General features: G+C 39.9%; 5 protein-coding genes, 2 long non-coding RNA genes, 1 other non-coding gene and 1 pseudogene across 19 annotated transcripts in view; 5 read left to right on the top strand and 4 right to left on the bottom strand.

The window, feature by feature from the left end:
* LOC130541106 (uncharacterized) overlaps positions 1-6,186 on the bottom strand; it is a 97,867-nt gene extending 91,681 nt beyond the window's left edge. The window contains exon 1 of the long non-coding RNA XR_008955139.2: positions 5,028-6,186. This is a non-coding gene — a long non-coding RNA (uncharacterized LOC130541106). The remainder of the gene's footprint in view (positions 1-5,027) is intronic.
* Positions 6,187-18,670: 12,484 nt separating this feature from the next.
* LOC112438104 (small nucleolar RNA U3) lies at positions 18,671-18,885 on the top strand. Its single transcript, XR_003026588.3, has one exon. It is a non-coding gene; the product is annotated as a small nucleolar RNA U3 (small nucleolar RNA).
* A 3,832-nt stretch (positions 18,886-22,717) lies between these two features.
* MAP3K7CL (MAP3K7 C-terminal like) lies at positions 22,718-118,030 on the bottom strand. Of its 3 annotated transcripts, XM_057300953.2 has the most exons (7): positions 116,612-118,030; positions 111,015-111,090; positions 110,829-110,922; positions 109,994-110,136; positions 50,061-50,122; positions 39,232-39,347; positions 22,718-24,565 (listed from the first exon to the last, which is right to left on the bottom strand). In XM_057300953.2, exons 1-7 carry the CDS (start codon positions 116,666-116,668, stop codon positions 24,385-24,387), a joined length of 729 nt encoding a protein of 242 aa, XP_057156936.1. In that variant the 5' UTR covers positions 116,669-118,030; the 3' UTR covers positions 22,718-24,384. The 3 variants fall into 3 exon arrangements, with proteins under 3 accessions (XP_057156936.1, XP_008964018.1, XP_008964023.1); XM_008965770.4 differs by lacking the exons at positions 109,994-110,136; positions 110,829-110,922; positions 111,015-111,090; positions 116,612-118,030 and adding exons at positions 65,918-66,026; positions 68,406-68,630 and having other exon boundaries at positions 22,719-24,565; XM_008965775.4 differs by lacking the exons at positions 109,994-110,136; positions 110,829-110,922; positions 111,015-111,090; positions 116,612-118,030 and adding an exon at positions 53,612-53,714 and having other exon boundaries at positions 22,720-24,565.
* Positions 118,031-128,360: 10,330 nt separating this feature from the next.
* On the top strand, positions 128,361-146,374 carry CCT8 (chaperonin containing TCP1 subunit 8). 2 transcript variants are annotated; one of them, XM_003813183.6, is made up of 15 exons: positions 128,361-128,940; positions 132,122-132,212; positions 132,956-133,035; positions 134,768-134,917; positions 135,402-135,582; positions 135,696-135,757; positions 137,367-137,504; positions 138,936-139,114; positions 139,903-139,969; positions 140,044-140,131; positions 140,216-140,331; positions 140,895-140,966; positions 141,045-141,209; positions 141,806-141,925; positions 146,150-146,374. In XM_003813183.6, the coding sequence occupies exons 1-15, from the start codon at positions 128,881-128,883 to the stop codon at positions 146,225-146,227; spliced, it is 1,647 nt and encodes a 548-aa protein (XP_003813231.4). In that variant the 5' UTR covers positions 128,361-128,880; the 3' UTR covers positions 146,228-146,374. The 2 variants fall into 2 exon arrangements, with proteins under 2 accessions (XP_003813231.4, XP_054961237.2); XM_055105262.2 differs by lacking the exon at positions 128,361-128,940 and adding an exon at positions 129,193-129,211.
* Positions 146,375-148,222: 1,848 nt separating this feature from the next.
* On the bottom strand, positions 148,223-180,575 carry USP16 (ubiquitin specific peptidase 16). 4 transcript variants are annotated; one of them, XM_003813182.6, is made up of 19 exons: positions 179,756-179,891; positions 178,756-178,818; positions 176,544-176,645; positions 173,736-173,914; positions 169,569-169,672; positions 168,139-168,242; positions 167,045-167,232; positions 164,517-164,612; positions 163,791-163,921; positions 163,380-163,467; positions 162,261-162,339; positions 160,842-160,933; positions 160,418-160,474; positions 159,348-159,524; positions 155,391-156,054; positions 153,854-153,948; positions 152,533-152,619; positions 148,750-148,906; positions 148,223-148,642 (listed from the first exon to the last, which is right to left on the bottom strand). In XM_003813182.6, exons 3-19 carry the CDS (start codon positions 176,602-176,604, stop codon positions 148,521-148,523), a joined length of 2,481 nt encoding a protein of 826 aa, XP_003813230.1. In that variant the 5' UTR covers positions 176,605-176,645; positions 178,756-178,818; positions 179,756-179,891; the 3' UTR covers positions 148,223-148,520. The 4 variants fall into 4 exon arrangements, with proteins under 4 accessions (XP_003813230.1, XP_034803755.1, XP_008964016.1 ...); XM_034947864.3 differs by having other exon boundaries at positions 167,045-167,229; XM_008965768.5 differs by lacking the exon at positions 178,756-178,818 and having other exon boundaries at positions 167,045-167,229; positions 179,756-180,575.
* A 151-nt stretch (positions 180,576-180,726) lies between these two features.
* RWDD2B (RWD domain containing 2B) lies at positions 180,727-199,153 on the top strand. Of its 3 annotated transcripts, none has more exons than XM_063601385.1 (6): positions 185,235-185,365; positions 195,215-195,280; positions 196,284-196,510; positions 196,598-196,665; positions 196,782-197,144; positions 198,256-199,153. In XM_063601385.1, the coding sequence occupies exons 3-6, from the start codon at positions 196,304-196,306 to the stop codon at positions 198,488-198,490; spliced, it is 873 nt and encodes a 290-aa protein (XP_063457455.1). In that variant the 5' UTR covers positions 185,235-185,365; positions 195,215-195,280; positions 196,284-196,303; the 3' UTR covers positions 198,491-199,153. The 3 variants fall into 3 exon arrangements, with proteins under 3 accessions (XP_003813235.2, XP_063457455.1, XP_063457454.1); XM_063601384.1 differs by having other exon boundaries at positions 195,215-195,312; XM_003813187.5 differs by lacking the exon at positions 195,215-195,280 and having other exon boundaries at positions 180,727-185,365.
* On the bottom strand, positions 189,779-196,415 carry LOC117977310 (uncharacterized). Its single transcript, XR_010111111.1, has 3 exons — positions 196,292-196,415; positions 196,047-196,135; positions 189,779-191,399 (listed from the first exon to the last, which is right to left on the bottom strand). It is a non-coding gene; the product is annotated as an uncharacterized LOC117977310 (long non-coding RNA).
* Positions 199,154-200,124: 971 nt separating the features above from the next.
* LOC100983739 (large ribosomal subunit protein uL14-like) lies at positions 200,125-207,329 on the top strand (annotated as a pseudogene).
* Positions 207,330-211,874: 4,545 nt separating this feature from the next.
* Positions 211,875-276,985, top strand: LTN1 (listerin E3 ubiquitin protein ligase 1). 4 transcript variants are annotated; one of them, XM_034948302.3, is made up of 30 exons: positions 211,875-212,113; positions 217,926-218,129; positions 218,773-218,871; positions 220,082-220,312; positions 222,638-222,690; positions 223,705-223,885; positions 233,668-233,841; positions 234,370-234,560; positions 235,528-235,663; positions 237,953-238,762; positions 239,227-239,268; positions 244,430-244,619; positions 245,449-245,688; positions 246,609-246,762; positions 247,672-247,816; positions 248,201-248,387; positions 251,769-251,928; positions 252,873-252,977; positions 257,537-257,679; positions 258,857-258,992; positions 259,193-259,337; positions 260,545-260,758; positions 261,233-261,470; positions 261,801-261,875; positions 263,731-263,917; positions 268,435-268,606; positions 269,798-270,018; positions 272,462-272,656; positions 273,809-273,976; positions 274,608-276,985. In XM_034948302.3, the coding sequence occupies exons 1-30, from the start codon at positions 211,934-211,936 to the stop codon at positions 274,668-274,670; spliced, it is 5,439 nt and encodes a 1,812-aa protein (XP_034804193.3). In that variant the 5' UTR covers positions 211,875-211,933; the 3' UTR covers positions 274,671-276,985. The 4 variants fall into 4 exon arrangements, with proteins under 4 accessions (XP_034804193.3, XP_008964013.4, XP_034804195.3 ...); XM_008965765.4 differs by lacking the exon at positions 217,926-218,129 and having other exon boundaries at positions 211,900-212,113; XM_034948304.3 differs by lacking the exons at positions 211,875-212,113; positions 217,926-218,129; positions 218,773-218,871; positions 220,082-220,312; positions 223,705-223,885 and having other exon boundaries at positions 222,671-222,690.
* Positions 276,986-288,358: the final 11,373 nt, after the last annotated feature.

Raw genomic sequence — 288,358 nt, 5'->3', positions numbered from 1 at the left:
TAAATGTTTCTTGTAAGACTTAAGGTCTGTGTTGATGTTAGTGCTGGAAGGCTTTTCCTGAATTCCAAAAGGGAAGAGGATATATAATGAGGCACTTCTGACCCTCCCTTCCCATCATGGCCTGAACTAGTTTTTCAGGTTAACTTTGGAATGCCCTTGGCCAAGAGGAGTGGTTCATTCAGATGGTTGAAAGGCTTAGAATTTTATTTTTGGTTTACAGACTGATACTGTTTGGCTGTGTCCCCAGCCAAATCTCATCTTGAATTGTAGCTCCCATAATTCTGTTGTGTTGTGGGAGGGACCCAGTGGGAGACACTTGAATCATGGGGGGAGCTTCCCCCATACTGTTCTCATGGTAGTGAATAAGTCTCATGAGAGCTGATGGTTCTATAAGGGGAAACCCCTTTTGCTTGGCTCTCACTCTTCTCTTGTCTGCCACCATGTGAGATGTGACTTTCACCTTCTGCCATGATTGTAAGGCCATCCTAGCCACATAGAACTTTCGAGTCCAATAAACCTCTTTCTTTTGTAAATTACCCAATCTCGGGTATGTCTTTTTTTTTTTTTTTTTTTTTTTTTTTTGAGATGGAGTCTAGCTCTGTTGCCCAGGCTGGAATGCAGTGCTGCAATCTCAGCTTACTACAACCTCCACTTCCTGGGTTCAAGCTATTCTCCTGCCTCAGCCTCCCAAGTAACTGGGATTACAGGCATGTGCCACAATGCCCAGCTAATTTTGTGTGTTTGTGTGTATTTTTAGTAGAGATGGGGTTTCACCATGTAGGCCAGGCTGGTCTTGAACTCCTGACCTCAAGTGATTCACCCACCTTGGCCTCCCAAAGTGCTGGGATTACAGGTGCAAGCTACCATGCCTGGTCATGGGTATGTCTTTATCAGTGGTCTGAAAAGGGACTAATACACAGATATAACACCAAATGTACAAGCAACAAAAGAAAAAGCAGATAAATTGGATTTCATAGAAATCAAAAACCCCGTTTCTAAGGACACAATCAATAAAACAAAAAGACAACGCACAGAATTGGAAAAATATATGTGCAAATAATATATATAATAAAAGACTGAATATACAATGCAGAATATATGAAGAACTCCTAGAGATTAACAATGAAAAGACAACCCAATTAAGAAATAAACAATTTGATAGACATGTCTTCAAATATGTCCAAATGGCCAATGAGTACATAAAAACGTGCTTGTCATTAGGGAAATACAAATAAAAATTACAATGCGACACCACTTGACACCTACAAGTGAGGACAGCAAACCAGTCCTCACTCTCCTAGAAGGTATGACTTTTCATTCTGTTCCTCACCAAGACCATCACTTCCCACTGCCCCACATTTTCTCCTGCCTCTCCTCTATTTTCCCATCGCTAGTGATAGAAATGACCCAGGCAGTTGCCCCAGATTGAAACGGGAAAGTTTCCTGATCCCTCTCGCAGGACATGCAACAGAGGTATGGCTCACCTGTTCAGTCGACAGCACTGCTCTTCAGTTGTCACCATTGCTCAAACCCCTGATGGGAGGGGAAACACACAGACTGACAGGTGTAGGAGCCGGGGCAAGTGCTTTGGGCTCCAGCCCCGTATCTAGGGGTGGGTGCCTGCGGCCCCTTTTTGCAAGGGCAGAGGACCAGTATGGCAGCTTTCTGTATCCCCAGCTCTTGCTCAGCATCCCAGAAGAATCAGGTGACCCATGGGCTTGAAGGATGAATGTGGGGTTTTACTGAGTGATGGAGGTGGCTCTCAGCAGGATGGATGGGGAGCTGGGAGGAGGATGGAGTGGGAAGATGATCTTCCCCTGGAGTTTGGCCATCCAGCAGTCAAACTCCCCTCCAACCACCCCCAGCTGAGCTCCTCTCAGCGTTCAGATGTTCCTTCTCTTCTCTCTTTCTCTGCTGCGCTGTTTGTCTGCTTGTCTCCTCATCTGCTCATCTGCTTCTGGAGCCTGGGGTTCAGGGTTTATATGGGTACAGGATGGAGGGGCATGGCGAGCCAAAAGCCAACTTTTGGGGCACATAATGCCTGTTCCCACTTACGGCCACGGGTCTCAAGGCTTGAGGGTTGGGACTTTGCCGGGGAACCACCCTCTTCTACCCAATATTTCCCTGTCTTCTGTCCATATCAAAATCACCTTCTCTCCTCCACAACAGAAATCAGGGTTTTCCCCTCTTCCTTCCCAGATTTATCTCTGTGGCAAGTATTTTTGTCTCCAGAAGTCCTATTCTCATTGCCCAGCCAAATGGCTAAAGGAACATCACCCCACCAGCTGTTAGAACCGTGGTGAAGGATGGGAAAATATGTCCCTGGTAACCAAACAGGAAAGCCAACTGAACCTTCCCCACAGAAACATTACACGCACCTCAGCCATTTGGGTGTAGGATAGCCTTGAGTGGATAGTCTAGCAGTCCTAACAATCATCGAGGATGTATATGTAAAAAATGGAAACTACGTTTTCACTTTCAAACAACCAGCTCATAAATGAATGTTTGGATCAGACCCATTCTTCTATTTTTCAGTCAAATAATTTTTTATTTTTATTTTTTGGTATCTAACCTTGTTTTGATTCTTGTTGTTGTCAATCAGTTCGACACTGCATTCCTCCAGAAACTCATGAGTATGTTTTGAAAACTTTGTTCCTGTGACCCAGGACCTTGGCTAGAAAGAGTCATCGTAGCACAAGAGGAAGATGGAGCAGGGGTTTTCCTGAGGGTGTGGCAATAGCAGTGACTCATGCTACTTCCTTTTTCTAACCCTTTCCATTAGTGGGGTGGGGGAAAGTCACAGTCAGACCTGGGGAAAGCCGTCTTTATTTAGAGGGTGCCCCTAGTGTAGTGATGGCTTTTTGCTTTCTTTTTGCCACAGTGCAAAGCAGGGAAATAAAAATGCACAGCACGATAGCGAGAGTTTAGAACTCTAACTATAAGACAGCCAAAAAAAAGTCATTTATAAAAGAATGCAACATACGCTAAAATTAGTTCCCTAGTGTATGCAAAAAAGAAAGTCAAACTCAGCACATTTCTTTTTGTGTAGTCAGGTACTAAATGTCTCTTGCAGCATATGAAGTGGATAAAGAGAACAGAGACGAAGAAGAAAGGAGAGAGAGGAGTGCAAAGAAGAAAATAAGTGTGGACATAAATTAGCTTTTCAGTGTGTGTAGTCTAGATACTATCTTAGTTCCCCAAACAATGTTTGCTTTGTGATTTCACTGCATAACTCTTTCAGATGTTTTCTCTCTGAATGGCTAGAAGTCAACAGCTCTAGACCCTAACTCTGTAAAAGCAAAGGACTCAAGTCCTCTTCAAGTCTTCCCACTTATAAAAAGGGGAATAAATGAGAGTTTTATATCTTGTGAGCTTTTTAAAGCATTTCACAGAAATTAAACATCAGTGATTACATAAAGTTATATATAACTTTTCAAACTGAGGGGAAAGAAGCCAAGTTGTTGAGGAAACCATAGCCAAAGAAGTATGGCTGTTTAGTTCCCTGAACCACGCTTTTGAAATACTATAATCGAAATCATCCAATGAAACTTGTTTGCTTAAATTTTTTTTACTTTATTGAAAAGAGGGGCTGAGAGGAAGGAAGGCATGAACTGCTATTTCACAAATTAGCATAATTACATCCACTGTATATGCTATTATGGAAATTAAATTTAAGAAATTATAGCTAAAACACCTAGCACGGCGTCTGGCACCTGTTAAGGGATCAATAAGACTCAGGTGTCACAGTTTTTATTATTATTGCTGTTATTATCATTGTGATTATTATAGAGGGGGATCTGTGAGTTACAAGGAGATTGCTGGTAGTTGGATAACTGACCCAAATCATTCCAAATTCTCATGTTGTATTTCATGGACCATGTACAGAAAATAGAATGACAGTTCCATTTTTGTGTCAAATTGTAATTAGTTAACGCCATGCCCTCAAAAGAAACCTTGATTTTTATATTATTATCCAAAATGAATTTCATTCCCAAACTCTTGAATGTGAATATCTTTGACCTGTAGGAGATGAAAATATGCCTGTTTGGCATAAGGATTATTTTGAGCTATTTTGAGAAATTGCAGACACAGGAGAAGCTCTGAAAACAGAGTAAAAGTTACCCTTTTGTAAGAAAAATGTATATCTGTAAAGGAAATCTCCATTTGTAAGTGTCTTCCTCTCTGTACCAGGATGAGAAGGATGACTAAATCATTAGAGACTCAGTGGAGAAGGCACCAACTTAGATCTGCATAACAAACTTGACCTTTGCTTACTGTGTTTTCCTGGGCGTCTCACCATAACTGGCCTTCCCCTCACCCTTCTGTCTTTGTTTCAGTGGAAGATAGGATTTAAGCCTGAATTCAAAGCCATGTCTTTGAGATTTGTTCATTTCTCTAAGTTACTCCCAGGTATACAGAAGATACACGTTATGAAACGTCCTTTTTTCCCTCGTTAATCAGTCTTTTGTTGCGGCGGTCTGCCCCAGCTAAAAGATATGCAGAGTAGAGAGAAATGTTTTCCCCCTACAGCCCCCAATACTTAATTTTATTCACTAATTTCTGGATCTTGATTTATTAATCATTGAAAAGGTGTCAGATGCACCAAAATCACCCTGGTAAAGAAAGAATACGTAGAGAAAAAAGGTGAAATGCTTTGTCTAGCTCATCCGTCTGGGTTATCTGTGCCTTTGTTTGCCTCTGATTGGGCTATTTCACAACTCTTTAGACACAGAAGTTACCTTGGAGAAAATTGATTGGAATGCAAATAATCTCTGTCCATGAAAATGCAAATTGGGTTTGTGTGGATATTGACCAGTTTTGCCAGTTTTGCATTTGTTTGTAAATTCATTTCACATTCCTTATTTAACCATAAATGTGTGGTTCTCTTTTGAACTCCTTGCAACATCTATTTATCACCTTATTAATTCCTGAGTTGAATCCGACACATTTATTTTATATTGTATGAAAGTTGTAATTTTATCCTCATTTAAAACGTATTCTTTAATGAATATAAACGGCAAACTTACGTGATTCATTGAGGAACACATCTGAAATTCAAACATGTTCCTTTCCTTGCAAGTTTTCTCTCCAAGGCCAGAATTGCATCCTTCCTGTGTCATCCAGATAGTCATTGTCAAAGAATCAGTCAATCAAAGATGGCTTTGTAAGCTTGCTGAATAAATAACAGAGTCCTGGACATTTTTGAATAGCTTCTTCTGTTCAACAAAAAACAACTTGCAAGGCTAGGCGCGATGGCTCACGTCTGTAATCTCAGCACTTTGGGAGGCTGAGGTGGGCGGATTGCTTCACCTCAAGAGTTCAAGACCAGCTGGGAACATGGTGAAACCCCAACTCTACTAAAAATACAAAATTAAAATTAAAATTAGCCGGGTGTGGTGGTGCATGCCTGTAGTCCCAGGTACTCGGGAAGCCGAGGTGGGAGGATCACTTGAGCCCGGGAGGCAGAGGTTGCGGAGAGCCGAGATTGCGCCACTGCACTCCAGCCTGGGCAACAAACCTGGGCGACAAAGTGAGACCCCGTCTCAAAAAAACAAACAAACAAAAAAACAAAACAACCTGCAAAGCTTCTAAGGCAACCTGTTGTTCCCAGTGGTTACTCCAATGTACTTGTGGTGAATCCACAGGCGTCTGCAGCAACTTCAATTCTTGCCTCCTCAGATGAAAGAATTCGACTGAGGGGCATAAAGCAGAAAAAAAGACTAAGGCAAGTTTCAGCACAGGAGTGGAAGTTTATTTAAAAGGCTTTAAAACAGGAAAGAAAGTTCACTTGTAAAAGACCCAAGAGGGTGCCTGAAGGTCAAAAAGAGAGCGTTTAACCTTGATCCTCGGGCTTTACAGGCTTGCCTCTTTCCCATAATTCCTCCCTTAGGGTGGGCTTCCCGCATGCGCAGTGCCCTCCTTACTTCTGGGAATTGAGCACACAGTGAGTTTAAGAAGTTGTATACAGCCGCGTCTGAGCCTTCCTTCCCTTTTTTCCGATGGAGTGTCCCCAAAAGGTCATACTCCGCCAACTTGTCTCTTACGGTACATGCCCAGGAGGCTGCCTTCCCTGGCATCTGCATTCAATTAACACTTTAATGTTAACAGCTGTGGATCATCAGGAGATTGTCTCTCCCTGGCACCGGCTGCTGAATTATCATTGCTAGAGAGGCAGTGTGATAATTGTCAAACCATCCCCGGACATTCCTAGTGGGTGGGGGAAAAGCGCTCTCCTGCCCCACTCATGCCTATCTAACTACCTGTAACAATACGAATAAGTTGCTAACAGATCATAAGTAAGCATTACCAAAAGGAAAGTAAGATCTGTTTAGGGGGCTTCTTGGAGAGAAGATTTGCAAACAAAATTTGGTTTAAAAGGGGATGATAATATTAGTTCATCTCATCGGAGTGTATGCAAAACAAACTCTTCAATGTTTTTATTAAAATTTGGCTAATGTCTTTTGAGAAAGCAAAATTTTGAAAAATTTTGTTTTTAGTTTTTATTTTTACAATTGTATTTTAAAACTTATAGAAACACAACTGTTCAGCAGCTTTTCTCTAGAGAGTATGTTGCTAAAATTTTAGGCCTTTCTTTTTACTGAATTTAATTTTATGTAATTACAGACGAGTATTTTATAGCTATAATACCATTCCAGTTATGTAAGTAATATTTTATGTAATTGAAATAATTATGTGGGAGGAATTTAGTCAACTCAACTGTATAACCATTCATGTAGTTTATAGAATTATAAAAGTTTTAGACATATTTCTATGTGAATGTGTAGTGTCTTTGCAAAAACAGCACCAAACTATAATCATATAAGTAGCTGAAGGTTTTAATGATTTAATGAATATTTAATTATTTAATTTAATTTAATAAATAATGACCATCTAATAAATATGGCTAATAATGTTTGTGGTAGCAAGTATAAGAATTTGTGTTTGTTGGCTGGGTGCGGTGGCTCACGCCTATAATCCCAGCACTTTGAGAGGCCGAGGTGGGCGGATCACCTGAGGTTGGGAGTTCGAGACAAGTCTGACCAACATGGAGAAACCCCGTCTCTGCTGAAAATACAAAATTAGCCAGGCATGGTGGTGAACACCTATAATCCCAGCTACTCGGGAGGCTGAGGCAGGAGAATCGCTCGAACCCGGGAGGTGGAGGTTGCGGTGAGCCGAGATGGTGCCATTGCACTCCAGTCTGGGCAATAAGAGCAAAACTCCATCTCAAAAAAAAAAAAAAGAAAAAAAAAGAATTTGTGTTTGTCATCAATGTGATCAGTGTGGAACATTTAATAAAAGGTTACAGAAACCTAATGAGAGCTTATTAGGATGAAATACATGTGTTTTAAAAACTATTAATATTTATCTTACTTGTGAATATGTTTCATGCATTGCCTGTTATTAACCTTATTAGAAAATGAGATCATTGTCATCAATCACCACTCAAGCATCATCTCCTTCCAAAGCCACCCTTGATGTCCTCAAGACAGAATTAAATGCTCCCTCCTGTCTGTTCCCACAGTGTATCTGCCATAACTGCACCATAATTATTGTTTATCTGTGAGTACCTATCTATAGGTGTGGTAAATGGAAACAATATAGATGTTGAAGTCAAACCACATTTGAATTTCAAAATAACCAATTGCTAGTTGAGCGATCATAGATGAGCAAATAAACATTGTGAAATTCAGCAAGATGCACATTAAAATCATCATAGTATATACCATAGTATTATAGTATTGTTATGAAGATTAAGAGAAATAACATATGTTGCCACCTGGAACACAGTAGGTGCCCAACTTTATTATCTAAACATTTCCCCCTCTTCTTGGATTACAAATAAGCTATTTGTATCTGTTTTATTCTATATTTACTATATAATGCTAAACATATGTTATAACAGAAGAGAAAGACGAAAATTACAAATGCCGTAGAAGTTAATAGCATTTCCCACACCATCACATCTTGTTTTGATAAGTCATCATTAGTTTTCACTTTTCCCTCAACTTTGCTGGACATGCTGTTTTGACACCAGTGTTTTTGAAAAAATGCAAACATTGAGCAATGTATGACCCTTGCAAAATGCTCCTGGTGTTTCTTCTTCACTATTTCCAGAGAGAGACTAATGTTCAAGCCTAATTAACTAGGTAAGGATGAAACATTTGCCCAGGCAGCAAGATCTAGTTCTGCTTGTTCACAAAGCGTGGCCAAGGTGAAGGGGGCAGGGTGCCCAGGAGACTGAGGCTTTGGAACATATGGAGTCACCAGGCCCTGCCCAACCCTCTAGTTGGGTTTCTCACCACCCTTTCACACTCTGGCCAAACCAGATGTCAGCCAGTCTCTGATCCTGCCACAGTATCACCTTTTCATCTGAGGTTTCTTCTACCAGAATTGCACCTCCTCACGTTTTGTCTTGTGATCTTTGCAACTCAGCTCTGTTCCTATCTTTTCCAGAAAACATTTCCCAAATCATTTACCTTTCTCCAAGACCTCCATTCCATCCCTGAAAAAATGAAAAAACAAAAACAAAAGCAATCTCTTACAGCTCCAGTTCTTCTCATTGAGGGTTGATAAAATATAGGCTATCCAATCAAATTTGAATTTTAATAAGCAATGAATAATTTTTAGTATTAGTATCTCCCAAATAGTCCATGAGATATATACATACTATTTGTTGCTTACCTGAAATTCAAATTTAACTGGGCATCCTGTATTTTTATTTGCTAAATATGGCAATCCTATTCTCTTGTCTTGTGTTGTAGTATTGTATTATGTCATGTGTCTTGTATTACACCATTATTCACAATTGTTAATAGACTACATGTTCTCTGAAGCCAGGAACAGTGTTCAGTTTTTTGGTTTCACTACCACCTCTACCTCACCCTTCCTGATGCCCCCTTACTGAATACTCAGCACAGTGTCTTAAATGTTGTTGGGAGTACAGGAATCAAGTCCTCATTCATTCTTTCATTCCTTCTTTCACATAGCAAATATCTACTAAGCTTATAGTTTCTGGGGATATGACTTTAAACAAGAAATAGCTATTGTCATTAAGGAGCTCCCAGCTCATTCAGGAAAACAGACATGTCAGAAAGCAATTTCTTTTTTATTTTATTATTTATTTATTTATTTATTTATTTATTTATTTTGAGATGGAGCCTCGTTCTGTTGCCCAGGCTGGAGTGCAGTGGCACGATCTCGGCTGGATGCAACCTCCGCCTCCTGAGTTCAAGCAATTCTCCTGACTCAGCCTCCCAAGTAGCTGGAACTACAGGCCCCCACCACCATGCCCAGCTAATTTTTGTATTTTTAGTAGAGACAAAGTTTCACCACGTTGGTCAGGCCGGTCTCGAACTCCTGACTTCGTGATCTGCCCGCCTCAGCCTCCCAAAGTGCTGGGAATACAGGCGTGAGCCACCGTGCCCTACCAGAAAGCAATTTAAATCAGTGACATAGTTCTAGAGTAGGGTGACATGAGAACACAGGGGAAAAGCACCAAGCCCAGTCTTTAGTGGTTAAAGGAGACTTCTGGGGAGGAAGTAACAGCAAGGCTGAGACCTAAGAGTTAATAGGAGTTATTAATAATAAGGTGATGGCAGAGAGCGAAGACATTCTATACAGAGATAATAGTTGGAAAAAAAAACACTTGAAATAAGAGAAAATGTGGCATTAATATTTGATTCATTAATCAAATCTTCCTTGTAGTTCAAGCTTGTTCTGACTCATGCATGCAATGTCTTTGAGGCCTCAAGCCTCTTCTTCACATTTTTTTCTCAAGGAATTCAACAATGACAATTCTTATTTCCCGTGCCACATCCACCTTCTCTGAGCTCTAGGCTGGTTTTTATCCCCCATCCTTGGTGTAGTCTAAACTACTTCTTCGAGAATTTAGAGCTGAATGTGACCAGCTGTCTCAGCCCACCTCACCCTTCTCCCATTCAGTCTCACTCTGTCTGCTCCATCCAGTATTCTACTGATTTTTTCCCTCAGTTTACTCCTTCCAACTCCTGTTGCCCCACTGAGGCTGATGTCTATGACCATAGCTGCTTTCTGATCTACTTTTGAGTAATTCCACTCACTCAGTCTTCTGCATTTCCTACGTAACCAAACCATATTCCACATAGTAGTGCTGACGGCATTCATAGGATTCCAACTTTAAAAGTGCAATCACAAGAGAAAATACATCACATCTCTGACAAGGACTAAAAGTATAGGAAGAAACTCTCAGGTAAAATCCACTTAATAAAGCTGTTTCTAAACCAATGTCCTGCCAGGTGCGGTGGCTCACGCCTGTAATCCCAACACTTTGGTGGGCCAAGGTGGGTGGATCGCCTGAGGTCAGGAGTTCAAGACCAGCCTGACCAATATGGTGAAACACTGTCTCTACTAAAAATACAAAATAATAGCTGGGCCTATTATTATGAGTGCCTGTAATCCCAGCTACTAGGGAAGCTGAGGCAGGAGACTCACTTGAACCGGGAGGCGGAGGTTGCAGTGAGCCAAGATAACGCCATTGCACTCCGGCCGGGGCAACAAGAGCAAAACTCCATTTCAAAAAAAATAATAAAAATAAAAATAAAATTACTACAATGTCCTTTGTAGTAATCAGCCATTTGTAGTCATCTTTGCAGTCCTAACCTGTGCCTAGCACAAAGCAACCACTTGATGCAAGAATTTACATCTAATTACATCTTTCGTTCTAATTAAACTTTGTTATAATTAATCTTAAGTTATGGCCACGTGTAGAATTAAACAAATGATGAACAGTAGCTAACTTTCTGTACCAAGCATGAAACCAGGAATTTTAAGTGCTATACAGAGTTTGTGACAACAGGATATCTGTGGTACCTTAATTTCATGTGTCAACTTGACTGGGCCATGGGGTCTCCAGGTATTCGGTCAAACATTATTGTGGGTGTTTCTTGGGGGTGTTGTTGAGTGAGACTGGCATTTAAACAGGCAGACCAAATAAAACAGATTGGCCTTTCCAGTGTGTGCAGGCCTCATCCAATCATTTGAAGGCCTGAATAAAACAAAAAGACTACTGTCCCCTAAGTAAGAGAGAATTCTTGCTGCCTGGCTACCTTCAAACTGGGACATCAGCTCCTCCTCGGTCTTGAGCCTGCCAAGTGGGTCTCTAGCCAAGCTTGCTGACTCACCTCCAGATCTTTGAACTTGCCCACTTTCGTAATCATGGGAGCCAATTCCTCACATGTAATTCCACTCACTCATCCTTCGGCACTTCCTACATAACCGAACTATATTCCATACAGGAAATTTATATACATCCTATTGATTTTGTTTCTCTGGAGAACCCTGACACCGATAATAGAGTATTCCAGGAAATAAAGCAATCAGAGGTTACTTTGATGAGAATACATGCCTTTAATTTGCCTTATAAGTCTTTTGTGATCCAGATATATGCCATCTCCCTTGGTAATTCGTCCATCTGTGCTACATGTGAATGACTTAATTCTTACAGGTCATTTTTTCATATTCAATCTCAGGACCTTTGAAGAATCCTCTCAACTTATGGATACTAATCCATCAGCTGCAAATAGCCACACAAATGTTCACCACATGCATATACAGGACTATGAAGCTTTGTACGATATGGAGTTGTATTAGGGTAAGTCAGAAAATAGGGAAAAGGGCTATGAGTGCTGATATTCAGAAATAAAAATGAAAAAAAACTAGGTTAAAGCCAATTAATACTTTCTCATCAGACCCTGTCATGTTTCATAGTGTTGTACACAAGTAAAGTTTTGGAAAAAAACAGAAGAGCTGGGGACTTGGGTGGGGAGGGGAGGAAGTAAGAGTTTTGTAAGGAATTCAGGGACATCAAAGTACTAAATGTATAACATTGAGCAGCGTCTGCATCCTAGCTGTGCTACCTGTGTAGTTACACAGAGTCCTGCACGCAGGAGGAGCCTGAATTGGCCTTAAAGCTCTGTCACTATCTTGAGATTCTTAATATTTTTTGCAAAAATGGACCCCAAATTTTCACACTGCACTGGGCCCCGCAAATTATGTAGTTGGTCTTGCTGCTAAGTAAAACTTTCCGAAGTAACCATTTAAAAGTCAAAAGTAAATGTTTATTCAACTTTCTACCTAATGATTAGTTTGATGTCCTGACAATAGCAAACCAAACTGAGGCTCCATACTCCCGTGCTCTCCCTGCACAGGGAAAGAACAGCTGGCAAGAAATGGCTGAGCAGTAACCATCAAGAGCTATGGATAAGTGGTTGTTGTACAGAACTTGAGAAGAGAGGCATGTTCCTATCATCAGTTCTTATAACAGCTTGGATAGCTGCTTCTGAAATCAAGGACTAGACCTCTTATATTATAGTGACATCTGCCCCTAGATTGAAAATCCCCAATCTAGGAACTGAGGAAGGTAATTTGGCACTATTGTCAAAACTTTTCTTTATCATCCTTCACCTTTGACTCTGTCTAGTATAAGAAAAAGGAAATGCCAACCATTTGGGAGTTTATTACTTGCTGTACAAAAGTAATCACCATTACTTCCATTCCAGGGATTAAGGTAGACCAAATATCCTATTTCCATGTTTTGCACGTGCACACACACACACACACAATCATGTAAACACAAACATATATCAATGGACAAAGTGCTATTTATAGAGATACTGTATTTAAAATAATCTGGATAGATAGTAAAAATGAAGGAATTTGGAAATGATTAGTATCTTTCATAAACTTTCATCTGGTAGGACAGAGGAAGGCACTATACTCAATTTGATAAATGGAAGACATAAACTGCTAAAATGACAATACTTTTAATTGACTCCTGAAATAAAATACTGCACCAACATTATTGCTGACTCATAACTGCCCTCAATGACTTGAACTCCTCTCCTGCAGCAAAGTCTTTTAGCTCCACTCCTATACATTTCACCCCATATACTCACTCTCTTTCTTGCATACTAAGTTCCAGACAATAGGATTGTATTAGTCAGCGTTGTCCAGAGAAACAGAACCAATAGATAGAGAGGTTATCAAAGATAGAAAGATAGATAGATAGATAGATAGATAGATAGATAGATAGATAGATATCAATATACAATAAGGAATTGACTCATGAGATTATGAAGGCTGACAGGTACCAAAATCTGCAGCCAGCAAGCAGGAGGCCCAGAAGAGCCATGGTGTAGTTCCAATCCAAAGGCTGGCAGGCTCAAGATCCAGGAAGAGACCAATATTTTAGTTTGATACTGAAGGCAAAAAAGAGCCCATGTCTCAGGGTCAAGGCAGTCAGGCAGGAGGAGTTCCCTCTTACTTGTAGGAGGGTCAACCTTTTGTTCTCTTCAGGTCTTTAGTAGATTGGATGAGGCCCACCCACATTAGGATGGAAAATATGCTTTTTTCAGTCTGCCAATTCAATCGTTATTCGCATCCAAAAATACTCTCACAGACATATGCAGAATACTGGTTGACCAAATATCTGGGCATCCTGTGGCCCAGTCAACTTGATACATAAAATTAACCATTTCAAGCATGTAACTGAAAGCATCTTGTGCCAGCTTCCAGGACAGCCAGCCACCTGACTGCCTCAGCCACTTCTTTGTTCCTTCCTCCTCTGGTTGCCTGGAATATATATACCGCCATCTTGGACCATGAGATTGAGAAACATTGCTCAATAATGGCAGAGAAGTTTGAAGCCTTGGAGATTTGATGGAGAAGAGCCTCTATTTCAGCCCAGGACTACACATCCCAGTCTTTTGCATGAGAGAAAAGGAAACTTCCACCTTGTTTAAGGCACCATTATTTGGCAGGTTTCTGTCCTTCACAAGCAATTCTAATCCTAATTCATGTACCTCCCTTTCACTCCCACTGCACACAACAGGGTGGAATTACAGACTAGACAACAAATTAGATAAAATACCTATGACCAGAAAGGGAGAAAATTGTGAAAAGCCCATCCACTCTACAGGGAGGGTAATTTGTATCCTCGCAGTAATATTTGCACAGCCTTTCACAACATTACTTCATTTCTTTCCAAAAATAACCTTGAGAAGCAGACAGAGCTAATGTTTTTATCCTCATTTTTCTCTCTGAATAATCTAGGATTGTCCCTGCTTAGATGATAATTTGGTTTTAATTGAGTCTTCATATTAAGCTTAGCAAAACCAGTATCAAGTGAACAATTTAATAGCTTATTAAATACAATGCTATTACTTTGCAAACATTTATAGAGAGCTTTAAAACATCTTTATAAATATAAATTTAGTCTTAAAGCAAGATTGAGGTAATAGTAAAATTTTACTTTGGTAATAGTAAAATTTTACTTTAACATAATAGACACCAAAATGACTTTTTAAAATTTAAACTGCATTTCAATGGAAACCTATGGTCACACTGAAACAGAAGAATATTGGGCCGTTTCTTTGTTGTGATGGTTTTCAAATAAAGCAAGGAAAAACACTATCATTGTTGTCACAATGCATGTTAGCATTAAGTCCCAGGAGAAATCCTAAAGCTGTGAGAACTATTTAACTTTATTTTAATCCACTGTTTTTTTTAACTTCTTTGACTATGAAACAGTGTTTAGTTTGTTTTTTTGTTCATTCGTTTGGAAATACTTAACATTTCAAAAATTGGTGTTGAGAGAACAAGGTTTCAGAAATGCTATACCATATTCAAATTCTAATTCTAGTATCTTTAGTGAGAAGGAAGTGCCCTTAGAATTACCATATTTATAAAAATACGGGATGCCCAGTTAAAATTGAATTTCAAATGAACAACAACTCTTTAAGTATCTCCCATGCAATATTTGGGATATACTTATACTGAAAAAAAAAGTTTATCTAATTTCTGAAATTCAATTTTAACTGGATGCCTGTCTTTTCCCTGGCAACCCTACTGTCTTAGTCCATTTTGTCTTGCTATAACAGAATACATGAGACTGGGTAATTTACAAAGGAAAGAAGTGTATCTAGTCCACGGTTCTGCAGGGTGAGAAGTTCAAAAGTATGGCCATGGCTTCTGGTGAGGGCATTCTTCTGTGTCATAACATTGCAGGGCAGAGTAGGTCAAAGGGGAAGCAGACAAGTGAGAAGAGAGAGGATCAAACAGGAACAGGAACTTTGCTTTATAATAACTCACACTTTAGGGAACTAATCCATTCCCACAAGAACTAATGCAGTCTCACGAAAGCAAGAACTCACTACCTGGAAAACTGCATTATTCATAAGGCCATGCTCCTGGCCCAAACACCTCCCACTAGGCCCCACCTCTCAACACCACCATATTCGTGATCAAATTTCAACATGAGTTTTGGTGGGGACAGACAAGCCGTATCCATAGGACCTACCTTTGATCCATTCCTAGGGAAGAACAGTTGCTGATCCTTCTGATTCAGATTTCCAGACATTTAATGGGGCTTTACCACTAGGCAAGATCCCATGATTAAAATCACAGGCCTGGCCGGGTGAGGTGGCTCATGCCTGTAATCCCAGCACTTTGGGAGGCTGAGGCAGGTGGATCATCTGAGGTCAGGAGTTCAAGACCAGCTTGGCCAACATGGTGAAACCCTGTCTCTGCTAGAAAAAAATACAAAAAATTAGCTGGGCGTGATGGTGCACGTCTGTAATCCCAGCTACTAGAGAGGCTGAGGCAGGAGAATTGCTTGAACCCAGGAGGCGGAGGTTGCAGTGAGCCAACAGTGCGCCATTGCATTCAAGCCTGGGTGACAGAGCAGGACTCCATCTCCACAAAAAAAAAAAAAAAAAAAAAAAAAAAAAACCACCGACCTGGCCATCCTGCTTTCTTTTCTGAAGCATTTCCATCTCTTTCGTTTGTCAGTGGTCTGTGCCCGACACTATCCATGTTCCCCTGCAGATCCACTCTCCACCCTTTCACTCTGCTCTGCACCCTGAAAGACTGGCTGTATGATGGACCCCAGCAACCAAGCTCCCTTGTTCTGTCGTTTGTAGTTGGGCTTGGCCAGTGGCAGCCACCAGGAGAGGATGGAAGGACAGAAGGAGAGAGAGATTTTCTGCTAAGCCCTAGGTCAGCTGTGGCCCGGCTCCCTCACCAAAGTGCAAGTTTGTGAGGAATGTCAGTGGTCCTTTGCTTGCCCTTGAAAGCCTAGAGAAGACTTCCCTGAAGCAGCCACCCCAGGGACCTCATCAACCCTTCTTATTTCCCTTAACTCTTCCTCTAACTTTATAATAATCCCTTCATTACTTTCTCTTTTAATCATGCCTTCTTAAGTGTGCTCCTCTTTCCTCCCAAGACCCTGACTAATACAGTGTAAGACTGAGATGCAGGGTAAATGGAGATTCCCTACTTGAACCTTAATCCTGAATCTCAGAATTCAGTCCTACTTGGAGAGTTTTAGCACTTGAGTAATAATAGAGGTCACTCGTTTCCCATTTCTAGATAGGCTAGTTAAAGATCAACAAAAGCCGTTCAGTAGGCTTAATATAAATTATTGTTGTCACCAGCACTTGTGTTATTTGGGGGTGGGGCTCAGCGTATTTAAGTGATGTCAACACTTATCTCTCTCCACTTTATAGAAAAGGAGATCATATAACCAAATCCATAGTTGCCCGCAGATCACAGTGACTCCATGGTGAACCTTGTGTCTTGTTTTGTTTTTTGTTTTTTGGGTTTATTTGCCTGGGATCTGAGATCTGACCAGCACGTTCATATTGTTAGTTTCCAGAACTCATAAATCCCTAAGATTTGTTTGGCAAACTAGATGTTGTCAGAATACTTAGGGTGAGATACAATAACAATTTAAATGATAAACAAAAACAAACAGAAAAGAATTCATCCTAACTTACCCAGGACCAATTTCTTGCTGTTTTTTTCCCCAGCTATTTTTAAATAATCAAATCACTGTAGTATCTATGGCATTTTAGAGATTGCAAGGTCTGTGAGTCATATCCTTATTTACAGGAATGATGGGAGAAAGTCAGCTTGTTCAGCATTTGCTCCATTTATGAGAAATGTGCAGGCAAATAAGAAACTGGGGAAACGCTGTTTCGTGTATCATTTCACCGTGTCCTACAATCTCTTTCTCTTTCCCTTTTCAGGACTCAGACCTGGGAGAACAGCCACTGCCCAGACATGTTCAGCGACAGATAAAACAGTATAACATTTTGCAAAGGCAAATTCCTCCTCTTCTGCTGTAGAAAAACTTGGTTTCTTCTTCATACACACTGAGTCCTTCTGCTCATAATGCTGGTCCTAAACGCCTTAATCCAAAAGCAGCCAATAAAAAGTTTTTAAAAGTCCAACTCCTTAGGGAAAAACTTTGTTTTCCAGTTTGTGTGACTCAGGTCATCAGCTCACGGTCATTGTCAGAGCCCCAGTCATCTACGTGTGTCAGCACCGCCCCTTTTATCTCTCTGTCTTCAGTACTGCCTGAGAAGTACACACAAAGGACTGAACAGAGACATTTTCAAAGTTTCAGAGAAAAATGAAAGGATATGATTTTAACACTGGAACCGAATACTCTCTTAAGCATACATTTTTCTTCTAGGGAGCATTTGTTTGTAATTATGAGAAATTAAGGAATATATTCCCAGTGAATTAAAACATAGGAAATTAGAACTGGAAGGGTATTCAGGGAATCTAGAAGTTCATGCTATCAGCTTTGTGAGTGATTTCATCTCTCACTTTGTGCATTTCCCTTTCTATGTTCATGTTTGATGTGAGCTGCATTCCCAGCTCAGATTATTCTCATTCTTTAAAAATAAGAGGGGCTGGGCACAGTGGCTCACACCTGAATCCCAGCACTTTGGGAGGCCGAGGCAGGCGGATCACCTGAGGTCGGGAGTTCGAGACCAGCCTGACCAACATGGAGAAACCCCGTCTCTACTAAAAATACAAAAAACTAACCGGGCATGGTGGTGTATGTCTGTAATCCCAGCTACTCAGGAGGCTGAGGCAGGAGAATTGCTTGAACCCGGGAGGGGGAGGTTGCAGTGAGCTAAGAACGCACCAGTGCAGTACAGCCTGGGCAATAGAGAGAGGCTCCATCTCCATCTCAAATTAAAAATAATAATAATAATAAAATAATAATAATAGACCAGGTGTGGTGGCTCACGCCTGTAATTCCAGCACTTTGGAAGGATAAGGCAGGAGGATTTCTTGAGCCCAGGAGTTCAAGACCAGCCTGGGCCAACAAGTGAGACCCCCATCTCTACAAAATATTTTTTAAAATAACTGGGCCTCATGGTGCATTCCTGTAATCTGAGCTACTTGGGAGGATAGCTAGAGCCCAGGAGATCGAGGCTGCAGAGAACCGTGATCACACAACTGCACTCCAGCCTGGGTGACAGAGCAAGACCCTGTCTCAATAAATAGATAGATAGATAGATATAGATAGATAGATAGATAGATAGATAGATAGATAGATAGATAAAAACAGAGAGGTGAAAAATATGGTTTTAAGGGTTCTGTTTAAGAATACTCTGTTCCAACATGGAGTTTGTCAACTCTAAAGTGGTAAAAAACAAGACGGATTGTAGACATTTTCATAAAAGGCAGGAATATTTAGTGTCACCAAATTAAATATGTTAATGGTCACAGGGGAGGCCGACTCAATCAGCCTTTTATTCTGCCAGGCTGTTTGATACTGCTGAGGGCTTATCTATTTCCTGAGGAGAAAAATAGTCATTAAAATGACCTTACAAAGATGACGCTTGCAGGGATCGTTTCTATAGCTCACTACCAGATAAGTTTCTCTGAACATGTACAGCACCAGAAACCACAGGCGGCGGTGCAGCGCTCTCTCGGGAGCCTGACACTGGCTCTGGGTGCTGCTTCACTGCAACTTCCATTTGCCATTGAGAGCCGTTCCGCTCTTCCTCTGGGAAAGTAAGAGAGAGAGGGTACAATCTGAGGGGTTTCCCTTCTTGTAATACAAAATAATAACAACCACAGAGGACATCACAAGTAAAATGTGTATAACAACCCCATCTAAAGAACCCTATCATCTTTCTACTATCTGTCTACCTAAATATGTATAGTATAAACAACCCTATATAGCACTCTAAGCAACTTAAGTTAGGTAACTTAGAAAACTCTTTTTTTTTTTGAGACTGAGTCTCACTCTGTCGCGCCCAGGCTGGAGTGCAGTGGCGTGATCTCGGCTCACTGCAACCTCCACCTTCTGGGTTCAAGTGATTCTCCCATCTCAGTCTCCCAAGTAGCTGGGATTACAGGCACGCCACCATGCCCGGCTACATTTTTTTTTTTTTTTTTTTTTTTAGTAGAGATGAGGTTTCACCACATTGGCCAGGCTGTTCTCGAACTCCTGACCTCAGGTGATCCGCCCACCTTGGCCTCATGAAGTGCTGGGATTACAGGTGTGAGCCACTGCACCCAGCCAGAAAACTCTTAAAAAACATGCTATCCTAGCAAAAAACATGTTATCCCTGTAATATGCTTAAAATTCTCCAATGGCTTCTCTTTGCTTTTAGGCCAACATTCTTAATGTGATCTTCAAGTTCTTGCCCTATTCTACAACCTTACCTTATACTATACTACCTAATACTATATTCTCCCTACCCCTTCATGCTCAGCCATCCTGGCCTTTCTTCAGGTCTTTGAGCATGCCACAGGGCCTTTGCATGTGTTTTCACTCTGTCTAGGTTGTCTTCCTCCACCTGCCTTCTTTGCCTCTTTAGTTCTTACTCATCCATTAGATCTTAGCTCAGTAGACACTACACTAAGCAGCCATCCCAGACTCCCTATCTCAGTAAGATTCCGTGTTTGTTTGTTTGTTTGTTTGTTTGAGACAAAGTTTCACTCTTGTTGCCCAGGCTGGAGTGCAAACTCACTGCAAACTCTGCCTCCCGGATTCAACCGATTCTCCTGCCTCAGCCTCCCGAGTAGCTGGGATTACAGGTGCCCACCACCACGCCCGGCTAATTTTTGTATATTTAGTAGAGACAGGGTTTCACCATGTTGGCCAGGCTGGTCTTGAACTCCTGACCTCAGGTGATCCACCCGCCTCAGCCTCCCAAAGTGCTGGGATTACAGGCGTGAGCCACCGCACCCGGCAAGATTCTGTTTTTAAGGTGCATTCATCAACTACATTTTGTCACTTATCTCATTTTTGTGGTTATCTTCATTACTTATTGCTGCAGAACAAATCACCCCAAACTTAGCAGCTTAAAACCAGTATTATTGCCTCAAAGTTCCTGAGAATCGGGAACCAGGGGCAGTTCAGCTGGGTGGTTCTGACTCAGAGACTTTCATGAGGCTGCACTCAAGATGTCAGCCAGACTGCAGCGTTTGAAGTCTTGCCTGGGGCTGGCAGATCTACTTCCAAGTTCACTTACGTGGCTGTTGGCCGAAGGTGTCAGTTCCTTACCCTGTGGGCTTCTCCGTGGCAGCTGGCTCACCCCAGGGCAAGTGATCCAAGAGACAGCAGGTGGGAAGGAAGCTCCAATGTCTTTCATGACCTAGACTTAGAAGTCAGATGTTGTCACTGCTGCTTGACTCTATTTGTTAAAAACATGTCTTTAAGTCCAACCCACACTAAATGGGAGAGAAATTAGGCTCTACCTCTTATGGAAATTTTTTGATATGTTTTAAAACTATCCCATTTGGGTATTTAGATAAATATCTACCTCCCTTACTAGACTAAGGGTTCCTTGAGAACCCAGTAGAACCCTTGTTTCTAGTGTTCACTTTTGTGTCCCTGGTATCTTCCAGGATGCCTGGCAGAGTGTGGACATTCAATAAATATTGACTATATGAATTAATGAGTGAATGAAACTTTGCACTTGAATCCCAGCTCTGAGAACTTCCTACAAATTATACAACATTGGAGAAAAGGGATAATCACAGCTGTCCCTCAGGTGTTTAAAATAATACAGCCTATACAAAGCACCTAGTATAGTCTGGCACTGAAGGAGGTCATTAAATGTTCTTTCTCTTCCTCTTCCTTGCCTCAATCACACATGCAATCCATCTGAAGCCCTGTGGAGTCTACCTCCCATTATGTCTTTCCCATCCCTCTTAGTCTGTTACTCTCTTTCAAATGCTGCTGCTCTTAGACTTGCCTTGCACACGCTTTTCTATTAGCCTTGTATCAGTTCCCTGTGCCTCTATTCTCTAGGGCAATCTAGTGCAATCCATCCCTAAATGTGCTAGGACCACATTATCTTTGTCATTTTTGCATCTTCTATTGCTGTTGCTCGGCCCTGCACCAGCTAAATGTATAATAAATTTTTGTTGAATTGAATTTCAGTTCCAGATCTCTTTTACTTAGCTCCTTACTTGCACTGAGTTAATCATACACTCAAACTCAGGTACCAGGATGAGAGAGAGAAACATGCCCTGCCCATATCAAAGGTTATACATTTTCTAGCTAGGTGTAACCACATTCTTTTCATGTCTACACAAAATAAATGGCCCATAAATGACAAATTCTTTAGTAGAGCAATTACAGAATATAATGTGAGTTACATTTTATTTTAATTCTATCTCTAAAGCAAGCACCCTCACCCTAATGCTATAGTACTAATAACACCATAATACTTCTGTGCTCGTTTTTATGCTCTATAATATTGTCATTATTGCTAATAGCAAGAATATTGCAAATATATTTGAAGATAGAAAATTCTTAAATGGTCATTATATAGATAATATGCAGTGGTAAATAAGATTGGTGGAAATTTGTCAAATTATTGAAAAAAATGAGACAGATAATATAAGAAATTCCACCTTCTCACATAAGATTTCTCTGACATGCTATGAAAGTAGATAATATTTTCATGTTCTAATGAACAAAAATCTTCTTACAACATATACACCTAGGGAAATGCTTGCTTTTGAGTCACAAATATATAACTTTTGGAAATAGTAAAAAGTCAAGCTAACACCAGCAAAGATAAGAAAACCATCAGTGACTCCTTAATGTAATAATAGTTGTGTTCAAATACTTTTACTTTGTTAAATTATTTTCATTCTGGTAAAGCAAAGAGATTTTGGAACCATATTTCCCGGCTTCCCATTTTCTAGAAGGGACTGTGACTGCTTGAATTTTGTAAATATATGCAACTGTCTTCAGATGAGCAGTGTCCAAAAACTAATCTTTATATTTAAAGATGAGTAACTTACCTTTCTTCCTCCCATTCTGCTAACTTTGCATTTGTATTAACTTAGTGAACAATTCCTCCTTTATACTGGTGTTTATTAGCCTTATACTAAAAAGAGGAGGTGGGTTACTGAAACAGAAGGTTCTTCCAGAACAGTAGAGACTTTCACCTTTGGTCAAATGTTAAAGCAGCTTAAGGGTGAATAGGCTCACATAACATGAAAACTTTGAGGTCTATCAAAAAGCTTCATTTCACAAATGAGGAAATTGAAGATCAACATGCATAAGGGCCTCCCAGCTCTGCATCACGTGGCAAAAAAACCTGTGGCCCTGCACCATGCCTCCCTTCACATTTGCCCAAACTGTCCAGAGACTTGTCTATCCCAGGGCACATCAATCTCAGTGCTATTGTCACACTGAGGTGGACAACTCTGTTGCAGGCGCTGTTCTGGGCAGGATGGTTAGCAGTATCCTGGACTCAGTCCTCTAGATACAAGTAGGACTCCCTCATGCTAGCTGTGGCAACAAAAACTATTTCCAGACATTGTCAAAGGTCCCCTGGGAGCAAAATCACGCCCGTTTGAAAACCACTCATTTATCTGAGGTCATCTTGTTTTAATGAATTATTCCTTTTTTTCTGTTTTTGGGGCAAACATCTCAAGATACAAATGCATCACATTCAATATTGAAGTTCTGAGTTGTTTGTATGTGAAATCACAGTCTTTCTAAGAAATGGGACTTCAGGCCAGGTGTGGTGGCCCATGCCTGGAGTCCCAGCACTTTGGGAGGCTGAGGTGGGCAGATCACCCAAGGTCAGGAGTTACAGACCAGCCTGGCCAACATGGTAAAATCCCATCTCCACTAAAAATACAAAAATTAGCCAGGTGTGGTGATGGGCGCCTGTAATCCCAGCTAATTGGGAGGCTGAGGCAGGAGAATCGCTTGAACTCAGGAGGCAGTGGTTGCAGTGAGCTGAGATCTTGCCACAGCACTCCAGCCTGGGTGATGGAGCAAGGCTCTGTCAAAAAAAAAAAAAGAAAGAAAAAAAGAAAGAAGAGAGAGAGAGAGAGAGGAGAGAGAGAAAGAGAGAGAGAGAGAGAAAGAAAGAAAGGGAAAGAAAGAAAGGAAGGGAAAGAAAGAAAGGAAGGAAGAAAGAAAGAGAAAAAGAAAGAAAGAAAGGGGACTTCACTTCTTTTTTTTTTTGGCACATGCAAATACAGCTAAGAACCAGTTTCGGACCAGGGCTAGGTCATCGCAACATCTAGCACAAAGGAGGTTAAGAAAGGAGCAAACTAGAAACTGTCAGTTTTGATCCATGTTTAATGAAAAAGAAGTTACATGAATAGAAATGGACATATAACAAAGAGTTCAATTTGAGAAAATGTGGTGATAGGTAGAACAAGGAGAAATTGTTTCAATTCTGAATTTACTCGCATATTCCTATTAGCTGTTACTGATCTAAAACATCTCCTTAAATCCAAAACAAAACAATAGTTACAAGTTCACTGATGTTTTCATGGGCACTCACCCAAGTAATGTCCAAACAATATTTTTCCATGTCCCCCCTCCCCCAGAACACACACAGGCAAAGGCAGAGATGTTTACTGTGAGGTCACATGGCATGAAGCAAATGCAGCCTTATCTGTTTATTATTACAACAGCCAGTTAGCATTGGCAAATGTGCTTTGGTTACAAACATGGTTTCTGCTAATAATTTCATGAAGAAGCTTTTAGGATATGTGACCATTTATTCTTAGTATAATCAATCATTGAAGGATAAAAATCAGAGTATAAAAGTTTATACTCTGGCAAATATAAATACATGCAGAGAAGTTTCTGACAGTTTAAATTTGAGCATATTTGAAATATTAAAGGCATGAAATTTAAAAATACACATACGTGAAACTACGGTGAACATGTTATGGGTTTGTCCCATGGTTTAACTCTGCTCAGCCCACGATTCTTAGCTGGGTCAGTCAATAGTCTATTTTTATCATTTTCTACCCTGTTGTACAGCATGATCATATCTTCCTAAAAAAGAAAAAAACATATATCTTTGGAAAAGAATTCTGATCTCCAAAATCATATACTAGTAATAGTTTCACGTTAATGATCTCATTTAAAATATCCCTTCTCTCAAGCTAGAAGCTGGCAAGCAGTAAACTCATTATAGACAGTTGTCATGTGGGTAATACAGAGAAGCAATAGATCTGACTCACTATTCATTTAAAATAAAAATCTTTTGGCCAGCACAGGGCAGTCATCAGCCTCGTATGCTCACACTGAAAAATTTAAAGTTAGGACGAGCCCTGCCTCTTCTGATACTGTATTCGAAGTTTCTCCAGTTGTTCCACACATTGAGACTGGGCCAACCTCAACGTCCGATTCTCCTCCGTCAGAGCCTCGAATTCCCGAACCAGCTCAGCAGCATCCACCTTCTCCTTTTCTGCCTGATCTAACTTGGCAATGAGCTCCTTCCTGAAGATTCGGGGTAAAGGGCAGGAAGAAGCACAGAATTCAATGCAAGCAAATTAAATTATTCAGTAATAGCATGATGGAAGTAGAATGATTCATTCTGCTGTTCTGAATTTTTTCCCATCTCTACTTGCCTCCAATGACTTTTATTTGTCCAGCTTTGCAAATTTTATATCCCTTTATTCTAGCACCTCGACTAGACACTTCCAAAATACTAACCATACACCAAAAGTCCCATAGGTTCTTTAGTAGTCAAAAACATGATCATTTTTAAAATACAGAAAATTGTAAAAATAATTTAGAAAAATATCTGTGTAAAATTTTTCATAATTTAAGATGCTGCCTATTGTCTTGTAGAGAGGACAACTATAGTTTTCTCTTGGCTGAGTCTTTGTCCCCCCAAATTCTGTTGTTATCTTCCTTTGTTTCCTATATCTGAGTTGAACAAATCTCCAATAGACTTCTTTGAACTACAGAATCCCAACTCTTTCCTTGTAGATATTACCTCCTATGTCTTTCCCTAATCCTTACATATATATTGCAGCCCAAATTAACAAAACAATGTGTCCACATTTGATGCTGGTGTGACTCCAGAATTGAGGAAGCAGGCTGAAGCTACTGTAGGAAAATTGTAATGACAACACTTTAAAGAAACTCAGTTCTTAGTTAATATTTGTAAATAATTCATTGATTTAAATACACATTATAAGGAGCTAAAGGTTGGGCACAGTGGTTCATGTCTGTAATCCCAGCACTTTGGGATACCTAGGCAAATGGATCGCTTGAGTCCAGGAGTTTGAGACCATCCTCAGCAATATAGCGAGACAACGTCTCTACAAAAAATTGGGAAATTAGCTGGGTATGATGGCTGACAACTGCAGTTCCAGCTACTCGGGAGGCTGTGGCAGGAGGATAACTTGAGCCTGGGAGGTTGAGGCTGCAGTGAGCTATGACTGTGCCACTGCACTCCAGCCTGGGCAAAAGAGTGAGATCCTGTCTCAAAAAAGGAAATAAATAATGAGCTAAAGATCTTCAGTCCATGTGTAGATTTAATAAACATGATAACCCAAAGGATACCAGGTCTGTCTCCATCATGGAGGTCAGGTAATCCTAACCTAGACAAAATCTAACTGAATTCTCCTTTGCCTTACATTTCTTCCTCCTCTGTAGGGCAAAAAACAGTTGGTAAATGTCCTTCAGATACATAGTTTTCTAGATGAGCTTTCCAAAGGGAAGGCTTTGTACTGCTGGTGTTAGCATTAGATGATTGTAGGTTGTACTGAAAGCTTCATTAGACTTTTGAATTAAATTAATGTGTATTTTTAAATATAAACCAACACATCTAACCCATGATTTCAAAGATCTTGTGCTCTAAAAGGAGGCTAATTAAAAGAAGATCTACATAAAGATGACTTACAAAAAAAGTTTGAGTCAATAATAATGTAGATGTGGAAGTATCTGGAAGTTGCTTCATGATCATTCACAGACATTGTACCCAAATGACCAAAGCTTAGGACACACTGCCACCAGTCTCAGTCCCAAGGCTTCTCCTCCTAGGTTCCCCCTACCCTGAAAAGCTCCTGATGTTTTACAGTTGTGTTCCTGGGAAACAGTTTTGAACTCTTGTTTTAAAGTAGTAATAACATTGCTTTAGCATAAAATACATGCAAATACTATCTTCCTTACATTCTTTCATCACTACAGTTGGCCACATTTCTAAAAGCCTCTCCTCTTCCTTCTTCCACTGATCAGATACTGATCTGACACTACATAATACGAAAAGAAGAAAGGAAAATACATATATTCCTGAAAAGCAATAATATTCAAGTTTATATTGGAAATAAGCCTGTGGCCACTGGGAACAAGGGGCGGGGGGAAGGGGGGGGTTGCTCATCAAAACACAACCTGTAATGTTTCAATAATCCAGAGCTAGAAAACAGCCTGACCATCTCATTCAATTAAGTCTCCAAACATGTTTTATTATATAATACTATTGGTTAAAAAAATTGAACACAAACCCAAACTACTTCTACATATGTCTTCATATTCATTCATAAATTATATACCTGCCAATATATTACATACATTATAAAGCATACCCAAATACGGATATGTAACAGGATAAGACCGGATGCTAAACCTGGGGGGTGAAAGTCTGATAAGGAACAAAATATTTACGTAACCTCAGTGTCTCCTACAAATTACTTAATTGAAAAGGGAAATGTGTGATGAAAACTGGAAGGCCACTTTCACCAAATGACCAAAGTTGACACTGCTAGTCATGAGATAAATAGACATCACATGCACTGTGAAACACACATCATTTCTGTGGTATTCTTGCCAAAAATGTACAATCTATATCTAATCATACAGACAAAATCAAATTCAGGGAAATTCTACAAAATTGTTAACCTGTATCTTTAAAAATGTTAAGAACTCCTCCATATTTAAAGAAACCAAAAAAAAAAAAAAAAAAAAAAAGAAAATGACAACACAGGCAATGTGCTATTCTGAACTGAAAAAAAATAGTTTTGAAGAACATTATTGGGAAATTGATGCAATTTGAATATGGACTGTGAATTAAATAATAATACTATATCAATGCTAAATTTCTTGATTTTAATTATTATACCATGGTTAAATGAGAGAATGTTATTGTTTTAGACTATACTTACTGAAGTGTTTAGGGCAATGTGGAGCATGATGACACACATATATGCATATGTATACCTACATGTATTTACACACATATATACATACACATATGTATATATGTATATGTGTGTGTATGAGAGAAAGAAAACCCCAGTACTGCCGTGGGAGGAAGAATAAGGCACAACTGGGGAAAGTTTAGTAACTGGTGAATCCAGTAAAGGATATATGGGAGTGTTGTTTTTTTTTTTTTTTTTTGAGATGGAGTCTCACTCTGTCACCCAGACTGGAGTGCGGTGGCGTGATCTCGGCTCACTTCAACCTCTGCCTCCTGGGATCAAGCGATTCTCCTGCCTCAGCCTCGCGAGTAGCTGGGACTACAGGTGTGTGCCGCCACACTTGGCTAATTTTTGTATTTTTAGTAGAGATGGGGTTTCACCATGTTGACTAAGCTGGTCCTGACCTCAGGTGATCCTCCCGCCTCGGCCTCCCAAAGTGCTGGGATTACAGGCGTGAACCACCACGCCCGGTTGGGAGTTCTCTATACTACTTTTGCAATTTTTCTCTAAGTTTGAAACTATCAAAATGCAGTTATCCTGAAAAAAAGACAAGGAGTAAATAAGGATAAAAGTTCTAGTATTTTCTTCCTGCACCCAATGGCCTGCCTTGGATACCCACTTTGGTGTCCACTGAGCAAAACCAGATGTTAGAAAGTGTCCAAAACTGGAAGATAAGGTACATCACTGATACGCATATAAACAAAGTTCCTTTGGGCTGTTACTGATTTTTGCATCTTCCATGCTGTTTAGAATAGAATAGGCTCACAATAAATACTTACTGAATAAATAATTGAAGAAAAAGGTAGCTCAGAGATACAGTAATTTATGTTTTAAAAATGAGGAAATAGAAACTGAAAGTGCTCCATTTAAAGGAAAAAGTCACACAGCTAATAAGAGTGAGCCAGAAATCAAGCCTATCTTCTGATTAAATGTTTGGAGTTTTGTGTCCCTAAGCATAGCTTAGGTAGTAAATGTCAATAATTAAATACTGATTAGTAAAATTCCTCATGTAATTATTTTTAAACATTAATGAGTAAAGCCTATATAAATTTAAAAAAAAAAAAAAAGAGGCAGGCACAGAGGCTCACACCTGTAATTCCAGCACTTTGAGAGGCCGAGGCGGGCAGATCACTTGAGGTCAGGAGTTTGAGACCAGCCTGGCCAACATGGTGAAACCCTGTATCTACTGAAAATACAAAAATTAGCGAGGCATGGTGGTGTGTGCCTGTAATCCCAGCTACTCGGGAGGCTGAGGCAGGAGAATTGCTGGAACCTGGGAGGTGGAGCTGCAGTGAGCCGAGATCATGTCACTGCACTCCTGCCTGGGTGACAGAGTGAGACTCCATTCCAAAAAAAAAGAAAAAAAAAAGAGAAAGAGAGAGAGACATGCTTTAAATCCCCTATGCATCAAACAGATCATCTATTCCTGTTCTATTTTTCTCTTCAAATTACTTGTGTCATATAAATGATTTAGGTGGACTTTACTTTCAAATCACAGTCTGGGAGGTGGTGGTAATGGGGATAACAATGGCTATTTCCCTGGCTCCATATCTAACCTCATGTAAAACTCCTGAAGCTATCTGTCATTAATTTTGATTGTCAGAGATAAAAAAATCACAAAATCATAGATTTTTACAATTTGAAAGAATAGTCTAAATTATCTAGTCTGATCTTGCATTGGAGAAAGTCAATAATAATTTCTTCTTTACTGGAACCCAGAAGACTCAGCGGATATGTTTCTAAATTAGTGTCATGTATTTGATAAGTAATTATACAGATATCCAATGAAAACTGTCAAAATGTCTATTGTTTCCTGTCCAGGACCTATTTATATAGACATATTTATGCTCATCCATTAGCAATTCATAATTAAACCTTGGCACATCAAGCTACAAAAACAATCTTATAAATAGATGATCTGAAGAACAAATCAATATGTATTATAGGCTAGAATGTGGTTCTGCCTTTGATTTATTGGTTCTATTTGTATCGTTTCCTTCAGTGTAATGTAATATGGGGGTAGAAGACCACAGTTAGAGAGATCTTATTTCTGCAGTCATGAATCTGTAACATAGCTTTCCACATGACGCCATTCAATAGCCTAAAAGGTCATAACTTTGGAGTCCACCATAGCTCATCTGTTGCCTCCATCCTAAGCCACATGCCTGGAAAGGTTTTTAGTTACTAAACAAATAGGGGAAGGGAAAGTCCAAGTCAATTGGTTAAGAAAACTTTCAAACTTTATGGAAATTAATTCCAAAATTAAGGAGATTCTTTACATTGCAGGAGTTTGAGACATGGATCCATCACTGGAATAAATATTTCTCTGTGCTGAGGAGACCACTACAAGGGATCTTGGCCCTTTCAAAGTTAACTAGGGACTTCTATTTGGGAAAGGCAAAATTCTAGACAGTTTGGCCCCAGTGAGCTAAAGAATTTGGGGAAATAATATAATAAAATACCTTTATCATAGGGAGAATTTTACTTTTAAATAGGGATTTAGACTGTATTGTTGGTGGATCTTGAGAGACTTATGTCCGAGTAAAAGCATTCATACACAGGACAGAAGGAGTCAATGCCTCAAGATGACAGAAAGGATGTCAAAGTCTACCTTCATTTTATCCAGGTGGAGGAATAATAAATGATACTGAACTGAGATTTCCAATGCTCAGTCTAGACTATGTTGTTGAAGCTGTACAAATGCTTAATGCATGAAGAAATGTACTAATATCTATTGGGAAGCAAAGGGCAACACTGTACCCGTGTAGGAGGAAGTCAGACTTGCTCCAAAGCAGGATTTCTCATCCTTGGTACAACTGACATTGTGGGCCAGGCAATTCTTTGTCACTGGGCACTGTCTATACATTGGCGTTGTAGGAAGTCTAGCAGCAACCTTGGCCTCACTCACTAGATGTCAATAGCAAACCTACACTCACCAACCAAAAATGTCTCTTAAGTATTGCCAATGTAGGGTGGGGCAGGTGTGGAGAATTTTCCGGTTAAGAACCACCACCTAAAGGAAGTGGAGATTCCCACTATCAATCAACCTGACAAGAATTAATCCTGGGACAGGAAGAAAGTGAACAGCAAAAGGTTTCTTCACTCTGCTACCCCAGAGATTGGATTTGAGCCTCTTTCCTCAGCAAGGGAAACCTACTTAAAAGAGCTCTCACTGAGAAGAGTAAATATGCTGTCCCTTTTAACCCACTTAACGCCTGAGGTTGCAATTTTTTGAATTTGAAAAATCAGATCTTGGCAATGACCTTGAGCAGTAGGATATAAATAACTCCCACATTTAGTGTTCCAATAATGGAACACTAGGCATAAATTTAATATAGTTTCGGGCAGACAATTAGGTGTAGAAATACTTGGGAATGAAATTCCCATTAAATGACTGGGCTACACCTAATTATGTGGTGTAAAATACCCAAATCATTGTGATTGGGGCATTAACAGCTTAAACTCACAGCCTGATGGCATCTGGGATATTGAAATTTCACAAAAACCTAAATACTAAAATGAAAGAATACCTTTGGCTACATCTCTGTCTCCATAAACAAAGTAAAGAACTGAGGCTGGCCTTTGCTCTTCTACTCATTTGCTCAGCAAGTATTTATTGAAAGTCTGTTACAAGCCAGGCACCGTCTTCTATTCTTGCTAGCCAAGTCAGTCTTGGGAAACGCATCTCCACAGCTGGAAAATGAACTCAAATCTCATATCTTACCCAGAAGGCATCTTACTCATATCAGACATCATAGGAAAGAGAAGATAGAACTTTTCCCCACATTACTATATATCCTGCAAACACTTGTGGAGAAATATCTCCATTTACTGTGTATTTATGTTAATGAAAATGTAATTTCTGGAGGCTGAGTAAATATTTAAGAAAAATATCTTAGGTATATAAAAGTGAGGTTTGGTTTTCAGTGTTACCCTGCTGTGGAATCCTTTTGCAAAGAAAGTCATACCCTGAAGGGATGCAAATAAAAGGGATAAAATTGGTCCTTCTCTGCCGGGCGTGGTGGTTCACAACTGTAATCCCAGCACTTTGGGAAGCCAGGTGGGCGGATCACGAGGTCAGGAGATCAAGACCATCCTGGCTAACATGGCGAAACCCCATCTCTACTAAAAATACAAAAAATTAGCTGGGCATGGTGGCGGGCGCCTGTAGTCCCAGCTACGTGGGAGGCTGAGGCAGGAGAATGGCGTGAACCGGGGAGATGGAGCTTGCAGTGAGCCGAGATCGCGCCACTGCATTCCAGCCTGGGTGACAGAGCAAGACTCTATCTCAAAAAAAAAAAAAAAATTGGTCCTTCTCTGGTTGATCTTGGTACAGTCCCCTGCCTGACACCCTCTCCCTCCCGAATCTGTGAGAGACTCCTCAGAACACAGTTTAAAAGCCTCTCCCTTTGGGAATATCCTAAAGAAATAAATCCTTCTGGTTAAACATAAAAAAAAAACTTAAAATCTCCTGTTATTAGAAATCTCAGAATAAATATGACTAAAAACAAATCAAAATTGCACTAATTTTAATTTATGCCTTTGCAAATTACATATGCACCCTTTTGCCCCATCCTGATATGTTCCCCTAGATGAGATGTTACTCCCCAATCATCATTTTATACATTTTAAAAAGACATGACAATATAAGTCTCACATTGATTTTGATAGCCTCATATGAAAACCCCTTTCTGATGTTTTGCCTGAACACACTAAAATTATGTAACATTTTTCACCTCAGAAACAAAAAGACAACCAAATTAAAAAATGGGCAAAAGATCTTTGAGATATTTCTCCAAGAAAACATAGAAATGGCCAATGAAGCACAGGAGAACCTGTGTAACATCATTAGCCATCAGAGAACTGTAAATCAAAACCACAATGACACATTGTTTCACACCCACTAGAGATGGCTAGAATCTAAAAGGCACAAGAAGTGTTGGCAAAGATGTGGAAAAATTGGAACCTTGATACACTGCTGGCAAGAATATAAAATGTCAACCCGTTTGAAAACAATCTGGCAGTTCCTCAAAAGGTTACACATTGAATTATAATATGAGCCAACAATTCTACTGCTAGGAACCTACTCAAGAGAATTGAAAACATAGGTCTACCTCAAAAATTGTACACAAATGTTTATAGCAGCATTATTCACAATAGCCAAGAAGTGCAAACAACCGATTAAATGTCCATTAGCCTATGAAAGGATAAAATATTATATATTCATACAATGGAATATTATTCAGCAATAAAAAGAATGAAGTACTGATGCATGATACAAAGTGGGTGAACCTTAAAAACATTATACTAAGTGAAAAAAGCCAATCACAAAAGATTACATATTATATGATTCCATTTGTATGAAATGTCCAGAATAAGCAAATCCATAGAGACAGAAAGTAGATTATTGGTTGCCAAAGTCCAGAAGTCAAGGGTCAGTGGGGCGTAACTGCCAAAGGGTGCCAGATTTATTTCTGGGGTGAAGGAAATGTAAAGTTGGTGATGGTTGCACAACTCTGTGAATATACTGAAAACCACCGAATTGCAATAGCCAGAGTATAGGATCAACCTACGTGTCCAAGTGTCCATCAGCAGAAGAATAGATTTTTTAATGTGATATATCTATACAATGGAATACTATTCAGCCATTTTAAAAAATGAAATCCTGTCATTTGCAACAACATGGATGAACCTGGAGGACATGATGTTAAATGAAATAAATGAGGCACAGAAGGACAAAGACCACACAATCGCGCTCCTATGTGGAATCTAAAAAAGTTGATCTCATTGATGTAGAGTGTAGAATAGTGATTACCAGAGGTTGGGGAGGGTGGTAGGAAGAGGGGTATGGGGAGGGGTTATTCAATGAGTACATAGTTACAGTTAGACAGGAGGAATAACTTCTGGTGTTCTCCTGCACAGTAGGGTGACTGTAGTTAACAATCATGTACACTTCAAAATAGCTAAAAGAGAGGATTTTGAATGTTCTCACCACAAAGATATGACAAATGTTTGAGGAGATGAATATGCTAATTACACTGATTTGATCATTATGCAATGTGTCCATGTATGAAAACATTACACTAGACCCCATAACTAAGTACAATTACTACATGTCAATTAAAAACAAATAAAACTGGCCAGGCGCATGGCTCATGCCTGTAATCCCAGCACTTTAGCAGCCCGATCACTTGAGGCCAGGAGTTTGAGACCAGCCTGGCCAACATGGTGAAACCCTGACTCTACTAAAAATATAACAATTAGCCCAGAGTGGTGGCACACACCTGTAATCCCAGCTACTCGGGGAGCTGAGGTCGAGGATCGCTTGAACCTGGGAGGCAGAGGTTGCAGTGAGCCAAGATCGCACTGCTGCACTGCAGCCTGGGCGACTGAGCAAGACTGTCTCAGAAAAATAAAATAAAATAAAATTGTTTATAAAAATATATATAACATGAGGATGCAAAGACATAAGGATAATACAATGGACTTTGGGGACTCGGGAAAGGGTGGGAGAGGAGTGAGGAATAAAAGAATATACATTGTGTACAGTGTACCCTGCTTGGGTGACAGGTGTACCAAAATCTCAGAAATCATCACTAAAGAATTTATTCATGTAACCAAGCACCACCTGTGCCCCAAAAACATATTGAAATTAAAAAATAAAAATTAAAATGAATAAATAAAACATTCTTCAATCTGACTTTTCTAAGAGTCTGTCTATTTTTCTGACATTTCAGTTAATCTTCTAAACACCAAAGTACCCAATACAATATTTCATACCAAAAAAATAAATAAGTGGTTTCTCTACTGGATGAGATAAAATGCTTTATCTGGAACAAAGCAAACTTTACAGTTGATTGTAGTTTAATAATATACTTTTAAAAATTTCTGTCAAACAATTTGGTAATAGATTTCATTTTTTTATTTTATTTTTTCTAAATTTGGTGATAGATTTCAAAAGCCATAAAATGTCTATATCTCATTTCAATGACTTTCATATTACATACACAAAAAGCTAGGTATGTTGTAGAAAAATGCTTATAATATTTACGGAAAAAATCATGTTATACATTCCACGTTACTGTATATGCAATTATATTAAAATGTCTATTCACATGCAAAAGGCCTAGAAAGAATTAGATAAAAATGATAGCAGGAGTTCTTTAAAGATATCAGAATTCTTGGTAATTTTTCAAAGCTTTCAAGAAAGTCCTTCCCACCTTTTTCACATGGAGAAGAAAAAAAAATCAGTAAAAATATAACAGACCTCTCGTACATCATTGGTCATAAGCCAGAAGCGATTCTTTAAATTGGATTCAGCCAATGCTGAGTTTATAATCCTAGAAAATGTTTGACTCTCTTTCTCCATCCAACAGATATGATTTAAAATAACAGTTTCAGCAACTCTTCTCATCACGCCTCTTAAGACAAATTCTCCCAAACTTGATCCAGGGAGACCTCCTCTGGAGATGAGAGAGAAGTTCAGTTTGGAGTTCAAACCTTAAGCAGTGTCTGAACGACTCCAATAAAGAAAAACTGTCTTTTAAAATACCTTAGTTAGCGTCTCTCTTTGCATCTAGCTTACGCCAGCCAAGCTAGAGGCAACATAATCAGCTACACTTTATGAAATAATGAGAAAGAAATTCTCAACAGAATCATCAAAAAATGGAGAGCTAACTACTTGGGTCAAATTCACTTGGCCCAATATATCTTGCTTGAAAATAAAGACTGTTTGGGAAAAGACATGTTGCAAAATGAATTTCCACTTCAGTAAAGTCTTAATGAAAATAATGATCTTTAACAATCCTTGGAAAACCAAGCTCATGTATTTATAAATATAAGATATTACCATATTTCCCAATTTAACAATGTATCCTAGTAGTTTTTTTTTTTTTTTTTTTAAATGGAGTCTCGCACTGTCACCCGGGCTGGAGTGCAATGGTGTGATCTAGGCTCACTGCAACCTCCACCTCCCGAGTTCGAGCAATTTTCCTCCTAGCAGTCCTTTATTGCTGATATTGACTCTGTAATACCAGCACTTTGGGCGGCTGACGTGGAAGGATTGCTGTAGGTCAGGAGTTTGAGACCAGCCTGGGCAACATAGCAAGATGCCATCTCTTTAAAAAAATTTTTTTAATTAACTGGGCATGCTGGCATGCACCTGTGGTCCCAGCTATTCAAGAGGCTGAGGTGGGAGAGTTGCTTGAGCTCAGGGGGTTGAGGCTGCAGTGAGCTATGATTGCATCACTGCACTCCAGCCTGGGTGACAGGGCAAGACTTTGTCTCAAAAAAAAAAAAAAAAAAAAAGGAAGAAAGGGGCCTGTTAGGCCAAGAGCTTGGTGTGAACAGGGGCTCAGTGACTGGAGGACCCACCTCCTGCCCCGGGAGAAGTGAGGAGGCCAATGTAGCTGAAGTTGAGGGATGAGATTGGAAGTTCTACAGAGGTTCCAAGGCATCCCCAGGTAGGCCTTGAAATCTATGCCAAGAACTGGCTGTCATTTTCTAGCAACAAGAAACCCTAGGCAGGGAAACTAGTTACAATATTGCATCAACCAAGATCTCAAGTAATAAGTCCCAAGCCCAAATGGTAGAAGTGAGAATGAAGAAAAAGGAACTTGAGACTTTACGAAAAAGAAAATATATATATAATGAAAGAATTTGGCCTTGGCCCTACATCTAGCCAATTATTTAGGGAGACACTTCAAGTACTTTGGGGAAGGAAACAAGATGAGTTCTGCAGAAACACACACAGGCATATAAGTAATTAACGAGGGGGTCCGGCCCTCTTGTATGTGGTCTGGAAGGTTGTATAAAATACCTCCACTAGCCTGCTAGCCATGTTTCTTCTAGAAGTTGACTTTTCCTTTTTTTATTTTTTATTTTTATTTTTTTGAGACAGTCTCACTCCGTCACCCAGGCTGGAATGCAGTGGCGTGATCTTGGCTCACTGCAACCTCCGCCTACTGGGTTCAAGCAATTCTCGTGACTCAGCCTCCTGAGTAGCTGCGATTACAGGCACGTGCTATCTACCACGCCCAACTAATTTTTTTGTATTTTTAGTAGAGACAGGGCTTTGCCATGTTGGCCAGGCTAGTCTCGAACTCCTGACCTCAGGTGATCCGCCTGCCTTTCCTCCCAAAGTGCTGGGATTACAGGCGTGAGCCTCTGCGCCTGGCCCCTTTTTTCATTTTAATATTGTTGTAGTGGTACCCAGAGTTATCATTGCTTTCAATGCAAACAGTAAGGATATGTTTCAAACATTAGATAGGAGTCACTCTCATGTCATTATCCTACCATATCATTTTTTTTTTTTTTTTTTTGAGAAAGAGTTTTGCTCTTGTTGCCCAGGCTGGAGTGCAATGGCACGATCTCAGCTCCCTGTAACCTTCACCTCCTGGGTTCAAGCGATTCTCCTGCCTCAGCCTCCCGACTAGCTGGGATTACATGCGCCCACCACTACACCAGGCTAATTTTTGTATTTTTTAGTAGAGACAGGGTTTTGCCATGTTGGCCAGGCTGGTCTCGAACTCCTGACCTCAGGTGATCTGCCTGCCTCGGCCTCCCAAAGTGCTGAAATTACAGGTGTGAGACACTGCGTCTGGCCCCTACCATATTTTTTTAATGCAACATAAAAAAAACTTACAGAACATGTAATTTAGGGGATGAGTATTGCATTTCCAAAAAAAAAAAAAAAGCTCCACATAAATTTAATTTAAATAACAAAGTCCTCCAGTACCTTCAGTCTGAAGAGTTTATAAATAGAGACATAATTACTGAGGATTTTTCTATCATACCACCACACTTCACACACACACACCAGAAGATACATTTACAGGCTATTCGTCATATAGATCTTCTTTGACTTCAATATGGATCACATGATGAATAATCCTCAATTCCTTCATGAAATTTTTTGTAGGACTCCAACTGTGTGTAATCATGCAATCTGAGTATTCCAAGCAACTTTATCAAAACTCTTAGAACAAAAAGAAAATAGTCAGACATGGAAGAGAAAATTTGTATTTGTGACCTCCTAATAAACATCTTCTAATCCCCTGTAGCCAAAAGTCTAGATACAATTTTATGTTTGAAGCATGGCAAACCAAGCAAGGAAGGAAGGGTTTGTAAGGTACTAACTGAGGTTTTGCAGAAGTCTGGCCCCAAAACCCATACTGTCCACCATCATGCTATACTGTCCGACCACCATTCTGGGAGTCTCAAAAAAATTGTAAGGATTTCACAAACTTCTCAACACAAAATATATTTCATTCGCTTTTTGTAAAAATTAAATTTTGTGTGTGTGTGTATTTTTATTATACCACCACACTTCACATACACACACCAGAAGATACATTTATTCACAGGCTATTGATCATATAAATCTTCCTTTGACTTCAATACTGGTCACATTATTAATAATCTTCAATTCCTTTATGAAATTTCATATCTATATTAATGAAAATAATAATCATTAATAACCCTTGGAAAACCAACCTCATGTATTTATAAACATAAGATATAATCATATTTCCTAATTTAACAATTCATCTTAGCAGCCCTTTATTGCTGATATTGACTCTGTAATACCAGCATTTTGGGAGGCCAAGGTTGGAGGATTGCTTGAGGTCAGAAGTTTGAGACAAGCCTGGGCAAGATAACAAGATCCCATCTGCAAAAAAAAAAATGTTTTTTTCTGAGATAGAGTCTCACTCTGTTGCCCAGGCTGAAGTATAGTGGCACGTGATCTCAGCTCACTGCAACCTCTGCCTCCCAGGTTCAAGCGATTCTCCTGCCTCAGCCTCCCGAGTAGCTGGGATTACAGGTGCCCGCCACCACACCCGGCTACTTTTTGTATTTTTAGTAGAGACGGGGTTTCACCATGTTGGCCAGGCTGTTCTCAAATTCCTGACCTCAAGTGATCTACCCGCCTCGGCCTCCTAAAGTGCTGGGATTACAGGCGTGGGGGCCACTGCGCCCGGCCCCGACAAAATATTTTTTAATTAGCTGAGCATGGTAGCATGTTTATTTCTTCTCCCCTTCCTTTTATTAGGGTGACACGTGATATATAAGAAATAAAGAATCACAATATGTTTGTGTTCTGTTTTACACATCAACAATAATTTACTCAGCCTCTAGGTGCCACATATCATACCAGGCTCCAGGAATCTGATGGTGACAACACCTGACTATCAGTGCTTTTATGGCACTTACCACCTAGTAGGAGATGTAATCAAAAGGAGATCTAATCAAAAGATCCTAGTAATCAAGATATCTCGTTAATAAATGGGAAATCCCAACCAGCTAGTACTGTGAAGGAAAGGTGTCTACTCTGAAGCTTTGCAAGTATAAAAGAATGGGATTCACTGGGGTAGGCACTGGCGGAATCAAGTGCAATTAAAAAGAAGGATTCAGAAACAAAAAGTTATGAGTGAGTAAAATCAGAATGCTTTAATTAGTAGAACTGTATAATTCCCTATAGCAGAACTGTAATAGTAATAAAAGCTATCAAGATAAAAACTTACCCTACTATAAAATGTAGTCAGTCAACTAAAACGTTTACATTATTTTGAAGAGCTATCCCAGTGGCTTCTTCACGTGATGTGGGAATGCCATCATTTAAGCAGAAATTAAAATTCACACCAAGCCACAGTGCTCTGCAGCCTCTGGGCACATTTATGGAAAACATAGTGTGGTTTTGGGTGGTATTTTGGCATTTTTAATTTCATGAACTAAAATGTCTTATTTAAAAAATTAAGTGTTGAGTAGGAAGCATTCCTGGTATTCCTTTTGCTACTCCATAAAGTAAAGCACTTAATCTCCAATAGCACCATTTGAATCATTGCTGTAACCCCCTTGCCTCCCTGTCATCCTCACACTCAGCCTGTCCCCTGCCCACTGCCCCTGGTCCTTGCCCAGTAGGCAGTGCTCAGATGTAGAGTGAGGGGGGTAGGTACTTACTTCCTTTGCTCAAGCAGGGCGATTTCCTTTTTGACCTCATGGTATTCTTCTGCTATTTGGCAGTGCTGTTTGAACACCTCCATGGATTCCTCGGAGTCATGACAAGGCGGCAGGGGCTTCACAAACAACAAGAAGAAATTAGTCCATTTCTTTGCATCAGGATAAATTACCAACCATTTTGCTCTGCTGATGTTCTTTAAACGAAGGTTTTTTCTTCTTCTTTTTTTTTTTTTTAACGTGAGAACAGCATTGTCAGTCAACTTCAACAGAGTTCAGCTGATTCTATTTGACTGAAAATAGAGAGGTGGACAGATAGTCTCCACATTCATCTCCCAGTGTCATTCATGGGCATCTCAGGCCTGAGCCAGAGCCCTGAAATCCATTACATGTCAGTTACCTGCCTTGTGATGGAGTAAAAATAAGTCTCCCAAGGATTCTACAGTACTCCCCGGAAATCTTAGACTTTGCTTTAGAGAAGAGCAGTGGTGGGGAAATAGTTCAGTTGTCTGTTTCAATTATCCCTTGCTTTCTGTTTCTGTAGCCAGGAGGTATAATCTCATCTTGCAGAGTAGAGAAGAAAAGCTCTCTTCTGAGAAATGCATCTGGGCTAAAGAAAGATGCTGAGCCAGAAATAACGCTTGCAAGGATTAACCAACCTGTAAGAAAGGCCGGATCTCCCTCCCCCTAAAAAAAAACCATCCCTATAAGATTCATGTTTCTCTTTTTCTCCCATCCATGAAGGAAGCAAAGGCCAGCGTGGCAAGCCTTTCTGACCGCAACATGGTGAAAACCCTACTTCTAGGAATTATTTTTAAAGAACGAGTTTCCCCAAGTTTATTTTTCTAATTTCTTGTTTAGCAATGCGTGATTAAAAGTACTACTTTTAGGCCAGGTGGCTCACTTGAGGCCAGGCATTCGAGACCAGCCTGGTCAACGTGATGAAAACCCATCTCTACTAAAAATACAAAAATTTGCCAGGCATGGCGGGGCCCACCTGTAGTCCCAGCTACTTAGGAGACTGAGGCAGGAGAATCGCTTGAACCCAGGAGGTGGAGGTTGCAGTGAGCCAAGATCATGCCACTGTACTCCAGCCTGGGTGACAGAGTGAGACTCCATCTCAAAAAAAAAAAAAAAAAAAAAAAAAAAAAAAAGTACTACTTTTAGGAATACTAGTTAAGAGTTTTTTTTTTTAAATCACCCTTTTCAATTATATATAGAAAAAAGTATATAAAATCTGAGAAATATCAGTTTATTGTGAAATAGGCTCTTCAATCTTATCCTTTCTTCACAATGGTCTCTCTCTCTATATATAAACTATGTATCTGACAAGGTCATATTGTCACTAATTTTATATTAGGAAATTGAGAACTAATGAATTTTTTACTATTTGTTCCTCTCATTATATTCTTCAAGGACACAGATTTCTGTGGGTGTCATATTTATTTCTGTGATCCCTCCCATGATGTAATAGAAATTCAATAAAGTTTACTGTCTGATTGATAGATAAGATGACCTTCCCTATTTATCATGAGGCCTCTGGATAGAGATGTTTAAAGGAAATAAAATTCTAAATAGATTTAGATCAAATTTACCTTCACGTGGAACATCTGTTATGTCCTAGTTCATGGAAAATCTAATAATAATCATATTAGGTAGCATCTTTCTCTACTGCCCATGAACACATTCACAGCATAAACTCAGCCTGTTGGAACCATTATCCCTTTCTATACGGGATTAAATTGAAAAATAATGCACAGTAGTACTACAGTATAACTTGCCCCATGAGATAAAGCTGTTGCCAAAGGAATTCAGAACTCCTGGCTCCTCCAGTCTGTGCCCCAGAAATCGCTACCCACTCATCAATTTTCACCTGTTACACTGGCAACTTACCAGGTATAACAGTAAGGGGAATGAAAGCAATTTATTCTGGGCACCATAGGCAAGCTGTTAAATCATCTGTGCCCTGTTAAAGGATTTGCCTCCTGGAAGGCCCTAAGACTCTACACATCAGATCCTGTCCTTACAAACACCACACAGGCTATACTCAGTTGAAACAAGAGCTCAGTACGTGTAGGTACCTGAACCATGAATTCAGCACAGTTAACTACGTGGCAGCGAAAAAGTTCTAGAACTCTGCATAAAGGATTCACAACTTTAAGAGAACATAGAGAGCAGCCGTGTAAAGGGAGATATGTCTTTTGCTGCTGTAATTTAAAAGGAAAACTGAAAAGTACATTAATAACTTTCTTAAGAAGGGAGAGGCCTTCCCTGCCTCACCCCCAGCTTGCCACCTGTAATGATTTTTACTAAGTGGGAAATGTTGTCATTTGTTCTTTTTTTTACTACTGGCACCTCTTAATTGTGGGAAATTCAAGATGTTGTTATCTATAGGTAGCGTGATCATGCCACTAAGGATATGTGATGACAGGTAGTACATATTTCAAGATATCCACATGTGCTTTCAGCAGCATGATCATGCTATCTATACATAATAATATTTTCAAGACTTCCCATCATAAAGAAGGGACAATCAAAAAAGAATAAGCCTAAAATACTTTGTATCCAGTTTTCAGGGAGTACAAAGATTCCAGGGGTCATTTCAGCCTCTGGATCCTAAAAACTAAGCCTTCAACTTGACATAAAACTCAGCACCACTTCAAATGTTCCAAGTTTGTATGAAAACATTAAAGAGCAATATAGATTTCTATTTTTTAAGCAAGGAGGAAGGTTATATTGCATAACCCACCAAAACATTGTAAAATTCTCTCATTAGTTGCCATAGGAAGAGGGAAATAAGGAATTGTTGTTTAATGGGTACAGACTTTCTATTTTGCAAGATGAAAAAGTTCTGGAGATCGGTTGCACAACAATGTGAATATACTTAACACTACCAAACTGTACACTTAGAAATGGTTAAGATGGTAAATTTTACCATATGCGTTTTTACCCATAATAAGAAAAAAATCAATGCAAAAAAAATTATTTCATTAAACCTTTCTGCTGTCTCTAGCCCATCTTCTAAGCAGTGCTACCAGGGTTACCTAGGAGAGGCTGACTCCATTTGTACTCAATCTTTTGCTCTTTCCCAAATTTCTCCCCAGAGAACTTCAAATTTCTCACCCCTTTATAATCTCGAGCCATTCACTGGTAACCCCAAACATTGTTGAGCAAATCAAAGTGCTCTCCGGTCAACGGAATCTACTGTTCTTAGAGGGCAGTTGACATCATTGGCCATTTACCCCAGCCAGGAAACTGATCAAAGAATTTGCTTAAATATATATGGTTCTCGTCCCAGCAGGAATTCTGGTGAATACAAGTATTAAGATATTCAGGTTTTATACCTAATATAAAAAGTGGCACTATAGAATAATGTGATGTGTTGTTCCGTGTAGGATGGAATAACTCTCATTGCTTTGTGATATAATGTGTGTATGTATGTTGTATCATCAGGTCCTGACTGAGGGTAATCCTCTCTTACCTTACCTTTTGAGAGGTAATCCCTCAAAATAAGAGACAATATATGGCCAACAGTATTAATCAAACACAAGCTCCTGCCTGAGGAAATCGATTCTTAGAATTCAAGAATCAGGTTTCCAGTTTAAAAATGGAGTGTCAGTACGCTTAAGTAACATGACATGTAAAACACTGGCACTCATGAATTAATTGGCTGTACGTGGGTTTATGTAACACATGCTCAAATTAAAAACTGTAAAATAACTTAAAAGAATACCTGTGGGTAACTAGATGAGAAAACATCTATTAACTTCTTGGAATAAAAGAAACACTATTTCAGTTCTCATTGCTTGATTTTGACTATTCTTGTCAGAGAGATTTTCATAGTTATAAGCCCATGCTGGGAATGGATGTACGATAAATAAACTCTTAATGTTGATAGTTAATTATTTTTCACATCAGGAGGAAAAAAATTCCCTTGTTATTTTCTCCACAATGATGCTACATCCTCCAATTTTGGATACACTTATCCCACCTTCCTGCTTAAAGAATGAAATATTGCACTCCAAAGAAAAGGAATCCAAAGATAGTTGAGTTGACAAATTGAAGAATAAAGATACTGCTAATGTACTAGAGCACAAATTCTGTGCGGTCACAGCAGCAGGTTTTCAGATGCACTCCCTGCCATCGTATCTGGTTTACTATACAACGCAGCCAGTTTTTAGGAGGTGAAATTAAGACCTTCTAACAGCGCCTCAAGCCAACTTTGAAACACATGTTTCCAAGACACAGACTGGGGCTTGGGTGAGGTCACAGCCCAGGAGGAGATACTTCCTCCTCGCCTCCTTTTCCTCCATCTCCGCCTCCTCCCGCTGCCGCCTGAGGATGGAGCTTGCAAGGGCTTAATATTTCATGGCAGTGCAGCGTGAAGGAGCTGCTACTATCTCTGGTATCCGCCCCAATTATCAGGACCGATTTAACAAGATGAAGTAAGAGAGAAACCGCAGGGTCCGGTTCCAAGAATGCCGGCTTGAGCCACACGGTGCTATGGTGCTATTCTGCTCTCTGCCTGAGCTTGCCCGGTTCATAGCAAGCTCCTCCCGAAGTGGATTCCACTCCCTGGAACAGACCCCATGGGGAAGGACCCAGCCAAGCCACCCTCGGCTAGGAGCAAAGCCGGCTCAGGCGTTTCCGTTTTCTATTTGGCTTCTGCGAATACTACTGGCCCCATCCTCTTCAAAAATGTCAGAATTTAATTTTCCTATCCCAGCTTCCCACACAGGAGATATATTTAGGAAGCTAAACATTCTACACTCGCTGAGCACTCTTTGTATTTATTCCTTGATTCTCAGGGTTACCTACTTTTGGGAAAGATGGGGGTGTCTGATTTAAATTTACATTACATTGTAATGTCTTAAAATTAACAAGCATCGTTTGTTAAAACTGAGAGGAAAAACACAGTCCATGCTGATTTCGATATTTAAGAACTCTATTATCTTAGAACTTTAAATATTTTAAGAAATGACATTTATATAGTATCTACATTACAGTACAAATTGAGCACTATCAATTATACTACAGAACTTATACATCATGTTACACTGGAGTAAAGTATATTTAAGTCATTTCTGTTGACATAAACAATATCAAAAGGAGAAAGAACACAAGAGTAGCAAACTTTTTGAACAAGCCATACCCAAATGACAACTGAGCTTCTCAAAACAAACAAACAAAAAATTAAAGGCATTACTGAAAAGCTCCAAAGTATCTATATATGTTTTCTGTGTGGACACAGCCATCAAAGAAAAATTGCAGTATACAATACTTTTCAATGTGTGTATGAGAGAAAATGTCAGCTACATCTGGTGCTTTCTATGAGAATATACCCTAACCACATTTCCAGATGGATGTTAAAGACCAGTGTAGCAGAATCCTGGAAGGCTAGACTTCTTCATTTTCTATCATTTTCATTTCCCAGATGTCAAGCAATATATTGATGCAAAATCTAAAAGAAGTTTTCGGAGAGGCTGCTCGGATAACAGGATATTATGGTACACAACTGAAGCTACGAAATTGTTTATTTGTAGAAGTGACATCAGTTTCTGGACTTATCAGACTCTGTTAGTTCAGTGTGTACCACAGAGACACCTGTCACTGTCATCTCAGATTAGATAGGAGGACTTTAAGGAGGGATTGAAGCTATTGCTCAATTTGGTTAAAAAAAAAAAAGTCATATTGTTCTCGAAGCACCTTGGCTTAATGAAAAGAAGAGGGCATCAGAACTTCTATCCCTAACTTAAAAATTCAAGCAGATGCTTTTATTTCATTTTACATGAATAAAAATAAATTACTTATTCTTAAGTATTTCATTCAATAAATAATTTCACCAGAGAATGAAATTTACATTAATTGAGCAATTATTTTGTCAAGGACTGTGCTAGATCTACTCATTACCGTATTTAATTCCCACAACAATGTGAGATTAATATCGTTATCTCCACTTTGCAGTTGAGGAAAGTGAGCTTTCAAGAGAGTAAATAACATGCTGGAAATCACAAATTTAGCTGAGGTCCAAATCCAGGCCAACCCAATGCTAATGCCCATGCCTTGGTCATTGTCATTCTTATTAGTTATCATGTCCTATACCTGACAATAAAACATATTTCTCATTCCAATGAAGTTAAGACCACGTTATAGCATAGTTTTGGATCATGTGTAAGTCAAATCATGGTTCCAAAAACATAACATGCTTAAGCAGTAAGACAGGCTTGGTCTTGACCCAAACCCTGGGACCATGAAAGGATGCCACCATCTTTTAGAACAGAGAGAGACAAGTCAAACAGAAAGAAGCTGAGACCTGAAGAAAAGTAATGGCTGGGTGCGGTGGTTCACATCTGTAATCTCAGCATTTTGGGAGCCTGAGGTGGGCAGATCCCTTGAGCCCAGGAGTTTGAGACCAATCTGGGCAACATGGCAAAACCCCATCTCTACAAAAAATAACAAAAATTAGCCAGGTGTGGTGGCATGAACCTGTGGTCCCAGCTACTCAAGAGGCTGGGGTGGGAGGATCACCTGAGCTTGGGGAGGTCGAGGCTGCAGTGAGCCATGATCATGCCACTGCACTCTGGCCTGGGTGACAGAGCAAGACTTTGTCTCAAAACATAAAAAAGAAAGAGAATAGTGATTTTTCATTCATTCTTAGAAATGGACATAGAATTGGGCTTCCTTTCTTCTGACTATATCATCTACACTAGCTCTACTCAAATACTGTCCCTGATGGGCATGGGAAATTTAGAAACCTAGTCCCAAGAAAGGAATCTGCGCAAATAGAACTGACCTTCCACCTACCCCTGGACGGAGGCCCAAGGCCCACAAATGAACATTATAAAGAGATGTTCATTTTAACACCTACCTTCTCCTGCGGTCTCTTGCTCAGTATTTTGCATTAATAGAGACATCAAGAGAAATGTTTTTCACTGCTATTCTTGCACAAGGCTTTTTTTGGCTTCTGTGAAAATAGAAGCACTGCAAATTACATGCTCAAACTTGTCCACATTCTTGGCAAAACAACAGAAAAATCCTGGGGGTCAAATTAGTGATTGAGTGTCTACCAAATAGCTATTTTATAGCAGCATTTTATAAACTACCAAAGCATGTGTAATGGATATCAGAAAGTCAGAACAGATTTTACAAGGTTATTCTATAACTACATTATGGCAATCTTGCAAACCAGAAACAAACAAAAAAAGTTTCCACCTATCAAAGTAATTTAAGCAGCCTGTATATTCCTTAAAAAGCGTAAGGGAAAGAAGGGAATAGTAAATGTATTTAGACCAAAATTTGGCCTCAAGTTTCTCATCTGTAAAGTGGAGACAAAACAGTTAGCTTACTCATTATTGCAAAGATCAAATGAGATCATATGTAGGGAAACACCCCTTGCCTAATAGGTACTCAGTGGCTTCGGTGGGATTTAAATCCGAGGTTTTGCAGAGAACGGGGCTGACAATACCTAGCATCATCTATTTTCCACCAAGAAAATGTTTAAGTCTCTGATAGAGGTAATCAAGACTCAATTCATTCTCAAGAAAATAGTTGCAACCACAAGGCACTTCATATGCCTTTGTAATCCAACTTTTACTCTTCCATAGTGGATGATGATAGTCGATAAAATTCCAAGAGCCATTACTGTGTAATGAAAGCACACGAGACTGACTATAAAGATGGCCTGCTCCGTGTAATAGATTGTTCCTTTTGTACATAAAGCATTTTCACTGCTTTCAATACAGAGACTTCCTGCAACAGAAGGCTTAAATGTATATGCTTATGCTAAGTATAGAAATAAAAATCTGCTTTTAGATGTCATCTTCTATTAGATTTCTCCTCCCAACCATCATCGTCTTGCTGTTTAGTCACTCACGCCCTGGAGTACAGAACAAAGATAACAGGCAACAGCTCTAGACAGAGGCAACCCTACCCAAAAGCCTTGACAACTGGTAAATGTTTGTAACACTCACTCCTATCCTTCATTCAACAAACAAGCACTTACTGAAATGTGTTTGGTTGTATTGCTGGTAACACACTCTCCATTCACAAAGAGATAAAGCACTATCATACTTTAAGGGGGAAAAAAAAATCAAAACCATGAGCCAGAAACTACCCTCTCAACTGCCTAATTCATTAAAGATCAATGAAGATGAAATAGTTTCATTGGAATAAAATAATTAAATAGACTTAATTTCTAATATACGTCAAGTGGAATTAAAGCTATAAAATTCAAATGGACCTGGCAATGCTTTAACAGAAAAATTATCTGGATAATTGCCAGAGCTACTGTGAGTCTTGTGGAGAATGATCCACGAGCCAGAGAAGACCATTAAAGTTCCCAAAGGAAAAAATGTTGTTCCAACACAAAAAAAGTAGAATTAATGATCCATAATTTGATGAGAGAACAATAGCCTGAATATGCTTTTAGTGTTTTATTTTCAAAATATGTTTACTCCTTATTTTCACCCGATTTCCGTGACAATAAAATAGCTTTGACATGACCATAGAATAAAGAGGAAAAAATGTGACTAGGGGAAAAAATAGCTATTAGGTTGGTGCAAAAGAAGTTGTAGTTTTTGCCATTATTTTCTTTTTTATTTTTTTGAGACAGAGTCTTGCTCTGTTGCCCAGGCTGGAGTGCAGTGGTACGATCTTGGCTCACAGCAACCTTCGGCTCATTGCAACCTCCGCCTCCTGGTTTCAAGCGATTCTCCTGCCTCAGCCTCCCTAGTAGCTGGGACTATAGGTGTGTGCCACCACACCTGGCTAATTTTTGTATTTTTAGTAGAGATGGGGTTTCACCATATTGACCAGGCTGGTCTTATCCACCCGCCTCAGCCTCCCAAAGTGCTGGGATTACAGGTGTGAGCCACGGCACCTGGCCAATGGCATTACTTTCAATAGCAATCCCAATTACACCACCAGCAGCACATAGACAGCCTCTCTGTGAGAACAGAACCTAAGCAAGAACTATCACTTGCAGTGTCAACAGACCAGAAGAAAATGCAGGCCAGGCGCTGTGGCTCACACCTGCAATCCTAGCACTTTGGGAGGCTGAGGCGGGCAGATCACTTGAGGTCAGGAGTTTGAGACCAGTCTGGCCAACATGGCAAAACCCCGTCTCTACTAAAAATACAAAAATTATCCGGGCGTGGTGGCACATGCCTGTAATTCCAGCTACTAGGGAGGCTGAGATGGGAGAATCGCTTGAACCCAGGAGGTGGAGTTTGCAGTGAGCCGAGATCACATCACTGCACTCCAGCCTGGGTGACCAAGGGAGACTCTGTCTCAAAAAAAAAAAAAAAAAAAAAAAAAAAGGAAAGGTAGAGGGAGGGCTGAATTGTTCTTCATGCTGAAAAGAAGACATATTGGTGGGGGTGGGGAAGGGAGAGACTATGGTTAGAAATTAGAAGCCAGGAGAGCTGGGTTGAGAACCCTGCATGGAGGATAGAAAAAAGAGGGAGACGTGATGGCTGATAGCTAGAGAGGAAATTTTAGGGGACGACAGAGCTCTTTTGACAGCCGTGTGGTGATCAGTGTAACCCTCCGACCTCCTATACAATTTTCAGTAATACCTACATAACTGATAATGCTCTGTTGAGCAGCTTTCTGTTGGAAAGCTGAGACAATGCCCAGGACTGCTACAAAGGTGAGAATGAGGACTCCTCCAAGCGGCCAGATCACACCTGAGTCACCCTCAGTTGGTTTTTAGAGACCACCCTGGCAGTAGAACACCAGCTCTTCAAACCTGACCTGGTTGCTGCCAGGTTTTTAACACAGTGCTCTGCGTACTGAGGTAAGAACAGAAGCAAACAAAAAGGAACACTATCTTGGCTTGCGGAAGGGCTCATTCTTGGTTCTTCTTCCACCTCTGTTGAGGGCTGTCCAGGAATAAGAATGCCAAACTCAAATGACGTTAGGACACAAGGCACACCCACAAATGGGAAAAGCTGCTGTGTGTAAGATAATAGGGTATGTCAGGGCCTGTTGGGAACTGGAGGTTACAAACCCCTCCTAAAGGCTTTCAAAATCAATATTTAGGAGAAAAAAGTGGTGACTAAGAAATGTCTGTGTACAGGATTCAAGACCCCTATTGGACTTGCCTAAATGTGACTACAAAGTTAAGTATTCAAGTGAATGGCTGGCCCAAGGCCAGTATCCTGGTATTTTAGACAGAACCTCTTCTGAAAGCCATTTTTGCCTGGAATCACCATGGATAATCTAAAGAAAATTAAAATGTGATAAATGAGCTCCTTTCAAATAATTCTGGTGTATTAAAATATCTTTCAACATATCACTCAGAAACTACATATACAAAATAATTTGTCATGGGTCCAACAAGTCAATTTTCAGAAGGTTTAAGTTAAAATAGTTATATTCCATTAAAAGTTGTCAGAGAACTGGGGAAGGGGCAGGGAACAGAGAAAGGAAGGTTATTCCAAAGTCTTGGCAAACATGGTAAGTTTTCTCTGCAGAGTTTAACATTAAATCACTAACCCCAGACAAGCCAAAAATGCAATGACCTAGAGACAGCCATATCGAAGTAGAGAAGGGACCCGTCCTTTTCCCAGGCTCCAGAACCCCTTAAAAATAGGAGCCAGTTTATGCTATAAGCACTTGCTGTCCTGGTGCCATAGCCAGATAACCAGACAGGGGCATTCCATAAGGGCTTCAGCCTGACTTTGGAGCTCTAGAAATGTAATCCTTGATGACTTCAAATCCCCACATTCTGCGTCCAAGTCAGTCTCCCCTAGTCAGGCCACTCTCTGCCCAGCTCGCTATACTTTATGACACTAAGGAGGAAAGAAGAGAGACTTTAGAAAAATCCTTACCTGTAGCTGCTGGTCTAATTCTGGAAAGACCAAAGGAATGGAGTCTTCAGGGGGTGTATCATCTAAAACAAGGAAATAAAATGATTCTTCATTATGGAGTTCTTTCTTGTAGGAGTCCTTGGACTCCCCCAGAGTTAGACCATCAGTATACACTGTTTCAGTCATTTCATCACTTCAGTTGGGGACAGACAGAATGTAAAGGACAATTTTGCTCATTTTCTGTACACACAGATGCGTGGAGAGCTTAGGTCGCCTGAACAAAATTTTGCAAGCAAATATCAGAATCCTCAAATGTCCAGGCTGGCAGCTCTCCAATTAAGAAGGACTGCTTGTCTTTCAATACTCTTACATTGGCCAAAACCAAAAAATATGATATGAAACAAAATGCTTTAACAAGGTGCTAATGAGGTGGCCAGAAGGACTTTCATGGGACAGGAGAACATGTTAGTGAAAAGTAGAAGCATTCGTTCTGCTCTGAATGACTCCAAGTGCCGCAAGCTGTGATGGTATTGCTGTCTGCTCCTACCACAAACCACACTAACAGGCAGTTAACCAGAAACTCATTCTGGGTTACAGTGAGAAGCAGGCAGCAACCCAAATGGGGCGTTTCTTTCCAATACACCAGGCAGCACTCCTACCCTGCAGCAGAATTCACAGCTTTGTTAGGGAGCGCCAGAGCCCAGAGAGTCCCGAAAGACCTCCTAACTCACGCTTACGTTGACTGGTTGGCAACAGGCAGCTGTTGCTGGATGGGAAGATGCAATTCTAAGAAGCATTTGAGGAAACCTGACCAAAATATGGGTCAAAATATCCAAGTCACCCCCAAATCTCTTCAAGAACATAGTGCTGACCGAGCCTTGGTGCTAGAAAGCAGAACTTCCATTATCTCCAGGTACTCTCTGGCTCTAAGGTCCATTGGCCACTCATTTCCAATCCCTACCCTAGTACATACACAGTACACATATATGTACAGTAAAGGTACAGTACAGATACATATACAGTACACATACAGTATACCTACACATACATATATAATAGAGATACAGTACAGGTATATATACAGTACACATCTACATACAGTACAGGTACAGTACAGATACATATACAGTACACACATATAAAATACAGACATACATACAGTATACTTACACATACATATATAATAGAGATATAGCACAGATACATATACAGTACACATATACATACAGTACAGGTATAGTACAGATACATATACAGTACATATACATATGCAATACACATACAGTACACATTCACATACACAAACATATATAATATATAATAGAGATACAGTACAGATACATACACAGTACACATACATATACAATACAGATACAGTACACATACACATACATATAATAGAGATACAGTACAGATATACAGTACACATATATACAGTACAGATACAGTTAGATTTATACAGTACACATATATACAGTACAGATACAGTTAGATATATACAGTACACAAATAGATACAGCACAGATACATACATACACAGTACACATACATATACAATACAAATACACATACAGTACACATACACATACATATACAATAGAGACAGTACAGATACATATACAGTACACACATACATACAGTACAGGTATAGTACAGATACATATACAGTACACATATACATACAGTACAGGTACAATACAGATACATACACAGTACACATACATATACAATACAGATACAGTACACATATACATATATAATATACAGTACAGATACATATACAGTACACATATGTATACAGTACAGATACAATAAGATATGTACAGTACACATACAGATACAATACAGGTACATATGCAGTACATATACATATACTGTACTGCATACATATATGCAGTACAGTACATATACAGTACATACATACATACAGTACACATACACAGTGCAGATACATATACAGTGCATATACGTATACAGTACAGATACAGTGCATATACTACATATGCAGTACACTTATACATATAGTACACATACATATACAGTACATATATATAGTACCTATACATATATACATTTACAGTACACATATGCATATACAGTACACATACTATGCATATACAGTATGTATGCAAAATATAAGGTGAAAAAATATTTAAAAACCAACTATTTTAAATTATAATAAAGCAAGAAAAGATAACAGTTTTTATGTTTTCATAGTCATCACCAAATTTCTTGATAAAAACTTGTTGGTGTTCTTTTTGAACTAGAGGAAGTGACATGGGCCACATACAATGTGGAAACAAGTATCCTCTCCCAATGTGCTGATAGTACAGTCCAGAATAAAATGCAGTACACAAGGCATTTCTGGCATCTAAGGCATTGAAAGCATCGAAGATAATCACCAGAAAGATAATTTAAACAAGCATGGTATTCACTTTGACCAAACCCCTCAAGGGTCATATCACTTAATAGTCTCTGGTATATTTTAGTCAAGAGTAATATAACAATACTTCCATTTAAAAGTAGTTTAAAATAATGACAATGCATCACCAAATTTGAATCTGTTTTGTATCTGCTCCTATGCTAGACAATGGCTGTCCTCAGATTCAGTGATATCACTTAACTTTAGCTCACAGAACAAGTAGAAACTGAGAAATTTCCCAAGCCCCTTGCTGCAGGTTAGAGGACAGTCTTCAGAGGAACTGAGATTCAGTCCCAAGGCCCTTTGAATGCTCTACTTAGACCAGAAGTGACAAATTCTGCCAATTACTGTGCCTTGTTAAATCCACCCCAACGTTTGCAAAGAATTGGACAAAAGGCAAAAATAATACACTTGTCACCACTGAACCTTTAGAGGTAGGCTTCATTATAAAACCTATGCTTTGTGAAACTGATTTTGGTCTTAAGTGCGTTTACATTCACTGCAGTACAAGTTTAATAACCTAGACATCACGACCATTTTAGCTCATTGGGTCCAAGGCCAGAATGATTTGGCAAAGGTAAATGGGAACACACTGTACTTGTGCTCCCAACCCTAATAATCATAGACAAGCAGGCACATGTTGGAAGGAGAAACCACTCTGTAAAGTATGAGAGCAGCTGAGACATTCTAGAATTCTAGAAGACAGCCAGGAATGAACCTCAAGGCTTCCTGAGACTTAATCCACCTTGCCCCCTGTGAAGTCACACTCCTTCCTGCTTAATTATTAAAAAAAAAAAGTTATCCATTTACTTTACTACAGTAATGTAAATAGCAAACACCTGGTATCAACAGACTTAATGAGGCCCGTTGTGGAAATAGACGTCCTTATTTATAGTCATACCATGTCACCTCACACATATGTGACCATACTGATAAATTTACAGATAAATAAAGTAGCTTCAAATTGGACTCCTTGAGTTGAAATAAAAGTCTAATTGATTAACGTAGAAATCAACATACAATAGATGTTTTAGAGAGTCAAGCAAAATAAAAAGTAAGACTTTTGTTAAAGAATGGATCAAGTTGGATTAACCCAAGCAGGAAATAGCAGCGGAAACAAGAAAACCAAAGACAGATGTATGAAGCCTACCAAGTCTGAAAGCCAGGCCTGTATTTCACTGTTTGATGCCATCTGGTTTAGCTGGCATCCCTACCAGCCAGAAATTTCAGGGCTTGCGAAGCTGCTTACAAAGCTGCCCCAAGTTGATGTGTGGTGTGTTTACTTTTAAACAGTGGCTGCCTTCTTTGACTGGTTTTAAAAATAGGCAAATATTCTAAAAGCAGGATGATGAATCACTGGATTGGGCCAAAAGGAAAGAAGGAAAATGACTCAGGCTGACTAGTAGCACAGCTGTTCCAAAAACATTTGGCTGAATCGTTGTAAAACATTTTGACAGTGATACCGGATCGGAGTTCCTGACAGCAGTTAAGTTTGTTTTGACAATTCCAGAAGCATAAAGTAGACTGTACAGTAGCTGTACAAGAGACCCTCTAGCAAATTTAGCTTCTTTGTAAAAAAAAATAGTTGCTTGATATGTTTATAATGGGACAAAATCACAGCACAAGTACATTTTTATTAAAATCTATTTACCAATTATTTATTGTGCAAGACAGGGACTCAGACTTATGCAAATTGGCAAATCACTTTATCATGTTTTTAATGCATTAAGGAAGTAATTTGAAGGCTTCTTCTTCAAAATGGCACTGTAGACTTACTAGACCAAGCAAAATGTATCCTAAGAAATTTTTTAAAGGATGAAACATAAAGGAAAGAAGAGGAAAATTTTTTATATAAACAGATGTTCACTGCCTGTTTGGCAAATACAATGTGACTAAGCCAATGTCCTTAAGCTAGAACTTTCTTACTGATAGCCCAACCATTATGATGTACCATAGTACATTTGATGATGGGCTCTTTTCAACATCTATTGAGCAGCTGTTGGGTTGGTTTCAGGATTATTTTGTTTGTAGATTCCCTTCAATTGTCTTCTCTGTGTTTCTCCATAACTTGAATAAATAGGACACATTGGGTCTGTAATCCAAATCCTCCCTGTTATTTAGCAATGATAGCTAGCAATCAGTTAACAGAGAATATTGAAGCTGGAAAGGACTAGGCAACCATCTGGTCCAGCCCCCTCAGAGTAGAGCTAAAGACAAGGACCCCAAAAAGGGAAAGAAGCCACCCAAGACTCCACGATTCGTGGCCATGTAAGACTAAGGGGTGTCCCCCAGCCCTGGGCTCTTTCCACCATACCACTCCACTCTTCTTCACTTACTAGTCCATAGGTTCTCAGACTCGTATTTCATGAACCAGTAAAATTTTCCCTAAAATATTCTGGCTGGGCACAGTGACTCATACTTGTAATCCTAGCACTTTGGGAGGCCCAGGCAGGAGGATCACTTGAGGTCAGGAGTTCGAGACCAGCCTGGCCAACATGGTGAAAACCTGTCTCCACTAAAAATACAAAAATCAGCCTGGCGTGGTGGCACATGCCTGTTGTCCCTGCTACTTGGGAGGCTGAGACAGAAGAATCGCTTGAACCCAGGAGGCTGCAGTGAGAACTGGAGGTTGCAGTGAGCCAAGATCAAGCCCCTGCTTGCACTCCAGCCTGGGCAACAGAGCTAGACTCCGTCTCAAAAAGAAAAAAAAATTCCCTAAAATGTTGGGAATTATGTCTTAAGAGCATCCAACTTTTTATTTAGCTAGTGAAGATGATTCAAAAATGACCACCAGATATCATTAGTATCCCTTTATGACAGAGAGAACATTTCAATACCAAAATCATAAGGCAATCATAGAGTAAAGGAGTGGCCATTATATTACATACATTTAGCTTTACAGATAAAAATAAGCATATACCCAAAACACCTCACTGTCGTACCCTTCTTTCTTTCTTTATATCAGAGGGGTGAAAACTTCATCAAAGCCAGACCAGGTTTTGAGAACCACTGTTCTAAACAGCATCTTCACTGGGTTTTACAATCAATCATCTCCCCCTCCCACTGTGCTCCCCATCATAGACATAACTGGGATGTAAGTTGAGACGCCCTAAATCCTTGTTAAAAAGTGTTTAGGTTGGGCCGCGCGCGGTAGCTCACACCTGTAATACCAGCACTTTGGGAGGCCGAGGTGGGCAGATCACCTGAGGTCGGGAGTTCGAGACCAGAATGACCAACATGGAGAAACCCAGTCTCTACTAAAAATACAAAAATTAGCCAGGCGTGGTGTCACATGCCTGTAATCCCAGCTACTCAGGAGGCTGAGGCAGGAGAATTGCTTGAACCCGGAAGGCGGAGGTTGCAGTGAGCCGAGATTGTGCCACTGTACTCCAGCCTGGGCAACAAGAGTGAAACTCCGCCTCAAAAAAAAAGAAAAAAAAAAGTGTTTAGGTTTCCACACGGAGAAGACCTCAGGAGAGGGAAAGCCATGCCCAGAGGACATTCCCAAGCCCACTCCACTCCCCAAGCAGAACACAAGAGGCAGCCTTGCCCAGGATCCACTGAATTTGTTGACATTTCCTGCAGTTACAGCTGGCTTCATGGGCATTGGACCTATGTGATCACACAGAGCCCGCCCTCCAGATGGGCCCCACGCTTAATTTAATGCTCTGCTATAGTGTCTTGAATTTCTTAAAAATTTTTGAATGAGGAGACCTGCATTTTCATTTTGCACCATGCCCTGCAAATTATGAAGTTGATTCTACCTGCAGTATGACCTCTGAGTGCTGGTGTCCTGTAAATTGTCCTGCAGGTCACCAGGGACAAACTGACACTTACAAGGCAAGTGAATCTGAGTAGTGGCTTAAGTGTTGAGGCTCATACAGAAACTTTCCTAGGAACTGTTTGCCTATGAAGGCTCCTAACCACTAAGAACACAGAGGGTCAGTACAACGTTCAGTAGGACACAGACTTGCATTTGAATCTCGGGTTGGCCACTTTTTAATTGGTGAATGTGAACAACTGGCATAATCTTCTTGAGACTCAGTTTCCTCCTCTGCAAAATGGGAAGGGTATTACCTGTCTCTGAAAATTTGTATTGATAAAGCAATGTATATGTCAATCACTAGCCTAAAGCCCAGCACCTAGGAAATAACCAGTAATAATAATGAATGCTTAATATAATTAAGTTCACTTTTCATTCTTTTTCACTATAAAGCCAACCAAAGGAGTAATGTGGAGACAGGGGAGCTGTGTGTGTATATATGTGAATAGTGGCACTTTTTCCTCTAACCCATGTCTATTCTATCAAGCTAAATTTCTGAGGTGGGGAATTATTCTTCATCATCTGAATAATACAAAGGCAAAACACAGGGTTAAGGTCACTGACCCTAATTACTGAGTTCTGCCTCTGCCACTTAAGGGAGATTTCCCTGATGCAGCCATAACTTCAGGTCTTGTGGATTTACTCTCTTCATTTAAATCTGAATTTAAGAATCTTCTGTCCAGGCGCAGTGGCTCATGCCTGTAATTCCAGCACTTTAGGAGGCTGAGGTGAGAGGATTGCTTCAGTTCAGGAGTTTGAGACAAGCCTAGGTAACATGGCAAAACCCCATACCTACAAAAAATACAAAACAATTAGCCGGGCATGGTGGCGCACACCTGACGTCCCAGCTACTTGGGAGGCTGGGGCAGGAGGATCGCTTGAGAATGGGAGGTTGAGGATGCAGTGAGCAGAGATCATGCTACTGCACTCCAGCCTGAGTGACAGAGTGAGACCTTGTCTCAAAAACAAAATTTACTTCCAAACACTTTTTATATGAAAGATAGTAAAAAAAAAAAAAATTAACTTACGCATAAAAGGTCTTTGAGTACTGTCATTTTAAATCTAAATTTAAATTAATATTTTATTTTTAGGAATAAAATATGTGATAAAAAGTAGCCAATGCACATTCCCAATATATCAAAAAAAATTAATTGCTAGATACCCAAGTCCTTGTTAGAGTATCACATAGTTTTAAGACACAACAAAAGCTTTTTAAAACTTTGCTTCCTGCTTATTAAACACTAGAGATGTGAATTATTTAATATACATTGGATTTTCAGGGCCCATAAGATTACAAGTATAGCTATAGAGATGGATGTGGATATTAACACAGATATGGATAAAGATAGAGATTTGGGATGACAAAGCAGGTTTTCAATTCTTTGTAAATTAATAAACATGATGTTATCTTAACCAGTACCTAAAATTGTCAGGCTAACAAGATCATGCATCAATAGACTGGTTTTGCTATGCAAAAAAGAGACTTGATTTAGTTAAGGACAATTTCTCTCTTTTTTTTTTTTTTTCTTTTTGAGATGGAGTCTCGCTGTGTCACCCAGGCTGGAGTGCAGTGACTCAATCTCGGCTCTCTGCAACCTCTGCCTCCCGGGTTCAAGCGATTCTCCTGCCTCAGCCTCCTGAGTAGCTGGGACTACAGGCACCTGCCACCACACCTGGCTAATTTTTTGTATTTTTAGTAGAGACAGGTTTCACCACGTTAGCCAGGATAGTCTCCATCTCCTGACCTCATGATCCCCCACCTCTGCCTCCCAAAGCGCTGGGATTACAGGCGTGAGCCACTGTGCCCAGCCAAGGACAAATTTTTTGTTTCTTGGAAACACCTATTCACTATTATTGTAGCTATCATTTTGTGAATGTCTATTTATCCTGTTGTTAGAATATTTTGACTGACTTAGGTTATAACATACTCACTGTCCAAAAAACACCTGCCTCAAGAAGAACTTATTGGGGCTGGGGCAGTTGCTTATGCCCATAATCTCAGCACTTTGGGAGGCTGACGTGAGTGGATTGCTTGAGCCCAGGAGTCCAAGCCCAGCCTGAGTAACATAGTGAGATGCCATCTCTACAAAAAATAAACAAGAAACCGAGTATCATGGTACATGCCTGTAGTCCTAGCTACTTGGGAGGCTGAGGTGGGAGGATAGTTTGAGCCCAGGAGGTTGAGGCTCTAGTGAGCCAAGATTGCACCACTGCACTCCAGCCTGGGCGACACAGTGAGATCCTGTCTAAATAAAGAAATAAATGAGCAAACAAGAGCCTATTGGAAGTATATTTATCCTTCAGCACACCACCAAATAAAATTTACCCCTTCTTTTCTTCTTTCCTACCACAACATACCAGAAGTAACCTTCCTCCATCAACCCCATGGCCTTTGGGAAGCTATTTGTTGTCGGGAAGCTATTTGTTGTCAAGAAGCTTTGAGCTTTCTCTTATAACATGAACTCTGCCTCTAAATGGGCAATGAAGAAACAGTCCTGAGGACCGGGCTTTGAACCCTCCTTCTATGTATTAATTGCATGATTTGAAGCAAGTCACTTTGCCTCACTTAGCAAACATTTATTTCCACTTTTGTGAAAATGAATGGAATAGCATCTTCCTGTGGGGTTGCAGCCAATATTAAATTGATGAGAAGATGCCAGTAAAAGCACTACTCCTTAGTACTCAATGAACACTCACCTTCTTTCTGGCCTTTCTTCACAACTTTAAGTAATACATTCCAACCAATAAATCCCATAGTATCTCGGACTCTTCATCTGACACCAGGATAATGAACCCCAAGTGGTTACAAATAGTGTATTACTGATTTTATAAGTATTTGATAATTCAGTTTCTACTATAGTTCTCAACTCTGTGCTCCATCAGAAATGTAAATACAGGAGACACCCACCTTCCACCATGCCCTTAAGGCACTTGTGACTGAATGTTGTCACTGCATGCTGAGGCAGCTTTAAATGTAAGCTCATGTTGGGACAGAAGGTGATTCGAGAGAGTTCATAATGACTGTCTGATCCTCAGTTTCCTGCAAATACCTGGTTCCTGGTTTCTAAAATCCCAGTGGGAACTTTATCCCTTGACTTCCTACAGAGTTCCCTGTGAATACGCCAAAAAAAAAAAAAAAAAAAAGCCAGAGAGGGGGCCTGGGCGTCGTGGCTCACTCCTGTAATCCCAGCACTTTGGGAGGCCAAGGCGGGCGGTCACCTGATATCAGGAGTTTGAGACCAGACTGGTCAACATGGGGAAACCCCATCTCTACTAAAAATACAAAAATTAGCTGGGCGTGGTGGCGCACGCCTATAATCCCAGCTATTCAGGACGCTGAGGCAGGAGAATGGCTTGAACCCTGGAGGTGAAGGTTGCAGTGAGCCGAGATCACACCACTGCACTCCAGCCTGGGTGACAGAGTGAGACTCCGTCTCAAAAAAAAAAGAAGAGAGGGGAAAATGGTAAACTCAATATTCATTTATAGCTTAGTGCAGATGAGGTTTTGCAGTTATTCCAGAGAACAATGATTAAAAGTGTGGAGAGAAGAGATTCCTAGATCCGAAGATTACTTCGGATCCTGAGGAGGACAAGGGGAATAATACTGAAGGTAGAAAAGGTTGAAGGAAGAGGACAGTGACAAAAGACACTTTGTGGCTGATCCGAGTACAATGGTGTTTACAACTAATTAATCACAACCAGCTACAGATTTCTTTGTTCCTTCTCTTCTCCCAGTGTTTCACTTGACTAGCCTTAAAAAATAATGATAAATAAGAAGACACTTCACCTGCACCACAATTTTGCTGAGAGCCAGTTTTAGAAGTATACACAAAAAGATTTCACATAACACCCAACTTGTTGCATTGGATTCAAAGGTAGCTATTCCAACTACTCCATGTAATTCTCCCTACCACACAAAACATCCCGATATTTGAGGAGAAAATTGTATTATTTAAAAGTGACACCAATGGTATGGGTTCTGGAGTACCAAAAAAAACACAAAAACTAAGTGTCATACGATTAATTCATATCCAGATAAAAAAAATTTCTAACAGCTTGAAGGAATTTCTTTTTGAGATAGGGTTTTGCTCTGTCACCCAGGCTGGAGTGCAGTGGTGTAATCATGGCTCATTGCAGCCTTGATCCTCTGGACTCAAGCAAGTGCCCAAGGAATTGGGACTGCAGACATGCACCACCACACCCGGCTTATTTTTTTATTTTTTTTATAGAGATAGGTCTCATTATGTTGCCCAGGCTGGTCTTGCCTGGCCTCAAGTGATCCTCCCGGCTCAGCTTCCCAGAGTGCTGGGATTATAGGTATGAGCCACCGTGCCTGGCCAGAAAGAATTTTTAAAAACAAAATATTAAAAGCTACCAGCTTGAGCTGATACTAGTATTCTTGACTCTTTCTAAGTAAAACAAAAAACTGTTCTAAAAAATGCAAAAGACAGAAAGAATTCCAAAGCCAAGGTCTAAATTTACAAGGAGCATGCCAGATTTTAGCTTAGCTGAAGATGAAGGAAAGTCTCATATAATTGACATGAAATCCTAATGTCTGTCCAACTCTAAATTCCCTCTAGCTGGAGAAGGGCCAGTGATTCTTGAATAACCCAAGAGGTGGGATTCATCTTTTTCTTCTGCACTTTTTCTATTAAGAAAATTAACTCCATGAAGTTTCCAGTTTAGGAAGTTTTGACTCTTTGAAATTTCCAGTTTAGAAATAATACTGATTATCATTAATATCATTAGCTCATTAAAGACAGGCATCACTGCCTCTGGGAATTACCATTAGCTAAGTTTACTTTAAAAAGCACTCTGATGATAGGCTGAAAATGGAGATTGCATTGTAAAGGAATATATATATATATATATTTGTGTTCTCCAAAACCTTGTTTCCTTTATTTAAGGACCTCTGGAGGTCCATGTTCTATTCAAAGTCTTACGGCTCATTCTGCTATCACTGAAAAATGACCAACTCCTCATCTACCAGGGCCAGTCTGTCACCAAGTCCTTTCAACCCTTCTTTCAAAATGGACCCTGAATTAAGTCATCCCATTACATTATCTAACGCAGGCTCTCATCACTTTGTACCATTATAAAATGCCTCTTCCATTCTCTCATCTCTCCACATTCCAGACTATTCCGCCAAATTTTTACCACTTTCATCATATTATTCCCTTTTCTAAGGAGTTTTGACACTTCATCGCTTTTGATCAAGTCCAGACCCTTTTGCTGAACTTTGAAGATTGACTTGGTAACCCTAGTCTATTGCTATCTAAACAGGTACCCTATGTAAGTATCCAAAACAATGGCTGACTCAAGCAGGGCTCGGTAGACAACACGTTACTCTTCCACAGCTCAGTGGACTAGTCTTAGTCTTGCTCCAAACGACTAGTTTTAGTCTTTTCTGAACACACCATGTTCTTCCTGACTCTTAAGTTTTGCTCCTGCTTTCTGTTTAGAGGGAAAAGAAAGAAAACTGGTTACAAGATATGTAGCCCCTTTTTTGTATCTAGTACCCAGCAATGGCATCTGTCCTGTACTGCTCCTCTATACTCTATCTGCCCTCAAGCCCAGTTTGACTATCACCTCTTCCAAGAAGCAATTACTAACTGCTCTGGGTGACACAGACTTTTCTCCAAACATCTTTGCCTTACAAAGCCCATGGGAGGTCATGCTGTTCTCTTTTGCACATCCCACCCACCTTTGGCAGACTGCTGGAAACACTGAAACCAAATAAATTCAGCTAATTGCCCAGAGGTAAAATAGGATATGAACAATCTATTAACTGCATAACTAGTCCCTAAATAACTGCAGGTCAGTAATGCTATAAAATCTACCTTGACATCAAGGTGAGATGTAGGTGAGACACAACTCCTTAGTGGTTTACATTTCCCTTATACTCCACAATCAATTATCATAATTTCAGGGATAAGTTGAATGCTTAATTTGTATCAAGCACTCTGCTAAATACTTTACCTATAAGATGTCATTGGCTTCTTATTACAACCCTGTGAATTACTACTATACGCATCTTACAGGAAACTGAATTTCAGCAAGGTGGAATGATCATACAAATAGTGTTGGAGGTAGGTCTAGAAATCATGCCTCTCTGGCTGTAAAGCCATATCCTTAACCTCTACACTAAATCATCTCAGGAATATATAGTCCTGAAATGACTGGATGAAATGAGCACTAGGTTAGGCTTATCAGAAATGAACATGTCGGGCCAGGTGTGGTGGCTCACGCCTGTAATCCCAGCACTTTGGGAGGCTGAGGCGGGCCGATTGCTTGAGGTCAGGAGTTCGATACCAGCCTGGCCAACAAGGTGAAACCCCGTCTCTACTAAAAATACAAAAATTAGCCAGACCTGGTGGCGGGTGCCTGCAGTCCCAGCTACTCAGGAGGCTCAGGCAGAAGAATCACCTCAGGGAGGCGGAGGTCGCGGTGAGCCAATATCGCACCACTGCACGCCAGCCTGGGTGACAGAGAGAGACTCTGTCTCAAAAAAAAAAAAAAAAAAAAAAAGAAAAGAAAAAATGAACATGTCAACATTCACAAGCAAAGATGTTTCCTTTTCTCATGGACTCTGCTTATTCATCAACAATAAATCCAAAAATGTAGAATTACTCCCAAAATGTCCACCTTAGTGCCCTCATTTACTATGAAAGTCTAGGGGGTTTTCCTTTGTTTCCCCCTAAATGTGTGGTCTGCAGGCCACATGCACTGGAATTCAAAAGGCATGCACAGCTCGCTTGATGGCAAGTGTTTTCCTGTGTGACACTCCACATGTTCCTTATTCAAGAATTTAAAGGGAGTGTCCCAAATATCTGCAAAGCATCTTTTTGTGCACTCAGCCTCATGTATATGCAAAAATAGAGAGTCCTGGGCCCTGACTATTCTTTGAAATCTTGCATTTGTGATATGCATAAAACATAGGAGGAGGCTTTCTTTTTCTTCTTACAACAATAATGGGTCTCCTGAATCAGAATATATAGGAGTGGGGCCTTAGAACACGTGTTTTCAATGAGTGTTCTCAGGTGATGATTTTAATCAGGCAAGGTTGAGAAACACTGAACCTCAGCTCCTGCCCTAGGTTCTCCAGGTAGGTGCCCTTTCTAGAGATATGAGGACACACTGACCATAAGATTAAAATACTTAATTTGGGGAGTTTTTTTCATAAGCATCTTTTGGTGGGGCTAGAGGGTAGGAATTATTTAAAATAAATTATAATCCCTTTTTGAGGCTACCTATTAAAAAGCATGGATTTTGAAAGTGTGCATTCTAGAGTCATTTGAAAGAGAAGAGAAAGACACTGGAACAAACCAATCTAAACTGATGGATGAAAAACATCTGTGAGCTCCTAGTCAAGGACCAAGAGAGTTCAAAGAATGGTGACAAATTAATTGCAAGTTGTACATCCTGTATTTCAAGAAAGAGGTTATTCAGGCAAACCAAAGACGGAGATTCACCTCTCCATGGCTCTTTTCTGTACATAAATTAAGTTCCTGTTAAAATGTTGACAGGGGAACAGTACATTTATTTGCTCCAAAATTAATACTGCCTGAGATAAATAAGCTTTATATACTGAAATTTTCTTTGTGAGGCTGTTGATTGTAACAGGACTTGTTCTGCTCACATGCAGCATGAGTAAAAAAGAAAGGAAATTATACATTTTCCTTCCCTCTGGATTTTGGGTTTGCATGTGTGTGTCTTGAGAGCTAGCCACTCAAGATGCCATGAAAAGCACTGACTATTCCTTGAAATCTTGCGTTTATGAAATGTATAAAAACAGAAAGGGCTTTCATTTTTCCTTTTAGAGAAGCAGCATCGAAAATAGAGAAAGTTCAGACTTCAAGCCTAGGGCCCTGAGTTCAGAACATAACTCCATTACCTACAAACAGTGTGGTCTCTGGGTGGCAATCTCTGTGTCTGTACATAAGGAATACTAATGCTTATGTTGCATGTTTTTTTTTTTTTTTTTTTTTTTTTTTTGAGATGGAGTCCTGCTCTGTTGCCCAGGCTGGAGTGCAGTGGCACGATCTTGGCTCACAGCAAGCTCCACCTCCCAGGTTCACACCATTCCCCTGCCTCAGCCTCCCGAGTAGCTGGGACTACAGGTGCCCGCCACCAGGCCCATCTAATTTTTTTTGTGTTTTTAGTAGAGACAGGGTTTCACCGTATTAGCCAGAATGGTCTTGATCTCCTGACCTCGTGATCCACCTGCCTCGGCCTCCCAAAGTGCTGGGATTACAGGCGTGAGCCACCGTGCCCGGCTGCATGGTTGTTTTAAGGATCAGAGATAATACAGGCAAATGTTTATTATGACAGAGAAGTATAGTTAATGGCAGTTGTCATTTCTATGTTGGGGTGGATTGATTTGCCTGTTGGGAGGATTTCTTCTCACCACTGTCTTTCAGGGTGACCCTGAGTGAGGACATAGTACAACAGCAGATCATGAGAAGAGGTTTGGAAAAACTGATTATGAAGAGTCAAGCCTTCACCTCTTCCTACTACGGAATACATCCTCCACTGGAGGCTAACAGTCTAGGAAACTCCAGGTTAAATGTGTCACCTGGCATAGTAACCCCAAGCCTGCAATGGTTGTGCGACATCAGATTTCACAGAGCTCCTTACTTTGCATTATTTTGGAATGATTCTGTCCCTTTTCAATTACTACTTTTTTAAAAATAGAGATGAGGTCTGCCTGTGTGGCCCAGGGTGGTCTCAAAACTCCTGGGCTCAAGGGATCCTCCTGCCTTGGACTCCCAAAGTACTGGGATTACAGTCGTGAGCCACCATGCTCGGCCAATCATTACTTTTTAAAGCATCATCCCTACATGGGCATTATAGCAAGAGAGAGAGAGAGAGTCCTCAAAAGACCCAAGGTTTAAATGGTAATGTTGTTTAAGCATGTGATTTTAACAGATGACATTAAACTAAGAGCAATGGCGGATGCCAGTGGAAGAGAGCCAAGCCTTCCTTTCCTCAGCACCGTGACCTCCCGCCACATGAGGTCCTTTGTTCAAAAGTGGTGCAATTCAATATGTGTGTTAAGAGGTCACTGAGGGGAGCCATGACGAAGGGCTCTAAGTATGGCAGTTTCACCTCAGACCTTACTATTTAGAGAGGCTCTTCCTCACCTGTCCCATTTATCATTCCTGCTGAAGTCTGTTGATTTAGCCAGAAGTGTGGGAGCACCAGTGAGAAACCAGCATTTCGAACTTATGCTTCAGCAAATGTTGCTGTAAACGGAACAGTGATATTTTCATATTACCTAACCAACTGCCAGCTCCTCATAAAAGTTTCCTCATGCAGTTTTAACAATAACACACTTTGCTATTGTTAGAAATTGTTATAGCTCAGTGAATTTTATTCTAAAAGAAAGCTAGAATGGGGAGGGAGGAGGAAAAAAATGAGTTTAAATGACCCGAGGACTCAAGGTGGAGGAAAGCATCACTAGAGGCATTTCTGGAAGCCGCCATCTAACAATGCATGATGAAATATCACATTCCCCATCATCAGGTCATGCGAGCATGCAACTTTAAATTTTCCACAGAGGCGTGGCATTAGAAAAGATGCTGGAAAGGTGGGGTATGAAGGAAACAATCCTTCTTCCAGAGCAGAGTATACCTGAGGCGTCATTGAGGCTAAAGGCGATGCGTACAGGCTTGTCAGCAGGTACCCTGGCTGTGCTGATCATGTGGGCACCTGAGCCTCCGCCTTCTCCTGGGTCTTCCAGCTGTGACAGCAAGAGAGAGCCATTGTCACTTTATCCAGCATCATCCCCCTAAATACTCAGAGGCTCTTGGAAATTACAGGTGAAGTTATTAAGGTTAGTAAGCATTACCTGCTTATTCTAAAGATACTCCTAGTTTTGAGCTTTCTTTTTCTATGTCAAAAGTATTCATCCGCCCCATTTAAATCTTTTTTTCTTGGCTCAAGAAAAAATTGCTTTTGCAATATACATCTAGAATGAATGAAATATGGGAAATATCTCTACCTGCCTTACTTGCTCAATATCTTTTTACACTGACCAGTTCAATCCTGCCCATTTAAGGTCATATAAAGTATTTTACTTTCAACTGAGGAGGATAAAAAGAGATATAGTCTTAATAAGGTATCAGATGGCTTCAGATTAGACTTGCTTTTCATGTTCAAAAGCCTAAATTAAATCTGAATTATTAATCTGAGAGTGGCAAAGAATGGGTTTCATGGAATCATTTAAAAAATACCAAAAGTCGCTGGGTGTGGTGGCTCATGCCTGTAATCCCAACACTTTGGGAGGCCGAGGCAGGTGGATCCCCTGAGGTCAGAAGTTCGAGACCAGCTTGACCAACATGAGAAAACCCCATCTCTATCAAAAATACAAAAATTAGTGGGGCATGCTAGCAGGCACCTGTAATCCCAGCTACTTGGGAAGCTGAGGCAAGAAAATCGCTTGAACCTGGGAGGCAGAGGTTGCAGTGAACCGAGATTGCACCACTGCACTCCAGCCTGGGCGACAGAGTGAGATTCTGTCTAAAATAAATAAATAAATAAAGAATACCAAAAACCACTTTAAAATATCTGTTATATGATGAATATCATATGCTTTAAATATCTGATTAACTACCTGTAAGTCTATCAAACATTTCTAAGGTTGCACATCTTAACAATCTATAAAAGCAAAGACAAGACTCAAAAACATCCTATAGATATTCTACTCCAGCTATCAAATCATCATTTAATTAATTAAGGTAGAATGAATGGAAAAAAACATCCTGCAGATAAAATGGAATGGGCAAAAACACATGAATATTTCTGGTTATAATCAGAAAACTTGGCCCAAATATATTTTAACCAAGATATTTGATAATTTGATGTCTATAGGGGACTAGGAAAAGATAGTTATAAATACATGATATCTTTCTTATTTAAAAACATATATTTAATTTTTCTATTTGTAGTCCCACCTCCCCTAAACCCTCTACTTTCCTTCTCATGTAGACAGTAAACCAAAAAACCTGAATGATATTTTAAGGGAAATAGCTCTAAAAATGGCAAAGTATAAATAATCTCTTTAGCCATCCTTAAAGAGATTCTGGGAAATGCTTTAGCAGGACATTTTCTCACAGCACAGTTTCTGACTTTTTCCCATAACTTTCCTCTATCTAAAAATAGTGTCCAGAACACTGAATTTTGTTTTTAAAAGTATTTATAGAGCCAAAGCCAATGCATATATATATATACATGTATATTTAGACATACATACATATGGAATCATCTTACCCAGCATATGAAAAAAGATCAGGCTTATATTAAAACCCTAGTATAGCTTTGGAGAAAAACCAGCAGCTGTTTATTATCGAGTTAGAATCATAATTTGGCCCATTTATTTAGCACTACAAGTAGCAATGCACCAAAAAGCTCTCCACTGTCCATATCATGTAATTCTAAGTTAGAAAGAAATAGTAACATGAAACATTTAATTTTAAAAAAGAGTAATATAAAATATCTGTTGATTCAGGATTTGTTTTATCTTAACTCTGCCACCCTTCTGTCCAGTCTTACCTGCTCAGAATCAAGCATTTTGTAAGCCACCTAGGGAATGGCATGGATTGTCTCAAATTCAACAGAAGAAACCATTAAAATTCCCTTAACATTTTAGCTAAAAAGAGAAGTTTTACTGTTATGCATTGTACAATCACCGAATCACTTTAGCATAACATCTAAGGATGGAAAGTTGCACTCCTCTTTTGGCTAAATCTCCCAACACTTTCCCGCACCAAGAAATCAAGTACAAGAGGTAGAAATTTGCCTCAAGGATTTTGTAAATAGTCCTCTGGTATGGTTTCCAGCTACAGGAAATGGAATTAATAAACACAGCTAATTACAGTCCCTCCCCTCCGCTCAATGGAGAACATCTGTCTGCCTGTGAAAGGATGGTGGCAAGACTGAGTGGACTTTGAGTTCCACACCATGTTGACCACAAATGCCCCTACACCAACTTGCCTTTTCATCACACCGTCTGGGGAAACGAACCACAGGTTCCTTCTCTCGGCTACAGGCTGTAACAGAGCTTTGGTTAAGTTGCTGCTGATCCGAGCATTTAGTTCAGTTTTCACACCTGTTGGCTTACCTCACTTAGTTGAGTGTCTGCACTTGTGTAACCCAGAGCCAGCCACTGCCTTGGCCAGTCGTTGCCTTTGTGGAGTAGAGACTCAGTGAGAGACCAGGCTGCACCTGCTGCATAGCAGCCACTGACAATCTGAGGAGCGGAGACAGCTGTCAGGGCAGCACACTGCTACCTGCTCTGCCCCAGACCCCAGCGTCCCACGGGACCTCCCTTCCCTTCCCTTCCGCTTCCCTTCACAACCCCTCTCTCCTTTCCTTGCCTCTCTAACAGCCAGGATGTTGTCATGTTTCTAGAAAAAGCAAGAGCAAAAGAAAACCCTCCTCCTGTCAGAGGCATTGATAAACAGCAAGTTGTGGGGAGTCCAAATGTTTTAATTCATTAGTCCTGGCAAACTTAAAATACAAACAGACTTGCTTCACAAGACAGGAATGTCTTCAGCGTGACCCAATCGGTGTCTGTGTCTATTCCAGCAAACTGGCAAAGATAGCATGACTCCAGTCAGCAAAAATGTCGGCCGCTCCAATCAGCTCAGCCAGACCCAGCCAACTTGGACAGGCCACAGGCTGACTCTCAGATGATAGCAGCGATGATCCTGGTTAAGAATGTGAGGTTTGAGGTTGAGCCCATGTTGGGCTTGAAGACTTGATTCATTCTTCAAATGCAACCAACCACAAAAGGAGTCAATGGTAAATAAGAATACAGCATTAGGATTTGTCAACCTTTTTAAAAACTGTAAACCTGGATGTCATTGGTACTTAAAAAATAATTGGATTGTGATTTTGAGGTTAAATAAGCAAAATAAATATTAGGAGAAGGCAAACACAAGCCACAGACTGAAAGAAAATCTGCAAAATACATATCAGATGATGGACTGGCATCCAAAATACACAATGAACTCTTAAAATTCAACAACAGAAAAACAAACAACCCAATCAAAAAATAGGCAAAAGATCTGAAAGATATCTCACTACAGAAAATATACAGATGGCAAGTAAGCATATGAAAAGATGATCAACATCATATGTCATTAGGGAATTGCAAACTAAGATAACAATGAAATACCACTATACACCTATTGGAATAACCCAAATTCAAAATACTGACAACATCAAATGTTGGTGAGGCTGTGGAGCAACAGGAACTTTCATTCCATGCTGGTGGGAATGAAAACATAATAGTACATCCCACTTTAGTGAACAGTTGGGCAGTTTCTTACAAAAGCAAACATACTTTTACCACATGACCCAGAAATCACACTTCTTGTTTTTTCCCCAAAAGCCTGCATACAGATGTTTATAGCAGGTTTATGCATAATTGCCAAAATTTGGAAGCAACCAAGTTCTTCAATAGGTAAATAAATCCTGGTATATCCTGACAATGGAATATCATTCAGGGATAAAAAGAAAAACTATCAAGCCACAAAAAGATATGGAAGTATCTTAAGTGCATATTACTAAATGAAAGAAGCTAAATCTTGAAAGGCTACATGCTGTATAATTCCAACAACATGACATTCTAGAAAAGGTAAAACTGTGGATACTGTAAAAAGATCAGTGGTTGCCAGGGATTCAGGAAGAGAAAAAGGAAGGATGAATAGGTGGTGCATGAGGGATTTTTAGGGCAGTGAAACTATTCTATATGAGACTGTAATGGTAGATACACATCATTACTCAATTGTCCAAACCCATAGAATGTACAACACAGAGTGAACCCTAATGTAAACTATGGACTAATAATGAATAATAATGTATCAATATTGGTTCATTAATTAAAGCAAAGATGTTAATTAGGGGTTAGAGGGATGAGGAAATATATGGGAATTCCGTACATTTCACTCCGTTTTTTTCTGTAAATCTAAAACTGTTCAAAAGGTATTAAATATACAAGTAAAAGGACTCAGCAGGTTTTCTTAATCTAATGAATGGAAGGCTAATTTGTTATGATATATACAACAATAAAGCTGTACAGACTCAGACAATTAAAACATTCACATATAAGCTTATTCTTTTCAGGAATTAATATTACTGTTTTAATATTATTTTATGGTTATAATAAAACTTACTAATGCATTATAATTTATCGAAGTGAATTTCTTATTCACGACCTCATTTTAATCTTCCAGAAGATCCTATACAATAGTCTTTGTCAGTATTGCCATCCCGATTTGACAGATGAGCAAATTGAGGCGCAGACAATTCAAATAACAGGCTTGAAGATGAATGACCATAATAGAATTAAGAACCCAGATAGGATCCAGGTTTTCTAATTATTAGTTCAAGCTACTTCCACTACACCAGGATGCACTCTGTATCAAAGATTTAATTGGCCGGGCGCGGTGGCTCACGCCTGTAATCCCAGCAATTTGGGAGGCCGAGGCGGGCAGATCATGAGGTCAGGAGACTGAGACCATCCTGGCTAACATGGTGAAACCCGTCTCTACTAAAAATACAAAAAATTAGCCGGGCGTGGTGGTGGGCGCCTGTAGCCCCAGCTACTCGGGAGGCTGAGGCAGGAGAATGGCGTGAACCTGGGAGGCGGAGCTTGCAGTGAGCCTAAATCGTGCCACTGCACTCCAGCCTGGGCGACAGAATGAGACTCCATCTCAAAAAAAAAAAAAAAAAATTAATTGAAATTTTTTAGAATAAGTCTGACTCTCAGCTTTTGTTTGGAGGAGACAAAAGTATCACTTTCTTCAGTGGTCCAGCATCCAGGTTCATCTGACACTAGCCATCTTTATCATGACACCCAAGTTCCACCCCAAGAAAATCAAAGTTCTGCATCTTATGTGTGCCAGTGGGAAAGCAGATACCACATCTGTGCTGTCTCTCAAATTGGCCCCCTGGGTCTGCCTTCAGAAAAGCTGGTGGTGACACTGACATTGCCAAGGCAGTCAGTGACTGGAAGTGGCTGAATTCTAGTGAAACTGACAGTTCAGAATGGACAGACCTAGGATGAAGTAGCACCTTCCTTTTCTGCACTGACCATCAGGCTCTCAAAGAACCATACAGAGATAGAAAGAGACAGTTACATATTAAACACAACGGAAATATTGCCTTCTATGATACTGTCAACAGCTCCTCACCAACACAGCATAGATCTTTATCCACAGAACTCTCTGGAATCATTAAAGTGAACCTGGGGATTGCCCACTGTGTGGGCTGCAACATTGACAGCTACATCCTCATGACATCAAAAATGACATCAAGAGAGGTGTGGTAGATGCCCAGTTGGTAAAGGGCTACAAAGAAAAAGATTTCATTAAAAGATAATTTGACAACAATGAGAAAGGAACAAAAAAAAATACATCTAAATTGTCTAAATGTTCTCTTTCTGAATCTGATAACATAAATTCAAGGTTTTCAGTCACAATTAACATTTACCAGCTTTTCTGTTCCCATATGAGCAACGATGTATTTCTTGGCTCTTTATCCAAACACTTTCAAGAGAGTAACAAATCTGAAATCCAAGTGAAATCCCTTCCCATAACTGAAACCCAAAATAACTACATGGTATTTTAAGAATTTAATAGAATTATATAAATTCAATCCAGAAAGGATGTGTTTCTGCATCAATATATAAACAGATTAACAGTATGTTTCTTGGTGGTGGCAATAATGTATAATTTTTATTTTATTATTTTCAGCAACAAATGTGTTTTTACAGTTATTTGGAAAGTTATTTTCAATAATATTCAAGGAGCTTTTCACATACTGAGCTCTAGACTTGCTTCTGAATTATGATCAATAATACACTCCTACCATAGACTATTGTCACAATTATGTAATATCAATTTCTCAGTACAACTCAGTATGTATGTAGCTTGGTATGTTCCAGGCTAGTGTTTCTCAAAAGTACCAGATTACTAGGTGCCTTTAAAAAATACCCATTCCCAGGCTTTGCCATAGTGACTCAGTAGTCTGCGTAGACCCTCATTCTGGAAATTTTAAAAAAGAAATTTTAATGGCTATTCATAGCATTTAGAGAATAGTTGAGAAGATATTTTCCCCAACATTTTAAAGTCAGCTCTATTGCTATGTGACATATACGGCCGGTAGTCTCCAACAAAGAAATATTCCATGATGGCAAAGTAATCACTCTTCCATTATATCCAGAGGTCAGCACAATTTTTCTCTAAAGGGCCATATTAGAAATATTTTACACTTGTGAGCCAGGCACGGTGGCTCACATCTGTAATTCCAGCATTTTGGGAGGCCAAGGCAGGCGGATCACCTAAGGTCAGGAATTTGAGACCAGCCTGGCCAACATGGTAAGACCCTGTCTCTACTAAAAATACAAAAATTAGCCAGGCGTGGTGGCGAGTGCCTGTAATCCCAGCTACTCAGGAGGCTGAGGCAGGAGAATCACTTGAACCCGGGAGGTGAAGGTTGCAGTGAGCCAAGACAGCACCATTGTACTCCAGCCTGGGCAACAAGAGCAAAATTCCATCTCAAAAAACAAACAAACAAAAAAACAGAAAGAAAGAAATATTTTACACTTGTGAGCTCTTAAGGATCTCTGTCACAACTACTCATCTCTGCCTCTGTAGCATAAAGGCAGCCATAGACAACATGTATAGGAATGGATGGGCTTTGACTTTATTGACAAAAACAGGAAACAAATGCACATGGCTGTGTTCCGAAAACACTTTATTTACAAAGAGAGAGCAGCCTGGATTTGGCCTGCAGACTATAATTTGCCAGTCTCTCCAGATCGAACATCCAGTGGACGGCCTTATCCTGATTGAACATCCAGTGGACAGCCAAGGCACAGCTCCCCCCACAGTGCCGTACGGCACGTGCAGAGTCCTCTGGGAGAAGTAACTCTTCTTTTGCTGCCACTTTCTTCAATTCATTCTTCCCAACTCCATCCCCATAAAAAAATTTTGTCAGATTTCTCAGTTAGTAAAGCAAAAGTCCCAAAGTTACGTATTAACCCTGCTTTTCTATGAAGCACTGATACATCTGTTTGAAGAAAACACCAGTGAATAAACACCTCTTCCAATTGGTTCATGAGACTGCATGTGCAGGCCATGGTGAGAAAGTGCCACGGGACCTGTTCCATATTGTGAGCTGGTCTTGTGCCATTGCTCTTTGGAGGAGCCTCTTCCTCCGCTCCTGACCCCAGTGAAATGTCAGGTAAGGTTTCCCAGGTTTCCCAGGAAGCCTTCTTGCAGTGCTAACTTGCAGTAATGTTGTTACTCCTTCTCAAACCTTCTCGTAGGGCAATGCAATGAAAAACCACAAAGCAAGGATCAAGGCTCAACGACAAAAACAAGACACCATCTCCCCCAGGAACTTCTTTTTATTTTAATTGACAAAGAAAAATTGTATGTTTCTAGTGTAAGGATTTCTGATCACAAACTGTCACAGCCTTTGATTTTAAGGATAACTGAGAGCCACTTTTCCTAATCCAAGTTCACTTCAGGCTTAAGATAGCAGAATGATCAACCCTATATCATTCGTGCCCCCAAAGCTCAAGAGAGGAACGACAGGGGTTAGAACCACTGAACCACTCAATGGTTTCTCTTTCACTAGCTTTGTGGTTCCCTTAATGAAGGAGACAGAGCAATGTGCAACATTTAAGTCAGGCCACCTGGGTCTCCAACCCAGCTCTGTCTCTTACTCATGTAGGACTTTGGTTAAATTACTTAATAAATTATATGCCACAAATTCCCCAAGTATAAAATGGGGGATAATTATAGTACCTGTCCTACAGGTTGTTATGACAATTAAAAGAGCAATACAAGTACGTGCAACAATGCCAGAAATAAAACAGGCACTATGTAGATAGAAATCATTTTTTCAAGGGGGCAAAAACATAGGAAAAAACCACATCCAAAGGGTACCTAGATTCAGAAGACCTGGGTTTGCATTGTGATGCTGCATTCAAAAGCTGTGGAAGTTTAGACCAGAGACTTCATACCTCCAGGACTCAGTTTTTTCATCTAGGTTGACAAACTTTTTTTGTAGAGAGCCAGGAGATAAATATTTTAGGTTTTTCAGGCCATACACTTTCTGTTACAATTACTCATCTCTGCTGTTCTAAGTTGAAAGTAGTCATAGACAATATGCAAATGGATGGATGACTCCAGTAAAACTTTATTTACAAAAACAGTAAGTAAATGTGCATAGCTGTATTCCAGTAAAAGTACAGACAATGATATTAGAATTTCATATAATTTCCAAATGTCACCAAAGATTATTCTCCTTTTGATATTTGTCAAATATTTTAAAATATTAAAACCATTCTTAGCTCCTGGGTCATACCAAAACAGGCTGTGGGACAGATTTTACCTGATCCTCAGAGTTTTTGGACCCTTGATTTGTATAGCCAACAAGCAAGCATGGACTAACTCAGGGTTTCCCCAGATGGGAATAACGTGATGTGTGTGTAGCCACTGTTTTGCCTTTTTAACTTGATTTAGCTATCTATTTATCTAAATGGATTAATCTTTTATCTAAATATTTTATTTATGAAAACTTAAATGGTTTTATACAATTTGAGTTTACCATTTAAAGTTAATTAAATGTGACACATGTGTTCTTTTTTTTTTTTTTTTTTTTTGAGATGGAGTCTCACTCTGTTGCCCGGGCTAGAGCACAGTGGCGCGATATCGGCTCACCGCAACCTCCGCCTCCCAGGTTCAAGCGATTCTCCTGCCTCAGCCTCCTGAGTAGCTGGGATTACAGGTGCCTGCCACCACGCCCGGCTAATTTTTGTATTTTTTAGTAGAGATGGGGTTTCACCACCTTCGCCAGGCTGGTCTTGAACTCCTGACCTCATGATCCACCTGCCTCAGCCTCCCAAAGTGCTGGGATTACAGGCATGAGCCACCACCCTTGGCCTGTGTTCCTTTTCTATAAACACCTAGACAGCAGACTCTTGGAGAAAGAATAAATTTCCTTTAATATTTTTGACTGTATGAGAAAATAATGTTTATCTTATATTTTAGTATTTATATCTTTCCCAAGAATATAACCTAGAAGGACTAACAGCACCAAATTTTAAAGCTTGTTATTATAGTATAGATAGATTTACTTTACCTTCTTAATGTTATCCTAAGGAAAACATAAATTTCTCATCACCTGTTAATATCCCAGTGTATACCCCAAAAAGGAAGAGCACTCTCTTCATTAACAGAACCAAATAGCACCATCACACCAACAACCACCACCACAGTAATTCCCCAACATTACCCATCATCAGACGGCATTCAAACCTCCAGTTTTATCACAAACATTTTCAATTGTTTTCTCCATTAATTTTTAAATTTTTAATCAAGATCCAAAGTCCGGACACATGATGGACTGCTAAGTTTTTATATTTATAAATCTACAATTACTCTTCCTCCCTCTTTTTTTGCAAATTTATTTGTTAAAGAAACTATAGAGTTCCCAAAGTTACACCTCCATAATGTTTTTCAATATGCTTCTCTGTTCTCTCTGTCCACTGTAAATTAGCCATTGGATCTAGAAACTCGGTCAGATTCAGATGTGACTTTCTTTTTTTGCAGGACTACTTCATAGACAGCGAGTAACATTTATTTAAAAGATCAGCCGGGTACAGTGGCTCATGCCTGTAATCCCAGGACTTTGGGAGGCCAAGGCAGGTGGATCACCTGAGGTCAGGAATTTGAGATCAGCCTGACCAACATGGTGAAACCTCATGTTTATTAAAAATATACAAAATTAGCCAGGCCTGGTGGTGGGCACCTGTAATCCCAGCTGCTTCAGAGGCTGAGGTAGGGGAATCACTTGTACCCAGGAGGCAGAGGTTGCAGTGAGCCAAGATCACGCCATTGCACTTCAGCCTGGGCAACAAGAGCAAAACTCCACTTCAAAAAAAAAAAAAGATCAAATATTCTCCAGTATTGACTTCATTTTGAAAATAGCATTACTTAAGTATAAGCATAAAACTATATATAATCTTTTTGTAAAACTCTTATAAAATCAAATCTACAAAGCTCTTATCAACCAATTTTATAATTTAAATTCAAATAAAGTAACAAATTTAAAATACAATTGATACGGACAGGAGGCAGGAAAATACTGGGTAGAAGAGGGCAGTCCCCAGTGAGGACCCCACCCTCAAACCTGGACCCATGGCCCAAAGTAAGAACACGCATTCCTCTTTTCCCACCCGAATGTTGCCTTTTCCAAAATCACCCTGGCCTGCCCTGACCCCCATCCTGTACCCAGAAAAACCCCAGCCGCCACTGGCAGCAGAGCGGCAGAGAAGTAGAGAAAAGAAGAAGCAGCTAGACGTTGGTGAGAAGCAGCTTAACTTAAGAGGGACGGCTTGATGGCAGGGCCTCGAAGAAGAGTTTGGCAGTGGATGGCCAAACTCCAGGGGAAGACCACGTTCCCGCTCCATCCCCTTTCCAGCTCTCCATTCCACTAAAAGCCAGTTTCAATGGCAATAAAATCGCCCACAATTTACCATCTTCAATTCGTTCATGCAACCTGATTCTTCCTGGACACTGAATGAGAGCTCAGGATACAGAGGGCTGTCACATTGAGCTGTTAAACACTTAAGCCATCCGTGAACAGCAAAGCTAAAGAACTGCAGTGTAATACACACCCTCTAGGGCTCCAGGGGTCACAGGTACCCCCCCCAGATGCTGTCGCAGGGCCGCACAAAGTTCTGCTCCCGCTGACACCCAGAAGCACTCATCCTGGCCCCCGCACCCACTTACCTGCATGTTCCCCATCCCATGAGGGATTGAGTGCTGCGGGCTCAGTAAACAAGCCACCCCTTTCACAACTCCTGCAAAGGGTCAAGGAAGATTTCCTGTTTTACAACTTAACTACATAAATTTAACATGAGGGAGCACTTTCCAGAAACCAAACAGGTGCACAAACATGAACATGGGACACATTCTGTAGTGTACACTTGGTTTGAGTTCCTCCTCCCCATGCTGATGACTGAGTACTTGCAGGACTTTCCCTCTGTGGCCTGCTTTGCAACTCAAATTTGACTGGTGCCTGTGACATCCTTGGTCTTCATGCAGCAAGAACACATTTTGAGGAAAGTGCTGAGTGCCTGGTGTTCATAAATGTTGGTCTCTCTCTTTTTTCCCCAACCACAGCTACATTTATCCATGAATACAAGCCTCTTAAAATCAGAAGGCCTACGAGATGTAGCCTAAGTACCCTTCAGACATTTCTCAAATAAGCTTCAATGTTAAGGTCATATCTTTACTGAAATTATAAAGGAAACTCATTGAAGTATTTCTAAAAATCCCAAACACTGAACTGCATGGCTCATTAAAGATCTGGCTCACTACCTTTCTGGTTTATGTCTTTACTTGGACATCCTCCTACTGCAAGAAAGGACCAAATGCCAACCAAACCTCCCAGGTGAATGAGAAAAAAGAAAAAAGAAGTTTAGCTCTGAATGAGCCTATATTCTTTCAGTTGCAGGAGTCAAGAACCAACTTAACATTAGCTTGAATACCAACAGGTAATTATTGGTTCACAAAAGTCGGAAATCCAGGGACCTTTTTGTTTAGACGTTGATTTACCAAAGGCACAACTGATACCGTTAGGGAACTAACTTACTCCACTTCATGGTCAGCTTTCTTTATTTTAGCTTCATTTTCAGATGGAGTTTTCCCATGAGTTGGCCACCAGCTGCCTACATTTATGTCCTACCAGCTTTACAAACCCATGAAGGGAAGACCTTTTCCCTCAGAATGCCCAGGTAAGAAAGTCATTGCCCAAACTTGAGTGCCATTTCCTTCACTGTAGATAATGGGTAGAGTACTTGAACAGATGAAGCCTGCAATAGGGTCTCATGAATGAAGTTGGGTAAGAAAGGCATTATTTCTCATATATACACCATATATATATATATATATATATATATATATATATATATATATATATATCTTTTTTTGATACAGGGTCTGACTCTGTTGCCCAGGCTGAAGTACAGTGGCACAATCATAGCTCACTGATGCCTCAACCTCCGAGGCTCAAGTGATGCTCCCACCTCAGACTCCCAAGTAGCCGGAACTACAGGTATATGTCACCATGCCTAGCTAATTTTTGTAGTTTTTGTAGAAGTGGGGTTTCACCATGTTGCCCAGGCTGGTCTCGAACTCCTGGGCTAAAGCAATCCACCCACCTTGGCCTCCCAAAGTGCTGGGATTATAGGCATGAGCCACCATGCCCAGCCTATTCCTCAAATTGATTAAAGAAAGAAAAGGAAGGAAGGAAGAAGGAAAGAAGGAAGGAAAAAGAGAGAGAAGGAGAGAAAGGAAAGAAAGAAAAAGAAAGAAAGAAATAGAAAGAAAGAGAAAGAAAGAAAGGAGACTCAAACATTCTATGTTAATACCTTCCTGAGTAGAATATGTCGAAATCCCATGAAATATTCTGGTTTTAAGGTGATGAGAAATGAATTATGTGGGGCAAATACTATGCCCCAGACACTCAGCTAGGCCCTTTTCATACCCATGATGTAATTTAATGCACAAAATGCCCCTTTAAGACAGCTACTGTAATTCCTGCTTTATAGAGGAACTAACTGAGACTTACAAAGTTTCAATGATTTGCCCAAAGTTCCAGAGCTCATAAAGTGTAAGAGCTAATTTGTTTGCCAAAATTAAATCTCTTCATTGACACACCAAAATCCTGTTTATGGTATATGGCTCAAATTGCCTTTGTAGGAGATACCTTTTCATTGGTGCCAAAGATACAAATATACAAAGATACAAATACACAAATATACAAAGACACAAAGATACCAATAGATTGCAGGACTCTGTCTCAAAAAAAAAAAAGAAAATTCCCCAAACTGGAAACAAAAGATCAAGCTTCCAAGGAGGAAAAAAATAAGATCTCATAAAAACAGTCAATAACCAGAAGTGTTTTCATATTTCTCCGTAACAATGCTGGAAACCAGTAGGAAATGGAACTAATCTTCAATATTCTAAAGGAAAAATTATTTCCAACCTAAAGTTCCATATCCGACCAAACTATCAATCAAGTTTTAAGATTAAAGGCCAGGCATGGTGGCTCATGCCTGTAATCCCAGCACTCTGGGAGGCCGAGGTGGATGGATTACCTAAGGTCAGAAGTTCAAGACCAGCCTGGCCAACATGGTGAAACCCCATCTCTATTAAAAATACAAACAAATTAGCCAGGGATGGTGGCAGGTGCCTGTGATCCCAGCTACTTAAAAGGCTGAGGCAGGAGAATCCCTTGAACCCGGGAGGTGGAGGTTGTAGTGAGCCGAGATCATGTCACTGTACTCCAGCCTGGGCAACAAGAGTGAAACTCCATCTCAAAAAAAAAAAAAAAAAAAAAAAACAGTTTTAGGATTAAGGTCTTCAACAAAATTTTTATATCCCATGCACGTTTTTCAAAAAGCTGCTGGTGTAAACCAGGAAAGAGAAAGCCTGGAACACAGGAAACACAAAGGCGCAACAGCACACAGGGTAAAATGACCCTTCAGGACGACAATAAAAGGGAATCACAGAGTGACCGTGTGTGCCAGACCTCACAGAAGCAGGTCTGAAAGCCACAAGAATGGCTCCATTAGGAATAGGAAATGGTTAGACTGCTTGATTGATGCCATATTGAGAAGACATTTAGGCAATTGGCAGAAGGGCAAAGACCTTTAGGGTTGAATTAGTGATGAGTACATGGAATAAAAAGGCAAGCAAACAAACAAAAAAAAATTTAGCCTGCCCTCCAGGGACAGGGCTGAAACTCTACTGTAAAGTAAAAATAACCATCGTTGACTATTTGCCTCAGCTGTGAATACATTTACATGAGCCTAATATTGTCAATACTGAATGTTGATCTAACAAAAATTACACTGTGGAAAGGAGGTGGCAGAGAAAGGGTATTTGTGTGTGGGATGGTGTGGGGATGCAGGGAGAGAGCCAAATCCTCATCCTCCATGGGGAGAAGCCAATAGATAATGGCCGAGACTGGTAAAAGCAAGAAATAGTCATGCAAACACATCTCATAAAAGTGGGAAGTAAAGACCAGCACCATCATCTAGACAGTGTTTACCTCTGGAATGGGGAATATGGGAAGTAGGAGGGCTGAGCCCTCTTGGGTTTTTTGTAATAAATCTTGCAGAACTATTTGACTCCTTAACATATGCGCATGCCAAACTTAAAGAAAAATTAAAATGTTTAAAGATCCATTTGTTGGCTCACTCTTGCCTAAAGAATCACGTCTTTAGTTTGGCATCCAAAGCCCTTCATAATTTGTCCTCCTTTCCTCCATACTCATCTCATGCTCCCACCCTCCCTACAGTGGGGTCACACTGAACTTCTCTCAGTGTTTTCAGATACTATGGCCTCATTGCCAACTTTGTGCCTTCACAGATCAAGGCCCTCACTCCTGTCACCTTGTCTGTGTAGTCATTTCAACCCCTGTCCTCCCAAAACGCTTTGTTCATTCTCCTGCTAATGCACTGAGTACCACATTGTGCTGCTTCCATTTACCACCCCACTGTCACCCCCAATTCAACCAAAGACACATGATCAGTGCCTTGCCCTTAGCAGGGCCTCAGTAAATATTTCTGTAACTAAATTGAACCTGGAATGCAAGTGCCTAATAGGGAAGGTACCCATAAAAGTCAGGGACACATGGAGAAAAGTTAAGACACTTTGGGAGGCCGAGGCAGGCAAATCACCTGAGGTCAGGAGTTCAAGACCAGCCTGCTCCACGTGGTGAAACGCTGTCTCTACTGAAAATACAAAAATTAGCCAGGTGTGGTTGCACGCACCTGTAATCTCAGCTACTCAGGAGGCTGAGGCAGGAGAATTGCTTGAACCCAGGAGGCAGATGTTGCAGTGAGCCAAGATCACACCACTGCACTCCAGCCTGGGCAACAGAGTGAGACTCTGTTTCAAAAAAAAAGAAAAAAGAAAAGTTAAGAGATCCTGGTTTACTTTGCCAATATCTGTAGTTTTGTCTACTGCCAGACCCAGGTCCAAGATAACTTTTTTGTGACAGAGTCTCGCTCTGTCACCCAGGCTGGAGTGCAGTGGCTCGATCTCAGCTCACTGCAAGCTCCGCCTCCCAGGTTCATGCCATTCTCCTGCCTCAGCCTCCTGAGTAGCTGGGACTACAGGCGCCCGCCACCGCACCCAGCTAATTCTTTTTGTATTTTTAGTAGAGACGGGGTTTCATCGTGTTAGGCAGGATGGTCTCAGATCTCCTGACCTCGTGATCCGCCTGCCTCGGCCTCCCAAAGTGCTGGGATTACAGGAGTGAGCTACCGCACCCAGCCCCAAGTTAACCTTTTAACTTTAGATCTGTTTTTGTGAAGAATCAATATCCCAAACTCACAGCTATGGCCAAGTGAATTGAGGCATCCTTGCCCCCAAAAGGCATGTAAGAAGAACATGCGTGCTCATAGTTTACCATAGGCTGTTGTTTTGCTGGTGGGAGGTGGGGGAACATATATTCTTCAGGCTGCAGCCGAGTGGCTACAGATACTAAAGGGGATTTTAAAAGCTGTGTGAGGAAAAGGGAGGGGAGAAAGGGGACAGGGAGAGAAGAGAAGAAAAACATTAATTGTCGCAGACAGAGGTCCAAAAAAACAATCTAAGCTTTCCTGTGGGCCATGTGATGAAACCATCCTCCCCGTACCACTATGAAACATCAGTAAAATCCACATTATTCCACAATGCTTCTGGAGTTCTGTATTCTGGAGATGTAAAGAGGCAGTGAGGCTTAACTCGAAGTTGGTTGTGGGGTGACAACATAGGCTACCCAAAGGGTGCAGTCGATTTGGGGTATGACTTCATTCCTGCGCAGTGTCACAAAGATGTCTCTCCAATCTGGTTGTGGTCATGCTCATCTTGAAAAAGGCTTTTTTTGTTTAATAATGCATACCTTTATTTCAAACACAAAGCTTCAAAGACAAGGAGAGTTGCAGCAATCATCAAAATGAGAGGCTGCTGCTATGGAAACATTTTCCTGTTGATGGTAGCAGTATTTTCTTTCCTTTTTTTCTTTTTTTTTGAGACAGAGTCTCGCTCTATCGCCCAGACTGGAGTGCAGTGGTGTGATCTGGGCTCACTGGGAACTCCGCCTCCTGGGTTCCCGCCATTCTCCTGCCTCAGCCTCCTGAGTAGCTGGGACTACAGGCGCCCGCCACCATGCCCGGCTAATTTTTTGTGTTTTTAGTACAGACGGGTTTCACCGTGTTAGCCAGGATGGTCTCGATCTCCTGACCTCGTGGTCCACCTGTCTCGTCCTCCCAAAGTGCTGGGATTACAGGCATGAGCCACCGCACCCAGCTGGCAGTATTTTCTTAATAAAGTCACCAAGTCAAACTTTTTCATTTGATTATGTATTTAGATATATTCAATGTTTTCAGAGGTGGGGTCAAAAGTGAAATGACATAGAGGTGGAGTGTGGGGGTGGGGAACACCTTAGCAATTTGCCTTTAAGTGGAAAAAGCCATTAACACACAGACATAAGAAAGAGAACTCTAGCTTCATGAATGGCATCAAACTGTCTTCAAATCCTTTCATCTTGGTTTTGTCTCAACTCATTTGGCTACAAGAATGTTGTTATTTAATGTCTCTGAGCCTTAATTTCCTCATCTGGAAGGGAGAGATTTAAAATTAATACTCTCAGCCGGGCGAGGTGGCTCATGCCTGTAATCCCAGCACTGGGAGACCGAGACGGGCGGATCACGAGGTCAGGAGATAGAGACCATCCTGGCTAACACGGTGAAACCCCATCTCTACTAAAAAAAAAAAAAAAAAAAATGCCGGCGTGGTGGCGGGCACCTGTAGTCCCAGCTACTCAGGAGGCTGAGGCAGGAGAATGGCGTGAACCCGGCAGATGGCGTTTGCAGTGAGCCGAGATCGTGCCACTGCACTCCAGCCTGGGTGACAGAACGAGACTCTGTCTCAAAAAAATAAAATACAATAAAATAAAATTAATACTCTCTGGCTGGGCATGGTGGTTCACGCCTGCATTCCCAGCACTTCAGGAGGCAGAGGCGAGTGGATCACCTGAGGTCAGGAGTTTGAGACCAGACTGGCCAATGTGAAAGGAAAATAAATCTTGGGGCCCCTAAATCACTGGGCTAAAAGGAAAAGTCAAGCTGGAAAACTGCTTAGGGCAAACCTGCCTCCCATTCTATTCAAAGTCACCCCTCTGCTTACTCAGATAGATGCATATCTGATTGCCTCCCTTGGAAAGGCTAATCAGAAACTCAAAGGAATGCAACCCTTCATCTCTCACCTATCTGTGACCTGGAAGCCCCATCCCTACTTCCAGTCTTCCTGCCTTTGCTCCAAGTTGTCCCGCCTTTCTAGATTGAACCAATGTACTTCTTACATATATTGATTGATGTCTCATGTCTCCCTAAAATGTATAACACTAAGCTGTGCCCCAACCACCTTGGGCACATGTTGTCAGGACTTCCTGAGGCCGTGTCACAGGTGTATCCTCAATCTTGACAAAATAAACTTTCTTTTTTTTTTTTTTTTTTTTGAGACAGTGTCTGGCTCTGTCACCAGGCTGGAGTGCAGTGGTGTAATCTCGGCTCACTGCAACCTCTGCCTCCCGGGTTCAGGCGATTCCCCTGCCTCAGCCTCCAGAGTAGCCGGGACTACAGGCACCCGCCACCACGCCAGACTAGTTTTTTTGTATTCTAGTGGAGACAGGGTTTCACCATGTTGGCCAGGATGGTCTCGATCTGCTGACCTCGTGATCTGCCCGCCTTGGTCTCCCAAAGTGCTGGGATTACAGGCATGAGCCACTGCACCCGGCCCAGCAAAATAAACTTTCTAAATTAACTGAGACCTGTCTCAGATTGTGGGGGTTCATATCATATGGAGAAATTCTGTCTCTACTAAAAATACAAAAATTAGCCAGGCATGGTGGCACATGCCTGTAGTCCCAGCTACTCAGGAGGCTGAGGCAGGAGAATCACTTGAACCAGGAGGTGGAGGTTGCAGTGATCTGAGATTATGCCACTGCACTCCAGCCTGGGCAACAGTGCAAGAGTCCGTCTCAAAAAAAAAGTTTTTTAATTAAAAAAAATTAAATTAATACTCTCTAAAGTTTCTTACAATTCTAAATTGTAGTAGGTGGAGCCAGTCCCTGAATAAAAAAATAATTATCCACAGAATTTCTTCTCTGGTTTTAATTCTGTAAAGATTCAACTGGTTTGTAACAAACCAAAAATACATTTTACAGCAGTCGTCAAGAAAAGAACAGAATAAAGATAATCTCTTCTTCTTCCTGTGGAAGGTAGTTACCAACACAACCCTCAATTTTACTGCCAAACCCATTTAGTCATCAGATATTTGGTACCCGAATAAAATCCATTCAGTCCCTGATCACACTGTGAAACCTGAGGACATTCAAAAAAGTGACAAGAAAGAGATCATGTTTTGTTCATAAAAACATTTTTCAAATTAAGCCATCACATCCTAAAATAGTAGATTAGAATCACCCAGCAGGACTTCTTCCTGAAAGCATGCAAATGCACAATCCTTGTTTAGAAGTGAGTGTCAATTACTTGTGCAGACACAAAAATGACTAATCGCTGGGGCCTAATAAGGCACCTGTCAATTTTCCTTTTTTTAGCTTAGCTACTTTCAATTCACAGGAGTTGTCCAATACAAACAGCATTTTGCTGACAGTTTTGTGTGTGCTTCAGCAGTGATAGCATTCAAACTAAAATGGAGCATCAGATATTTCTATCCACTTCTTAAAAATACATTTTAAGAATTACAGTATTAACCACAAATGAATGGCTGCCCAGCCTCACAAATGAGATACAGAAATAGCATTGTTAAGTCCATCAGAGAAGGAATAGCTTTCCATCACCGCTCCAGCTAAATGGGAATGAAGATTTCCTAGAAGAGTCCACAAATAGAAAATGACATTTTCCTGGAACAGAAAAATTCTAGTGAAGGACAGAAGATTATCTTCTTTTGAGATTTAAGGATCTTATAATTTATATTAATTAAATTAAATTAAATTATGTCAAACAGAAGAAATATATTGATAGTTAAGACATTTCACAGATGCTTTTGTGTTTGAAACAAGAGTATGCATTATTAAACCACAAAAAGCCTTACTCAAGGTGAGCATGACAATAATTAGAATCAAAGTGATATTTCACCAGTTGCCAAATTAATCTAAACAATTCAAATTAGACAAGTGTGTTCTGCAGGGCCCTTTATGGCCTAAGTACCATGGAAATGGAAGTTATTTATATATCAGGAAATCATTCCTGAACATGAAAAAGTATATTGCTTTAAAAAGCTTTTTGGACTAACTATAGCTGATTCACACCCTGAATGATAAAATTATTTATATATTCACATTTTTAAAGAACTCTTTGAAGAGCCTAATTAACATGCTTTTAGTATTCTTTTTCCAAATTTAGATTCTGAAATTCAGAATGAACAAGAATGACATTCCCTGTTTATCAAGAAAAACTAAATGAAGATGAATCAGAATACAGAGAGAAGTTTGTACTCTCTTTGGGTTTTTTAAAGGAAGACTTTAGGAAAATTTTATCTGTCATTGACCTGAGATATTTTTCATAATTTTCTTTAAGGACACATTAGGAACAAAAAAAATAGTCATTTTAACGAGATCTTTCCATTTGTGGCTACATGGGCAGTAGGAAAGAATTGAGGCCCATGTGATTCTGTTACTAATGTTAGAGCTAGAAGACTTCTTTCAGATCATCTAAATCATCCTCTGATTTTACACGAGAAAACTCATCCATCATTTATATTTACATTTATATTTTTTAAATATTTGTACTTATAAGTTTTCTTCACGTGTTGCTACCAAGATCCCAGATGTCATTTACTTGACTCTTCTAAATTCATGAGACTTAACAAGGTAAGAATCTCATGGCTTGTTCAGTGACAGAGTTAGTATAGCTGAAGATTTATTGTAGCCTGCTATAGCACTGGAAATAGAAATAACGAATAAAAACAAAACTCATGAACTACCCATTGCCACTGTTTACTGTTGCACATGGGATATAGAAAAGCATTAAAAAATGCTGATTCAATGAAAGAGCTTCACGGAAGAAACCACTAGAGTATACATAAATAAACTATGCAGAAAGCCACGGAACAGATCGAATCCAAGGCTCGCTTTACCACCAATTCACTGTGTTACTCTGAGCTAGTAACAATTTCTCTGGTTCCCAGATTACTCCTCTGTCATTTTTTAGACTTAATTAATGTTTACATAGATTGCATATGTGCCAGGTAGTACATTAAGGGCTTTAAATAGAATAATTAATTTAGTTCTCACAATGATCCTGCGAGCAGGGCCAGCTTCCTGGCAAGTGTCACCCCCATGCTCAGAGGGGTCCCACACTTGGTTTGATGCTATGCTGCTGCCGTCTTGAAAATTGAACAAGGGGCCCAGCATTTTCATTTCATTGAGATTTGAACAAGAGTCTGGAAGCTATGGAACCAGTCCTACCTATGAGGCAAGAACTATTATCACCCCAGTTTTACAGATGGGGAAATGGAGGTAAAGGGAGGTCAAATAACCTGCCAACGGTCAAAAAGCTAGTCATTTTTGAAGTCAAGTTTCACATCCAGGCCATGACTGTGACCACTCTGGCCCCCTGCACTCAGGGATAACTCTGGAGGCCTTTATAGCTAAGATCCCTGATATTTCTGCAATTCCAACTAAGGCCCTCTACTAAAAAGAATGTTGATTTCACTCTTTCCTCCTTCCATCAATGCTTTTTATAGATGCAGAATTGCAGTGAATAGAGAAAAACACAAACAAGCCAAATTTGAAAAAAGAACTGCTTAGCTAAATGAAAGGTGAGATGGTTTTAAATGGTCGTAGCAGGGGCTTAGCTATTTAAATGACAAGCTAAACAGGATACCTTTTGGGCTATTTCAGACTCTGATCCTCAAATTAGAGTTTTTAGGAGTGGGATCCAGAGCCCTACATGGGGAAGACCAAGTTAGCCCGGCATGATGAGGCCACAGCAGAGGCGGGACACATCAAAGGAAGCACTCTGCACTGCCTTATATAGATGTGAAAACAGCCCAAACCCCCTGCTGTCCAATGGGCAAACATAAATAAATGGTTTGCATCAGCTGAGGATCAAATACTAAAGAAAACAGTCAAGATTTCCTCAGGGCTCTGTGTCAAAGGTCAAGTCTCCTGCAGAGAGAAGCATCTGGCCTCCTGTGGCTCCTAGATTTTCTTGTCCAAGTCTTTCCACACCCACCTTCTATCGAAAGTAACCTTGGGTGACTCACTTTGACTAGAATATTTGAGCTCAAGGGGATGGAATGTAGACATTCCCATTAATCCAGGGCCTGGTCTACACCCTACTGTCTCTGAGAGTTTATTATTATTATTATTTGCTGTCATTTAGGTTTCCATCTATACTCTGCTTTTGAATTTTAAAAATCATAGCCGGGTGCAGTGGCTCATGCCTGTAATCCCAGCACTTTGAGAAGCCAAGGCAGGTGGATCTTTTGAGCCCAGGAGTTTGAGACCAGCCTGGGCAACATAGCAAGAACCTGTCTCTACAAAAAATACAAAGCTTAGCCAGGTGTGGTGGCTCACACCTGTAGACTCAGCTACTTGAGAGGCTGAGGTGGGAGGATCAATTGAGCTAGAGAGGTCGAGGTTGCAGTGAGCCGTGATTGCACCACTGTCCTCCAGCCTGGGTGGCAGAGCAAGACCCTGTCTCAAAAATAAATAAATAAATAAATAAATATAAAAACAAAATAAGGCCTGGCATGGTGGCGCACACCCGTAATCCCAGCACTTTGGGATGCCGAGGCGGGCAGATCAATTTTGACCAAGAGTTTGAGACCAGCCTGGTCAACATGGCGAAACCCTGCCTCTACTAAAAATACAAAATTTAGCTAGGCATGGTGGCGCATGCCTGTAGTCCCAGCTACTTGGGAGGCTGAGACATGAGAATCTCTGGAACCCAGGAGGCAGAGGTTGCAAAGAGCCGAGATTGCGCCACTGCACTCCAGCCTGGGCGACAGAGCGAGACTCTGTCTCAAAAATAAGTAAATTAATTAATTTAATTAAATTAATTAGAATAAAACTCTCCTTTTATTTAACTCCCAAATATAGATCAATGAAAAGGCACCCCAGATTTGGGCAGAAATGATGCCTCTAAAAAGAACCACAGAAGCTGCTATTCTAAACCAAGCACACTCCTTCCTCATTGCCAAATGCCCTCGCCCAGTGCAGACCAGAACCATGTGAGCAACACTGAACAGGCCAGCAATTGATGCTTAAGTAGGCATTATATGGCCGGGCGTGGTGGCTCACGCCTACAAGTAATCCCAGCACTTCGGGAGGCTGAGGCAGGCAGATCATCACCTGAGGTCAGGAGATTGAGACCACTCTGACCAACATGGTGAAACCCCATCTCTACTAAAAATACAAAAATTAGCTGGGCATGGTGGCACACCTGTAATCTCAACTACAGGGGAGGCTGAGGCAGGAGAATTGCTTGAACCTGGGAGGCAGAGGTTGCAGTGAGCTGAGATTGTGCCACTGCACTCCAGCCTGGCACAAGAATTGCTTGAGCCCAGGAGGCAGAGGTTGCAATGAGCTGAGACCATGCCACTGCACTCCAGCCGCAGTGAGCACAGAGCAAGCAACCAGGTGGATTGTTCAGATTTACACATGCCAAGAGAAAGAGAGATGGGGGAAGGCCTCTGGGAGAACAGTGAAGGAAGTCCAAATTCAAGTCTGAAATCAGTCTGGAGCTAAAAATTACAATTTCCCAACTAATATTGCATGAGTCGGAAGAAAGGAAGGCCACGTTGAGGTCCAAAATAGTGGCATAAAATATTTAATAGAATAAATATCTTAAAGCACAAAGCAAAAATATACACGATGGAAATTACGAAGGAAAAGAATTTTGAGAGAAAATGGTCACAATCTAAAAATCCTATATCCAAACCACCTGCCAGTTTAAATCATAATGAAATTCCAAGGCACAGAGGAAGAGGAAAAGAAAATAAGATATAGATAGATGGGGCCGGGCGCAGTGGCTCACACCTGTAATCCCAGCACTTTGGGAGGCCAAGGCGGGTGAATCACCTGAGGTCAGGAGTTTGAGACTAGCCTGGCCAACATGGCAAAACCCGTCTCTACTAAAAGTAACAAAAATTAGCTGGGTGTTGTGGTGCAGGCCTGTAATCTCAGCAACTCGGGAGGCTGAGACAGGAGAATCGCTTGAACCCAGGAGGCAGAGGTTGCAGTGAGCTGAGATCGCACCACTGCACTCTAGCCTGGGAAACAGAGTGAGACTCCGTCTCAAAAAAAAAAAAAAAAAAAAAAATTTCCAAAGGTCTCGTTTGCTGGGAGGAAAGGCAGAAGAATGAAGAAATGTATTCTGATGGAGGGAGAAAGCATGAAGTTTAAAAGACATCTGGATTAGGGAAATAATTAGTATCTTGTTTTCGAAAATCATAAAGAAAGGTCTATGTAATTATGAGAGACAGGAAGGGAACACAGAATGGAAAAATATACTAATTATCAAGGGAAAAGAAACAAACTGAACTTGATCAAACCTACCAAAGAAAGGGAAAAAAGAAAATAACATAAAAATGTATAAAATAAATAAATATAAAGTCAGATATATGAGATAAAATCTAATACATCAATCATTAAACTACAAAGCAGAGAGTGGGTTTTTAAAAAAATCCTAGGTTAATACTAATTGCAAGGAAGACACATAAAACAAAGTAATAAAGAAAAATTTGCTGCTGTAAGGATTGAAGAGTGCATCTAATTTCAGTCCTTCCAAAAACTATAATGAAAGATTTTTTTATGTTTTATTTTATTTTATTTTAATTTTTTGAGACAGAGTCTTGCTCTTTCACCAGGCTGGAGTGCAATGGCGTGATCTCAGCTCACTGCAACCTCTGCCTCCTGGGTTCAAGCGATTCCCTTGCCTCAGCCTCCTGAGTAGCTGGGACTACAGGTGCACGCCACCACACCTGGCTAATTTTTTTGTATTTTAGTAGAGATGAGGTTTCACCATGTTGGCCAGGATAGTCTCGATCTCCTGATGTCAGGTGATCCTCCCGCCTCGGCCTCCCAAAGTGCTGGGATTACAGGTGTGAGCCACCGTGCCTGACCTAACAAAAGATTTTGCAATGAAAGAAGACAGAGCTTTAAGGATGTGGAGAATTGGAGAGGAGGCAATACAAAGTCTGGGTTTGGAAAGCAGACATAAGAATGAGAACTGGCTTAGCACATCAGTGGGTTTAAGTCATCCATGGGAAAGGTGAAGAATCAACTTGATTTGCAACACAGTATTCACCAAAAGCTCAGGAATGGGAGGCACTAGGTGCCTCTGGAAGTGGGGGCAAAGTGAGAAACTAAAATAAGGATGGTTTGAAATCTGTTTAAGACACAGTCAGACTCTTCAATCCCTTTCTACTCCACCCTCCTTTCCTCACCCCAGAGTTAGGCTTCATTCTTTGGAGAAGGGGGAAGAAAGGCTGTCTCCCTACACCAGCCTGGACTTAAGGGAGATTAAGTGAAAACACGTAGACTTCCAGTCCTTCTCAAAATCCACAATGCGAACAGTCAAGCTCTCACCCTCCAGGCAAGAGACTGAAGATTCTTCTCAAGAGACTTGGACAAGAAGATAGATCTAAACATGTTGATGTGGTGCAGTGGGAAGGGGGACAGTGGAGGGGTAGGGAATAGAGCTCCTCACCAATCCAAACAGTGGGGTCACTCTGTACTCCATAAGCCCACCTAACACACCCAGAACACCAGCCAGCCTCTTAGCTCCCCACTGTTGAATAAGAGCAGACAACTAAGGATGACGAGACATCCAAGGAACGTTTTTTTTGTTGTTGTTGTTGTTTTGTTTTTTTCTTTTTTTGAGAAGGAGTCTCGCTCTGTCGCCCAGGCTGGAGTGCAGTGGTGTGATCTTGGCTCACTGCAACCTCCACCTTCTGGGTTCAAGCAATTCTTCTGCCTCAGCCTCCCGAGTAGCTGGGACTACAGGCACTCGCCACCACGCCCGGCTAAGTTTTTGTATATTTAGTAGAAATGAGGTCTCACCCTATTAGCCAGGATGGTCTTGATCTCCTGGCCTTGTGATCCGCCCACCTCAGCCTCCCAAAGTGCTGGGATTACAGCCGTGAGCCACTGCGCCCAGCCCTCAAGGAACATTTTTTACATGGAAGACAGGGACCAAAAACAGCAATTAGAGGGAATGCTGAGAGTGAGAGAACTCTTTTTAAAATATATACGTTCAGATTTAAGATATCGCATCCATGAAATACGAATAGAATAGCATTTTTAAAAGAAACATTCAGAGAACAAAAAGAAGTTCTTCACAATTAAGAACATGAAAGCAGAAACGAAAAATTCAATAGAAGGGGTGGGACATGAAGTTTAGGAGCTACCAGCAAATAGAACAAAAAGGTACAGAGATGGCCGAGCGTGGTGGCTCATGCCTATAATCCCAACACTTTCGGAGACTGAGCAGGGGTGGATCATTTGAGATCAAGAGTTTGAGACCAGCCTGGCCAACATGGTGAAATTCCATCTGTACTAAAAATACAAGAATTAGGTGGGCCTGGGGGCACACACCTGTAATCCCAGCTACTTGGGAGACTGAGGCAAGAGGATTGCTTGAACTTGGGAGGTGGAGGTTGCAGTGAGCTGAGATCACGCCACTGTACTGCAGCCTGGGCAACAGATAGAGACCCTGCCTCAAAAAAAAAAAAAAAAGATACAGGGATAAAAAATGGAGCAACAGGATGAGAAGAACATTAGAGCATTAGTCCCCAAAGCATCTGAATATAGAAATTCCAGAAAGTGAAAAAGTAGACGTACCTCAAAGTTAATGACTTTAGTCAAAATTGTAATTATGTGAGTGATGGAGGGATATAGTGGCAAAGAAATATGAATATATGTTCTAATAGTGGATGTGTTTTTTATTTATGGAAAATAGATTAATTTTGTGTTTAAAGAAAAATGGCTGGTTGCTGTAGATGTAATGGAAGATAGTAAAAGAAAAAACTTGAATGGTTAAAAGTTACACAAGGCTTGAAGTAAAAATATGCTCAAATTTACTAATAGTCATAGAAATGCAAGTAAGTACACAGTATCACATCACTTTATACAGCATTGTACTCATAACCTTCTAAAAATAGATAGCATCTCTTGTTGGTGGGTTTGCAGGAGAAATGTACACACATTGCTAGATTAATGTCTTCTTGGAGAGCAATCTGACAATAACAGAAGACAAATTCAACATACCCTTTGACCCAGAAATCCCACTCCTGGGATAAGAAGCAGCAGCAGAACGTAAGATATAAGTAAAAGATACTTTATTAGACCATTGTACAATTTTGCCTAGGGCCAGCTCGAGATATAACTGTTTGTATAAGGTTTGTATAAGGTTGCAGTGAGCCGAGATCATGCAGAGAACCCTAAATGCAGAGTAATTATCACTTATAGACATTCATCATTACTATATCAACTCTGTGACGAGGGGAATAATGTGCTATTTACGTTAAATGTGCAGTTTATAAATCAAAAAATGGATTTCAGTAGAGTAAAGTACTTATGGAATTGCTGGTCAAAATCTATTCCTGTATCTCTGTCAACAACTGTTAACAAAGAGAACAACCGAATGCTGAGATGGGGGTTTTGCCAGAAGTCTCACACTTAGTGAAATACTTAACACCTCCTGGCTGAGCATTTTTTAAAGCTCCATCTGATTTCAAGGAGTTGGTCTATCTTTCTAGTACTAATGAAAATCAAATTAATTACTAGAAGGAATAGTGATCATGGCATTAATTAAATGGGCATAAAATAAGCATTACACACACACACACTATCTGGTTGTATATATGGAATTTCTTCTTCCTCGGAGCTCATAGCACTTAATACTTACCCACCCTTCCCTATGTCCATACCTGCAGTCCGCACTGGTGGAAAGGGCGTTAGGGAAGAGGAAGAAACAAGCATCTTCAGTCAGGCCCAGATAGTCTTCATAATTTGGAAATGAAATGATGAACAAGATTTCTCTGATAGGATCCAGGAAGGTTAAGAATGTCAACCTAGTAGGAAGATACAAAGTAGCAACATAGGAATATAATTCTGCAATGAGGAAAGGGAAGTGCATAGACTCTTTGGAGCTGCTTTTCTAGAATCAGAAAATTATTTGGGTCCAGCCGACATTGAATTCAGATTCAAGTTGACCTTCGAGACTGTAACCAAAGCATTCATGCATTTCTCATTTTGACTAATTTTCACACCGTTGGAGCTGACCGAACACTGCAAAATTATTTTTGACTGTTTCATTTGACCTCCTAAACATTCTACAGTTTATTCTACTGAGGCAGGGAAATGAATAACACCACCAACAATACTTATGTTTTCCTTTAGTTTGCAAAACATCTTCTCATACTTCATCTCATTGGAACTCCCAACAGTGCTGTGAGATGGCACCAACAAGACAGGGATTATTATGATGCTAATTTGACAAATGAGGATACTGGGACTCAGAGAGGGGAGTGGTTCGTCCAAACATACCCAGATGCTGTAAGGTATACTGCAATTTAAATTCAGTTCTTCTAAGGTTACATTCAGTACTGGTATAAGCACAGGGAAATATGTATTTTTTTATATGCTACTGGTAGGAATGCCAACTGGTATAATGTTTCTGGAGGACAATTTGGCAGTAGGTGTCAAAAACCTTTTAGTCAGCTTAGGCTGCCACAAGAAAATACTATAAATTAGAGGGCTTAAACAACAGGAATTTATTTCTCACAGTTCTAGGCTAGGAAGTCCAAGATCAAGGTGCTAGCTGATTCCATTCCTGGTGAGGGCTCTCTTCGCAGCTTGCAGACAACCACCTTCTTGCTATGTCCTCACATGACCTCTTTTTTGTGTGCGCATGGAGAGAGGGGGCTATCTGGTATCTCTTCTTATAAGGACACTAAGCCTATCTGATCAGGGCCCCACTCTTACGACTTCATTTAATTAGGTCCTAAAGACCCTGTCTCAAAATACAGTCACAATGAGGGTAAGAACTTCAACATATGAATTCTAGGGGGACACAAAGACATTTAATCAATAACAATATGTATACTCTTCAAGCTCGTAGTTTCCTTTCTAAGAAATTAACTCAAGAAAATAACTAATCCCATTTATCAAAATATATGTAAATAAGTATGTTCCTTGCAATGCTGTTGGGCAAAATACATTTCTGAACTTCAGTTTACTCATATACAAAAAGAGAGATAACAGCAAGACATACTGCATAGAGTTGTCATGAATATTATGAAGTTGCAGCACAATGCCTAGCAAACAATAATTTCCATATCAGTTATTTTCACTAACCTTTAATAGAATACTCAACAAAAATAGTTCAACCAATGGACATTTATCCTCTCACATAACAAGAAGTCCAGAGACAGGATTGATTAATGTAGCAGTTCAATAAAGTCAACACTTTGTTTTAGTATCCCTATTTTTTCCATAACTTTATTCGCTCATGGTCTCAACATGGCTGCTGCAGCTCAAGATACCACATCCCCATGTGACAACTTCCAAAGGCAGGTGGGGGTGGCGAGGGAAGAAAATCGTTCCCAGAGGCTCTCATTAGACTTCCCCAGAACCAGGGCACAGGCCTACCCTAAATCACTGCAGAAAGAAATAGGATTATCATGATTCACTTACACCACTTTTCCTACGGAAACAAAATAGGATCACAAAAGGGAAATCATTCTTGTTTGGGCTGCCGGCAGTCTCTACACTGTTGCTTTCTGTTCCTGAGAGTCCATCCTTCATCTTAGACCAATTTTCTTTATAAGTCAGACTTTTTTGTTTTCTTTCTTTCCTTTTTTTAGATGGAGTCTCGCTCTGTTGCCCAGGCTAGAGTACAGTGGCGAGATCTCTGCTCACTGCAACCTCCGCCTCCTGTGTTCAGACAATTCTCTGCCTCAGCCTCCTGAGTAGCTGGGATTACAGGTGTCCACCACCATGCCTGACTAATTTTTGTATTTTTAGTAGAGACGGGGATTCACCATCTTGGCCAGGTTGGTCTTGAACTCCTGACCTCATGATCCACCCACCTCAGCCTCCCAAAGTGCTGAGATTACAGGCGTGAGCCACCGCGCCTGGGCTAAGTCAGACTTTAATACACCCCAGACTTTGAATGCCAGCCATCTTCCTTCTCTTAGCAGTCAGCCCTAAAGCCCTACACAGGCCTGCATTCTTTCTTCCCCAACGAGCTGCAGCTTGGACAGAATTGGACAAAGCTATCAGAAAGAGCAAGATCCTGTGCTTCAAGGACTGGCAGAATAGACAAGTGTTCAGGATGGGGCTAGGGGTGGAGAGTAGGGCAGAGGCCTGCTCCAACAGCTTGGCCACATGAGGCTCTGTGCGCAGAACCACAACAAGGCAGAAACTAGTCTGGGATGCAGAGACAAAGCCCCACTGCTCAGAGCTGGGATATCAGGCCAGAGAGGGACTAGTGGCAGCAGTGACTCAATTCTAAACCTTTCAATACTGAACTCATGTCTGATCCTTAAAACTTTCTGGCCAGAGGTCATGTTCCCGAACTGCCACACGTGGTTGTACAGATTGTGATCAGTGCAAGGGCCCCAGACTGAGAGAAGTGGATGGGGATAAAACCCAGCTCAGCAATGCTCTCCAAGCCATAACCCCATTATTGGAGTCTATCTTCCTAAAGAAGTAGGTGCCTCTTTCTTCGGAAGTACTGCCTTTTTCAGGCGGATCACCTGAGGTCAGGGATTCGAGACCAGCCTGGCCAACAGGTGAAATTCTGTCTCTACTAAAAATACAAAATTAGCCAGGTGTGGTGGTGCACACCTGTAGTCCCAGCTACTCGGGAGGCTGAGGCAGAATAGCTTGAACCCGGGAGGCAGAGGTTGTGGTGAGCTGAGATCATGCCGCTGCACTCCAGCCTGGGCGACAGAGCAATACTCCATCTCAAAACAAAAAAAAAGTGCTGTTTTCTTAGTACTTTCAAAGGAGTCTTATCCTTGCCATGCCCTGGACCACACAGAAGAAGATGCCTTTTCCTGATTTGTGTGGAAATTCCATATAGGTTACTTATACCCCAGTCTGGCTTGATCTTAGAGCCTAGGGATTAGTGTGAGCCTATAGATGAGAAGACAGGGAGGTTCATGGGGTCTCAATTTTGTGAAGAAAAGGCCAGGAACCATGCAAGACCTGGCCAGGGATTAATTTTGTAGAGCTACCTTCAGCAACATTTTAAGAAAAAGAATTCATAAGGAGTAGAATTTTTTTCTGTCTCCCTTTATGTAGCCCTCTTCTAACAGTCAGAGTACAGGATCATATGCATTTTTTCTATCCAAGCATCAACTCCAGACAGGACTCACCTTAGTCCCATACAATGTGGGGAGGTGATTTAAAACGCTCTTGAATATCACTGCCCCTCCTCCCCCACTGGCCCCTTCCACACAGAGCTTCTAAGACGAGATTTATGAAAAGACTGTTTCTCTGAAGGAACTGCTTATAAGCTCTTCTCTGTGTGGTTTCATGGCCCTGTGCCTCTATCTGGTATGTTTTTTCCCACTGCCTGGAATCTCTTGCCCCATCCCACTTCTCCAGATAAATAATTACACACTCCTTCCTCAAGGATCCCATAGCTCTTGAATGTCCTTTAGATCATTAACCACACAGTACTAGGATTATTCCTTTATAGGTATAACTGGATAACTAAGCAGGAAGCTCCTCCCCGAGGCCAAAGACCTCATCCTTATCATCTTGGTTTTCAGCTCAGAGCTCGAGAGGCTCAGTGGAATGAGCAACAGGAAGAAGGCAGGGCAGAATCAGATCTGTTGAAGGTTAATCATCAGCATGGCATGGGAAGGCGGAGGAAGAGAATGAACGATCACCTGTAGGAGGACTGAGAAAGATCAGAGAGCAAGGCCTTTTTCAATATAGCATTCCCCAGGGCAAGCTCCACTTCCAGTGATGGGGTCATTGTAGACAGAAAGCAAAAAATGAGGAATTGCCCAGAGAATGATTGGTGATTAGATCCCACCACTAACTCAGAGCTGGATTCTTGGGTGGAAATCAGACAGCTCCTGCCATTTGAATGTTAGGGGGCATCCAATGAGACCTTCTTCCCTTTTTAGGAAACATGTGGGAAAGTCTTACCCGTGGCTTATCTCCAGTTCCCTATGCATGGTTCTTCAATAATTAGAACCCTGAGTTTCTCCAGGAGAGCTGGTGATTCATGAAAAACTATCGAATGGATCTGGTGGGGGCAAAGCTAGGCCTGTGTCCAGAGTCTTAGGCCAAGGCATGAAAAGACTGCAGGAAGGATACCACTTCGAAAGAGGGTACATGTAGAAAGAGAATCCACCTCAGCTAATGAGGATTAGCCGAAGGACACGCTGTGGTTCATAGCAAGCGCACTTTTGGGGTGATGCTTCCTGGAGTGCTGTAATTGGAGACAACCGCACACACATTCTGCCATTCAGGCAGGTCAACAAATACCCAGCCTTTCCTGTGTGTGATTCCAAATACTCCAGCTCAGGACAGTGTCAGGTTTCTATGGAGGACTTTTCTAATCCAGACAAGCTTTCCCAGCTTCGGCAAAGGAGGTTCTCAAATTCACGGCATGTGCGTAAGGCTGGTTAGCACAGAATTGAAAACAGCAAAGCTTGCCTCCACGTGGAGGATTTGCTTATTGTTCTGTCCACCATGCAACTGGAAATGAAACAACTACTGCAGGCATCACCAACACAGGCCATGAACAATGGAATGAGAAGTCAACTCATTTAAAGGTAGGGAAAGTGATTTTCTTCTGCAGAGACAGCAATAGTTTACATGTAAACCACAGCTCTTGCCAAGAGGAGAAATGAAGAATAGTTTTGAAATGAGAACAGAAAAAACCCCGAGAAAAAAAAATGTCTGTTGTTCTTAAAGGGTTGTCTGTGCTGGTGCTGATGCTGCTGGGACCAAGGACCACCCTTTGAGCAGCAGAGCCTCATAGGACACAAGGCCTGATACTGATTTGCAAAAAACCAAACAAACAAAAAACACACAAACTACAACAAAACAAATATGTATCAAGAAGGGGAAAAAAGTAAACAACATCATGGCAAGAGTTTGTGTTGCTGGGTGCTCTCAACACAAATTAAAGCATTGTCGGTTTCCTCCATATTAGGTATCTACTGCTGTGCAAGAAAAAAAAATTACTCCAAAAGCTTAAAACAGGAATTGCCAAACTTTTTATTTTATTTTAGTTTAGTTTTGAGACAGGGTCTCACTCTGTCACCCAGGCTGAAGTGCAGTGGAGCAATCACAGCTTGGCTCACTGCAGCCTCAACCTTCTGGGCTCAAGTAATCCTCCCAGCTCAGCCTCCCTGAGTAGCTGGGACTACAGGTGCATACCACCATGCCTGGCTAATTTTTATTTTTTTTTTTTGAGACAGTCTCACTCTGTCACCCATGCTGGAGTGCAGTGGCACGATCCCGGCTCACTGCAACCTCCACCTCCCAGGTTCAAGCAACTCTCCTGCCTCAGCTTCCCAAGTAGCCTGGACTACAGGAGCATGCCACCACGCCTGGCTAATTCTTTTGTACTTTTAGTAGAGATGAAGGGTTTCATCACGTTGGCCAGACTGGTCTCGAACTCCTGACCTCAAGTGATCTGCCCTCTTCGGCCTCCCAAAGTGCTGGGATTACAGGCATGAGCCACTGCGTCTGACTGTAATTTTTAATTTTTTTTTTTTTTGTAGAGATGGGTCTTATCATGTTTCCCAGGCTGGTCTGGAACTTCTGGGCTCCTGCGATCCTCCTGCCTCAGCCTCCCAAAGTGCTGGGATGACAGACGTGAGCCACCATGCCCAGCCACGAACCTTCCTTCTGTAACATACGGCCAAATGGTAAACATCTTCAGCTTTGTGGGTCACATAGTTGCTATCGCAATTACTCAACTGTGCTGTTGTAATGGGAAAGTAGCCATAGACACTATATAAACCAACAGACATGGCTTTGTCCCAATAAAACATTATTTATAAAGACAGGCTGCAGACTGGATTTGGCCTTGGAGCAGTACTTTGCCAACCCCTAGCTTAAAATAACAAATACCTATTACCTCTCACAGTTTCTATGGGTCAAGAATCTGGGAGCAGCTTAGCTAGGTGGTTCTGGCTGAGAGTCTGTCCCGCAGTTGCAATAGATCTGTTAGCTGGGGCGGGGGCAGCAGTCCTCTGATGGCTTGACCAAGGCTGGAGGATCTGCTTCCAAGATGACTCACTTATATGGCTGTTAGCAGGAGACCTGAGTTCCTCATTACACGGATCCGTCTATAGGGCTGCTTGAGTGCCCTCACCACATGGCAGCTTCCCCCAGAGTCCATAATCCAAGAGAGAATAAGAAAGAAGCCATGAGGCACTTTATGACCTAATTATACATATTCCGTCATATTTTATTCTTTGGAATTGAGTCATTTATCCAGTCCACACTTTTAAAAAGGGAACTTAGTCTCCCCGCTTTTGGGGCTAAAAAGATGAAAACAAGAAGGTCATAGAATCAATTCAATTTCAGCCAGGCACGGTGGCTCACGCCTGTAATCCCAGCACTTTGAGAGGCGGAGGAGGGAGGATCTCTTGAGCTCAGGAGTTCCAGACCAGCCTGGGCAACATAGCGAGACCCTGTGTCTAAAAAAAAAAAAAAAAAAAGAGAGAGAGAGAGAGAATCAAGTCAGTCTTGACATCTTGGCCAAATGTGTGATCTATGTCTTAAAAAGCTGAGATTTAGCCTTATTTCTGAGGCTTGTTTCCACCATATACTTAATTTTTCTGTTTCTTGAGCCTCAGTTAAGTCAACTGACTTGAAATTCCAAGAACGGCCTCTTTGTTAATGGGAAGCCACAGGTCTTCCATGGATTGTTGTACCTTTTGTGCACTGCACAAGAAGAGGCACAGATGAGAAGCGACTGAAATCCAACCTGCACTCAGTTCGCCACACTCTGTTCCCAAAAGAAGGAGATAATCTTTGTCTTTCTTCTGCTCAAAGAGGGCACCTCTGCAAGGATCCCCACAATGTGATTCATGTGCCAGCAGTGCCCCTGGGATGTTGATTGTTTACATGATTTAGCCCCAATCTTGGTACTTTCTTTAGATCCTGACTGTGACATCCACCACATTCTCCATCTCTCAGTCACCTTCTCTGTTGGTGGGTTTTGCACACCCAGAGAGTACATAAGAATCCTTTGGGATTCAGGTGAAAAAATAATGGAACTTCTATTTGTAACTTTTTAAATCTAAAGAAAGAATGAAAGTAAGTCACTATTAGTTAATAGATTAACACTGGCACATGTGTTAACTTATAAATAAATATATATATTTGAAGTGAACACTTACAAGTTTTTACTGACACATAATCAAGAAAAATTAGAGACTACTGTTTTATATCATCATCTAAGTCACTGATAAAAATGTTAAATGTGGCCGGGCACGGTGCCTCAAGCCTGTAATCCCAGCACTTCGGGAGGCCAAGGCAGGCGGATCATGAGGTCAGGAGATCGAGACCATCCTGGCTAACACAGTGAAATCCCGTCTCCACTAAAAATACAAAAAATTAGCTGGGCATGGTGGCGGGCGCCTGTAGTCCCAGCTACTCAGGAGGCTGAGGCAGGAGAATGGCTGAATCCGGGAGGTGGAGCTTGCAGTGAGCAGAGATGGCGCCACTGCACACCAGCCTGGGTGACAGAGCGAGACTTCGTTTCAAAAAAACAAAACAAAACAAACATGTTAAACAAGACCAGGCTGAGAACAAAGCCTTCAGGTGAACATTGATCCAATAATCTGTGTGGGTGACATTATCACTTGACCCAGCATCTAATCCCAAATCAATCATTATGAAGCAGATACTCTGTGCTAGACAGCCTGGAAAATGGTCTCCAATGATTCCACCTCCTGCTTTTCACACCCATGTAAATGGCATTTTGCATGACCTATCATGCAGCTTTGTAGTAGATGCTGAGCCTGAGGTATCCAGCTAAGCCACACCCAGATTGCTGACACACAGAAATCGTAAGATAAAAAATGTTTGCGGCCAGGCGCGGTAGCTCACGCCTGTAATCCCAGATCCACAGACCTCCATCTTCCTGTGACAGACTAATTTAAAAAAAAAAAAAAAAAAAAAAAAAAGGGACCAGGCCCATTGGCTCATGCCTGTAATCCCAGCATTTTGGGAGGCCGAGGCGGGCGGATCACGAGGTCAGGAGATCGATACCATCCTGGCTAACGTGGTGAAACCCCGTCTCTACTAAAAATACAAAAAATTAGCCGGGTGTGGTGGCGGGCGCCTGTAGTCCCAGCTACTCGGGAGGCTGAGGCAGGAGAATGGTGGGAACCCGGGAGGTGGAGCTTGCAGTGAGCCGAGATCGCGCCATTGCACTCCAGCCTGGGTGACAAGAGTGAGAGACTCCGTCTCAAAAAAAAAAAAAAAAAAAAAAAAAAAAAAAAAAGTTTGCTGTTTTAAGCTGCTAATGTTGGGGTTATCTGTAACACCGTAATAGATAACTACTACACTTTTCCAGGTGATGCGTAATAGATTGCAATAACCAACAACTCTGTGATCTAACTATTATCATCTTCATTTTACAGAGAAAACGGAGACTCAGAATATTTACATGACTTTCCCAAATTCAAAACAGCTAGTAAATGACAGCACTGGAAGTTAAATCCAGTGTGGCTCTGAAATCCACACTCTAACTAGCTGTATGACTTTGGGCAAGTTACTGCAACCTCTTAGTCGTCAGTTTCCTCATCAGTAAAATTAAGGACTGAAACAAAGTATTCATCTCTATTTTTCTAAAATTTCATACCCCTCCTCTGCTTTATCCACAGCCCAAGAAGCGAACTGAAATGATATTTATACTAAGAAATGTGGAGTGGGGAAACAAGGGTTTGAAGATTACTCAATTGAGATGAAGAAATGCGGCCATGCCGAAAACCAGTGAGGCTTGTGACTCTCCAGGGCATACGTGGCTGATGCTGACAGCTTCCTATTCATTCGGGCTGCCGCTCAGAGGACAAAGGTGGAGGAGATCCATTTCCTTTTTTTTTTTTTTTTTTTAAAGACGGAGTCTCGCTCTGTCGCCCAGGCTGGAGTGCAGTGGCGCGATCTCGGCTCACTGCAAGCTCCGCCTCCCAGGTTCACGCCATTCTCCTGCCTCAGCCTCCCGAGTAGCTGGGACTACAGGCGCCCGCCACCACGCCCGGCTAATTTTTTGTATTTTTAGTAGAGACGGGGTTTCACCGCATTAGCCAGGATGGTGTCGATCTCCTGACCTCATGATCCGCCCGCCTCGGCCTCCCAAAGTGCTGGGATTACAGGCGTGAGCCACCGCGCCCGGCCCCTTTTTTGTTTTTTTTAAATTAGTCTGTCACAGGAAGATGGAGATCTGTTTCTTAAGAGGAAAGGAAGAAGAGGCTTCTAACCTGCTCTGACCAACTGTTATGTTGCAATATCTTCACAGAGATCCTTCCAGCTGCAATAAAGACAATAAAAGGAATACAACATACTTTTGCTACAACTCAGTACACAGACTCTTCAGCACAGTGAGGCTAGGCAGATGGAAAATGTGGGAAGAAAGCCGGGGAAGGGCGTAATAACAACCATGATAACCATGGCTGTACTTATATATATGGAGATGTTTTATTTTATTATAATTTGTTGTTATTATACCGGCTTTTTGTGTGTGAGCTGTTTTGAATCTTTTAACTCCTTTAAATGCCTTCAAAAACTAGTATTTTAGCTGGGCACAGTGGCTCATGCCTGTAATCTCAGCACTTTGGGAGACCAAGGTAGGAAAATGGCTTGAACCCGGAAGTTCAAGATCAGCTTGGGCAACATGGCAAGATCCCGTCTCTACAAAAAAAAAAAAAAAATCAATTAGCTGGGTACAGTGGTGTACACATGTAGTCCCAGCTACTTGGGAAGCTGGGGTGGGAGGATTGCTTGAGCCCAGAAAGTCAAAGCTGCCGTGAGCCATGATTACACCACTGAACTCCAGCCTGGGCGAAAGAGCAGGCCCTGTCTCAAAAAAGAAAAGAAAAGAAAGCTAGTATTTTAAACTGTGCCTCAGACCTAAAAATGAGTGAACCACTGCCCTAAACCGTGGAAGAGCAAGCCCAACTTGGTTGGGAGGAGACCCTTTCCATATGGGGTCAAAACTGTACCTGCCACTTTGGCATCTTTGAGAATTAAAAGAATAGAGACCTTCAACTTCACCCTGAGGGGACTGCTATACCCACAACTGAGGAGGCAAAGTCCAGATAAATGAGCAGATAAGGTAGAGAAAGATACAAAGAATTTCTCTCTTCCTCAAAAGAAAGAAGCCCAGTAACAAATCTCCTTCAGTGCTTAATAATGTTTGGCGAGGTAGTCTAGTCGAAAGCTTAGGACTTGGCTGTTTAAATCATCCATTCATTTCTTCAAAGGGTTTGCCGCTTACTAGCTAGGTGAACACAAGCTAGTTATTTGCCCTCTCTGAGTCCTAATTTCCGCCTTTGCAAAAAGGAATAATACCTCCCTTTTCCTTTATTATTGTAAAGATTAAAGAAGATCGCTTCTTTGAAAGAACGGTGCACAGTGGCACAAGTAATGGAAATTCAGAAAATATTGTGTCCTTCTTTCACATTCCTTTTTTTCTCAAGAAATTTAAAACCAGTACATGTTTTTAAAAAATCATTCCAGCTGCTCCATGGAGACCATATATAAATTGAAAGAATGGAAATAGAGGGGTGAGTCAGGAGACTATTGAAGTTGTCCAGATGGGAGATAAAAATGGCTCAGGCTCAGAGAGTAACAGTAGAAAAAAAGAGAAGTGGGTAGATTTGGGATGCATCTTAAACATAGAGTTGACAGTGCTTACTGTGGAGCACACGGAGAGAAAAATCCCTCTTAAAAATTTTATTTAGCTTATTTCATTCCAAAGAAAGGGAACTGACTCGCTGGTGCTGTGTAGACTGGTGCTCTCCAACAGAACTTTTTGTGATAATGGAAATGTCCTAGATGGTTACTGTCCAGTATGGTAGACATGAGCCTCATGTGCCTCTTGGCACTTGAAGTATGGCTAGTATGACCAAGAAACTAAATTTTTTATTTTATTTAATTATAATTAATTCAAAGTTTTATAGCTATCATATTAGACAGCGCAAATCTAGGTAATATACAGCCTAGATTTTTTCCCTATAATTCCTTCAAATTATACAGACACAACAGTTTATAGAATGTACAGTTTGTCCCCACATACTTTTTTATGATGTTGTCCAACCTTAACTGTTCAACCAGTTTATGTTAATTGAGCTAAAATCTGGGTGCGGGGGGTAGAAATCAACATTCTTTCTACTTCTATTAATCCCAATATTATAACATTAATCAGTAAGCCACTTCTGACCAATTAAAAACATCATATAAATTATATCTTTGCATGTTTTCATTATGTTGCTCCTTGGCTTAATTTATGTGAAATCAATTGCTATGATAACTACATATCGTGTTATTTGACCATAATGTCAACAGGAGAAATGACTAATAAAAAAAAAAACTTGTAAGGGAGACTGTGTAGCAAATCTCACTATCTATTAGCCTAAGAACTGAAGTAATCATTACTCCTTAAATATTTAAAAGGTATATCAAGGTTGACGTAAGGGGAATTGCAGTGGCAATAATAAAATTTAAAATAAATTTTAATTTTGTTCTACCTCTTATGTTTTATGAACAATAGTAATATTTTTGATTTATAAGAGCCTTTTTCTCTTTTCTTCCCCTCTCTTCTTATTTTTCTTTGGATAATAAGTTCTAAATATCTATCTACTACCCTATCGTTTATAGAACTTCAGTTTCTTCAAAACTAAACTTACCATCTATGCTGCAGTTAAGAAAAACCATGCTTACCATAGTATGCATACTCCCTCCAAATTCCTACTAGATACTCTGAGTGAATATTTTTGGGTTCTGTCTGCCCAGTATTATGTGTCCCTCTTTTCCTGATAACTGCAACTCCTTTCCCACTAAGGTAGTATCCCTTACCCCTACTTGTGATTTTGGTGGGATAGCCAATCACAATACTCCTCTCATCCCCCAGCCACAATCGTTAGCCTAGGATTAAAAATGGTGCTCTTCCAAGTTCCTATCAGAGTTCTTAGCCGAGATTTTATACGCGTTCTGAAAGAAAGGTGACCTCCTTTTTCTTTTCAGTTGCTAAACTGGGTTGCTGTAAACCTTGAACTATCTGTAATCATACTCTGTCATTTCCCAACCATATGAAGGAAGCGCTCCTGAAATGGGGAAGAATAAGAGCAGCACATGGAGGGAAGTAGAAGAGAGGAAGAGAGCAAAGAGATAGATCGGATGATTTCATTTCTCTGCCTGAGGCCAGCTCTACCCAATGGACTTCCCAGTTCAGTAAACCAACAATTTCTCTTTTATACATAAGCTTCTATGAGTTGGCTTCTGGCACCTGTAATCAAATGTGTCCTGTTGAATATAGTGCCTCTCCAAACTCATAGCCATGCTCCCCTTCACTCTCTGTGCTCAGCCATACTTGAACAAAATCTGGTCACTGTGCTCTTTCATCCCTGGGCCTTGGAATATATCATCCCTCTGCCTGGAGCCATTGCCTTCAGATCTCAGCTTAAACATCACTGCCTTAAGGAGGTCCTACCTGACTTTTAGATGTAGGTCATTCACCTGCTATAAACTCTTTGTGCACTTTGTGCTTTCCCTATCATCAACCTCACCCTAGTTATTATTATTATTGCCTCTTTGATGTTTCTCTTTACCACCAGACTCTGAGCTTTGTGAGATCAGGGAACTGCATCTGTCTTATTCACTGATATATTCATTCCCCAGCACCTAGAATAGTGCTTGGCCCAAAGTACGCACTTAAGGTATATTTTGAATGAACAAGTAAATGAATGGTGTTTTCTATGTGTATTGTCAATATATTTTCAAAACTTAGTGTACATTTTCAACCCTACTTCCTAGCAGAACTAAGCTGGTAGACACTAAATTTCCTAAGATCCCACAGCTCAGAAGGCCAATTACCAGGCTGAAAATGTGACTTTCAACTCCTAATCCAGCCTACTTCTCACTATAAACACCTACTTCTAAAAACATTTTTTCATGCAGAAAATCAATAATAAGCTTCTCAGCTGCAGCCAGAGTTGAGTACCACTGTTTCAAAATCACTTCATGTTTCCTCTTAGAAACAGCTGATACTATCAAGTGGCACTGCCCTAATTGTTTTGTGTTTCTCTGCGTATTAATTCTAATTCTTTAAATGAAATTGTTAATTCCTTGACACTTTAGTCTTGCTACTCAAAGTGTGGTCCCTGGACCAGTGAAACCAATAACCCTCCAGGAGCTTTTCAGATATGCAGAATCTCAAGCCCCATCCCAGAACCTACAGACTTAGAAACATTTTAACAAGATCCCCAGATATTACCATGTACAGTTCTCAACCACTGCTCTGGAATAGTCGGTCACAGCAGATGTTTTTGTGCCATAACATTTGTATTCACAGCACATAAGTTGGGAGACCACAGGTGAAGGAAAATACTTAATACTGGCTTTTGAGGAATCAGATGTTGAGGTGGTCAATTAATTCAATGAGCCAAACTGAGAGTAACAATCAGATCTTTATTCTCTTCTACAACAGTGCGGGCAAGAGGCAAAAGAGGGCGGCTCCAGCTCCCCCACATTCCCCTTATCCCCCTGGAACAGCTCTAGGTGAGGATCAGATGGCATGCAGAACAGACAAGAAAATGAGCCCCTGCCCCACACAAAAGGCTCCTGCCTCTTTATAGCCCACAGGCTGGGAAACGGGAAAGGGCTAGGAGTAGAAAGGCGTGGAGTCAAAGTGGAGGAAAGTGCCTCAGCCAAGGCCCCCAACAGACAGCCTCTGAATAGAGACACCTGGGCTAGGCATATAGACACGCATACATGCGGGTGCAGGGGTGTGGGGGTGGGGTGGTGGAACAGAATCTCTTTTTTTTTTTTTTTAAATGAATGAGCCTAACCTTCCCTTTCCCTCCCCTCCCCTCCCCTCTGCTCCCTTCCCCTCCCCTTCCCTTTCCTTTCATTTCTGAGAGGATCTGGCTCTATCACCCAGGCTGGAGTGCAGTGGTGCGATCTCAGCTCACTGCAACCTCCGCCTCCCAGGCTCAAACCATCCTCCCACATCAGCCTCCCAAGTAGCTGGGATTGCAGGTGCATGCCACCATGCCCGGCTAATTTTTTTGTATTTTTGGTAGAGATGGGGTTTTGCCATATTGCCCAGGCTGGTCTTGAACTCCTGGGCTCAAGCAATGCTCCCGCCTCGGCCTCTCAAAGTGCTGGGATTACAGGTGTGAGAAGAAAGATACCCGCATGAATCCTTGAATGCAACTCCCTAGAGGAAACCGTAAGGCACTGGCTGTGCACCGAGTCTGGTATGGGAAGGGCAGCTTCTTCCTTCCATGGAGCTTGCCTTGTCATTATCTCAAATCACACATAGATCACACAAAGGATTTTGGCCTAGAGTCAAACTTCTCAACTAGTTGATACAAATTTTGCACCATTTAATAAGATACTACTTTGCTCAGTAGGCTAAGCAAAGTAGTCTATCAAAGCGACCCATGCATAGTGAAGGATTTCTCTCCAGAAATGGTTCTCAAAGAGCAATGTCTGGACCAGCAACATTAGCATCACCTGGGAACTTCCTAAAAATTCAAATACTTAGGCCCCACCCTAGACTTTCTGAATCAGAAAATGTCGGGATGGAGTCCAGCCATCTGTGTTTCGATACTTCCCCCGGGTGACTCTGACAGATGCTAACATTTGAGAACCCACTGCTGTCTAGCAGAGTTTCTCAAATTCAGCACTATGGACATTTGGGGCCAGATAATTGTTGTTGCGGGAAGCTGTTCTGTGGATTGTCAGATGTTTAGACAAGCCTCTGGCCTCTAGCTACTAGATGCTTGTACCATATCCCTGGTTGTGACATCCCAAAATATCTCCAGCCATTGCCAAATATCCCCTGGGGGAAAAATTGCCCCCAGTTGAGAACCATTGCCCTAGAGTAATTACTATGACCTAGATTGGTCCAAGCCTAAAGCATAACATATAAACTTACAAAAATGATATTCACAGATACGTGACAATGTGACATAAACTAACCTTTAAACAGTTTACAGTTTACAAAGCACTTTCACATATAAGTCATTTGCTCCCCACAGTAATCCTAGAAGGAGGGTAATTATCATCATTCTCATCTTAGTGGTAAGGAAATTGAGATTCATACAAGTTACTTGATATGACCAAGGTTACTGCCTGCTAAGTGGCAGAGATGGAACTTAAACCTAGGTCCTTCTCGGCCAGGCGCGGTGGCTCACGCCTGTAATCCCAGCACTTTGGGAGGCCGAGGCGGGTGGATCGCAAGGTCAGGAGATTGAGACCATCCTGGCCAACATGGTGAAGCCCCATCTCTACTAAAAAAAAAAAAAATACAAAAAATTAGCCGGGCATGGTGGCGGGTGCCGGCAGTCCCAGCTACTCAGGAGGCTGAGGCAGGGGAATGGCGTGAACCCAGGAGGCGGAGCTTGCAGTGAGCCGAGATCATGCCACTGCACTCCAGCCTGGGTGACAGAGCGAGACTCCATCTCAAAACAAAAACAAACAAACAAACAAACAAAAAAACCTAGGTCTTTCTTTTTCATAAATAAAGAGAATTACCTTATTAAATGAGCTATGGAGGGGTTATTTCTAGTCTTTAACAATATTTGCTCTTGGTAAAAAATTCAGTATTAGCTGAGAAATAATAGTTGTAGAGATACTCTTAACAGATTATTCAATATGAAAAATGGATTGTGCATCCAAAATAAGGGAAGCCTATCTATAGATATTTACACAAGTTATTATATGAGCTATTATTTGGAAATAGAAGTCTTATGATAGTCAGCTGGGTGCAGGGGCTCACGCCTGTAATCCCAGCACTTTGGGAGGCTGAGGCGGGCGGATCACTTGAAGTCAGGAGTTTGAGTCTAGCCTGGCCAACATGGTGAAACCCCATCTCTACTAAAAATACAAAACTTAGCTGGGCATAGTGCTACATGCCTGTAATCCCAGCTACTCAGGAGGCTGAAGCAGGAGAATCGCTTGAACCCAGGAGGTGGAGGTGGCAGTGAGCTGAGATCGTGCCACTGCACTCCAGCCTGGGTGACAGAGAGAGACTCCTTCTCAAAAACAAAAACAAAAAAGTCATAGTGAGCCTGAGTCAGAGATGTTGGAGAGATTTGTAATCAGTTAAGAGGAGTAAAAAAACAGCACAGTCGAACAAACTCAGGAATAGTCTTTCTCCTGTAAACTGCAGCCCCTGCCTGGTGAGAAAGTGAAATCACAATCCTAGCACATTGACTGAAGGAGATAGAAGAACACCCAGCACATCGTAGAGCCATTGTCCTGCTCTGACCCAGATCCCTGCAGAATGAGGTGCTGCCCAACCAGCCTTAGGCTCCCATGGTGCAGTGTGTAAAAAGCCTTCGGAACCTGAGACTTCCAGAAAGTGGACGGAATACTCACCCAGAGGGGAGCTGGGGATTTCCACGGGCACAGTAATAGACTTTGGCTTCAGAGTGAGCATCCAATCGCCAGTAGCCAACTTGCTGACCTTTGGATTGTCCTCCAACATGGCCAAACTTGTTGCAGAGCATAAAACTGAAATACTAAATAAAGATCAAGGCCAAATCAAAGTCATGATGAGACAAATGACCCCACACAGACCTTTTGATGTCAGTTCTTTTTTTCCCTGAGAAGAACTTGAAACTTCTTGCCTCCTCTTTAGAGAGGGTTGTTAATGGTCCTATAAACTGGAGTTTAAATCTGGAAACGTTTCTCATCAGGGGAAAGAGCACTGGGCTTGGACTCAGAATCCTGGATTCCAGTCCTGGATGTTCAACAGAGAAACCACTCAGCCTCGCTCTGCCTCAGATTTTTCTTATAAAAACAAAGAGAGCTGATTATAAGAACTCTAGGATTTCTACCACTTCTAGAATTCTACCCTTTACCAACATCTTAAATTTGCATTTAATATACTCCCCACTTGGGAGACACCATGCATAAAATTACAGAAGGCAGGATTTGGAGTCATGCAGGCCCAGCTTGCAATCCCAGCTCTGCAGTATTCTAGCTGGATTATGTTAGACAACTCCCCTAGCCCTCCCCATGCTCAGTTTCTTCATCTTTAAAACAAAGGTGATAACAACAGTATCCAACTCAAAAGGACTTTTGTGAATATTAAATGGAATTATATGTATAAACAATTAATACATAGTACCTGGTACATAGGAAGCACTCAGTAGATGGGAGTTACTATCATGTATTTGAGAATGGACAGGCCAGGTGCAGTAGTTCATACCTGTAATCTAAGCACTTCAAGAAGCCAAAAGCAGGAGGACTGCTTGAAGCCAGGTGTTCAAGACCAACCTGGGCAAAATAGCGAGACTCCATCTCTATGAAAAAAAAAAGAAAAAAAAACTTAGTTGGATGTGGTGGTGCACACCTGTGGTCCCAGCTACTTGAGAGGCTGAGGTGGGACAATTACCTGGGCCCAGGAGGTCAGGGCTGTAGTGAGCCATGATTCCACCACTGCATTCCAGCCTGGGTGACAGAGCAAGGGGCTGTATTGAAAAAATAAAAAAGAAAAAAAGAAAAGAAAATGTACACTCAGGAAAATAAAATTGAAGGACTTTTATTAAGAGCTATACCTCATTTTGTGATGGAGGGAACTAGAGTGACTTAAAAATCAACTGGCTAAAAACATTCTATTTTTTAAAATCTCAAAACTGTAAACGACAGTCTCTTAGAGGGAACACAGGCCATTTCTCATGTTTCCTGCATGATTCAAATTGGTGGATAATTAGTCATAAAGATTTCTGAGTAAACAGCACCATTTGGTAATACACTGTTTTCTGCTAGTTTGCTTAGGGATGGAGAAATTGTGAATGAAAAAGGAATGTATATAGATGTGTTGTCCAGTACAGTAGCAACTGGTACCATGTGGCTATTCACAGCTTAAAATGTGACCAGTTCAAGATGAGATGCGCTGTAAATACAAAATTCACAGCAGATTTCAAAGATTTGGTACCAAAACAAGTAAAATATTCAATAATATGTTTATATTGATTATATGTTGAAATGATAAAATTGGTAAGTTGGAGTAAATAAAATATTTCAAAATGAATTTTACCTCCTTTTTAGTTTTTTAATGTGACTATTAAGCAATTTTAAATTACATATATGGCTTGCATTATATTTCTATTGACCAATGCAGTATAGAGAGGAAAAATAAGAACACACATACACAAAGAGCAAGAAAAAAAACGAAGTCCCGGGGATGTAGCAATTTAAAAAAAAAAAAAAAAGTGAGGAAGGCCACAGGCTTGATGATCCTGGCTCCATGCAAAAAAAGTCACTAAAATTGATTTTTCTATTAACAAAGAAGCTGCCGGGCGCGGTGGCTCACACCTGTAATCCCAGCACTTTGGGAGGCCAAGGCAGGCGGATCACGAGGTCAGGAGATCGAGACCATCCTGGCTAACACAGTGAAACCCCGTCTCTACTAAAAATACAAAAAATTAGCCGGGCGTGGTGGGGGTGCCTGTAGTCCCAGCTACTCGGGAGGCTGAGGCAGGAGAATGGCGTGAACCCAGGAGGCGGAGCTTGCAGTGAGCCGAGATTGCACCACTGCACTCCAGCCTGGGCGACAGACAAACAAAGAAGCTAATAGAGATTGCATTCCCTATGCCTTTTACATATTTCATTTTGTAACATTTGGTAGAAGAAAGAAAAGAGAAGTTGTGCCTTCCTCACTTCTTTCATTGAATAATCTCTTTTAATCTTATAAAACATTGTGTCCTCTTTTGGTCATAAGTGGATGGAAAGACATAAAAATAAGGAAAGTGCGCCCTCTGCAGGCTACTTAGCAATATAGAAATACTAAACAGCAAAGTTCTGTAAAAAATACTGCAGAATGAATAAATGAATGGATGAGTTAACATTTCACATTACTGCATCTACTGCTGTCATCACTGATTCAATAATGGTGAAAATAAAGGCAAGGAAATGGGTCGAATAGTATCAAAATTATTAGGTTATATCAATTCTTTCTTTTTTCCTTCCCTCCTGCCTTCTCTCCCTCCTTCCTGTCTTTCCTCCTTCTTTCTTATTCTCCTTACTCCCTTCCTTTCTCCTTTTTTCCCTTCCTCCCTCCCTCTCTTCCCTTCCTCCCTCCCTCTCATCCTTCCCTCCTTCCTGCTTCCCTCCCTTCCTCCCTTTCTTCCTTCCTTCCTTCCTCTTTTTTCTTGCTTTCACTCTTGAACAGCTTAGACACATCTTGTTTGGAAATCCTATATAAAGGCAAAAGGCCAAACTCAGCCTAGAGATTTATGCTGTTTATTTCAGTACAGTTTCTTTATGAGGTTAATGCTTCATTCATGTTTCTAAATCCAATCTGGCAGACAAAGTAAAGAAATAATAAGGCCACAAACATCACCAGCCACAAACTTAATGGTGTCAAGTATGTGATTATAAGCAGCCCCTAACTTAGGAAAGGGTTACCTTCCCAAAGGCAGTTTATATTTTGGTTGTTTGGAATGAGAAATCTTTTTCTCATTTTTTCTGGGCCAGTTCACAAGGGCACAAATACATATTAACCTATAATGTATGTGAGATAGATAATAATAACATCATTATTTTTACTTTATCAAACACTAATATATAACAGTATTTTTATGGAAAAAGACAAATGTAAGGCCCATCTTGGGCTCTCAGAAGATTATCCTTCTTTCTCCAGGTGGTATGAGCAGTCTTCTCCCAGTTTCTTGATTCAGAGATGAGGGTTACGTCTGGGAGATCCATGCCAGACAACCCCAGGACCAGTGTCTTTTTTTTTTGAGACGGAGTCTCGCTCTGTCACCAGGCTGGAGTATAGTGGTGCGATCTTGGCTCACTGCAACCTCTCCCTCCTGGGTACAAGTGATTCTCCTGCCTCAGCCTCCCAGGTAGCTGGGACTACAGGCGTGCACCACCACATCCAGCTAATTTTTGTATTTTTAGTAGAGATGGGGTTTCACCATGTTGGCCAGGCTGGTCTTGAACTCCTGACCTAGTGATCCACCCACCTCGGCCTCCCAAAGTGCTGGGATTACAGGCATGAACCACCACGCCTGGCCAGTATCTTGTTAGCACTCTTTAGTGCAAAACAAGGAAGCTAACTCACAGGTACAGTCACACCCCCAGATTTCTGAACTGGAGAACAAAGAAAAATTAATATCATCATCAGAGAAAGCAGCGCCCAAATGGTGGACTCTCTCTGCTTTCTTCAACACACACACATGCACACACACTTTCCTGTGTCACCAACACTCATTTTATAGATTGGGCATCTGTAGGTTAAGACTGTCTGTAATGATAACCGGGCTTCAATAGCTTTAAGAAATACAGCACTGGTGTTATGGAATATATTTCCTATTCGCATTTTTATTATTCACAGCGTAATTTAAGACCAATTTAATTCCTTTTAACCTATTAAACAAAACTAGCGTGGTTAAATTAAACTTTGCAGTGTGTAAAATAACTTAAGGAGAGCTTATGAAAGGGAATTTGGAATAACCCAGAAATTATATTTATTGCTTACACATAATTCAAAACAGTGCGAAAATGTAATGCAATCTGTAAACTTGTGTTTTTGTCAAACAGATTATATATTTTAAAATAAACACTTGCAGGAAAACACAACAAAAGGTGATAGCATTTATTATTTGCTTTTTCTTATGGTTACATTTAAACTTTTTAATCCAGAATATATACAACAGCCTAAATTGTGTGCCTATTAAAGCTTCACCTCTCATAGTTAAAATGCTGAAAAAAAATAAAAGCATCTATCTTGATCAGAGTTATGAGAACACAAGTGAAATGTTTTTGCAGCTCTGCTCTCTCTTGAGTGCAGACATACACTTTGGAGCTTTTGAGAAATATGGTCCCTATCTAATGCACAGTGGTTCAACGAAGAAGCTCTTACTCACTTAGTAAGTAGATTAAAATACAATCGTAATTTCCTCTTTGGGAAGCTAAGTGTAGTTTTAAGCTATAATCTTTATGTGATTCCAGGTGTGATGTACAGAAATCTCATAGTGTTGTATAGCATGATCATTAAGAAAATGAGCACGACCGGGCGCGGTGGCTCACACCTGTAATCCCAGCTCTTTGGGAGGCCGAGGTGGGCGGATCACGAGGTCAGGAGATGGAGACCATCCTGGCTAACTCAGTGAAACCCCGTCTCTACTAAAAATACAAAAAATTAGCCGGTCGTGGTGGTGGGAGCCTGTGGTCCCAGCTACTCAGGAGGCTGAGGCAGGAGAATCGTTTGAACCCCAGAGGCGGAGCTTGCAGTGAGCGGAGATCACGCCGCTGCACTTCAGCCTGGGAGACAGAACAAGACTCTGTCTCAAAAAAAAAAAAAAGAAAAAGAAAAAGAAAATGAGCATTAGATTTACAGTTAAATCCTGCATAAACCATTTAGGAGATATACGACCTAAGACATAGCTTAACCTCTCTGTTCTTTAGCTTCTTCATCCAAAAACTGGGGTTCATTCATTTATTGAATACTTAACATGTGCCAAGCACTGTTCTGAGAACTGGGAACATAATTAAGGAACATATTTGGTCCAAATTCTCAGGAAGATTACATCCAAATTGGCAGAGATAGAGAGTTTTTAAAAGTAATTAATGTGAAAATGTTTAGGGAGTATTAGCTTTTAGGATAAAAATAAAATAGGGTGATGTAAAAGGAATATTGAGGAAGTTCCTGAGCACAGAGTTGTCAAGGAAACCCTCTCTGGGGAGATGAGATTTAATCTGGGACCTGAAGGAGGCGTCAACCACACTAAGGTCTGGGAGAAGAGAGGTCCAGGCAGAAGGAAAAGCTGGTGAAAAAGTCCAGCAGAGAGAATGAGTGTGGCATGTCACAAGAACAAAAAGAAGGTAGTGTGGCTGGGGCAGAGCAAGTGGAAAAGACGCAGGACATGAAGTAGGCAGGAGCTAGATCATGCCACTCCTTAGAGGAACTGGTTTAGAGTTTGGTTTTTATTTTAAGTACAGTTCAAAGCCATTGGAGGACTTTCATCAGGATGGTCGTGAAGACTGAGATAACACGCATAAAGCACTCAGCACAATGTGCAGAGTGAATACTCAGGAAAGGGGGACGTCATCATAATCATTGTTGATATATGATAAAACCCTAACATACAATATGTGAAGTCCAAAATATTTATTATTTTAAAACTCAGGGTCAAGTTATTGCAAGATTAATGAAGAAAGAACAGGGCCTTAGCAGAGGATAGGAGTCTATTGCCAATCACCACCTGGCCAAATTCTCGTTACTGTGGGGCAGGCTTTACTATATTTCTTGCCATCATTATCATTCTCACCATCAGCTTTATTATCAATGAAACTTAAGTAAAATCTTAGGCCAGCACTGCTCATCACGGAAGTGAAATGTTGATCAGCCTAGAGCAAAATGAATCTGAAGGAGCAATACTCAATGCTGTGGTCACTATGAAATGACACCAACATTCCTTAATTTCCCCCAGAGCATCATCAGGTAAGCGGACTTTCTGTTTTCCAAGCTGGGTGGGAATCCTTCCACTCATTTTCCAGAGCTGGTGGGCAGCAAACACTTACGGGGCCATGAACCTCGAGAAGTTCATTTCAAGCTGGAACTCACATAGATGTGCCAATGATTTTTCCTGGCCACATTTTATCATCTGTGCCTGCTCTTTCTCTAAGAACACCATATAAAGCAGTCCTTACTCCACGGATCATTTAGTTTACTAAATCATGGTTTATTTTTTCCGCAGGATATCACATGCTATTTTAGAATCAGTTTTCAAAAGGTCTTAAATGACTTGGCTCAAAATTGGTTTTGTATTAAGGGAAAGAACCGGTGTCCCAGAGTTTCAATCAGCACCTTAACAAATAGTCTGCCGACCTCCCACAGATTGCCAACAGTAACGGTTAGCTGAGACTTCCAAGGTCCATTTCTCTCTGCTTCTTTCCTACATTTTTCCCACCCTGTTTTCACTGAAAACAGGATTATAGTCGACAGTTTTACAGGAAGGGGTTGGGGGAAGGCAGACATACCTTAAGATCTGCTGCCTCGTTCCACATAACTTCTAAAGGTGCAATCAGCTGAACCATCTAGTCGCTTTGCATGACAGTAATTTAACCACTCAAGTTGTCTTTCACCTGGGGGATATAGAGAGTTATGATTCTGCATCAAAGCCATCGCAACATTCCTTCAAACAACATACTAACCATGCCGTTGGCATTCAATTAATGTTAAATACGGTAACATTTCATTCACATACAATATTGGGGAGAACGAGGTTTTCTACATAAATGAATTTTGCAGACAAGCAAAGCTCACCCCAACAAGAACCAAAAGATATTAGTCAACTTTGAATCATTTTTGATAGAATTTAAATGTTTTTTTTTTTTTTTTTTTTTTTTTAGACAGAGTCTGGCTCCGTCACCCAGGCTGGAGTGCAGTGGCACGATCTCAGCTCACTGCAAGCTCCGCCTCCCGGGTTCACTCCATTCTCCTGCCTCAGCCTAAATGCACTTTTTATGTCCAATGACCACTTAAATAAGGTGCAGGGATCTTTATTTTGTTCATTCATAGCCAATGATCACTTTAAGCATAATACACGGCTACATGCAATGCAATGGTTTCACCTAAAAGCCTCAATTATGTTTCTCAAGTTCTGGTGAGCAAGTCTCCTTGAAGCATGTCAAGCCCTTGTTGGTCTAGCTGTCACTTTTGCTACTATTGGCAGGTTTGACTGCTCTTGGCTTGCACATTCCCACCCCATTCTCATTTGCTCTGTGTGAGAAGATTATAAAACTTACGAACCTGAGCAGTATTACTTTACAACAATTCTCAGTCCAGAAGGACCCCGGTAAGGGCTTAAGGGTTATTCCATACCTCAAATGAGAGAAAATATGGGCTTAGAGACAGGCATTTTCCTTGCTGACTTTTTTTTTCCTTTGTGAATTTTTGGCAAAGTCTGAGAATCATCTTGAGATAAGTCACTGTGCATTATTACATTTCCCAAACATATTCTCTTCTACTTCTTGTTTCTCACTTGCATTTCCTAAATAAACTTTCTTACTCATCTCAGAAAGTTAATTTCTAATTGCTTTTAGACTATATTTGCCTAAGTTGTCAAAAATCGCTGTGTGATGATGTCAGGGAATGAAAAGATCTTTTGGAAGGATTTTTGGTAACCATTACCCTCCTTCTTCATTGAGATTCCTGATGTGATTTAACTTTCACCTCGATGGTGCATTTGGCATAGAGTCAGAAGAGTGAATATCTGGTAAGAAAGAAAATAGTCTAATCAAATAGCAATGAGAAAATGTAATTGCTCTAGCAGACTGCTACATAAATAGACACATAGATCCTCCCTTGATTTTATTCCCCTGAGGCTAATGACTGACCCTAATGAAAATCCCAGAGGAAATCATTGTAATAAAAATAGCCAAAACATTAAGAACAGGGCAAGTGAGAATGATGATGGCTGATAAGCATTTGAACCATCAAGCATCCTTACTAATCCAACTACAAAAATAAGTACTGGCTCATGGGCTAAGTACCTAAAAGAAATCAGGGACCATCTTACATGAATCAATTAGTGTGTAGACCTTAAGAAAAAATATTCTACAATGACCCTCTAGTTCCCATTATTGTTTTTAATAGAATCTATATATAGTAATGTAAGAAGTTCTCAAGATTGCTTTTTATGCTTTAGTGTTGTGCTACTTATGATGTGGTAGTGTTTCTAGTTTAAGCCACAAATTATAAATTCTTCCTTCTAAGTAAAAAACAAAATCATTCTAAAGTGAAATTGCTAATCCCTTTAATCAACCCCAAACCATCTGTGAATTCATAAACTAGCAATTTTGGAAAAAATATATATATACATATTATACATGTCATAAAATATATACATATACATGTGTGTATACATATGTTATATACAATTATATATTATATATTATAATATTAAATGATTATTTCAGAATTAGTAAAACAGAGATATATATATTACATAAACAGAGATGTAATATTATATATATTACATACACACACACACATATATACACACACACACACACACATCCCAGCTGATTCCATAAAGAACTTGATGTGGCTTACAAAAACAAATAAAATCACTAAGGATTTTTTTAAGTTGAGATAGTCTGAGCAAAAAAGAAAGAACAATCAGGAAAATAGTAAAACCAAATGTTAAGAGTGGTAGACAGAAATGTTGCACCAGAGCCCTGTAGAGTTGGTAGAGATGGGCTACACATTTGGCTCTAAGTTTCCAGCAGTTAAAGAGAGAAACAAAAACATTGGAAGATTCATAGCGGCCATAAAATAAAAACCATGGTTGAATGCCGAGATAAATTTTTCCCACAGGTCATATAAAAAGGATACCATGTAATGAAATGATTGACATCCATTAAAAACAGGCATCGAGTAGAGATAACAGTCTATGATAGTTGGCCGTTCCTTTTAATTTTCCTTATTATAAGACAATGGCATGATACCAAAATGCAATTTATCAAACTCAGTCCTCCAAAGGACTAAAACTTTAATGGTCTGGCTTCATCTGAGGGCAAAATTAATTATCTAAATGGGAATGTACTGCATGGCATTGACGGAATTTTGCTTAAACATAAATTTTTGCAATGAGGCATTTGATAAGGATTGGATAAGGAATGGTTAGAAATTATCTTCTCAAATCGGAGTCCAGCGGGCAGATTTCTGTGTAATAGAGTAAGGCAAAGAAAATTGAGGAATTGCCCAAGGCAAAACACCCAAGTACCTTTAGAAAGGACCAATATCATGCCCTCCAAATATTTCCGAATTCATTTCAAAATATAATTAAATGGGAAAGTAAGACACCAATGATATGTGACACAAAGAATGATGACACTAATGTTTAGCTAGAGTTTTTTCAATACAGATATTAATAGTCACCTGCTGTGGTGGCTCAAGAAAAAAAAAAAGCTCAGTGAAACATCAAAATGACACCTTAATTTAAGCAATATTGCTTTCTAGTGAATCCTGCAAGGTAAATTGATCCCAGTATTTTCTTAAGAAACTTGTTGAATGAAGTTGTTGAACACCAAGTAAATGAATGGTGGAAAACTCTTGTCAAAAGCAGGGACTGGGGTTTTAGAGTGGCCGTGGTAGATTGACTGCACTATTGTCCTCAACTTACGTGCCTCCATGTATCTACAGCCTTTGATACTGCCCTGCCACACTGATCCTGGGTGTGGCCACATAACCTACTTCAGCCAATGGGCTAGTAGCAAATTTAACAAGGTGCTTACACATTTCTGCTTGCTCCCTTGGCACCCTCTACTTTCATGAGAGCAAGCCCAGGTAACCTACTAGAGGCTGAGACCATGGGATGCACAGCTGAATTGTTCCAGCTGAGACCTCCAAGCCTGCCAACACTGCTCCCCAACCCCAAGCCCACCCACCAGCTGACTGCAGATACATAAACAATCCCTGCCTAATACAGTAAAGCTTGGTCAGATCAGCCAAACCACCCAACCAGTCCTAGGCATGTGAGAAATAAGAAGTAGCTGTTGTTTTAAGCCACTGAGATTTGGAGTAGTTTGTCACACAACAATCGCTAACTAATGCAGTGCCTGAACTTAAGCCATTTCTTTACGTAATATTAGGAAATAGGACCAAGAGCTGCTAGAGTCATCTATGAACTTAATAATATTAGTAGATAATACTTATTACTTTTACTCTCAGTGGAAAGAGGGACAGATTCAGTTAGCTCATCCAAAAGTAATATTATATTATAAAACAAAAAGAAACAAGGTAGTCAAAACATCCCTGTTTTATTCATTTTGAAATAATCATTTAACTTATCAAACCCAGGTCTTTGCACTGGTGTTAAGATGCAAATTCTACATAAGAATCAGGACTGGGTTCAATGTCGTACGTAAGCAGGCTCGCCTACAACTGGTTCCTATGCACAGAATCAAATATTGAGTAAAGATCAGTAAAAGCTGCAAACAATCTTATCTTGTTATTGAAAGATTTCTGCATAAAATATACAGAAGGAAAAGTAATTTGATGTGGAAGAAACTTGCCAAAAACCTGCTTCTTGCATAGAACAATGGTCTGAGGAACCCAAACTTGCAATCTGTGGTGGGAAACTGGTTAAAATATAAAAAAGAATAACCAGTAAACTGATGAATTCATAATAAAAGAAAGAGTAAATTTACCTTTCTTTACAAAGGGAGACATGGGAAATATACTATATTTTGGTCCATCAGAACCAAGTTGGGAAGGCCAGATACTTACAGACCATAAACAATTTTTTTTTTTTTTGAGACGGAGTCTCGCTCTGTCACCTGGGCTGGAGCACAGTGGCGCGATCTCGGCTCACTGCCAGCTCCGCCTCCCAGGCTCACGCCATTCTCCTGCCTCAGCCTCCCGAGTAGCTGGGACTACAGGCACCTGCCACCATGCCCAGCTAATTTTTTTGTATTTTTTTTTAGTAGAGACAGGGTTTCACCATGTTAGCCAGGATGGTCTTGATCTCCTGACCTCGTGATCCGCCTGCCTTGGCCTCCCAAAGTGCTGGGATTATAGGCGTGAGCCACCACGCCCGGCTGACCATAAACAATTTTAATAGCAGAAAACCTCCTCCAGGTAATTTATATAATTTGGCCTTTTTAATCAGCAAAACTATGAAATGAAATGTTCCCTGCATGTACTAAGGAGAGGAAATTTATCTCAAAATATAAGCCTGAGAAAAGAGGCCCTCTTGTATTTCTAGATACTGTGACTACTTCAACTTTCTTCGTCAGGTTTGTCTTAAAACCTTTCCTGATATTCAATTCTAACTGCCAAGTCTGGGCGAGCCACAATAATTAATTTTAAAAAGTAAAATATTTTTAAATCAAGAGTAAAAACTGGATTTGGTAAGATTCTGAATGACTTCTGAATTTCATTTCTGATGTGAGCTCACAAGCCTGGCCATGGCTGTTTTTAGCTTTGTAACAATCATAAACACATGAATTATGTCATACAGCATGCAGGAAACAAAAACCACTCAAGCAGAAGGGCTTTAATACAGGAATCAGATCCTTCAAAAATTCTTGATGGGCTAGAGAAGCAAGCTCTAAAATGGGCTTCTGGGAATAGGTCCCAGATGTAACAGAATGACTCACCTTGGGGGCTACACTACGAATGATCAGCAAGGTGGGAGGAATCAAACAACGCCACTGGATGGACCGATATCAAGAACACACCACCAGGGCTTTGACCCAGAAAGCAGGAAGCCAGGATTACGAAGCTGTTGCCAGCCCCACGGCTGCCCTTGTACATCTGTAAGCACGGAGAGCAAGGTGTTATCTTTGGCAAAGAGGTGCCAAAAATGCATCATCTCATCACATTCCCTACACTAAGGTTACAAAAGACCCTGGCCCCTGGACACCCACGAGTGCATCAGGAATTCTTGTTTAAACCACGGCAGCCTTAGGGGCTTATGGCAGAAATGCCAAAACAGCATGAAAATAGGCTTTGTTTTCCTACTACCTTCCAATCCTCACATGAAAGTATCTAATTGGTGGAGGCTTATTTGTACCCACAGCCATAACTGCAACAGAATCCAAGAAACACAGTTTCTGCTTCCCAGCCTTGCAGTACAAGACCCCATGTGTGCCAGTCTAGCACACTGATCAGGGGAACTATGACAGTAACTTCTATCTTTGCTGAAAGAGAGACTGATAAACACAGTTTTAGTTCATCAACAGTTGATTCATAAAGGCTCAAGAGAACCTTCTCTCTCAAGTCACCTGAAATAAAGATTTCATCTCTAGATATCTAAGGTATCACCAATAGGATTTAAATGCATCTCATTCCATTTCACCCTTCTCGTTCCCATTAATCTAACCAGCTCAATCACACCTAGGCACAAAAGACACCAGGACAACTAAACCAACATTTAAACTAAGAAAAGAATCAATCACTTTCATCCAGTTCAAGATCTTCCCTCTTAGAATGGTAATAAGCAGGGAGTGATTATAATACATTTCATTTCTTGTGACTTTGCCCTAACCTGGAGAGACTTTAAGGGAGCTACTCACTCCAGTACAGCCTCAAGTAGATTGATTGGACTATTCTTGAAACTCTGAATGTAGGCCACACACAGAGCCCACTTTGGAACAAAACAGCCACAGAGCATTCTCACACCAAGGTTACAGATGACTCACATGACCCTGGCCCTCGTTTGCCATTGAGTGCACCACCAATTCTTGCTTAGGCCAAAGCAGCCATGGAAACTTGTATTTTCTGAAGTTGCTTGACTTGAAAATTTAGCAGAACCTGGGGGCTTTTTGTGGCAAAGCAATAAACTGAACCAATCAGATGCTCCCTCTTGGGATGTTTGAATATGAAACACGTAGAGACCTTTCTGGGGGGAGTGGTGAGACAGTATGGGGAAGCTGAGAGACCCACAGAGAAAAGGAAGCAAGCCAAAGCTAAGAAAGAGCTTGGCATTTGGCCAAGACTCAGATTAGCATGGGCCTTTGCCTGCATGCCCTTTGTGGATACACCAGGGCAGAGCCACTTCCTTCCTGTCTCTTGGCACTGCTTCTCCTGTGGCCTGAGTCTTGGCCAAATGCCTTGCGATCCACCTGGAACACGAGAAGATGGAGACCTGCAAAGAGCTTCTCCAAGGCCATCTTCCTTTCAACTCCTGATCTCACCTGGGAAGCTGTCATGAAGCAGTTTCTCATCACCTCCAGTGTTCTGATGAGACGTGGGTCTTCCTGCTTCACCCTCTCTTAATAGAGTGGCAGAACATAAAACCACCGAGCTGCATTACCCAACTCACATTGCAATCTCCAAGTCCCTTTGGTTTCAGTGTCATTCTTTTTGATGAGCAGAACAATGACCTCAAGGAGTTGGCACATTTGGCTAGTCTTCCTTTTGTCATCTATGTAACAAATAAACTGTCTGATTCTAAAAAAGTGTCCTTGCATCTTTACCAGTCGAATCAGTCAGGACTTTACCTTAGCCATGCCTTGTCTCATGTGTGCTTGACAGAAACTAAGTGGAGCTGTGGGACCAACATGGTAGTCGTAGGCCCAGTCTCCCCTCAACCTCATCCCCACTCCATAGATAAAAGGCAGAAGAGTGGGAGGGAGGTTTACAGGGAGATGAACAAAAGTAATTATATTAAGAGGAGAGTATTGTTTAGTCTTACTCTTTTGGTTCCCCCCAGTTCTCGGCCTCTCAATCCACTCCTTCTGACCCACATTGGAAGTTACCTCACTGGTAAGGGATTGACATGGGGCTACCTTTCTTGATTGCATGGAGTTAACCCATTTAAAGTCTCTCCTTCTCTGATCAGTGCAAAGCAGCAATGATGCCCAGCATGCCTGTGCTTTCACCCTAAGCCACGTTCTCCGTAGTCCAGCGAGACTCTGAATTCCAGCCTCCTGACCCCTCTATTTTCTTGGTTGTTTCCAAACTCAGAAAGTGAATAAGGGTATAAGTTATTGTGCCCTCTTAAGCCCAAATAAATTCGATTAAAAGAGAAAAAAATTTAAATTTATAAAGGAATATTAAAAGATTTTAACAACAACAAAAATATCCTGAAGCAAAATAATGAGCCAACACAAAATGAGTCAGACTCCAAAGCCAAACAAAAGAATTAAAATTCAACAGAAAAATACTGAAACATAAGATGATATAGTAACATGAAATAAACAATACAAATGGAGGAAGAAAAAGAAAAGTCAGGAGGTTAAGGATTTAATGGGAATTGGGAAAATTAAATAATAATACAAAAAAAATCAAAACACATAGACAAGCCAAAAACATTAAACAATTCTGACGTACAGGGGTTAAAACTTTAACACAAACAAACACAAAATGAAAAAAACAGAAACAAAGTAACTAGAAACAAATAGTGAACTGAGTCCTTATCAGAATCCTAAGATGGCTCAGACATCCCCAACCCCCAATCCTCACGGCTTTTAGCTCTCCTGGAGGCTGGAGGCCATGTTTTCAGGCAGCACCTAACATGAGGATCCCAGGCTTTTGAATCACTATAACAGAAACCTACAGTCTCCTTGGCGTTTTGCAAACTCTGCAGCAAAAACCCTCGATTGCTTTGTGTTGCTCTCTGGTTTTACTTCATATACGTCTGGATGGTAAGAATAGAGACCATACCTCCCATGTCTTAATCTGTTTGGGCTGCTATTGAGAGGTGACAGCGTGCTGGCAGTCCTCACAGCCCTCCCTCGCTCTCGGCGCCTCCTCTGCCTGGGCTCCCACTTTGGCGGCACTTGAGGAGCCCTTCAGCCCACCACTGCACTGTGGGAGCGCCTTCCTGGGCTGGCCGAGGCCGGAGCCGGCTCCCTCAGCTTGCGGGGAGGTGTGGAGGGAGAGGTGCGGGCAGGAACCGGGGCTGCGCGCGGTGCTTGCGGGCCAGCGTGAGTTCCGGGTGGGCGTGGGCTCCGCGGACCTCGCACTCGGACCGGCCCCGGGCAGTTGAGGGGCTTAGCACCTGGGCCAGCAGCTGCTGTGCTCAATTTCTCGCCTGGCCTTAGCTGTCTTCCTGCAGGGCAGGGCTAGGGACCTGCAGCCCGCCATGCCCGAGCCTCCGCGACGAGCGCCGCCCGCTGCTCCACGACGCCCAGTCCCATCGACCACCCAAGGGCTGAGGAGTGTGGGCTCACGGCGGCGGACTGGCAAGCAGCTCCACCTGTAGCCCTAGTGCGTGATCCACTGGGTGAAGCCAGCTGGGCTCCTGAGTCTGGTGGGGACGTGGAGAACCTTTATGTCTAGCTAAGGGATTGTAAATACACCAATCGGCACTCTGTATCTAGCTCAAGGTTTGTAAACACATCAATCAGCACCCTGTGTCTAGCTCAGGGTTTGTGAATGCACCAATTGACACTCTGTATCTAGCTACTCTGGTGGGGACGTGGAGAACCTGTGTGTCTAGCTCAGGGATTGTAAACACACCAATCAGTGCCCTGTCAAAACAGACCACTCGGCTCTACCAATCAGCAGGATGTGGGCGGGGCCAGATAAGAGAATAAAAGCAGGCTGCCAGAGCCAGCAGTGGCAACCCGATTGGGTCCCCTTCCACACTGTGGGAGCTTTTATTATTTGCAATAAATCCTGTTGCTACTCACTCACTGGGTCCTCACTGCCTTTATAAGCTGTAACACTCACTGCAAAGGTCTGCAGCTTCACTCCTGCAGCCAGCGAGACCACAAACCCACTGGGAGGAACGAACAACTCCTAGACGTGCCGCCTTAAGAGCTTTAACACTCACCGCGAAGGTTCACAGCTTCACTCCTGAGCCAGCGAGACCACGAGCCTGCCAGAAGGAAGAAACTCCAAACACATCCGAATATCAGAAGGAACAAACTCCGACACACCACCTTTAAGAACTGTAACACTCACCACGAGGGTCCACGGCTTCATTCTTGAAGTCAGTCAGACCAAGAACCCACCAATTCCGGACACACTATAACAAAATACTACAAACTGGGTGGCTTAGAAACAGTAGAAATGTGTTACAGTTCGTGAGGCTAGAAGTCCGAGATCAAGGTGCTAGCAGATACAGTGTCTGGTGAGGGCCTGCTTCCTGGTTCATAGATAGTACCTTCTAGCTGTGTCAGCATATGGTGGAAAGGCAAATAAGCTCCCCTGGGCCTCTTTCATAAGGGCGCTAATCTTTTATAAGGGTGGAGACCTAAGGAACTAATCATCTCCCAAAAGGCCCTACGTAATACCATCACTTCAGGGCCTAGGAGTTTAACATATGAATTTTGGAGGGACACAAACATTGAGACCACAGCACCTCAATTCTTTGATCTCCTCTTCTGGATATCCATTTGGTCACCCAGTAGTTCATTTGATGATGATTTATTGACTCCTTACTCCGTGCATTGTCCAATTACAGTATAAGTGCTGGTGATTCACCACCTACTTGCTGGTGGAGAAAGATGACAAATAATTCTGTCATTACAACTGTGGTAAGTGCTAAGAAGGAGAAACACAGAAGCTATGAGAATGACAAACAGGGAATGTCTTGGAAGTCATCAAAGACTTTCTAATGAAAGTGTCTGCATACTGAGGTAGAATTAACTCAACCAAAAGGGAATAGAAGAGCATTTTAGGTAGGAAGAACAGCAGAGGCAAAGACCCTGAGGCAGAAGTGGTAAAGCAGACAGCAAGAACTATTCCAGGTACTGGGGCCAGAATACAAGACATTAATGCCAAATGGAGAAGATACCAGTGAAACAAGGACCAGAACCTAGGCCTCAAAGTCACTTTAAATATAGATTAATATATATATTAATATGTTAATCAGGTGTCATTTTAGCTCCTTTCAGTTTTATTTCAATTTTATTTTGTGTTAGCTATTTTTATAAGTAATATTATCTCTGAGTCAGAGGAATGTGCTTTTGTTTATTTCTTAGCTAATCCAGGGAAAAATCTTGGATTGTTCTGTTGTTCGGGACTGATCATTACAGTAGTTCTCTAACGTATCAGTCTCAGAACACCTTTAGACTCTTAAAAATTAACTTCCCCAAAGGTCTTTTGTTTATGTGGGTTATAGGTATGAATATTTGCTATATTAGAAATTAAAACTGATAAATTTTTAACGTTATTTAAAAAATAATAATCCTATCACATGATAATATGTATGTTTTTATTTAAAATATCTCTATTTTCCAAGAATGAAAAGGGTGGCTGTATTAGTCCGTTCTCAAATCGCTATAAAGAACTACCTGAGACTGGGTAATTTATAAAGAAAAGAGGTTTAATTGGCTCACAGTTCCACAGACGGTACAGGAAGCATGGCTGGGGAAGCCTCAGGAAGCTGACAATCAAGGTGGAAGGTGAAGGGGAAGCAGACACATCCTACAAGGCTGGAGGAGGAGGAAGAGACAGAGTGGGGAGGTGCCACACACTTTTAAACAACCAGGTCTTATGAGAAGTCACTCACTATCACAAGAACAGCTGAGGATTATAATTCCACATCATATTTGGGCAGGCAATCCAAACATATCAGTGGTATTTACATTTTTGCAAAAATCCAAACCATATCAGTGGCATTTACATTTTTGCAATTTTTTTTTTTTTGAGACAGGGCCTCACTCTTGCCCAGGCTGAAGTGCAGTGGAATGATCTCAGCTCACTGCTGCCTCAACCTCCCAGGCTCAAGCAGATCCTCCAACCTTAGCCTGCCAAGCAGCTGAGACTACAGGTGCATGCCACCAAGCCAAAGGGATTTATATTTATCTATAAATTCATATATAAATCAGATATATTTATATAAAATGTATATATTATATATATAAATCAGATAAATAAATATGTATTTATATCTGATCTTAAAAGAGTAAAAGGGATTTATATTCCCAGGAAGAAGTAGAAAAGAGGAATATAGATAGTGGTTAAGAACCGGCATTTTGCAATAAGTCTGATCTGGATAGGAATTCTAGCTTTACTATTTACTAGCTCTGTGATCTTGGGAAAATTATTTACTGTTTGTGAACTTCAGTTTCCCTTCTACAAAATAGAGACAATACCATTTAATTTTTAATTTTTAATGGTATCGTCTCCATTTTATGGAAGGAAAACTAAATGGTATTTTAACCGACAATTCATTATTTTAAGACTGACCATTAACAGAGATACTGCATGTAAAGCAGATCACACAGAACCTGGCGCATGTAAAGCAGATCACACAGAATATGGCACACGTGAGCACTTGATGTGTACTACGTTACCCTTAGTGACGACTTTAATTATCGTGCGCATTCCCAGCGCTTCCTATGGTGCCCAACACAGAGCGGACGCCTAGAGACAATTTTGGGGGATGGGGCAGATGCTCTGCCTCGGGAAAAAAAAGCACACCTGCCCTGATGTTGGTGGCTGGGTCTGGAAGATACGTGGAAATTAAGCTAAGGATGTGTTGCTTCCAGATCAAAAACCGCAAAAATCTAACGCCGTGACTACTGACTACAGTCGGAGAGCACAGACTGGAGCAACCTCTCACGGCCTGGGCTGTCTGCGCGTGCGTGAGCCAGAAACCCGAGGCGCTCCCTGGGCCCGCCCTATCGATCGACCCGATCGGGGATCGTCAGCTTGGTTCTGGCCACAGAGGTTGCTCTTCTCGCGATGCTTCAGACCTGGCGGCAGGGAAAGGGTGGGCTAATTGGAGAGCCAGGAAGAGCGTGAGGCGGCCGCACGCTGCTTTCCCAGGAGGCTGTGCGTGCTCCTCGCTTCCTCCGCGGTCTTCCGAGCGGTCGCGTGAACTGCTTCCTGCAGGCTGGCCATGGCGCTTCACGTTCCCAAGGCTCCGGGCTTTGCCCAGATGCTCAAGGAGGGAGCGAAAGTAAGGGCTGAAGGAAAGGAATGAGGTGGGAGAGTCAGCATAGGGCTGCGGCGGCCGCGGCGAAGTAGGAGGGCCTACTAACGGGCTGAGCGTGCTGCCCTGGCTCAGCGGCCGGGGGAAGAGAAGATTCCAGAAAGGGAGGTGATTTTGGAAGGGCTCGGCCACCGGAGCCTGCGGGCACTTCTCTTCTTCCGCGACCGGGAGAAGGCCGAGGGATCGGCGGCACGATCGACATTGTACACCTTGAAGGTGGACGGATGTGAAGCCGCGCGTGCGTTTTGCCTCCATCCATAAATGGGGCTAAGGCCCGTCACCCTTAAAAGAGGTTGTGAGGGTGAAATTGAATAACGTAGATGAAATTGTCTTGAGAACTGCGACGTCGATTATCACATAGCTCGCGAGTTGTAGGATGGGGAAGAACGAGAACTAGCCGATCCAGAGAAGAGAGTGGGAAAAAGGGCCGGGTCTTGGTTGCTTCCTTCCCAGTGAGAAACAGACGGCTTTCAGCTTAGTTGACAGAAGCCATGCGTTGTAGCCAAATGAGTTCCGGTCCCAACTTATGTTAGCTGGCTTAATCTAAAATCTAACTTTCTTCGGTTTTGTTTTCTTCGTCTTTAAATTATGGAGATTGGACCAAGAGGTGGTGTCTTTGAGTTCTGTGTAATCTGCAGGATAAGTGATAGAGGGGTGCAGATAACACTGTTTTGTTTAATGGCCTTGTCTTGAACGTTAGTTCGGTAGCATAGTTTTTTAAAATATGTTACTGCACTATTGATAAATTTGTCTCTTGTGCTATTCAAATTGCATTCCTCTGTGTGTTCTCCAGATTTTGTTAATTCAAGAAATAGATCAGTGTGGTTGAATTTAAGGTTTTATGCGAGGTACGGGGAGCATTAACAGTTTAATAGAACTAGGTTCATGTTTGTAGGATGCACTTTTCAAATAATGTCGGTATAGTAAGTAAATGTCAGGGTTTAAGGTAAATGTTGGTGGAATAATCTTTTGAAAATGATATGGGCTGATTCCCTTGAAAAAAATCAGGCTGAGATAATAGCTTCCAATTTGGGTTTTTTTCACTAATACAGTTTTGGAAAACTCGTGTATCACAAAACATTATTTGTCATTCCAGTGCTAGTAGTTTTTTACAGAACACTGAGCTATTTCTTTCAATAAATAGGTACTGAAGGAACTGCAGTGAAAGACAAAAGTCCCACTTCTCGTAGAGTTTATGTCCTTCTAAGGCAGAAATAATGATTAAATAAAAGGAGAATTCCAAATAATGATGAAAGAAACTGCACTATAGTAGAGGATGACAGGAGGTTAAAATGTCTGTAAAAGAAGGATCAGGAATAGACAGAACACTTAGACGTTTAGGGAAGAACTCTTAGCTCAGTGCTTAGTGAGAGAAGCCCCTGAGCCTGGGCTGTTTCCCCCGACCTCTTACTTAGGGGGAAATGCCAGGCTTAGGGACTAACTAGTACAAAGACCCTGAGGAAGGAATGATTTTGACCTGTTTTTTTTTTTTTTTTAAACAACAACAATAACAGGTTGTAGGGCTGAAGCTTACCAAAGAAAGGAAGAATGGTAAATTCAGAGGAGGAGCCATACAAGGGCCGGGATATGTAGGGCCTTGTTTCCTTGAAAAGGGATTTGCATTTTATCCTAAGCTGGTTGGGAAACCATTGAAGGGTCTTAAGTATGGGAATGAGGGGATCTGATCAAATGGTAGTTTCTCACAGAATGGGGAGTGAGGGGAAGAAGCAAGAGTGTAAGCCAGGAGTTCAGACTTAAGTGTTATTGCTGGAATACAGTTCTTATTGCTGAAGATGCTTTTAAAGTAGTGGCTATTGGCAGGGGTTGGTGGCTCACACCTGTAATCCCAACACTGGGGAGGCCGAGGTCAGTGGATCACTTGAGGCCAGGAGTTCCTGGCCAACATGGTGAAACTCCGCCTCTCAAAAAAATAGCAAAAAAAAACAGCCTGGTGTGGTGGCGCGCGCCTCTAATCCCAGCTACTCAGGAGGCTGAGCCTCCAGAATTGCTTGAACCCGGGAGGCCCAGGTTGCAGTGAGCCGAGATCGTGCCACGATCTCGGCTCACTGCGCTCCAGCCTGAGCGATAGAGGAGACTCTCTCTCTCTCAAAAAAGAGTAATGGCTATTAACCTTGGTTTTGGATCACAAAATCATGGCTTGTATTGTAAGCAGTACTATGTAAATAGAACTTTTTGCAATGCTGGACATACGCTGTATCAGCGCTGTCCAGTGTGATATTCACTACCCACATGTAGCTACTGGGCATTTGAACTGTGGCTCCTGCATTGAGGAACTGAATTTTTTAATTTTAATTACTTGAAAGTTTATTTTAATTGCTTTCACTAGCCCCATGTATGTAGCTAGTGGCTACTGTATTGGGCAGCGCTTCTCTAAAGAAATGTTCTCATGCACAGTAGATTAGTGAAATATATCTGAGGACCCAAGTAAACCTCAACTCTAAAAAAGTCCAGTGTAGAATTTGTGAGAATTTTTAGTACTGTGAGCAGTTCGCTTTTCAATACATATACATTGGGATAATGTTGCAATTCAAAAAAAGTATTCAGTCTCTAAACACTTCAGTGGCACATACTTAAAGAACTTCTGGCTTTACAAAAGCCCAGATTCTAACACAATAAGAAAAATATTCCACATTTCAACAGTTAGTTAGAAAATACTGATAAACTCTGGAAAGGTATTCTACTTTTCTCTAATTAGACTTAGCATGGTTCCCTGTACTTTTCACTACTTTTAATAAAATTTTAAGTCTTTTGATGTGTAAGTAGGTACCTGCGGTCCCCCAAAATATTATACTTTATTCATTCAACTAGAGAGGAAATGTATGCATCATTTATGAATATCAAATGCTGTGTTTTACATTAAAAAATCTTGTTTGATTGTCTCAACAATCCTATGAGTTAGGTACTATTATAATTACCTCATCTTATAATGAAGAAATGTTAAGAAAATTGCCCAAATTTAAAAAGAGCCAGAAAGCTAAGATTTGTAACCAGCCCTCTTGTGCCAAATACCTAAGCTATGCTCCCTCTTTATTAGAGGCAAGATATAAGCAAAGATATCTTGTATTTGAAAATTCTTGTTTCACTGTCCTGTCTAATTAGCGGGGTTTTTTGTTTGTTTTTTTAACAGCACTTTTCAGGATTAGAAGAGGCTGTGTATAGAAACATACAAGCTTGCAAGGAGCTTGCCCAAACCACTCGTACAGCATATGGACCAAATGGTAATTTCTAAATTAATCTTTGTAAAGATACAGTAGTAGAATATTGTGTACTGCGTCTTCTTTCAAACTTGTTCTGAGGATGTTATAGTATGGCTTCGGAAGTTAATTTGATAGCTCAATGAATAGTTCATTTCCAATTTTTAGTTATTTCTAATTTTCAATCAACTCACATCTCTTTAGAAAAATGGGGGTCAATATATTGCTTTTTATCCTGTTGAGAGGATAGAAAAATTGTAACACTTTGACTAGTAAGATAGTACCTAATGTTCATTCTGACAAACACTAAATGTAAAAGTGACATAGTTTAAGGAAGAAAATTCTCTCCTTCCTCTTGCCTTCTACCACCAATTAAATTTAAATGATAGTTTCATGGAATAAACATACAACTAAATATACTAAGTAGATTATTTTGGCCTTTTTACATGTTAATTTCTGTTGAGCACTTGCTGCATGACAGTCATGTTGCAAACAGAAGACAGAAATTGGCAAAAATGTGAGATTTGGCATCTTACGTAGTAAATATTGTAGGACATTAGGAAGGAAAGAAAGAACATGGGTCTGCAGTCAGAGAATGCCCATGGGGCTATAAGATAAACTTGAAGAATAAATAGTATGTGTTTTCTTGCAAAGCTCTTTTTTTAATATACAAATTTATAATTTTTTAACTAGATTTTCCTGGGTATTTGGGGAAGGATTTGATTAATAATGGCTTTCTTTTTCTTTTTTTAACTGTTACTTTTGAGGAATGAACAAAATGGTTATCAACCACTTGGAGAAGTTGTTTGTGACAAACGATGCAGCAACTATTTTAAGAGAACTAGAAGTAAGTTGTTTCTTTAAAAAGTCAAGAAATATTTTGGTGACATCAAAATTAAGTAGATTTTAACTAGAAATCTCTTATTTCAGATTGGATAAGGGACTATTTTTCCAACTTGAAAATTTATTGTACAGATTGTTCTAATTATAAAGAGTCCTCTTTAGATTGAATGTTTTAGCCACTGAAATCTTAAAAATCTCTTAAGTTATTAATTTATGGAGGGATTGGTTGTGATACATTGCTAATTACGATATGAAATTGATTACCATTGTCTTCATTCTATAGAGTGACTCTGAAGTGAATTATTCCACAGTGCAAAAACGTATACATACAACAGTGGTTTTTAAAAAGATCCAACCATTTGGTTTTGTGAAAATAAAAACAATCAGTTGATGGCATTTTACTTTGTTCAGCTTCAGTTTTACTATTAGAATCTATAAAATAGATACTGCCTGCCAGCAGGGTTATAAGGAAGGTCTGGCACCTGAACAGGCAGAGAGAGCCATTCCTCATTCCCGCCTTGTAATTAAAGGATAACATATTCAACCTCAGAGAATTTTCCTGAAGCTTAGCCCTTGAAAGCACTAGAACTTAATCTTTTGTTTTAAATGAAACTATAGAAGAATCAACATTTTTCTAACCTCTTAAATAATATATTTTTGGTTGGACGCGGTGGCTCACGCCTGTAATCCCACCACTTTGGGAGGTCAAGGTAGGCGGATCACCTAAGGTCAGGAGTTTGAGACTAGCCTGGCCAACATGGTGAAACCCCATCTCTACTAAAAATACAGAAAAAAAATCAGCCGGGCATGGTGGCACACACCTGTAGTTCCAGCTACTCAGTAGGCTAGGGCAGGAGAATTGCTTGAACCTGGGAGGCGGAGGTTGCAATGAGCCAATATCGCGCCACTGCACTCCAGCCTGGGCGACAGAGCAAGACTCCATCTCAAAAAAGAAAAAAAAAATACATATTATATATATAAATTCTTAAAGAACTTAAGTTAAAAGTTAAATTTTAACTCCACAAAACACTCGTACAAGGATTTGTCACTGTGAATGTTAATGTTGCACACTGATGATCTCAGGAGTTACATCTCAGGAGTTATTAAAGTACAGTGGTGATACCGTCAAAATAATAAAATCACAGGGCTGACTTTTTATAGTTTTCTCGTTGCTCTCAGTTCTTACTCCTTGGCTTGTTTCTGTAAAGGTATCTAAAATTAAATCCTAAGAATAAAATCCACATAAAATTATGTTATATTTGAAGAAAAGTTTTATACTCCCCCTTTTGTTTAAATCACAAATTATAACCCTTACAACAAGAATATATAGTAAAATTGATATTGAGAGTCATGACCAAGTTAAGTGGTATCTATTTTAGTTCTCCCGAAGGCTTTTAAAAAATATCTAGGTTTGGTGGTTGTAATTACTTTGTTTTTTAATTTAGTGAAATATAATGATATGCTGAAACATATGTGTGGCACTGTATGTACAGGCCACCAAAAGAGGATGCACTTTGAAATTCTTATTTATAGTGATACATTTGTGCTGATCGGCATAAAGGGACTTGGATTTTTTCTTGTGACCACACTATAAGTAGCGTACAGCAGTGTAGCAGTGTGATCAGATGGAGTTACCTAATCTACAAGAAAATTGAGTCTATTTAAGAAATGGAAATGAACAATTTTATGTTGCTTTAAGGATCAGATGTTTAACTTGATATTACCTTTTCTACTAGGTACAGCATCCTGCTGCAAAAATGATTGTAATGGCTTCTCATATGCAAGAGCAAGAAGTTGGAGATAGCACAAACTTTGTTCTGGTATTTGCTGGAGCTCTCCTGGAATTAGCTGAAGAACTTCTGAGGATTGGCCTGTCAGTTTCAGAGGCAAGTGTTCATCTATAATTTACTCCTACTAAATTTTTGCTTACATATACACCTGCTTAAAACATAAACTAAAATCATTATTATAGTAGTAGCTAACATGCACTGAGCAGTTTGCTCTGTACCAGCCATTATAGTACATATGCTTCACATGCAGTATCATTTTAGTCTCACAAAAACCCTATTAGTGAGGCCTTATAATCCCATTTTATCTATTTTTTTCCCCACTTTATTTTAGATGAGAAAAGAGACTAAAATTAGAAAAATCTTGCCCAAGATCTCATAGCTAGTGAGTTAGGTAGAGTTAAGATTCAAATTTGGGCTGTCATCTAAGCCTCCATTCATAACTAGTAGAGTCTACTATATGTTTTATTCCGAAGTATATTCTTTGTCATTTTGTATCAAAAATAAACATCCATATGCATTGGGTTACCAAAATAAGCTACTTTAAGTCATGTCAGAATAGGAAATGTTGTTTATGTTTTAGGTCATAGAAGGTTATGAAATAGCCTGCAGAAAAGCTCATGAGATTCTTCCTAATTTGGTATGTTGTTCTGCAAAAAACCTTCGAGATATTGATGAAGTGTCATCTCTACTTCGTACCTCCATAATGAGTAAACAATATGGTAATGAAGTATTTCTGGCCAAGCTTATTGCTCAGGCATGCGGTAAGTAAATATCAGTAAATGAAAAGATCCAAAATAAAAATATCTTTAACATGACTAGATACTTTCTCTGTTGTCCCAAAATAATCTTTTGATATGTCTCATTTTCTTAACAGTATCTATTTTTCCTGATTCCGGCCATTTCAATGTTGATAACATCAGAGTTTGTAAAATTCTGGTAAGTAGAAAATGCATTAATGCTACATATCTAGCTCAGTTTTTTTGTGTGTTTTTTTTTGTTTTTTTGTGCAAAAAAAAAAAAAACATGTGTTCATCTAAACCTAAATGTTACTTCATGATTTGAACACTTAGGACTTTTTTTGAGGCATTATTTCTATTTATGAATTTATTTATTTTTGAGACGGAGTCTCGCTCTTGTTGCCCAGGTTGGGGTGCAATGACATGATCTCGGCTCACCGCAACCTCCGCCTCCCGGTTCAAGTGATTCTCCAGTCCCGGCCTCCCGAGTAGCTGGGATTACAGGCATGCGCCACCACACCCGGCTAATTTTGTATTTTTAGTAGAGATGGGGTTTCTCCGTGTTGGTCAGGCTGGTCTCGAACTCCTAACCTCAGGTGATCCACCTGCCTTGGCCTCCCAAAGTGCTGGGATTAACAGGCGTGAACCACCGTGCCTGGCCTTTGAGGCATTATTTTGTAACATTTTGATGTTGCTAAGTTGTAATAATACTACTACCTATTTAAGTTTAAAAGGATATTGACATTATCTCCTTATAAGGTCATTTTCTGTGATGTCTTGTGGGTTTAAGAATAATGTACAAACAAAATACTAAATTTTTTTTTTTTTTTTTGAGTCGGAGTCTGGCTCTGTTGCCCAGGTTGGAGTGTAGTGCCTCGACCTCGGCTCACTGCAACCTCCGCCTCCCAGGTTCAAGCGGTTTTCCTGCCTCAACCTCCCAAGTAGCTGGATTACAGGTGCATGCCACCATGTCCAGCTAATTTTTGTATTTTTTTAGTAGAGGCAGGGTTTCACCATGTTGGCCAGGCTGGTCTGAAACTCCTGACCTCATGATCTGCCCACCTTGGCCTCCCAAAGTGCTGAGATTACAGGTGTGAGCCACCGCGCCCAGCGCAAAATACTAATTTTTTTGTGTTCTTCATAATACTCTGAATTATAATAAGCTTATAAGACAGTTTTGAGTGGGGTGGAAATTGTCCTCTTCCTCTTCAATAATAGAATTCACACTTTAATGTTAGTATTGAAATATTAAAGTATATTTTTGATAAAATGTGCTTGATAGAGTAAAACCTATCAGTGGAGTGGTTTTGGTTTTGCACATTGGCATTCTGATTGTTAATGTGAATTTAGCATAACATAAGTACATGTGCTTTCCCTGAAGATACTCACGTGTTCTATGTTTGCTGTCTCCCTCCACGTACTGCCAGCTTTTCCCATTAAATGTAACCTTGTGAGAACAGAATCTTTGCTTTGTTCTGTGTTGTATTTGCAGTACTGACAGCTGTGGCTGGTATATTGGCACCAAGCACTAGGTAACTGAATGGCTAAGAGCAGTTCTCTGCCTTTGGTTCTTCCCAGTACATGGAAGGACCTCCCCTCCCTAAAAGTAGCTCATTCCCTCAGTGATTTCTGCCTCGAGCAGAAGGGTGTGCTGTATGTCCAGCACTCCACCCTTTATCCCAGGAGTCACTGCCTTGGTTTATGACTTTATTTTAGAAAGGGATATTTTTGGTATATGGAGAATCAGCAGTTTGACCGTAATGTTATTTTCATGAGATTGCTGATGGGTTTGGTATTCAATTCCTTAGGGCTCTGGTATCAGTTCCTCTTCAGTATTGCATGGCATGGTTTTTAAGAAGGAAACCGAAGGTGATGTAACATCTGTCAAAGATGCAAAAATAGCAGTGTACTCTTGTCCTTTTGATGGCATGATAACAGAAACTAAGGTATGTAGACTTCAAACCTTAAAAGTAATAATTGGGGTTGCACTTTCAGATTGTTTGAGTTAGCTCTTAAACCAGTAAGTACTTCTTAAAAAACTGAACATTGCAGGATCTTACCTATTTTTTTATGCCAGATTTATAGTCTTCAAATATCTAATTCAACTACTGAACATTAAACTGGAAATATAAAGATGGTGGCCGTATTATTTATAATCTGACACACAGCCCTTCTAGTAGAGCTTATACATTCAGCAAGTGAAAGAATATGAGAATGTGAGTATTTTGTGTGCTCTTCACGAAAATAAAGTTGACATTCTGTAGCATCCTGAAACAAGATAAGCTAATGTAATTTGAAAATGGTAGGTATGTTTCTAAAAATACATGTTAGAAAGTTTGAAGTTTGTGTTTATAGTCAAGTGGCTGACTTCATCTCTAGAATTCTTGAAATCCAAGTTGTTGATAGTTTTAAAATTTTGTAGCATGAGGGGGGTCTGGTCATTTGGTCCACATTTTATTTTATTGTATTTTATTCTTTTTTTTTTTTTTTTAAGAGTCTTGCTTTGTCACCCAGGCTTGAGTCCAGTGGTACGATCTCGGCTCCCTGCAACCTCCGCCTCCTGGGTTCAAGTGATCTCTGGCTAATTTTTGTATTTTTAATAGAGACAAAGTTTCACCATGTTGGCCAGACTGGTCTCCAACTCCTGACTGCAAGTGATCCACCCGCCTTGGCGTCCCAAAGTGCTAGGATTACAGACATGAGCCACCGCGCCCGGCCTAGTCCACATTTTAGAAGAAGTTTGAGAACCACAATGTTGTATTGATAACACTAGTTAGCCTTTGTCAAAAGACAAACACCAGGACACCTACCTACCTGACATATTTAAAATAAAAGCACTTCTCGGCCGGGCACGGTGTCTCACGCCTGTAATCCCAGCATAGGCCAAGGCAGGCAAATCACGAGGTCAGGAGTTCAAGACCAGCCTGGCCAACATGGTGAAACCCCGTCTCTACTAAAAATGCAAAAATTAGCTGGGCGTGGTGACGCTTGCCTGTAATCCCAGCTACTTGGGAGGCTGAGGCAGGAGAATCACTTGAACCAGGGAGTCAGAGGTTGTGGTGAGCCGAGATCCTGCCACTGCACTCCAGCATGGTGGCAGAGTGAGACTCTGTCTCAAAATAAATAAATAAATAGATAAAAGTACTTTTCCACCTAAGTACTTAACAAAAGCAGATGCATCTGTTTTGACAGGGGGTTCTAGAAGCAAGCTGAGTTTCTATTTCACACATACAGTATTCTGCTGCTTCATAATATATGCACATTTATCTTCATATTTTTTTGCCAAACCTTTATTTCTTCAGTCAACTATTATCTAATGACTTTGAACACCAACGTAGTGAAATGATTTTAAAGGGAATGTTTACTTGTTTTGCCAGGGAACAGTGTTGATAAAGACTGCTGAAGAATTGATGAATTTTAGTAAGGGAGAAGAAAACCTCATGGATGCACAAGTCAAAGCTATTGCTGATACTGGTGCAAATGTCGTAGTAACAGGTGGCAAAGTGGCAGACATGGCTCTTCATTATGCAAATAAATATAATATCATGTTAGTGAGGTAAGAAAAAGCCGAATTTTTTTTTACCTATATGATAAATGGTTTTTTGGTGGTGAAAACACTAAACGAAATAGACCATGAAGACTGTTAATAAAGGGAAAGTAAAGGTACTAGGTCAAATAGCAGAAGGACTTAGTTTGGGGAGGGGTCAGGAAACACCTCTGAGAAAACATAAATTTAAGCTGAGAGCTTGAAGAACCATTACCAGATAATTGAAGAGGGAAAAGCATTCCAGGCAAAAGGAACAACTTGTCCAAGAGACTAGACACAAGCTTGGTGCATTGCCTATCAGAGTGTGGAGTCAGGAAGATCCCTTTTAATCCATGAACACATTTATGGTGCACACTAGACAACTTACCCATTTCTACCTACCACCATCCCTAGTACCTAATAAAATGTGCAAAATAAATCACTCTTGTTCACAGAACATTGATTGCACAAAGTAAAGCAAAAATTTTCTATATGCTGTTGAGTTTTGTAAGGGTTTCTCTGATGTTTTAGAACTATAAACCACTGACATCCTAAAGTGACTTCCATTCTCCCAATTCTAGAACAATGCCATACAACACAGGCTTAAGATGTGGTACTGTTGGCCAGCTGGACTCACTCAGTCAGGAATCAGCTTCCTGGCCTCAGTGTTCATTGCAATCCAGACGTGTTCTGAGTTAAAATCCATTGTCAAAGGAATGTGACACGGGGGCTGGTATACAGGTTCCTCTTTAATTTGAACTTTATATGCTATCTGAAATTGATTAAAACTTTTATTAAGGTCTTTGTGTTTTTTAAAGGCTAAACTCAAAATGGGATCTCCGAAGACTTTGTAAAACAGTTGGTGCTACAGCTCTTCCTAGATTGGTATGTATTTTGGAAAACACTAAAAGATAGTTGAACAAGATGGAATTTTTATTACAACAGTCACTTTCTTACAGACACCTCCTGTCCTTGAAGAAATGGGACACTGTGACAGTGTTTGCCTCTCAGAAGTTGGAGATACTCAGGTGGTGGTTTTTAAGCATGGTATGTAGGAATGGTAAAACATGTTTAAGTGTAGGGCTTTAGCTTCTTGTATTTAATCACCAAATATATTTAATTTTTTGATAGAAAAGGAAGATGGCGCCATTTCTACCATAGTACTTCGAGGCTCTACAGACAATCTGATGGATGACATAGAAAGGGCAGTAGACGATGCTGTTAATACTTTCAAAGTTCTTACAAGGGTCAGTATCAGCAATATTCTTAGTAGTTTGTAAGGTCTGAGTAATTTGTATGGTCTTAAAAGTACGGTTTGCAGACTCTTGCACATCATGAGAACTTCAGAATGAGTGGTTTATATGAAATGAAGCACCTGTTTTTGTTTTTACCTAAGACTTAAGTGTCCATTGTTAGTGAATATGATAGTTTCCAAAAAAGATTGTACAGAGGAGTTAACAGCAAAACAGAGCTTTAAAAAAAAATTGTTTATCGTTGTTTTCCACTGTAATGTACTGTTAGTTGCTAAAGCAGTTCTTAGTGCTATATCTGTGGATATGCAAAAATGATATGGTACTATTCCCATTCTTCACTTTGGTCCTTTTCATATACCAGACACTGTGCACTAAGAAAATTTGCCCCACCCACTCATTTTTACCAAATATGTAATATGTATTTGAGTAACAATGACTGATAAAAACTCCTGTTTGGTGGGGTACTGGAATGTGAAAAGATTAGAAAACTGCAAACTGATTTTTAGTGAATTTGTTTTGTGTTCATTTTTTTTTTTTGGTGGGGGCACTACATACAGGATAAACGTCTTGTACCCGGAGGTGGAGCAACAGAAATTGAATTAGCCAAACAGATCACATCATATGGAGAGGTACAGCTTTTTCTGTATAAATTGACTTTCTTTCCATTGCTTGAATAAAAGACAGTAATTAACACATTTTTGTTTTAGACATGTCCTGGACTTGAACAGTATGCTATTAAGAAGTTTGCTGAGGCATTTGAAGCTATTCCCCGCGCACTGGCAGAAAACTCTGGAGTTAAGGCCAATGAAGTAATCTCTAAACTTTATGCAGTACATCAAGAAGGAAATAAAAACGTTGGATTAGATATTGAGGTATTTGAAAAAACACTGAACTTAAATTGCTTTATTTGGGGAATGCACAACCTAAAAATAGTATGAGTTTAAAAGAAATATCAATGAGAAACAGTGTTCTGATTTGGGAGCAGATTATTTTCTTAGTTTTTACATAGTTTGTCTGATGGAAGAACGTTTCATTTTCCTTCTGTTTTATTGATAGTCTTTTGTTCTGTAGTGTGTAGTCAGCCCAGTTCTGTATCCATTGATTCAACCAACCACAGATTGAAAATATTTGGAAAAACTAAAGACATTTAAAAATACACTATAACAACTGTGTTATATACACTGTGTTATATAATTAATCTGGAGACGATTTAAAGTATATGAGAGGATGTGCATAGATTATATACAAACACCATGCCATTTTATATAAGGGATTTGAGCATCCACAGATTTTGGCATCCTTGGAGGTGTCAGAACCAATCCTCACATACTAAAGGATGACTCTGTAAGGTAGGACTGTGCTTGGTTACTTTCCAGTACTATTTAAGGAGCTATGTGAGGCTTTTTGTGGGTATAAACATTTTCACATAAAAGGATTTTAAATGAAAGGATGAAAATGTGTTTGACAGGCTGAAGTCCCTGCTGTAAAGGACATGCTGGAAGCTGGTATTCTAGATACTTACCTGGGAAAATATTGGGCTATCAAACTCGCTACTAATGCTGCAGTCACTGTACTTAGAGTGGATCAGGTGAGCAAAGTGAAATTTTGATCTTTAAAAATACTCATTTGCATACGGTTTAATAGTATATTTTCCCAGAACTAGAACATAGCATAGTTCTAATTCAAAGGATTCTTAGTCCTCACATATTAGAGATACTATGTGCCCCCCTCCAATTTTTTTCTTCTATTATAAATTGTATTGAATATATTACAACTAATTTAAAATGGAGATCTTTCCACTGAAAGAATCCTTTGCCATTTTAAGTTGGAATCAGTGGAACAAATGTAATTTAAATATAACTTTCAAACCTTTTAGCCTTAGAACCCATTTGTACAAATAATTTAGAGAGTAAATTTAATATATAATACTAACATGGAATTTGGAAGGACCATAAAGCTCTCAAGCAGACATTGCAGACCACCAGCTTGAAGGAAAATGGGAGTCTCTAGCTGTCTGCAGATAAGAGGACTGGGCATTGAAAATTTTTTCTGCTATGACAAATTATAGCTTGAGGTACTAAAAGATGTTAAAGGTGTTTAAAATCATATTTCTACCCTTTTTTTTTTTTTGAAGAATTGTGGTAGACTGTTCTATATATAGAAGTAAACCTGAAATCATAATTATTTTTCCAAAAGGTATTTTCTGGCAAACTTAATTAAATACATTTCCCCACAAAATTCTGGAAGTAATTAATAAGCAATGACTATTTATAAGTACTTAACAGAAAATTTTAATTTGCTAGAGGGACAGTATACATCCATTAGGTAAAAGTCATGTCATATTAAAGGTGGAGTAAGTCCTAAGTAGAAATCAGTGGAAAGACATTTCAGCTTTTAAGTACAGTAAGGACCAGTTGGTGGTAATTATAACAAATTTATTGGAAGAACTATGATAGCAAGAGATGACCAAAAATGGAACTGGATATTTAGTTTCAAGTCATTGAAAATAAGCAGAAACTAGATGTTTATGTACCAGATTAACGGGTTTCTCTGTCAGCTTATTAGGTGATTTTCAATGGAAGAATATGTTTGAGTTCTTAAATAGAAACCTAAGAAAATACTTATTCTAGAAATTAGAATGTGGCTAAGAATAAAAGGGGAAACCAAAAATAGCAGGGACGGAAGAAGCTAAGTAGACTGCAGCATAAGGTACGCAGAAATTCCAACTGTGTTAGTTAGGAACTTTGAATGTCAATTATTCAAGCAAGACAATAACCACCACCCTTGGTCACAAAGGCAGTTTGAATTTTGGCTTTAAACTAGGAAGTCTGCTTTATCTTATGGTAGGGGAAGTTGTTGGTTGATCTGTTCCCCCAGTCTTTGCACTCTATGTGAAGTATGTATCTAAAGAACCCATCCAACTGTATTAACCAGTTTGTGTATATAGTGTATAGTATAATGAACCTAAATTTGTATAGTATATATTCTAGAAAAGGAATTGCACATCAAGCTTTTAAGCATTGGATAGTGTAGTACGGAGTGGATTAATCTTTGTTGGAATGTCTATTTCACTAGTTCTCAAAGTATGGTCCCAAAATAGTATCACCATCACCTGAGAACTTGTTAGAATGACAGATTCTCAGCCAGGTATGCTGGCTCACACCTGTAGTCCCAGCTACACAGGAGGCTGAGGTGGGAGGATCACTTGAGCCCAGGAGTTGAAGGCTGCAGTGAGCTATGATCACATCATGGCACTCCAGCCTGGTTGACAGAGTGACACTCCATCTTTTAAAAAACTAAAAATAAATAAGAAATACAGATTCTTGGAGGCCAGGCGCAGTGGCTCACGCCTGTAATCCCAGCACTTTGGGAGGCCAAGGCAGGAGGATCACGAGGTCAGGAGGTTGAGACCATCCTGGCTAACATGGTGAAATCCCGTCTCTACTAGAAAAACAAAAAATTAGCTGGGCATGGTGGCAGATGCCTGTAGTCCCAGCTACTCGGGAGGCTGAGGCAGGAGCATGGCATGAACCTGGGAGGTGGAGCCTGCAGTGAGTAGAGATGGCACCACTGTACTCCAGCCTGGGCGACAGAGCAAGACTCCATCTCAAAAAAAAAAAAAAGAAGAAATACAGATTCTCAGATGTCATTCCAGACCCACCAATATCAGAAATGCTGGAAGAGGCCTAGCAGTCTGTTTTAATGAGCACTTTTGATTATGGTGTCCACTAAAGTTTGGGAACTACTTGTTTTAGTGTTTTTTGTTTTGTTTTGTTTTTTTGAGACGGAGTCTTGCTCTGTCGCCAGGCTGGAGTGCAGTGGTGTGATCTCAGCTTACTGCAACCTCCACCTCCCAGGTTCAAGCAATTCTCCTGCTGCATCAGCCTCCCGAGTAGCTGGGACTACAGGCGCATGCCACCATGCCCACCTAATTTTTTTTTGTATTTTTAGTAGAGATGGGGTTTCACCATGTTGGCCAGGATGGTCTTGATCTCTTGACCTCGTGATCTGCCCGCCTTGGCCTCCCAAAGTGCTGGGATTACAGGCATGAGCCACCGCACCGCACCCAGCTTTTAGTTACTTTTTAAAATCAACGTGCACTTAGGTTTTAAAATTATGCTTAATGCCTTTAATTCAGTCTGAAATTACTCTCAATTGGTAACATGTTATTCTGAGAATTTCAGGTTTAGGTATCTTTTTTGTTGTTGTTGTTGTTGTGATAAGGTCTTACTCTATCACCCAGGCTGGAGGACAGTGGCACAATCATAATTAGCTCACCACAGCCTCAAAATCCTGAGTTCCAGTGATTCTTCTGCCTTAACATCCCGAATAGCTGGGACTGTAGGCAGGTGCTGTCATGCTTGGCTGATATATATATAATATATATATATCATATATATATTATATTATATAATATGTATAATCAAATATTATATATAATATATAATCAAATATTATATATAATATATAATCAAATATTGTATATTATATATAATCAAATATTGTATATTATATATAATCAAATATTATATATAATATATAATCAAATATTATATATTATATAATCAAATATATATAATATATAATCAAATATATATAATATATAATCAAATATATATAATATATAATCAAATATATAATATATAATCATATATTATATATAATCAAATATTTTATATATAATATATATAATCAAATATATATATTTTATATATTATATATAATCAAATATTATATATATTTTATATATATATATTTTTTAGTTTTTGTAGACTAGGTCTCACTTTGTTGCCCAGGCTGGTCTCAAACTCCTGGCCTCAAACCTTGGCCTCCCAAAGTGCTAGGATTACAGGCATGAGCCACTGCCCAGTTCAGGTTTGCAGATGGTAATTAAGATGTTTTCCAGCCGAGCGCAGTGGCTCACGCCTATAATCCCAACACTTTGGGAGGCCGAGGCGGGTGGATCATGCAGGAGTTTGAGACCAGCCTGGCCAACATGGTGAAACCCCATCTCTACTAAAAGTAAAAACTTAGCCGGGCGTGGTGGCGGGCATCTGTAATCCCAGTTACCCAGGAGGCTGAGGCAGGAGAATTGCATGAACCCAGGAGGCAGAGGTTGCATTGAGCCAGGATCATGCCACTGCACTCTCTAGCCTGGGCAACAGAGCAAGACTCCGTCTCAAAAAAAAAAAAAAAAAGCTAAAACCTATTTATTTTAGACAAAGTAAGGTGAGGTTTGTGGCGCTTTTTTTTTAAGTTGGGAACTTAGATTTTTGTTTATGAAAATTCCTGGCTGCTTGAATGATTCTCATTTCAGGTTTTAGAAAATTTCAGTGTTAAACTTTGTATATACTTATGTATCAACTACTTTAGATTATAATGGCAAAGCTGGCAGGTGGACCTAAAGCTCCTAAACCACAAGGAAATTGGGACAGAGATGGTTGGCAAGACGAATCTCATATATAAATAGCAAATCAGGTGCCAAACTGACTGACCGACTTACACCAGTGATGCATGCACATATTTTCACTTTCAGCTTTTTGAGTTATTGAAGTGCATGTCTTGGAATGTTCACTAATCTCTGTGGATTTTATTGCGGTTATCCATAAAAGCAGTAAACTTTCTCATGCTGCTGAAAGTTTACAATTGAATTTCTAACAACGGATCTTGCAAACTCTGTGCTGTAGTGTTTTATATGCAGTACATAATTATATCAAGAAGATTGCTTAATCTTAAATCATGCTAATAGCATTCTTTTCATTCTAAAGGTTAAGTTGATAAGCATACTCTTGTGTGATTCTTTTTTATGCAGATCATCATGGCAAAACCAGCTGGTGGGCCCAAGCCTCCAAGTGGGAAGAAAGACTGGGATGATGACCAAAATGATTGAAATTGGCTTAATTTTTACTGTAGGTGAAGGCTGTATTTGTAGTAGTACTCAAGAATCACCTGATGTTTTCTTATTCTCCTTAAATTAAGAGGTATTTTGTGTTTGTATTCTTGGCTGGATGTTATAATAAACATAGTTACTGTCAAAGCCTTATTGTCTAATGACCACGGTTATTGGCTCTAAATGACTTGTGTTCCTCTCAACCTTGTTAATCACATTAGCTGTGGGACTTAAGGCAAGTCACTTATGTAAGTAGAGGCCTATTACCCATGTATATCTGGCCTACTGCCTGTTTGTGTAAATAAGTTATTGGAACACAGCCATGCTCATACCATTACATATTGTCTGCAGTTGCTTTCTAACAAGGGAGTGGCAGAGTTAAGTATTTTTATTTTTGACAGAGACCAAATGGGCCTACAAAGCCTAAAATATTTACTATCTGGCCCTCTACAGGAAAGGTCTGCCAACACCTGGACTAGATTTCCTGAGTGTTTTTGTCACAGCTCTGGAATTCCTGACTCAAGGTGACTTGTTTCAATAGCAATTAATAATTTGTTGAATGGAAGACACTCTACTTAGCAAACTACAAAAAAAATGCTTATAACAGAAAATAGATAACCTGACATACAAAATTAAGTCAGTTTTCATAAAGCAGATTCTATTTTGTTAAAATCAGTAAGGAGTGTTGAAAAAGCCAAGAACATTATAAATCAATTATTATAAATAATTATACTGAATTTTATAGGACATGTGCTACTATATGTGTTGGTTATGTAAGGTCCTTAATACTGTTTGAAATTGTGTGTGTATGTATTTCTTGAGACAAGGTGTTGCTCTGTCACACAGGCTGGAGTGCAGTGGTAAAATCTCAGCTCACTGCAACCTCTGCTGATGGGCTCAGGCAATCCACCCACCTCCGCCTCCTGAAAAGCTGGGGACACAGGCACACATCACCACATTTGGCTAATTTTTAAGTTTTTTGTAGAGATAGGGTCTCACTATGTTACCCAGGCTGGTCTCAAACTCCTGGGCTCAACGTTTCCTATTGCCTTGACCTCCCAGAGTCCTGGGATTACAAGCATAAGCCATGGCGCCAGCCTGTTTTTAGTATTCTTTCCAAAAGATTTTAGAAGCAGTATGACTGACTGGGTCTTACATAAACTCAACAGGTGTTAGGAATGATACAACTCTCATTACTGCCACAGCAAGTTAAAAGTGTTCATTGTATGTCGAAGTCGTCCTCAGAGAACCTTTCAAGAAGTTCAGAGACGCTTGGTGTCCCTAAGCTCTTTGTGTTGCATGTAACTCAAACAGTGGCTGACTTGGGACAGTTCACAGGCTTTCTCTGGTATGCTAGTATTAAGGGGTTTGGTACCCAATTATACTCATAAGAGTGAGACTGGTTTGTCTTAAATCTGTCCAAAATCAGTTGACCACTGGCACAGAGCAAATACAGAGTAAGGCCTTATATACCCTAGCTTATGCACACTATGGCATCAGAAGGATTATAAAGAAACATTGCTCCCATTTATATTCTGCTGTCAATATAGATGCTTATAAAATTAACACACTTGTATGGCCCAGCGCGGTGGCTCAAGCCTGTAATCCCAGCACTTTGGGAGGCCAAGGCAGGTGGATCACGAGTTCAGGAGATCGAGACCATCCTGGCTAACACGGTGAAACCCCGTCTCTACTAAAAATACAAATAATTAGCTGGGCGTGGTGGCAGGCGCCTGTAGTCCCAGCTGCTCAGGAGGCTGAGACAGGAGAATGGCGTGAACCTGGGAGGCGGAGCTTGCAGTGAGCTGAGATTGCACCACTGCACTCCAGCCTGGGCGACAGAGCAAGACTCCGTCTCAAAAAAAAAAAAAAAAAAAAAAAATTTAACACACTTGTAATGAAGCTTCATTAGCCAGTCTGATGAAACATTTTTTAAAGCGTTACCTAGTAGGGTAAGTCAATAGAAGTTAAAATCTTCCCAGTAATAAAACAAGATTTTAGGGTAAGTCAGTTTATTGATGTGTTGTGATCCATCACCCAGATATATTAAACACAAAGGACTTAAGTAATTCAGGATTTCCTTTCCAGAAACAAAGCAGGAATAAAAACCACTATGACAATATAAAACCTTTGTACATTTTTAGGTATTTTTCCCTTCAATATTTAAATAAACATGATTTCTTCTGGCATGTATTTAATGTTAAGTGAACATGATTTTAATTAGTCTTTTTTTATTATTTCAGCCATTATAAAAGCCATAAATGTGTTTCCAGAAAAAGTGCTTTTGATATTATTACAGTATTCTCTCATAAAATAGGAGGTACGCTTGTGAGTTTAGTACTTTAGTTGTAGGCACAGCTTGCACATGTGTGTCGCTGATGTGAAACCACTGCCCTTTTGATTCCATTTCAAAATCTGTCATGAGAAAATGAAAAATCAAACATAAATGGAAAGATTCAAGTTGATTACTTTTTGGTTTTGCCGTAATCTGCTGAGTGCCTGAATTTTCCAAGACATCTTACCTTGTGGAATATCACCGTGAAGAACAAGATTAGAGAGATGACTATTTGCGGTTCTTGCCTTGGCATAGGCAGTGTAATGCCCCGACCTCATAGTACCACTGTGTTCAACAACTCCATATAAGGAATAGAGTACCCTTGTATTTTCTTCTGCAACATTCTTTAAAAATGAGTAGAATCCAAAAGTTAGTTCTAGTTCCATTTACACAGATGTCATGGGCAAGACAAGTTTACACTATGCAAAGGGTCTTTAACCATTACTTTGAGAGTGCAGAAATCATTCATGAGTCCACTCTTTTCTCCATACCTCTTCTCAGCCTGAGACACTTCTGTTTTTATTATAAATTCACCATTGTTCCCTTGGTAGAAAAGCTGTAAGCCACAGGCCACTTGATGCAGTGACCTGGCTCAGATACCAAATAACTGAATTCAACTTGCCAGTTTCTTTAGGAGCCTGAGGATAATTCTTAACAACCCTAGCTATTAACAACTCTGAATACCCTGTTTAAAAAAAGGTAAGCCCTGAACAGGAAGAGAACAGTATTTTAGGTTGTGCCAAAAATTACCCCTTACATCTTTAAATGTCCCCAAGGGAGTTGGTGAGAAGCACATTCAACCTCTCAAGTGTTCACTTTCCCCACGAGAGAGTGCAGCCTGCTTATTCTTTCAGGACTCCATATGCCATAGGGCTAGGAACAGGAACAGGCATTCTCTGGGCCAGGAGCCACTTTTCAGACAACTATTTATGTTCTCATGTAAAAGTCCGTAACAGGCATCACTGCCCTTCAGTAGTACTGTCTCTATACTCAGCTTCCCAATCTGTGCCTCCATATTCACTGAAGAACTTAGTACTTCTCTGTCCATCTATGATCCTCACAGGACTTTAAATGCCATTCCATTTTAGTCAACCACACCCAGGACTAGAGTCTGGGCTTGTCATCACTCAGAATTGTTCAACTTCATAAATTTTTTTTTGAGACAGGGTCTCACTCCGTCACCCAGGCTGGAGTGCAGTGGCATGATCTCAGCTCAATGCAACCTCTGCCTCCTGGGCTCAAGTGATCCTCCTGCCTCAGCCTCTGGAATAGCTGGGACTACAGGTGCACACCACCATGACCTGCTAAATTAATTTTATGTAAAGACGGGGTTTCAGCATGTTGCCCGGGCTGGTCTCAAACTCCTGAGCTGAAGGGTCATAAATCTTATTTTTAGTCTTAGTCCACAAGTCTTCTATTTATTCAACTCTCATCTCACCTATTCTGTACTCTTTAACCTAACAGGATCTCCAATGCTCATATTCTCCTCACCTATGAAGACTTTTGGCTTCATTCCTGATATGGTTTGGCTGTGTCCCTACCCAAATCTCATCTTGAGTTGTAGCTCCCACAATTCCCACGTCATGGGAGGGTACCCGTTGAGAGGTAACTGAATCATGGGAGCAGGTCTTTCCCATCCTTATTCTTGATAGTGAATAAGCCTCACAAGATCTGATGGTTTCTTAAGGGGGAGTTTCCCTCCACATGCTCTTGCTTTGCCTGCTGCCATCCATGTAAGATGTGACTTGCTCCTCCTTGCCTTCTGACATGATTGTGAGGCCTCCCCAGCCATGTGGAACTGTAAGACCAATAAACCTCTTTCTTTTGTAAATTGCCCAGTCTTGCCCAGTATATCTTGTCCAGTATATCTTGTCCAGTATATCTTTATCAGCAGCATGGAAACTGACATAATATAATTCCCATATGCAGTCTAGACCATTGCTATTCAAAATGTGGTCCATGAACAGCCAGCATCAGCATCACCTGAGAGTTTACATTAAACATGCAGAATTTTTGATCCCATACTAGACCTACAGAATCAAAATTTGTAGGTCTGATTCCCACATACACATTAAAGTTTGGGAACTTCAATCACATGTATCACTTACAAATAATCTCCATATCCAATTCATCACAAAACCTCACCCTGAATCCTATAATGTACCTGCCATGCCCCAAACTCAGACGGCCGCTACTGCTAAGAAACAAAAGTATAATAAATGATCATGTACCTTGTCATAGTCCTCAATGTGACCATAATCTTATCAATTGTCCTTAGCTGCCTCTTCCATTATGCCCATCACAGCAACTGGCCCAGACTTTTTTTTTTTTTTTGAGGGAGTTTCTTGCTCTGTCACCTAGGCAGGAGTGCAGTGACGCAATCTCGGCTCACTGCAGCTCTGCCTCCCGGGTTCCAGCAATTCTCCTGCCTCAGCCTCCCAAGTAGCTGGGATTACAGGCGCACACCACCATGCCTGGCTAATTTTTGTATTTTCAGTAGAGACAGGGTTTCACCATGCTGGCCAGGCTGGTCTCGAACTCCTCACCTCAAGTGATCCACCCGCCTCGGCCTCCCAAAGTGTTGGCATTACAGGCGTAAGCCACCACGCCCAGCCCCAAATTCTTCAACATGGAGATTCTTTGAGATCCTTTGTGGTGTCCTCACTTTCTACCCCTGCCTCTTCCACTCAGATACTTAGGAGGGTCCTGTCATTGGCCATCTCCTTTTTCTCTCTTCAGACTCTATACACAAGGGATCCCATCTTCTCATAGTTTAAACTACCACATATGTACTGATTTCTAAATCTCTGCCCTGGGCCCATCCTAACCTCTCTGCTATAGGTCTCAGATATGTATATCCAAATGTTTTCTAGACTAAGCACATTAATTTCTCAAAGGTATCTGACACTCAAATGTATCTAAAACTGAAGTCATTATCCTTTCTCAACCTGCTTTTCTCCCTATATATCCTATCTCAATTTACAGCACTCCCATCTGTCGTGCCAGGCCTCAGGAATCATCCTCAACCCTTTCTCTGCCACCCTCAGCATCCACTTATAAAAGGCCTCTGCCTCACCTTACAGTGCCAATCAATCATTAAGTCTGGTTAATTCTACCTCCTGAAATATTCCTTCTATCTCCCCATCTCCTGCCCAACTTTAAGCCCTCATCAACTACTGGCTGAATTAATACAACAGCCTCCAAACTCATTTCCCCACCTCTAGTCTTTCCGTCCTAAAATTCAGCCTCCATACATCAACAAGTAACCTACGTCATATGAAGATCTGACCATGCCACCCCAGTGCTTTAAACTCCTCAGGGCTCCCCACTGTATACCTAATGAAGTCCAAGTTCCTCACCATGAGAACCCTCCAAAACTTCATTCCTATCTCACTTCTCTGGCTTCATTTCTCAACTCTCCCTATACCTTGTACTGTAAACTCTAGAACTACATACGTTACCAGTCTCTGGCAATCACCATCCTATTTTACACTGCTGTTTTTACTCCTGCTGTTCCTTCTGCCTGCAAAACTCATTTCATCTTGATTCATCATACTCTTACTCCTTCTTTAAATATAGTTGAGGCATGGTTTACTTTACAAAGCCATTCCTGAACCACCAACATGCTGGGTTAAATGTATACCACTCCTGACCTATGTTCACCAGCCTTAACATTCAACCACATTAAACAGATTATTCATTAATAGATCTGCTCACCTTTAGTTTTATGCCCTCCGCTCACAAGACAATGTATGCCATAATAAAGGGGATTCCAAACGTTGAACTGAAATAACCCATTCTTCAAAATGATTCATCACTAATCTTCAAATTATAAAGGTACAATGATCAAAGACCCACTCTACTGAATAAGTGTTATCAACTTCATACTTAAGTGAGTTGCTACTGGAGCATTGGGTAAGCCATGATTTGACTTTAAAGGACTTTCCTGAAAAAGACCACTTTGACTTACCTTACATTTAAGGGTGCAAAAAGGAGCCAAATCTAAGATTTCCGGAAACTTTATGTGTTTGTTAACTTTGCGTAGGTTAAAACCAGCCTAAAAGAGAAGCATAACAGATTGACTTTTCTTGGAAAAGCAATACAGGTTAAGTAAACCGAAGTCCCCTCCGATGTCCAAAAGAATATCAACATTAAGTCCTAGTTCAATTTTCTTTGGAGACTCAATTCTTCCTGAACACTAACTGATTCCAAGTTGGTTTGCTTTTGCTAAGTACACACGTATCACACAAAAAACACACACCAACACATTAAGAAAGCTATTCCCAGCTGGACATGATGGCACATGCCTGTAATCTCAGCACTTTGGGAAGCTGAGGCAGGAGGATCACTTGAGCCCAGGAGTTCGAGACCAGCCTGGGCAACACTGTGAGACTCTGTCTCTACAAAAAAATTAAAAAATTAGCTGGACATGGTGGTAGCCACCTATAGTCCCAGCTATTATAGAGGCTGAGGTGGGAGGATCGCTTGAGACCGGGAGGTCAAACCTTCAGTGAGCCATGATCATGTCATTGCACACCAGCCTGGGTGACAGAACAAGACTGTTTCAAAAAGAAGAAAAAAAACTTTTCTTGTGAGAAAATTCTCAATGTTTCTGCTTCAGCCATCCAGAAATGCCAGATTAGACCACAGGTTCTGAGTGCTTAAAACTCAGCGATAGCATAATACTTTTCTGTGAAACACACGCTCTCAGCCTCATGCTCAAACCAAGCTTAGTGAATTGTTAATAAAGGCCCACCCAATTAGTCAAGCCCATACCAACCACAAGAGGAAAAACGTTCTGAAGATACTGAAAGTACTTTTGGAATTTGCAACACAGTTTAGAAGTTATACAGCTATAGCAAAAGTTTTCCAGAAAAGATGAGGTCACCAAAATGATGACAATCCAAGGCACCAATGTCTTTTTATCAAGGGTCCGTAAAAACAAGATGCCACACACAAAACAGAAAAAATCACTAATATTCCTAAGTATGAGATATATGTAACACACCAGTCTTTTTCTTTTTTTAACCTGAAATAAAAGTAAGATGCCAATCGTACTAAAAAGAGGGACATAAATGAGTTCTAGGAAATCTGAGGCAGATTGTGCCTCCACCTTCACATGCGCCTCTGCCTAGCCCCTATGTTTTTCCCTTTCTGACTTCATTGACATTAGAGTTAAGAAACAACAGAAAACCAAAGAAACAAAGTAGTATGTTGAGACAGTAATGAAAAAAATAGGTAATAAAGTAGGTGTTACATATTTAAAACAAATTTTGGGTAACAAGGAGTACCTGCTGAAATCTCTTTAAATGAAGAGTAAGAACAGGAGGAGCAAGAGAAATTAGCATCTGCTTTTTGGCATTGGTGTAAACATGCTTCCTTTCACCTAAAGAAAAGAAGAAATTTTTAACAGGGAGAAAATCATTTTAGACCCCTAAAGCATTCAGATCTGCTATAAGCAAGGATCAGTAAACTTTTTCTATGAAGTACTAGATAACAAATATTGTAGAATTTGTGGAGTAAGAGGCAAAATCAAAGATATTTTATAGGTATTTATATATGAGATTAAAATGTCCATAAATTCCTACTGATGAAATAAAAATACAATAATAACTGAGAATGATTACAATCAGAGCAAAATTGAATTACTGTGGAGAGGCACAATATTTTGGTTAATGAGGTTGAAAGTTTAGTATATTCCATCACATCAAATCATTTGCAAATGCTCATCTATAAAAAATATTTTTTAGGCTGGGTGTGATGGTTCACGCCTGTAATCCCAGGACTTTGGGAGGCCTAGGCGGGCAAATCACTTGAGGTTAGGAGTTTGAGACCACCCTGGCCAATGTGGTGAAACCCTATCTCTACTAAAAATACAAAAATTAGCCAGGCGTGGTGGCAGGTGCCTGTAGTCCCAGCTACTTGGGAGGCTGAGGCAGGAGAATCTCTTGAACCCGGGAGGTGGAGATTGCAGTGAGCTGAAATTGGCCACTGCACTTTAGCCTGGGAGACAGGGCAGGACTCTGTCTCAAAAAAAAAAAAAAAAAAATACACACACACATACACACACACGTATGGTCTCTGAGCTGATATATATACAGACAAAAAGTAAGCCTATTTTTGTATAGTCTCTGAGCTTATATATATATATATATATATATATACACACACACACACATATATACACATACACACACATAGATACATACACACACACACACACACACACACAGGCTTACTTTTTGTCTCTATATGTAAATAAATAAAATTCTACTTAGAATTTTAAAATGTTTCAACAATTCTACTAAAAATCCTTAGGAATCCATGGCCCCTCCCCACATCCTATTTACCCAAACTCAAAAAAAAAAAGGCAGTGGGGAGATAAGGGAAATTGTCAGTATGATCCTTTCTCCCATTTGAGGAAGACTGTAAGAAAGCACTGTCTTCCCAGTGCTTTGCACTTGGCATGTCATCTTAGTTCACTGATAAATTCAAGTGTGGCATCCTGGGTGCAAAGGAGGTAAGGGTGGAAAAAAACAGCCATTATGTGTCAGGATGCTGTGGTGACTGCATTCCAAGGGGATAATTTACCCACAGGGAGAGATGTCAGGGAGAAAACTGTCCCATTTAACTGCTGCTGGGATGTCACAGTGTATTAGCCACTTCAATAAAGTCCTACTTCTTCCATCCTTCTATTAAAATATTTACACAGAAAAGGACACTTATTCATGCCATCCAAATCCTGATACAATTAGGAGTACTCTACCTATGTAGTGCAAAATGTGCCCCTGAATATTAATTTTACTTACAGTGAGAGCATTAAAATACCTTTTATATTTGCCTTTGGTCCATTACACTGTCTCCGTGTGCATACTTCACAAAGCAGTTTATTCGCATCTCGAAGTTTCTCATTACGGGTGAACTGATATAAACAATGTTGGATTGAACACTCATCAGTATTGAAAACTTCCCTGTTTGCAAGAGTACAGAAAGCAGTTTCTGGATCTTCATTTACAACCTCATACACCTTTGTTCCAGGAGTATGACTATCATTCAGAATCTCTATATTTATTTCATCAGGATGAAGAGCAGCATTCAAATTTAGGTTTTTGAAACCACTGGAAATGTCCACTTCTCCATTGCTCCCTTCCGTTAGGTAGGCACCATTTAAATTCCTAGTACAGTCAGTGGGAGAAGATGTTAAAACCTCCAGATCATTATCCATGTTGATATTTTTCATATCTACTTCCTCTGTGGATTTTTGATTGTCAGTTACACTTTCAGTCATTTTTGCTTGGCCATTCAAATCTTTCTGGTTGACACAATATTCTTTATGCATAACACCCTCTTGTGAAATATGGTTGGATTTAATATTTACTTCTCCTTGAAGTGACATTTCAGCTTCATATTCACTGTCTTCAGGATGGTCAATAGTACAAATATCATTTAAATGAAGAACTTTTCCTTGAATTTTTTGTTGTCTTCGTTGGTTCTGGGTAAAAAGTATACGGCATCAAAAAATAAAGAAAAAGAGCGGGAGAAAAGGAGGGAGAGAGATAGAGGAAGAAGGAGACAACACACACGTACTATATCCAGTTTTGCTGCTTGTCAATCAAAAATAATTTCCTAAGGAAGAGTTCACTCTCACAATCTGATCCGAAAAAGTTCCTTTGCTACCAAGGATCAAAAAAATTATGACGAAATTGGCTGGGCATGGCGGCTCACACCTGTAATCCTAGCACTGTGGAAGGCCAAAGCAAGAGGATCACAAGAGTATCACTTGAGAAGTTTGGGACATGCTTGGGCAACATACTGAGACCCCATCTCTAAAAAAAAAATAAAAATAAAAATTAGCTGGGCACGTTGGTGCCCACCTGTAGTCCCAGCTATTCAGCAGGTTGAGGTGGGAGGATCACTTGAGCCCAAAAGTTCAAGGTTACTGTGACGTATGATCATGCACACTATAGTCCAGCCTGGGTGGCAGAGCAAGACTCTGTCTCAAAAAATAAATTATGAAGAAAAGTTATTTAGGCCAGGTGCAGTGGCTCACACCTGTAATCCCAGCACTTTGGGAGGCCAAGGAGGGCATCTCACTTGAGGTGAGGAGTTTGAAACCAGCCTGGCCAGCATGGTGAAAACCCATCTCTACTAAAAATACAAAAATTAGCCAGGCGTGCCTGTAATGCACGCATGGGTGGTGCGCGCCTGTAATCCCAGCTACTCGGGAGGCTGAGGCAGGAAAATAGCTTGAACATGGAAGGTGGGGGTTGCAGTGAGCCGAGACCACACCACTGCACTCCAGCCTGGGCAAGAAAGTGACTCTGTTCCCAAAAAAAAGAAAGAAAAAGTTATTTAAATGAAATCAGGAATAAACCATCACCAACCATCAAAAAATCACCCTACTGTAGAAATAAAAATATGCAAGACATGGTCTCTGTGATAAGGGAAGTAATCCATGCAGAGTACTAAGACTGTTGGGGAGGGGGGAGGGGGGAGGGATAGCATTGGGAGATATACCTAATGCTAGATGACGAGTTAGTGGGTGCAGCGCACCAGCATGGCACATGTATACATATGTAACTAACCTGCACAATGTGCACATGTACCCTAAAACTTAAAGTATAATAAAAAATAAAATAAAATAAAAATAAAAAAATAAAAAATAAAAAAAAATAAAATAAAATATAAAGCAAAAAAAAAAAAAAAAAAGACTGTTAAACCCAGGCAGTCAAATGTTATACCACACGGTGGGTGTGACTCCACACTAACAGAAAGAAATGTATCCATATGAGTTACTGGGTCAAGGTTTCACTTAGAGAAAAAAACCAAACTGAAAGAAAACTCAAGGATGCACAAGTACAGGACTGCTTTGGTCAGAGGAATGGACAAAAGTATTCTGGGAAAAAAATGGCCTGAAGTTAGCAAAGAAGCAAGGTAGCCACACATACAGAAGAGAGTAAAGAACTTTCCCCTTTAAAATCACTCTTGCCACTTGCAACCTACTTCCAAATAGAGGAAAAGAAGGCATTTCATCAAGATTCCTGTTACTGAAATGCCTAAAAACCCAAAGGCATTTCTGGTTGTAACAGAAAGAACTGAAAGAACAGCCCCCATGAGGCTACTCTGTAATACCAGAAGAATGAAGGGCAGCAAACAGGATGGGACCCAAACATTTTCTGATGTGTTTCCGTAAAAACAGAGGAACACATGAATAAAAAATGAGAAAAGAATATAAGCAAAAACTTCAAAGAACATGAAATGCAAATGGCTCTGAAACATAAAAATATGCTTAATCTAATTTATATTAAAATAAATGCAAAATAAAACTGCACTGAGATAATATTTTCCATCTAACATACCAATCAAAATCTGGAAGTTTGATAACACACAGCTGTCAAGGGTCAGGAGCAACCTTTGTGAAGGACAATTAGTATCAACCAAAACTACAAATGCAATCCCACTTCTCAAATTTACCCTACAGATGACTTATGTATAGGGTTATTCACTAGAGCACTGACCATTATAGCAAAAGACTGAAACAACCTAAATCAATAGAGAAATGGTTAAATGAATTATGGCACATCCATAACACAGAATCATGCAACTGTTAAAAAAAAAGAAAGAAAGAATGGGCCAGGCACGGTGTCTCACATCTGTAATCCCAGCACTTTGGTAGGCTGAGGCGGGCAGATTATCTGAGGTCAGGAGTTAGAGACCAGCCTGACCAACATGGCGAAACCTGTCTTTACTAAAAATACAAAAGTTAGCCAGGCACGGTGGCACATGTCTGTAATCCCAGCTACTCGGGAGGCTGTGGCAGGAGAATCACTTGAACCTGGGAGGCAGAGGTTGCAGTGTGCCAAGATCTCGCCATTTGCCCTCCAGCCTGGGCGACAGAGTGAGACACCATCTCAGAAAAAAAAAAAAAAAAAAAAGAATGAAGAAGTTTTATATACTAAAATGGAAAGGACTCCAAGAATCTAAGTATAAACAAACAACACAGTCCAGAATGGTGTGAATGGTAAGAAAGGGGGAAAAAAACCAAGACTGCATATTTGTATTTGCTCATATTTTCCAAAAGAAACTCCAGAAGGATACATAAGAAAAAACAAAAATGTTTATCTTTGTCATAAAAGGAAAGTGGTGGTCGGCCGGGCGCGGTGGCTCATGCCTGTAATCCCAGCACTTTGGCAGGCTGAGGAGGGCGGATCACTTGAGGTCAGGAGTTTGAGACCAGCCTGGCCAACAATGGTGAAACCCTGTCTCTACTAAAAATATAAAAATTAGCTAGGCTTGATGGCATGCACCTGTAGTCCTGACTGCTCAGGAGGCTGAGGCACGAGAATTGCTTGAACCTAGGAGATGGAGGTTGCAGTGAGCAGAGATCGTGCCACTGCACTCTGGCCTGGGCGACACAGCAAGACTCCATCTCAGGTTGGAAAAAAAAAAAACAGTGGTGGGAGGGGGACTTATTGTTTACCTTTATATATTTTTAAATTTGTGGGTGTCAATAATATTAACTTGAAAATTAAGTTAATTAAACTTACTACAAATACTTGTTACAAGCAATGCAGGATTTAAAAAAAAAGAAGCACGACGTTTTCTTCACATATACTCAAAGCAATTTCCCTGCAGAGAATACTAAATGAGCTAAATTCTGTAATTGTCAAATGAAAGTGCTGTATCTAAAATAACAGACATGTCTAACCAATGTCATTCAGACTACAAACTCAATAGTTCAAAATATAAAATTACAAGCATATGATTTTCCTCCTAATTACCCACCTTGGCTTGCTTTTTGGCTTGTTTCTTTGCTTTTTTCTGTAAGTGCTTACTTGTTCCAGAAGGAATATCACTTCTCTCTTTTATGTAACTGTCGTTATCTTTTTCTTCCTCGCTATCTTGATCTTCATCTTCCATTGTCTTTTTCAGATTTTTATCGTTTACACTTTTCTTACCACTCTTAAAATATAGATAACATAGGTCAAAAACAAAATTTTACAACTACCATTTGGTGAAAAAAAATCCACACTATGTAAATATTTTTCTACTTCTATTATATATTAGCTTTTTTTTCCACAATATTTGAAAATAGATGACACAAAATTCGTTTATCTCATATACTAGAAAGCAATCTTCACATAATGAGAAAACAAGCAAACCAACAAAACAGCAAAAGGCAACATCACATGTAAGTGTAATAGAAATATAACAAAATGTATTAGATACATGCTGTGTCACACTGTAAATACGTCCATTTCCAAATACATTTTCTAAGTGACTTATGTAAGTCACCACGGTGTATTCTTTTTTATTCTTTTCTTTCTTTGCATGCATATGACAGTTTCAAAAAAATAGAAAATAAAATTTGGTGAGACTTTAATTGCCAAGTAACAAGCCAAGGGTCTCATAATTCATACGAAGTTGAAGAATGATTTATCCAATACTCATAACATCTCTTCTTTTTTACTACTACTTAAAAGGAACCAAATTAAAACGAAATAATACTCTTTATTTAACATTTATGAACTTAGGTGTGCAAGGGATTCGTGATTAGTCTTAAATAACAAAAATAAGTATTAATTTTAATATAAGGAAAATACTTCCCTGTATGGAAACCAATCAAACTAATTACTTGTACAGAATTCTGAATACATCATCTTTTTTTCCATCCTTGTTTTTAAAGTAGTTACCCTGTTCTTTATTCAAATCCTAAAATGCATTCTACCTCAAATTAAGAAAAATTTCTGCATGGGCTAGTAATATACAAACTTAAAAAGAGTAACAAGGCTTCCCCCCATAAAATCTTACAGGAAAAAAAATCCACTTGAATAAAATAAACTCAATAGTCTTACCTGATCATCTAAAACTGGGAGGGACAAATCAAGGAAAGATTCATGAACCAAGGAGACCTTAACCAATCAGAAAAGACAGTGTAAAAATGTAAATACTGTAAATGTTACATAGTAAGATCCTCCCTGCCCTGTGGGATGGGGAGTAGGGGATGGGTTTTAAAATAAACAAAGGCTTAAGAAAATTTGAAATGAAAAATTACACAACATTGAGGACTTTGGGTTGGGGGAAATAAATCAAACTGTTTAACGTCTTCAAGATTTAAGGAGTGCTGACATTTCCCACAAAGAACCATGCACATCTGAATAGCATCTGAATAGTTTAAAAAGATATCCTATGAAGGTAGAGATTTCTGCTTTTGAAATAAACAATTGATAAACTGTTGAATATTAGTGAACAAACCCAGTACACATGACATCTACTTACAGTTCTGCATTGATCACACATGATCATACTAGTTAGTTCACCACCAAAGATGCGGTCAACAAAACTTGGTATTGATTTTTTCTTCTCGTAATCTATGGAGAAAAAAAAGTCTATCAATTACCAATTACTGTTATATAATTAATTAAACAAGAAAAGCTAAAACTACTTACCTATCTAACTCTAAAATTTTATTTTAAATTTCCTGTCCCACAGACTTCTTCCTCCATTCATCATCACCATTTTTTTTAAGCGATAGAAGTCAGTATTATATATTCTACCTCTGAGCATAACATAATTGAACACAATCGCCTTTTATGAATAAGACAAAAAAGTCCTTATCCAAGATCTAGTCAGTGGGAAGTAAACTGTGCAAGTCAGTGAGACTTCTATGTCTTTCCCTCTCTCTCCATTAGTATAAAATGAACAGCTCGGAGTAGGCTGAATGACAGTCTAGTTCCTTAGTTCTAGCTCTAACATTCTAACATTCAAGACTGATAAAAGATACCAGAGTAGCAAACTGGGAGAGAAAATGCATGTAACTTGTTTTGTGAACTCTAAGACTGAACTCCTTTGATATTTTAAAAACAAAAGAAAAACCTCAGGAAAATATTTCAAACAAAATCTTCCTTTTATTTTCCTATGCTCCCAGAAATAATCTTGATAAGTTTAATATAACTAAAAGCCATAATTTTACTACTTGGTCAGCCAATTTTCCAAATACGTGAAACCTATAAGCACTATTCAAATGATAATTTATGCAGAACCACATTTTTCTGACAGAAAATGCCAGCGGGGGTAATTCTCTCCATTACTGGCCAGGCTCTAAAGGGCACCAAGGAGCAAAGAGTTGCTATAAGTTGATTCAAATCTGTGCTTTATAATACAGTGCCCTTAGTCACTTATGGCTATTTAAATTTAATTACAATTAAATAAAAATAAAAATGTAGTTCCTCAGTTTCACCAGTCACATTTCAGGCGCCACACGTGCCTAGTTGCTTCTGTATGGAACAGCAAAGGTATAGAGGAGTTCCATCAACATAGGAAGTTCTACTGGGCAGATCTGTCCTAAATCTTTACACGCCACATAATAAGAACTAAGTTGGCTCCATGATTAATAAACCAACTACTGACAACTCACAGTAACAAATATAATTCATGTATTACTGCTAATTATAATTTTAAGCTTTTGAAAAGTAAAACTGTAATTTATCATAGTTCTATCTTTAATACATAAAAAGAATACACCATGGAGTAAAACTGTTCACTTCTGGAGCACTGAATAATTTTTATTAATCAACGTTGATAAAGAGAAATTATACATTAATAATTGTGGACTTGGAAATACATGTGCTAGCAATCTTGTCCTAAGGTACAGAGGAATTCAACTATAGTGTTTTAGTTCAAAAAGTCAGACATTACCTTTAACTTTATTTTTTAGTTCTTCATCCAACTTTTCAGTAGAATTACCAAATGCTTTAAGTATTCCTTTACTCACTCTCTAAAAGTAATAAAATGGATATATATATACTATTAAATTTTAAATTTTATTTTCCTTAGAAATATGTAATCAAGTCAAGAAAGTGATCAGGATACAGCTCCCCATATTTACTAAATGATCCCAAAATCACATTTTCAAACTTAATTCAAGGAGCTAAAAAGGAATTATGCCACAAAGCAATCACTAACCACTGAATAAAGGTATTATCTTATCATTTCAAGATCTTAAACCTCTTCAAACCAAAGGTTTTCAGAACATGCCCACCACCTTTGAGAAGAAACTGAAATAGCTTGTCCTACAAGCAGAATGATTACATGACAGCCACAGGGTCTGACTCCAGTGCTTAAAGCCCAGCTCCATTATTTCTGGGGGACCTTAAACTAGGTACTGAACTTCTCTACAGCCTAGATTCTCAATCTACGGAATAGGAAAAAATCACAGTATCCACCTCGCAGAAACTTTGTGAGAACGAAGTAAGGGAATTAATACAAAACACTGAAAACAGTGATTGGCATAAAAATAAGTGCGAAATAAATATTAGTTATTATCACTATTATTAGTACTCATTAATTCATACCCCAAATACATTTTTTTATATCCTGGCAAGTAACAAAAATTTTAAAATGCAACCAATGTTCCCTGACTCTTACAAAATGAAAATACTTCCTAGGTTCAAAAAACAGTGTTAAATCAGACTCAGAATTAAAAGTAAGGGTGTGCTGCACCTGGGTTTGGGAGAAACAATTTCCAATATTTGGCAGCTCTCTTCGTATAGGTTAGTACAACAGAATCTTTAAAGAACATTAATGCTGTAAACATCAACTAAACTTAAGCCATCATGAGAAAGAGAATTACTGCTAATTCTCTGGATTCATTCTAATGGTGAAAACATACTAGTTGAAAAAGCTGGTGTAAGAAAAAATTTAAAAGTATGATGGCCTTAATAACTAGCTTTCATTGTTTTAACTCGTAAGATATCAAATGAGACAGAAAGCTTATGAAGATAAGATCATAAAATACAATGGTCATAACATGCTAACTTGGTGTTCTTCTGCTCTCATCCCATCCAATAAATAGCGAAGCAGCTCCTGGCTGTCTTGCTGCTGATAGCCTTTAAACCGCACTGCTCTAGAGAAAAACAAAAAGACAGAAAAGCAATCTTCAGTCTACTAAGCTCTGAAGCTATTTTTAGAAAATCTTAGGATCATATCCCAAATCTCAGAGAGTTCTGCTTTCTACAAATTTCTGTTTAGTCCATTAACACCCTTGGGAGATTTAACTATCACATAAATACATTTTAAAATCCAAATGAAAAAAAACTATGCCTTTTGTATATAGAGGGTTGACTAAATGTAATGCTATTAATATTTTTATATTTTACTATTTAATATTAATATTATTTCTCAGCATCTCACTGAGGCACTGAAAGCACAATCGAAGTGGATACTCACTTTTTACAGACCTGAGAAAAGAGTTCTTTCGGTGTCACAACCCCCTTTTTGGTCTCTTGCATCTCATTAAGAAACTGGCTCATGGCTAAAGTAAGAGGGCCTGGAGGCTCAAGGTTTATTTCTAACGGTTCCTGAATATGGGAAAAGAAATTACTTTCTTCAGTCAAATTCTGGAATCACTGACTTTACTAAAATCTAATTAGTTAACATATACTACCAATGTTCCTGACAGAACTGCCCCATTTAAAAGTTTAAAATGTACATCAAAAGAGACAGAAACTGTTTGGTCACAGACTGTCTTATGCAGAATTCAGCTCTACTATTTTAGTTTTAGATTATCCGGAACACTTACTACCTAAGAATTGAAAGAGCCAAAGCAAAATGTAAATAATAAAAATGGATAAGGTAATATTTATTTGGTTACACAGCTCTTAAGTCACCTTAAAGATGTTAAAAATAATAATGTAAGCCTAAGGCTTCTCAAACATATACACATTCCCAAGAAGGAAGCTTAACACTCAAGCATAGAAAAACAGAGCACACACAAGGCAAACAGATGTAAAGACTCCTTATAACTTCTATTAGCCTGAAACTGTTTAAGTTAGTAGCCTAAAGTAAAACAAAACAAACAAAAACAGTGGAAATGAGTGTCAGTTATTTAAAATAATTTAGAAAACACACATTCAGAGAGGAAAGTTACAGACTAGAAAAGTTTAAAGAACATACTGTTAATGCCAAATCAGGTGGTTCAATTTTTACAATTGTTCCAGACATTTTCACTTCTTTTAGTAGTTGTCTAAGCACTGGTGTTTGTGACAAGTTCTAGAATGTAGGGTGAAAAAAAAGAGAAAAATTATTTAAAGGCAAATCAACTCTGATACTTCTTAAGTGTCTATTCTATCAAAACAGAAAATCATGACCAACACTGCAAACTCTATACTCGGAAAATGAAAAGTTACAGATGCTTCTCTCCCTACTCTATTTGGGTCATAACTACTTCAGTTCTGAGCTTATTCATCACCTTAGTGGGGCATTCTCCCACCACCCAATCAGAAGTAGCTATCCCCAATCCTCCACCATGACTCTCTCACAACCACTTACCACTACCTGTAGGTACGTATTTGCTTCCATATGAGGTTATCCTGTGTTTCCTCCACCCAAGTGCAAGCTCCATGAAAGAAGCAGCAATATTTCTTTCAAACCCACTGCACTCAAGTGCTCACCAAACTCTCTTACTGTCATGCAATAAAACTTTCCTGCTCTCCCTCTCCCTCTCCCTCTCCCCACGGTCTCCCTCTCCCTCTCTTTCCGCAGTCTCCCTCTCATGATGAGCCGAGGCTGGACTGTGCTGCTGCCGTCTCGGCTCACTGCAACCTCCCTGCCTGATTTTCCTGCCTCACCCTGCCGGGTGCCTGCGATTGCGGGCTCACGCCGCCACGCCTGACTGATTTTGGTGGAGACGGGGTTTCGCTGTGTTGGCCGGGCGGGTCTCCAGCCCCTAACCGCGGGTGATCCGCCAGCCTCGGCCTCCCGAGGTGCCGGGATTGCAGACGGAGTCTTGTTCGCTCAGTGCTCAATGGTGCCCGGGCTGGAGTGCAGTGGCGTGGTCTCGGCTCGCTGCGGCCTCCACCTCCCAGCCGCCTGCCTTGGCCTCCCAAAGTGCCGAGATTGCAGCCTCTGCCCGGCCGCCACCCCGTCTGGGAAGTGAGGAGCGTCTCTGCCTGGCCGCCCATCGTCTGGGATGTGAGGAGCCCCTCTGCCTGGCTGCCCAGTCTGGAAAGTGAGGAGCGTCTCCGCCTGGCCGCCATCCCATCTGGGAAGTGAGGAGCACCTCTTCCCGGCCGCCATCACATCTGGGAGGTGAGGAGCGTCTCTGCCCGGCCGCCCATCGTCTGAGATGTGGGGAGCGCCTCTGCCCCGCCACCCCGTCTGGGATGTGAGGAGCATCTCTGCCCGGCCGTGACCCCGTCTGGGAGGTGAGGAGCATCTCTGCCCGGCCACCCCGTCTGAGAAGTGAGGAGACCCTCTGCCCGGCAACCGCCCTGTCTGAGAAGTGAGGAGCCTCTCCTCCCGGCAGCCACCCCATCTGGGAAGTGAGGAGCGTCTCCGCCCGGCAGCCTCCCCGTCCGGGAGGGAGGTGGGGGGGTCAGCCCCCCGCCCGGCCAGCCGCCCCGTCCGGGAGGGAGGTGGGGGGGTCAGCCCCCCTCCAGGCCAGCCGCCCCGTCCGGGAGGGAGGTGGGGGCGTCAGCCCCCCGCCCGGCCAGCCGCCCCGTCCGGGAGGGAGGTGGGGGGGGGTCAGCCCCCCGCCCGGCCAGCCGCCCCGTCCGGGAGGTGAGGGGCACCTCTGCCTGGCCGCCCCTACTGGGAAGTGAGGAGCCCCTCTGCCAGGCCAGCTGCCCCGTCCGGGAGGGAGGTGGGGGGGGTCAGCCCCCTGCCTGGCCAGCCGCCCTGTCCGGGAGGGAGGTGGGGGGGTCAGCCCCCCGCCCGGCCAGCCGCCCCATCCGGGAGGGAGGTGGGGGTGTCAGCCCCCCTCCCGGCCAGCTGCCCTGTCCGGGAGGTGAGGGGCGCCTCTGCCCGGCCGCCCCTACTGGGAAGTGAGGAGCCTCTCTGCCCGGCCACCACCCCGTCTGGGAGGTGTGCCCAACAGCTCATTGAGAACGGGCCAGGATGACAATGGCGGCTTTGTGGAATAGAAAGGCGGGAAAGGTGGGGAAAAGATTGAGAAATCGGATGGTTGCCGTGTCTGTGTAGAAAGAAGTAGACATGGGAGACTTTTCATTTTGTTCTGTTTTTTTTTTTTTAAAAAACAAAAACAAAAACAAAAAACTTTCCTTAAGTTTTCTTTGGCCAGGCGTGGTGGCTCACGCCTGTAATCCAAACACTTTGGGTGGCCAAAGGGGGTGGACGGCTTAAGCCCAGGAGTTCAAGACTAGCCTAGGCAACATGGCGAAACCCTGTCTCTACAAAAGATACAAAAACTAGCTGGGAGTGGTGGCGCATGCCTGTAGTCCCAGCTACTCTGGAGGCTAAGGTAGGAGGACTGCTTGAGTCCAAGAGGTAGAGGCTGCAGTGAGCCACGATCGTGCCACTGCACTCCAGCTGAGTGACAGAGTGAGACCCTGTCTCAAAAAAAAAAAAAAAAGTTTTCTTTGGATACGTAGAAATAAATTACTCAGGTGGAAAAAAATAACGTAAGTAGCAGATTCTATGAGGAAAAGGACAGCTTTTTTAAAGGGAAAAAAATGACAATGTACCTGCATAACTGCATTGAAGAAACATGTGTTTCCCAAATTACTGAGTCCTTTCACGGTTATTTGGCAAGGAGAATTCATGGGAGGATTCTCTTTAGCCATGTTTTCCTTCTTTTCTCTCTCTTGTTCATTCTTACTCTCTTTTTCTAATTTTTTATTTTCAAGTTCAATATTTCCATTATCTTTCTCTGCTTTAAAAAAAGAAGAAAAGATTTAGCAAAATGTGTAATACAGTCATATCGATGCAGAAGTATACTTGGGAAACAGTACTAGAGTTTGTGAGTTTACCTGAAGTCATTCTTTCCAACCCACCCACCCATTTGATTTTAAATAGATACAGGTAAATTGCCATCCAAAAAAAAAAAAACACAAAACCCAGTAAACAAAAAATACTCAGACCTAAAGTAAGCATTAGTTTGATAAATGAAACCAAACAGTATGTGCTTTGGTATAAATCTCCCTTTTTTACTGCACAAAAATTCTTTACAAATGAACACATCTTACCTTGTGAAATTAAGAATATAAAACAATCAAGAACGTGGACATGAAATAAATTTTTTAATGAATTCTGTGGGTCAAAAATCAATCCTAAAGTAAAAAACAAATAATTCTGGCTCTGACAAAGATACTTGTGACAATAAAAACTTAAAAAACATGCTTAAAGCAAATGCTGTATGTCAGCCAATTAATTTAATTATGCATGGAAAGAACCTAAGAAATATCTGACCATTAGAAGGAATCACAAATGCTTTATGTTATCCCAGCAGACAGACTGAAATCTTGCTATTACAAAATGTACGACAGTAAGAACAGTGTAAGGCAGGTCTATAGTAAGCCTGGCTAGGGTTATGGGAATTACCTTAGTCTTAGCATTATTGGCCATTACCTTAGTCTATGGCCTTCATCACATCTGACTAGATCATTTCTCATATCCCTTCTAATACCTTATAGTTAAACCAAAAATAGTTTCATAGTTTCCAATCAACCATAACTAATGTTACTCAGCTGTATGTAATGCTAGGTAGTATAACAAATCTAAGTATCAGCAGATACACAAATCAACATTTGGTGTATATTAAAGAAACAAATTATTTTACCTGGCTTTGGAGTTGTAATGCCGGCTTGTTTTCTGACATAATCAACCACTTGACCCAACTGGTTTGAACTACAATACTGGACCTCATTATCACATATGTAACACCTGTGACCCAAAAATCAGAGATGAAAAATGACAAAATGACAACTAAAAAGGGGGAGACAAATAATAATTCCTGGAATCAAAGTGTGTAACTGCCAACTTATTCTATTAAAGAAACCGAACGTAAAAATTCTGTTTTCCTGAAGAACACTATGCATATTAACTCTGGTTTATTATTAATAAAATTAGCCAGAATTATGGCTGCATATAAGTAGTATGATGAAATACTCCAAACATTTTACTTTACTGGTTATAACATTGAAGTCAAAAGTTTTTTACATATATTTTAAAATACAGAATTACACTAACAAAAATAACAACTTTTTTTTGTTTGTTTTGTTTTTTGTTTTTTTTTGAGACGGAGTCTCGCTCTGGTGCCCAGGCTGCATGCAGTGGCAGGATCTCGGCTCACTGCAACCTCCGCCTCCCTGGTTCACGCCATTCTCCTACCTCAGCCTCCCGAGTAGCTGGGACTACAGGCGCCCACCACCATGCCCAGCTAATTTTTTTTTGTATTTTTAGTAGAGATGGGGTTTCAACGTGTTAGCCAGACAAAAGTAACAACTTTTACAATTGAAAGATGCCATTCAAGCCAGGCACGGTGGCTCATGCCTGTAATCCCAGCACTTTGGGAGGCCGAGGCATGCGGATCACAAGGGGATCACGAGGTCAGGAGTTTGAGACCAGCCTGACCAACATGGTGAAACCCCGTCTCTACTAAAAATACAAAAATTAGCCGGGCGTGGTGGTGCATCCCTGTAATCTCAGCTACTCGGGAGGCTGAGGCAGGAGAATTGCTTGAACCTGGGAGGCAGAGGTTGTGGTGAGCCGAGATCACACCACTGCACTCCAGCCTGGGCGACAGAAAGAGATTCCGTCTCAAAAAAAAAAAAAGATGTCATTCAGTGAAGACTACTGTGAAAATGATTTTTAAGACGTAAAAATCTGTTTTAATGATGTTACAATGCAGCATCTATAACATACCAGACTGACATTTATTTTCATGCAAATTCATAGCCAAAATTTTATTACAATTTTATCTGAAATTTGTTCTTAGCGTCCCTATCTCCACTATATGCCTTATAATATCACAAGCAAGAAAAACAAAGGGGTAAAGATTCTTAAGTCTTCTATGTTACAATGTTTGTGTTTGTGCAAACGTCCAAGTAAAAGCTTCGCATAATACTGCATTATTTAGCTTTGTGAAAGTGATGGTATTTTAAAACATACAAAATTTTAAATTGCTTTCTTCTTAAACATATTTAAACATTTCCATTCTCTAATATTTCAAATAATTTCCACCCAAGAGGCAGAGGAACTGAAACTCACCATACACTCCAGTTGTCCAAACTAAGAACCAGACAGTGAGGTTCAGATCTTGGCGTCAGATAGTGCTTCAAGGCATGCTGCTCCTGAGAATTTCTGCCACAGCCCTAAAAAAATCATAATCATAAACCTCAAAGCCATAAAAATTCAGCAAGAGGGGAGAATGCATAATCTATCATAAACAAGGAAGTGGCTCATGAAATTCTGCCATTCTTACAATCTTGAAAAGAAAATGTTAGACTCTAGAATCAGTATTTTGTTAAAACTTAAATATGCACAGGCAACTGAGAACATTTAAGTCAACAAGTATTTAGAAAACCATGCACTCGCTAGGCGCGGAGGCTCACACCTGTAATCCCAGCACTTTGGGAGGCTGAGGCCGGGGGTGGAATCACCTGAGGTCAGGAGTTCGAGACCAGCCTGACCAACATGGTGAAACCCCATCTCTACTAAAAATACAAAAATTAGCCGGGTGTGGTGGCGCACGTCTGTAATCCCAGCTAATTAGGAGGCTGAGGCAGGAGAACTGCTTGAACTCAGGAGGCGGAGGTTGCAGTGAGCCAAGATCACGTCTGGGCCTGCACTCTAGCCTGGGCAACAAGAGCAAAAACTCCATCTCAAAATAAAAAAAAAAAAAAGAAAACCATGCACTCAAAGTACTCTTCTTCTCCAACTTTCCAGCCCAAATTAAACCACACTAATGCAGTCAAGTCTGGTTTGGATTCCTTAACAGTCTCCTAAACATTCCCCTAACTTCAGCCTCCTTCTTCACATGCATATTCTTTCAGTTTAATGTTCCTAAAACAAAGCTCTGTTCATACACCATTCAAAAATTATGAATTGCTCTCTTAAACTCCCAATAAACAAACCTGACATCCTCTGACCTCGACATATCTCTCCAGTGTTAACTCCCACATTCTCTTATTCACGTACCAACGACCAGCTAAAAACACACTGAGCACTTTTCACAACTATGCAATTTTGTTCACATTATTCTATTTATCCAGAATCCTTTATGAACACTGCTACCTAACCAAATCCCACCCACTCTTCAAGATCTTGCTCAAAAGCCACCTCCTCCCAGAAGCCTATACTTATCTCCCAGATGAGAAAATACTGTCTCCTTCCTTTAAACAAATTCTATAAAACATGGCACGAATTCCTAGTGGCATTCCTTATTTTTTACCTTGTACTAACGTTATTGATATTTATATCCTTTCTCACCTGGTCTATAAATCCCAAAGGCTCAAGGCAGTAGACTTAATCTATTACCAAATATTCTAGAACACAGGAGGTGGTCAAAAAACACTATTTAAACAAGTAAATGGGAGACTTTTACCTAAAAGATGTATAGGCTTATTCATAAAAGAACATGACCTAAACTTCTGCTTTCAGCTAGTCAGATCACTGCTAAGAAACATATCTTCACTGTGTATCTACTGGAACCAGTCTATCAACTTTTGGATCACAGTACAACAACCGGTCGTGTTTCCATTGCAGCTAGATATATACTTTGGAGAAGAAATATACATTGGTAGTTTCTAATTCCTTAACTATGATCCCAAACACTATTCGCTTAATTTATCCCACTGAACATTTAATTACAAAATAAATGAATTAACATTTGATACTATTTTTGAAAATTACAACATCATTTGAGATCATTTGAAACATAGTTGTCTTGAGACAACAGTTAAGAATCATTAGCTAACAGTGCCAAAGGTATCTAGTGGGAAAAAAGTTAGCAGTTAATACTGACATGTCTTATTCTTACAAATTAAAAAGGTAGCACAAAAATTTGTAACACAAAATATATTCTGAAAAACTGAAATAGGAAAGCATATTCATACTCACCATATGTATTTAAAAGGTTACAATTAAACCTTTCAAATACAAGTAAACAATATTCTTTTCTAACATACAGATTTTTTTAACTGACCACAATGAGATATCAGTATATAACTATCATGATGGCTAAAATAAAAAACTGTGACAATTGTAAATGCTGGCAAAAATGAAGAAAAAGTGAAAGTGAATCATTCATACACTGCTAGTAAGAATATAAAAGGTAGAGTCACTGTGAAAAAACAGTTTGGCAGTTTCTTAAAAAACTAAACATTAAATTGCCATAGGACCCAGCAATTGCACTCGTGGACATTTATCCTAGAGAAATGAAATCTAAGTTCACACAAAAACCTGTACACAAATGTTAACAGCAGCTTTATTTGTAATCACCAAAAAATGGGATCAGCCCAGATGTTGTCATTCGACAGGTAAACAGTAAAAACAAGCTGTTGTACATACATGCCATAAAATATGCTCAGTAATAAAAAAAGAGCAAACTTGATACACACAGCTTTGATAAATCTTTGGGTGATTATGCTGAGTGAAAAAGCCAATCCTGGCTGGGCACGGTGGCTCACACCTATCATCTTAGCACTTTGGGAGGCCCAGGGGGGTAGATCACTTGAGCCCAGGAGTTCAAGACCAGCCTGGGCAGTATACCAAAACCGCATCTTTACAAAAAATACAAAAATTAGCCAGGAGTGGTGGCATGCAGGTGTAGTCCCAGCTACTCAGGAGGCTGAGGTGGGAGGATCACTTGAGCCTGGGAGGTGAAGGCTGCCGTGAGCCGTGATTATACCACTGAACTCCAGCCTGGGTGAGAGAGTGAGACCCTGCCTCAAAAAAAGAAAAAAGCAAAAGCCAATCCCCAAATGTTGCACACTGTATGACTCCATTTACATAACATTTCTGATGAAATGACTAAATTTAGAAATACAGAATAGAATGGTAGTTGCCAGGGGCTGCAGAGAGTGGTGGCAGTAGGGAGGTGGGTATGATTATACAAGGGCAACACAAGAGATCCCTGTGATGTTCAACTATTTAGTATCGTGACTGTGGTGGTGAATAATCTACACAGGTGACAAAAGTGTACAGAATGTAATACACATGTACACATACATACATGCACAAAAAAAGAAGTCAAACTCAGGAGATCTGATTGCGATTGGTGTGTTGTTTCAATCTCAATATCCTGGTTGTGATATTATACTCATTTTGTAAAATGTTACCACTGGGGGACTCTGAGCAAAATGCATAGGGATTTCTCTGTATTATTTGTTAGATCTGCACATGGTCTATAATAACCTCAATAAGATTTTCAATTTGAAAACGTGAAAAAAAAAAAAAAATTCCTGGCTGGGCGCAGTGGCTCATGCCTGTATTCCTAGCACTTTGAGGGAGCCAAGGTGAGTGGATCACTTGAAATCAGGAGTTTGAGACCAGCCTGGCCAACATGGCAAAACTCTGTCTCTACTAAAAATACAAAACTCAGCCAGGTGTGGTGGCGCACACCTGTAATTCCAGCTACTTGGAGACTGAGGCAGGAAAACTGCTTGAACCTGGGAGGTGGAGGCTGCCATGAGCCAAGATTGTGCCACTGCACTCCAGCCTGGGTGACAGAGTGAGACCCCATCTCAAAAAAACAACAAAAAACTGGCTATCTGCCTGATCTTGAAGCCTCATGATTTCATGACTACTGCCTAGTAGCCCAATTTCCTAACATATAAGCTTAACTTGCCACCACTAAGGGTAACTGAGAGACCCTGACTTTAGTACCACGGTAATAACTGTGAGCTGGTAGAGTAGACACTGTGATATGCCAGCCAGACATGCCCTCACTGCCAAAGATCAAGGTACTACTCATTCCCCCAGGTGCTGAGAATGTGGCCGGCTGAGAGCTCACAGTCTAGTCCATCCATCCCCAGGAATCAGTCTCAACAAAAGGGAGCTGCCTTGCCCAAGGTTACTTCCTGCTCTAGGGGCAGGCCACATCCAATGACTGGTCTATGCACAGGTAGAAAGGTCTAGCTCCTTGCCTCAATTCAGGCAAGAGATCACTGTGGGATTGGCTGAGACCCTGTTGCCACTGCCTCTTCATTCAACTTCTCCCTATGCTTAATCTTGCTTCCCTTACTTTTACTGGTGTGGTACCAGAGAACACTCCACCACCTATATACACATCTCAGACTCAGAACTGGTTCTCCAGAGAACATGATCTATGTTACTAGTATCCTTTTATCCATACTGTACTTTCAGGTAATACCTTCTAAAGTAAGTTCAAAGAGTTTTCTAAAATCCCATATTGATCTTAAAACGTAAGCATACCTGATGGCCACATTTAAGACACAGCCAAACTGAAGGCTTTTCTTCTGTTTCTTCTTCAGCTTTATCTTTCACTTTATTGTCAGTCTTACAGTCTTGGCAGATATTCCATTCCACATTCACTAAAGCCTTTTTCAGATTACCTTGTTCCAATCCTTTTCTAATGTGTCTGCACACAGGTTCTATTAAAACAAATAATAGACAAGGAATATATAAGGTCAAAAATGACTTTCTTCAGTTAATCTCAAAACTTACCCTTGATTCACATTTCAAAAATGAAATTTACTCTATAAACTGTTAAGATATTCTGAACTTAAAATTGTTTGATATTTGAATAATATGAGATAAATATGTGAGAAAGAGATTTGACACAAATTTGTGAAGTTTCGCTTTCTTGAAGTCCTAAATATAACCACCACTGTCCCCCACTACAAATCCATTTCAATTTATTTGGCTATTTCCTTTAAATTAAGGCCCTTTATCATATTTATGATTCTCTCTATCTTTAAAGATTTGTAGAAAACGTCCTTCATTCAGTCAATAATACACCTACTATAGGGCAGGCACTGTGCTAGACGCTCAGGAGCCCAAAATTGACCAAGTCACAGCTGTTTTCTTTGAGTAGCTCACATTCTGGAAGGAAAGGCAGCTAAATAAATTAATGTATAAGAATCTCCGAAACATTGTATAGCAGCACAAGCAGAGAAGGCTAAAGTCACCAAAAGTTTCACAGGGGACGTAACATGTGTGCAATCCTAGAAGATAATAATAGTAATAAAAATTGCTGATATTAATTAAATATGTCCTATGAACTTTGTTAAATGTTTTGAATACATTATCCCATTTAATCCTTACAAGCACCCTAGAAGACACTATTTTTCCAATGACAAATGAGAAAACTAAGATTTAGTGCCCACATAACTACTGAGTATCTATGCCAGAATTTAGACTCAAGTCTTTCAGACTTCATAGCTCACACTTTAAACTGCGACCTCAGGGAGTGAAGGGCAATCTGAAAATGCCAATGCCAAGAACAAAAACATGTAAAAGTGCATGCTGTCTCCCCAGATGATGGAGTTACACAATGTGCAAAAATGAGCAGTTGAACCTGAGGCTGAAAACTCTGTTGGGGCCAAGATAAGTAAAGAGCTTTGCAAACCACTCTACAGTGCTGAGTTGTTTCAGGAACGCTGGAGGTTTAGAAACTAGTCAAGTGGCATAATTAGCTTTATGTCCAATGATCTTGCACCAAGAAAAGAAATATAAATGCAAATGGGATCAGGTGGAAAAACTACCAAATCTCAGTAGTCAAAGAAATACAAACTAGAAAAAGAAGGTACCCTTTTTTTTTTTTTTTTTTTTTTTTTTTTTTGAGACGGAGTCTTGCTCTGTTGCTCAGGCTGGAGTGCAGTGGCGCAATCTGGGCTCACTGCAAGCTCCGCCTCCCAGGTTCACGCCATTCTGCCTCAGCCTCCCAAGTAGCTGGGACTACAGGCGCCCGCCACCACGCCCAGCTAATTTTTTGTATGTTTAGTAGAGACAGGGTTTCACCGTGTTAGCCAGGATGGTCTCGATCTCCTGACCTCGTGATCCGCCCGCCTTGGCCTCCCAGAGTGCTGGGATTACAGGTGTGAGCCACCACACTCGGTCAGAAGGTACCCTTTTTTAACTATCAAATCAGCACAGATGTTTACAGATGATACTAACCAGTGCTGATGAAGGTTCAGGGAAATGGGCACTTTACTACGCTAATAGGGGGCCTGGAAATTAGTAAAACATTTCTGGATGGCAATTTAGCAACAGAATCAAAAGAGTCTTAAAAATGTTTACACCCTTCGATTCAAAAATTATATATGTGTATTAGGAAAATATTTGGATGTACACAGAGATTTAGCTATAAAGTTGTTTACTACTGAGCCATTCATAATACTAAAAAGTTAAAGATTACCTAAATCTGTAACAGTAGAAAATTATCTAAATAAATTATGAAATATGCATCCATGGTCTTTGCTAAATGCAATAATATGCCATTAAAAATGTTGTTGAAGGTCGGGCGCGGTGGCTCAAGCCTGTAATCCCAGCACTTTGGGATGCTCAGGAAGCGGATCACTTGAGGTCAGGAGTTCAAGACCAGCCTGGTCAACATGGTGAAACCCTGTCTCTACTAAAAATACAAAAATTAGCTGGGTGTGGTGGAGCACACCTGTAATCCCAGCTACTCATGAGGCTGAGACAGGAGAATCGCTTGAACCCTCAAGGCAAAGGCTGCAGTGAGCTGAGATCACGCTACTGCACTCCAGCCTGGGCAACAGAGCCAGACTCCGTCTCAGAAAAAAAAACAAAAAAGATGTAGAAAGTCAGGTGCAGTGGCTCTCACGTGTAATCCCAGCACTTTTGGAGGCCGAGGCAGGCAGATCACTTGAGGCCAGGAGTTCAAGACCAGCCTGACCAACACAGGGAAACCCCGTCTCTATTAAAAAAAAAAAAAAAAAAAAATTAGCTGGCTGTGGTGGGATGTGTCTGTAATCCCAGCTACTCAGAGGCTGAGGCACGAGAGAACCGTTTGAACCTGGGAGGCGGAGGTTGCAGTGAGCTGAGATTGCACCACTGCACTCCAGCCTGGGCAACAGAGCGAGATTCTTTCTCAAAAAAAAAAAAAAAAGTAGAAGACTATTAAATGACATATAGATACAAACATTATATTAAAATGCAGATAATATAACAATAATATGCAGCTTTATACCATTTTTACATTTTAAAACATATTCATTTAGAGATATAAACATTAAAGATTCAATCAATGAAATATACCTAAAGTTTCAGAGGAATCATCGATTGGAACAGTTTTTCCCTTTGTCCGTTTCTTTCCCATGTTGGCACTTTATGGATTACTTACTGACACAAAATAACAATCTAGAAAACAAGATAAAGTTAGCTTGACAAAAAAAAAAGTATGTCTTATATTTCTCTAGGAGACAGTAATATAACTAAGCCACGTATATTATGCATGTCTATCACACTGTAATTTACAAAGACCAATCACATATAATCATCTAATTTTCAACAGGAACTCAAGTAGATAGAATAGTTATCTCCCGTTTTTCATAGCATAGGAAAGTGATTCTTAGCAAGCCTAAGAGGTTTTCAATATATGTAAAGGTCAGGAGAGAACCTTGGTCATCTTACACAGATCTTGAACAGTCTCAGAACTTGATACTCTTAGGAAGGTGACTCCTCACTACATACATGTGAAATAATGGTGGCACTTTAATCAGAAAAATGATTTGCTTCCCTTCTAAGCTACCTTTCTTAGCTCTGCAGTCTATGCAAATTAAACTGATAATTTCTCTAATAAAAATTTAAAATAATTCTAACAACCTCCTGAAGGGAGTTAGAAAATTTCCAAAATGGCTTCAAAGCCAAATACAAAAAGTGATACACTGTTGTTCTTTTTCCACACCAGGATTTCCTATGCGTATCAGCTAAATGAAAATTGATTACAACTGCATTCTCAACTATTTACATTATTATATTATTGCCAAAACCGCTTTGGAAGGCTATGACAAATCTAGCTGCACATCAAATCTTCACTTTTTTAGTCAACAATTCAAACTTAGAAAACATGAAAAGTGCTAAAAGTACATACAGGTCTACCTAATTATATAGAATTATAGATTTTAGAAATAAATACAAAAAATAGCACCCAAGTTCTTGCCTCCAATCCAACTCACTCTAATCGGTGTGGGAGTTCAGTACTAGATTCATCTCCCAGTTATGCCATTTTTATCATATCACTCTCTTGACTGAAAGCATTTAACAGTTTCCCGGACCACACTCCCTAAACTTTGCACTCATAGGCCTTTATAAATTCGGCCCCAATGCTCGGCTAATCCTGACTCTCTATTACACCTCAACAACAACAAAAAAAAACACTAAAGTTATAACTATATAGTGCTTTTGATCTTCAAAGCCCTTTCACAAACATTATCACATCGGATTTTCATAACAACACTTTAAATAGAGGCATTTCACTCAAGGAGAAAAGTCAGGAAAAAAAAATGGTGAAAGATCACACAAACGATGAGCTAAAAGGCAGATGTTGTCTGGGTGCGGTGGCTCACGCCTGTAATCCCAACACTTTGGGAGATCGAGCTGGGAGGATGGCATGAGGCCAGAAGTTCAAGACTAGCCTGGGCAACAAAGCGACACTCTATCTCTACAAAAAAAAAAAAAAAAAAAAAAGGTAAAATGCAGATGTTTGGGTTTCAAGACCACCACTTTTTACCTGCCAATCAAGTCCGTCTCTTTTTTTTTTTTGAGACAGAGTCTTGCTCTGTCACCCAGGCTGGAGTGCAGTGGCACGATCTCGGCTCACTGCAACCTCTGCCGCCCGGGTTCAAGTGCTTCTCCTGCCTCAGCCTCCCGAATAGCTGGGATTACAGACGCCCACCACCACACCCGGCTAATTTTTGTATTTTTAGTAGAGACGGGGTTTCACCATTCTGGCCACGCTGGTCTGAACTCCTGACCTCGTGATCCACCTGCCTCGGCCTCCCAAAGTGCTGGGATAACAGGCGTGAGCCACAGCACCTGGCCAAGTCCGTCTCTTGTACTCCACTCCAAAACACTTTGTACCCCACTCCAAAACACTTTGTACCCTCCCCGCCTTGATGTCTTTGATTTCTAGCTGTAATATTCTATCTAAATCTTACCAATCTTGCAAGCTCTCCATTTCAAGGAAGCCTTAGACAATCATTCTACTCTAAATAAACCTCTCCACTGAACTTCCCCAGTATTTATGGTATGCTCTAGTCATCTTGTCCCCTTATCCCATATTCTAGTGAATTTCTTAAATCTTTAATCTGGGTTTATGTTATTTCTCTAAGCAGAATCTAAAGTTCTTAGAAAAATAAATGGTTTCAAGCATAGTTTTGGAACTGCCTATAATATCTAGCATAATGTTAGTACATAGCAGGTCCTGAAGAACTACTTCTTGCATTGAAATAGAAAAATAGAATAGTACCTGAGGCATAAAGGATGATTACAAGGTGCAAAGGTAGGTACATAAGAATGAAGCAAACAAGTTCTGGTGAAAAAGAAAAGGGTGAAAAATGAGAAGTCAGAAGTCTGCAGTAGTGAAGACAGACAGCACTAGTAAATCTGGTTTGAGGATTGCAGCAGCTTAGACTCCATAGGAAAACTTGAAAGACGAATTGTTAATTACTGCAGGCAGAGGACATAGAGGGGTCACTCCAGTGCTGCGGAAAGAGACTCAGTAAAGTTCTGACAACTATAAAGGCAACTAATGAGTCATGAGGAGAGCATATTGTGACTTCCATCAGCTATAAAACATCAATAAACTTAATACACTTTTCAAGTAGTGTCATCGGATGAGCATTAACGTCTTAGTGAAATGACTCTTCGCAGGACTCCATACAAAATCTAAATCAAAAATAGTCTTGCCGGTTCTCATATTATTCCAAGTCTCTTCTCTCTCTGCCCTCCCAGTCTTCCCCTGCCTACTCGGTTCCATTAAAAATGTAAGCGTGTGGAAAACTTTGTCAGCAGGTGTTAACGTGGCTTTCAAGTTTTGCGTATATCAATCCTCTCCTAGGTATAGTCAATTGGATAGGTGACAGATCCTGCTTTTCCTACCAGCCGTATGAACATGGCTGCAAATACAGCTCCAACCCATAGGGTAGTCCCTGCCACGCGCCACCCACCCATTTGCTCGTCGCCTGCCACACCTTCCCTCTCCTCCCCTTCTAACTGCTCAGATCCCACGGGGGAACCTCGGGGTCCACGGGGTCGAGAAGGCCGCCAGCAGCGGCATCTCATTGGCCAGCTTCTGGAACTGACAGGACATGCAGCCAATGAGATCGCAGTACCGGAAAGTAGCCGGGTTACGCGCTTAAGCAGAGGGGCCTTTAAGAAGAGAACGAAGTTGGGGCGGAAAACAGGAGCTCTACCAGCGCAGGAAGCCAGGCGAGCGACGACTGCCAGGCAGTGGGACCAGAACTCACCCACAGCGACAGAGCCCATAACTGCATCCCCTCATGGGCCTTTGGGCTGGGCAGCCAGCTCCGTCTTCCTCCTGGTGACGAATTGAGAGCGACGGAGTCGAATCCAGAGTGACCCCTGGAAAGCAACAACTTCCGGAACGCGGCATTATGGGAAGTGGCTAGGCCGCCACCACCACCAGCACCACCACCACCAGCACCACCTCCCGGGACCATCGGCTCTGACGCTAGTAAATCTGCGCCTGCGTGCGGCTTGCGCCGGATGTTCGGGTTTAGGGGTTTGGTTGTCAATGGGTTTTCTCGTCTCTGACATAACCACGAAGTTATAGAAATGCTTCTGAAGTGTGGGCATCCGGTGGTGGTCTGAGCCTTGGAGTTTCCTAGATGGTTACCTTTCTGGAACACATTATATTTGGAGCTAAGAGGGGGAACGCTTAAATTTGTTTCCGTAATTCTGTCCTGTCGACTTCTAAAACTGAGTACCTAAGTTGTCTTGAATTTACCTTCCTGCACCATGTCAGAATAAAAAACGCAGCGAGTGATTTTTTGTTTGTTTGAGACGGAATATCCCTCTGTCGCCCAGGCTGGAGTGCATTCTTCTGCCTCAGTCTCCCGAGTAGCTGGGACTACAGGCGCACGCCACCACGCCCCGCTAAAATTTTTGTATTTTTAGTAGAGACGGGGTTTCACCAATTGGCCAGGCTGGTCTCCAACTCCTGACCTTGTGATGCGCCCGCCTCGGCCTCCCAAAGTGCTGGGATTACAGGTGTGAGCCACCGCGCCCGGCCGCGAGAGTGAATTTTTAAAGCAAAACCGAAAGACTGTGTCAGATAAATTGCGGGGGAGGAGGGGATTTTCAAATATTTACTGTCCATTCTTTGAAAATTTGTAAGTGCGAGCCCTGGCGTGGTGGCTCACCCCTGTAATCCCAACACTGGGAGGCCGAGGCGGGTGGATCACGTGAGGTCAGGAGTTCGAGACCAGCCTGGCCAACGTGGTGAAATCCCGTCTCTACTAAAAATACAAAAAATTAGTCGGTCGTGGTGGCGGGCGCCTGTAATCCCAGCTATTCGGGAGGCTAAGGGGGAGAATCGCTTGAAGTCTGGAGGCAGAGGTTGCAATGAGCCAAGTTCACTCCATTGCACTCCAGCCTGGGCAACAAGAGCAAAACTCCCTCTCAAAAAGAAAAAAAGAAAATATGTAAGTGCACACTTTGTGCCAAGCCTTTCCTCAAATGAATTAAACATAGGCCTCTCTGCCCTGGAGTCTTAGTTTAGTAGAGAAGATAGTAATCGCTACCGTGGGGGTCGGGGGAGTTGCAGATAGCTATAGAAAAATAGATGTGTAAACAGGTAATTCACCATAAAAGAACAATTGGTCATAAAATAAATGTCCATCCTTACTAATCAGATAAAAGGAGTTTAAGATGGTGGCATACTAACCACCAGAGTAACATTTGGTTAAATTTGGGGGAAAACTAGCTCTCTTGCTTTTTACTGCTGAGATAATTTTTGTTTTATTTTATTTACTTATTTATTTATTTATTTATTGAGACCGGGTTGCACTCTGTTACCCAGGCTGGAGTGCAGTGGCACGACCTCAGCTCACTGCAACCTCCACCTCCCGATTCTCCCACCTCACCCTCCCCAGTGGCTGGGATTATAGGCACGTGCCACCCCACCACACCTAGCTAACTTTTGTATTTTTTTGGTAGAGGCAGGGTTTCAGCATATTGGCCAGGCTGGTCTTGAACTCCTGGCCTCAAGTGATCCACCTGCCTCGGCCTCCCAAAATGCTGGATTACAGGCGTAAGCCACCGGACCCGGCTTAGTTTCATCTTTCTCTGTATTCTGACAACATTATGACATTACAGTCCAAGAGATATTGGGCTGGTCCTTGTTTGGTCTCTGGTGATTTAGATGAGGCAGGACTGAGCCCCCACGAATGTATTATCTCAAAAAGTTAGTAGCAGCTACTGTGCAAAGTTCGAAGGCCCAAGTCAAATCCTGGGCATATCCACGGATGTGTGGTAGGGCATAGGCTCCAGCTCTCATGCAAAAAAGAACAGGAGTGGGATGAGATAATTTTTTAAAGCTTTCTTCTCCAAGCTCCAGAAATGCAGGCTTTTTTCCCCCACGCATTTTAAAACAGAGGCTTAGGGTCATTGTACCACGTGCTTCCTGTCTGAAAGCCTCTTCCCCCTGATCTTCCGGGGTTGGTATCTTATTGTCATTCTGTTCATACCTTATTTTTAATTTACTTATTTTAGAGACAGGGTCTGGCTTTGTAGCCCAGGCTGAAGTGCAGTCATAGTTCACTGTAACCTTGAATTCCTGTGCTCAAGTGATCCTCATGCCTCAGCCTCGCGTAGCTGGTACTGCAAGTGTGTGCCACCTCATCAGCTAACTTTTTTTTTTTTTTTTTGAAGTCACCGTGTCTCTACAAAAGCCTGCTGCCCAGGCTGGTCTCAAACTCCTGACCTCAAGCGATACTCCAGCCTCAGCCTCCCAAAGCACTAGGATTCCAGGTGTGAGTCACCACACCCAGCTTCTATACATGCCTTAAAAGTCACTTCCTTCCAGTTACAGGGCAATCTAAGTAACACAGTCATCTGATCACTCACATCACCTTACTTTACTTCTTTGCCCAGCAATTTATCCACTATCTGGTAATTTTCTTTTTTTTTTTTTTTTTTTTTTTTTTTGAGACAGAGTCTCACTCTGTTGCCCAGGCTGGAGTGCAGTGGTGCAGTTACAGCTCACTGCAGCCTCAACCTCCCAGGCTCAGGCAATTCTCCTACCTCAGCCTCCTGAGTAGCTAGGACTACAGGCCTACAGGCACACGCCCCCACACCTGGCTAATTTTTGTGTTTTTTGTAGTTAGGGGTCTCTCTCTGTTGCCCAAGCTGGTCTCAAACCCTGGGCTCAAGTGATCCTCCTTGGTCTCCCAAAGTGCTGGGATTATAGGCATGAGCTATCATACCCAGCCATAATTTTCTTTTTTTTTCTTTTTTTTGAGACGCAGTTTTGCTCTTGTTGCCCAGGCTGGAGTGCAATGGCGCGATCTCGGCTCACTGCAACCTCCGCCTCCCAGGTTCAAGCAATTCTCCTGCTTCAGCCTCCCCAGTAGCTAGGATTACAGGCATGCACCACCATGTCCAGCTAATTTTTGTATTTTTAGTAGAGACGGGGTTTCTTCATGTTGGTCAGGCTGGTTTTGAACTCCCAACCTCAGGTAATCTGCCCGCCTTGGCCTCCCAAAGTGCTGGGATTACAGGCATGAGCCACCGTGCCCGGCCCATAATTTTCTTTTATTTTTACCTTTATGTTTAGCCCTCTTCATACATACACAGAAATGTGCAAATATAAGCTCTTTGAGAGATGCGACATCTTTGTCTTGTTCATGGCTATAATTAGTACCTGGAAGTGCCTGGAATATAGTAAGTGCTCGATAAATATTTATTGAAAAGAAAGTCATGAGCAATAAAATGCTATATAAGAACGTTCACAGCAGCTTTATTTATAATAGCCAAAAAACTGAAGACAGCCCAGGTTTCTATCAAAACAAGAATGGAACTGGCATATTCATATGATGGAATACTACTGAGCAATCAAAGTGATACACATGATATCAGATGAAAATATTACCCTGAGTGAAAGAACCCTTACACAAAAATATCTATTGCATGACTCCAACCATATGACGTTCTAGAACAAGAAAAATAAGTATGGTGGGGGAAAAAATCAGAACAGTGGTTACCTTTGGGGAGAACTGGATGGGAACTAAGAAAGGGCATGAAAGAACTTTCTAGGGTGATGGTAACGTTCTATATGTTAATATGGCTTGAGTTCCATACGCGTGTGCATTTAAAAACTGATGTGTATTTAAGGTATGCATTTCATTTTTACCTTAAAAAATCCTTAATTTGAACTCCAATGATGTGCATTAGAGGTACTTAGAAGCGTACTGTCTGCAGTTTACTTCTAAATGTATGAAAACAGATAGATTGATGAGGTATGTGACAAAGCTGGTAGAGTAAAATTCTGTACTCTCCAGGTCAGTGTTTTTCAACCTCAACACTATCAACATTTTGGACCAGCAAATTCGTTGCTGTCGGAGGATGTCCTGTTCATTGTAGGAAGTTGAGGAGCATCCCTGTGCTCTACCTACCCCATGCCAATACCATCCTTCCAGTTGTGACAACCCAAAATGTCTTCAGACACTGCTAAATAGAGGGGAAATCCATCCTTCCCCTTCTCTTGAGGTCTGCTCCACTGTAAAATTCTCTCCACTTCGCTTTACACTTGAATTTTTTCATAATAAATGTTGGAGGAAAAAATAAATTATGACATTGAAAAACGCTCATGAAACACCATGCAGAAGACGTAGTTTATGAAGACCTACAATACATACTGTCGTATTTTTGTTTAAAAAAAAAAGTGGAGGGGAGACCTAGCAGTGATATTTAGTATTGCTAAATGTCAATGTTTACAAATCTTATCTATGACATTTCTAAAATGAATATTATAAAGTGTATTGCATATAGTTGGATTGGGAAGAAAAACATTTCTAATTATTCTCCTGTCAGCATCTCCTTCAAACTACCCTTTTATTAACAGGGATAGATATGCATTCACACGGTTCCTCCCAGCTTGGTTAATGGGCAAGAACACCTAAGATAGCCAAGGCCACCATGCATCCAGGCTCACATCTCCCTAATTGCCCTCCTCCATGATTCAGGGACAAGGAGGATCACCATCGTGTGGGAAGATACTAGAAATGTAGAATTTGGAACCCCACCCCTACCTACGGAATCCTGATCTGCACTTCAACAGGATCCCCGAACTATTCCTAGGCGCGTTCGAGTTTGAGGAACATTAACGGACCAATTCTTTGTCCCTGAAAAGTGCCCGTTATAGAGGCGGCCGCTGGGAAATGACAACGGGGTTGGCATGGAGAGGTATTAAGTAGAAAAACTCCGGCCGGGCTCGGTGGCTCAGGCCTGTAATCCCAGCACTGTGGGAGGCCGAGGCCGGTGGATCACCTGAGGTCAGGAGTTCGAGACCAGCCTGGACAACATGGTGAAACCCCATTTCTACTGAAAAATACAAAAATTATCTGGGCATGGTGGTGGGCGCCTGTAATCCCAGCTACTCGGGAGGCTGAGGCAGGAGAATCGCTTGAACCCAGGAGGCGGAGGCTGCGGTGAGCCGAGATCGCGCCGCTGCACTCCAGCTTGAGGGACACAGCGAGACTCCGTCTCAAAAAAAAAAAAAAAAAAAAGGAAGAAAGAAGAAGAAGAGAACTCTGCGACTGAAAAGTACCTAGCACGGACAACGCATTCCCTACGTCGTTCCAATTGCAGACACCAACACCGGCGGACGCGGCTCCCAACAGGCGAGCTCCAGCTTCCGGTCCGCGGCCTTGGACGCGCATGCGCCGCATGCTTTTTTTTTTTTTTTTTTTTTTTTTTCCGGTAGGTCGCCAGCTGAGGCGGTTTGTAAGTTTTGGGTCTCAGTATGCTAGAATTTTGAGGCTCCCTTCTGATGAAAATTGAGCTGTCCATGCAGCCATGGAACCCGGGTTACAGCAGTGAGGGGGCCACGGCTCAAGGTGAGTCTCGCCTCAGCTAGCGCCAGTGGTGACCGCCACGGGGGTTTCCCACGCTGCAGCGCCCAGTGCAACCCTTTGGGAACGTGCCCGGCATGGCGGCCCCGGTTCCCCTCACTGCATGCGCCCATCGGTCGGCTCGGTCCTCGGCGTTGCTTCCCGGCTTCTGCAGCCCCGCTCCAGCCGGGGACCTCGCCCCGGGGGCAATCAGGGTGCGAGGGCGGCTGCGTGCTGGGCTTTCTTCCTGAGAGCGTCTTGGCTTGGGTCGCGGGATACCCTGCTCTGTTCTTCAAAAAAAATCTGCAAGGAAAAGATATTATTCCACTCAGAAATCTCAAGTTTCAGCCTGCGTTCTCTTAAATATATTTTATTTTTTTAAAAAATAATAAAGGCGAGCTCTTACTATGTTACCCAGGCCGATCTTGAACTCCTGGGCTCAAGCAGTCCCCCTTCCTCTGCCTCCCAAAGTGCTGGGATTAGAGGCGTGAGCCACCGCGCCCGGCCACAGTCTATTATCTTACAGCATTCGCTGAAATCTTGAATCATAAAATTATCTTGAGGGTTTTTTGGAAGGACTGAAATCTCTTAAGCGAAAATAATTTGGCAGATAAATGACCTGTGACATCACTCCCGTAGTTGTCCGTTCAAGAGTCCCTCCGTCCCGTTCTTCTTTGCTAATTCCATTTCATCTTCGATACCTCCAATTCAATAGGACCCTCTCCCAACTTTACTCACTCCCTGGGAGACTTTAAACAAATATATAGTTCCAAATAAGTGTTGACTCCCAAGATTATATATCTAGCTTAGTCTCTCGTAGACTTCAAAATTGTATATCTAACTGCCTGCTAGACATCTCTATTTAACAGGTGTCTTAGTAGGCACTCATTACTTGTGTCTAAAACCAAGCTTCAGCTCCCCATGACCATCAACGTCTAAATAAATGGCAGATCCATACTTTCAGTACCTTAAAGCCCTGGAGTCATTCTTCCGTGTCTCATGTAATTTATCTGTAAATCCTGTTGCCTCTGTTCTCTGCATGTATCCAGAACCTGAAGCTCACCAACTTGGCCACTATAATCCTATCAAAGCCACCGTCCTCTCTCCCTAGTTATTGCGGTGTCTATATCTGGTCACCCCACTTTTCCTTTCACTTTTCTCCATAGCAGCAAGTGTGGGGATCTTCATAAGTCAAACCTCTCTTGTAGCTCTTACATGTCAGTCGGGATAAAATTCAAAATTCTGGCCATGCTTTACTAGTCCCAACATAAACTGCCCCACATTTCCTTACTAAACTCTTCTATTCCCCGTGTCCTCAGCTCACTGTCTCTGGCCAGCTGTTCTAGCACCCTCCTGCCTCAAGGCCTTTGAATATGCTGTTCGCTTTCCCTTGAACACTCTTGGCCAAGAAAAACACATGGCCTCCTTTTTCAGTTCCTTAAAGTCTCTTCCCTACAGTCACCTTAGGAGAAAGGCCTTTCCTGACAACACTGTGTGCAGTCTCACCCCCTGCTGCCTCATTGTTTCCCTTATCCTTGTTTTCTTTTTCAGGTTTCTTCATAGCAGTTATTCACTGGGTACAAAAATTTTTTTGTTTTTTTTTTTTGAGACAGTCTTGCTTTGTTGCTCTGGCTGGAGTGCAGAGGTATGATCTTAGCTCACTGCAACCTCCGCCTCCCCAGTTCAAGCGATTCTCCTGCCTCAGCCTCCCTAGTAGCTGGGACTACAGGCGTGGGCGACCACACCTGGCTAATTTTTGTATTTTTAGTAGAGATGGGGTTTCATCATGTTGGCCAGGCTGGTCTCAAACTCCTGACCTTAGGTGATCCGCCCACCTCATCCTCCCAAAGTGCTGGGATTACAGGCGTGAGCCACCACCACACCTGGGCTGGGCATATAAATTTGTTTTTGATGTCATGGTATCCTCCCACCAGTAGAGTTGTTTTATTACTTTCATTCATTGTTATCTTAGTGCCAGTGCTTGAACGTAAGTGCTTGAGAAACATTTGTTGAAATGATGACCAATAATAATAATAGTAATAAGCAGCCGGACACGGTGGCTCATGCCTGTAATCCCAGCACTTTGGGAGCCCAGGGCAAGTGGATCATGACGGCAGGAGTTCGAGACCAGCCTGGCCAACGTGGTGAAACCCCGTCTCTACTAACCCAGAAAGCAGAGGTTGTAGTGAGCCGACTCTGCACTCTGGCCTGGGTGACAGAGCTAGACCCTGTCTCAAAAAAAAAGATTTTTTAAATTAATAATAATAGTAGCAAGCACGCATATAAAATGTACTCTGTTGCCAGGCACTTTCCACAAATTCTCATCTAATCATCACGGCAACCCTCTCATCCCAGTTATGGAGTTGGGGAGACTAAAGCACAGATAAATTAAGCCACTTGCCTAAGGTCCTGCAGTTGGTAAGTGGCAGAGCCAGGAGTTGCACCTTGGCAATCTGGTAATAGAATCCAAACACTGGTAACAGAGCCACTCCAACAAAAAAACAAAGTAAACCATTTCCTCTAATAACCACCCAAGGAGTTGTTTTTTATGTTTCTCAACTCCAAAACAGACCAGCAAATATGTATATGGAATTCCAATAAGTCCAGGGATTTTAAGTATGTATGAGGATTTTGTTTAAAAAAAAAAAAAAAGGCCGGGAGCAGTGGCTCATGCCTGTAATCCCAGCACTTTGGGAGGCCAAGGTGAGTGAATCACCTGAGGTCGGGAGTTTAAGACTAGCCCAACTGACATGGTATAACTCCATCTCTACTAAATACAAAAAATTAGCTGGGTGTGGTGGCGCATGCCTGTAATCCTAGCTACTTGGGAGGCTGAGGCAGGAGAATCGCTTGAACCTGGGAGGTGGAGGTTGCAGTGAGCCGAGATCGCACCATTTCACTCCAGCCTGGGCAACAAGAGCGAAACTCCGTCTCAAAAAAATAAATAAATAAATAATCTGGAAAAAAAAAAAAGAAAACATTGCGATTAAAGGAGGGAGGAATATTTGCAGTTCCAACAGTTATTAGAAAAGGAAAACTTCAAATTAAACATGAATAGACATTAATAAATATATGTTAATATATGTATAAATATTATCAAGGCTACCCACCATCTTTTATGATACTTTAAATGCTTATATTTAAACTACTTAAATTCAGGTAACTACATGGCAAAGCAAGGAATCCTGCTCTGTTCTGTGGAGAGGAGGGCTAATGTCATTTGGCCTGGAAAAGCATGTTCTGGAGTCAGACAGAATACTGAACACCCCTCTTGGAAATTCACAGTTTAAGACTCTGAGAAGTCTCAAATAAGAATTGTGCCCATATAGTCTCTCGCCTAATTAGGATTGCTTTTGTCTAGGGTAAATACTTAAACCATATGGGGCCGGGCATGGTGGCTCACGCCTGTAATCCCAGCACTTTGGAAGGCCAGGGTAGGTAGATCACCGGAGGTCAGGAGTTTGAGACCAGCCTGGCCAACATGATAAAACCCTTTCTCTACTAAAAATACAAAAAATTAGCTGGGCGTGGTGGCGAACACCTGTAATCCCAGCTATTCGGGAGGCTGAGGCAAGAGAATCACTTGAACCCAGGAGGCGGAGGTTGCGGTGAGCCAAGATTGTGCCATTGCACTCCAGCCTGGGCAACAAGAGCAAAACTCCATCTCAAAAAAAAAAAAAAAAAGATTAGGTGTGGCGGCTCACGCCTGTAATCCCAGCACTTTGGGACGCCAGTGCGGGTGGATCACAAGGTCAGGAGTTGGAGACCAGCCTGCCCAACATGGTGAAACCCCGTCTCTGCTAAAAATACAAAAATTAGCTGGGCGTGGTGGGGTGCACCTGTAATCCCAGCTACTCAGGAAGCTGAGGCAGGAGAATTGCTTGAACCTGGGAGGTGGAGGTTGCAATAAGCCAAGATTGCACCATTGTACTCCAGCCTGGGTGACAAAGTGAGACTCCCATCTCAAAAAAAAAAAAAAAAAAAAACACATCATAATCAAACTTCTGAAAACCAAAGACAATGAAAAATTCTTAAAATTAGTGACAAAAATGAACCTTATCTATAAAGGAAAACAATTCAAATGAGAGTGATTTCTCATCAGTCACCAGAGAGGCTAGGTGAAGAGGCACAGCATTTTTCAAGTGTTGAAAGTAAAAACCTGTTAAGCCAGAATACTGCATCCAGTGAAAATATTCTGCAGAAATGAAGGGGAAATCAAGACATTCTAAGATGAAGGAAATCTAGGAGATTTGTCACCAGCAGACCTATCCTAAAAGAATGGTTAAAATAGGTTCTCTAAACAGAAAAGAAATAATAAAAGAATTATTATTAAAGAAATATAATTTAGACCTATTTTATTTTACTTTATTTATTTTTATTTTTTTATTTTATTTATTTATTTTATTAAAATGTGCATCATTCTTTTATTTTTATTTATTTATTTATTTTTTATTGATCATTCTTGGGTGTTTCTCGCAGAGGGGGATTTGGCAGGGTCATAGGACAACAGCGGAGGGAAGGTCAGCAGACAAACAAGTGAACAAAGGTCTCTGGTTTTCCTAGGCAGAGTGTTTGTGTCCCTGGGTACTTGAGATTGGGGAGTGGTGATGACTCTCAACGAGCATGCTGCCTTCAAGCATCTGTTTAACAAAGCACATCTTGCACCGCCCTTAATCCATTTAACCCTGAGTGGACACAGCACATGTTTCAGAGAGCACAGGGTTGGGGGTAAGGTCATAGATCAACAGGATCCCAAGGCAGAAGAATTTTTCTTAGTACAGAACAAAATGAAAAGTCTCCCATGTCTACTACTTTCTACACAGACACAGCAACCGTCCGATTTCTCAATCTTTTCCCCACCTTGCCCCCTTTTCTATTCCACAAAACCGCCATCGTCATCATGGCCCGTTCTCAATGAGCTGTTGGGTACCTCCTCCCAGACGGGGTGGTGGCCGGGCAGAGGGGCTCCTCACTTCCCAGTAGGGGTGGCCGGGCAGAGGCGCCCCTCACCTCCCGGACGGGGCGGCTGGCCGGGCAGGGGGGCTGAGCCCCCCACCTCCCTCCCGGACGGGGCGGCTGGCCGGGCGGGGGGCTGAGCCCCCCACCTCCCTCCCGGACGGGGCGGCTGGCCGGGTGGGGGGCTGAGCCCCCCACCTCCCTCCCGGACGGGGTGGCTGGCCAGGCGGGGGGCTGACCCCCCACCTCCCTCCCGGACGGGGCGGCTGGCCTGGCGGGGGCTGACCCCCCACCTCCCTCCCGGGCGGGGTGGCTGCCGGGCGGAGACGCTCCTCACTTCCCAGACGGGGAGGCCGGGCAGAGACGCTCCTCACCTCCCAGACGGGGTCGCGGCCGGGCCAAGGTGCTCCTCACATCCCAGACGGGGCGGCGGGGCAGAGGCGCTCCCCACATCTCAGACGGGGCGGCGGGGCAGAGGCGCTCCCCACATCTCAGACGATGGGCGGCCGGGCAGAGACGCTCCTCACTTCCTAGATGGGATGGCGGCCAGGAAGAGGCGCTCCTCACTTCCCAGGTGGGACGGCGGCTGGGCAGAGACGCTCCTCACTTTCCGGACTGGGCAGCCAGGCAGAGGGGCTCCTCACATCCCAGACGATGGGCGGCCAGGCAGAGAAGCTCCTCACTTCCCAGACGGGGTGGCGGCCGGGCAGAGGCTGCAATGTCCGCACTTTGGGGGGCCAAGGCAGGCGGCTGGGAGGTGGAGGTTGTAGCGAGCCAAGATCACGCCACTGCACTCCAGCCTGGGCACCATTGAGCACTGAGTTAAGGAGACTCCCTCTGCAATCCCGGCACCTCGGGATGCCGAGGCTGGCGGATCACTCGCGGTTAGGAGCTGGAGACCAGCCCGGCCAACACAGCGAAACCCCGTCTCCACCAAAAAAATACGAAAACCAGTCAGGCGTGGCGGCGCGCGCCTGCAATCGCAGGCACTCGGCAGGCTGAGGCAGGAGAATCAGGCGGGGAGGTTGCAGTGAGCCGAGATGGCAGCAGCACAGTCCAGCTTTGGCTCGGCATGAGAGGGAGACTGTGGAAAGGGGAGGAGAGAGGGGAGAGGGGAGAGGGGAGAGGGGAGGGGAGCCGGAGTCACTCTTGTTCGAATGCCTCCCTATTTTTTTATTTTTAGAAAGAGTCTTGCTCTGTCGCCCAGGCTGGAGTGCAGTGGCTGTATCTCGGCTCACTGAAAGCTCTGCCTCCTGGGTTCACGCCATTCTCCTGCCTCAGCCTCCTGAGTAGTTGGGACTACAGGTGCCTGCCACCACGCCCAACTAATTTTTTGTATTTTTAGTAGAGATGGGGTTTCACCATGTTAGCCAGGATGGTCTTGATCTCCTGACCTCATGATCTGCCTGCCTTGGCCTCCCAAAGTGCTGGGATTACAGGCGTGAGCCACTGCGCCAGGCCATTTAGACCTATTTTAGGGCTGTTAAGACTGAGATGGTCTCTGCTGTGGTTTAATGTGTGCCCCAAAGTTCATGTGTTAGAAGCTTTATCCCAAAGCAATAGAGTTGAGAGGTGGGACCTTTCAGAGGTGATTAAGTGATATGCAGGGATATAACAAAAAATGTAACATTCCTGTTATCAGCATTTCAGAAGAAGAGAAAGAAGGCAGGGTTGAAAAAGTTCCCAAAGAACAGGGCCCTCACGAATGGATTAATGGTGTTACTGCAGGAGTGGGTTAGTTATTGTGGGAGTGGGTTCCTGATAAAAGCATGCATTTGGCCCCTTCATCTCTCTTGCTCTTGCTCTCATTCTGTCTTGCCCTCTGCCTTCCGCCATGGGATGACTCAGTAAGAATGCCCTTGCAAAATGCAGGCACCATTCTCTTGGATTTCTCTGCTTCCAGAACAATAAGCCAAATAAATTTCTCTTCATTGTAAACTACCCAGTCTCAGGTAGTCTGTTATAGTAACAGAAAATGAACTATTATAACATCCAATAGAAATATATAGATATAGTTAAATTTACAAATATGGGGCTCGAGAATTTGGAACATCCTAAGAATTTGAGAATTATGAACATTTAATATTCAATAATACTTGGTACCATGAGACAATAGAGAAGATAAAGACGTCCTCAACCAAACCTTAAGGGATGCTAACATTTTAAAGATCTTGCTTGGCAGTAGTATGGTATGGTATATAAATTATACCTCATTAAAGCTATTTAAAAAAACTACTGAAGGGAAAATTCTACGTTATAAACATATCGTCTTTTTCTGTATTAATCTTTAATTTCTTTTTTTTTTTTTTTTGAGACGGAGTCTCACTCTGTCGCCCAGGCTGGAGTGCAGTGGCGCGATCTCGGCTCACTGCAAGCTCCGCCTCCCGGGTTCACGCCATTCTCCTGCCTCAGCCTCCTGAGTAGCTGGGACTACAGGCGCCGGCCACCACGCCCAGCTAATTTTTTGTATTTTTAGTAGAGGCAGGGTTTCACTGTGTTAGCCAGGATGGTCTCGATCTCCTGACCTCATGATCCGCCCGCCTCTGCCTCCCAAAGTGTTGGGATTACAGGCGTGAGCCACCGCGCCCGGCCTAATCTTTAATTTCAATGCAATTACCATTTTTTCTTATTTTCAAAACTTAACAAAATTATTCTAATGTTTATATGTGAGAAGAGCCAGGAAATACCAAAAAAGAATTCTAGAAAAGAAGAGTGATGGCTATGAAGAGACAGAGTAGGAGCAATTTACTAACCCATCATAGTGATTTCAAGAGTTGAGTATTAGTTAGCTGGGTATGGTGGTAGCATGAGTGTAGTCCCAGATACTTGGGAGGCTGAGACAGGAGGATTGCTTGAGCCTAGGAGTTCGAGGCTGCAACGAGCTATAATCGCACCACTGCACTCCAGCCTGGGTGACAGAGTGAGACTCTGTCTCAAAAAAAAAAAAAAAGAGTATTAGGACATGATATGATAGACAGATCAATATAACAAAATGGAGAATCCAGAAAAAGACTCAAATACATATAGGCACTTAACATATGTTGAAAGAAACATTTCAAATGTATTATAAGATGTACTGGTAAAAATGGCTAGCTAACTGGAAAAAAAAAATCAGCTGGAAACTTCCGTCACCTTTTAAACTGAAGTATATCCCAGATGGATCAAATATTTAAATGCAGAAATTGAAAATGTATTCCAAATAGAAAATAGAAGACTTTTTTTTTTTTTTTTTTTTTGAGACGGAGTTTCACTCTTTTTGCCCAGGCTGGAGTGCAATGGCACGATCTCAACTCACTGCAACCTCTGACTCCCAGGTTCCAGTGATTCTGTCTCAGCCTCCCGAGTAGCTGGGATTACAGGTGCCCACCACCTCACCCAGCTAATTTTTGTAAAAAATAGAAGAATTTTAAAATAATCTTGCAGTAGAGAAATCCTTTCTAATCAAGATATTTTAGGCCGGGCACAGTGGCTCACGCCTGTAATCCCAGCACTTTGGGAGGCTGAGGCAGGCAGATCACCTGAGGTGATACAAAAACACAAAAAAATTGGCCAGGCATGGTGGCATGTGCCTGTAATCTCTCCCCTTGGGAGGCTGAGGCAGGAGAATTGCTTGGACCCGGGAGGCAGAGGTTGCAGTGAGCTGAGATCACGACACTGAGCTCCAGCCTAGGCAACAAGAGCGATAACTGCATCCCAAAATAAATAAATAAACAAATAATAAAATAAAAATATAAAAATTAGCTGGGGGTGGTGGTGGGTGCCTGTAATCTCAGCTACTTGGGAGGCTGAGGCAGGAGAATTGTTTGAGTCCGGGAGGTGGAGGTTGCAGTGAGCTAAGATCGCACCACTGCACTCCATCCTGGGCACAAAGCAAGACTCCGTCTCAAAAAAACAAACAAACAAAAAAATAAAGCTTGAAACCTGTAAAAGAAGAGATTGATAAAAGGAACTATGGTTTAGGTTGTTTGTTTGTTTGTTTGTTTGAGACAGAGTCTTGCTCTGTCACCCAGGCTGGAGTGCAGTGGCATGATCTTGGCTCACTACAACCTCCACCTTCTGGGCTCAAGCAGTCCTCCCACCTGAGCCTCTCAAGTAGCTGGGACTTCAGGCACGCACCAACACACCCGGGTAATTTTGTTGTATTTTTTAGTAGAGACAGGGTTTCGTTATGTTACCCAGGCTGATCTCAAACTCCTGGACTCAAGCTATCCACCCTCCTTGGCCTCCCAAAGTGCTGGGATTACAGGTGTGAGCCACCGTGCTAGGCCAAAAGGAACTATGTATTAAGAATTTTCTTTTAAAGAAAAGAAGCAGGGGACTGAGTACAATTGTAAACTTCTGTTCTGTATGGCAACTTTCTGGAAAGTAACTTGGAATATCTATCAAAATTTAAAATGTACATGTTGATACCACAATCCACCTCTGTAAGTTTATTATTGAATACACAGTATTCAGTTTACCATACTATATATATAAAAAGACCTTGCATTATAGGATTGTTCATATTAGTAAAAATGTGGAAACAACCCAAGTGTCCATCAATAGGTAAAGAATTAAATAAGTTATGGCATATCTACATGATTCAGTATAACAGCCGACAGTTACAAAGAATGAGGTAGATCACTATATGTTGACAGTGAATAGATCTACAAAATATATTTGGTGGGGAGGGAGATAGGAAATAGGAGGAAAAAGTATATATTATCCCCTTTGGATTTAAATATGTATACTGTATATATCTCACATTGTACATATTTATACATTATACCAGCATTTTTCACATATATATATGTATAATGCTTAAGATGTTTTAATGTTAACAGGGGTGACTTAAGCTACAGGACAATTAACATTTATTTTCTCTTTATGTTCCTCTGCTTCTTAAAAACTAATAAATAGGCCGGGCGCAGTGGCTCACACCTGTAATCCCAGCACTTTGGGAGGCCGAGGCGGGCGGATCATGAGGTCAGGAGATCAAGACCATCCTGGCTAACACGGTGAAACCCCATCTCTACTAAAAATACAAAAAATTAACCGGGTGTGGTGGTGGGCGCCTGTAGTCCCAGCTACTTGGGAGGCTGAGGCAGGAGAATGGTGTGAACGCGCCGAGGTGGAGCTTGCAGTGAGCCAAGATTGCGCCACTGCACTACAGCCTGGGTGACAGAGCGAGACTCCGTTTCAAAAAAAAAAAAAAAAACTAATAAATGCCATGCACAGTGGCTCATACCTATAATGCTAGCACTTTGGGAGGCCAAGGCAGGAGGATTGCTTGAGCCCAGGAGGTCAAGACCAGTCTGGACAACATAGCAAGACCTTGTTTCTACAAATAAAAAATGAAGCCGGGCGTGGCAGTGCATACCTGTGGTCCTAGCTACTCAGAAGTCTGAGGTGGGAGGATTGCTTGGGCGTGGGAGGTTGAGGTTGCAGTGAGCGGGGATCATGCCACTGCACTCCAGCTGTGGTGACAGAGCTAGACCCTGTCTCAAAAAAACCTAATAAACATTAATATTTACTTAAAAAGAAGAAATTGACCATCCACGTAACCAAACTCTCTGACTTACTTTGTTCATTCTAGGTTTCCAGTGTAACCAGTCATATCCTCTCTTCTGGCTACATTATTGATACAGCTTTTTGACTACATAATTGGTTTACTTTGATGAAATTGCCCATTATGGTAGCTCAAGATGTCCACTCAACTATCTAGACACAGAAGAATGTGGTGTCTACTTACTATTAAGAGTTTTTTTGTGTTTGTTTTTGTATAGATGGTCTCAGTATGTTGCTCAGGCTGGTCTTAGCATAGGACTTAGCATATTATATCTGAAAGTAGAGTAATAGGGAAAGAGATTAATTAAATTGTACAATTTATGAAGAAACCAAGTACAATCTTAGTAAGTACCCATGTTGATGTATTCATTTCTTCCAAGATTGCATATGTAAATTGTCTCTCTTATCTTTACCTCCTTAGAAACTTACACATGTCCAAAAATGATTGAGATAGAGCAGGCGGAGGCCCAGCTTGCTGAGTTAGACCTGCTAGCCAGTATGTTCCCTGGTGAGAATGAGCTCATAGTGAATGACCAGCTGGCTGTAGCAGAACTGAAAGATTGTATTGAAAAGAAGACAATGGAGGGGCGATCTTCAAAAGTCTACTTTACTATCAATATGAACCTGGATGTATCTGATGAAAAAATGGTAATTCAGTTTTGCTTTTAGAGGGATTGAAACATGTTGAGACTTAAAACATTGGTTAGTGCACTTTTTCTTCTTCTCTTTAATCAGGCGATGTTTTCTCTGGCCTGTATTCTTCCCTTTAAATACCCGGCAGTTCTGCCTGAAATTACTGTCAGGTACGTTACAGAAGCTCTGGCCAACTTTGGAGGTCAAAATTAATCTGAGAATAAAAGCAATTCTCAAATTTGTTTTCTGTTCCAAGACAGTATTTTTCTTGTATCTTTTCTATTAGATCAGTATTATTGAGTAGATCCCAGCAGACTCAGCTGAACACAGATCTGACTGCATTCCTGCAAAAACATTGTCATGGAGATGTTTGTATACTGAATGCCACAGAGTGGGTTAGAGAACACGCCTCTGGCTATGTCAGCAGAGATACTTCATCTTCACCCACCACAGGAAGCACAGTCCAGTCAGTTGACCTCATCTTCACGAGACTCTGGATCTACAGCCATCATATCTATAACAAATGCAAAAGAAAGAATATTCTAGAGTGGTCAAAGGAGCTTTCCCTGTCTGGGTTTAGCATGCCTGGAAAACCTGGTGTTGTTTGTGTGGAAGGCCCACAAAGTGCCTGTGAAGAATTCTGGTCAAGGTTTGCTTTTACATATGTATATGAAGTCATGTCAATAATGTTAATACTAAACAAGATACAGTCATGTGCTGCCTAGTGACGTTTTGGTCAACAGTGGACCACACATAAAACAGTGATGCCATAAGATTATAATGGAGCACATATAGAAACCTGATATATGGCACTTGATCTTCCCACTATTGAATATCAGAGTGATATTCAGTAATGGTGCTGGGACATTTGGTTTTCTATATGAAAAAATATAAATGCAAAAAAAGTACCATCTAGGTTTGTGTAAGTACACTCTATTGTGGTGGTACAACAACAAAATAGCCTAAAGATACATTTCTCAGAATGTATCCCTGTTGTTAAGCAACACATGACTATTAGAGATGTGGAGATAAGTATGTCCCAGGGGTTGTGTCTTTATGGGGATTCAATCTCAAGTTGATGGATATGGCAGAAATCACATGTAGTCAGCATTTTCCCCGTCACCTGACAAGTGCATGTAGGAGACATTCTGTAAATATGCACTGAATGAATTGAGCTCCTGCCCCAGACACTATGACCCCATCCACTTCCATGGATCTGGTCCTTCCCTCATTTTAGTGATGCTGCAAACTGTATACCCTGTGAAGTAAGGAGCTTTCTAGAAGCATTAGAATTGCCACTAGTCTTTTCATTTCTCTACTGATATACTAAATGAATTTCTGAGAAGGTCCATAGTAGTTTGGGATTCAGTAATTCCTACATTTCTAAACTACTGATACATGGCTGTAGTAAGGGCAACAAATGAGTTCAGGGATGAGATTATGACCAGAATCATATTTGATTAAAATAAATCCCTGTGAGATAAAAGTAGACTTCTTGGACAGGGTGTGTATGACTCACACCTGTAATCCCAGCACTTTGGGAGGCTGAGGCCGGAGTATGACTTGCAGCCAGGAGTTTGAAACCAGCATGAGCAACATAGCAAGACCTGCCTCTACTAAATCAATAAGTAAAAGTTATAAACATTTTAAAAAGTAGACTACTTCTAGGAAAAGGCATTGATAAATCTGTTTTATAACTTCTGTTTTAAATGCTCTAGAATATACATTTTGAAAATGTTTACTTTGAAATTTCTTTTCAGACTCAGAAAATTAAACTGGAAGAGAATTTTAATTCGCCATCGAGAAGACATTCCTTTTGATGGTACAAATGATGAAATGGAAAGACAAAGGAAATTTTCCATTTTTGAAGAAAAAGTGTTCAGTGTTAATGGAGCCAGGGGAAACCACATGGACTTTGGTCAGCTCTATCAGTTCTTAAACACCAAAGGATGTGGGGATGTTTTCCAGATGTTCTTTGGTGTAGAAGGACAATGACATCAAGAGTAGTTGAAAGTATCTTGCCACTGTTGGCCTTTTGATTTTTTTTTCCCACTTTTTCTTGAAAGATTAAGTAATTTTATTTTAGTTCCATTCTAGAATGTTGGGGAGTGGGGCACAAGAAAAAATAGTATAGCTGAAATGCATCTGTTAAAAATGTCATGATTGAAAGCAGAACTGAGTTTCAAATTACAACCTTAAAATTGTTGTTAGATATTTCTTCACATATCAGCTGCCCATTTTGAAAAAGAAATTATCCATAAAGGTAATGTTGGTGCTCCAATTTGCCAGCCATTCCCAACCCCCTTCTCCCTTACCTGCCTTCACTAAAGAACCCAGAAAAGCTAATTGCTCCCCTTTCAGCCTCTGTTGCAACTAACAACTCTCAGTGGCCTCAGGACACAGCTTTGGCCTTGGGAATTCTGGGAAAACTTTTACTTCCTGATTAAAGATACATATGCAGCTAGGCCACCTCCTCCCCCCCTTACTGCCATAAACACCAAAGTGATGACTGGAGCTGGAGGAGTTATTTGAACCATGACAGAAGGAAGGGCCAAGAGAACCACGAAGATGCCAGTTGCCACATTGTTGAGCTGCTGACCCAACACCAGCCATTGCCTGTCTCTAAACGTCTTATGAAATAAAACCAGTTTTGTTTAATTTCTAGGCTTTTTTTTTTTTTAAATAGATGGAGTCTTGCTCTGTCGCCCAGGCTAGAGTGCAATGGTGCAACCTCCGCTCACTGCAACCTCCGCCTCCCAAGTTCAAGCGATTCCCCTGCCTCAGCCTCCCAAGTAGCTGAGATTACAGGCGCCCGCCACCATGCCTGGCTAATTTTTGTGTTTTTTAGTAGAGACAGGGTTTCACCATTTTGGCCAGGCTGGTCTTGAACTCCTGACCTCAGGTGATCCTCCCACCTCAGCTTCCCAATGTGCTTGGATTACAGGCATAAGCCAACATGCCTGGCCAATTTCTAGGCTTTTTACTAGCAGTTGAAAGCTAGTTTGTCAAATAGAGTTTTTCAGAGCTTTAGTTTTGCATTTACCCCAGCCTTTTGATACACAAATAGGTGAAGTTTTTCTGAAGTGGAGTTTGCAGTTCCTCACTTTTTGTATACTCACGCTCTGCCCCTGCTCCTGGGCTTGCCTTAGACAAGGCTGAGGCATTAGTAGGGCTTAAACTTTTTTAATAAGCCTCAACAATTCATCAAATTAGTAATTTAGAAAATTTGTTTGGCAAATTGTATTCTGACATTTTTTGTTCTGGAAATGGCTTTCTGTACATTTATTTTTGCCAAATTGACCTAGCATTAAATAAACACACCGCCCAGTTTTTGAGGACCTCCATAAACCAGTTCCAAAAGCATTTATTATTTGCTAATTTGCTAGCATGCAGGTTGATGCAGGTTGATACCAGGTGTTGGATATTTCTTGACCAGTCAGACTTGGTTAAGGAATGGAGTTGGGGTGAGAGACAATGCATTAAGTTAGTAAAAGGTTGTAGGCAAACTATGCTCATCACAAAATGAATCAGTAAGTAAAAGACAGCATATATTATGTAATACAATGTAGAAATCTGAAGGAATGAAATGGAAGAAGGCAATGTGGATAGATCTTAAATATAAAGGTGGTTAAACATAAATGAGAATCAGAATGGTATTTAAAGCACAGTGCTTGTATTGGACCTAAATCTTATGTACGTCCCCAGATTTCCTCCCTGCTGCCCTGTCCGATCGCCCCGTCAGTTGCCCTGGAAATCCCAGTTCCTCTGCTGCCACCAGACAGCCAGATGGACCAGTTGTGTGTCTAGTTTCTGATTCCTCCAGCGACTAACAGATTTGTATGAAATACCCTACAGAGAATTGAATCTGACATCCCTACCACCAAAGGGGGCAGATGATGCATATATTACTTTAAGCAGCTAAAGTGGCAGCTAAACTGCTAAAACTTTTTCAGTCTCTGTACATTATATTAAAAACCAGATTGCTATGTATAATATGCAGATCTCAAATGTCACATAAACACATAGAATGCAGCAGAGTAGTTTTATAAGTTTTCTTTCCTGGGACATCTGTCAAATTTAGACGTTTATGATTAAGTCATACTAAGCCAGGGAAGTACAGATTTTCCAATCTTGTGATGACCAACTTCCTTTGAGAATGGATAAATGTAGTTAAATGTTAGAAATGTTAGAGTATAAACAATATAGCTTTCTTAGGTTTCTTTCTCTTTTTTTTTTTTTCTGGAGACAGAATCTGGGTCAGTCACCCAGGCTGGAGTGCAGTGGCGCAATCTTGGCTTACTGCAACCTCCGCCACCGGGGGTTCAAGTGATTCTCCCACCTCATTCTCCCGAGTAGCTGAGATTACAGGTGCGTGCTACCACGCTCGCTATTTTTTGTATTTTTAGTAGAGACAGGGATTCACTATGTTGGCCAGGCTGGTTTTGAAGTCTTGACCTCAGATGATCCACCTGCCTCAGCCTCTCAAAGTGCTGGAATTACAGGCGTGAGCCACCGCGCCCTGCCCAGTTTCTGCCAATGATTATATACTTGATATATAAACATCCTTAAATATAAAATGTTCCGTATGATTGCACATAAAAAATTTGTTCAGCAACGACAATTTGTCAACATATTAATGTAATAAATAGTTTGAACTGGAATCACCTATAAAAAATGATAAATCCTGGAAAGAAACCGTTTCAAGTCAAATTATGTTTAAAAGTTACATTTTTCTAAAGAAAACAAGTATAGGCAGGGAATACTGGCCACATGCCTTGTTTTTTTTTTTTTAAGACGAAGTCTCGCTCTGTAGCCCAGGCTGGAGTGCGAGTGCGGTGGCGTGATCTAGGCTCACCACAACCTCTGCCTCCCAGGTTCAAGCAATTCTTCCTCAGCCTCCGGAGTAGCTGGGATTACAGGCGCGCGCCACTGCACCCCGCTAATTTTTGTATTTTTAGTAGAGAGGTAGGTTTCACCATGTTAGCCTGGCTGGTCTTGAACTCCCGACCTCAGGTAATCCGCCCGCCTCGGCCTCCCAAAGTGCTATTTTATTATTATTATTATTATTATTAAGAAAGACGCGTATCAGGGAAACTAAAAAAGACAGACTATGGGTGAAATTCCATAAAAGCGGCAATGAAGCCAAGGTTTAAAGGTATTTAAGGGCAGACGCAGAAATTACGTTCCCGCCCCCCCCCCCCCCAGCGATAATTAGAACTACTTGAGAAAACTAAGTCCATAAAAACTCAGCAAAGGGGCACCACGAGCCTTCCACTTTAACACAATCTGCCAATCTGAAGCCATCAGATCCGGGAAGGGATGTAGGTCGTAATGTCCTTTGCCATCCCTGCGAGGGACAGAGCTGGGCGAGGAAAGATTCCAGATCAGCTTGGAAGTGTCTCCTGGCTGCCTACAGACACCCGGGTATCGCAAGGCGCCCAGGCGCTCTGGGGCTGTCATTGACAGCTAGGCTTTCTCTTGTGACTGCGGCAGCTCCCGAGCACTCGCAGGCCTCACACGCAGCCTAAGAGTGCGGAGTGAAGCGCGCTATGCTTCGCGCGTGCGCCTTCCTGGGCCGGGGTGACCCGGAAGCACTAGCTCGTAAGTTGCCGGGATGCTGTGAGCACCGGGACTTATGAGCAGGTCGCGTCACTGCAGCTGCGAGCGCAGCGTTTCGGATTTCGGCAATAGCTTCCGACCCCGGGCTTGAGTCCTAAGCTGCGGACTCGCCTCCCCAGTGGGCATCTCGCAGGCCAGCCAGATGCTGCTTTGGGGCGGAGTTGGACTTTTTATTTTTTGTTGTTGTTGACGCTTATTATCTTTTGGAAAAACAGGCATAGATCCCCATTCTCGGGACTTCCCAGATGTTGCTGCAACTGGGGGATTAGAGGAATGGTGCACCCTGGGACCCAGCTGGTGCCTTCGAAGTCCAGGGTGTTCCTCGATTTTAACCAGGGAATTACCGAAATGGGGGGTTTTTTCCCCACTGGGGCATTTGGCTTTTCAGATTTTGTAAACCTGCTTTCCCTTGTTCCTCCCACCAACAAATTATATATATTATTTATATGTTATATATAACGTATTACATATATGTATTATATATATGATTACACATAATATGTATCATTATAGGAAGAGTAGAAATAACTGGATTTTAAAGTCACCCACAATCCTGTGTCCAAAAAGACAATATTAAATTTTGGTTTTACATTTTATTTTCTAGTATCTTATTTTTGCATGTGTGTATATGCGGGGTTTTCTTCAAAAAAAAAAAAAATTAGGCTGGGTGCGGCGGCTCACGCCTGTAATCTCACCACTTTGGGAGGCCGAGGTGGGTGGATCACCTGAGGTCAGGAGTTCGAGACCAGCCTGGCCAACATGGTGAAACCCTGTCTGTACCAAAAATACAAAAAATTAGCCAGGTGTGGTGGCAGGCGCCTGTAATCCCAGCTCCTCGGGAGGCTGAGGCAGGAGAATCGCTTGAACCCGGAAGGCAGAGGTTGCAGTGAGCCAAGATCACGCCACTGCACTCTAACCTCGGTGACACAGCGAGACTCCTTCTCAAAAAAAAAAAAAAGGTGCAGCAATGACTAGCCTTGTGCATACATTTTTCTCCCCCCCATCTTTAACACTTATTTTTTTAACAGAATTATGGAGCGACTATAATTGAAGATGGAAGTTTCGTGGGAAGGGATATTCAACATAGTTAACAACCAATATGACCTGATCACCATCCATTGGAATAGCCACATGTCTAGGGCTGGAATGGGGTTTTAGAAGCCTGATAAATCAGCAATTAACACTTTAGCCAGGAATCAGGGGGAGGTCAGAAACATCCTAGGGAAATGGGAAGGGCAATGAAAGAACATTTCAGAGAGTATCAGAGAATTTTACTATTCTAACACCGATTTAGTTAAACGTGTATAATAATCATCAGCCCAATTTATATGTTTGTTATTGAAAACAATTTATATGTTTGTTATTGAAAAGATAAGGATTATAATCTGATTCTCTTGTCCTCTTGTATCCAGAATTGGTGGGTTCTTGGTCTCACTGACTTCAAGAATGAAGCCTCGGACCCTCATGGTGAGTGTTACAGCTCTTAAGATGGCACGTCTGGAGTTTGTTCCTTCTGATGTTCGGATGTGTTGAGTTTCTTCCTCCTGGTGGGCTCGTGGTCTCGCTGGCTCAAGAGTGAAGCTGCAGGTCTTCGCAGTGAGTGTTACAGCTCTTAAGGCGGTGTGTCTGGAGTTGTTCGTTCCTCCCTGTGGGCTCCTGGTCTTGCTGGCTTCAGGAGTGAAGCTGCAGACTTTCGTGGTGAGTGTTACAGCTCATAAAAGCAGTGTGGACCCAAAGAGTGAGCAGTAGCAAGATTTATTGCAAAGAGAAAAAAAAAACAAAGCTTCTGCAGTATGTAAGGGGAGCAGAGCAGGTTGTCACTGCTAGCTCCCGCAGCCTGCTTTTATTCTCTTATCTGGCCCCACCCACATCCTGCTGATTGGTCCATTTTACAGAGAGCCGAGTGGTCTGTTTTGACAGGGTGCTGATTGGTGCGTTTACAATCCCTGAGCTAGACACAAAGTTTCTCCACCTCCCCACTAGATTAGCTAGGTACAGAGTGTCCACATAAAGGTTCTCCAAGTCCCCACCAGAGTAGCTAGATACAGAGTGTCGATTGGTGCATTCGCAAACCCTGAGCTAGACACAGGGTGCTGATTGGTGTGTTTACAAACCTTGAGCTAGATACAGAGTGCCGATTGGTGTATTTACAATCCCTGAGCTAGACATAAAGGTTCTCCACGTCCCCACCAGACTCAGGAGCCCAGCTGGCTTCATCCAGTGGATCCCGTACCGAGGCTGCAGGTGGAGCTGCTTGCCAGTCCCCCGCCGTGCGCCCGCACTCCTCAGCCCTTGGGTGGTTGATGGGACTGGGTGCCGTGGAGTAGGGGGTGGCGCTTGTCGGGGAGGCTCAGGCTGCACAGGAGCCACGGAAGCGGGGAGGGGAGGCTCAGGCATGGCGGGCTGCAGGTCCCGAGCCTTGCCCTGCGGGAAGGCAGCTAAGGCCCAGCGAGAAATTGAGCACAGCAGCTGCTGGCCCAGGTGCTAAGCCCCTCACTGCCCGGGGCCGGCGGGGCGGGCAGGCAGGCCGCTCGGAGCGCAGGGTCCGCCGAGCCCACGCCCACCCGGAACTCACGCTGGCCCGCAAGCACCGCGCGCAGCCCGGGTTCCCGCCTGCGCCTCTCCCTCCACGCCTCCCCGCAAGTTGAGGGAGCAGGCTCCGCCCTTCGTCAGCCCAGAAAGGGGCTCCCACAGTGCAGCGGCGGGCTGAAGGGCTCCACAAGTGCCGCCAAAGTGGGACCCCAGGCAGAGGAGGCGCCGAGAGCGAGCCAGGGCTGTGAGGACTGCCAGCACGCTGTCACCTCTCACTGTGAAATTGGAGGAAAACTCATCTGTTGAAGTCAAGGAGGAAGGTAGAATGGTCAGAGTTTTGAAGAAGTGTTCAAATAATTAATTGCTGGGAGTCCTAAGACATTACGGAAGTATGGTACATTTGTTGGGCTGTATTGAAGACACAACTAAGGCATGGGATAATTAATTCTTAGTGGTCTAAAGCTTCTGTTGACTAAATTGTTTGTTTTCCAGGTAGTGTTCAACTTTTCTCTGGAAAAAAAAAAGCTGAAAACAAATAATTGGCTTTGTGTAGTGTTTGGTTTCTCCAGATGAATAGGCTGAAAGAGCAGATGTACAAGAGACTTCGTGGTATTGGCAAGAGAGTGATTGACACAAAAGATCATGAACTCTAAAGTGAACAATGAAGGGAGTAAAGAGAAAAGAGTCCTTAAAGTTAGCGAGAAAATATAAGGGCCAATGCAAGGTTAAGATTTCCTTGAAGAATGTCTAGGTGGAAACAGTTAAATGAGGAATCTGGCAAGAGAGATTGTGACCCAAGAGTGGGGTGAAATTGGGAAAATTTAAGTATTAATATCAGGATGTGACTGTGGTGTGGTAGATGAAGTGGAATGGAGGAAAAGGATATGAGAGATGAAGATTTTTATAACTGAGAGGCCAAGCAATTGACAGATATGCCACATGAACCTAATTAGGACTTTAAAAAGACCATCCAGGATGATGTTTGGAATGAGGGTGGAGAGCCAAGTGCTAAGTCTTTAGAGACTAAAAGGGAGTGACCAGGAGGCTGGTAAGAGGACAGATGTCAGAAGGTGTATTCTGTTGACAGCAGCCCAAAAACAATGATTTATTGTTTTAAGGAAAGTGGAAGCAAAGAAGATCCTATTCTTATCTGCAGACCCCTGAGGTAGGTAGGATTTTAGACAATAAACAGCACTCATGAGAGGCTGCTATGGAAGCACTGTCATTAGCCAAACTGTAAACACGTGTTGAGGGTGAATATTGGCTAATCACCGAAGCTGCAATTCCAAAGAATATGTGGGAAGAAAGGGCTTTGTAGGGCACATAGGAGTAGGGGTTAGACCAGCAAGAAAGGACACAGTTTTTTTTTGTTTGTTTGTTTTTGAGAGGGAGTCTCGCTCTGTCGCCCAGGCTGGAGTGCAGTGGTGCGATCTCGGCTCACTGCAAGCTCCGCCTCCCGGGTTCACACCATTCTTCTGCCTCAGCCTCTCGAGTAGCTGGGACTACAGGCGTCCGCCACCACGCCCGGCTAATTTTTTGTGTTTTTAGTAGAGACGGGGTTTCACCGTGTTAGCCAGGATGGTCTCGATCTCCTGACCTCGTGATCCACCCGCCTCGGCCTCCCAAAGTGCTGGGATTACAGGCATGAGCCACCGTGGAAAGGACACAGTTTTATGTGGTAAGGAAATAATATATACATGTGTCTGTATCTCCTTCCTGCCTTCTTGACTTCCTGAGTCCAGACTCAGTATTACAGTTTCCTTCTAGATTCTGGAAATCTGTTTTTCATCAGTTTTAATTTTAGTTGTGGTGTTTTTGTCTTCTTCAATGTTTTCATCAGTTTTTTTGTGTGTATGTGAATTTGAGAGGGGCTGCTAGCAGATGCTATTTTGAACTGGAAATTCACCTATATATTCCTCTAGTACTATTATGGTTATTTTCTTTTCTTTTAAATCCCTCTGATATAGTTTGGACATTTGTCCTCACCCCAATCTCATGTTGAATTGTGATGAGTTACAGCTGGTATATTCTGAAATTATTCTTATTGTACATTTATTTTGTAATGTTAGCAAACTATTATGTCTTATTTTCTCAATTGACTCTACAGATCTCAGTTGACAAACAAATGCTCTGCTGGCATATATTACCTATGTAGTGTTGCTGCTATTTAAATAAGAAGTTTGCTTAAAAAGAATTTAAAAATACTTTTTTCCTTCTTTCCAGCGTTCAAGATGTCAAAGCAAGGACGTGGTAGGTCCTCTGGTGTGAACTTCTGGATTTCCTTGGGTCTTCCAGTAGGAGCTGTGATCAACTGCTGACAACACAGGAGCCAAAAACCTGTATATCATCTCCATGAAGGGGATCAAGGGACAGCTGAACAGACTTTCTGCTGCTAGTGTGGGTGACATGGTGATGGCCACAGTCAAGAAGGGCAAACCAGAGCTCAGAAAAATGGTACATCCAGCAGCGGTCATTCGACAACCAAAGTCATACCGGAGAAAAGATGGTGTGTTTCTTTATTCCGAAGATAATGCAGGGGTCATAGTGAATAATAAAGGCAAAATGAAAGGTTCTGCCATTATAGGACCAGTAGCAAAGGAGTATGCAGACTTGTGGCCCTGGATTGTGTCCAATGCTCGCAGCATTGCATGATTTTCCAGTAGATTAAAAAGAAAAAGAAAAACTTTAAACCCATGAAAAAGTATTTGTACCCCCCCCAAAAAATACATCTTAATAACAGTTGAAGGTAAAGTACCACCAAGTTTAATAAAGATTAATTAATGCTGAGTTGTTTTGTTTTGTTTTGAGACGGAGTCTCGCTCTGTTGCCCAGGCTAGAGTGCAGTGGCACGATCTCGGCTCACTGTAAGGTCTGCCTCCTGGGTTCATGCCATTCTCCTGCCTCAGTCTCCCAAGTAGCTGAGACTACAGGCGCCTGCTACCATGTCCAGCAAATTTTTTGTATTTTTAGTAGAGATGGGGTTTCACCATGTTAGCCAGGATGGTCTAGATCTCCTGACCTCATGATTCACCCGCCTCAGCCTCCCAAAGTGTTGGGATTACAGGTGTGAGCCACCTGGCCCAGCCGAAATATATTTTTAAGTGCTTGATGTCTGATTTTCCTCCTCAGAAACTTGTCTGGATGGGTAAGATTATTTTAACATCAGACTTCTGTAAGGCATGCCCAATATTTACTTAGGGAAAAAAGGCTATAATTCTGATGTGTAACTCTTAATCTGTGAAAACAAGAATTTATAATATTAATAATTATGAATGAAGAAGGGAGGGTTTCAAGTCTCTTTTTTTTAACTCCCAACCTGGTTTCTGAAGAGTTGCTAATCTTGGCCTTAAAAGTATTGACATTTCTTTTTTCTTTTTTTCTTTTGAGACAGAGTCTTGCTCTGTTGCCCAGGCTGGAGTGCAGTGGTGTGACCTCAGCTCAGTGCAACCTCTGCATCGTGGGTTCAAGTGATTCTCCTGTCTCAGACTCCTGAGTATGTAGGATTACAGGCACGCACCACCACGCCTGGCTAATTTTTGTATTTTTGGTAGAGACAAGTTTTCACCATGTTGGCCAGGCTGGTCTCGAGCGCCTGACCTCAGGTAATCCTCCTGGCTTGGCCTCCCAAAGCGTTGGGATTACAGGCGTGAGCCACTGCACCCAGCCGACATTTCTTGACATAAACATTTACATTTTGACAAAAATTAAACATTATTTTTAATGTTCTTCTGTCCAAACCTTTTCTGCCTATCACCTACTGTATTGATAGAAACAATTATTTTCTGATTTCTAAAACCTTGTATGAATCAATTAAAACAAATTTGCGGGTATCTACTTTGGCAGGCACTGTTTAGAGTACCATGGAGATAGCCTCACCTTCAAAGGATTTACAGACTTGCTGGAAAATCTAAACATGAGAAACTGTTAAATCAATGAGACTATTTTCAAGTTCCCAAAGCAGTAATATCCTACTGACTTCTGGGTAAAAAAATAAACCAGTTATAAGTTGATGTCCTAGGAAAATCGAAGAGAGATCTGAGTGGCCTGGAGTAGTTGAGGAACATGGCAAGAGGCATGGATCCCTGTTGCGAAAGGTGGAAAGTCTCGTCAGAATACAAGGAAATGAAATCAAGAGATATTTCCAGCAGGAACAGACAAAATTTAGGAAACAATTAGTAAATAGGAGCACAGATAATCATGCCAGTCTTGTCCTTGAAGTTTTTTTTTTTTTTTCCCCTGGGTAAGTCTGTACTGAAGTCAGGCTAGATTCTTGACTGTCCTTTCCGAAATCTGTGCTAATCCAACTCACTGTCTCTGTCCCTCTCTCGTCCCCATTTTGAATGTTCTCCCTTTTATTTTACTTTTCCTAATGTTTTCCAAGCTTTGGGCTTTGGCTTGGAAAGCCTATCTGACTACTCAAGCACATGTTAATCTTCCCCTTCTGTAGCATTTTTGATATGTGACACCCACATTTTCAGTGAATGGCATGATATCTAGTAGTGTTTCCAATGTGTTAAACTGTTTGCAGCTATATTGTATAACTCTCAAGAATGAGGACACTACAATTTGTATAACCAATGTACCATGATATATGTAACCAATGATTTATTTTAAACAATTTAATATTTGTTGAGTTGATTTTTTTTTTTTTTTTTTTTGAGACGGAGTCTTGTTCTGTTGCCCAGGCTGGGGTGCAGTGGCGCGATCTCGGCTCACTGCAACCTCTGCCTCCTGGGTTCAAGCAATTCTCCTGCCTCAGCCTCCCACGTAGCTGGGGTTACAGGTGCGTGCCACCGTGCCTAGCTAGTTTTTGTATTTTTGGTAGAGACGAGGTTTCACCATCGTGGCCGGGCTGGTCTTGAATTCCTGATCTCAGGTGATCCACCCGCCTTGGCCTCCCAAAGTGCTGGGATTATAGGCATCGGTCACTGCACCCAGCCTGAGTTGATTTTTAATTACATAATTAATATATGAAGATGTTGTCCTTGTATAAAATAAAATCTTACAGATAAGGCTTAATTTCCTTTGACTATAACTCTTAACCCTAATGTCTTTTCTTGCCACTTTTTCCCACAAAAAGTAACTACAATGATCAGACTGGTATGTATTCTTGCAGATCTTTATTCTATTTTTTTTTTTTTTTTTTGAGACGGAGTCTCACTTTGTCACCCAGGCTGAAGTGCAGAGGCACGATCTTGGCTCACTGCAACCTCCACCTCCTGGGTTCAAGCAATTCTCCTGCCTCAGCCTCCCTAGTAGCTGGGATTACAGCTGCCTGCCACCATGCCCAGCTAATTTTTGTATTTTAGTAGCAACGGGGTTCCACCATGTTGGCCAGGCTTGTCTCAAACTCCTGACCTCAAGCAATCCACCCACCTTGGCCTCCCCAAGTGTTGGGATTACAGGCGTGAGCCACCGCACCCGGCCTATTCTCTGTATTTATATTATATATATATGCATAAATATATATATATTATTGTGTTGTGGGTTTTAAAAACACAAATGGTATCATACTGTACATATTACTTGGTATTTGCTTTTTATTTAAGAATGTGTCTTAGAATTCTTCCTATGTGTGTACAGATAAAACTTATTCTTCTTAAATGCTGCCTAATAGCTTACTGAATACATATAATTTATTTAGCAGTTCTCCAATATATAGACATAGGTTGCTTACAATTATCTTCCTATTATAAAGTTTTTGTGAACATCCTGTAATATGTCTCTTTGTGTGACTTTTTTCTGAGACAGTCTGCTCTGTCACCCAGGCTGGAGTGCAGTGGCGTGATCTTGGCTCACTGCAACCTTCGCCTCCCGGGTTCAAGAGATTCTCATGCCTCAGCCTTCCAAGTAGCTGGGATTGCAGGCGCCTGCCACCACGCCCAGCTAATTTTCATATTTTTAGTAGCGATGGGTTTTTGCCATGTTGGCCAGGCTGGTCTCGAACTCCTGACTTCAGGTGATCCACCTGCCTTGGCCCCCCAAAGTGGTGGGATTACAGGCGTCAGCCACCGCACCCGGCTTTTGTGTGCATTTTAAAATCAGGGTCCAGTCAGGAAAACAGAAATCACATTAGTTATTGAGAAATATTTTAATATGGGAAATTGGTCAAAAGGAATTATAAAAGGTAACAGAGGTAATCACTGCAGGTAGCAGCTACCATTCCTAGAGCTAGGAAAGGATGGAACAAAAGAAGTGGTTGGAGTCATAAGTACCTAAAAGCTTGAAGGAGGGCCCTGAACACCTTAGTTCAGGCCTATGAAGAATGAAGAGAGGGTGATGGCTGGCTGTTACTGGATCTCTGGAGCACAAAGAAGGGATCCCACGGTGTTGAGGCTCAAACTTCTGAGGAGGTGGCTCAAACGTTGGCTATCTCAGGAGCTCAGGGGAGGGGCCGCATGAAGGTAGAATTCAGATCTCTGAGGAGAGCACTGACTGCTGCTGTGATCTCTGAGGGGTGCAATAAGGCTGATTCTGTGATTGTTGGAAAAAGGATGGATGCTTACAGAATGCTTACAGAATTCTGTAATTCTGTGGCATGATGCTTACAGAATGGAGCAAGTCCCTTCTTCCTCTTGCCTTTGTTTCCCTCTAGTTCGTCCTGTTGGTGGAATCTAGCAGAAGCCCCCCCAGCAACATGGAGTTGAGTATAAAAGGGTGACTGCGTGGACAAGAAACAATAACCAGCACACATTTACTTGTTTCTCTGGTGTGATTCTGAGTCGCACAATCAATAGGTTACAGGATTTGTACATTTCAAATTTTAATAGGGACTCCCACATTATCCTCTTTCCTAAACTGCACGTTAACCGTTTCAATATGAATAAAAGGGGACGGGGAGGGGAGATTTAGAGAGAATATTGCCTACAGCAGTAATCAAATTTTAACAAGACTTGGGAATACTGTCAAAATGCAGGATCTGATTCAGGAGTTCTGAGGGGCCCGAGTTGGCCTTTTCTAAAAAACGCCCAGGTGATACTGATGATTGCATCATGTTGGAAGTCTAAAACATTCCCATCTTCCCACAGCCTCTACCATAACATTCTAATGCTACCCTTAGGTGAAACTGCCCCTCTGATGATTCACGCCAGTTTCCTAACCTCTAAGCAAGGAACAAACCTAGCTTCTGAAAGCGGGGAGGACAGGATTTGGCGCCACGGGTCCAATGCTTGGCTTCCTATTGGCCAGGAATGACATCACTCAGACAGGCGTGGCTTTAGCTGTGACGTCTCCGGTAGCGGATGGTCAGGGACACAGCGGGAGGCGGGAGCGGAAGTGGGGCAGCAAATGGACAGGGTAGGTGGCGGAAAAGGGCCCGGGGGAAGTTATTACAGGGTGTCCTCTTCCGCCGCCAGAAGCCGGAAGTTGTGTCCCGGACGTGTCAACCGGGGTCTGAGTGCTCAGAGTACAGCTGCAACCGCGACCATGGGCGGGAAGAACAAGCAGCGAACTAAAGGGAACCTGAGGGTGAGCGGGGGCTGGCTCGGCCGACCCGGGAGCCTCGCTTCGAGGCGGCTGGCACCGCCCAGCGCGTTGCTGGAGGGTGTGTGGAGCGCGGCTGTAGGGAGGCGTGTGTTTCCCTGTCGAGTGTGACCTCTCTGTTGTGTGTGCGTCCCTGAGAGCGGTTTGTGTTATCTCTGAGCAGATTGGGGAATCGTGAGAGAAAAGATGTACCATGCCAGAGCTGTCCCCATCCGAGCACACACCCATAATATTCATGAAGAAATGATAATGTGTCAGGTTCACTGGAAGGTGATCTGGCCGAGGTAGCGGGTTGGTTGGGGGAGGGCGGCGCTAGGAAGAAGGAGAGTTAGGAGAATGTTAAAGTGAACCCACTGTGGAGGTTACCGCAGATTGTGCCTCTCCTTTGCTACCTACAGTGGCTTCTCCTAAGCTAAAGCTCTTAGGATGGTATATTTGGTTTCTGGACTGCCTGTTACCCCTTTCCATCTGCAGTCCCATCTTCAACTCCCTCCTCTTGGCTTACTTCATCCAGCCACACTGATCTCTTCATTGTGCCTTGACTACCTGGCCGGCTCCCAACGCTCTTCAGTTAGGTGGCTCCAAACTTTGCTCTCGACACCTCAGTGAGGTCTCCCATGATCACCCTCTTGGTAGCCCTTCCCCACTCCCTGTTCTTCCTACTTTATTTTACTCCATTGTATTTATGACATTTATTGTCTTGGTTCACTAGGACGTAAGTATTTTGAAAGCAAATGTTTTTATCCTCGGAGCCTAGAACAGACTGGCACCTAATAGACGCTCACTAAGTACTTGCTTAAAGACGACCTTAAAGTGGATTCGTGTAAAACTACACGATGAGGGGTTTTGTAATGGTATTTTTTTATGGCGTTAGATTTATTATAGCACAGTCCAATTTTATGAGAATGCTTTTTTTTCCTGTTTCTGATGTAGTTAATTCTAGTGATTTCAATGTCACATTTTCTTAGATCTGTCACTTAATCTGTTTTGGAAGATAATAACAGTATTAACAGTTATAGCAACCTGTTGTGTTACTGTGCTAAGCACTTTACTTGCATCTTTTAATGTTTTTTATTTAACAGATTTTCTCAAATGTTTTATATTTGAAAAGTTCTTATGAGGAAAAGTTGCAAGAATATTAGAACGACATCCCATATACTCTTTACCTACACTTACCAATTGCTAATACTTGGTTGCATTTGCTTTCTCTCTCTTAATTTATGTATTTTTCTGAACTTATAAGTGTTAGTTGCAGAAGTCGGGACTCTTAACTCCTAAATACATCAGCATGTATCTTCTAAAAACAATGCCATTTTCTAGCCTGCAGCAATTATAATAATGGTTATAGTATGCAGAAACTTTGACTTTTGTATAATACTGTAATCCAGGATACAGCCTTGTATGTAGACTTCTGTAGTTATCCCAATAATGTTCTCTTTTTTCTTTTTTTTGTAAGACAGGGTCGCTCTGTCTCCAAACCTGGAGTGTGGTGGTATGATCATGGCCCACTGCAGTGTCAACCTCTTGGGCTCAAGCGGTCAGTCCTCCCACCTCAGCCTCCTTAGTAGCTAGGACTCCTGGCTAATCTTTTTTTTTTTTTTTCGGGGACAGAGTCTGGCTCTGTTACCCAGGCTGGAGTGCAGAGGCGTGAACTTGGCTCACTGCAATCTCCGCCTCTCGGGTTCAAGTGATCCTCCCAGCTTAGCCTTTCCAGTAGCTAGGACTACAGGTACAGGCCATCACGGCTAGCTTATTTTTGTAGGGACAGAGTTTTACCATGTTGCCCAGGCTGGGACTTTTTTAAAAAGATAAACCGTTTTAACATCTGAGATTCAGTCAAGGATCACTCATTCCATTTAGTTACCATTTGGGTTTCTTTGTTCTAGACAGTTTCTCAGTACTGTTTAAGCGGGGAGAGGAGTGTCTTTTTTAACAAAATTTGGAAGAGCCTGGGCCATTTGTTTGATTAATTCAGATTCATCTAGTTTTTTCCTTATGATTAGATTCAGGCTAAACAATTTTTAGAAGGAATTTTTCGTAGATGATGAGTCTTTCTCAGTGCATCACACCAGGGGCACTTCGCACCTGTTTGTCCCCTTATTGGTGGTATTTGTTTAATTACTTGGTTAAGGTGTTGTTCATTATAAAGTTATATTTTTCCATTGGCCAATAACAAATAATATGTTAGTTTGAAACTGTGAATGTCCTGCTCTTCCACAAACTTTCACCTAATGGTTTGAGCACCCTTTGATTCTTGCTGGAATCAGTTATTACTATGGTGATTTAAAAACTTATGCTTAATCATGAAAACAACCCAACTAATGAATTAATTACTCATATCTCATTTTAAATGTGGTGAAACTGAGGTTTAGAGAAATTAGCTTGCCTAAGCTCATGTAGCCAGGAAGTTGTGGAGTTGGGATTTTAACTTTAATGTGGCAAAGTCTTCAATAGAAGACTTTGATCCTGGATGTCAGGTATTCAGAGATAATAGATGTCTGCTGTTCTTGAACTATTAGTTTGATGATACAGACACATATGTAAGCAAATGTTAAAGAATTATGATGCAGGTATTAGAAGAAAGAATGTGGGAGAATGGAAGAGAATGGAGGAAGGCAAGTGTTGCAAACATGAGTTTGAAAGATGAGTAGGAGTTTGTCAGACAGTGAAAAGAAAGGAAGCGTTTTCAGGTAGAGAGAAAAGGTTATATAAAGATCAAATTGTGAAAGGCCATCACATAGATAACTTTTTTTTTTTTTTTTTTTTTGAGACAGAGTCTCGGGTCACTGCAACCTCCACCTCCCAGGTTCAAGCAGTTTTGTTGCCTCAGCCTCTCGAGTAGCTGGGATTACAGGCGTGCACCATCACACCCGGCTAATTTTTTGTATTTTTAATAGAAACAGGGTTTTGCCATGTTGGCTAGGCTGGTCTCAAACTCTTGGCCTGAAGTGATCTGCCCAAAGATACGCTCAGCCTCCTAAAGTGCTGGGATTACAGGTGTGAGCCACCATGCCCTGCCTCAGAGAACTTCGAATTCAGTTTGCTACTAGGGCATGAATGATGGCAGCATAATTTGAAGAAGGGAGAAGGAAGTGGGGCAAGGGAAGGAAAAGTGGCAGGAGATAAGACTGGGAAAAGTTGAGGTTAGATGGTGAAAGGTCTTGTAAGTCTTCCTTGGTTTGGTCTTTGTAGACTCAGGATTGCCACCACAGATAACTCTAGAAGCTAGGCATGAAAGAGTGTAGACAGAAGTAGGCATAGTACAAAAAAAAAATAAGTGCCATAAATAGAATTGTTTCTTAATTTTTATTGAACTATGGGTATAGCACTTAACATACAAAGATCATAAGAGTAACTATATTTTAAATTTAAAGTAGACATTAAAAAAAGATAGTGCATTTAAAAGTAACTTGTTACTTTTAAATTGGAGACTGGAAATTTGATACCTTCTCTTTTGCCCCTAGTTATCACTCCTAATTCTGTTATTTCAGCCTCAACTCCTTTAGATGTTAGCAATAGTTAGTTTTTTATTCTGTTTCATAATAAAACCATTTACACATGAGATTGTAGAAAATTCTGATACCCTAAAGTCATCATATTTAGTTTAAGAATTATAATTCACTAACTACTTCCTTTGTGGCTCTTTATTCATGTACCAATATTGAGAAAGGTGAATTGAATAATTAATATTAATTCATTTTAATAAACTTAAAAAATAGAGAACAGCTGCTTTGCCTATGGAGTAGCCATTCTTTTATTCTTTTCTTTTTTTTTTTTGAAATGGAGTTTCGCTCTTTTTGCCCAGGCTGGAGTGCAATGGCGCGATCTCGACTCACTGCAATCTCTGCCCCCTGGGTTCAAGCAATTCTCCTGCCTCAGCCTCCCAAGTAGCTGGGATTAAAGGCATGTGCCACCATGCCTGGCTAATTTTGTATTTTTAGTAGAGATGGCGTTTCACCATGTTGGCCAGTCTGGTCTTGAACTCCTGATCTCAGGTGATCTCCCTCCTCAGCCTCCCAAAGTGCGGGGATTACAGACATGAACCACCGCGCCTGACCTATTTTCTTAATAAACTTACTTTCACTTAAAAAAAAAAAATAGAGAACCTTTTTTGGAATTAGTCTTAAATGCTACAGATTGAAAACAAATGTAATGCAGGCCATCATTTTCTTTCCTGTTCACTCAATTCAGTTTAGGAAGTAGGCCAGATTATTCCTTGTCAGATGAATTTTCCAAACACACTTTTGCTAGGTATTAGCAATTTTTTTTTTTTTTTTTGAGACAGAGCCTCGCTCTGTTGCCCTGGGTGGAGTGCAGTAGCACAATCTTGACTCACTGCAACCTCAGCCTCCCAGGTTCAAGCAATTCTCATGACTCAGCCTCCTGAGTAGGTGGGATTACAGGCACATGCCACCACGCCTGGCTAATTTTTGTGTTTTTAGTAGAGACAGGGTTTTGCCATGTTGCCGAGGCTGGTTTCGAACTTCAGGGCTCAAGTGATCCACCCGCCTTGACCTCCCAAAGTGTTGGGATTACAGGCATGAGCCACCTTGCCTGGCCGGTATGAGCAATTTGTTTGTTTTTTTTTTTTTTGAGACAGAGTCTCGCCCTGTCACCCAGGCTGGAGTGCAATGGCACAGTCTTGGCTCATTGCAACCTCCGCCTTCCAGTTCAAGCGATTCTCTTGCCTCAGCCTCCCGAGTAGCTGGGATTACAGGTGTGCGCCACCACGCCCAGTTAATTTTTTGTATCTTTGGTAGAGATGGGGTTTCACCATGTTGGCCAGGCTGGTCTCGAACTCCTGACCTCGTGATCTGCCCGCCTCGGCCTTCCAAAGTGCTGAGATTACAGGCGTGAGCCACTGTGCCCGGCCGGTATGAGCAATTTGAATCACACATTTGGATAACCGTTGGCAAACATCCTTATAGAGAAATAAGAAATAGATGACTTTAGATGGGTTGTGATGTCAGCTTGGTGGTCAAACTGAAGCATTTTCTGTTTAGATAACAATAAGTTAATTTCTTTTAGCAGTTCAAATATTTTCTTTCTCTGTATCAACTCACCTCCTTTTAGTAGAAGACTACTATATTGTGTATCAGTCAAAGAAACCACTGACTATGATTCAAAACAAAGGAGTCTGTATTATAGATTGACTGTTGTATTGATTTTTATGGCTATAATAATGTAATTTTAGCCCAAAGAGGTTAGGCTAGGCTTTGGAGTATGTGGAAATGAGTGTATCCACTCTCAAGGAACTCTCAGTCTAGAGGCAGCTATCATTAGACCTGGGCCATTGTGATTGTTTAATAAATATTTGTTCATTTAATGGGTGAATGAAAGGATGGGTTCTATTTATGAGTTCATTTTACATCATTACATAGTATACATATGTGTATACATACTATTTATATGAAAGTTAGAAATAAAAATTCATAAAACAGCATTTATGAAAATTTTCCTGCATGTGATACATTCTGATTTTAAAAATTTTAATCAATTTCTTTAAAATTCTGTCATGGTCCATTATATTGATATCATGAGCCACTAATGGATTGTATCCACGGTTTACAAAACATTCTAATGTTTAGGAAACGGAATAATTTCTAGGATCAGTATTGATGGATTCTTGGCAAGAAAACCATTAATCTTTGGGGAACTTTGCAATAGATGAAATTTTAGGCTAGGAAAAAATAAAATAAAAGCTCATTCTGACCATGGGAATAGCCAAGGAATTATAAAGTTAAGTTTTGAACCCTTCCTGGACTCTGACTTTTTTTCTCCGTAATTTTCTTATCAGCCTTCAAACAGTGGCCGAGCTGCAGAACTCCTTGCCAAAGAACAGGGAACAGTGCCTGGATTTATTGGTTTTGGAACATCTCAGAGTGACCTAGGTTATGTTCCTGCTATTCAAGGAGCTGAAGAAATTGACAGTCTTGTAGATTCTGATTTCCGAATGGTGCTGCGGAAACTTTCAAAGAAAGATGTCACCACAAAATTAAAAGCAAGTTTTCTTGTTTTCATAAAAATTATCAAGAAAATCCCTTTGTTAAAATAAAATGTCATTAGCATGTTTTATGTAAAGAAAAATGTGTAGTCCCAGCTACTCGGGAGGCTGAGGCAGGAGAATGGTGTGAACCCGGGAGGTGGAGCTTGCAGTGAGCCGAGATCGCGCCACTGCACTCCAGCCTGGGCAACAGAGCGAGACTCCGTCTCAAAAAAAAAAAAAAAAAAAGAAAAATGAACAATTTATTGCTAAGTTCTTTTATAATTGTACTTTTTTCTGACACAGAGTCTTAAACTTAGTTGATATTTATTTTCTAGGTCGTAAATTAGTTTGTTACAGTGAACTTTTTTAAAGTGCTTTGGAATTTTGGCTGTATAGTTTTTCCCATTAGGGAATGTAACTTTGACCTTGTAACTTTAAATGAGTTTTTTTTGTTTGTAGATGTTTTATTTTTTAAAAAACAACTGAAGAGTTTCTACCATAGTAGCCTGTGAAAGAGCTCTTCAAACTAGTCTCATATGGCATAAAGAGAAATAGTGTATTCTCCTATTACATAAAATAGACAAAGCTTCCAGAATAGAATAATCTATAGCCAGTATTATGGTTGTTAATCCTAATGATGTTAATAACTTACTTTTAGGCTATGCAGGAATTTGGAACCATGTGTACAGAGAGAGACACAGAAACTGTGAAAGGAGTTCTTCCATATTGGCCAAGAATTTTTTGCAAAATTTCACTTGTAAGTATTAAAACTTTGCTAGTTTATTTCTGTTGTATATTTTTTGGTTGGAGTCATGGAGACTCTCAAATTTATAATGTTGATTTTTGGTGAGGGTTATTAAATGTTATGTCAGCATTGTTATGCAGATTGAATTGTTAACACTTGAGAAGAGCGTGGAAATAAAAAAAGAGATTGGGGCCTGGTATGGTGGCTCATGCCTGTAATCCCAGCACTTTGGGAGGCTGAGGTGGGCAGATCACTTGAGGTCAGGAGTTTGAGACCAGCCTGGCCAACATGGTGAAACCCTGTCTCTACTAAAAATACAAAAATTAGCCGGGTGTGGTGATGGATGCCTGTAATCCCAGCTACTTGGGAGGCTGAGGCAGGAAAATCGCTTGAACCCGGCGGGGCGGAGGTTGCAGTGAGCCAAGATTGCACCACTGCACTCCAGCCTGGACAATAGAGCAAGACAATGTCTTTAAAAAAAAAAAAAAAGATTGGATTGTGTTGGGTTATGAAGAACATTTAGGAAGTCTGTTTTCAGAAATTAGGTTGTTACTAGAGAATTACCCAGGTGCTTTCCAGTTTTAATAAATTTTGATAGTGATTTTATTCCCTGTATATTTGCTGCAGAAGAATGAGAGTGAGTTGCTTAATTATTGAAGACCCAACTTTTTTTTTTTTTTTTAATTGAGACGGAGTCTCATTCTGTCACCCAGGCTGGAGTGCAGTGGCGCGATCTCTGTTCACTGCAACCTCATCTCCTGGGTTCAAGTGATTCTCCTGCCTTAGCCTCCTGAGTAACTGGGATTACAGGTGTGTGCCACCATGCCCCACTAATTTTTTGTATTTTTAGTAGAGACGGGGTTTCACCATGTTGGCCAGGCTGGTCTTGAACTCCTGACCGCCAATAATCCGCCTGCCTCGGCCACCGAAAGTACTGAGATTATAGGCACGAGCCACCAGGCTCGGCCTCAAGGCCCAACTTTGAATCTGTGTTGAATACAATCCTATCTCATTGGGAGAAGGTGAGAAAGAAAAATTAATAAATTATTTTACATAGTTTCTGATTTAAAAACCTCCAAATTATTGATTTAAAAAAATGATTTCAGTTTAGCTTAATACATAGGTGAATTCTTGGTAATGGGTCATTATAGCATATCCAGAAATGTCTGTGATTGTTTTTATGGGCTAGAGCTATTTTAAATCACATTTATATTTTTAATAGGATCATGACCGTCGCGTCCGAGAAGCCACACAACAAGCTTTTGAAAAACTTATCCTTAAAGTAAAGAAACAGTTGGCTCCCTACTTAAAAAGTTTAATGGGATATTGGCTAATGGCTCAGTGTGATACTTACACACCAGCTGCGTTTGCAGCAAAAGATGCATTTGAAGCGGCTTTTCCTCCAAGCAAGCAACCTGAAGCCATAGCATTTTGTAAGGATGAAATTACAAGTGTAAGTTCTGGAATCATTCTGAATCTATTTTTTTTTTAAAGTATTTAAGGGTTATAAGCATAATGACAGCTCTTTTACTTGGGATTGTAGGGGAATGAGTAAGTAGAGTATTTCCAACTGCAGGTTGCCTTTTTAAAATTCTGTTTAGTTAAATAACCATTTTGGATCTTTAACAAAATTAACATTTTGGATTGGATCTTTCTACAGTATTTAAATTTTCCATTTTAATTTTGAAGTCTTTATTATATTTTTAAAAAGTAGACATGTTTTATGTAATCTAAACAAGTAATATATCTAAAAATCTAAAATTATTTTCTCTCGTGTTTCCATATCAATATATATATATATACAGATCTAACTTAGTGTCTTTTTCTTTTTATTGGCTCTCTGGTATTACTATACATGGATGTACTGTAGTTTATTTAACTTTTTAGATTAATATACATTTGGATTTTTTTCCAATTTTTATCATAACAAATGCTATTTCAGTAAACATTCTTGAGTAGATCTCTTCATACCCTTGTGGGAGTGATACTTACTAGAACTTCTAGTAAGCATATGTTGGGCCAAAGAATAAGAGCATTAAAATTTTTTATAGATAATGATAAATGGCCCTTCAAAAGGCCAAACAAATTTATACTCCCATTTTCAGATAAAGTTTCTCCACACTGGGCTAACACTTTTGCCATAACTTTCTCATAAAAAGTTACCAGCCATACCTGTTTGTGGCTTTCAGTGTGTCTGTTTCTAGTAGTGTCTCATTTCTTCCCCCTTCATTTGCTATTCCCAATATATGGACTAGAAAAACCAGACAACAAAGTTGTTAGAATTATATTGAGAAATAAAAGTAGATGAAGTAGAAGTGAGGAGGGAATTGATAATTTTTTTTAAAATCTATGCTTGCATTTATTCCCTTATTTTGTACTCCTGTGTTTCCACAACACCCTGTGTATAACCCTACTTAAACATTTCCATCTGACCCTCTCCCCCTGCTTTCCTTCCTCCTTTCAATTAGCCATCCTTCCTGTGGCTCTCCATTACACTTTTAAGTTCAAATTTCTTGTCTTGACATACAAGGCTCTGCATGATCTGGTCCCTGCTTCCCTATCTAATCTCTTCACCCAGCACTCCCCAACACATTACTTGATTGTAGTACCTCATTTAGGTTCTTCCATTCTTCATTTCTCAGGTGTACCAAGCATGTTTTTCTAGAGAGAGGGTTTGTAGCTTTAATCATATGCTCAAATGGAGTTTTCTAACCCATCTGTAGCATAAGAATCATTGGTTGATTTAAAATGCCAAGTTATAAATGTTACAAGAGTGAAGTGTCATGAGTTTGGACACTAAGAGCTTTAGGAAATGGATTTTGAGACAACTAGTTTGGCTCTTCATAGGCTTTAGAAAATAAATTTGTTCTTGGCTTTGTCATGGATGGATAACTAATCATTGAACATTGGGTTATTTCTTCCATTTTATTTTCCCTTTAGTTGGCTATGTTACAGTTCATTACAGCTGTTGGCATTGAACTGTCTCCAGTTCCAAACCCATGTATTAGAGAGGAGTTAGGCAAATGAAAATCAAAATGTCAGCATTATAGATAGTATATCATACTGTCTATAAGACATGGGCTCTGGGTCACACCATTGGTTCTAGTCCCACTCTGCCATCAGCTAGCAGCTAGGTGTGTGACCTTGGGCAAGTTTCTGTGCCTTCATTTCATAATCTATAAAGCAGGAATTAACTTGTACTTCATGGAGTTATGAGGATTGATTTAGTTAATGCCTAAAATGTGCTCAAAGCAATACCTGGCACATGCAAAAGCTCAATAAGTGTTAGTTATTGTTATTGCTGATAAAGCAGTTACTGGAACAGTGGACTCCCTTGCACTGCACCCCAGGAGGAAACAGACTTCCCCATATTTGAAAACCTCATACCTTCCTCTGTGTTGGAGCAGAGCACAATGTATGGTGTTCTTTGTGGGCAAGCAGGCTTACAGAAAGAGGGGAGAGGAAAGCAGAGCCTAATTTATCTCCCAGATTCACATTCACTTCATTGCTGTGCGCAAGAGAAATGGAGGAACAAGTGGTCAGGAGTATTTATAGGTGCGTGGGGAAGAAGTATCTAAAGCAGCTAACCTTGGGAATTGTTAGGAAAAGGAAAATTGGTAAAATTCAAACCTTTCAGTTTTGCTATTTGATTCTGCTCTTAGGTAAGATGAGGTTTATGGGGATTTTTAAAAAGTGGATTTTATTTAACTAGGCTCTGTCTGTTCACCATTGACAGTTCAGTAAAACCAAAGGCTTTGGTATTTCCCCCCCTTTGTAGGTGCTGCAGGATCATCTTATAAAAGAAACACCTGATACACTCAGTGACCCGCAGTAAGTTGTATTGTTTCATTGTAACTCATGTTAAGGATTTGTTTCACTCATAAGTAATCAGATGATTTCAATGTGACTTTTTGTTTTTGTTTTTGTTTTGAGACAGAGTCTCACTCTGTCACCCAGGCTGGATTGCAGTGGTGCAGTCTCAGCTCACTGCAACCTCCAGCTTCTGGGTTCAAATGATTCTCATGCCTAAGCCTCTCGAGTAGCTGGGATTATAGGCATGCACCACTACACCTGGCTAATTTTTTTGTATTTTTTATAGAGACGGGGTTTCACCATGTTGGTCAAGCTAGTCTCGAACTCACGACCTCAGGTGATCCACCCGCCTCGGCCTCCCAAAGTGTTGGCATTACAAGCATGAGCCACTGGGCCCGGCCCTGTGTGACATTTTTAAAAAGAAGGAATAATATATGTAGAGATGAAAATAACATAATGCTATATGTGAGATGCTGTATTAAGTGCTTTTACTTGCAAGTTGTCCTGCTATTTAACTTGAATTACCTGGGAGCTACACATTTGGTTGTATTAGAAAGAGATGTTTTTATGTTTCCTTCTTTACTTTTTGACAGTTGTAGGAGGAAGTATTTTAAGGTCTGGTTGAACATAGTTGAAGAATATAAATAGTTCTGTTGAAAGAGTAGTAAACTATTTTGTTTATTTCTATATTCTAATTAAAGTTTTAAGAGTCCTTGAGGGAAAATAGTCTTAGATGGCTTGATATCCATTCCCTGGGATCACCCTTGTACATGCTACCGAGAGCGGTATACTTTCTCACTTATTGCAAGCCTTGGCTTTTCGTCTACTTTCACCTTGTATTAGTAGTAAAGTATGTGATTAAATTTCTTTGTATGTTTACATTTTGAGGGGCGTTGGCACAGGGGAAATAGAAGATAGAAATAAAGTAACTTTGGTAGATATTTAATGATAAAACATTTTAAATAGAACCACCAGATACATAGTTTGGCTAATTCTAAATTTTTAAATATATTTATTTTGTTTTATATCAAGAACTGTTCCAGAGGAAGAAAGAGAAGCTAAATTCTACCGGGTTGTAACTTGTTCCTTATTGGCATTAAAGAGATTGCTTTGTCTTTTACCTGATAATGAGCTTGATTCTCTGGAGGAGAAATTTAAGTCTCTTTTATCACAGAATAAGTTTTGGAAGTATGGAAAACACAGTGTACCTCAGGTATATTAATCTTTTTTATCTTAAGACATTTCTCTGATTCCTTACCCCCATCTTCTTAGTTTATGTTTTATGTTTATTGTTTATACTTAGAACTCTGCAAGCACATCTGTGTGGTAGGCTATTCATTTACTGAATTACCTCTCTTACTAGAATGTTACTCTGTTTTTACTTTTTTATTTAGTTTGGGCCTCAGATTTAGAATTATCAGTATGAATTACCATACTCCTTTGTTCATAGCACCTTGAAATTGGTGTGTGCAAGTCTCTTCTCATTTAATTAATTTATTTTTTCCCTTTTGTCTATCTCTCCATTCTCTACTTTCACTGGCTGACTGGTCTACTATGTTTAATATATGTGCTTTTGTTTGTGCAGTTGATTCTTATCATTCTTAGTAGTTACTTTCTATAAACTCATCATGAATACTGACTTAGTGAATACTGAGGCATTGCCCTTACGGGAAATACAGGGTTAGGTTCTTGTGAGCTATTCACAGCATTTTTGTCAGTTGATAACTGACACAACCAGTACATAACCTTGTTTTTTGTTTTTTTGTTTTTTTTTTGGTAGTTCTTTTTTTTATTATTATTATTATACTTTAAGTTTTAGGGTACATGTGCACAATGTGCAGGTTAGTTACATATGTATACATGTGCCATGCTGGTGTGCTGCACCCCTTAACTCGTCATTTAGCATTAGGTATATCTCCTAACGGTATCCCTCCCCCCTCCCCCCACCCCACCATAACCTTGTTTTATGTGTGTCTCTGTATAAAGACACCTTTTTTTCATAGCTATTGTTGATTCATTAGCATTGAACTCATGGCCAACAGCACTAAAACTCATGCCTGGATAAAGCGTATCTAACTCATATTTTCTTTGTAAGGCATATCATAGCGTTCTTGTGCCTAGACACAATAGACAGCACTTCAGTGCTGCTGCTTGGAGGCCATTTAAAACATGAAATCACCAATCAAAAGCACAAAAATTTGAAAAAGTACTGTGAAAAGGACACTTGTTTACAGTATGAGAGCTGAAATAAGGGAACGTCGCCTTGTTCAACCTCAGCTGGGAATGTGCACGTGGGTGACTCAGATTTTTTGCCATTCTATGCATGTCCACAAATGACTGCAAGACACTGCAAGTTTTTTGTTTATTTTTCCAGATGGAGTTTCGCTCTTGTCACCCAGGTTGGAGTGCAATGGCGTGATCTAGACTCACTGCAACCTCTGCCTCCTGGGTTTGAGTGATTCTCCTGCCTCAGCCTCCCAAGTAGCTGGGATTACAGGTGCCCACCAGCACGCCTGGCTGATTTTTAAATATTTTTAGTAGAGACAGGGTTTCACCACGTTGGCCAGGCTGGTCTCAAACTCCTAACCTCAGATGATCCACCCACCTCGGCCTCCCAAAGTGCTGGGATTACAGGTGTGAGTCACCGTGCCCGGCCTAAGACACTGCAAGTTTTGTTTTTGGGGTTACAAATTAATTTTAGCAAGTAGGTGAATTGGCAAACATGGGATTTGTGAGGATTGACTGTATTTTTGAAAAACGTGCTTTTGTGTGTGCTTGAGTTTTTAATTCACATAAATGATGCTGTTATATTTTATTCCATTTATTACTTTTTCTTTATTGCTTTTTCAAAAAAGATCCATCATGTTCCTGTATGTACATCTGATTCATGACTTCTAACTGCCTTGTAGTATTCAGAAGTTTGCATGTACCTATTCATTTAACCTGCCCATTCCTCCAGTGATAGATCCTGATTGCCTCCAACTCCTTGCCTTCACAAGTAATGCAGCAATGAACATCTTCATTCATGTGTCCTTGGATCTTAAGAAATTATCTGAATTGCTGAGTCAGTGAAGTGTGTGCATACCTAATTTCCTAAAATAGTGCCAGATTGCTCTCCTGAAGGGCTGCATTACTCTAGACTCAACCATCAGTACGTGATGACTCCTATACTGCATAACCTTATATTCTAGCCATCACTAGGCAGCATTCAGCTGCTACTACATAACCTTATATTCTAGCCATCACTAGGCAGCATTCAGCTGCTACTACATAACCTTATATTCTAGCCTTCAGTAGGCAGCATTCAGCTGCTACTACATAACCTTATATTCTAGCCTTCAGTAGGCAACATTCAGCTGCTTAATTTTTCATCAGCCTAATAGGAATTCAGGTGATATCTCTCTTTAACTGGAATTACTTTCCTTATTGGTGATTTTGCATCTCTTCAAGAATTTTTAGCGTTTTTGTTTTTGTGTTTCTTGTTCATTTTTCCTTTTTTGGAGTTCTCTTTTTCTTTTTATGCAGGAGTCCCTTTTATAATCTAAATATTAGTCTTTTTGTCTTTTTTAAAAATTCTAATCTCATGACAGATTATCTTTTGTCATTTTTAGGCAATGCAAAAAAGCTCCCATTCTGTCATCTCTCCCATGTGTCTTATGTCAGAAAGAAATCTTAATTTTGATGTGTTCAAAGTCACTGATTTTTGCCTTATGAAGGCTACTCCCACCTTTAAGTCATAAAGATATTCTTATATTTTGAATTTTTTAGCTTTATAGTTGTAGGCTTTATATGCAGTTTTACCTTTCATATAAAATCTTCACTTCATCAATAATCTACCTTTTCATTTCGTGTTAAGTATAGATCTAGTTACATTTTTCTTCATATATGGTGAGTCAGTTTTCCTAACATTACCTAGTAAACTGTTTATTTTTTTTCCCTGTTGATCTGTGGTCATGCCGTTACAAGACATTAAGTTCTTATATATTGCTGGGCACAGTGGCTTATGCCAGTAATCCCAGAACTTCGAGAGGCCAAGGCAGGTGGGTCACTTGAGCCCATGAGTTCCAAACCAGCCTGGACAACATGGCAAGACCCTGTCTCTACAAAAAAATAATTAAAAAATTAGTTGGGTGTGGTGGCACACCCCTATTGTCCCATCTACTTGGAGACTGAGGCAGGAGGATCGCTTGATCCCAGGAAGTCAAGGCTGCAGCGAGCCATGATTGTGCCACTGCACTCCAGCCTAGGGGAAGAGCAGGAACCTATTTAAAAAAAAAAAATTCATACATTCAGAAATTTGCCCTAAATTATGTTCTGATGCATTGGTCTCTGTTTCTTGTTATACCAGTGCCACTGTCAGTATGACATTATGATATGTCTTTTTTTTTTTTTTGAGACAGAGTCTTACTCTGTCACCTAGGCTGAAGTGCAGTGGCACGATCTCAGCTCACTGCAACCTCTACCTCCCAGGTTCAAGCAATTCTCCTCCCTTAGCCTCCCGAGTAGCTTGGCACTCAGGTGCCCACCACCACGCCTGGCTAATTTTTGTATTTTTTAGTAGAGACGGGGTTTTGTCATGTTGGCCAGGCTGTTTTCTTGAGACAGAGTTTCACTCGGTCACTTGGACTGGAGTATAGTGGCTCAATCTCAACTCACTGCAACCTCCGCCTCCCAGGTTCAAGCTGTTCTCCTGCCTCAGCCTCCCGAGTAGCTGGGATTAGAGGCGCCTGTCACCATGCCCAGATAATTTATGTATTTTTACTAGAAATGGAGTTTCACCATGTTGGGCAGGCTGGTCTCAAACTCCTGACCTCAGGTGATCTGCCCGCCTCAGCCTCCCATTTGGGATTACAGGCATGAGCCACTGTGCCTGGCCTTATGATATGTCCTAATACCTGCTCAGGTTAGTCACATATTTTGGGTTGTATTCTTTTTTTTTTTTTTTTTTTTTTTTTTTTGAGATGGAGTCTCACTCTGTTGCCCAGGCTGGAATGCAGCGTCACGATCTCAGCTCACTGCAACCTCCACCTCCTGGGTTCAAGCGATTCTCCTGCCTCAGCCTCTCGAGTAGCTGGGATTACAGGTGCCTGCCACCACGCCCAGCTAATTTTTGTATTTTTAGTAGAGACAGGGTTTTGCCGTGTTGGCCAGACTGGTCTCGAACTCCTGACCTCAGGTGATCCACCTGCCTCGGCCTCCCAGAGTGCTGGGATTACATGCATGAACCACTGCACCTGGCCAGAACTTTATTCTTTCATAAAAATTTCAGTAAATTTGGGCTGAGCGTGGTGGCTCATGCCTGTAACTCCAGACCTTTGGGAGGCCAAGGTGGGAGGATGACTTGAGGCCAGGAGTTTGAGACCAGCCTGCATGACATAGTTAGACCCCATCTAAAAAATGTAAAAAAATTAGCTAGACACAGTGGGGAGTGCTAGTAGTCCTAAGTACTTGGGAAGTTGTGGTGGGAGGATCACTTGGGCCTGGGAGATTGAGGCTGCAGTGAGCTTTGATTGCGCTGCCACTGCACTCCAGCCTAGGCAATAGAGTGAGATCCTGTCTCAACAAAACAAATTCCAGTACATTTATTGAATTTCTCAAAAAACGTCTAACTAGAATTTTAATTGGGGTTGTACTCAATTTATAGACCAATATGGAGAAACTTGCTTTCTTTATGTTGTTGAGTCTTCCTATCCATGAACTTCTCATCTCTTTCAATTTTTTTTTTTTTTTTTTTGAGACAGAGTCTCACTTTGTTGCCCACACTGGAGTGCCGTGGTATCATCTTGGCTCACTGCAACCTCTGCCTCTTGGGTTCAAGTGATTCTCCTGCCTCAGCCTCCCAAGTAGCTGGAATTACAAGCGCGTGCCACCATGCCCAGCTAATTTTTGAACTTTTAGTAGAGACAGGGTCTCACTGTGTTGGCCAAGCTGGTCTCAAACTCCTGACCTCAAATGATCCACCAGGCTTGGCCTCCCAAAGTGCTGGGAATACAGGTGTGAGCCACCATGCCTGGCCTCTCTCAATTTATTTGGGTACTTTAAAATATCCTATAATAATTCTAAAAAAATCAACTTTTTTGAAGTATAATTTGCACACAGTCCTGTAAAATGCAGCCATTTTTACAGTTTAAGTTTTGACAGATGTATACACCTGTCTACATGTATATATACTTATATAACCACTACAATAAAGAAATAGAACTTTTTTTTTTTTTTACCCAAAATGCATTCCTTTTGTCCTTCCAAGTCATCCTCTGCCTTTATCCCAGGCAGTCATTGATTTGCCTCCCATCACTACAGATTAGATTTGTCTTTTCTATGCTGTCATATAAATGGAGCTAGACATTACTATCTAGCTTCTTTTGCTTAGTGTAATGTTTTAAGATTCATTCATGTTGTTGCATATATCAGCAGTCCATTTTATTGTTTAGTTTTGTACAGTTTTCGTGTGAACATATGTTTTTATCTTTCTTGAGTAAGGAGAGGAATTGATATGTCATATGGTAAGTATATGTTTATAGGAAGCTACCAAGATGTTTTCTAAAGTTGTAGTACTCCTACCAGCAATGTGTGAGATTTTTAGTTGCTCCATATCCTCATGTTTCATATTGTCAGCCGTTTTAATTTAGGTCATTCTCCTGGGTATGAGATCAGGGATTGCAATAGCTCGTGTGTCAAATCTGGCACATCTGTTTTTGTTTTTTTCATCCCCATGGACACGAGGGAAACATCTATTTTTGTAAATAGTTTTATGTATCATCTATGGCTACTTTACTTCTACAAAGCAGAGCTAAGTAGTTGCAACAGAGACGACATGGCCTGCAAACCCTAATATATTTACTCTGTATCTCCCTATGGAAAATGTTTACTGACCTCTGGAATAGAGGTTTCTCATTGTGGTTTTAATTTGCATTTCCCTGATGACTAATGATGTTGAATATCTTTTAATATGTTTATGGGCCATTTGTATATCTTCTTTTTGGAGGTGTCTGTTGTAATCTTTTGCTTATTTTTTATTTCATAAATTTTTTATTCCTAGAACTTCCACTTGGTTTTTTATATTTTCTGTTTCTTAGATGAAATTGTCTATTTTTTCCCCATTCATCCTCATCGTATTTTCCTTTACCTTGTTGAGTATAGTTTTAATAGCTTTTTAAAATCCATGTCTGATAACATCTGGGTCATCTTGGGGTTGACATCAGTTAACTGTCTTATCCTTTGTGATGAGACCACATTTTTGTGTCTCTTGGTATGTTGACTAATTTAAGATTGTATACTGGACATTGTGAATGTTATGTTTTGGAGACTGGATTATTTTATATTTATCCAAAGGGTATTTTTTTTTTTGTTAGGAGGCAGTTAACTTGATTAGACTCATACCAAACCATTATGCCTGTGGTGGGAAATGGCTTAGCTCTCAGTTCATTTCTTGTTTTAGCTTTAAGCTGCTTCTAGTTTACTTGAGGCCAGGAATTCAAGACCAGCCTGTGCAACATAGTTAGACTCATATCTCTAAAAAAAATTTAAAAATTAGCTGGGCATAGTGGAGTGCACATGCATGGTTCAGAGATAAGCTATAGATCTAGGCTGTTAAAATACAGAATATAGGGGTTCCTTTCTGTGGCCCTCTCCTTTCTAGAGTCCCCCATCACTCTCCTGCGTCATCCCGCATTATCCTGGCCTTCTTTCCTGGTTCTTCTAGTTCCTCTGGCCAGAAAGATGTCAGTCTTTCTACTGAAGTTGTAGCTGGTCCTGTGCCTTTGTGATGGCAACCACAGCCACGTTTGGGCAAAGCTGCAAAAGTTGGGATCTCAATCTACATGGATCACTTACTCCCAGTTTGATTCTCTTCTAAAATGCATCTGTATTTCAGTCTCCAGAGTCCTCAGGTAGTTGTTTTTTGTGTGTGTTTTATCCACAGAGCCTCCTTTTTAGGAGGACTGATATATTGGGCTCTCACTCATCCGTATTTTTTGGTCCATTTTAAAATTGCAGTTTGGTTATTTTTGAGTTGCAAGTGTGCTGTATTTATCCTGAGTAGAAGCATGTGTCAGATAAAAGTATGATGAATGATTTCTTCCAGTATATGGCTTGCCTTTTAATTTCATTAGTGTTTTTGAAGAGTAGATGTTTTAATTTTGATGAAGCTTAATTGATCATTTTTCTTTTATGGTTGGGCTTTTTGATGAAGCTTAATTGATCATTTTTCTTTTATGGTTGTGCTTTTTGATGTCTTATTTTTTATTTTTACTATTTGAATGGCCAGTTAATAGATTGATGTCTTATCTAAGAAATCTTTGCCCAAGTTTGCAAAGATTTTCTATATTTTATTTTAGAAGTTTTATAGGTTAGCTCCATGTAGTGGATTTAGAGGTTTTTTTTGCATATAAACTGAAGGTGAGAGTCAAAATTAATTTTTTGGTTATGTAGTATTCAGTTGCTGAAAGACTATCCCATCCTTATTCTGACATCTTTGTCAGAATTCACTTGACCATATATGTACAACTTTAATTTTAGACTCTGTTCTGTCCACTGATCTGTATGTCTATCCTTACACCCAATACCATGCACTTGATTATGAATGTTTTATATTGTGTTGAAAACTTCCAACTTTGTTCTTTTTCAAAATTCTTTTGGTTATCTTAGGTCTTTTGCATTCTAGAATAATGTTTTACAATCTGTTCAGTCCTTATGGTTTTTGTTTCTTTCATGAATGAATGCTTGATTTCTAAGCAAAGCAAAATTTTCTTGATTTTTCTGATGTTTTACGATCAAAGTTTCTCGGCATAGCTAGAAGTTTGCTGTCTTTATCAATGTCATGTCTTTTAAAATACTTTGCTAACTTTGATTTGGTAATATTTTATATAAAATATACATAAAATATTTTGTGGGGTTAGATATGTATGTATTTTTAAATCTCACAAAATATTATACTCTCAATCTTTGTTTAGATTTGCCTATATATTTGTTGCTTTGTGTCAGAAGGTGTTTTTATTTTGCCCTCATTCTTTTTTTTTTTTTTTTTTTTTTTGGGACGGAGTCTTGCTTTGTCACCCAGGCTGGAGTGCAGTGGTGCAATCTGGGCACATTGCAACCTCCGCCTTCCGGATTCAAGTGATTTTTGTGCCTCAGCCTCCCAAATCCTGGGATTACAAGCATGTGCCACCATGCCTGGCTAATTTTTGTATTTTTAGTAGAGATGGGGTTTTGCTATGTTGGCCAGCCCAGTCTTGAACTCCTGGCTTTAAGTGATCTTCCCGCCTCAGCCTCCCAAAGTTCTGGGATTACAGATGTGAGCCACCATGCCCGGCCTTCATCCTCATTCTTGAAAGACATATTTGCTGAGTACAGGATTTTATGTTGGTAGTTATTTTTGTGTTGAAGATACTATTCCATGTCTTCTGATTAAATTATTGCTGTCAAAATTAACTATCAATCTTATTGTCCTTCTTTTGAAGGTGGTTTATCTTTCTCCTTGGGCTACTTTTAAGATTTTCTCCTTGTGTTTTCCCAGTTGCATAATGTGTCTTTGTGTGGATTTCCTTTATGTATCCTGCTTGGGATTTGTTGGACTTTTTGAATCTTTGACTTGGTGTATTTCATTGGCTCTGTAAAATTCTCAGCTATTATCTCTAGGTATTTCCTTCCTCATTCTTCTCTTGTTTTGGGATTCTGATTAAATAGATATTAAACCTCACTTTATCCTGATTGTTGCTCATGGTGTCTTATTTTCTGTTTGTTTGGCTATAATGGAGGCCCCAAATGAAGGCTTCTGCTACTAAAGAGGATTTGTGTTTTTGTCTCTCCGTGATGCTTTGCGGATAATTTCTTTTGCTCGGTCTTCTAGTTCACTGATTCTCTCTTATTTGTATCTAACCTCCAGCTGTCTTAGTCCATTCAGGCTACTTTAACAAAATACAGTCAGCCTTCCATATCTGCAGGTTCTGCATGTGTGGATTCAATCAACTGTAGATGAGGAACCCGTGGATATGGAGGGCCGACTATATTACGCCATTTTATGTCAGGGACATTTTATGTAATTCCTGAGAATTTGGTATATGTGTGGGGGTGGGAGGGTGGGATGTCCTTGATCCAATCCCCTGCAGGTACCAAGGGATAAACTGTACCTTAGATGGAGTAATTTGTAAATAATAAAAATTTATTTCTCACGGTTCTATAGGCTGGAGATTTCAAGATCAAGGTGCCAGCAGATTCAGTGTCTGGTGAGGGTTGCTTTCTCTGTTTCAAAGATGGCTCCTTTTTGCTGTGTCCTCACATGGCAGAAGGAGTAAACATGGTCTCTCATACCCTTTTGTAAGGGCCATCTGATCCTATTCATGAGGGTAGTGCTCTCAAGACCTAATCATCTCCTAGAGTCCTCGATTCTTAATACTATCACACTGGTGATTAAGTTTCAACATATTAATTTTGGAGGGAGACATTCAGACCATTGCATTGTTCTTAAACTATGAGTTGAGCTTTAAGTTTTAATTATTTTTAGTTGAGTAATTGTGCTTGATCTTTTTCAGATCTGCTCTGCTTTTTCCAGGATCCTTTTTCGTACAAGTTTTTTAAAACTTTTGTTCCTTTAAATATAATAAGCATTGTATTATAGAATTTGTGACTGATCATTCTAAGATTTAAAGTCTCAGATCTTTTATTTCTCCTGATTGTTGCTCATGGTGTCTTATTTTCTGTTTGTTTGGCTATAATGGAGGCCCCAAATGAAGGCTTCTGCTACTAAAGAGGATTTGTGTTTGCTTCAGTCAAAGAAAGAGAAAGTTGAATTAATTCTTTCAGCCTTCACTTTTGCCTTGGTAATTCCTTATGCCTTTTCAGCCATTTCATACTCTTAAGATTTTAAAAAGTATTTTTTCTAGCTATTTTAGTTTTCTTAGTGGGAGGGTTAGTGTGAATAATCTACTATTACCATAAATTAAAAATCTTATCAAGTTTTACTGGGTTTTAATTTAATTCAGCTTTGCATTCTTTTAGATTCGCTCAGCTTATTTTGAGTTAGTTTCTGCATTGTGCCAGCGCATTCCACAGTTGATGAAAGAGGAAGCATCCAAAGTGAGCCCATCAGTTCTACTTAGCATTGATGACAGTGACCCAATTGTCTGCCCAGCTCTCTGGGAAGCTGTACTCTATACACTTACAACTATTGAGGTATGTAAGAGAGGCACATTTAGTACACTGAGGAATGAACCTATGAGATAAGAATATCCAAAACTTACTGGGAAAATGCTTTCTTGGAAATAAAATAATCTAAACTTGGCATAAATCTTAAAGTGACTAAAATGGCATAGAGTTTTTATTTTATTTTGTTTTGCCAGTATTAATTATTCTTTAAACCTTATGTGGCCTAGTGCAGTCACCATAACTGAATTTTATATTTAAGATGAAATATAATTAAGATTGAAATATAATTGTCCCTTTTAGAAAGCAGCTTTTATAGAAATAGAAGTTAAATAATTATTTCTAATCAATACTTTATTGTAAGCATGTCGAATATATGATCATTATATGTAATACATTTATAATTTCAGTTTTAGTTTTTAATGGTGGTGAAAGATTTTAGCTTTTTTTAGGTAAAATACTTGGTTTTTCTTTTTGAGAGTCTATATGTTTTCTCTTTTAATTGAGAAAAGTATGTTTATGATCTCTAATTACTACTATAATCTTTTGTTTGGTTAGGACTGTTGGCTTCATGTAAATGCAAAAAAGAGTGTGTTTCCCAAGCTATCAACTGTGATTCGTGAAGGTGGTCGGGGTCTAGCTACTGTCATGTATCCTTACCTTCTGCCATTCATCAGCAAGCTCCCTCAGTCCATCACAAATCCAAAGTTGGATTTCTTCAAAAATTTCCTCACGTCTCTAGTTGCTGGGTAAGTAATTTAAATTTTTGATTTTTAAAACAAAACAGATTTTCTTGTTTTTATACTCATTTTCTTTCTTACTTAAATTTCTCCAAGTTGTTTTACTATTCATTAAATACTTTTAAAGTTTTCAGAGAATTACAATTGATATTTTTTTCTTGAGTACGTTCAAGACTTCAGTGGTAGCACACAGCAGGAAGTTAGATAAATAAGGTAAAGCTCCTAGTTGGAAATAGGTCAACTAGGCTATTTTTCAAATTAGCCATTTTTTTAACAGCAGAATGTGCTAACCAATTGCACCACAGACACATGTAACCATTTTTTATTTTTTATGTTGATAAATACAAATGCCTAAATGCAGAAAATTAGCCAGTGAAATTTTTAAAACATCAACAACTTTAACTACTATAGATGTTTAAATTCACACTTAAAAAACTGTTTCAGTACATTTGTTGAACTTAGAAGATACATCATTTTACTAATGATTACAAATTTTTTTTACTACACCATTATCTTTATTTGGTTAATAAGTTATCTCGAATTTGCAGGTGGATTGGTCCATGAATAGAAAATTAATATCTCGGCTAGGCGTGGTGCCTCACAGCTGTAATCCTAGCACAGGCCACAGTGGGAGGATTGCTTGAGGCCAGGAGTTCAAGACCAGCCTGGTCAAGATAGTAAGACCCTATTTCTAAAAAAAAAAAAAAAAAAAAAATAGAAGAAGGAGAAGAAAAAGGAAATATTCTCTTATTTTTATTTTTTACTGATACATTTTTTGAAAAACTTTTTCAAAGTTTTTAAGTTCATATTCTCATTGGGCTATATGTATTTTCGTTGGTATTTAATTTGTAGTTTAAGAAACTGCTTTAAAAATGTTTCTTCTGTCATGATGCCTTTTTGAGGTCTTTATTTTGATAATTCTGAGTTCTTGTTTCTTCTTCATGAAAGAGTAATCCAGTTATTAATTATTTCTTAGGCTGTCAACAGAGAGAACTAAAACCAGCTCTTCAGAGTCCTCGGCAGTAATATCTGCTTTTTTTGAATGCTTACGTTTTATAATGCAGCAAAACTTAGGTGAGGAAGAGATTGAACAGATGCTCGTCAATGATCAGGTATCTATAATGTAAAAGTCGTCAGTCTCTTTGCATACTGATTATGTAGGATCAAGCTCATTGTGTCTTGTTGCCATTTACAGTAATAAGCCTTCCTTGTAAAAATTTTATTTTTATAATTTACCAATTGAGTGATGTGTATTTCTGACCAGGTAAGTAAAAATTCCATACTCTCAGTTGCTAGCATGGTATGATACCTAAGAAACTAATCAGTGTCTGGATGCAAAAATCCCTTTTTTTTTTTGAGACAAAGTTTCGCTCTTTGTTGCCCAGGCTGGAGTACAATGACGCGATCTCAGCTCACTGCAACCTCTGCCTCCCGGGTTCAAGCTATTCTCCTGCCTCAGCCTCCCAAGTAGCTGGGATTACAGGCACCCGCCACCACACCCAGCTAATTTTTGTATTTTTAGTAGAGACGGCGTTTCACCATGTTGGCCAGGCTGGTCGAGAACTGCTGACCTCAGGTGATCTACCCGCCTCGGCTTCACAAAGTGCTGGGATTACAGGTGTGAGCCACCGCGCCCGGCCTGTAAAACCCTGTTTTAGAAAGATGTAGTGCAGGCTGGGCGTCGTGGCTCACGCCTGTAATCCCAGCACTTTGGGAGGCCGAGGTGGGTGGATCACCTGAGGTTGGGGGTTCAAGACCAGCCTGACCAACATAGAGAAACCCCATCTCTACTAAAAATACAAAATTAGCCAGGTGTGGTGGTGCATGCCTGTAATCCCAGCTACTCAGGAGGCTGGAGAATTGCTTGAACCTGGGAGGCAGTGGTTGCAGTGAGCCGAAATTGTGCCATTGCACTCCAGCCTGGTCAACAAGAGTGAAACTCCATCTCAGAAAAAAAAAAAAAAAAAGATGTAATGCAAAGCAGAATTCTGAAGTTGCTATTTATGATCTTTTGTAGTAAGTTTAAATAAATCATGAAGCAATCATCTTGTTAATTCTAAAATACTCAAATTATGCTTTGTGAAAGTTTGGCTTGGCTTTTAGAACCAGAGATGAGAGAAGGTTATGGAATATGGTTCTTTACAGTAGGAAATTAGTGAGATTATAGAAGCCCAGGTCTTAGGATGTCTCTACCCTTATTTTTGTAATTTAGGAAATAGGATTCCGCACTCTGTGGGTCCTAGGTATCTTTCATGTTGACTTATAGTCTCATATCTTAGATTTGCCTATAGTTAAGGCAGAAAAGCAAAACACTTAAATCCAGAAGATGCAAAGAAAACTAGATTGTTAATGACCAAGAATCCCAGTCAATTTTATCATGAAAAAGGAATAATTGAGGTGAAATCATTAAGCTCTTGTATGATATGAAAGGGATCTTTAGGTTAACTTTTTCAGAGTTCTAGGGGAAAATTTATGTTTTTCAGTTATTAAATATGAAATAGTGTTTTACAAATACTTTGTTTAAATTTTCTCTTGAAAATTGAACTTTTCAATTTTTTACCTTCTGTGAGTGGAAAAAACAGTTTTTCCTCTATTCTCACATCATAGTAATCAACACAGAAGACTTCTGTGACCAAATATGTGGAGATTTCTCCCACCCAGCAAGCAGTCAGTTCTGCAGCAGATACCAGCTATGTGTCCTCCAATTCAATTCTGACTATCTACCTGGAGATAGTGTCAGATCTCACTGGCTTAGGACTCAGTCCCACAAGACCGCTCCCCACTTCTGATGCCAATCGCAAGCCCCAGGCTGTTTTACCTGGGCTTCTGACCAACCAGCTGTACATCTAAATCAGGGATCCCATGACCCCCTCCTGGGGTTTGCTTAATTTGCTAGACTGTCTCACAGAACTCAGAGAAACAATTTACCAGTTTATTATAAATGATATTACAAAGGATACAAATGAAGACATGCACACGGTGAGATACGGGAAGGGGTGAAGAACTTCCACACCCTCCCTGGGTGCGCTATCCTCCAGGAACCTCCACATGTTCAGCTATCTGAAAGCTCCCTGAATGCTGTCTTTCTTGCATTTTTATGGAGGCTTCATTACTAGGCATGAATGATTAAGTAATTGCCACTGGTGATCAGCTTAACCTTTAGCTACCTTTCTATCCCTGGAGGTTGGGTAGGTATTGAAAGTTCTAGCCCTTTAATCCTGCCTTGGTCTTTCTGGTGATCAGCCCCCATCCTGCTATATAGGTGCTGCCAGCCATCAATCAACCCATTAGCTTACGAAATGATATCACTTTGGAGATTCCAAGGATTTTAGAGTTGTGTGCCAGGAGATGGGGGTTGAAGACCAAATATATATTTTATGATATTCTACCTTTTCTTTCAGTTGATCCCTTTTATTGATGCAGTTCTCAAAGACCCAGGGTTGCAACATGGGCAGCTATTTAACCATTTAGCAGAAACTCTAAGTTCCTGGGAAGCCAAAGCAGACACGGAAAAAGATGAAAAAACAGCTCACAACTTGGAGAATGTACTGATACATTTCTGGGAAAGACTGTCAGAGATCTGTGTTGTGAAAATCAGTGAGCCAGAAGCTGATGTTGAGTCCGTTTTGGGTGTATCTAACCTATTACAGGTGCTTCAGAAGCCGAAGAGCTCATTGAAGTCAAATAAAAAAAAAAATGGTAAGGTTAGATTTGCTGATGAGATACTTGAAAGCAATAAAGAGAATGAAAAATGTGTATCTTCAGAAGGAGAGAAGATTGAAGGCTGGGAATTAACAACTGAACCTTCTCTCACTCATAATTCTTCAGGCCTTTTGTCTCCTCTAAGGAAAAAACCTTTGGAAGACTTAGTCTGTAAACTCGCAGATATAAGTATTAATTATGTCAATGAACGAAAGTCAGAGCAACATCTAAGGTTTCTTTCTACTCTGCTTGACTCCTTTTCTTCAAGCCGAGTATTTAAAATGCTACTTGGTGATGAAAAACAGAGTATTGTCCAAGCCAAACCTCTTGAAATAGCCAAGCTTGTACAAAAAAATCCTGCGGTGCAGTTTTTATACCAGAAACTGATAGGTTGGCTAAATGAAGATCAAAGGAAGGATTTTGGTTTCCTGGTGGACATTTTGTACAGTGCTCTCCGGTGCTGTGACAATGATATGGAAAGAAAAAAAGTCTTGGATGATCTAACCAAGGTATTCCTGTTGTATATCTTTTCAAACTATTTGAATAATAGATGAGTAGAATGAGCCTGCTTATTGTTTTCTGGTTGTTTCTTCACTGTGAGTGCCAATTTTAGGACAAGCAATATATTCTTGATCATGATTTGGGAAGTATCTAGGGCTGCTGGGTAGATGTTCAGCAGTACCAGGGTGATAAATACTTGTAATTAAAAGGTGAATTCTTTTAATCTATACATTTAAAAAGTTGGATAAGAACATTTTAGTTTTGTATTGGTTACATGGGTACTTCATTTACTTTTTAAAAGTTTTAGCTGGGCATGTTGGCACATGCATGTAGTCCCAGCTACTCAGGAGGCTGAGGTGAGACATTGGCTTGAGCCCATGAGTTCTGGACTAGCCTGGGCAACATAGCAAAACCCCATCTCAAACAAAAAGTTGTTCTAGCAGATTGTTTCTAACTCTTTTTCTTTTTTCAGGTGGACTTGAAATGGAATTCTCTTCTTAAGATTATTGAAAAGGTATCTTAGGGATTTTTTTTCTTTTTTTTTTTTTGTATTTATGGGAATAGAAATATTATAACCGTAGTCCTATTTACACAATAAATATGGTCAGATAGTCAGGTTCTGTGTTAGAGAACTTCCTCATTATTGTAACTTTCTTCCTATAATGTGGGAAGATATTTGTTCTTTTCCTTTCCTGTAGTAGTATTTTTCTGGTTAGTAATATTAGGGAAAAATGAACAGGCTCTGGAAAATCCAGTGTTTCTTTCCTAGAAGGTAACAAAGGCAGATTTAAACATTTTATTATCTTTTAATTAAAGCTACAACTTTCTGCTGTTATTCTAGTTACTTTTTCTACTGCAGAAATGGATTGGTGTTTCTAGCTTTGGGTAGAACACATGAGAAAATTAAGTTTTCTCTACTCTGGAACACTATGTAGGTAAATAAAAATCTTCCAGTCTTTGTGTGATTGCCACTGACTAAGAAAATTAGTGGTAAGAATAATGAAAAGAAATGAAAGAACATAAACAAGTTACAAATTTTCAAAACGGCTTAAGTATTCTTTCCTAATGAGGATGTAAATGTTATAACTAACACTTTTCCAACTGTAGAGATGTTATGACTAGCTACCTGAAATTCTTACTCCTTTTTAAAGCATTTTCAAATTATTTTTCTGTTTTCATAGCTAACTCTTGAATTTGCATGTTTTTTTCTATTTTTTAAATTGTAGTAAAAAAAACACATAGCATGAAATTTACCATCTTAACCATTTCTAAATGTACAGTTCAGTAGCATCAAGTATATTTACATCATTGTGCAGTTTCCATAACTTAATTCATCTTGCAAAACTGAAACCCTGTATCCATTAAACAGTAACTCCCCATTTTCCCCATAGTTTTATTTTTACAAAATAAATACAGAATATTTATTATTTTTCAATGAGGAATATGACTTATCAGGCACACTATTTGCCTTAGTTTATCTAGTGCCTTCTCTCCCTGTAGCCAAGTTACATGAAGAGCTAAATTATCAGAAAGCTCCTTGATAAGCCTTGATTCAGAGCAGGGGGTGCAAATAATTTGATAAGAGTAGACTAATGTATCCATTTCCAACTTAGGAATGTACCTGCCGTGAAGTGCAAATACTCACATCTGTGTGGAAGAAAATCCTCTTCCTGAGCAGTGATTGGAAGTTCCTAGCCAGTGTTTGCTGCCTGCGCTTCCATGACTCACTAGCCTCCTCATCTCCTTACAGCTAGGCAGCTTCTTTCATTAGATATGTTCTTACTGGCATATCTGAGGCATCGTAAGTTCAGTTCCACACCACAGCAATAAAGCAAGTTACACAAGTATTTTGGATTGCCAGTGCATATAAAAGTTGTGTACACTATAGTCTATTAAGTGTGCAATAACATTATATCTGAAAACCAATGTACATATCTTAATTTAAAATTAATTTATTGCTAAACAGTGCTAATGATCATCTGAGCCTTCAGCGAGTTGTAATCATTTTGCTGATGGAGAGTCTTGCCTCGATGTTCATGGCTGCTGACTGACCAGGGTGGTGGTATCTGAAGGCTGGAGTGGCTGTGACAATTTCTTAAAATAAGGACAATAGTGCAGTTTGCTGCATTGATTGACTCTTCCTTTCATGAAAGATTTCTCTGTAGCATATGATGCTGTTTGATAGCATTTTACCCAAAGAAGAACTTCTTTCAAAATTGGAGTCAATCCTTTCAAACCCCGCCACTGCTGTATCATCTAAGTTTATGTAATATTCTACATCCTTTGTGGTCACGTCAACAATGTTCACGGCATTTCACCGGAGTAGATTCCACCTCAAGAAACCACTTTCTTATCTGTAAGAAGGAACTCCTCATCCATCCACATTTTATTATGACATTGCAGCATTTCAGTCACATCTTGAGGCTTCATGTCTCATTCTAGTTCTTTGCCTCTTTCCTCCACATCTGCAGTTACTTCCTACACTAAAGTCTTGAACCTCTCAAAGTCATCCATGAGGGTTGGAATCAACTTCTCAACTCCTATTAATGTTGCTATTTTAGCCTTTTCCCATGGTTCATGAATGTCTTCATGGCATCTAAAATGGTGAGTTTTTTCCAGAAGGTTTTCAGTGGACTTTGCCCAGATCCATCAGAGGAATCACTGTCTATGGCTGCTATAGCTTAATGAAATGTATTTCTTAAATATTAAGACTTGAAAGTTAAAATTACTCTGATTCATGGGCTGCAGAATGGATGTTGTGTTAGCAGGCATGAAAACAACATTAATTTCCTTGTACATCTCCATCAGAGGTCTTGGGTTACCCAGGTGCATTGTCAATGAGTAGTAATATTTCTACTTATTGTAGAATTTTTTTCTTTTTTTCCTTCGTTTTTCCAACAGTGGACTTAAGATATTCAATAAACCACGCTATAAACGTGCTGTAATTTAGTCCTTGTTATTCCACTTATAGAGCACAGGCAAAGTAGATTTAGCATAAGGTTAAGAACCCTGGGATTTTTAAAATGAGAAATAAGCATTGGCTTCAACTTAAAGTTACCAGCTATATTAGCCCCTAACGAGAGTCAGCCAGTCCTTTGAAACTTGGAAGCCAGGCATTGACTTCTTGCTAGCTATGAGAGTCTTAGATGGCATCTTCTTCTAATATGTGACTGTTTTACCTCCACTGAAAATCTGTTTAGTGTAGCCACCTTCATTATTAATCTTAGCTAGATCTTCTGTATAACGTGCTGCAGCTTCTACATCAGCACTTGCTGCTTCACCTTGTACTTTTGTATTGTGGAGATGGTTTCTTCTTTTAAACCTCATGAACCACGCTTTGCTAGCGTCAGTCTTTTCTTGTGCAGCTTCCTCACCTCTCAGCCTTCATAGAATTAAAGAGAATTAGGGCCTTGCTCTGGATTCGGTTTTGGCTTAAGGGAATGTTGTGGCTCGTTTGATCTTCTGTCTGGACCATTAAAACTTTGTCCATATCAGCAGTAAGTCTGTGTCACTTTCTGTTACTCTTGGGCTCGCAGGAGTGGCACTTTTAATTTCCTTCAATAACTTTTCCTTTGCATTCACAACTTGGCTGTTTGGCACAAGAGGCCTAGTTTTCCACCTCTCTTGGCTTTCAACATGCCTTCCTTGCTAAGCTTCATCATTTCTAGCTTTTGTTTTAAAGTGAGAGATGTGTGACTCTTCCTTCCACTTGAACATTTAGAGGCCATTGTAGTGTAATTAACTGGCCCAATTTCAGCATTGTTGTGTCTAAGGGAATAGGGAGGCCTAAGGACAGAGAAGAGAGATTAGGGAATGGTCGGTCAGCGGGGCAGTCAGAACACACACACAATATTTGTTGATTAAGTTTGCCCTCTTAAATGGCAATGGTTTGTGGCACCCCCAAACATTACAATCGTAACATCAAAAGTCACTGATTGCAGATCACTATAACAGACATAATAATGAAAAAGTTTGAGATATTGTGAGAATTACCAAAATGTGACACAGAGACACAAAATGAGCATATATTGTTGTAAAATGGTGCCAATAAACTTGCTCAATGCAGGGTTGCCACAAATCTTCAATTTTTAAAATTGCAGCATTTACAAAGCCCAGTAAATATTAAGCCCAATAAAACGAGGTATGCCTATACATTATGTTGAATTTCTTATCTTGCTAACTCGAGAGGCATTTTATTCAGAAGTTTATTTTGTTTACCAGGATTCTGCAGAATAGATTGGTTTTACTTGGCAAACTACACTGGGAAAGCAGGTATCACAGCCATCTAAACTCTAAAGTAGTTTTTCTTGTTTTATGGAACCTTAATACTTTATGAGCAGAGTCTTAAAATCATCTTTTTTTTTTTTGAGACAGAGGCTCACTGTGTTGCCCAGCAGGCTGGAGTGCAATTGCAACATCTCGGCTGACTGCAACTTCTGCCTCCCGGGTTCAAGTGATTCTCCTGCCTCAGCCTCCCGAGTAGCTGGGATTATAGGCACCTGCCACTATGCCCAGCTAATTTTTGAATTTTTAGTAGAGACAAGGTTTCACCGTGTTGGTTGGTCAGGCTGGTCTTAAAGTCATCTTTTAAAAAACCCATCAATTAAAAAACAGATTTGAGTTTTGGAACCAGAAAAGGACCTTAGAGATTTTCTAAGTTAATCTTTCCAACTTTCAAATTAGGAGATAGGCCCACGTTGATTAAAAGATTTGTCCAAGGTCATAGGCTAGTTAGTGATAAAGCTTGGACTAAAATATAAGCTCTGGTTACCTACAATTTTTAAATAAAAGGATAAAGTTTTCCAAGCACTACCCAATCTGCACTTGGATTTTTTTTTTCTTCCAGATTGCTTTGAAATGAACCAAGTTGCAAATTCCTTACTTCTCAGCCCTTAAAGCAAAAGAAGCTCTGGGAACATGGATCAGCATGCTTTAGGGGTGGATTTACAGTTTTTTTTTTTCTTGCTTCCCCACCTCATGAAAATAAGTTGCTGTCAGATATCTGGCCCTAGTAACTCTATATCAGAGAATTTGGGGAAATAAATCCCATTGTTCATATTGAAGTAATTTACCATTATTATACATTAATTGTTCTTTAATTTTAGCAAAATTAATGAACAAAAATTTATAGAGCATTTATAAATCTATCTTCAAAATTTATTCATTATTCATTGAACATATCTACAGTGTTGATAGCAGGTATCAAAGAAGTTTAAGACAGTCTCTACTCCCAAGGAACTTACAATCTCATTGGAAAGACAAGATATACACAGATGAAACATTTAAATAATTATACAATCCAGTAAGTGCTTTAGAAATTCAGAGAAAAGCAGTGATCATTGTGGGCTGGAGTGGATGGGGAGACTCCATAAAGTAGGTGGGATTTGTACTGATTTTCAAAGAATGGATGGGATTTTAAGTTAAAAAAAAAAAGGTGGGGTGGGGGAATATTTATGGCTGGGAAGGTAACATAGCAAAGCATGGAAGTGAACATCATACAGGCTTAGTGGGGAACAGGGAGGATACCAGTCTTCCTAGAACTTCAGGAGGAGGAGGAGGGGGGGTAGAATTGGAGCCATGATAACGAAGGGATAGTAATATGGTACAAGTAATATTTTGGACAGAGAGAGTATTTGATCTTGCTGTTAATCTTTGCTTTAATTTTATGGTTTTAGGCATGTCCTAGTTCAGATAAACATGCTTTAGTAACTCCTTGGCTCAAAGGCGATATCCTTGGTGAGAAATTGGTCAACTTGGCAGATTGTCTTTGTAATGAGGACTTGGAATCCAGGGTATCTTCAGAATCTCACTTCTCAGAAAGATGGACTCTTCTAAGCTTGGTATTATCCCAACATGTTAAAAATGGTAGGACAAATATGGCTTTTGTTTTCTAATGGGGAATAGTCCATTTCACCTTTGTGGGGGATTGCTTGGGGCTCAGCTTACGTGTTATTGGTTAAAAATAACAGGACTTACTCATTCAAATTTTTTTTTTTCTTTTCTTTTTTCTTTTTTTTTTTTTTTTGAGACTGAGTCTCCCTCTGTCGTCTAGGCTGGAGTGCAGTGGTGTGATCTTGGCTTACAACATCTGGGTTCAAGTGATTCTTGTGCCTCAGCTTCCCAAGTAGTTGGGACTACAGGTGCATGCCACCATGCCTGGCTAAATTTTATATTTTTAGTAGAGATGGGGTTTCACTGTGTTGGCCAGGCTGGTCTCGAACTCCTCACCTCAGGTGATCTGTCTGCCTCAGCCTCCCAAAGTGCTGGGATTACAGACGTGAGCCGCTGCGCCCAGCTCATTTACATATCTTAATATTGTAAGCACCCTAATTGTTTATTAATCTTCATACCATGACTTAGAAGATATTTAATATTTTTAGTTCTATATCCTAAAGGGTTTTTTTTTTTAACTCATAAAGTTGACTCATGACTTAAAGGGTTTTCAGTGTAGCAAACTTGCTCACCCTAACTGCAGAACCATTTCTGTTTTCTACTTAATTTAAAACTGCCTTTTTTACTTGAGGGCCTTTATGTGTGAGAGAATGTGTTGATTTGTTGATAAAATTTTGTCTAATACATAAACACCATTTTAAAATCCAGGAGAGACCTATAGAATTATTAATCCAAAGTAAGATATTTAAAAATACACGTTAATATTTTTATTTTTTGTCTGTTTGAACCTTTTTTTCTCTAGATTACTTGATTGGAGATGTATATGTTGAAAGAATCATTGTTAAACTTCATGAAACTTTATTCAAAACAAAGAAATTATCAGAAGCTGAAAATAGTGACTCATCAGTGTCTTTTATCTGTGATGTGGCCTATAACTATTTCAGCTCAGCGAAAGGATGCTTGCTAATGCCATCATCTGAAGATTTATTATTAACTCTATTTCAGTTATGTGCTCAGAGCAAAGAAAAAACACATTTGCCAGGTAATAGCCTACTGCTCAAATGTTTTGTTGGGAATCTCCGGCTCTGACCTTCATAGTGAGTGTAAGTGCCCAGGATTTATTAATTGAATCATAATGTGTTTGAAAGTTTAAAGCATTTTGAGTAAAGGGCTACAGTCTTAAACACTTTCAGCTTTAGAAAGCAAGTTAAAGATGTACGTAGATGTTATTTCTAAAGATCTCACTTGATATTCAAAGAAATTTGGAATGAGCCATAATTGATTAGGTAGAATCTTAGTCCATTCAGCAGTTCTGGCATGTTCCTTAATTTCTTGATGTCTTAGTTTCCTCATTTGTAAAAGGGGTATAATAATATCCCTTTATTATAGTAGAAACATTCAATCTTTGGTGTATATCAAAATAGAATTGAAATTATCTTTTTAAGGACTATATTCTTGCCTTATATGCTAATTCAGACTTATTTGTGAAAGGAACATAAAAAAATACTATCTATAGAGAGCTCTCCTCCTCCCACCCTTCATTCTTTCCTTTCTTTTTTTCTTTCCTTCTTCCTTCCTCTTTCTCTCTCTCTCTTTTTTTTCTGCCCATCATTGGCTACCAACCCTTTCTTAAATACTAACTTCTGTATTTGGAAAAGGTGTAATAATTTTTTTAAAAATGTCTCCAAAGGGACAACTCTTGTAAATAAGTTCAAGCATAAAAAATGTAACTTTAAAAATCTTACCATTTTACATTTATATGATACGTGCTAGCTTGTATGATTGCATGTTTATGACACAGTTGCTTTGTTTGGCAATTGAATTTTGAATGGCAATTTAAAATTTTTCTTTTTTAAATGGTATTTAAAAAAATCTCAGATCTGTAGGGTTGTTTCAAACATTTTGTGCTGATTAGAGTTAATTCAGTGAGATTACAAATTCCTGTTGACATCTTGATTTTAGATTTTCTTATCTGTAAACTGAAAAATACTTGGCTCTCTGGTGTAAATTTATTGGTTCATCAAACTGACAGTTCATATAAAGAGAGTACCTTCCTACATTTGTCTGCTCTGTGGCTGAAGAACCAAGTTCAGGCTTCATCTTTGGATATCAACAGGTAACCTTTTTTGAGCTTGGTTTCAGTGTCTCTTTTGTACTTGAACAGTGTCCTTAAATTAGATTCCATGATCAGTGTGAGTGCCTATGAAAAACGACTTGTAGGGCTCGTCCCTATAATCCCAGCTACTCAGTAGGCTGAGGTGGGAGGATCAGTTGAGACCTCCAGGAGTTTGAGACCAGCCTGAGCAACATAGTAAGATGCCATCTCTTAAAAAAAAGAGAAATGAAAAGTGACTTGTTAGGTAACAAATCTATAGGACTCTTATGAAAAGACCCAAACAAATTTTTCCAAAACCATTTTGTTTCAATGACCGTCCATTTAAACTGCCAGTTAATTGAAGGATAATTTGCTATAACATACCTGCTGGACTCATAACTTATAGACAGTAAAGTGATGGTGATACTATCCTTTGTCATAGGCTGGTGTGCATTGTAGCCTCTCATGGTCACCACATGTACTGATTGTTCTTGGTTATTTATTTTTGGGGGACAGGTAGGCAGTGTTTTAAGATGTTGAATTGCAAGTATATTTTACATCTCATACCTAAATCCATATAATAAAGGAGAAGAGAGAATGCATTTAGAGGATATTGGGTTTAGGTAAAATAGTGCTGCATTTCATAAGGTAGCTATATTTCTGAAATACCTGGTCTGAAATAGGTCAGGTCCTCTTCATTCTGAGATAGATAGGAAGCAACACTAGATTTCAAATGATAAATATTGGATTACCTCCCCAGTTTGACTGTTATGTTGGTGTGTCATCGGTGGGGGAACGTCACTTACCTCTTTTTATTTTCATCATTTCTTTTTGTTCAGGTGAGCTATTATAGGGTATTTAATATGTATTGGGGTATTCAAACTAGTCATAGCGTAACTACAACAGTTAAGTTCTCTGCATTATTTTTAGTCTCCAAGTCCTCTTGTCTGCTGTTGATGATTTGCTAAATACACTTCTAGAGAGTGAAGATTCTTATCTTATGGGAGTTTATATTGGAAGTGTAATGCCGAACGACAGTGAATGGGAAAAGATGAGGCAGTCTCTTCCTATGCAGGTATTTTTGAAATTGAAGAGTACATATCTCATTCTGAAGTTTGGATTTCATGCAAGCTTGAATATTTTTATTTTATTTTGGGGAAGAAAAACATAAAATGAATATTTTGCTTTGCTTTGATGTCTTTGTATGCTCATATACTGGATGTTTGCTTTTTGCAAGACACCATTTGACAGTGGCAGTGGCCATGGTACAAAGACTTAGGACCTAGTTCTGTACTTAAGGAGTCTTAAAGAAATACACATGTTGATAATTTCCTGTAAAAGAAAACAAACTTCTAGGTTTCTGTGGTTTTGGTAATAAATATTCTCACAACTTCATTTTTGTTCAGTCTCAGTTGCTTAGGTAATAAATAATTTTGTATATGACGTGTTCTTTCCACAGTGGTTACATAGACCTCTTTTAGAGGGAAGATTGAGTTTGAATTATGAATGTTTCAAAACAGATTTTAAGGAACAGGACATAAAGGCACTTCCCAGCCATTTGTGTACTTCAGCATTATTGAGCAAAATGGTCTTAATTGCACTGAGAAAGGAAACAGTCTTAGAAAATAATGAGCTCGAGAAAATAAGTAAGTATATATGAGTATTTACATATAACATAATGCATGAATGAATATAATTTTGAAATAATCTTGATTATACTGCAATTTAAATTTTTAATTCAAGAATCTTCAGCTTTCTTTTTCCTATTTTAATGATGAGAACCTTGAAGTTACTTAAGTGGTGAATGTGAAATTGCAAATTAGATACGAATATATTGGAATCTTGCTATAATCTTGTTAACTGTGGATCGTAATTTGGTGTTAGCTACTCAGGCTGTCATGACATCAATATAAACAGATCCTGTGGCGCATACCCTAAAGAAAATGTGTGAGGCTTTGGTGTTTTATCAAGGATTCAGAATTTTCTGTTGATTAAAAAAAAATTGATACCTGATAATTTTACATATTTATGGGGTACATGTGATATTTTGATATATACATAGAATGTGTAGTGATCAAATCAGGCTAAGCAGGATATCCATCACCTCAAACATTTGTCATTTCTTTGTGTTGAGAACATTTCAAGTCTTCTAGTTATTTTGCAATATTAATCATTGTTAACTATGGTCATCCTACTGTGTTATTGAATACTAGGTCATATATCTTCTCTCTCACTGTATTTTGGTACCCATTCACCGACCTCTCTTCATCCCCTGCTCTCTCTGACCCTTCTCAGGGTAACCATCAGTCTACTATAGTATTCTATCTTCATGAGATCCACTTTTTTAGCTCCCATATACAAATTAGAACATGTGATGTTTGTCTTTCCGTGCATGGTTTATTTCATTTAGCATGATGATGTCCAGTTTCATCCATGTTGCTGCAAATAACAGTATTTCATTCTTTTTTTTTTTTTTTTTTTGGAGACAGCGTCTCACTCTGTTGCCCAGGCTGGAGTGCAGTGGCGCGATCTCGGCTCACCACAACCTCTGCTTCCCAGGTTCAAGTGATTCTCCTGCCTCAACCTCCCGAGTAGTTGGGACTACAGGCACACGCCACCATGCCCGGCTAATTTTTGTATTTTTAGTAGAGACGGGGTTTCACTATGTTGGCCAGGCTGGTCTTGAACTGCTGACCTCGTGATCCGCCCGTCTCAGCCTCCCAAAGTGCTGGGATTATAGAAGTGAGCTACCGTGCCCGGCCTCATTCTTTTTTTAATGGCTGAATAGTATTCCATTGTGCATATGTACCACATTTTATATATCCATTCATTCACTGATGGACACTTAGGTTGATTTCATATCTCAGCTGTTGTGAATAGTGCTGCAGCAAATATGGGGGTGCACATATACCTTTGATATACTGGTTTTCTAAATACTCAATGGGATTGCTGGATTGTGTGATAGTTCTATTTTTAGTTTTTTGAAATACTTCCATATCGTTTTCCAAAATGGCTGTACTAATTTGCATTCCTACCAACAGTATATAAGTTCCTATTTCTCTGCATTCTTGCCAGCATTTGTTATTTTTTGTCTTTGTTTTTTTAGAGATGGGGTGTTACTATGTTGCCCAGACAGGTCTTTATCCTGGGCTCAAGCAATCCTCTTGCCTCAGCCTCCCAAAGTGCTGCGGTTACAGGCAGTGCCACCATTCCCAGCTTATTTCTTACCTTTTTGACAAGAGGCATTCTAACTGGGGTTTTGATTTGCATTTCCCTGATGATTACTAATATTGAGCATGGGATTTTTTTTTTCCTTTCTTGCCGTTGAGTTGTTTGAGTTCCTTATATATTCCTTATGTTAGCCCCTTGTTGGATGAATAGTTTGCAAATATTTTCTCCCATTCTACAGATTGTCTCTTCACTTTGTTGATTGTTTCTTTTGCTGTGCAGAAAGCTTTTCGTTTAATATAGTCCTATTTGCCTGTTTTTGTTGCCTTCGCTTTTGAAGTCTTAGCCATAAAAATATTTGCCTAGACCAATGTCCTATAGCGTTCCTTGATGCTTTCTAGTTTTATATAGTTTCAGTTCTTAGGTTTAAGTCTCTAATCCATTTTGAGTTGATCTTTTTAGATGGTGAGAGGTAGAGGTCTATTTTCACTTTTCTACTTATGAATATTCAGTTTTCCTAGCACAATTTCTTGAAGAGGATGTCCTTTCCCCAATATATGTTCTTGGCATTTTTGTAGAAGACTTTGTCAGTTGGCTGCAAATATGTGGATTTATTTCTGGGTTCTCTAGTTCTGTTCCATTGGTCTGTGTGTGTCTGTTTTTATACAAATACCATGCTGTTTTGATTCCAATGGTTTTGAATACTTCTGTATTTCATCGGGCTCTAATTTTTTTTCTGGCAAGTGGACGTTCAAATGTTGAACCCTAAGAGGACTTAGGGCCTCAGCAAATTTCCCTGTTTCAACAAATGGTTTAGAATTATAGGTGGTGGAGTGACTTTTACAAGATGGTATTAAAGGTAGAGAATTTGCAGAAACCCTGTATCAGTCTTGTTTGTAAGCCCTCAGCTGTAACACAGTTACTAGAAGGGGGAATATATGCTCTGTGGAAGAAAGTTGAAACACCTCTTTTGGGCAGCCACCTTCACATTTAGTTAAGGGAAAGGAAACAAGCCTGTAGTTTAACATTGCTCACAGGGTGAATCTGTGCAAATCCAAAACTAGTAAGTAGAGTAATAATTTTTTGTGTTACTAATTACAAACTGGCAATATTATTTCTTTAATTTTATCGAGCTCATTAGTCAGATAGTGTTGTTGTTTTTGTTACCATGACTTGATTAGAGCTGCTTAGCTGGTAAGTGTAGGATTAGATTTTGAACCAGGTCACAATGCTTCTGACTCCAAAAGCTATACATGGCTTTATAAAAGGGAGCTGTGACTGTGTATTAGAAACCTATAATATACCAGGCTTCAATGATAGATACTTGGCCATTTAATTATCACAGCAGTCCTGTGAGGTAGTTCGTAGTATCCTAATTGATAACTATTTATATAGCTTGAGAGAGAGATGCAGATTTGAATCCACCCCAATCTGTAATTGAGGCCTCATGTCCTTTTACTGTATCATACTGTCTCCCATTTCTCCCATTTGCCATGAACTTCTCACCTCAGGTCTTGGGTCCCTTAGTTGTTTTTCCTGTCTGGAACTTTTTACCAATTGTGCCAAAATGGTAAGAAGATTCTTTCAGTATCTCTAGTAACTTAGGTTCTTGTCACATTCTTAACTAATCAGAAAAAGGACCAAGTAAAATTTGGGAAAAGGGTGGTATTTTGTATCAGACAAATATTCTCAGTTTTCATTGTCCTTGAACATCTCAAAGCAGATTTGAAAAATCAGTTCATAGGTGTTTTGAGATGAGTGGGCACAACAGTGTTAGAAAACAAGGTGGAGAAGTGAAAATAATTGAAGGGTTTGTTCACAGAGTACTTTTGATAATTTGGTGCTGTCTGTTCTTTTAGTTGCAGAACTGCTTTATTCACTGCAGTGGTGTGAAGAATTAGATAACCCACCTATTTTTCTAACTGGATTTTGTGAAATACTTCAAAAAATGAATATTACGTATGATAACTTACGTGTACTTGGTAATACGTCGGGCCTTTTGCAGCTGTTATTTAACAGGTAAGAATCTCTTTCAATTTCTATTTTTAAAATGACTATGCTACTTCTTTATGGCTTTGCCTTCTGTAAGAGGGAACCCTACTTCATGCTAATGTTTCGGTCAGAGGATTGATCTAAATAATTCCTATTCTTAATAATAAATAATTTATGAATTCTAAATACTTGATTTAACCTTCTCAGGGGAAGATATTTGTATTCTGCCTGTCTTATTAAATCCATAAATACATACAGGGGTCAGATGACAAAAAAGAAGTAGAAGCTTGTAGAAGTTGTTTTGATTTATCTGTGACTCATCCTCCCGGTGCTCTCAGATTCATCCTTTATCTTACATGTTGTTATAGGTGTGTCTTAATGTTATGACCACAAAGCCCTCTCCCCTAGATTAGGAAGGCAGGTATGAAAACAGTCCTTGTAGAGATTGTAGTAGTAAGATGTTTAGCTTTTTGAAATTACTGTATTGAACTGCTTTCTCTTTAGGAGTTTATCACTTCCTGATAGTATTTTGAGTATGCTTTGCTGTATCAGAGGACCCAGGCTTCCTTTCCAATCGCATTCTACTTAGTTGACACAACTTTCCTCAGAACCAAAGAACCTCTTTGATTGTTCAACTTAAGCCTGCCTAGGTGTCCTCTGGGAGATGTCTTTTTCCCAGCTACAGCCTCTGGTCTTCAAGCCTAATCTCTAAGATCATCTCCCCTATTGGGACTGAAGAGACTGTGGAGTTGCCTAGGGATGAGAGCTCAATACCAGCCGTGAAGGAGTGTTGAAAGCCGAAACTCTCAGTTCTTTGGTTAATTACTGGCAGTTGCTTGGGTGCAAAGTCTTAGGTGAATTGATGCCATCACAAGGTGCTTTATTTAATTCTGTAAAAGGAATCCAGTGTTTAAACATTTTATTCGGTATGCTTTCAAAACGGAATATAATTTTTTTCTTTCCTTTTTCAGGTCCAGAGAACATGGCACACTGTGGTCTCTTATTATTGCTAAGTTGATCCTTTCCCGAAGCATTTCATCTGATGAAGTAAAACCACATTATAAGAGAAAAGAAAGGTATTCTTATTTAAAATGTTTTTACTTTGTAGTTTACTGTAATCGGTCACTTTGGCAACCCCTAATTAATGAATAATTTCTAATGAATCAAGAAAACAGGTTTAGGAAATGAGGAAATTAAAGACTTCAAGGCAAATTAAATTGTTTTAGGTTAGGGACATACCTTTGAATTTATTTATTTATTTATTTTGAGACAGGGCTCACTCTGTTGCCCAGGCTGGAGTTCAGTGATGCGAACATGGCTCACCGTAGCCTCAACCTCCTGTGGTCAAGTGATCCTCCCACCACACCCTCCTGAGTAACTGGGACCACAGGTGTGCACTACCACACCTGGCTAATTTTTTAATTTTGTAGGGATGGTGTCTTGCCAGGTTGCCCAGGCTGGTCTTGAATTCCTGGGCTCAAGCAGTCCTGCTGCCTCAGCCTCCCAAAGGCCTGGAATTACAGGTGTGAGCCACCATGTCTGGCCGACACCTTTTTTTTAAAGTAAATAGTTTTAACTCTATAGTCTTTTGTTGTAGAATTTTATACTGTACTTTTTTTTTTTAAGCCAACAGCATTTCATGAACTTGTTTTCTTTTCCCCAGAAATCTTTCTGATAGAAATCTTTTCTTTTGCCCTTTCCTAATACTCTTTTTCCATCACTTTATTTGCTATATGGAAGTGATAGGGAAAGTTACTCTTCTCTTAAATAACATCATCCTATTGAAATATATTCTGGAAATGTAACAAATGTGTCTGTTCTTAAGACAAAGAAGTAGATTGTGGGTTTGGGTGTGCTGGTGAAGCTCAGCATTCAAATTAATACTTAGCTGAGATTTACCAAGAGGCATTTTGAATTTACTGATTTACCAAGAAGAATTCTGAAATGATAAGATACATGTTCTGGCATAGTAGAATTCTAAATTAAATTTTGACCGTTTTTTATCTTAAAAGTTTTAAAAAACTTTTTATTTTGAGGTAATTGTAGATTCACATGAATGTGTAAGAAGTAATACAAAGAATAAATCATACATTTACCCAGTGGTACTGTTTTGCATAACTTTAGCATAGTATTACAACCAAGGAAAAGGCATTGATACAGTCAGTTGACTTAGTTTACAGGCACATGTTTGTGTATGTTTGTGTGTGTGAGAGACAGAGTGTGCGTGTGTTCTGTGTAGCTCACATCTGTGACCACCACCACAGTCAAGTCCAGAACAGTTTCATTATCAGGATCCCTTGCTTATCCATATATAGCCTCAGCCACCTCCCTTCCCTTTCCCATTGTCCTAATCTCTAGCAACCACTAATCTGTTCTCTCTCTTTGTAATTATGTCATTTAAGAATATTTTATAAATGGAATTTGCCAGGTGTGGAGGCTTATGCCTGTAATCCCAGCACTTTGGAAGGCCGAAGTGAGAGGACAGCTTGAGCCCAGGAGTTCGAGACCAGCCTGGGCAACATGGCAAAACATCTCTACAAAAAAATACAAAAATTAGCTAGGTGTGGTGGTGTGCGCCTGTAGTTGCAGCTACTCAGGAGGCTGAGGTGGGAGGATCACTTGAGCTCAGGAGGTGGAGGTTGCAGTGAGCAGAGATCACGCCACTGCACTCCAGCCTGGGCAACAGAGTGAGACCGAGTCTCAAAACAAGACAAAAAATGATATTATATAAATGGAATCATACTGTATGTAACTTTTTGACATTAGCTTTTTTAGCATAATTAACATTTTTTTTCTGATTATAAAAGTAATACGGAATTAGCTAAAGAACTGTTGGAACTAATTACTAAGGAGATGGATGTATATTTACCACACAAAAATAAATAGCTTTCTTATTTACCCATAGTAATCAATTTAAAAAATGGTATGGGAGAAAAAGAAGATTCCATTCACAATGACAACAAAAACTATAAATACTTAGAAATAAACTTAACAAAAAATTACAATTATAAAACTTGAATAAAGATCACAAAAGAAGGTGGGAAGATAAATTGTAAAAATGATTGTGTCAATCTATAATTTCAGTGCGATCTCAATCAAAATTTCAGCAGTTTTTGAAAAACTTAGTAAACTGTTCTGAACATAGTATACATTTGAAGGAAAAAGTTCTCAAAAATAAGAAATTTTTGAAAAAAGTGAAAGAGACTGCATGCCAAATATAAAATATATTATTGAATTATAGTAATTAAGCAGTATGAAATTGAAGAGTAGACAAATCAGTGGATACAGTCCAGAAACCTATCCACACATAAATGTGAATTTAGTTTTTAATATAGGTGGCATTTCAAATCACTGTGGTGAGTAAATAATAATGATGGGAAAATTGGTTGTGTGTTTGGAAGAAAAATACTGAGACCTTCTCCTTTACATTTTATGTAAATATATATATATTTGATTCTGCAAAAATGAAAACTTGCAACCTAAGTGCCCATCAGTGGATAAATGGATAAATAAAAGTGTGGTATAACCATATAATGGAATATTATTCAGCCTTAAAAGGGAAAGAAATTCTGACATGCTACATACAGTCTGTATGAACCTTGAGGACATTATGCCGAGTGAAATAAGCCAGTTACAAAAAGACAGATACTCTATGATTCCTTCTGTAGAGTAGTCAGATTCATAGGGATAGAAAGTAGAAGGTGGTTGCCTGGGGCCAAGGGTGAGAGAGGAATGGAGCATTCGTGTTAGTGGGTAGAGTTTCAGTTTTGCAGAATGAAGAGTTCTGGAGATTAGTTGCACAATAGTGTGAATGTACTTAACACTGCAGAACTCTACACTTTAAAATGGCTAATACATTAATTTTATGTGTATTTTATGACAGTTAAAATTTTTTATATAGTATTTCTGAAAGATGAAAACTTTCAGAACAAAATGTAAAGATTACAGGGACAAATGACAAAATGGGAGATGACATTTGCAAATCAACAAAAAATATCTGTAATATGTAGATAGTTTATATAAATCAGTAAAACCCTCCAAATTGGAAAATTTATCAAAGACTTAAAGAGGCAATTCATAGATGAAATGGTCAAAGGTAGCTCAATACTGAAATGTGAAATATGAAAGGATTTGCCTTACTAATAATGACAGAAGTACAAATTAAGAGCAATGGTTTTATCCACTATATTGCCAAGAATCAAAAAGATTCATTAAATGTGCAGCTAAACAGTCACACCTGTGCATATTTGGTGAAAGTATAAGTTGATTATGTGTTTTCAGAAGCAATTTGAGATCACCAACATATAATACATTCAAATCCTTTGAGCTTTCAATTCCACTTCTAGGAATTTAGCCTAAAGAGGTGTTTATACATACGCAGAATAATATCTTCTTAAGGATATTTATTGCAGCCTTATGTGTGACGGCAAAAATTTGGGAAGGGGAGAAACCTAAATGTTCACTGATAGGGAAATAGTTAAATAATGATACCTCCATAGTATGGAGTGTTAGGTAGATTTTGTTCATTTTTGTTATGTAGCTTTAAAACAGAATAATTTATATGTTCTGACAGAAAGTATATGTAAGTGGTAAATGATAGAACAATACGTTTAGTGTCATCCTTTTTATGTGAATAAAACCCAACTATATATATGCACAAATACAAATATCAGTTCAAAGAAAGGACACACAGGCCTGGAATCCCAGCACTTTGGGAGGCCAAGATGGCTGGATCACCTGAGGTCAGGAGTTCGCGACCAGCCTAACATGGTAAAACCCCATCTCCACTAAATACAAAAAAAAAAGTTAGCCAGACATGGTGGTGCATGCCTGTAATCCGAGCTACTTGGGAGGCTGAGACAGGAGAATCACTTGCACCTGGGAGGCAGAGGTTGCAATGAGATGAGATCATGCATTGCACCCCAGCCTGGGCAACAAGAGTGAAACTCCGTCTCAAAAAAAAAAAAAAAAAAAAAAGAAAAGAAAGGACACACAACTGGTACTGTTTATTTAAGTTGAATCAATTGACTCTATTTTTTTTTTTTTTTTTTTTTGAGACAGAGTCTTGCGCTATCACCAGGGCTGGAGTGCAGTGGCGCAATCTCAGCTCACTGCAACCTCCGCCTCCCAGGTGCAAGTGATTCTCCTGCCTCAGCCTCCCGAGTAGCTGGGATTACAGGTGCCTGCCACCACGCCCGGCTGATTTTTTGTATATTTAGTAGAGATGGGGTATCACTATGTTCGCCAGGCTGGTCTCAAACGCCTGACCTCGTGATCCGCCCTCCTCAGCCTCCCAAAGTGTTGGGATTACAGGCATTAGCCACCGCACCCTGCAATTGACTCTTTTTTTTTAAAAGAGGACATAATGTCATGTGGCTAGTATAATTTTAAAAAATCATATATGGGGAAAAGTTATATATGCTCATTTTAAAAATTTATGCAGAAAAGAGAAAAGGAGCAAAAAAAACCAATTTCATCAAGTCAGCACTTGTTAAATCTATCATAGTTTCTTTTTATGTAATTATATGTGATAGAATTATTCATCTATCTTTTTCAGTAGTCCAAATAAAAGAAATATATAAAATAACTGTATGTTTGGAAGAAATCTAACTTGTGTTTTTTTTTCTTTAAACAGTTTTTTTCCACTAACTGAAGGCAATTTGCATACCATTCAAAGTCTATGTCCATTTTTGTCAAAAGAAGAAAAGAAAGAATTTAGTGCTCAATGTATACCTGCTCTTTTGGGCTGGACTAAGAAAGATCTTTGCAGCACTAATGGTTAGTTGCTTGATAATAAATATTTCATTAGCTTAATTATTGCTTGAGATGAAGAACTGTTTCTAATATATAAGACCACATCTAGCAGAGGTAAATTGAATTACAGCTGATTTGTTCTGAGATTATATGGATGAGTGTTGTTAGACAGTGGCTGTTACCATTTTACAGTACAAAAATGCTGGGCCTTAAGGGAAGACTTACACCCAGAAATACCTTCTAACCATTTCTTTTCTATCTATAGCTTTTTAAAGCTGTGCCTCATTTCTCCCTAGCCAATCAATGATTGAACATATAAAGGCAAAAATAGCGTCCGTTGTATTTAAAACACTGCACTTTTCATTTGTTTGTTAATTTAATAAACATTTATGAGCACCTGCTACATGGTAGTTCCTATTGTAGAGAAGACAAACATACAGTTGTATTATGTCATAACGGACGTAGCAAAAAGATGTACTATGTATAGAAGTGGCAGAAAGGAAGGAGTTTCCACTCTGCTTTGAGGGTGTTAGTGGCAATTTCACAAAGAGAAATGTTTCTACTGGGTGTTGAAGGATAAATAGTTTTCCATATGGACATAGTTGGGGAAGGGCATTCCAGGTACACAAAAACATACAAGGGTACAGATTGTTCATTTTGGCTGGTATGTAAGATAGAAGGTTGGGGACAGAGGGTGTTAAGATACACCAGTGGATGGATTTTGAGGAATGTTAGAGATTCTAAAGAGTGAGTCCACATCAGAGTTTACCACATGTACTAGCTGCTATTGAGTGAATGAATGTATAAATTATGAAACAGTATGTTCTATTTTCCATTTGCTCTTTCCAGCTACTCTGTAGCTGTAGGTTTTTTTTTTATTTGAATGATGAGTTTGCTGAATATGTCCTGCACTTAAGAAACCAAAACAAAAACAGCATAAGTCAGTTTAAATTACAGCATCATTCACTCTTTCTCCTCCCCCAAATTCTCTATTGTGTGCTAGGTGCTGGGTTTGGAGACAGGGTCTCTGCCCTTTGGAGCTTATAAGCTCATTTGTTGACTCTTACATAAAAGTCATTATTAGAGTTCTTAACCTGAACACTTCTCAAGAAAGTCTTTTACTTCTCAAAGTGGACTTTTTTTTAATAGTAGCGGTATAGTTCTTAAATATTTTTAATTTTCATTTTGAATTTTACTTTAGGAGGTTTTGGACATCTTGCCATTTTCAATTCTTGTCTGCAAACCAAAAGTATAGATGATGGAGAGCTATTACATGGAATATTAAAAATCATAATATCCTGGAAGAAAGAGCATGAAGATATTTTTCTTTTCAGTTGGTAGGTGATACTTTATACTATGTTTTTCCTTCAGTATACAATTCAGACAAAGATTACGTATCTGTGTCACAATTTTGTAGAGAAATTATGGTAGACATTTAAGTCAGTTATAAATAAGTATGTAAGATTTGAAGTAGCATACTTTCTAATTGAATGTCAATATAATCTTTTATTGTCTTTTGTTTCTATCTTTATCACAGTAATCTATCAGAAGCAAGTCCAGAGGTACTGGGTGTAAATATAGAAATAATCCGGTTTCTTTCCCTATTTCTGAAATATTGCTCATCCCCTTTGGCAGAGAGTGAGTGGGACTTCATCATGTGCTCCATGTTGGCTTGGTTGGAGGTAAATTAACCCGATATGTCATCACCTCTTGTGGGTTTTTTTACATACTTTTGCATCAGAACTATTTACTAATCTCATTCTTTAAGTGATGATTGTAATTGGTTCCTTTGTATAATTTAAAACACTTTATAGATGTTCTTCTTACCAGCTACTATTTGACAGAATAGTAAAATGATAGATTTTTAATGACTACCAGCATCATTCAGTGACCAAATCTCCTGTTATTAAAATGCCTTCTCCATTAGCTTATTGTAATATTTGCAGCACAGCCCTTTCAGGTTTTATCTGTTAATGACAATTATTTTGGTCTTTTTTGGTTATAATTAGATTATTTCTAAAACATACTGTGTGAATATTGTGAGAGTAATGCATTAAATAGTAGCAGATTCAGAGGGAATTAGTGTAATTTTTGACCCAAAGCAACCAGAGGTATATTACTTGTAGGCTCCAAGGCAGCAAGTCAGTCAGGGTTGGATTGGTCTGAATCTCTGCTTTGCCTGCTATTAGCTATGTGACTTAGAGTTTTAAACTTAAACTATTTGAGACTCAGTTTTCTTTCTTTCTTTCTTTCTTTTTTAATTTGAGATAGAGTCTCGCTCTGTTGCTTAGGCTGGAGTGCAATGGTGCGATCTTGGCTCACTGCAACCTCCGCCCTCTGGGTTCAAGCAATTCTTGTGCCTCAGCCTCTCAAATAGCAGGATTACAGATGCCCACCAGCATGCACGACTAATTTTTATATTTTTGGTAGAGATGCGGTTTCACCATTTTGGCCAGGCTGGTCTCAAACTCCTGCCCTCATGTGATCCACTTGCCTCAGCCTCCCAAAGTGTTGGGATTACAGGCATGAGCCACTGTGCCTGGCCGATTTTCTTATTTTAAAATAATAACTTACAACTTGTAGGGCTACTGAGAAGATTATAAATGTGTATTTAATGTGTCTGACTTAGTGTTTTCTTCCATAGGTTAGAAATTAAAAAGGGTACTTGAGAATAAATTGTTTATTAATGATTCTAATTCATGGTATTTAATTTTGAAGAAAAAAGTTATTTTGATGTAAAATTTTATGTTTCTCCTGAGATTACACACCTCAACTGCTTTTCGTTTTAAAATTCAAAGAAATGAAAGTGGGGCTTTTCTTTATATTGGCTTTATTTGTAGTGTTCTGGTAGAAGTCTGTTTACCTATTTCATTTTTATTGTTTTTTCAGACAACAAGTGAGAATCAGGCATTGTATTCTATTCCACTTGTGCAACTGTTTGCCTGTGTCAGCTGTGATTTGGCCTGTGACCTCAGTGCTTTCTTTGATTCCACAACTCTGGATACCATTGGCAATCTTCCTGTAAATCTAATCAGTGAATGGAAAGAATTTTTTTCCCAAGGCATCCACAGTTTGCTTTTACCTATTTTGGTGACTGTTACAGGCAAGTGAAAAAGGGAATAATAATGAGATTGATTCATTGGAAATGACTTACTGAAAAATTCAAAACCAAAAATTTTGATGTTTAAATCAAATAATACTAAATAGTAAAAGAAAAAGCCAGAAGAGAAAGCTTGGCTTCTCAGAAGCATCATCTATGCTTTACTTTACAGACAAAAATTGAAAAATGGCAAAGTATCCAATGACTGTTGCAAATTAAAATAATAATACTTCAGATAACATGAATGGATGATGTGAATAGAACCTTGCTATCGAACATTTGCTGGATCAGATAAAAGTCATTAAAACAGTTGAGATTAACTGGAATATATATTCAGTTCATGTTTCTAGTTAAGACTGCTTTATTGTTTATGTCTAGTTTTTATTTCATTTTCTTAAATGACACTTGATTGTGAATCATTTAAGCTATACTAACTTTCTTTTGAGACGTGCATGTTTCTTTCCTTTTTGTCATTAGGAGAAAACAAAGATGTGTCTGAAACATCCTTTCAGAATGCAATGCTGAAACCCATGTGTGAAACATTAACGTATATCTCAAAGGAACAGCTATTGAGTCACAAACTTCCTGCAAGATTAGTTGCTGACCAAAAAACAAACTTACCAGAATATCTCCAGACTTTGTTAAATACATTGGCCCCATTACTCCTCTTCAGAGCTAGGCCTGTGCAAATTGCTGTTTATCATATGCTATACAAGTAAGAATTCATCCAATTGAATCAATGTTACAGTGGTCTAAAAAAATAGAATATATGCTTAGTTTTTACTTTTAATTATTTAAAGTAAAATTTTTAAAAGAAGGAGATCTGACTGCTTCACTTATAGGGACCCTAAGTTGCCTCATCTTTTAGGTTATTGTTCTCTATACACAATTTATATTTCAATAGTCCTGGCTATAGTAGTTATTTTAGAGAAAACTCATTAAAACATTTACTCATTATAAAATAAGTATTGGTCTTTCTGCTCTTGAGCACGACTTAATAAACAGTTTAATATCACATATTTAAAAATAATGTTCTAATTTCTAGATTGATGCCTGAATTACCACAGTATGATCAGGATAATCTAAAGTCATACGGAGATGAAGAAGAAGAGCCAGCCTTGTAAGGTTTTTTTAAATAATTTGTTTTATTAAATTCTTATAATCCATCTCACTTATAATGTCTTTAGAGGACTGAAGCAGCACAGAAGCTATAGAGTTATATTCATTCTACAGATAGATCTTTTTAGTTATCTGTAAGATATAAATGAAATATAGATTTCACCCAAAAGATTGTGTCTCTCTCTTAATTGTTCTTAAATCACATTTTCCGTTTGCTACTGTTCAGTAAAACTATCTTTGGCCATATGGTGGCTGTGGAAAGAGTGTATCGGTTCAAGTATCTATTGAGCATCCACTTTGTGCAGAGTATTAATTAAATGCTGAGGGGAATATGCAGTGTTTAGTGAGCACTTTCTTTTCCTTAAGGAATTTATCTGATACAGATGATACTGTAGCGTTATGGAAAATATAGTATATGATAAGTGCTAAGAAAAAGGATAGATAACTTTTTTTTAAAGGTCAGTTAGGCCTATATAAGATAGCATGTTATGAGGGCACAATTAATGTACATCAGGAAGGGAAGACTTTCTTTTGAGGAAGAGGCATTTAAACTGGACCTTTAAGGTTAGGTAGCATTTCTGCAGGACAGGAAAGACAACATAAGTTAAGAGAACATCATGTACAAAGGCACTGAGTCATGAATGTGAGGATGTGCTTGGGGAATATTGAGTAGTTACCACTTAATGTATAGTTTTATTGATAATATCTTTCTTTACTGGAATGTAAGTTCTGTGAGGGCAGGAATTTCTCTCTCTCATTTCTGAGACAGAAATAGGCTAGAATGCTGTAGGCCAGAATGCTTCCTGTCCTATAATAAATGGCCTTAAAAATGACTTTTTTGGGGGGATTTGGTCATTACTTGGTAGGAGATAGGGCGCCACCAGCCGATTCTGACACTAATGTGAAACATGAATTGTAAAAAGAAGCAAGCAGAGGTGGAGGTGATTGCAGAAGTTAAATAACAATGCCTGGAGGGCAATGTGAAAAGTGGAGAGATTTTGGAGCTGGTATTTTATAAGATCTAGTGACTATCAGTATGGAATATAGAAGGCTGGGTACATGAGATGGAGGTGTTGAAGGAAAAGACCTAAGAGCAGAAGTTTGGAGAAGGCCTGTACTTGTGGGCTGGGAGAAGGAAGCCACAAGGGAAGAACGATCACAGAAGTGAAAGGAGAGAACCAGGCTAGAGTATCATGGAGAAGAGAGTTAAGTATTTTACTTTTTGAGACTCTCATAAGTTCACCTGAAAGTATAAATGAGTAGAGTAGTTCCATAAAGAAGAAAATTAACTTACATTGTTGTGAATTAATCTGAATGGTACATTTATTTTCCTAAAAAGATACAATCATGATTTTTTAAACAGGCACATAATTATTTTCTGTGTTTATCCGATTAATAGTATCATTGTGATATTTCTTAATAGTACTAAGTAGATAATATGCAATAAAATAGAAACTAGAATGAAGTGACAAATTTCGAAGTCTTAATCTTCACTTTGTCTTTTATAAGATGATAAAAGGCCGGGTAGGATTTAGAATCCCTAACAGTTTCCCCTACTAACTGAAAGACTTTGGACTCATCATTTGGCTTCTCTGGGTGTGTGATTTTTTTTCACTTAGAAAATTGAAAGAGACGTTTTCTAAAAATGTCTTTCCTTCAAGTGCTATAATATGTCTTTTTTATTTTACTGTTATGTGAGATTAGGAGTTAAAATTGGCTCAATAGAGGGGAATTTTTAAAACGTTTTTTGGAAAACAGAGAAATTTTTCTAAAATGCTTGAAGTTTACAAGTACTGTCAATTTGTTAAGGAATGAATTATAAAGAAAACTTGTGGTGTTTAATCATTGATTCTTAGGTCACCACCAGCAGCACTGATGTCTCTTCTTAGCACTCAAGAGGACTTACTAGAAAATGTTTTGGGGTGTATTCCTGTTGGACAGATAGTTACTATTAAACCACTGAGTGAAGACTTCTGTTATGTTCTGGGATACCTTCTCACTTGGAAATTAATACTAACTTTCTTCAAAGCTGCGTCATCACAGGTAAATAAATATGTGACAACTTTCGATAGTTCTGTCCTAATATGCTTCTGATACTGTTCTAAATACCTTCCTTTCAGTTTAATAAAAGGGAAATCCTTATGTTTTAATCTCATCTTTTAAAATTTATTTTATTTTATTTATTGAGACAGGGTCTCACTCTGTTGCCTGTGCTGGAATGCAGTGGCACAATCTCGGCTCACTGCAACCTCTGCCTCCTAGGCTCAAGCGATCTTCTCACTAAGTAGCTGGGACTACAGGTGCAAGCCACCATGCCTGGCTAATTTTTATATTTTTGTAGAGATGGGGTTTCACCGTGTTGCCCAGACTGGTCTCAAACTCCTGAGCTCAAGCGATCCACCCACCTTGGCCTCCCAAAATGCTGGGATTACAGGCATGAGCCACTGCGCCCAGCCTAATTTCATTTTATCCAACTAACTTCAATCTGCTTAATAAGTTTACTCCTGTCCCTTATACCTTACCTTCCAAGCAAAAGTAATTACTCTGATAGGTGGCCAGATCAACTTTTTTCTAACTGAATGTAGTCACCAGGTTCTTTTATTTCAGGAAATAATATTTATATAATTTAATTTTGTACTATCATAGTAATGATTTCAAAAGAATTGGATCTTGTGTTTTTTGTTTTTTTTTCGGAGGGAGTCAATTTGTCACTCTGTTATGGAGGTATAACTTAATACATCATTGGAAATTTACCTTACTTGAAAATCACTGTTTGGAGAGAAATCTGTGAAACATTACCTATGTAATAATTCAAACTTACCTAAATGGTGAAAATATCTGAAATATTTTGTCCAAATTATTCTAGCAGCCACTAGATGTCTCTGTTGTCTTATGTTTAGGAAGTAAGACCTTGTCCAAGAAGAAACTGGAAAGATCTCTCTAGTTTTTCTTTTATAAGGATCCCCACTTGAAGATAGTTTGAGCCGGGGAAGTGGAGGTTGCAGTGAGCTGAGATCATGCCACTACACTCAAGCCTGGGCGACAGAGCCAGACCCTGTCTCAAAAAGAACAAGGAAGATCCAAATCTCTGTCAATCTTTGATTGAATTAGCCTAGTAAAATATGTGCCTTCTTTTGACAGGTCAATACAAAAAGATTTAGTTTATCACTTAGTGTGATTAAGTATTCATGGCATTCATTTCCAATGTGACTTTTTGGAATTTTTAAATTATAATTTATGTTGTTGCTCATAACCTATACCCTGGTACAAAGATATCAATTTTTGCATCTTTGCATTTGTATATCTACGGGGAAAAGTCAAATCACAGAAGCAGCATTGATCTAGCTGTTAAATAGATTAGTTTTCTCTTTAGGTCTGTCACTTATTTTTGTGACTTAAGCTAGTTTTATTTGCTGATGATATATTTCAAGAGCTCCTTATTTGGCTTTTACATCAATTTCTTAAAATATTGTTGATCTTTAAAAAATAGCAGCAGATTGAGGCATTTGTGTATAAGAGTTTTGTTCTCATTTTATATTCAGAAATTAGGAAAATGGCCATGCATCACCTTTTTCATTAAGCTGGGATTGGGTTAGGGTGCAAAATTATACGGCAGCATTTATTATTATTGAGTCTGAAACTTGAACTGAGCTGTGGGCAGATAAACCAGAATAACCCACTTAGTAATACTAATTAGATGAATCCTGAAATAAACAGAATTTTTCTTCGGAAAACTTTAAATGTTCCTAAATCATGGGTTAACTTTTTTCTCAAAAAAACTAGCAAATCAGATTGAACTGGAAAAAGTTGTATATGTACATGTGTATGTTTATGTGTCTGTTTTATAAAGCTTTACTGAGATGTTGCACATACCATGAAATTTACCCACTTAGCATACACAGTTTGGTGTTTTTAGTATATAGTCATCCCTTGATATCTGCTGGGGATTGTTTCCAGGCTCCCTCCCATGACCCCCACCCCAGCAAATACTCAAGTTCCTTATATAAAATGGCATATAGTATCTGCATCTAACCTATGCACATCTTCCTGTATACTACTTAAAATCATCTCTAGATTAGTTATCACTGATACAATGTAAATGCTATTGAAATAGTTGCTATACTGTATTAAAGTTTTTAGTATTTTTATTGTTGTATTGGTTTTTTTTAATCACTTTTTTTGCCCCTCAAATGTTTTCAATCTGCAATTGGTTGAATTCTCAGATGTGGAACCCATGGAAGTGGAGGGCTGACTGTATTCACAGAGTTGTGCAACTGTTAACCACTATATAATTTTAGAACCTTTTCAACATCCCATTGTAATTGATAGCAATCACTTCCCATTTCCTCTCAAACCCCACAGCTCCTGACGGCCATTAAACTGTGTTCTGTCTCTATGCATCTGCCTGTTCTGGACATTTCACATATCTGGTCTTTTGTGTCTGGCTTTTATTTTAGTATATTATTTTCAAGGTTATCAAATTGAAGCATGTATCATAAGTATTGCATTTATTTTTGTGGCTGAATAATACTCCATTTTGTAGATCTATCACATTTTGTTTATCTGTTTATCCATTAATGGGCATTTAGGTTGTTCCTTTTTTTTGGCTATTGTAAATAAAGCTGCTGTGAACATTCATGTATGAACTTTTGTGTTGAAATATGTTTTCATTTCACTTGTGTTGTATACCTTGGAGTGGGATTGCTGGGTCATATATGTGTGTTTTTTGAAGTCCATTGATATTGGTGATTAATTTTTTAAAAATCTCCAACTTTTTATTTTGAAAAATTAAACAAGTTGGAAGAATAATTCAATGGAAAATCACATACTCTTTTAGATAAAAAAGTTACATACATCTTTTAACATATGGCTACATTTGCACATACTTTCTCTGTATTTACTTTTTTTCTGCTGATCTACTTGAAAGTAAGTTGCAGACATTATGATGCTTTACCAAAAGTATTTAAGCATATATCTCCTAAGATCACGGACATGTTTCTACATAAGCATAATATAATTTTTATACTCAAGAAATTTAATTTTGATGCAATAATATCTAATTTTTATTTAGATACTTTCAGTTGTCCCAGTAATATCTTTATAGTTTTATTTTCTTCTCTATTGAAGATCCAATCAAGAATCATGTTTGTATTTGCTTGTCATATTTCTTTAGTTTCTTTAACCTATAATTTCTATACCTTTCTTTTCTTTCTTGTCATTGTTTTGGCCAGCTGTTTTTAGCCTGTCATACAATGTGAATTTGTCTGATCGTTTCCTCATTAGATTGTGGTTAATTTTTAGCAATAGTACTTACTGCCCAAGTTGTTATGTGTTCTCAGTGTCTTACCTCAGGAGCCATATAATGTCATTGTGTTCTTTTACAGGTTGAGTATCCCTTATCCAAAATGCTTGGGACCAGTAGTGTTTCTGATTTCAGATTTTTTCAGATTCTGGAATATTTTTGTTACACTTACTGGTTGAGCATCCCAGATCCGAAAATCTGAAATGCTCCAGGAGCATTTCCTTTAAGCATCATGTTGGTGCTCAACAAGTTTTAGATTATGGAGCATTTTGGATTTTGGATTTTCAGATTTGGGATGTTCATCCTTCATTAGTGATGTTAAGTTTGATGATAAGAGCACTTTGGTCAACATATTTTAAAAATCAATTCCAAATCCTATGACTTGATCCTTGTACTTAAGTATTCATAGTGTTCAGAAAATGCTATATTTTACACAAAGAAAGGATAAATGCTTGAGGTGATGAATACCCCACTTACCCTAGTACATATTATATGCCTATAAAATACCTCATATGCCCCATAAATATCTACTGTGTACCCACAAAAATTAAAAATACAAATTTTTTAAAAAGAAAAGGGAAAGAAAATGATATCTTTGTACTGTGAGGAGATATGTGATATAGTAGAAGAAATTATCTTAAAACCAATACAGATACCAAAGAACTGCAAAGTCAATGTGGAAAATGCAAGCTGCGTTATGGAGGGAAAGCAGGAGTTGTGAAGCACGGGTCTCACACAGATACCTGCAGTGCTCCCACTGGTGGCTCGTTTTTCTGTTTTTAAAAGAGAACCAGAAATCCATATTTTTATGTGAAATTTCCTGATTGAGAAAACAACTCTGAGAAGACCCCCATGACATTTTGGACCACTAGTTTGTGCTCTCTGTCGTAAAGGGATGTCGGAGTTTTTGATACAGGGTGAGGTCAGCCATAAAAATGGGATTAGTTTTAAGCAGGAATTTGAAAGGTTAAGGACAACGGTGTGGAAGGAATGTATGGAAGACTTGGGAGGAGAGTGAGGGAGTCATCTGTGGGAATGGTGAATAGATTTTCTTGTCTCAGACATTCTAAGCCAAGGTGAGTGCATTGTAATACAGGCAGACAATTTGAGAAAGATATTAGAAATGTGTTACAATAATGAGGGGATAGAATGTCTGCTAGTTTATGAGGAAAGGAAATCTGTTACACTTTGAGTTGTTCTTTTATACCAATTGTCTTGGTGTATTTGGTTTACTAACAAATTCTTTGCTCTCCACCAGCTTCGGGCTTTGTATTCCATGTATCTTCGGAAAACAAAGAGTTTGAATAAATTGCTCTATCACCTGTTCAGGCTTATGCCAGAAAATCCAACCTATGCAGAGACAGCAATTGAGGTCCCAAATAAGGACCCTAAAACATTCTTTACTGAGGAGCTCCAGCTGAGTATTAGAGGTCAGTAAGATATGTGTTTATGTTCTTTCTTGGACACTAGATTCAGACTAGGTTGAATTAAACTTTTCCCTGAGAATGTGGAGAATAACCCCAAAGGTGGGTCCTAGCTATGAGAATGTTGAAATTGACCATTTTCCATATTTCTCTAAATAGGATGAATAATTAGTTTTTACCCATAAGACTGTGAGGAATTTAATACATTTTTGAAGCTTAGTGTGGTGAGACTATTAACTTTTGACTCTGTAAACAAATATTTCTTACGTGATAACATTTTATAGGCATATAAATCAGGGGAAATAAAGTTGAATAACATTTCATTCTGGGAGCTCACATGTGAGCTGAGAGGACAGATATGCATGTATCTGGTTGTACTACAGTATTGGAAACAATTTACTAAGAATATGAGTTTTTTAAATGCCTTGGAGATCTGAGGATGGACTGCATCTTGTGAGTATTGAGTTGGGTATTCCAAGACTTCTGCACAGCAGTTCAGCAAGCTCTGGGGAAAGTAAAGGAGGCCAAACTCCTTTTCATAATTTATAACAGCAAGCATCTTTAATTTTTCCTTCTTTTTAAAATATGTGTATTCTATTTTATTTGTGGTCTTCATGTTAAATACAGAAATCTGTTTCTAGGTAGATTTTTCAGTGTCAATTGGGATTTTCACTTTTTTTTTTTTTTGAGACGGAGTCTCGCTCTGTCGTCCAGGCTGGAGTGCAGTGGCGTGATCTCGGCTCACTGCAAGCTCTGCCTTCCGGGTTCATGCCATTCTCCTGCCTCAGCCTCCCGAGTAGCTGGGACTACAGGCACCCGTCACCACGCCCACCTAATTTTTTGTATTTTTAGTAGAGACAGGGTTTCACCATTTTAGCCAGGATGGTCTTGATCTCCTGATCTCGTGACCCACCCACCTTGGCCTCCCAAAGTGCTGGGATTACAGGCGTGAGCCACCGCGCCCGGCGGGATTTTCACTTTAAAAAAAAATTCTTTTGCCATTCTTATGGTTCATTTTGAATGTGTGGAAAGATGCTCATACTCCAGAGTTCTGGTTTCTCTGGTATGTTTGTTTTTATGAGCTATAGCACTATTGTTGAGAAATTAAGGATCACTTTCTAAAGAAAATACTAATATTAGTCTGTTATTCTATATAAGAAATATATGTTACTAATCAATAATTTGTTTTTTCCTCAGAAACAACAACGCTTCCATACCACATTCCACACTTGGCTTGTTCAGTCTATCATATGACATTAAAAGACTTGCCTGCCATGGTTAGGTTGTGGTGGAATAGCAGTGAGAAGCGTGTTTTCAATATTGTGGATAGATTTACAAGCAAGTATGTCAGCAGTGTTCTTTCTTTTCAAGAAATATCTTCTGTACAAACAAGTACACAACTATTTAATGGCATGACGGTTAGTATTGTCTTGACTTTCTCTAGAAAAGTTGTTTTAATATTGGGTATGTCTGTCATTGTTATAACAGACTGTAGCTCTTAACTCAGAATTTATAGAAACTGGTGGCCAGGAGTCGTGGCTCATGCCTTAATCCCAACGCTTTGGGAGGCCAAGGTGGGAGGATCACTTGAGCCCAGGAGTTCAAGACCAGCCTATTTTATTTTCTAATTTGTGTGTCAAATCTCAACATTACTTCATGCGTGGATTGAAACAGTGGTATAATTTCATTCACACACTGTATTAGTCTATTCTCAGATTGCTATAAATGCCTGAAACTGGGTAATTTATAAAGAAAAGAGGTTTAGGCTGGGTGCAGTGGCTCATGCCTGTAATCCCAGCATTTTGGGAGGCCGAGGTGGGTGGATCACTTGAGGTCAGGAATTTGAAACCAGCCTGGGCAACATGGTGAAACCCCATCTCTACTAAAAAAATATAAAAATTAGCCATGCGTGGTGGCGGGCGCCAGTAATCCCAGCTACTCAGAAACTTACAATCGTGGCGGAAGGCAAATGGGAGTCAGCACTTCACATGGCCAGAGCAGGAGGGAGAGAGGCAGGGAGGTGTCACACAATTTTAAACAACCAGATCTCATGACAACTCACTCACTATCACGAGACTAGCACCCGCGGGAAATCCATCCCCATGATCCAATCACTTCCCACCAGGCCCCACTTCCAACATTTGGGATTACAATTCAGCATGAGATTTGAGCGGGGATACAGATCCAAACCATTTCACCCACCAAATAGTTTTTGAGCATTCATTAGTTCATTCAAAATCTGTACTGGAATACTTACTGATGCCAAGCACTGTGTCCCAGTCACCAAGGATATGAACAGTTTAGTAGGACCAGATTCTTGTCCTGTAATAACATACAGTCTAATAAAGGGAAAAGAGCGAGACTGATAATGATTTTTGCATTGGAAAGTAGCATATTAAGAGAAAGAGTGCCTTGTGATCTGAGTGGGAAAGATTCATCTGGCTGAGGGGATTAAGTGAGATTTTATGGAAGAAAATCACTTGGAGGTGGGCAGGATTTTGTTATGGGGAAAATGAAGGGAATGGCATTTACTATAAAGAAAATAGGCCGAGTGTGGTGGCTCACGCCTGTAATCCCAACACTTTGGGAGGCCGAGGCGGGCAGACCACCTGAGCTCGGGAGCTCAAGACCAGCCTGGCCAACATGGAGAAACCCCATCTCTACTAAAAATACAAAATTAGCCGGGTGTGGTGGCACGTGCCTGTAATCCCAGCTACTCGGGAGGCTGAGGTAGGAGAATCTTTTGAACCCGGGAGGCGGAGGTTGCGGTGAGCTGAGATCACGCCATTGCACTCCAGCCTGGGCAACAAGAGTGAAACTCCATCTCAAAAAAAAAAAAAAAAAAAAAGAGAGAGAGAGAGAATAGTATTGCAAAAGCAAAAAGCATAGAAGTGAGAATGTCATTCCAGTCGTTGCCCAGGAAATGATAAATAATGCAGTACTCCAACTCAAATAATGCATAGGAGTCCCAAGGGTGAATAGACTCAATGGTGAATTAGAGGTATGTTGGGAAGGGCCTCAAATAACAGTCTAAAGTGGTACAATTCAGCCACTGAACATTTTTCATTCAGGCAGTAGCATGATCAGAGTTAAAATCTTTGAAATTGCTCTGACCACAATCTGTAGCATGATCTGTTGGCAAACAGTTTGGATTCAAATGAATGGTTAGAGGAGACTATTGGGGTAGACATGAGCAAAGGACTAGGGCATGGGTGAGGCAGTAACAGTGGGAATATAAAAGTAGGGATGTGAGAGATTTTGTGCTAGTGATTTAGTTAATATCTAGGATGAGGTAGAAGCAGAAATTTAAAATGATACTATCATGATTTTTTAGCCTGGAAGTAGGAAATTCAGAAGATGAAGTTTGTAAAGGATAATAATGTGTGCGTTTTATGTTGAGTTTGCAATGTTGGTTTGAAAACCAAACAAATAACTATAAATGTTCTGGCAGTTGATGGTTGGCTCCAAAGCTCAGGAGGATAATATGGTAGAGGAAGAATTGTTAGATGTAGAAGTGACATTCGATACTCTGGGTGTGGAAGAGAAGCATAATAACCCATTCTGTCACTTATCTATTCAAGGTTTATTGAACTATTATGTGACAAGCCTAATATAATAAAACCTTTTTTATGAGCAATTAATTTCTTTTAAAACAAACTTTGAATATCACAAAATCACTGTAAAAATATACCAGGCAGGTATTTAAACGTATTTCTTAATTATCTCATGTCAGATAAGTGAATGTATTTACCTGCATTGTCCTTGAATGAACTCTTTAGCTTTTAATAGTCAACCTATCAAAATGTTTTCTGGTAGAAAGACAGAAATTTGGCAAACAAAATATCCTTTGTTGTATTGCAGGTTAAAGCTCGAGCTACTACTCGAGAGGTAATGGCTACTTATACTATTGAGGACATAGTTATTGAACTTATAATACAACTGCCTTCAAATTATCCACTGGGTTCAATAACAGTAGAAAGTGGGAAAAGAGTAGGAGTAGCTGTTCAGCAGTGGCGGAACTGGATGCTGCAGTTAAGCACTTACCTCACCCATCAGGTAAGTTTCTGTTTACACATTTGGCTTTACAAACTTGGAAAAGATGATCTATTTAAAAGGGCATTTAAACATAAAATATATCTTTTCTGCTTAAGATAAAAGTAGATATTAAACTTCCTTGGATAAATACAGAGATATGCCTAAATGGATTAAACCTGCCTTTCTGTTTTAATTGTTAAGGTTCTGTAATTTATTTTCTGGTGTTTGAGAGGGATTGACTTTATTTCATTAACACTGTAGAAGGTGTATTAACGAAATTGTTTCGGGGAGGATCTTTTGAAAGATACTGGACAGATGAATGCCTTCTGAGCTACTTTCACTTTTATTCTTACATTTCAACTCCTCTTTGGTTAGAGAAGTCCCAGGACTCTCGAAGACCTTTGACCTCTAAACACATTTTAAATCTTCAGTTCTGTGTGCACATTGTGTATCTCAGGCATTCTACAATAAAGAAAAACTTTTTTTTTTTTTTTTAAGAGTTTTTGCTCTTGTTGCCCAGGCTGAAGTGCAATGGCATGATCTCAGCTCACTGCAACCTCTGCCTCCCAGTTCAAGCGATTCTGCTGCCTCAGCTTCCAGAGTAGCTGGGATTACAGGCATCCGCCACCACACCTGGCTAATTGTTTGTATTTTTAGTAGAGATGGGGTTTCACTATGTTGGCCATGGTGGTCAACGAACTCCTGACCTCAAGTGATCTACCCACCTTAGCCTCCCAAAGTGCTGGGATTACAGGCTTGAGCTACCGCTCCTGGCCAAGAAAAACTATTTTAAAACAAATATGCTCACCAATATTGTAGAGCTGGAACAAATCATTTGAGATAATTTCATCATTTTCAGTTAAACATTAGAACTAACCTAAATAATTTAATTATTAAGAGAGTTTTATCAAGCAACAAGCTTAGACTATAACACTTTAAGTATTGGTCCAGAAGCCTTTAAAGTATGTCTTTAATGGAGAAAAATTACATCTGGTTCCAAAAACTTGGGAGGTTATTTTAAAAACCAACATTCATAAGTTGGGAGACATGAACATAGCCAAGCAGATTCTCTTCTTTCAGAATTGTAATTCAACTTTAAAATTTGTGAAATTGAATAAAAATAAAATTGGTGGTTATCAGTGTGTAGTGACTTATTTTTCTGCTTGTTAACAGAATGGAAGTATTATGGAAGGCTTAGCTTTGTGGAAAAATAACGTAGACAAACGTTTTGAGGGTGTTGAAGATTGCATGATCTGTTTCTCAGTCATTCACGGTTTCAACTATTCCCTTCCCAAAAAAGCCTGTAGAACATGCAAGAAAAAATTCCATTCAGCCTGCTTGGTAAGTCTAAAGAGAAATTAACTTACTTATATTTTATGTATTTTATACACATACACACACACACACACACATACATACACAATGTCTAACTTTGGAAGAGAAAATGTGTGTTAAACTTAATTGTAGCTAATGGGAGATATATTAAAAAGTGATTTTTTAAAAATCTGCCAAAGATAATTAGCAGTTTACTGAGACTGGTAGAATCAAGGCCCTCTAATAAATGGGTGTTTCCAGTGACCTTTTACCACTCAAGAAGTAGAAGGTCTTCTGAGATCTAGACCATGAAGGAGAGTACAGGAGTTGGTACTGGAAGCCATCTGGCATCAGAGCCCTGTGCTCTTTTTAAACATACTGAAAAAGAAGTTGCCATTTGTTCATTTGTTTCACAGGAGATTTCTTATATCTTAGTGATTGTGTGCATGAGCCTAAGTAGGAAGAACTTAGTGTAGCCATCGGAAGTAATACTCAATTTGTGTTAATTTTGGAGATAACAGAAAGAGCAAAAATTTTAGTATTCTTCCCTTTTCACTTTATCATTTGAAGGTTACTATAGATGTATGTGTACTTTATGATGTATGTTAGAGGAGAACTTTAAAAGTTCTTTTAGTATTTAAAACCTTTTCTTTTTCAGTACAAATGGTTTACATCTAGCAACAAATCCACTTGTCCACTGTGTCGTGAGACGTTTTTCTGAGATTTTTTTCACTGGAAGGGATCCCTGAAGTACATCAAACAAAGGCACTGGATTTGGATCCGTCTGAAGGTGTGGATGTGGGGAAGCCAGTGAGCATTGCTTTTAAATAGGACCTTCTCTGGAAAATTATTTTGGTTAATGTAATAATCCTAAAATCAGGTTTACTTAACTTTAGATTGCTTTGTAAATGTTTGGAAACTTTCTTTTACAAAAGAATATTACATATTTGAGAGAAAATATTTCTATTAATGGTTTAATCTCTTTGTATATTTAAAAATAAATATGAAAAACCCCTAAATTACAGAATTGGAATTTGTGAAAAGATTGCACAACTATATTATTGATAAACTCATTCCGTTTGTTGATCTGTGTTTTAGAATAGTCCAAGTGAAGCAAAACAAACTGAGAGAGCTGATTTACATCTATAGATATTTTAAGCCTTATTTATTAGTTATGACAATAAATTAGTATTCTGATATTTGTAGATTATTTTAATGATAAAAATGACACTAAGCTATTAATACGGCTTGTCTTAAGATATCTGGAGGCATGCTCTGAAATCCTATATAAAAGAGTTTAAACTGAACTTTAAGGTGCCTCCATTTATCAAGGGTTATGAAACTCAGAAAATTAAATTCTTGATGCTGACCTTTTTGCTTGTGGGAGAATTATTTCTATATATTAGTGAAATTTGAATTGTAAACTTGTCAGTGAATTTATTACTCTGAGCGAGTCTCTAGAGGGTGAGAATTTGAGAGAAATAGTAATTTGATTATTTCATTCATGAAGTGGAGTGGTAGTTATCCTTCTATTGAGAGGGAAGAAATAAATGAGTATTACTGAAACTTAAAGATCAGTGGAAAAAAAAAACATTTAAAAATGTTGTAGGAGACTTTCAATTTTGGAAGCAAACTTAGCTATTCTTACCAGCCAAAGTTATACTAAATAAGAGACTTGGGGGAGCAAATGTTTTTCAGCCTTCAGAAATGAAAGTTAAGGATTTTAGCACTAGGTAAAATTCAGTATAATAGGCTGAAGTGGAGTAAGTGAAAACCTGCCTTTTGCCACTCTTAAAAATTGTGCCCAAAATATAAAAGTGTGGAACTTTAGAACTTGGAATAATTTTATTGCAGTCTTCCATTACATGGAAATAGCATATCTAATATCTAGGTTACTTGAGAGACCAGCTAATCATCTCTGTTGCACATGTTTAATTGGCAAAAAGCAATTCATGATAAATAAAATTACTGCTTTCCATCTACTGGGTAAAATGACTATTGAAATAGTATGAATGTGGTCAGAGGATTATAGTTGAGAGTGAAGTACTATGTGTGAGTTATAGATCTCTCGAATTATATTTATAGATGCAGTGTCCTGCCCAGTTTTGTTTGCCTCCTACATTTTACTGTAAAATATTTATTGTCTTCTAGCCTTGAGCCTCTGAGGGTCAGTAAGTGAAGTACAGATAGCAAAATTTTACTACCTCGTTAACGCTTTTCTTAAAATATTCTCTATCTTTCTATGTCTCTCTCTGACATAGTAATCCCAAAGGATTGTGTTACTCCCCGTGAAAGTTATTACTTTTCCTTTAAAAATGGTTTTATAATAAGACTGTTTAAAGCCTTTCCAGTATTGGTACATCTTGGCTTCTGGCCCAAACCCCAAGCAGAAAAGAAAATGGAATAATGGAGCATTGTTTTTCCACATTAGTATTAGGGCATCAGATTCTTGGTGAAACACTATAATTAAGTAGTTATAATTAAATAACTGTTCTTCGTACTTAGGACTCTTAATACATTTCTTTAAGACTTGTAAGTATAATTGTAAAGCTTGCTAACTGTTTATATACTACAGAAAAAGCTTTACAAGATAAGACTGAAATTCAGAATACCACATTAAAGTTTTATCTGTACAGCGTTGACAACTCTAACAAAAAGGATTACAGCCCTTAAAATTTTAGCTTAAGGACATTTTAAAATTGCATGAGATTAGCAAAATTATTAATTTAAAACCCCAAAGTAAATTGCAAATTTTAAAATTTATTTTTGACTCTTTTATCACATGCTCCAATATATGTACATAAGTTTCTGTGGCTTAAATAATATGTTGTTATTTGATACATTTTTGTGGTGCAAGTAATTAATGTTATTATTTGATTGTTATACCATATGTGCCCATTAAAATTCTTTTTAATTAAAAATATTTCAAATATGCAGAAAAATAATAATATAAATGCCCTTGTACCCTTCACATACTATTTTGCCATATTTGCTTCTGATTTTTAAATAAATAAAATGTTACTCTTTTGTACTTCTCCCTGGCGCCATTCTCCTCCTTCTTTCCCTAGAGCTAACGTACTAATTCTGAAGTTGGTGTGACTCCTTCCTGTTTAAGATTTTATACTTTACCATGTGTTTTTATCCAGAAACAATGTATAATAGTTAACAAAAATTATGTTAATGATGTTTTATGTATGTAATCTTTTGTAACCTGATTTTCCACTTAACATAATGCTGTTTAGTGTCATATCAGTTTACTTACCAGTTCCCTTACTAAAGATTGTTTAAATTGTTATTTTTTTGCCATTTTGAACAGTGCTGCAAGTGTACATTCTTGATCATGTCACCTCATGCAGATGTGCTAGATATTCTGGACATATGTCTAAAAATGGAATTTCAGCCCGGCACGGTGGCTCACGCCTGTAATCCCAGCACTTTAGGAGGCCGAGGTGGGAGGATCACCTGAGGTCAGGAGTTCGAGACCAGCCTGGCCAACATGGTGAAACCCCGTCTCTACTAGAAGTAAAAAAAAAATTAGCCAGGCATGGTGGTGTGCACCTGTAATCCCAGCTACTTAGGGAGGTTGAGGCAGGAGAATTGCTTGAACCCGGGAAGTGGAGGTTGCAGTGATCCCAGATCGTGGCACTGCACTGCAGCTTGGGCAACAGAGCAATCAAGACTCAGTCTGAAAAAAAAATATATATATATATATATATATATATATATAAAATAAATAAAAATGGAGTTTCAGGTAGTAGGATGTGTATACTCTGTCACTTTAGATGTTTTCAAATTGCCCTCCAAAGTGATATGCAAGTTTGCTCTCCCAACTGCAGTTTAAGAGAATTCTGGTTTTCCTATCTTGTCACCAACACTTAGTCTTATCAGAATTTTTAAGTTCTGCAGTCTGAAAGCTATGAGATAGTAGCTCTTTGTTTTAACTTATATTTCCTTAAGAAGCCTAGCTTCATTTCATATATTGGTCATTATTTGACAGATTTTTGTCCATAATCTATACCTATTTTTCTCCTGGGTTACTTGTATTCTTACTGATCATAATGCTTTAGCTCATAGGACTTCTAATATGTGGCTTGTCTTTAACATTTTCTGTGACTATCTTTAATCTCACAGAATTTTTCGGTTAAATTTAATCAGACCTTTTTTTTTTCTTTTATGATTGAGTCTTTTTTATGTTAGGTTTTAAAATTTTATTTAACTGAGGTTTAAAAAATTCCGTTATATTTTGTTAAAAGTTTTAAATTTCAAATTGTGCCTAATTTACCTGGCATTAATTTTTTTTTTTTTAATTTTACTTTAAGTTCTGGGATACATGTGCAGATGTGCAGGTTCGTTACATAGGCATACATGTGCCATGGTGGTTTGCTGCACCTGTCTATCCGTCATCTAGGTTTTAAGCCCCACGTGCATTAGGTATTTGTCCTAATGCTGTCCCTCCCCTTGCCCCCCACCCCCAACAGGCCCCAATGTGTGATGTTCCCCTCCCTGTGTCCATGTCTTCTCATTGTTCAACTCCCACTTATGAGTGGGAACATGCGGTGGTCTTTCTGTTCCTGTGTTAGTTTGCTGAGAATGGTGGCTTCCAGCTTCATCCACGTCTGCAAAGGACACGAACTCATTCTTTTTTATGGCTGCATTGTATTCCATGGTGTATATGTACCACATTTTCTTTATACAGTCTATCATTGATGGGCATTAGGGTTGGTTCCAAGTCTTTGCTATTGTAAATAGTGCTGCAGTAAACATACATGTGCATGTGTCTTTATAGTAGAATGATTTATAATCCTGTGGCTATATACCAAGTAATGGGATTGCTGGGTCAAATGGTATTTTGGGTTCTACATCCTTGAGGAATCGCCACACTATTTTCCACAGTGATTGAGCTAATTTACATTCCCACCAACAGTGTAAAAGCGTTCCTATTTCTCCACAGCCTTGCTAGCCTCTATTGTTTCTTGACTTTTTAATAATCGCCATTGGACTGGCATGAGATGGTATCTCATTGTGGTTTTGATTTGCATTTCTCTAATGATCAGTGATGTTGAGCTTTTTTTCAAATGTTTTTGGCCACATAAATGTCTTCTTTTGAGAAGTGTCTGTTCATATCCTTTGCCCACTTTTTGATGGGATTGTTTTTTCTTGTAAATTTAAGTTCCTTGTAGATTCTAGATACTAGAGCTTTATCAGATGGGTAGATTGCAAAAATTTTCTTCCATTCTGTAGGTTGCCTGTTAACTCTGATGACAGTTTCTTTTGCGTGCAGAAGCTCTTTGATTTAACTAGATCCCGTTTGTCAATTTTGGCTTTTGTTGCAGTTGCTTTTGGTGTTTTCGTCATGAAGTCTTTATGCATGCCTATGTCCTGAATGGTATTCCTTGGTTTTCTTCTAGGGTTTTTATGGTTTTGGGTTTTACATTTAAATCTTTAATCTATCTTGAGTTAATTTTTGTATAAGGTGTAAGGAAGGGATCCAGTTTCAGTTTTCTGCATATGGCTAGCCAATTCTCCCAGCATTATTTATTAAATAGGGAATCCTTTCCCCGTTGCTTGTCTTTGTTCTGTTTGTCAAAGATCAGATGGTTATAGATGTGTGGTGTTATTTCTGAGGTCTCTGTTCTGTTCCATTGAAGACCACAATTTTCTAAAGTATGCCTTTAAGATGTACAATCATTTCTATCCAGTGTGATAATTTTTCTTCTTAATTGTAACATTTAATTCATTTATATAATGTAATTACTAAGATAGTTTATAATTCATTTTCTAAGTTTTCCATCTGTTTTGTATTCCATTTCTCTTTTTTATTTCTATTTTCCCCTCCTATTAGTTTCTTTTCTTTCACATCATAGAATATATTATTTAAGGTTATACTAGAGATTCCAACATTAATACCTGACTTATCAACATCTCCTATAAATTCTTTTTGTCACTTCCTGGAAAATTCAAAGTACACACCCTTCATCGCAGCACTTTGGGAGACCAAGGCAGGAGGATCACTTGAGCTCAAGAGTTCAAGACCAGGTTGCACAATGTGGCGAAACCCCATCTCTACAAAAGAAAATACAAAAATTAGCCAGGCATGGTGGTGTGCACCTGTAGTCCCAGCTACTTGGGAGGCTGAGATGAGAGGATTGCTTGAGTCTGGGAGGTCAAGGCTGCAGTAAGATGAGATCATGCCACTGCACTCCAGCCTGGGTGACAGTGGGAGACCCTGTCTCAAAAACAAAAAATTCAGGGACCTTAGAATAACTTCAGTACTATTATTATTATTATTATTATTATTATTATTATCATATTTTGTGATCAAGTCTCACTCTGTCACCTAGGCTGGAGTGCAGTGGGGTGAACTAGGCTCACTGCAACCTCTACTTCCTAGGTTCAAGTGATTCTCTTGCCTCAGCCTCCCAAGTAGCTGGGATTACAGGCGTGTGCTAACATGCCCGGCTAAATTTTGTATTTTTAGTAGAGACAGGGTTTCGCGATGTTGGCCAGGCTGGTCTCAAACTCCTGACCTCAAGTGATCCTCCTGCCTTGGCCTCCGAAAGTTCTGGGATTACAGGCATGAATCACGATGCCCGCTCCAGTACTATTATTTTTTATACTGTTGTTTAAACACCACAGGACATTATTATTGTTTTATGAATCTATATATTCATTTATATTTTTCTTCACATTTACCCCTTTGTATATTTCTTCATTCCATTTTGCATCTGGTAATTCTTTCATCATCTTGGCAGTATTACTTTTTCTTTTGGAGTTCTACTGTTTCTGTTGCAAAGTCATCTGTGAATCTTATTCCTTTTAAGAAAATGTGTACCCTACCCCACTCTACCCCCAGCTGCTTTTATTTTCCCTTAGTTTTGGGTTTTAAACAGTTTTACTATGATGTCTCTAGGTGAATCTGTGATTTGATGTCTTTCATTATTTTTGGAAAATTCTCAGGCATAATCTCTTCTTCTATCACTTTTGCCCCAATTGTCTCTTTCCTCGCCTACTCAGGGCTTTTCACCATTAGCCATACGTGTGTTAGATTCTTTTCTGTTTTGTTGTTTTATTCGTTTTTTCTCTTCATGCTCATTCTGGATTTTTATTGACCTATTTCGTAATTCACTGAACTTGTCTTCAGCTATGTCTAAGCTGTCATTTAACTCATTTACTGCGTTCTTAATTTCAGTTCTATTATTTTTAATTTCTACAAGTTCCATTTAATTATTTTTACTGATTTGGACCCTCTGCTGAAATTCATCATCTTATATATTTTCTAGAGCATATTAATTACAGTTACTTACAAGTAATTTGGAAGCCCATGCTTGATAATTCTTAATACAGTTTCCACTTTTCTATTTTCAGTCATTTGGTCTTATCTTTTAGCATGGTCAATAATTTTTGTCTGAATGCCTGACATGTGAATGAAAAATTATTGAGTTGATGACATTAACTCTTGATACTATCTTTTTTTCACAGACAGTTTTCTTTTTGCTTCTAGCAAACAGTTTGGATAAGAGCAGATCAGTGTGGCAATTAGCTGATGAAACAGCTGAGCTTTAGTCCTTTTGAGGGTTGGTATATTTACTTTTCATTCAAGGTTCTTTCACCTTGATTGATGCTGAACTTGTTTTTGTATTCCCAGACGTGTAAGACAGCCTAAAATTCTGCTCACTTTTTCAACCTCTGGGCCTCTGTTTTCTGCTCATTATTTCCCACTATTTAGCTTCTTAGCCTTAGGCTACTGCTTATGAATTGGCAGTTGCCTCAAGGGGAAAACAGGTGCTAAATGTCATTCTCACCTTTGCACTTCCCTTTTGGACATGGTCTTGACCCTTCAATTTCTTACGTCCTTGGTGGCTCTCTTGTTTAAGCGGATATCCTCATCTATGTTTCTGTATCTGTAAGTGTATCTAATTTTTGAGTAGAGTCACTGGCCTGACAAAAGTATATTCTAGCCAAAATAAGAGAAGTCCCCACAATTTGTTTAATGACAAAAGCTCCACTAGAGAGAAGCAGTTACCTAGATAAGTCTTAGAATGTCAATTCCATTCTTTCTCTTTGCTTTTTATGGATAATGTATAACCTTTATAGCAATCATATATGCACATACAATGTTTTGGTATCCCTGCTTGAGCACTTTTGGAAAACCTTTACCATCTGTGCCTTAAATCCATGTAGAGCTTGTGAACACAAAATATGTGAGACAGGTCTCAGTCAATTTAGGAAGTTTATTTTGCCAAAGTTAAGGATGTGCCCATGGCACAGCTTCAGGAAGTCCTGAGACACATGCCCAAGGTGTTTGGGGGTACAGTTTGCTTTTATACATTTTAGGGAGAAATGAGACAGCTATATGTAAGATGTACATTAGTTCAGTCCGGTAAGGCAGGACAACTCGAAGTGGCCCCGTTAGAAGTAGGTAAGACGCAAAAGGTTGCATTCTTTTAAGTCGTAGATCAGCCTTCCACTGAATACACAATTTAGTCTGGTTCAGTGGATCTGCATTTTCACAGAAACAATACGAGAGAGGAAGCAATCAGATATGCATTTGTTTCAGGTGAGCCTCAGACGGATGACTTTGAATAGAAGGGGAGGCAGGTTTGCCCTAAGCAGCTCCCAGCTTGACTCTTCCCATTAGCTTAGTGATTTTGGGGTCCCTAGGTTTATTTTACTTTCACAAGCTTTTATATGCAGTCACCAACTCAAGCTTAGCTACACAGAGGCTGGGATGTGAAAGCACTGGTTAAGTCAGCTGTGGATCGCACATGCCCTTTCTATCTGATCTCTTCGGATACCATCTGGCTTGGTTCAGAAACTTTCACTGTATACTTTAGTTTGAATTTAACTTTTTTTTTTTTAACCTTGGATACTTTGGCAGACTTTATGACTATTTTAATTCACAAAAGAGACTCACCTTAAGAGACATTATAATACTCAAATTTATTGCAGAGTAAGAAAACATAAACAAGTCAATCCGTGGGCTAAAGTTTTTCTTTGGCCAAATCCTCACCATTGTCTTTATTGTTAAGACTAGGACACCCTTTAAAAGGGCTTCCTGACTAAGTAACGATTGCCTTTCACTTCACTGTACACCCCTCCACTCTCCAGATAAGTTCGTCAGTTTAACTTCATCCAATATGCACAAGTGAATGCACCTTAATTAATTAGCAGAAATACTAATTGATATACATTTATTCTTAAATCCTAGATGCAGTATGTACCCTTATATCTAAAACAGGGGTTAACACAATAGTGCACACCAAGACATTTCAAGAGGTACTTGTGCAATGAGAATTTTAATCCATTTTCATTTCCTCCACTTCCTCGATACTCTTTCCAAAATTTGATCTTCCCATTTATATACCTGTCTCAGACTGGTTCTCTTTTCCCACCTGCCCCTTTCACATATGTCCTTTTTTAAAAGAAAGGCATAATTTTCATCCATCTTTCTCAGTTTCACCATTGTCAAGGTGGGAAAAGCAAAACAAAACAAAAAACCCTTCCAGTCTATACAGGTCATTTGAAAATGTGTTGAGAAAGAGACTCCAATAATGGCTAACCCTTTTTTGCAACTCACTGGTTTTCAGTTATTTGCTTTCAATAAAATTAAAAGCCTAGGCAGGCTGTCAGCCATTAAATCATTAAAATTTATTTCATTTTTGACGTATTACTAAAAAAATTGATGGATGCAGTGGCACTGAGTGACAAAGAATTATTACAAATCTCCATTCTCTGGATAAAGAAAATGTACTACACAGTGGAGTGCTATTCAGCCATAAAAAAGAATGAGATTCTGTCATTTGCAAGAACATGGATGGAACTGGATGTTATTATGCTAAGTGAATTAAGCCAGGCATAGGAAGGCAAACATTGCATGTTCTCACTTACTTGTGGGATCTAAAAATCAAAACAATTGAACTCATGGACATAGGGAGTAGAAGGATGGTTACCAGAGACTGAGAAGGGTAATGACACGGGGCGGGGTGGGGGTTGGAGGTGGGGATGATTAATAGGTACAAAAAAAATAGAATGAATAATACCTAGTATTTGATAGCACAACAAGGTGACTATAGTCAATAATAATTTAATTTACAAGTTAAAATAACTAGAGGAATATAATTGTATTGTTTGTAACACAAAGGATAAATGCTTGTGGGGATGGATACCCCATTTTACATGATGTGATTATTACACATTGCTTGCCTGTATCAAAAATCTCATGTACCCCATAAATATATACACCCATGTACCCATGAAAATTAAAAGTTAAAACAAAAACAGAACAAAACTACATTCTCATCTATTTGTTTTACATTAAAAATGATCTCATCTATAGATAGGAAAAATGGGAATGTAATTTATGTTGACTGCTATGTCACGCTAGTTATAAATCATATATACCCACAGAAAGATGAACTAAAAAAAACACTACAAATTGGTCTTGATTCTCAGATGAATTTCCAGTAAGATTTTTAATGTTTTATGTGTAATACTTGTGTGTAAAAATATTCATGTTTGTGATATTATCTACTGCATTCTAATAGTTACTGTAATAATTTAGAAAAAAGTTATTTTTAATACTTATAGCCTTTTAGTTATAGGAAATTTTTTAAATTTCAATTTATATTCGTTTCAGAGAAGTACCTTAGGAGATAAATATTTTAAGCAGTAAAATATACTATAATTCTGTGAGGAAAGCAAAATATAAACAAAGATCCAGTGAATGATGTTTAATGTCTCACTATTGAAGAGCTTGTTTATGTATTATGTTGATAATGGTGGGAATCAAATTGCTATGGTACTTAGATTCTATTAGATACATTTAAAAGAATGACATAAAAGTTTTTATTTTTGAAAATGTAAATATTTACAGTATGCCACTGGAAATTATCTTATTTGCACTTACTTAAATTTATGATGATAAATGTTAGTTATCAGCTTAAAAATACATGAAAGTGTACATTCTTAAATTTTATTTAGAGGTATGTAGGTGATAAAGTTTGAAGATACTCTTCTGGCAAATATGGTAAGTGAAAGTTTAGCAGGTTCCCAGACCAGAGTTAAACACACCAGCAGATCTTTATTGACTATCTTATAGAAATTTAAAAATATCTCTCAACTTTAGATTTGGTGTTAGGGAATCTATCATGAATAGAATCTCACACTGTCTTGCAGGTGAGCCAACCAAGTCCTAATGCTAGAAATGTTGAAAAAACTGCCTTACTCCTTGGGTGAGATCTTCCAGAGACTCTGTTGCTAGGAATCTAGCCACTGCTGGAAAAAAGGGAGAAATGAAATAGAAATTGTATGTAATCAAAGCCTAATTCTTCCCTAGTAATAGAACTGACAGCTTTTACAAAGTGAAAAGATTACATTTTCTATCACAGAAAGAATGTATTATTAAAAGTGATTTTGTAGCTGTTTGTCACAAGATTATAATTAAGTAGTTACATTTTTGGAAAGCACTTCCCTTCATTTAACATCCCCTTATCCCAATACACACTCCCTCTCATGCCTGCATAACATGAGCTTTGTCATAGTCTGCTTGACAGTAGTTTTGAAGACAGTGCCTATAAATTTCACATCTTATTTTGTTTTCTTGTCTTGGCTGGGAAGACTTCTTAGTAAGCAGTTACCTTTGTCTTTTGATTGACTTTAAAATGGAATATTTTAAGTCATTAAATGTGATGTACCCCAGCTTTGAGCTACTTCCAATATATTAGGTTAGGAAGTTTCTATTTGCTTATATTTTTAAGTCCTCAGTGGATGAAGAGTTTTATAAAATGCTTTTCCTACTTCTATTAAGATGACAAGTGTTTCCCCCCTCCCCTCCTGTCTATTACGGTGGATTACATAATTTTGAACCATCCTTGCATTCTGGGATAAACTCAAATTGGTCATGATCAGTAGTATTACTAATAATATACTTGTAGATTTAAAATATTTTATTTTTCAAATTTTGAATCTTCATTTACAAATAAACTATAATTTTTCTTGTTCTGTATATTCATAAGTGAGATTAATTTTCAATTATATTCATAATTTTTTGTTTTTTGTCATTTTGTTTTCATTTTTTGAAATAAATGTCTACATGTACTTCATGTGGTTATTGTTTTCTCCCTTCCATACTCTATTCCATGGAAATGAACCACTAAGTCTATCTCACACTCAGGTGCTAGAGAAGTAGACTTCACTTTTTGGACAGAGAGGTGTCAAAGAATGTATGGACATGCTTAAAATCCCCACAATGCAGGTAATGCATGTATAGATTATATGCTAAATATGGTGTTCTTTCTAAATTAAGAAAGTTATGATGCCAAAATGAATTTGAAATTGATTGCGATGTCTATATAATTTATGATTTTATCCAAAGTCTGATACTTTGTCAGTCAAAATAACTTTGTCGTTATCAATTTACACGCAGATATTTCATACTAATGGAGCTATAGAACACTTAAAACAAGCTGCACTCTAGCCTGGACAACAAGGTGAGACTCTGTTAAAAAAAAAAAATTCTGGTCGGGTGTGGTGGCATGTGCCTGTAGTTCCAGCTACCCAGGAGGCTAAGGCAGGAGGACAACTTGAGACCAGGAGATCAAGGCTATAGTGTGCTATAATAGTGCCTGTGAATAGCCACTGCACTCCAACCTGGGCAATACAGCAAGATTCCATCTCTTAAAAAAAAAAGACATCTGACCACATTGATCCTGAAGTCCACTGGTCATGCCTTTTTTCGGGTGGCTGACAATATAGCTCTCCTTTTCAGGGCAGGGGGTTGGGGGCTGTCTGTCTCCTTTACAGCACAGCTTTAGTTGTCTTTTTTCTTCCTTCATTCATCTGCATTTGGGTTTATACCTCTTGCCATCAGGAGTGTCCAGTAGCTTTGGTACCACCACAGATAATATGGTGTCAGAATAGGTAGAAAAGAAGCACCCCTTCCTCAGTCATCAATGGACAAGGACAGCACCCTTTTTGGGGACCCTTGAATCACTGTGACCGGGTTCATTGCCATCACTGGGTGACATGCAGATGATACTTTTAGCTTGAGAAGTGGTAACATCAATGAACTGGCACATGCTCAATATGAAGGCGGAAAATAAAAAATATATAAGAGAAGGAATGGGCCTGTGATATAAGCTAAAATTATAGCTTGCATTTTAAGTTCTCACTAAATTACCTCTTTAACCATGAGGTGATCTCTAAGTTCTCTTCTAGTTTTACAATTTCTCTTTATTTTAGGCCAGGCGCGATAGTTCATGCCTGTAATCCCTACTTTGGTAGGCCTAGGTGGGGGGATCACTTGAGGTCAGGAGTGCAAGACCAGCCTGACCAACATAGTGAAACCCCATCTCTACTAAAAATACAAAGAAAAAAAGCCCTGCATGGTGGCACAGCCCTATAATTCCAGCTACTCGTGTGGCTAAGGCAGGAGAATCATTTGAACTCAGAGGTTGCAGTGAGCCGAGTTCACGCCACTGCACTCCATCCAGCCCGGGTGACAGAGTGAGACGACTCCATGTCAAAAAACAAAACAAAAACAAAAACTTCCTCTATTTTATTCCAGCTCTAAAGTTCTGGTATTTCTGTATCAAATATTGCTTTATAAATCAAACTATAAAGTCTTTGGAAACCATAGCTGTGCCTCAGACATGCCTTCACCTCCCATAGAATCCATGTTTCTATACACAGAAGGGTTTGTCATACACACTGATTGATCGCTCAGTATTTTAGTCTCTGGATTTCTCCATATTCACTTAATTATTTCAATAACTGACATTACCCACAACCAACCAAAGGTGATACTTCTGGCAAATGGAAGCATGAGAGTGCTATTTCTTACTGACATTCATTTACCTTTTACATATAAACCATTCATTTATCCTCTTCATTTGTTCAGCACTGGCAGTTCCATCTATTTTACATGACTTTTTGCAGTTATTATACCTATTCAAAATTATTCCTGGCATATGTTGCTTAATGATGGAGATATGTTCTGAGAAATGTGACATTAGACCATTTTGTCATTGTGCAAATATCAGAGTATACTTAACACAAACATTGATGGTATATGTATACATATATATTTAATTTATACATATTTTTCATATGGAAAACCAAATGTCTCAGAACCTTAACTGAATTATCAGTCATTTCCCCTACTTAATCTGCAGTGCCAATATCAAGTGTTACATATCAGGTTTCTGTTTATGTTCTGTTATAATCTTATGGGACCACTGTCTTAAATGTGGTCATTGTTGGCTGAAACATCATTATTCGGCACATGACTGTACTTGGGTTAAATAATTGTTTTGGCTACAAGACTTGGCACAGAGGAATTTCTGGGGGATAATAATCAACTGCAAGAAACTGGTTACCCAAAACAAGCTGGTCATTAATTTTGTTGAAATG

This window comes from Pan paniscus, chromosome 22 (assembly GCF_029289425.2).
Source record: "Pan paniscus chromosome 22, NHGRI_mPanPan1-v2.0_pri, whole genome shotgun sequence".
Classification (NCBI taxonomy): domain Eukaryota; kingdom Metazoa; phylum Chordata; class Mammalia; order Primates; family Hominidae; genus Pan; species Pan paniscus.
This window is presented reverse-complemented; position numbering and strand designations above follow the sequence as displayed.

Excerpts from the sequence above, each read along its gene's own strand:
- USP16 (XM_003813181.7), bottom strand. The coding sequence starts at position 176,604 with ATGGGAAAGAAACGGACAAAGGGAAAAACTGTTCCAATCGATGATTCC. Across the intron at positions 168,243-169,568 it reads TTGGACAACTGGAGTGTATG|GTGTTACATATGTGATAATG; the intron begins GTGAGTTTCAGT and ends TTTGGGTCACAG. Across the intron at positions 162,340-163,379 it reads TGAGAGCAGAAGAACACCAA|AGAGTGAGTAAAGGAATACT; the intron begins GTTAGCATGTTA and ends TATTACTTTTAG.
- MAP3K7CL (XM_057300953.2), bottom strand. The coding sequence starts at position 116,668 with ATGGTTCAGCTGATTGCACCTTTAGAAGTTATGTGGAACGAGGCAGCA. Across the intron at positions 50,123-109,993 it reads AATCCCCAGCTCCCCTCTGG|ATGATACACCCCCTGAAGAC; the intron begins GTGAGTATTCCG and ends TCCTTGTTTTAG. Across the intron at positions 24,566-39,231 it reads GCCCTGCTTGAGCAAAGGAA|GAAGGAGCTCATTGCCAAGT; the intron begins GTAAGTACCTAC and ends CCGAATCTTCAG.
- CCT8 (XM_003813183.6), top strand. The coding sequence starts at position 128,881 with ATGGCGCTTCACGTTCCCAAGGCTCCGGGCTTTGCCCAGATGCTCAAG. Across the intron at positions 133,036-134,767 it reads CTATTTTAAGAGAACTAGAA|GTACAGCATCCTGCTGCAAA; the intron begins GTAAGTTGTTTC and ends CTTTTCTACTAG. Across the intron at positions 140,332-140,894 it reads CTTTCAAAGTTCTTACAAGG|GATAAACGTCTTGTACCCGG; the intron begins GTCAGTATCAGC and ends CACTACATACAG.
- RWDD2B (XM_003813187.5), top strand. The coding sequence starts at position 185,299 with ATGAAAATTGAGCTGTCCATGCAGCCATGGAACCCGGGTTACAGCAGT. Across the intron at positions 185,366-196,283 it reads TGAGGGGGCCACGGCTCAAG|AAACTTACACATGTCCAAAA; the intron begins GTGAGTCTCGCC and ends TTACCTCCTTAG. Across the intron at positions 196,666-196,781 it reads CTGCCTGAAATTACTGTCAG|ATCAGTATTATTGAGTAGAT; the intron begins GTACGTTACAGA and ends CTTTTCTATTAG.
- LTN1 (XM_034948302.3), top strand. The coding sequence starts at position 211,934 with ATGGACAGGGTAGGTGGCGGAAAAGGGCCCGGGGGAAGTTATTACAGG. Across the intron at positions 244,620-245,448 it reads ATCCCAACATGTTAAAAATG|ATTACTTGATTGGAGATGTA; the intron begins GTAGGACAAATA and ends TTTTTTCTCTAG. Across the intron at positions 260,759-261,232 it reads TATTTTGGTGACTGTTACAG|GAGAAAACAAAGATGTGTCT; the intron begins GCAAGTGAAAAA and ends TTTTGTCATTAG.